General features: G+C 37.8%; 9 protein-coding genes across 29 annotated transcripts; 3 read left to right on the plus strand and 6 right to left on the minus strand.

The window, feature by feature from the left end:
- Positions 1-10,109: 10,109 nt before the first annotated feature.
- hemk1 (HemK methyltransferase family member 1) lies at positions 10,110-23,192 on the plus strand. 2 transcript variants are annotated; one of them, XM_066665765.1, is made up of 11 exons: positions 10,110-10,278; positions 11,663-11,839; positions 13,002-13,093; positions 13,666-13,759; positions 13,923-14,054; positions 15,354-15,418; positions 15,501-15,550; positions 18,696-18,801; positions 19,463-19,558; positions 20,997-21,107; positions 22,406-23,192. In XM_066665765.1, exons 1-11 carry the CDS (start codon positions 10,222-10,224, stop codon positions 22,437-22,439), a joined length of 1,014 nt encoding a protein of 337 aa, XP_066521862.1. In that variant the 5' UTR covers positions 10,110-10,221; the 3' UTR covers positions 22,440-23,192. The 2 variants fall into 2 exon arrangements, with proteins under 2 accessions (XP_066521862.1, XP_066521864.1); XM_066665767.1 differs by having other exon boundaries at positions 18,702-18,801.
- Positions 23,193-25,901: 2,709 nt separating this feature from the next.
- cisha (cytokine inducible SH2-containing protein a) lies at positions 25,902-28,927 on the minus strand. The gene is made up of 3 exons (XM_066664913.1): positions 28,581-28,927; positions 27,764-27,927; positions 25,902-27,250 (listed from the first exon to the last, which is right to left on the minus strand). Exons 1-3 carry the CDS (start codon positions 28,598-28,600, stop codon positions 26,760-26,762), a joined length of 675 nt encoding a protein of 224 aa, XP_066521010.1. The 5' UTR covers positions 28,601-28,927; the 3' UTR covers positions 25,902-26,759.
- Positions 28,928-33,064: 4,137 nt separating this feature from the next.
- On the minus strand, positions 33,065-57,399 carry LOC136691353 (twinfilin-2). Of its 4 annotated transcripts, none has more exons than XM_066663899.1 (9): positions 57,250-57,399; positions 48,286-48,464; positions 48,056-48,151; positions 43,731-43,835; positions 43,560-43,574; positions 41,669-41,794; positions 40,823-40,973; positions 36,323-36,444; positions 33,065-34,293 (listed from the first exon to the last, which is right to left on the minus strand). In XM_066663899.1, the coding sequence occupies exons 1-9, from the start codon at positions 57,344-57,346 to the stop codon at positions 34,129-34,131; spliced, it is 1,056 nt and encodes a 351-aa protein (XP_066519996.1). In that variant the 5' UTR covers positions 57,347-57,399; the 3' UTR covers positions 33,065-34,128. The 4 variants fall into 4 exon arrangements, with proteins under 4 accessions (XP_066519996.1, XP_066519994.1, XP_066519995.1 ...); XM_066663897.1 differs by having other exon boundaries at positions 43,569-43,574; positions 43,710-43,835; XM_066663898.1 differs by lacking the exon at positions 43,560-43,574.
- Positions 57,400-59,485: 2,086 nt separating this feature from the next.
- wdr82 (WD repeat domain 82) lies at positions 59,486-63,621 on the minus strand. The gene is made up of 9 exons (XM_066663900.1): positions 62,999-63,621; positions 62,071-62,168; positions 61,463-61,529; positions 61,197-61,296; positions 60,989-61,105; positions 60,666-60,821; positions 60,461-60,530; positions 60,191-60,333; positions 59,486-60,037 (listed from the first exon to the last, which is right to left on the minus strand). Exons 1-9 carry the CDS (start codon positions 63,157-63,159, stop codon positions 60,008-60,010), a joined length of 942 nt encoding a protein of 313 aa, XP_066519997.1. The 5' UTR covers positions 63,160-63,621; the 3' UTR covers positions 59,486-60,007.
- Positions 63,622-65,089: 1,468 nt separating this feature from the next.
- On the minus strand, positions 65,090-68,750 carry cplane2 (ciliogenesis and planar polarity effector 2). Of its 2 annotated transcripts, none has more exons than XM_066665729.1 (5): positions 68,554-68,693; positions 66,649-67,822; positions 66,312-66,436; positions 66,071-66,207; positions 65,090-65,809 (listed from the first exon to the last, which is right to left on the minus strand). In XM_066665729.1, the coding sequence occupies exons 2-5, from the start codon at positions 66,911-66,913 to the stop codon at positions 65,575-65,577; spliced, it is 762 nt and encodes a 253-aa protein (XP_066521826.1). In that variant the 5' UTR covers positions 66,914-67,822; positions 68,554-68,693; the 3' UTR covers positions 65,090-65,574. The 2 variants fall into 2 exon arrangements, with proteins under 2 accessions (XP_066521826.1, XP_066521828.1); XM_066665731.1 differs by having other exon boundaries at positions 65,091-65,809; positions 66,649-66,801; positions 68,554-68,750.
- A 279-nt stretch (positions 68,751-69,029) lies between these two features.
- On the minus strand, positions 69,030-153,012 carry cadpsb (Ca2+-dependent activator protein for secretion b). Of its 10 annotated transcripts, XM_066663895.1 has the most exons (31): positions 152,489-153,012; positions 128,264-128,377; positions 125,249-125,581; positions 114,406-114,486; positions 113,993-114,226; positions 110,543-110,664; positions 106,456-106,567; positions 103,472-103,611; positions 102,847-102,913; positions 102,598-102,706; positions 101,706-101,918; positions 95,949-96,085; positions 94,787-94,974; positions 94,276-94,386; positions 92,057-92,158; positions 91,865-91,928; positions 91,538-91,661; positions 88,562-88,594; positions 84,859-84,965; positions 84,376-84,405; positions 81,579-81,735; positions 81,278-81,419; positions 80,007-80,168; positions 76,786-76,941; positions 76,383-76,530; positions 75,871-75,945; positions 75,683-75,766; positions 75,519-75,551; positions 75,305-75,412; positions 71,108-71,212; positions 69,030-70,386 (listed from the first exon to the last, which is right to left on the minus strand). In XM_066663895.1, exons 1-31 carry the CDS (start codon positions 152,840-152,842, stop codon positions 70,210-70,212), a joined length of 4,122 nt encoding a protein of 1,373 aa, XP_066519992.1. In that variant the 5' UTR covers positions 152,843-153,012; the 3' UTR covers positions 69,030-70,209. The 10 variants fall into 10 exon arrangements, with proteins under 10 accessions (XP_066519992.1, XP_066519984.1, XP_066519982.1 ...); XM_066663887.1 differs by lacking the exon at positions 94,276-94,386 and having other exon boundaries at positions 152,489-153,011; XM_066663885.1 differs by lacking the exons at positions 88,562-88,594; positions 94,276-94,386 and adding an exon at positions 89,902-89,970 and having other exon boundaries at positions 152,489-153,011.
- A 20,028-nt stretch (positions 153,013-173,040) lies between these two features.
- On the plus strand, positions 173,041-183,232 carry synprb (synaptoporin b). Its single transcript, XM_066666436.1, has 5 exons — positions 173,041-173,064; positions 176,005-176,123; positions 177,528-177,726; positions 178,562-178,753; positions 182,595-183,232. Exons 1-5 carry the CDS (start codon positions 173,041-173,043, stop codon positions 182,916-182,918), a joined length of 858 nt encoding a protein of 285 aa, XP_066522533.1. The 3' UTR covers positions 182,919-183,232.
- Positions 183,233-188,176: 4,944 nt separating this feature from the next.
- On the minus strand, positions 188,177-205,650 carry LOC136692652 (sodium- and chloride-dependent GABA transporter 2-like). 2 transcript variants are annotated; one of them, XM_066666221.1, is made up of 15 exons: positions 205,494-205,650; positions 201,786-202,012; positions 200,038-200,172; positions 199,787-199,927; positions 199,369-199,450; positions 198,740-198,872; positions 197,222-197,356; positions 196,288-196,391; positions 196,031-196,155; positions 195,544-195,656; positions 195,216-195,353; positions 194,897-194,999; positions 193,924-194,024; positions 192,995-193,165; positions 188,177-191,840 (listed from the first exon to the last, which is right to left on the minus strand). In XM_066666221.1, exons 2-15 carry the CDS (start codon positions 201,979-201,981, stop codon positions 191,706-191,708), a joined length of 1,812 nt encoding a protein of 603 aa, XP_066522318.1. In that variant the 5' UTR covers positions 201,982-202,012; positions 205,494-205,650; the 3' UTR covers positions 188,177-191,705. The 2 variants fall into 2 exon arrangements, with proteins under 2 accessions (XP_066522318.1, XP_066522317.1); XM_066666220.1 differs by lacking the exon at positions 205,494-205,650 and having other exon boundaries at positions 201,786-203,366.
- An 8,557-nt stretch (positions 205,651-214,207) lies between these two features.
- Positions 214,208-230,204, plus strand: LOC136691069 (sodium- and chloride-dependent GABA transporter 2-like). 6 transcript variants are annotated; one of them, XM_066663364.1, is made up of 15 exons: positions 214,208-214,284; positions 217,669-217,868; positions 219,467-219,601; positions 220,890-221,030; positions 221,312-221,399; positions 221,485-221,617; positions 221,974-222,108; positions 222,972-223,075; positions 223,225-223,349; positions 226,255-226,367; positions 226,504-226,641; positions 227,146-227,248; positions 227,422-227,522; positions 227,622-227,792; positions 228,782-230,204. In XM_066663364.1, the coding sequence occupies exons 2-15, from the start codon at positions 217,673-217,675 to the stop codon at positions 228,848-228,850; spliced, it is 1,752 nt and encodes a 583-aa protein (XP_066519461.1). In that variant the 5' UTR covers positions 214,208-214,284; positions 217,669-217,672; the 3' UTR covers positions 228,851-230,204. The 6 variants fall into 6 exon arrangements, with proteins under 6 accessions (XP_066519461.1, XP_066519462.1, XP_066519459.1 ...); XM_066663365.1 differs by lacking the exon at positions 214,208-214,284 and adding an exon at positions 214,912-214,983; XM_066663362.1 differs by lacking the exon at positions 214,208-214,284 and adding an exon at positions 215,575-215,723.
- The last annotated feature ends 798 nt before the right edge of the window (positions 230,205-231,002 follow it).

Here is a 231,002-nt window from a genome sequence, read left to right on the forward strand (position 1 = left end):
AGTGCATAGTGGGAGCAAGTGACTCCTGTAAAATGGTTAAGAATATCATGAGTAGCTTTTGTTTGTTTGTTTTGAAATTTCTTTATTATAAATACAGTCTTTCAGGGGAATCATAACACCATCATCCTGTCTATTACCTGTCTAAACCCACCCACTCACCTGAGATAACCTCAGACCACTTGAGTAACACCACCACAACACTTAAAAAATGTATTTCTACTGCTAAGGATGGACAAGCAAGCAGAGCTACTAAAAATGTTAATAGCTAATACGTGGTTTTTCAATAGAAAGGCTCATAGATTTTACAAAAATATGGAAATAAATCTGGTGAAATTTTACACAGCAGTAAGTTTTATAGAAAAAACAGTTAATCAACTAAAACAACACAAATTAGTTTATATTCTCATTTGTCTCCTTGCTGTCTCACAAGTCAGTTTGTTACTTGGGAGGTAAAAGGAGACCTGCCAGTGCCAGACATTCAGCTAGGCCTATCTACTCCATGCCAAAGCAAAGTTTTCTAAGTGAGGCAGAGTGAGCCCTGAAAATGTGTCCTGGTTGACAACTGCTGTCAGTGAGATATTTAAGGCTAAGGTCTAGAAGAGGTGCATCACTACTCTGAAATCTGTCACCACAGCATGTGACGGGTGATCAAGGGTCTGGTGGGAAATGGACCCTGAGCCAAATGACAATGCACAATCACAAATACAAAGAAAGGTGATGCTGAAATATACATGCAATGAATAGCTATTAACTGTATTTATGACATAGATTGTTATCAATCAGATACATATAAGCTCAGTGAGCCAAGGCAAATCCTGGGCAAGCATTCTTAACCTAATGGATGCCAGTGCCCAAATAAAGTTATATATTGTTGGTGACCTCAGGCCACATTTCATGCATCTACTTTCCAATCAGAATGATAAGAAAACTGGACATTATATAATCGAATTGCATCAGCAATGGGGAAAAACTCTTATTTTTGTACATATTTATTTATTTAAACATTTTGACAAAATGAGTGGCACAGCAGGTAGTGTCACTGTCACACAGCTCAAGCCCCGCTCCGGGTGACTGTCTGTGATGAGTTTGTTCTCCCTGTGTCTACATGGGTTTCCTCCAGGTGCTCCAGTTTCCCCACAGGGTCCAAAAAATACACGTGGGTAGGTGGATTAGTTACCCAAAAGTGTCTATAGGTGTGAGTGTGTTCCCAAATGGCACCCAGTGATTCTGGGTAGGCGCTGGACCCACTGCAACCCTGAACTGGATAACGGTTACAGACAATAAATGAATGAATGAATGTTGGCAAAATGGTCATTTCTAACAATCGTGCCAGACCTGGTCAACCAGTAAAACTACCACATTCCGTGTTTACCTTTGAGAGACAGGAGAAATCCCCAGGTGTTTCTGATTAACTTTGAGAAAATGACTCAGCACTACAGGCCTGAAACAGGAAGGTTTTACTGAGAAAAGGAAATAGATAAAAAAAAAAGAAGTAGTAGAAGAGATTGTGCAAAAATCTCATTTGCGATTATCAATACACTATTTCAACATCACTGAACAGGTTTTTTTTTCCTTGGATCATGAGAAGCAGAAATTACAACCAATTACTAGAATAAACTGCAGATTTTCAAGACCATTTTTGCTATTATAATTATATATTGTTGAGGATTTTTTGTGATTTCATGTTAAATTATGCTCTTTCAGTCTCTTCTTGTACTTGATTTTGTCTCACATTTATGTAATTGAAGTATCACTTTTACTCAGTAATCTATTTCACATTTATTTTTATTATTATAATATATTGCCATGTATAATATTCCTACATATATATTTATTTGGTCCATGCAAAAGTACAAATTTTCTTCCTGGCCCAAATATATCAGATTTGGTTTCATGAATTCCTCACTTTGCATTGTACTGGTTGAATGCTTTCTGACATTTAAAACTAATGATGAAAACACACTCCCATAAAGCAACACCCCTCACCCCCTTCCCACCCACACACACCACCCTAACTAAATTCCCACATATGGCTTCATGCTTTTGAAGATAATGGCTATAAAAGTGCAGTAATGCTGCAAGAATCTGAACCTCATGATTTTACTACAGGCTTCACACAAGAAGACCCAGAGGATTCTTCCATCAGCTTTAGCTGGATCACAGTAATTACATAATCAGAGTCCATCCCCACAGCAATGACCACTGAAGCTGCCATGAGTGTGCCTCCCCCATAATGCTCTTGTCATTGTGCAGCAGCATTTATCACAGTCAAATAGCTCCTGATGCAGTCTATTCTCCACACCACAGCCGATGATCTGAAAAAAAGAATAAAATACAAGAAGGCTTCTTGGGCAAGAACTGACCTGCAGTCTGTGTGAACGAAGATGACAGGCCTGAGGGATGCATACCTCAGAAATGTGTTTCTTGTGAGAAATAATGCATTAGTGGGAGTGGTCCTTCTTCTCCCTCTCTCTCTCTCTCTCTACGTCTTGTAAGCTGCAAACACCCCTACCTTTTTAAGCAATTTTGAGCCATTTATATTGATTAACTGAATAATAAAAAAATAAGAACATTTTAAAATGACTAAAAAGGGAGAAAATGGGTTTGTTCAAATAGAAAAAGTTCATATCTAATATATTTGAAAGTGTCTTTAAATGGTCTGTGGATTTACAGTGAAGGAGGTTCATATTATTGTCTTGAACACACAGAGATGGACCATTAAAGCCAGTAGGAAAACATTCCTATGTTGTCTAGAGAAAGTGCCTGATGTTTAAGTGACTCGATGGTGAGGTCACTTGATTGCTCTTGTGAGTTGTGGCCCAGACCCAGCTCTTGGCTGGAATTAATATAAACTGGACAGAGCTTTGAGCTTTATCGTGGCAGTGAAAGTTCTATTGCAGACACAAGAATGCATCCTCTCCATCGCTTACAGCAAAACATTGCCAAGCCTTTACCCCTCCTCTCTCCAACTCATTGCTAGGCATCTCAGGGGGCAGGAGCCTGGGAAACTATGACTTCAGTGTTTTTGAGGGACAAAGCCCCATTGTGAGGTTTCTCTCAGCATTTCAGTCTGAAAAGAGAAAGAAGAAAAGAGGGGGAGAGTGTCTCCACTGAGCGAGTCCATCCACCAGACTAAGACACATGGGACACCATATGAGCCAGAGAGAGGAGACCATCTGGACTGCTGCCAGGATTTCTAGAGGAACACTGAGACTGAAAGCAAGCATGGATGAAGTGTGGATCTGGAGAAAAACGGCTAATGGAATATGGTGGAGTAATGTAATATCACAATCAGGAACAGACATCAGAACATGTATAACACTGGATTTTGAAGATCGTACTTTTTAAGACAATTTAAATCACAGTGCATGCTACTTCCAATATGTGATGTTTGCAAGTGAGACACTGCACACAAATCTTTTTAATGAATTAGTGAAATTTGTGTATGGATAAGAAACAATAAGTAAACATTTCAGATTCATCTTAAATTTGTCCAGTGAACACCTAGTGGCAGTTCTGACAGAGGAATGGAAATCAATTGAATCTTTATTAATATATTCAAATAAATCAATTTTCTGCATTGCTTAGTGAGATCCTTTGAAAATCCTTTGAACTTTTCCTGTTTGTGAGCAATGACAGATGAAAGAGGGTTGGGAAATTGTAAAAAAAATAATAAAATAAAAAAAAAACTGCTACAAAAGAGTAACCGCTTATACAGCTCAGGGCCGTGGTGGGTACGCAGCCTACTTGGAATCACTGAGCGCAAGGCAGGAACACACCCTGGAGGGGGTACCAGTCCTTCACAGGGCAACACGCGCACACACACATTCACTCACACACTCACACTATGGACACTTTTGAGTCACCAATCCACCTACCAACATGTATTTTTGGACCGTGGGAGGAAACCGGAGCACCCGGAGGAAACCCACGCAAACACAGGGAGAACACACCACACTGTATGAATATATGAATTTCACTACAACATCTATCTATGCAAGATAAAAAATAATAATAAAAAAAAAAGAAAAAAAGAAATGAGCGGCTGCCATTTCCCTGCAGTAACAAGCCTTTACTGTCCAAATCCACCTTAAATATTTTGACTAGACAAAGACAAGGCTGGAGTTACTTATTGACTTTCCCTTCCATCATAAATGTCCTTTAGGAGAAAGAACTTTACTTTTTATTCACAATTATTGTCAGCTTATTGAATTCTCTTTTCCACCTCAAGTGCTGAAGCTGAAATTTTTCAGCTTTTCACATTTTTGAAGCAACCTTTATTCTAGTTTATTATTTTAAATCACCCAAACCAGTTGTGTATTATGTCACTAAACATTTACTTAAGTGAAAGGCAAAAATGAAAAAAAAAAAACACCGTTTTCCCTGCATTTACAAGAATTTCCTGTCCAAGCCACCTAAAATTTTTGATTAGACAAGGCTAGTGTTATTTTCCTTTCAACCATAAATGTCATTTAGTATTTGGTATTTAGTTTCACCTGAAATTGGTCCCTCAGAGTCTTATTTGCGTTTTCCTTCAGCTTTTTATTAAATACTTGTTTTCACCTTAAACAGCTCTGTGAAGCTAAAGTTAACGCTATATTTTATAGATAAAGCTTGTTTCCCACTTTATCCACTGAAAACACACAACCAACTGTACATAATGTCACTAAAACATCTACCTACTAGTGAAACATGTATATTTGCTGTGTACTACCAAGCTTGATTTCTCTGTTCCACCTTAAGGTTGTAAATATGTGAGGCTTTTCAAACAAAATTCTTATTCCTTAATTTGTTTAAAACACACACACACACACATCGGAGAAACACACATGAATCAGCCCCAATTTTTTAAAACAAACAATGGTATTTACACCTTTTAATCAAGTTGTTATTCACCTTCATATAAAAAAAAAAAACAGTCCTAACACCTTTCAAACGTCACTATCCCTCACTTTTTTTTTATATAAAACACTCATTTAAATCTATACCTGTTCAGGAGGAAATTAGCCAGCTCTGGTTCTGTTCTGTAGTGTTGCTGCTTCTAAACTGCCTCCACATTTCAAACACAAAACCAATATTTCCTCTCATTTTACTCCGCATCTGGTCATGGAGATTTTCAGAAAGGCAATGGGGCTTTTTGGGTCCGGTAAAATATAACTTTAACTCTGTTCACTTGGTCATTTCATGGCTGCAGGACACTAGGTTTGTAGACCTGGTAGCGGTGGGTTTGGACTGTAAAATGATTGGACAGAGGGCGGGATGACAGGCTCCTCGAAGGGTGGGACTACAGGAGCTCCGTTCTGGACTGGGCACTTCTCAAAGTTAGTTAGTTAGTTTGTATTTAATGCCATATCTGCCCATAGGGCCACATTCATCGCAAGAAAGGTAATAAGATGTAATTGATTTACTAATACAGTAATATTTTAGATATGTTGAGGCTGCCATTGATTTAAGTTCATCATATGTATTGCTTAAGTTTTGTTACTGACAGAAATTTTAGGAGTGCTGATGCTTTCACTTCTCAAAGAGAATATACTGCTTCAGCACCAATATGAGAGGCAGCAGTGTTTTAGCTTTGACTGTTCCCTTAATCTATGATCACACACCCTAGACATTTTATGACCAGGGACGGTAAATATCTTACAAATTGCACCTTTAAACATATTTTAAACCTTCACATACTAAATTCCCCTTCAGAGACAAAAACGCTTATAATTATTTTATAAAACATATATTGTTTTTGGACCTAATTTTATTTCAACAATATGCAAGGGCTTCCAAAATAGACCTAAACTGCAAAAAGACCTAAACTGCCAGTGTTTTAAAGGGCTTACGGACAGTTAGAAATGTCGAAAACAAGAATGGACATAAACACAGGTGAAATATTTATGTAAGCTACAACCCAACCATAGTACATACACAAACCATGCGGCCTGTGTGTATAATATACCAACATAACATACTGTATACTTTTCTTTTTTTAATGTGCTCATCTGGCAATGAGCTATAAAAGTTCAAGTGCCATGTGTCAGTGTAAAATGAATGCAGCTAACACATTTCCAAGTGGAGGTCAAGCACACTGCGCTGATCCATAAATCAACACCATAGCTCCTTCCTTGATCATTATTCTTGTGTTCTTCTATGAAGATAAAGCCTTGCTTAGAATACTGGTATGATTTAGGCTGCTTGGACAACATGATACAGAATAAGGATTCACTACTTATGTTCTAGTCTGCACAACATGAACAAAGTAATAATGTACTTAGATCTGCAAAACAAATCTGTTTAAAGCCTAATGTGATAGGTTTCACCTCCACATAAGCTCTTGTGGTGGTTAATGATTCCACAGAGAGAAGGCCTGGAGAAGTCATTACTCCACACTCTGGCTTTATGGGAATATATAGTTGAGCCCTATGGGTTTCATTGTGTCACGTGTGCTTTTGTTATGGCTATTTTTTTGTAAGTAAAAGCTATTCTTATTGCTTCTCAAGGGCTGCTAAGAGATGAGTTAAGGGATAGGCCCCAGTTCAGGTCAAAGTCATTACTTTAGACCACTGGGTGATTGTGCTTTTCTTCAAAGCTTATGAAAAGACAAATGAAAGAATTCCCATCACTCTTTTTAAAAAAAAAAAAAAAAAAAAAAAAAAAAAAGCATGTTGTATAAGCAGCGCTTGTGGAGTCAACAGTCTTTTCTGTTGTGTCCCTTGGTGCGATTCAGATGAGATTTGTGCATCACTAACTCACAGATGTTATCAGCCGTGCAAGCCATAACACACCTCTCCCTCTGCTTCAAAGCCTCTTCATGAAGCTGTCTGTCACAGGAATTATGACTCATCTCCAAAAAGAGAAACTTCCATGTGTTTTTATCCGCTCATGTTCTTCTGAGGGCTATTTCAACTTAAAACCAATTCCAGATTCATTTTTGAATATTTGATTATGGGTGTATTTCTGAGAGTTTCTGAGATATAAGTTCTACCAAGGTAAGGTAGACAGGCCCTCTGTAAACACAGTAACACAAAGAAAATTATTCCACACAGTCTCTCCAATGCTGAAAATGTTTTGTTCTAAGAATAGTTCAATTAATTTTATGTTTCATGTACATTTTTGTGTGTCACCATTAATAGGTCATTTAAACACTTCATAAATCAATTTTTGACAATAACATTATTAAATCAGAGTAAGCTTATGTGAAATGTTACTTTTTTATTTTTATTACGTGTACATGCTGCTTTTCTAAACACCCAAACCATTTTTATATTCTACTGGAACACTACTGGAACACGACCGATGTGCAACTGAATGATGTGATGGTCTCAAGTCTGCTCTTGTATGTTCACCACACATCAGTTATTCAATAGGGAGGTACCAACACAAGGCAGGGAAAGACAACCAACAAGGCACCAGTCTATCACAGTGCAACATACGCTAAGCCAGTAACTCACACATTCACAGTATGTTTCCAGTTGACCTAGTAATGTGGTTTGGGACTGTAGGAGGACACCCACGCAAACACAGGGAGAACACAACTTCACACAGATATATATATTACAGAGAGAGAGAGAGAGAGAGAAAGAAAAAAAGAGGTGAGACTCTGGAGATGTGTAGCAGTGACATTAAATGCTGTACCACAGTGCAGCTCAGTGGTGCACTCTAGAGAAATGTAATGTTATTTTTACAGTGGTGTTGACATATATATGAAAGCAATGAAGTCTTATTTAAGTCGAGGCCTCATGGAACCTACTCAAACAATTAGCACTAATAGTGTTTTGCTGTAATGTGTACACTGCATGTGTGTCCATGATTGTCTTATCAGTCTTTAAATTTCAGCCTTACATTGCATTTTACCTCAATTTCCCTGCTCTTCCATCATGCACAATGTAATCAGTAGTGAGAGAGCACCACACAATCACGTGAAAGTGCTCTTTCTCCTTGTTTTTTTTTTTTTTTTTTTCAAAAGTAAATTGCTGGTTTGGAAAGTTGTGTGTAGTAGTCTGCTCTGGGCCAGCATACCAGCACAAGTTCACTTAGGCTCGCGAGCGTCGGCCAGTTTCTGTGACTGTAATTACAAACACACTGTGAGCTATTAAACACAGGCACGCCTCTGGGAGAAATGCATGTCAAATAAACTCTGCACTCCTTATATGTGCCCTGTGCCTTTCTTCCTCAGCTTTCTTTTCCTTTCTACTCCCTTAACCTGTGTTATTTCTTTGTCAGTTTCTTTTCCTCTCTCTCTCTCTCTCTCATTTCTTTTTCAGTTTCTAGAGCTTTTCCTCTCTCTCTTTATCAGTTTCTGGAGCCCCACCGGCTAAGTTTTGTATCTGTCAATATCACAAGCGTACTAAGGCTGTATGATTGTTTGTGTGTGTTTAAGCACTTTATCTTGCCTTTAAAGTTAAAATGTTCTCCTTTTTAAAGTTTGTTTTCTTTGATTTGTTTTAATGTAGAAATTGCTCTTCAAATCCTGATTTGAATTTAATGGGTAAAGTCTCTCGCTGTATTTCTCATTTTCAAGCTGTTTTATTTTTCATTTCCTCTGGTCTTTCTAAAACATAAGTCTTATTGGGGGGGCTTCCTTCCTTCCTTCCTTCCTTCATTTCTGCCTTTCAAGCTTTTTTAATCTTAGCTTCCACTGTGTGTTTCGGCTGAGTGACTGGGTGATGTGTTTGAGGGTAAACACAGAACTATAGGAGGAATTGTGGAGACATTTAGAAAGACTCAGACTTGAACTCTGTATCCCCTCCAGTACACAGCAACAATCAGTACCATCTGGCCTGCAGAGCATTTTCTCTCAAACACATGATCAGCTCAAGCTTGCCAGCCAATCTGCTTCTTTTCATGCTTTTCCTTCACAGGCACAGTTGCGTTAGCAGGCACCCACTTTATCGAGAACTTAACATTGAGATAAATGCCCAGTTTGTAGCGTTCCATAGCTCTACACGTCTAATTACTTTGGCTATTTTAAGGTGCCTAATTACTGACTACTGTCAGTGATTGTATTAATCTACATAAAAACTGTGGTGCAGCCACACAAGTGTGAGGTGACCATGACCTTTCATGTTAAACAGAGAAATAAGGCCCCAAAACTGGGCTTCTGTGCTGAGGAACAGTATTTTTTGTAGTGATAAACTTCAGCCAGTGAAGGACCAGACCTGTAGCTCAATGCAATCAAATCCTCACAGCAATTTTAAAATATCTATTTTATCTGATCTCATTTCTACTTAATCCATTTCAGGAGCAAGAGGTGAACAAACCCTCTAATACCCTTATTTTAAAAAGAAAGTTTGGATATCCAGCTGTGTACAAGCTCTGAAACATGTTGTTTTCCACATAAACCTAGGCCCCATTCTCCAGTAAAGCAATGGCCAGTGTCATTCTTCAGCAGGCGATGTCGTAAATGAATAGGGGGAAAATACTCACTCTGTCTTTGTTCATCTGGCCTTGACTGAGAAGGCCAGAAATGGCTTGGTATTTATGCTTTACCAGCTGGGCTACCAGGCGGTCCTCGCTCTTCCGTTCCCCACAATCGCTCTCTTAACCCATTTTTGATAGTAAAGGGTAACTTTGGCTGATGGGGTTATGTGACCTTTTATTAAGCCACATATTCTCACTTGTCTTGATTTTTCTTCAGTTCACACATACACAAGCTGAAGTGTCCGCCGATACATTCGTACACGCTTGAAAAGTGATGGCATTTCTGTGATTCATGCGAAAATATAAAGAAGATGTGGCGCCCCCTCGTGTTATTATCGGTTTATGCAAGAGGATTTTTTTATCTGGGGCAGGGTAATGTACTGTAATTCTTTTCTACTGTGCGTTTTCATTACAGCTTGTTTCCCTACCTCTTTTGTTTATTGGAACAAACAGACTGCATTAACTGGCTGCCCTTTATTGTAAGGCCTCAGATGGTATGTGTGTGTGTGTGTGTGTGTGTGTGTGTGTGTGAGAGAGAGAGAGAGAGAGAGAGAGAGAGAGAGCGTAGGTTTGGGATAATTATGTTGTTTTTTTGTTTGTTTGTTTGTTTGGTTTTTCAATCCCACATTTGAAAAATGTGCATACATGCTCTTATTTTGAAGTTTGATTCATACTGTTTCCGCGTTTACAATGTCAACGAACCGCATGGAATGAGTGTGAGCTGTGAGAGTGAGTGAGTGAGTGAATAAGTGAATATATATGTACTGGGGTTAGGGTAGTATTCTAAAAACTAATAAAGAGTTATTGGAAATGAATTGCGTGTTTAAAGGTGTTATTCCCCGGCTCAGAGGAGGCGTCGCTGGGCAGGTAAGAACAGTGAGGGGCAGCTGCAGCACTGACTTTACGTGAGGGTCTTGCGGAGAAGAAATCTGTCAATTAGTGTCTTACATTTTAAAGCATTAACGCATGGTAAGAAAATACTAAAATAATACACCATTAAACCTATTTCTGACAGGGCATGGGACATATTAAAAATGTGGGTTTATTCAGCACTCTTTTTCCATTTTATCAGCTATACTTACCATGCTCTTGTAGTTCAAAAATTGCAGAGTACAGTCCATCTTTTGCTATACTTCTTAGCCCCTTCACCTTGTTCTTCAATGATCATGGGCGGTGTATGTTCCACAATACTGCAGTGGATGAGACACAGCAGTGTTTTTGATAGAGTATTGAACTGTGCCCCCCCACTGTCTACTTTTTTCATCCACATCTATTGGTTGGACTGCCTTTTAGATGTAAAGTCAGAGATAGTAGCTGATATGTTGCTGCAGAGTTTGTGTTGGTCGTCTTCTAGTTCTTCATCATATGCATCTCAAATAATTAAGTATGGCATGTAGCTCATAAAAAACCCTGCTACATTGACAACGGATTTGATAAAACACTGGACATTAGCAGATGAACTTGCACTCCAAGCCGTCACACACTGCAGAACCTTCAAAGGAGTTCATTCACCTTGGATCAGTTAGTTCCTCTCAAATCCTTAAATCAACTTTTCTTGACGGTCCTCTCATCCCTGTTGTATCTCCCACTTCCAGTCAACTTTCCATAAATATGCTGTGATACAGCACTCTGTGAAGACCCTGCAGTTGGGCAATGACTTTTTGTGGCTTACCTTCCTTGTGAAGAGTGTCATTGCCCACATTCCCATGATTGTGATTGCGTGTTTTAAATTAGAGATGTATGAACACCTTCGTATATACTAATCATTTGGGATACTAGATTTCTGAAAATAAATGTCAGTTTCCATGAACAAAGAATACATCAAAGCAAAGGCCTGACATATGTCAGTTTATGTTTCATGGATATAAAATATATGATGGTTTATCTTTTCCAAAATAATTATCAACAAAACTTACCTGGACAATGAGTGTAGAGGTTTTGTGTGCTACAGTTATTATATTACTTATTACTTTATTTGATATAATAACTGATTACAGGATTCACTTCAAAGTGCTGTCAAGACACATTCATGTTTATCAGGCATTTCCAAGAACTTTACAGACATTTTAAAAGAAAGGAAATAAAAAAAACTATAAACACAGGCGTACAATGTTCAAATCAAATCACATATTCTAACTGCACTCTAAAATAGCATTGTTTGTGCTAATATTTAATTTTCTTACTTTGCTGTATGAATAATTGAGCTCATGCATCAGAAATAATGTCCACGTGTTGAATGTGTGTTTTCCAGGCTTTGGTCAGAGTGTTCTGCAGCGCTGTAGATGGTGCTGTTGTTCCTCCTGTGGACTGCGATGTAACTGTAGAGCAGGCTGTCTGTCTGTGGACTCAACACTTCCAGAAGAATGGAGTGTCCGAACCGCTATCGTCCAGCCGGTACATCATAGCTCACGTTCTTGGGAAGAAAACTGTGAGTTTTTTCTCTCTTGCACCTGTTTTTCTGTCTCTGTGTCTGATATTATGCAATTATTTTCGTTCCTAGTCATTGTTTTGTGTGGCTCAAGAAGAGTACTGAGTACTATCTCAGAAAATGGGATTTATGAGTTTGTTAGCCAATTAAACCCATAGTCCCTCAGCTGTTTTCTATTTGGTCATCATTTGACTTGAGGCTTAAGTAGGCCTATGTGTACGGACTGAGAAAAACTACTTTGTTAAACACCCAGGGGGACAGGGATACAGAGGCAAAATTACAGCATCAACAGAACAGTGTCTATTCCTGTGCTACGTTTACAGATCCTGATTCTCTGTGGAGCTTGAATAAATACAGAATGTGTATATTCTATTCACATTCAGAGCTGACCCATCTAATGGCCAACTGATGCAATTCTTTGCTATTTCTGTGCTGCACTCTTCAAAGTCCTAGCAGTGTCATCTCCACTAACTCTCAGTTATCGCTGTGTTACATTTAAAACACCAACAACAGACATTAAGTTGCATCATCTCTGCCAGGCCTCACTTTCCCATCTCTCCTATACTAAATAGTATTGTGTTATAAAAGGATATATACTTGCTTTTTGTGTGGTAAGATTGGGTGTGAATTTACTCGACCCATGCTTGAATAGCAGTCCCTTTGCCTTTAATTGATGGCAGTTTATTTATGAGTCACTTTTCTGATTTCATTTGAGTTCATTAAAATGGACTGATTTACTACTGAGAAGTCAGGGTGTGTGTTTTTATGTGTGTGTGTGTGTGTGTGTGTGTGTGTGTGTGTGTGCATGTTTTAACTAGAGTGTGGTTTATTCTTGTCTCACTGCAGTTATCTAGAGGGAACACTTTCTCTTCGCAAACACTCCTGCACAGTTACTGCCTATTTGTCTAAGAACTTCTAGGAATCAAATTATGTTTCCCCACCACCTTGTTTTCTTAATCATAAACATCTCTCTCTCTCTCTCTCTCTCTCTCTCTCTCTCTCACACACACACACACTTTCTGTTTTTTTATCTTTCTTTTTTCAATATCACTTTCTTACACTATGCCATCTCTGTCTGTCTATTTCTTTCTTTCTCCTATTCCATCTCTCCTTCACTTCTTTCTTTCTAATCTCTATCTTTCTATCTAATCTCCTCTAAAAGCTGGACTCTGGGGAGAGGCGTAGCCTCAGAGGCAGACTAACGGAAGAGCAGAGACACATTGTGTGGAAACTTTGTTCCAAACGCCTCACACGGTACGGGCTCTAAGTTTTCTGTGGCTGTTCTACAGTTCATACACAGTGCAGCAGGCCTAGATCATACCACATACTGATGAACATTGTTTGCCAGATGCTCACAAACAAGAGCTTTATGGTAAACTAGAATCTGTTACAGCGTAATACTTTCTCTGATATGGAAACTGAAAATGTATATCAACTGAGTATGAATGTGTGCTATTTCAGGGTAGATTTGTTACATGTTTCTTCCCATATTCAGAGTTTTCTGTGTTTTTGGATGTTTGACACCAGCATGTGATGCCTCGTTCTAGACATATTTTGTCATCTTAAGACGACTGCTGCTGTTAACTTTTGATATATGTCAGTTTGGTAGAAAGCAGAAAATCGTGTGTTGTTAGAAACCAAATATGCAAGTCTGTTAGCAAGGAATTAACAACTAAATTGTTGAGAAGTGTTTGATATAGGCATGCAGTTGTTCGGTGCTTACATGTGGTGTATAAGCTCCAGTTATACATTGAGGTTATTGGAGGAAACTGTAAATTCAGTTTTTTGAATACCTGGTGTTGAAGATTGTGTATGCTGTGTTTCAGAATGCCAGTGCAATATGTAATAGAAGAGTGGGACTTCAGGGACTTGACTCTGAAGATGAGACCTCCAGTGTTTATCCCACGCCCTGAAACAGAGGTTCGTGTGCACACACACAAAAGCAAATAAGACTCACATGATACTTCACAATTTTTTTTCCTAGTAGATACAGGATGTGACTCATAAGTATAAACGTGTGAAAATACAGGTATCAGTGAATACGTGCCGATGAGTGTGTGTGTGTGTGTGGGTTTGCCTGCAGGAGCTGGTTAGCCTGGTGTTGGAGCATATCCAGGCAAAGCAGAGCATTAGGTTTCAGCCTGTTTTACGATGCCTTGAGGTTGGCTGTGGAAGTGGTGCTATCTCTCTTAGCTTACTGCACAGCATACCACAGGTCAGTCTCAGTGACACTCCACAACATGCACTCAGAGTCCTTTTGAAAAAATCTTGCAAATTTGTGTATAATAATTGTATGGAGAATACACAGCATCTCCATTAGTTTATTTATTTATTTTTTTATGTATGTTTTTTAATTGGTTGCTTTTCTTTCCAGATTTTCTTTTTACTACATTTTTACATTACCACATGAGCTGATACAGTATTTACACGTGTGGAAATTGTCAAACTAAAGCAAGAATAATCCAGAATAGAAGAGAGCTGGGATAAATGTGCATTAAAGCCCCTGGGAATCCATTTTGAAATTTTGTGTTATTTTGTATAATTCTAAATTTGAATGTTATGTGAAACGTTTGGCAAAGTTGAAATAAAAAGTGTGGCTATCTCATTTGAGATGCCATTAAACACGGCGACCAAGTGTTACTGCTATCTCTGCTGTACTCTGACTTAATCCATTCAGGTTCATTCTAGATTGTTTTGTGTTCTATTTGCTCTGTTTATGTCTTTCACTCCCATACCCCATAGCTTGGTGAATAGCTGGATAGTTAGCTAACTCGTTTACTAATGGCTCCTAAGCTTTAGCTCACCAGTCACTTTGACTCAGAGAGGAGGCATGGCTATGGTAGCCTTGTGATTGGTCAGGGTAATAGTGACATAAGCATTACCCACTTTAAGAATGCCCATTCTACATTGAGAGGAGAGCAGCACTGCTCATTTTTGAGGAGAGATTTATCATATTTCTGTTTTGTGTTTTTTTTATTTAAACTTTGCTGGACATTTCACATAACACAAGTTTAGAATCATACAAAAAAACACAACATTTCAAAATGGATTCCCAGGGGCTTTAAAGACACCCTCGAGTGATAATCAAGATTTTAACCTTGTTATCATGTACATGTTGTTTATACAATAGAACACACATTAAGGAATAAATAGGCAGCACCATGGCTGAGTATTTCAACTTGGGAATGTTCCGCCGTGAAACTCCAATGTCTTAAATGGGCAGATTCAGAAAGCCACGGATTCTGGCATAACTGCATATTAATGGATCTGTGTGTACTGAATGAAGGTAAAGGTGTAGAGTTATATAGGTGTAGATCGCGGTGGGTCTATAGTCTCTACTTTTAAGACTATTACATGAATAAATACCCTGAAAAGGGGTTAAAAATCTTTTCTATAGAACATTTATATCTCAAAACAGCCTTATGCATAGTATTGCTGGATGTGGGTAAATCACAGTTGCTGGGTGTTAGTAATACTTTGTTGTAATTTATTCTTTTAATGTCTTTAATATTAGCTTAAGGCTATTGCATTGGACCAAAGCCAGGAAGCAGTTTGTCTAACGAAGGAAAACGCAAGCAGGTAATTTCCACCTCTGCAGGGAGTGGATATAAGAATATTAGAGCTGTTCATTAAATATACTTACATGTGTTTTTCTCTGTAGACTGGGGCTCCATGACAGGCTGAATGTTTACCATGTAGACATTATGAAGGGTAAGTGTGTGATATCTATTTTGTCCTAAAATAAAGAAAGAATCATTTGTATTGTGGAGCTACAAAGAAAAACAAATTAGGTGATTGGCTGAGAGACAGACTTATTTACAATATTGTGGGATTATGCAAGGAAAAGTTTCCACTTGTTTTGGCCTCGTCCCGACAGTACAAACATGTAAAGTAAGAGCATGACACCCTTGTAAGTCACTGTAACCTTAACAGAAACACAGTTACAGTAGATAACAGAATTTGGGACACACACACATTGGAAGACCTAGTACTAAATCTATACAGGATTGAAAGAGTTTTGCAATAAGTCGCAAGTAACACAAAAGCAATTGTACTGTAATCACACTTTACAATGCAAAAGTACAGAAACAGAATTCTGAGATTTATCAGCTATAACTACTTAATAACAATAATAATGTTGCTGTACTTTGTTACTGTAATCTTACAGTATATCATATATATATTTCAATAACATGCTGTTTTTATACTACAGTATGTTATTATGCATTGACTCCTAGACACAGATATACATCTGACAGTTTACTGTATACTTTTATTGAAATGTTTCATGAAAAGAAATATTTTATATTAGTTAAAGTTAAATGTTTTTAGAAATAATAGAAAGGAAGACAGCGGTGAATAAGGCAGTACATTAAAGTGTCTGATGATGAATTTAGGAGGTGAAGTCAGTGAATCAGCAGTTCATTGTTAGGAATCTATGGTTAGAGAGTTATATGGTTATAGAGTTAAGATGAAGTAGGGTGTTAGTGTTTGATAGACAAGCGCAAGGAGTTTACTGTGAATTTACTACTTTAGTATTACAGTAAACAACTTTAAAATGCTGAACAGAATGAACACTACAATTTAAGTACTTTACTTGAAGCTCAACTGCCAGGAATTACTATAAATTTAATAACATCCTTAAATGTGTACATACAACATTACAAAATTCACAAGTGAGTTATTTAATGTGTAGCGTCATGTCAACACACAAAAGCTTTACAGGTTAGAAGCTGTAATGTAAAACATTATTATTATTCTAGTGTTAAACGGGTTTGCTAACAGTTTAAATACAGTGTAGTTACATTGTGAATGAAGTTACTTAATGAACTATAATTCCATTCATTGCTGCTCATCAGCAGCCTTGACTTCTCAAAGCTTTTCAGTGTAAGTCAGTGCAAAAAAGGGCAATAATTTGACAAAAAACTCTTTATGGTCCGCAAAACAAAACTGTAGACAGTTTCTCACATTTAATTGTAGTATAAATGATTATCTGATTGCAAACACAAATGCATTTTAATACATTTCTCTGCATTTTAAAGCAGCATACAAACTTACAGAATACTCCAGGACATGGACTAAAAACCAGTGCTACCACCAGGTGGTAGAAGTCCCCTTTGTCCACTAGATGGTAATAAAATTCACTTTCCAAGCACACACATACCATTACTGTTTTTCTATTTTGTATAAAATGCCTAGAAAATATATTAACACAGACACAAATCTAAAAATGCAAGTGTGTCTGAACTTATAAGAGAGTGATTCAAGAAAGTGCTTCAAGCAAACAAAAGCTGCAATGTGTTCACTGACCAAACTGATAGTATTTTGTAAATACAAAATAAATAAATCTGAACCAGAGGCAAAATGAGATTGAAAAGTATATTCCAGTTATAGTGTATGAAATCTTACACTAAGCAGGTGAATATGGCAGCTATAAAAGGCATATATTTCACCCAGATATCAGTCTTTGCTGGCAAAAGGGAGTCATGGCTCACCATTTTCTGCTAGACTTCATGAGAGAACTGTCAAACAATTCAATACAATTTTTCACTTGAAAAGTACAATATACATAATATTGTGAAAAGATTTAGGGAATCTGGAGAAATCTCAGTCTGTCTAGGCCAGAAACTGCTGTTGAATGTGTTTGACTTCCAAGCCCTCTGATGAAATTGCAAAAATGTCAGGCTATGCTGATAAATATAGCCACATAGGCTTGGGAGTACTTTGGAAAAATGCTATCACTTAACAATCTGCCACTACATCAAGAAATGCAACCTGAAACTATTATGCAAGAGGAAAGCCATACAGCTATTCTATGCAGAAATGCCACCTAGTTTTCTGGGCCAGAGCTCATCTCAGATGGTCCGAAAGAGAAAATGTGTATCAGAGGAGTCAACATTTCACCTTGTTTTGGGGGAAAATGGACATCATGTTCTTTATGCCAAAGATAAAAGGGACCATGCAGGCTATTATGAGCAAAAGGTGCAACATTGTCATGCTATGGGAAGGCCATGTTTTTTTTAGCAAGACAATGGCATACTTCATCCTGCACATGCTACAGAAAAATGTTAACACAGGTTGCTTTTGTGTTTGACTGACCTGCCAGTCCAGATATGTGTCTTAAAGTGCGTCATTAAGAGAAGAACACTGTGATGAACATGCCTCTGTCCCAACTTTTCAGGAGTGTACCTCAGGCTTCAGATTGATCATTTTGTTATATTTACAAAATATAATTAGTTTTGGTAATTTGTTCTTTGTATTTTTGTCAGTTAAATAAATGGTCCAAGAGAATTAACAAAAATTGTATGTATTTTATTTTACTATAAATCCCAGCATTTCTAGAGACAGGCTTTGTATATGATTTACGGAAAATAAATATAATATCTGTGTGTGTGTGTGTGTGTGTGTGTGTGTGTATATATTCTCTGATTGACAATGTATGCACTTCAACAGGGACAGATCCAAAGAAATTCTGACTCATATCTTCCAGGTTTTCTTATACATCTCTTTAGATATGTAAAACATGGTTTGAGAAAGCATTAAGCAATAGCTGTAAATTTTCCCTCAGTCTCTTTGTGAATCGGGACAGTGCAGTGCTCATATTTATTCTTTGTAAATACTCTCTGACTGAGTGACTTCCCCATTGCAGTGGATATTCTGGCTGCTGAACACTGTTCTTGTAGTCTCAGCTTAATGCCTCCATTAGTGAGGAGCTGAAGCTGAGCATGTTGCCAGGGCGTTCAGAGCCACTTGGCGTGTTAGTGGGGTGCTGGAGCTGATATTGTTTTCAGGAACGTGTGTGTGTGTGTGTGTGTGTGTGTGTGTGTGTGTGTCTGTTTGTCTGTCCTATTCTTAGACGCAGATGTGATAATGAGAGACTGCAGTTTTGTTGATGTGCTGGTTAGTAACCCCCCCTACCTGTTCACTCACGATATGGAGTCCCTGCAAGAAGAGATAGTCAGGTACTGAGCACAGATACATGCACAGTGGATTTATAAGTGAAAAAGAGAACTTTTGGATTTTTTCAGCACACATACACACTGGGTTCAACAGTTTACAGTTGAAGCCATGTGATTTCTTACTAACAGAAAACGGTATATAATTGAGAAGGCACATATTACTGAATTATACAGTTATAAAATTATGTAATAGTATAATTAATAATCAGAATGGCTGATATTTAATAAGTGCAGATCAAATCTCTGGCATGTATATGATTTTCATTTAATACGATTTTTTTTAAAGAATTTTTGATGACGCTATGCTTTTTATAAACGTCTTAGGCTGTATTAGTAAAGATTATATATTGGGAACAATGTTAGAATAAAGAATTAAAACAGATTTTCAATATGTGCTTTTAACAACAGTGTACTATTCACTATTTCCACAGCTAGTTGTAGAGGTCAACACTATAAAACACATGGAATTATGCAGAGGGTATAATCTTTAGTTTCAAAAATTAGCCCCCTTTTGGCGTAACACTACGGAAGAAAAAATTTGGGTTTAAAAATTCATGCTTAGACATCGCCACCACTGATTAAGAAAAACATTTTATGTTTTTGTCTTTTGTAGGAAATATATGTTCAGTCTCACTGGCTGTGTGTGTGTGTGTGTTCCCTACAGGTTTGAAGACCACTCGGCACTGGACGGAGGTTCTGATGGCTTGTCAGTAATCAGACAGATTCTAGCTCTAGCACCTAAAATCCTAAAAGAAGAAGGGTAAGAGGGAGTTGTTTTTAAAGGAGTCATGCAGTGTGTCTATTGCTCCCTCAGTGAATATGATCTTGTGTCTGTGGCCTCGAAGAGCAGTGGAGTATAAATAGCATGCTCTAATCTTGCTAAGGAGCTTTCCCAGCACTTCTTAAGAGCTTCAGGGAATCCACACTGCTCATACTTCTCCACACTTACATGGAAGCAGATAACAGTGTTCTTGGGACCTGGGCTTTCTCCTAGTAATTACTCTGTAGTGCTCTCCACTCACACTGCATTACTGGACATTGGTGTTGTTGGTCTGTCTGCCTTGAGGAAAAATTACTCATGAAGTTGAAAATATGTTTTTAAATTAATTTTGTATATGTGCCTGCCCCCCCACACACACAATCTAAAGACATTTTATACTGTAAATATGTTACCTTTGTTTTTGTCTCTATCTAGCCAATTCTTAACTTCATATGATGGGAGGAAACTGTGAACCAAATGCATTAGTACAGAAATTATAAAATTGAAACTAAAATTATATTAAATTATAAAATTATAAATGGGTTTTCTAGATTTTTCATAAGTTTTTGATAAAGTTTGTGTTTCTGCTTGTAACTAGGAAAGGACAGCGGATTGGTGACTGTCTGATTATCACAGCAGTGACTTATATTATGACAGCAGCTGTTCAGTTTGTTTCGTTTTGTCAGCTCCCCCCCACACACACCTGTTAATCTGATATGTAAGGCCTCCAGTTCAGCTTCTGAAGGCCAATCCCATGGGAGACCTCACTTGACTGAATCTACTAAGACACCTCAGATACCAAATTCTAATTGGACAGTTTTAATAATACATCATAAAATGTATGTGTAGCAATCATGATGATTCAGTTAAATAATAAATAGCTAATATTTGCAGATATCTTTGCTGTCCAGTAAAAAACATGTATCTCCTTTACTACTTACTCTACTTATACTTTACTTTTTTTATTACTTACTTTACTACTTATAGTCGCCAGTGTGTGTGTGGATTGAGTGGATTGAGTGTTCTGAGCGTTCTGAGCAGTGTAGATTGTAAAGCGTCCTTCGGTATCTAGAAAGGCGCTATACAAGTGTAAAGATAACTCTAACTACTTCACCATTTCATAATGAACAGACCAATAGAAATGCTCATACATTACTTGCAATCAAATGTTTTACATTGACTTTCAATAAAAAGATTTTCTTCTCCTGTAAAGTTGTTATTTTTGAGATACATGTTCTTATTTGGATGGCAAAGAGCTGCATTATCACTCACATCTAGTGAATCCTGAAACTGAAATCTAGTTTTCTTTTATAGAAATGCCACCAGACTTGAATTTTTTACTGTTACAGAGATATTATCTGTTTTGTACATCACACATCCTCTCTGCTTTATCTTCTTTCCTTCGTTTGTTTATTTCCCATCTCTGCCTCTTTTTCAGACGTGTGTATTTAGAAGTGGATCCCCGCCACCCTCCCATGCTGAAGCATCTGGTAGAGAAGAGTGCACTGGGGTTGCAGTATTTGGAAACACATTGTGATCTCACAAACAGGTCAGAATTACCAGAAAACATTTGACAATGTGTTCACAGGTTTGTAGACACCTGTTTATACGTTTTTCCTAAAATCATGAATGTTCACTGGGGTTTAATCACCTTAGCTGCCCTAACAGCCTGTAATCCTGGAGGAAGGACTTACACAAGTAGACAAGTAATATTAATGTCTCAAGAACATTAATGAGGTACTGGTATTAGAAGATTAGTCCTGGATAACAAATGCAAATCCAGTTCCACCCAGCAGTACTGCACAGAGCTCCATTATTCCAGAGAACACAGCCCAGTGCTGGAGGACTTTATAGTACTCACACTGACACGTCTTTGGATATGTGTCAGTTGTCTTTGTTTTTCTTGTAGTTTTCTACATCAAATGAACACAGCACTTCTTTACACAGTTTGGGTATTTCTTTAAATGAATATGAAAAAAATGTAGTTACTTAGACTTTAAATGTTAAGTTCACGCTTACCACCTCATGTAAATTTACTAATTTGGAGATAACAGGCACAACACTGATATGGATTTTTGCTGAATGTTTTTTGTGCCTGTTTCAAAGTGTCCTACTATATTTTTCTATTAATGTGTTCTTTGACCATTCAGTTAAATGGATTTACCATGTTGGTAGCCATTGTGGAAATGTGTAAGCTAATGTCCCAGATGTGGCTGATAGTATTCTTCTTCAAGTGTGTTCAGCTATTCAATAACTGAGTATCAGATCCACTTTAAAAAAAAAACACACTTGTATTTCATATGACATAATAACCTTCACATTGCTCGTGTCTATATTAAAAATAATAATAACAGGTATTAAACAGTTGATTGTTCTGACTGCTGATAATACGAATAGTAACAGTGCTATTGGAGGTGAGTGTATTTCTACATCATTTGAACAAATCAGCTGTTCTTTTTTTATTGCTTGGAAATTGCATTGAAAGTAAAGAAACTTTGCTCCCTTTCATCTAATATTAACCTTTTAGAAAGCAATCCTATGAAAGTCATTTGTAGCTGACTTGGCTTGCACCATGTTTCATGGCCCATTTCTGAGCCTTGTTAGCTTACAGTAATATTCCAGATACCACACCAGTCGCGTGATCCCACTGGACAATTACAGCCACACTTTGTCTGGCCAAAACCACAAGGTAATATAAAAGGAATTACACTTGTTCTGGGAAACCTTGCAATGACAATTTCCCCATTACGTCATAACATTTATTAGATGTTATCTCTCAAATAAGCGTGTCCTGTATATATTTGTACTAATGAGCACCACTGATTTTGTTGTCTGATATTTTTACAGGCCACGGTTCTGCATCCTACAGAGGAGAAGATGAAGTATAGTGAAAGAGAGTGTTTCCCAGTGAGAAGTACTGATTGTGTAAGAGGAAGAGGGTGAGTTCAGGTACCGGTTGAGAAAGTATAGGAGAGACAAAGATGGCGAGTGTACATAACGTGGAAGAAAGCTGATATGGAAAGGACGGATGGAGTCGCCGCCATAAAGGATTTGTTTCTGTGGCCTTCTGCCAAAACCCTTGGCAGATCCTGACTACAGCGTTTCAGACCTCTGATTCAGTTTATAACGGTTGCTTTAGGAGGAACTGTGTTAAAGTAATGAGGCACGGTGGCGCAGCAGGTTCAAGTCCTGCTCCAGGTGACTGTCTGTGAGGAGTTGGTGTGTTCTCCCCGTGTCCACATGGGTTTCCTCTGGGTGTGCCAGTTTCCTCCCAGGTCCAAAACTCACGTTGGTAGGTGGATTGCGAACTCAAAAAGTGTCCATACGTGTAAGTGTGTGAGAGTATGTGTTGCCCTGTGAAGGACTGGCGCCCCCTCCAGGGAGTGTTCCTTCCTTGCCCCCAATGATTCCGGGCAGGCTCTAGACCCACCGCGAGGGTGAACTGGATAAGCGGTTACAGACAATGAATGGATTAATGTTTTAAACGACGGTAGCCAATCAGAACAAATGATTTTACATAATGTCAGTCTTAAGGGCACAGGAACAAAAAAACTTTTTTTTTGTAAACTATAACAAAATGTCAAGAATGAATTATTTTTTTGGCCGCACACAAGAATGGAGAAAAATAAATACGAAGGACCTTTACACTTTAAAAGTGTGATTTGTATTTCTGAAAGTACATCACAAAACCAGTGTGTTGACTTCCATTCTTGTCATTCTTCTCTTCATACACACCATTTGTGTCAACTTAAAGAAACTTCTTGAAAGTTCTAAAGGAATGGAAGGCATGTTTCTGCAAATATACTGTCACACATAATGTCATGATTAATCGATTTATAATCAATAACCACAGTCAATAAGCCCAGGACCATAGACTGGATTCATCTGTAGTTTTTATATCATATTGTTATTATCTACACCAACTGCTACATTTCTGAAGATTTCATATATAAAAGAAAGATGCTACAATGTAGGAAACAGGGCTGCTTTATATGACAAATGATGCATTTAACACAGTACTAATTGTACAGCATATTTCTGACTTTTACATATATTCTCACCATCAACTCCCAGCAACTTCTTTTAGTGTAGACATACATGCTAAGCAACATTTCACACAGGTGCACTCTAAAGGAAATCACATTCATGTGGCTGTTACTTGATCTTGTTAAGCTTGTCGGAAACTTGTTACATCATTGAAAATTACGCAGAATTAATTAATCCCTATAGGGGCCCTACTATATGCAAGCTGAAATAAAAAAATGAAATGAAATTTAAAAAGACTGCTAAATTAAAAATTTATAAAATAAAAAATATTTACTTTTTTCAAGAGGCATGCAAAATTCTTGTAAAAGGTTCGTAATCTTTTGAGAAATCTTGAGGTAGACTATCTGGCAACTCCAGTTGTTGTGATTGTTTTTTTTTTTTCTTCGCAACCTTGCAATTCAGTGCTTCTGATATTTGCATATCTGGCTGTGGGTTTATATATGTGGCTGTGGTTTACTGTGGTGAGACTGCATTTAGTGCAATTGTGTGTGTGTGTGTGTGTGTGTGTGGCAGGGTGCAGTAGGCTGAAGGTAATTATTGAGGCCTTTTCTGAGAACTCCCCCTCCCGGTGCTGCACTAGTCTCTCCCTGGAAGCAATGTTCGCATTCTGCGAAACAGCTGGCGGCCTGCCGCACACTCACTCGCTAGCGAACAAACACGCACACTCACGAAAGCACATATTTCCTACAATACTGTGTAAAGTGTACACTATATCCTTGTTTAACTGTTACTGTGAGTCACTTCCATGTAGGTTAGACCGTGTTCACATTTAATAGTTTGTGGCAGTGTCACACCAAACACTGTTCTAATATTTCTGATATAAATTCAAGTCCTATGTGTGAATCAAATTTAGTAGCATCCGTCATTTTCCTAAAGAACATTTCTTAATCTGAAAAACTGTTAGGTTGGGCAGCTACAGAGTTCAAATCTATTCTTTATTTTTCTACAGATATTTACATCTCCAGCGCATTTATGTAAGCCTGAGTCACTCAGATATATAAAATTTCAGGAAAACTCTGCTCCTGTTTCTTGGAAATTCTGGGTGAAAATTATCACCCTATAATTCCCTCTTTCTGACTTTCTTTCTGGTAAATAACACATCATTGTCCCCCACTCTTCTATGAATTTGATTGCTACGTTTATTCTTTTCCAAAGTAGAATGTTTTGGATGCCACAAAATCCAGACATATTATAAATAAGCAAGATGCTATTTTTGTAATGGTGATAAACCAGTATATAAATTCCGAAAAAATAAAACAAACAACCAAAAATAACTTAAACATGCCCAGAGATTGTTTTCTGCCGTACATTTAGTTTAACCCATATATGTATTGTTTATATAATGGCTTTTATATGATCCTCATATAAATGTGTTTATGATAGTGATTGCACTATGTACTGCTGTTGCGCTGTGAGTTTAAAGCCAATTTACTCATCCATGTGTGCATTTACTGAAAAGCCAGTACCTGGAAGACAAGGGATTCAGCCTGATTCTCTTATGTATTCATGCATTTCAGGTCATTCACATTCCCAGAACATTTTTGTTGTTTTCACAGTGCTCTGTGTCGGGTCTAAAAAAAATCTCCGACTGGTTTATCACTACATATTTCCATGTGTCCGCATGTTTCGCTACCCGGCCTCAGAATGTTTTTTTAAGTTCAACCTAAATATGTCCTCACACCACAAACCAAAAACATCTAGGGATTTTAATCCTTCCTACTATTTACACTATTTAAAGGCTTTTAAGGTGTAAGATTAAAAACAAAAACACATTTTTTATTATCTTAATTCTAAAATGTTGTAATGTTAATAATAGCAAATATCACAGTATATAATAAGTAGCAAATATCACTCTAATTATTTTAATACAAACAAGAACAGCAACGCAGAATGTTTCAGCCTCTGTTCACACAAAAACATGTAATCGATAAACTTTTAAGGGAAAATAAATCTGAAAAAAAAAATTTTATATAGAATTTTCCCCAAAATTTAAATATGACTTATTACACCCTAAATAGTATTATTCTCTAATTGAGCCCTGCCAGTGGAAAACAATGTAATTAGCTATTAACAATTTTTAGTAGCGTTACTTGCCCTACTACTTATCAGTGAAGAATGTTTGCATATGTTTACATTAAAAAAAGATTTCCTAATAAGCAGAAGAAAGACTTTAGTTGACACTTTAATTTAAATAAAAGACATCAAGAGTCATTCCGTGCTTAGGCCTTTTTTTTTTTTTAACCAAAAATGTAGGCAATGTTCAGATGGTTTAATTAATAGGCTGACAGTTATTCTTAAGTTCTCAGAATTATGAATCTGCAAGTGTCTTTTTACTGTCAGATATTTTGGATTAACTGAAAATACACAAAAAGGCACAATAAAGTTATTTTTTATTACAAAATGAAAAGGATATTTGCCCATAAATATATACAACACCCACATTGTGGGGATACAAATAAATAAATTAATCTGGATTGATTAATATAGTCAGATACACCATAATGTATTTCAACAACAACAAAAAAAGTAAAAAGGAAGGAAAACGAGAGACAGAGCTATGACTGAATATGCCTTGACATTGTTCAGTTCTAAGCCGTCACGTACTGAGCTGTATAGCACACTGACTGCTTCACACACTGTACTGCCTCTCTATAAAGCTCTTAAATATGTGAGGTGATCCTATGCAAAGGCTACAACACAGGGAGCAACAAACCCATTGTGAACTCTACATCTTTGTCTTTATGAAGTCCACCCAAGTCTGTGGTCTAATGACATTTTTGGTGAAAACAAAACACTTGTCCCCACTTTCATTAGAACACTGGCATTGCTCGGCAAAATCCTTTCTTGTCTATTTTTCATTTTTCATGTCCATTGGGTTCCATTGCCATTCCTGACAATCGGTTCTTGGAACCTAAATTAACTTTCTTATAAAAAAAAAAAAAAAAGGTTGGCCAAAGCATAAATTAGACTTATAAATCAAAGCAGAGAATGTTCTAGGACATTACAAGTAACCACCAGTGGACTAGGAGGAAAAGTCCCATTTCTTTTTTCTGGAAGTGCATTTTTGTCCTATTTCAATGCTTGCAAGTTTGAATGTCATGGCATCATCGTACTCTCATTTTCTTTCACCCTAGGATGTGTTTGCATGGGGTTTTCAGAGTTGGAAAGGGTAGTCCTGGAGGTACTTGAGTAGTATTCTTGGTAGAGGCAGTTTTTCAGGGCTGGTTGTGTGTCTGTTGATGGCCATGCGTGTGAGATGTTGCAAGGATGGAAAAGCCTGGGGCCGGTGAAGTGGACGCTTCAGCTTTAGCAGTACTGCACATTCCTTTGGCACAGGAATCACTTTGGACTCCTTCTCATCCTCCTCAAAGGCCTCCTGTCCTTTCCCGGAGCCCACATAATGCTGCACTAGGCTGTGCACGTCTGGAAAAGAGAGCAGCCGAGCTCTGGCATGAGAGCTGGAGTCCAGACGGAAGCGTCCATGGCTGTATTCGATGCGGACGTTGGTGGGTCCGTGGCCTGTTTTGACGGACAGGGTCAGCATGTAGAGTGGATGGCTGCTATCCCGTACCAGGAACGTACCCTCCGGTGCCCCCTGAAGGACAGAATGGGCCTCACCAGCAGTGATGGCTCCCCAGTACCAACCTACAAAACATAAGCACAAAAACCCAGTTACATAATAATCAGAGATAGGACAATAAAGCACCCTCCACAGTTTCAATATCTCTACACACCTACGTCAGCTTAGTTCGGTGGAATACAGAACACCCTATACAGTTTTCATTTTGTCTGCTCAGCTACTTTCCAAAGTCATAAATGTGTAACAGAGCTCAGAAACACAGCGTGCTTTTGCACCTTTGGGTGGAGTTGAACTGTATTAATAAGTAGCCCTCCCTCTTAAATCCCAAGTAATTAGGATATAAACACTCATTTATTTATTTATTTATTATTTAGCCAACTATTATGTGTTTATCTCCATTCTGACACTCAGTTTATACATGGTTTTAATGGTTAGGAAGAGTTTTCCTTTCAAATGCTGTATATTATTTGTAACAAATTTATGTTGAGTTTATAATGCAGGTGGAATAAATAATAAAATAGCCTTTATATTTATTGACACGTAAGGCGTCATTACTCTAAACATGAAAAAAACATTACCTGAAAGGTCTAGATAACAGAACGTGCTGGCAATGGCACACAGATCTTTGGTGTGGTCCCATAAATTGGTGGTGCTGTGAAGACACCGTGGAGAAGAGGAAGATAGGACTGACACCCCAAGAGGAACCACCTGAGTCTGAGAGTCTGGCAACAGTGCTCTTGGACTAGACAGAAAGAAATGAGGAAAAAAACCACAAATCAAAACCAATAGAATTCCTAAAATATTTTTGCCTCATAAAATAATGAAGGTTGACATTGTTGTTCACTACTGCTTTCATAGTTCCTATGGATAAAAAAAATCAAATAAGCACAGAGGATTACCAGAGAAGCACATTAGAGAGAACAATGCATTATTGTTCAGCCCTTTGTTCTGGGCTTGGATACCCTGTCCCTGTGTATTGATTTACTGCGTCAAACGGGCAACTCAATCTGGGACAGGCAACACTCGTAGCAAAAAGAGTTATATATAGTACTGGAAAAGGGCTGTTTGGTAACTATATTGGTATCATTTAAGGTGCCATATAGAACTACCGATGTATTCAAATGATTCTTGCCTTAATTGAACCACACTCGTGGAACCATTAAATGGATTGTAGATGTTCTATAATAGTACATAAGCACTGGTAAATCTGCTTTTGAAAACATACATTGAACATGTTGATGGTGAAGAAAGCACTCATTTTACAGTTGAACATCTATTAAAATTATTATAAGCCTGTTAGTTCCCTAAGACAAGTCTGCAATAACGGCGAAATGTGTGAACAGAGCAATGAAGAAAGCTAGTGTTCCCATTCATTCTGGTTGGGACTCAACTCACCCTTGAACACAGAGAATCATCGTTGCTCTTGAAGGCTCAAGCTCAGTTTTAATCTTAAAGTTTCCTTTCCGATCCGGAGGTGTGCTGAGAGAGTTTAGCGTGGCTTCAAAACAGGAAAGAAAAAGTGAGCCCACTTATTTAGTCTTAATCCGTATCTTCGGTTCTTATCTCATCAATAAAAGTGTCCGACGTTATAAGCAATTCACAACGAACTAATGAAGCCGACGAGGAGCTGTCCGTGAAACGGCTGAGGACTTGGACAAGGCTTGTCGGAATGAACGGCGTTCCGCCTGTTAATGACCTAAAGGCGAACAGACGAAACCGTGTAGGGTTTGTCTGCCGGATCTCGCCTCACTTCCAGGAATGAGCCTTCTCAGAACGCCTCTGACGCGAGCACAGTCTCTCTATCTCGCTCTCTCACACTCACACACACACACACACACCTCTGAATCATTTCCAGTAGACACCCAGTGTTATTTATTTAATCACGCCTCACTGTCTTCTAAGGCACACATTCAGACTTGCTCTGTATATGATTCACTGTTTTTTAATAAATACATTTTTTATCTCAGTGAGAGACATAGTTTTCTGTTCTCTCTCTCTCTCTCTCTCTCTCTCTCTCTCTCTCTCTCTCTCTCTTTATCTGTATGTCTGTATGTCTCTCACCCCGCTGCGCTGTTAGTGGCTTTCTGCCCAAACGCCTTCTCGGAACTTTCCAGGAAAACGCAGCGTCCAGCCGCTCACAGCCAATCATAGTGTGCACTGCGTCTCCGTAGCTCCGCCTCCACATCCTCGCGCCTCGCTTAAAGGGGAATTCCACCGGGATTACAGCATGGTTCACTACAGAAGTAAACAAATCCGTGTGGGTTCTTTTAAAGTAAAATAATCATATTAATTACAGATAACTGTGAAGCAAACACAGGGTAAGATTTTTTAAAGCATCTAAAAGCTACACACACACACACACATATATATATATATATAAATTACAGCCCGCTAATTACTAGGTAAGTACTGAGTATGTAAATTATATATATGCAGGAGGTCCTCGGGTTACGTCAGTCCCGAGTTACGATGTTTCGTGGTTACGACACATCTCCCATTTACTGTATAAAGCCTTGTTTCAACTTAAGTGGTTTTGCGTCGTAAACGTCGTAACGCGAACTTCGTGTTTGGTGTGTGCCGCGGAAAAATAAACGGTTACAATTAAAATTTGTTTATGAATTAGTTGTCTGCACTGTAACAAACAATAGTACTCCCAAACAGATTTTTACAGAAAGAAAAACATTTTAATATTATCAGCATTAGTCTGCTCTTCAGGAGGTTTGGATAGCAAACAAAAGACACATTATGACCCCTGCTTCCTTGCATTGCATTACATCATAATAACTCAAAATTCATCCAAATTCACCCTGAACAGAAACCTGTGGTAAAACCACTGCCAGAAAAGGATAAAGATATAGATTCCACAACACATAAACTAAACATATGTTTTTCTTTTTTTTTCAGGTAAATTTATTACAATAAATGAAATCAACATGGACAAGTGTTAAAGAGTGGCAGGTCCAATTCTCTTGTTAGTCCACAATACAATTCTAAATCTCAATGGGGGAGATTAACGAAATACCATAAAATATAGCTAATAAAAGAGCAATTTCTACCCAAGTGTCAAGTGCTCTTTGCCTCTTTTGATGAAAATGATACAATACTGGAAGTGTATTTACTAATTAATTATTCATTCATGGGGGCGGCGTGGTGATGTCAGTGACACAGCTCCAGGGGCCTGGAGGTTGTGGATTCAAGTCCCGCTCCGGGTGACTTTCTGTGAGGAGTTGGTGTGTGGGTTTCCTCCCACGGTCCAAAAACACACGTTGGTAGATGGATTGGCGACTCAAAAGTGTTCAGAGGTGTGAGTGTTTGAGTGAAAGTGTGTGTTGCCCTGTGAAGGACTGGCGCCCCCTTCAGGGTGTGATCTTGCCCTGCGCCCAATGGTTGGTAGGCTCTGGGCCCACCGCGACTGACCTGATAAGCAGTTACAGATAATTAATGAACAATTCATTCACTTGAAGTGTGTACTGTGCACAAATAACAATGGGGAAATACATTTTAATATTGTATGTGCTAATACAAATTTAAATATATCATACAATTTCTTAGTCTGAAAGGTAGGTAAAACATTAATATGCTCAACCAAATGGAGTGGTAGCGTCTACACCCAGCAGTCTGTAATCAGATTAGCATTAGCAGTACATAACCCAGAGCCTGCATAAAACACCGTTGTTACTATCGCCATCTGGAGTACAAAATGAACGGTGTCTAAAATTCGTCAGGTTATTTAGTTGAAAATTGGACAAAGAAAAGTATATGCCCATTTTAAATTTAATATGTTACATACCCAAATATGTGGGATTCCCAAATATAAATAGCAATATTTCAGTGACATGACCGGGTTCAGAAAGAGCATCTCAGAGAGGCTCAAAAGATGGGAGCAGTTCACCACTAAACAAAACTGCTTGTTTAAATAATGCAACAATTCAAGAATCACATTTCTTAGCTTAAAGAAATCCTAAAGAACCTAGGAATATCATCTATAAAACATAATATAAGATTCAGAGACTTCAGAGAAATCTCTAATGACAAGTGACAAGGCCCAAAACCACAATTATCTTGTTGTGATCTATGGGCCTGAAGTTACACCGCATTAAAAACAGATACAATTATGTAGTGGAAATCACTGCATTAGCTCAACATCTTGGAAAACCTTTGTCTGTGAACACAGTTTATCCCCACAAATGCAAGATAAACTCACAAATGCAAAGAAGAAACCATATATAAACAGGATACAGAAAACCCACCCCCTGCTCTGGACCAGAGCTCTTTTAAGATGAATGAAGGTGAAGTGGAAAAGTGTCCTCTGGCTTAACAAATCAAAATTTGAAATTCTTTTTCAAAATTATACATGCCTCGTTCTCAAGGCTCAAGAGGAGGGGGACCATCCGGCTTGTTATAAGCTCACAGTTCAAAAGCCAGCATCTGTGTTTGTATGGTGCAGTAGTACACAGTGCATTGGTGACCATTAATGCTGAATGATATACAGGTTTTGGAGCAACATGCCATCTGTATAATGTATATTTTTGTGAAATTCTTGCTTATTTCAGCAAATTCTACATGGATTACAACAGTTCTTTAGTAAAAGAGTTCAAATGCTAAACTAGTCTAGACTTGTCATCCATTGAAAACATTTTGAGCATTATGAAATAAAAAAAATACTATACTGGAGACCCAGAGCTGTAAAGCAGCAGTTAGTGTCGCAGTCACACAGCTCCAGGGGCCTGGAGGTTGTGGGTTCGATTCCCGCTCTGGGTGACTGTCTGTGAGGAGTTGGTGTGTTCTCTCCCGTCTCCGGGTGCTCCGGTTTCCTCCACAGTCCAAAAACACGCGTTGGTAGGTGGGTTGGCGACCCAAAAGTGTCCGTAGGTGTGAGTGAATATGTGTGTGTGTGTCTGTGTTGCCCTGTGAAGGACTGGCGCCTCCTCTAGGGTGTGATCCTGCCTTGCGCCCAATGGTTGGTAGGCTCTGGGCCCACCGCGACTGACCTGATAAGCAGTTACAGATAATTAATGAATAATTCATTCACTTGAAGGGTGTACTGTGCATAAATAACAATGGGAAAATACATTTTAATATTGTATGTGCTAATACAAATGTAGACATATCGTACAATTTCTTAGTCTGAAAGGTAGGTAAAACATTATAAGCTCAACCAAATGGAGTGGTAGCGTCTACACCGAGCAGTCTGTAATCAGATTAGAATTAGCAGTACATAACCAGTACATGTTAGCAGTACATTTTTTTCTGAGTTTGGCATTTTACAAAAGTGCAAATGAGTGAAAGAGAAAAACATTTGCTAATCTTTTCTTTTAGTTTAGTCGTTTTCTTTGAATTGTCAAAACTTTAACTTGAGTGTAGAGTAAGGCCGTGTTACTCACCTATGATCCCTAGCAATGTTTGACTTATTTGTAATGTCAAGTTCTTTCCTCCTGAACTCATGAGGGTTCATCCTATTTTTACTAAAATAGCTATTACAGGTTTGCCTGGAAATGGTGCTCAAGTGATTGTTTCTATTTTAAGCAAACATATGTTTAATATGCTTCTGTGCATGGACGCTTGTTCCACAGAAATATAATTTCCATATGATTATTGTGTTGCTGAAAAAGATGAATTGATTGATTTCCTTCTATTCCCCATAGGAAATCCTTCACATTCATTATATGTATTCCATTCTTCAATGTTGACAACCAAGAAGATATCCTGTCCAGTTTATACCCCTCTAGCTGGTGCTTGACCTAGAGAATGGTGACCATAGACTTTGAAAAAAGATGACAGCCAGCATATATAAATATTTATTTTTATTTGGAATTTGTTGTCTGATTAATAACCTCTATTTGAACAAATAATATGTCTGACACAAAGTCAGAGTGAATCTGAAGTGAATGAAGCTTATGTTCACACACAGTTAGGGGACACTAATTCTAACATGGCAAAGCAAACATAGGAATATACAGTCCTTCATGTAACAAATCTATTGAAAAACAAAGCAGTTCTATTTTCAACTATCCTTAATACCTTATTCACACTAGCTTCATTTACTGCAGAGTCCAAAAACCCATTTGCCACATGTTTAGAATTGCTGTGTCCATTCATTATCCAGTTGGTCAGCTCACAAATAAGCACCAGACATGGAGCTTTGTCTGCCTGACAGAGAAATTTGGCTGTTGTGGGTTTGAGTGCGTTTGTGCATGGATGCATCCGTGAAAGAGAAGTAAAGAGAAAGAATTTCTAAGACATAAGTATTTTCATATAGAAAATGTCAGGAAAATCACACAAAACTCACTGAAAAGTTTAGTTGTACAAACTTTGATGTACCTTATAAAATGTAACCTTTACAGGGAAGATAAATGACATTATATTCTTTTTACAATTGTAATATATTTATTTTCTTAATTTTTCCTATATACCTAAAACTGACCTGTGCTAAAGTTTCCGCACATTTTATATAGGTTTATGTTTATTTTTCCTCCAATATATAACAAATTTTCAACAAATTTTAAATGTCCATAAAATCTGTACTTTGCAGACAACAGACTTTTGGTAGCTTTTCCCTGTAGAGAAAGTGTTACTTTAGAGCATGAGGTTTGACCATGCGTTTAAACATTTATGTTTAGTACTGTAGTTCCGATGTTCTACTTATCTAATTACATTGCATATATGGTTTAGTTTTGTGAACACATGATAAATTGTGGGCATAAAATTTACAAAAATATTATGAATTCCTGAGTTTTTCCTCCTCACTGATTGTGCACAAGTTTCCTAAAAAGAAATAGCTCTTATGAAAAACAAAACACAAATCAAAGAATCACAATCACAAAGAATAAAAACTACTGGAGGCAACATTCCAGCCTGTTCCTCACAAGCAAGCATTTTGCTCTGCTTCAGCAAACCGCCTTGGATTCAAGAACAGAACGATCAGCACTCATTCTTCGTTTCTCTAGCTGTTCTCTCCATTCTCTCCTCCTTTAATGAGTCGTTTGTTTCCTCTTTTGCCTGCAGGGCCACGGGGTTTGGCAAAGGCCTGCTTGTGAGCATGCTGCTTAGGATGAATCTCATCATACAGGTATTCCTCCGTCAGCTCCTCACCACTGTCTATCTCCAACTGCATGAAAACACACACACACATACACGGGTATTATTATCAAGTCGAACATACAGTCATATACAAATTACATTGTTATATAAAAAATAAATTTGTTATTTACACACACACACACATTATATTGGTCATTGTGTAACGTATAATGAAATCAGTTTACCGCATTTAACCCACCTGTGTTAAAGCCCGCAGATACACACACACACACACACACAAGTGCACTATGTGCAATAAACACACATCCAGAGTCATTGGTTTTAAATAGGCTCTTATAGCCTATCTCTGTATCTGTTTGATCACTTTGGCTATCACTTTTGATTCAATAGCAACCACCTCACAACAACCTAGCAACCGCTTGGGATACCATAATAACTGTCTAGCAACGATTTAGCAACACCATAGCAACCACTTAGGAACACTTTAGTAAATTGGAATACCTTGGCAACTGTGAAGCAACACCTTAGCAACTACCTAGCAAAGTCCACAGTAACAGCTTAGTAACATAATGGCAACCACCTAGCAACCACTTAGCAATCACCTGGCAAACCACAGAAACCACTTAGCAATACCATAGCATGCCGCAAAAACCTAGCAACCACTTCAACCACTTATCACTTTATCAAGGACTTGTGATAGCAAAGCAACTGCCTAGCAATATCTTATCCATGACATGGAATACCACAGCAACAGTATAGTGATAGCATATTAGCATCTAACACCCATTGAGCAACACCTTAGCAAACACTCTACTAATAGCAACACCATAGCCACCACATGGGATGGATATAAATATAGAACCAAAAGTAAGGAAATGTGTGTTTGGTAGATTATTCCTTTGTTGTAACAATGCTTCTTGGCAATAAATCTTATACTGTTGGAAAGCCTGTTAATTTCCCTTTTAAATGGTGCCACATTTATAAGGGACATGCATTTGTGGGATGAGTAGTAGAGCTGAGTATGTGGGTTGCACCCATGAAAAACTTGCCAAATCCTTTCCCAAACAGCTTATTCTGCCATTGACTCGTTTGGTGGACTGGATGATTGAAGCTTGAAGAAACAAGAGATACTGGCAATTTAACAAGTTATTAATTTAACAAACAGGATCCATATACAGCCACAAGAGCCTGGTACCTCCTCCTCATGCTGGTCAGCAGCCTGGTCACACACTGCTGTGGGATGGCATCCCGTTCTTCAATCAGCATTTGTCGCAAGTCAGTCAACGTGTTTGTGTTGGTCACTGTGGCATGAACAGCATGTCCAAGCTGATCCCACAAGTGTTCAATGGGGTTGAGGTCAGGACTGCTGGCAGGCAATTCCATTCTCTCCACTCCCAAATTCTGGAAGTAGTCTCTGATAAACCCGCTCTGTGGGGGCGAGCGTTGTCAACTTGGAGTCTAGAGTTTGGTCCCAGACTGTGGAGATATGGGATTGCTACTGGTTGCAGAATTTCATCTCGATATCTCTCTGCATTGAGATTTCCTCCAATGATGACAACCCTCATTTTTCCAGTGAGGGAGATGCCGCCCCACACCACCACACAAAATAAGCTGCTTGCCATTGGCAGAGAGGATTTGGCAAATTGTTCATGAGTACAACCCACATTCTCACCTCTACTGCTCATCCCACACATGCATGTTCCTTACAAATGTGGCACCATTTAAAAGGGAAAATAACAGGCTTTACAATGGTATAAGATTTATTGCCAAGAAGCATTGTTACAACAAAGAAATAATCTACCAAATATAATTTCCTTACTTTCTGTGCTATGCTTATATATATATATATAAATATATATATATATATATATATATATATATATGTATAATTCAAAGCTGATCCTTGTCCTTGGCTATTTCTCAGTTTGACCATAAACACACTTCATCCTTGTTCAATTGGAATATCAGATGAAAGTCCTCCCTGTATTCATTATTAATTTATTCATTCATTCATCAAATCATGTACTGGACCATCTTAGAATTTAAAAGTTAAAAACTAAAGAACAGAGAGAGTTGTACAGGGAGTGTATTTGTACCTTTTTGACAACCTCAATGTGGTAATCCCGTTCCACCTCCTCCAGCAGCCGACTTTTACAACTAGAATATAGCATCCTCTCTTTAACACTGCAGCTATAACCTGGCATTGAGTAGATGAACACTGAGAAGAGAGAGAGAGAGAGAGAGAGAGAGAGAGAGAGAGAGAGAGAGATTATGTTATAATTACTATACACAATAGTTATTGATCTGCATATTTGATCTTGTGTGGAATTATAATTTTGAAATTAAGCGTTTTTTTTTAAGGGACATATTATTCCACAAATAAACACATATAAGTTTAATGAAACTTCTGTGACAAGCTTTGGTCAAAATCTCATAAAATCCAAGCAACAAAACTTACGTTCAGGATCTCTGCATCTTTTAAAATGGAATGGTATGTTTGAGAAGAAAACATATTGTTGTTTGAACATGGCTAAAGTTTACTTGCTTGTAAGTTTTAATTCAATGATTTATTTAACATAGAAACTCATTTGTGTTTAGTTTTGTAGCAGTTTCGGTAATGCAGTTAGATAGTTAGTGATAGCTGTCTCCCGAATTTGGAGATATTTCTATCTTAAGTAATCATAATAAGTCAATATTACTCACCTAGGAATAGAGCAATATCCTAATCTTAGTTTGTGCTTTTGGATGTTTGGAGTTCGCTCCGTTGTCTAAAAAAATGGCAGATGCCGTTTCTCTCTCATGAGCAGAAAACGAGAGCGCCTAGCATACCGGACCGAGACAGGTTGTGTTTATATACTATTTTACAGACACTGGGGCCTCACAATCACATTAGACAAGTTTCCAGCACACAATCAGACTGGAGGTAGCAAATGGTGAGGAAACCTCTTCTGAATTTTATAAAAGAGTCTTTTTATTACAATCGAGAATGTTGCCTTTAAATGTGAATGAGCCACTGTTTACCTATTTTTTGATTGGTTCTTTCTATGGTTGAAACGATTATTCAGGCAACTCGAATAATTCGATTACTAAAAATGTTCAAGGCAAATTCTTTGCGCTGAGGCTTAATTAATGTCACCAAAGTCCATGTATTTTGACTGGTGTCAGACTGTGTTTAGTGTGTTTTATACGAAGAAAGTTAATAACAACATGATTGAAAAGTTTGTTTAGTATAAACTGAGGCAGATTCATGTGCATTTCTCTGTGGTGTGTGTTTTAAACAAATTAACTAGAAAGGTTTGTGTCTGAAACGCCTCATTCACCTATTTAATGTGGAACGAAGAAATCAAGCTTGGTACACAGCAAATATAAGCGTTTTACTAGTACGTAGATGTTTTAGTGACATGATGTGTGTTTGTGTATTTTAAACGGATAAAATGGAAAATACGTGTTATAAAATAAATCCTAAAAAATTAATAAATCCTAGCGGTAGCTTTAGCTTTGCATAGCTGTTTAAGGTGGAAATGAGTGTTCAATTATACGCTAGAGAACAAAGCAAGACTCTTTAATAGACCCATTTACGGTGGAGTGCTTAATACAAAAAATTGTGAATAATTGGTTGAGTGGGTTCGATTCCCGCTCCGGGTGACTGTCTGTGAGGAGTTGCCCAGGTGTTGCCCTGATCCAGCCCCTGTGTCCTGTACAAGATCCTGGCCTTGTCTCATCTACACTATCATGCTTGGCCATGCTGTTTTATCTCAGATTAACTCTGCACCTAATTTTAACTCACACTGAATCCCTGATCACCTCCTCCTTCATCAGACTCATACATCACTAATATCATCATCCTCACCATTTTCATTTCTGCTTCTCCATCATCACTAATATACTACATTTATATTACTATAACCCCTTCATCGGTCATTTCACTTTTACTTCTGTTCTCTGTTGTGTCTCCGGTGTCGACCCGAGGAGGATGGGTTCCCCGTATGAGTCTTGGTTCCTTCCAAGGTTTCTTCCTCGTGTGCTGAGGGAGTTTTTCCTTGCCACTGTTGCCCCTGGCTTGCTCATAGGAGGCTTGGACCCGGATCTCTGTAAAGCTGCTTTGTGACGACTTTTTGTTGTGAAAAGCGCTATATAAATAAAATTTGATTGATTGATTGATTGATGAGTTGGTGTGTTCTCCCCGTGTCCGCGTGGGTTTCCTCCGGGTGCTCCGGTTTCCTCCCACAGTCCAAAAACACACGTTGCAGGTGGATTGGCGACTCGAAAGTGTCCGTAGGTGTGAGTGTGTGAGTGAATGTGAATGTGTCTGTGTCTGTGTTGCCCTGTGAAGGACTGGCGTCCCCTCCAGGGTGTATTCCCGCCTTGCGCCCGATGATTCCAGGTAGGCTCTGGACCCCCCGTGACCCTAAATTGGATAAGCGGTTACAGATAATGGATGGATGGATAATTGGTTGAATAATACAATTGGTTTGTGTGATTTAAATGGATAAAGTGGAATACAGTTGCTTCCAGTGGCGGATGCTGGTCTTTCAAGGAGGGGAAGCTCAATTTCGGCCTACATCATAAAATGTGTCGGTTTATTTATACGTAAATTCTACCCTCCGTTCCTTTTCAAGAAAATGCTCTGTGACCCTGTCGTACCAACAAGGCGTCTTTTCTAGGGACTTGACTAGTGTCCTCTCAATGGCCAGCAGAGCTAGGCTGCTTAAACGGCCTTGGCCCATGTGAAGTGTGTCCGCCTGTGAGTGCTTTGTGACGTTGGAGGGGCTCAGCAGCACCCGCTGGACAGAAACTGCGATAGAAGTCAGAAAGAGTGATAGAAGTCTGTCTCCAAACACAAGCAGCTACAAAAAACCCACCAGAAATAGAAGCTTGATTTGTCGCTAGTCGTTTTTAACAAAGAAAATGCCGCTAAGGGGTTTAAGAAAGTCTGGTTCAACTCAGAACAGAATGAAAATGTAATGCTCCCACGGATCTTTACACCAAAGGATCGCTGATTCGCTCATTTCGCTGTCAATCAAAAAGGGATTTCGCCTCAGACAGATCATCCAATCATCATGCAGAAGCTGAGCGTCCGGGCCAGCCGAGGCCAGCCCACTGCCCCGTAGACCTCCAGAGACGCTGAGCGTCCGATGGGCGGGACAAAGCCCAGCATTTATCCAATCACTCATCTCGTTTCACTGCACTTCGCCGGTTCGCTATTGTACTCTGTTTAAAGGACCGTGAATCTGCGGGAAAGCCGCGTCTTTACCAGTGATAAGAAGCTGATTCTGAACAAAAGTTAATCGCGCTGTAGTGCATATTTATTCACTGACATGTACACACAACAGAATATATTTGATCACTTATTTTTTGACATTTTAGGGGAAGCTGAGCTTCCCTTGCAGTCTTAGAGCAATCGCATCTGGTTGCTTCAAAAAGTTTCAAACACTATAGTTGCAGCTATTAAGGTGGAACAGAGAATTCAACAACCTGGTATATAACGCCAATAAGACATGTAAGGTAGAATTAAATGTTTGACTACGAAAAATTATGGCTAAGATCTGCCTCGTAAACGACATTTATGGTGGAAGGGAAAATCGATCAGTAACACCAACCTTGTCTAGTCAAAATATTTAATGTGGATTTGGACAGAAAAGACTTGGAATGGAAGCCGCATGTTCACTTTTTTGTGTAGATGTTTTAGTGAAATGATGCACACTTTTCTGTGTAAATATGTTGATTATGCCACATTCTTCTTAGCTATTACGGCCCAAGTTCTTAAACTCGTCTCTTGCTTGTTCGTCTGGGGAGGAGGCAGACAGCTCTCTCCACTGTTTTGAAACTGTATTATAGTTCTGATTTAAAAGCTTGGTGTCAGTATTACAGATTGGTCCTTTAAATGTGAATTCATACAGTGCTTTCATGTTATAATTTTATAAATGTTTTTGCAATCACATTACATTTGAGAATATTGACTCTTGGCTTTTACTTTTAAAAGTACACCAGTGGTTCCTAGTGTTCCCTAAAGGTACATTCTCTTCTCCAGAAAGAGAGGTGAATATTTGAACATTTTCATAACAGAGAAACAAAATGCAAGTTCAGGAGTTGAAATCAGATTTAATAAATTAATATAGAATATGTTACATTTATGTTCCTAATGTAAAGGTACTGAACGTGTACCCCTGAAAGTACCACCGTAGTAGTCTCGCATTGCCAGACTCTCTAGGGAGAGTCTGGTGCCTTTTGCCACATAACATGGGCAAGAATGGCCTATACTGCAGGAAAAGAAATTTGACTGACACACAATAGGACCAATCACAAGTCTGCTATTTTCGCATGACGCAGAAGGAAGTGATGCACGTCAGACCAATACCAGAGTAGATACTAAACGATACAGGGAAGCGCATATATGTGGAGAGCCAATCAGTCTGCAACTGGCATAATTCTGACAGTAAGGCCATGTTAGTGCACTGAAAGTATCAGATTCTCTGTCAACTTTTGAGGGGAACGTCTGTGGCCTAGACTGCCACCACAGTGAAGGTGGTATCACCACAGTGACAGGTTTTCTGTGAGTGTATATGAGGCTGCAGTGAAATTGCACAGGTTCATACCCACAGACTCAAGGTAGTGACCCTCATGGTTATGTTTGTAGAGGAAGAAGTGGTAGCGTGGTGTTTCTGTGGGGATTCTGCATGGCAGCTCACGAGTCTCTGTCGGCCGAGTATGCACCAGCTCAATCGTCTCCATCTCTGTGTCCAACCTCTGAAAAAGAAAAACACAAACACAGTACCAGTAGTGCCAGTCAAGTGTTTACACACACACTCAGGGAGGGTTTCCTTTGTTTTGGGCCATATTGTGAATGTATAGTACCAGTCAAAAGTTTGGGCACATGTTTCCATTCAGTAGTTTTTCTTTGTTTTTTATTATTCTCTAAATTGTAAATGAATATGGAAGACATTAAAACTATGAAGGAACACATATGGAATTATGGAAAAAAGTGTGTTAAACAACCCAGAATATGTTTTATTCGTTAGATTCTTCAAAGTAGCCACCTTGAGCTTTGATGACAGCTTTGAACACTCTCTGCGTTCTCTCAGTCAGCTTCATGAGGTCATCACCTGGAATGGTTTTCAGTGAACAGCTATGGCCCCTCCAAGAGTTAATTTGTAGAACACCTTCTTAAAGTGTTTGAGACCATAACTTGGGTTGTGCAGAGGTAGGGGCTGGTACACAGTTCTATACAGTGAATATCCCTATTCCACTAAAGAGAAGATCCTGTCCAGTTTTGACTGGTATTGTATGCGGAGCAATAGTACATTAAATTAAACCTTACAACAGCAGTTTAGAAACATTTTGGAATTTTGTCCAAACTTTAGTTTTGGGAACAAAATATGCCACCCATGATACCTAGCATATATGTGGATGTGTGTATGTGTCTGACTAAGCTACAGTCTCACCAGTTGGATGTAGTTAATGCATCTCTCTGCTAGTTGCTGTAGAGCATGCTTGGCCTCTGCCTTGAGAGGAAAGGCCAGACCTTGCAGGGTTTGATGCTTATTTTCCACACTGATCTCTGTTTTCACCTGCAGGGGAAGACACACAAACACAACACTGAAGTAATGATTGTGAGACATTCTTTCATAACACTCGTCTGTAAAACAGTATGACAGATGAAAGAGGATTGAGCTGTCTTTAGGGTCATTCCGGCTTAAAGGAACACTAAGTTGAGTTTTGCTCCTAGGCTTCTTCTACAGTTGCAGAGTGTAATTAACTTTTACCACACTGTGCTGAAATCAGTGTGGTGGGGGTGGGGCAGGGTGTTTCCCTTCCCTCCTCCAATGGTTACATAATGCAGTTTCTGCAGTGCTGAGGCCTGAGTAGCAATGATAGAGGCAATATTCTTCCTATTACAGATCAGTGATTTTACAATGGTATTGTAGACATAATTCTAAGGTAAAAGCACAACCCAGTGTTCCTTTAAATTACTTGAGAAATGAATAATAATTTTTCATGGTGAATGACAATGCTCACACATGAATAGCTCATTGGTCATTTTATTTGAAGGGTACTGAAGCATGATCATCAGCATGCTGTTTCTGCAGTTGAGAAATATAGGTATACATGCAGCAGGGTCCAAACCACTAGGGAAAATACAAAGTTAATTTAATACTAAGTTGTTGTTGTTTCTTGCAGAATATAATGTTGCCATTCAAATTTCAGTGCACACTAAAATCATTCAAATGTCTACTTGAATATCATTAATTAATTCATTCATTCATTCATTGTCTGTCTCCGCTTATCCAATTCAGGGTTATGGTGGGTCCAGAGCCTACCCGGAATCACTGGGTGCAAGGCAGGAACACACCATGGAGAGTATGCCAGTCCTTCACAGGGCGACACACACTCACACTTTCACTCACACCTTTGGACACTTTTTAAGGAGTCAATCCACCTACCAACGTGTGTTTTTGGACCATGTTAGGAAACCGGAGCACACGGAAGAAACCCAAACTGGGAGAATACACCAAACTCTTCAAAGACAGTCACCCGAGTGGGGCTTGAACCACAACCCCAGGACCTTGGATCTGTGTGATAGCGACCCTACCTGTTGTGCCATCCCTTACATGAATTTCAGAGTATGTTTTGTGGCCATCCTTAGCTTTAATTAATTTGTGGAGAGTATGCTGGCATAGGCTCCACGTGTTGGTGCAAAAGCTTCTGGTTAGTTGTTCAAATCCAGTTTGATTCTTTTGACAGTCTACATTTTTCAAAATTCTAAAACATTTTGTTGTTTATGTCCATGTTTAAAAGAAAACAATTCCAGAATTTCAATGCAATCTCAGATTTTTACATTATGCCTTTAGCTCTAATTTAACCATAGTTTAATGTATTTTCTAGCAGTTGAAATATGCTGTATAGTAGGTCCCACTGGACACTGTACACATACTGTAAACTACAGGAAATGTAACTGAATAATTTAACATTGGATCAAATCTTTGAGCTTAAGTCTGACTGAACAGTCTTATACATACTGAACAATTTCTAAGAATACCTTTAACACAGGATGCCATTTTGTCATGCGTCCACATACACATCCAGGCTCATCATCCACACTGGACAGTGCATAGAGTTGGTTTTATGGGCATAAGGTGGTTTGGAAACACACTGCTTCGAACAATTTAGTTTTTTTTTACTACATCCACCAGATTTAAATGCTTAGCTCCTAACTGAGTTGAAGTGTGTGGTAAAAGCATTATAATATTATTATTATAAGCTTTATAATGTGCTGGGTGAGCTAAACACACAAACACACTTGGAAAGCCTGGTCAGGAATTAATAGTCACTCACCTGCTTAACTCTGCCCTGCAATGACCAAAGATTAGAAATAATATCATTACAAATTTAATTAGTTATTTTCAAATTGCTCTGTTATGGAAATGTAGTCATTGATGTACTGTTATTATTTCAGCGAAGTTCTGTCATTTTATTTGGCTTAACTGAAAGGGCAGGGATTTTTACCTCAGTGATTTTGATTCTCTGTAGCTCCTGTTCAGCAGCTGTGAGTGGAGCGGGACCGGAGCTGGAGGAAAGATGACGGAGGTAACCCTGAAGACACACATCATCCTAATGGAGAAAGATAGAAAGTCCAATTTGGATTAAACCGGTTATTAAGTTCATATTTTTTTACACCTAAGAAGCCTTAATAATATCAGTCGAAGTGCGACAGTAATAGTGCAGTGAGTCATGTGTGTATATATTTACTATATATAGCTGTTTCTGCATTAACCATGACTGGTAATTATTTCCAAGAATGTTCCTGGAAACTTTCCAGGGTTCCTTTCTAAATACTGTGGGCCACAGATAGATTTCATAAACCAATCAAATATTTAATAAATTATTAATTGCAAATAATCAGGTAATTCCAAACAAGTCTGTACTTTACATTTGGTGTTTTTTACATTTAACTTGGATGTGTCATTAAGGGCAATAAAGACTTAAATAGTTCCATGTGTAAAAGTACAGTATCATAAAGTACAGTAACTGTATAGTGTTGTATGGTAATGTTGTCACCCTCAGATAGATATACCTCAGTGTACTATATAGTGAATGTTAAATTTACATGTATTTTGTATAGTTTTTTAAGAAACTTGAAACATTTTATAAATAAAAATACTAAATAATTGCTATTGTAACCCATGTCTGTGTATTTCATAACATAAAACACTAAAATGCTGTACGGTCTCTTTAAACTGTCACATCCTGGCACTTTCTTGTTTGTTTTCCCTTTCTATGTGGCTCTTTTCGCTGTTTTTCTGTCTCTGCACATGGCTTTGTTTATGTTCATTCTCCGCCTTTGTCCCGCCTATGTTCCGCCTTCTTTTCCCTCGTTATCCGTGTCAGGTGTGTCTAGTTATGTTCGTTTATTTAAGCCCTCTTCCCTCACTTCCTGTTATCGGTCATTTTGTTCATTTGGTTGTTTGTTTGTTTTCGTTGCTTTGTTTTCGTTGTATTGTGTTTGTGTTAGGTTTTGTTGTCTGGCTCGTTTCACTTGCTCGTCTCTCTTGCCCTATTTCGTGATTACGCTCTAGTTTCTTGTTCATGTGTTGTTTTGTGCTCTCTCCTAGTTTTCTAAGTAGTGTTATTTCATGTTTATCGTCAAGTTCGTGTTTTGTTATCTCTCTTCAAGTTTGTTTCGTTTTGTTATCTTTTCATTAAACTGTCCGTGTTATAGCGAGTGTGTCCGCCCTCCGTAATTCCACTCATCACACCCCGCGTGACAGAATGACCGATCTGTATAAGGACACAGCTAGCACGGACTTCCTGTTTAGGAGATGTGTTATTCGCCGGACTCCATTCCGCACAGGCCCCAAGGATCCGATGGAGGAGGCTTTAAGGGCAGCCTCGGAATGCAGTCAACGGCTCCAGAACATGCCCGGCGCGGATAATTATCTTCGTCAAGAGGACTCGATTCGTGAATCAAGGGATTTCTCCAGCGGGAATCGACGGAGCCGGAGGAGAAAGTGGGCTGGAGTCTCCCCCTCGCTGGAGGATTATCCCCTCAGGTCCGGGGAAATTCTTGGGGGGGGGGTTATGGGTAGGGGCTGTTAGCCTCCTACCTCAGGACAACGGAGGTGAGGCTAAGAAGGGCGCACCTCTGGGGGAATCCCTCAAGAGTGCGCCCATCGGTGCCCCTAAACCCGATAAATCCTCAACTCGTGCTCGGCGAGCAGCACGAGCACCTGCCTCGCTGGACGTTTCAACTCCTGTTCCTGTAAGAGCGGCACCTCCGGCCGCGCCTCTCTTCGTGCCCGCGGCACCTCTGGCCGCACCTGTCTCCTTGAGCGCAGCGCCTACGGCCGCGCCTGTCTCCTTGGACGACGTCGCAGATCCCTCTGTCTCCGTGGACGACGTCGCAGATCCCTCTGTCTCCGTGGACGACGTCGCAGATCCCTCTGTCTCCGTGGACGACGTCGCAGATCCCTCTGTCTCCGTGGACGACGTCGCAGATCCCTCTGTCTCCGTGGATGTCGTCGCAGTTCCGACTGCCTCCGTGGACGTCGTCGCAGATCCGCCTGCCTCCGTGGACGTCGTCGCAGATCCGCCTGCCACCGTGGACGTCGTCGCAGATCCGCCTGCCACCGTGGACGTCGTCGCAGATCCGCCTGCCTACGTGGACGTCGTCGCAGATCCTTCTGCCTCCGTGGACGTCGTCGCAGTTCTGCCTGCCTCCGTGGACGTCGTCGCAGTTCCGCCTGCCTCCGTGGACGTCGTCGCAGTTCCGCCTGCCTCCGTAGACGTCGCCGCAGGGCCTCCTGTCTCCATGAGTATGGCTCCCTCAGCCACTCCTACTCCTGTGACTTTGGCTTCGGCCGCTTTTGAGCCCGAGACTGTGGCTACGGCCGTTTCTGCCCCCGAGACTGTGGCTACGGCCGTTTCTGCCCCCGAGACTGTGGCTACGGCCGTTTCTGCCCCCGAGACTGGGGCTACGGCCGCTCCCGGTCATACCCGTAGGACGGCCCCAAGGACTTCGGGGCCGATCCCCAGAACTGTGCCCAGGCTGGTACCTCAGACATTTCCTCGGACATTTGCCAGCCCTGGGCACCCACCTATTGTTTTTGTTCAAGTATCTGTCCCTGTTCTAGTTCCTGTCTCTGTCCTTGTCCCTGTGTCTTTGTCTGCCTTTCTTTCAGTTCCGGTCCCTGTCACCGTCTTAATGTCTGTCCTTGTGAAAGTCCTGGTCCCAGTTCCCTTGCCTCATGTCCAATTCCCTGTTAGTCATGTTCAGTCACAAGTTAAACCCTCTGTCCATACCCATGTCCAGTTCCCAGTCCCGTCACGTGTATCTGCTCCTTTCCAGTCTCAGTCTCCGTTTAGTGTTCCATCTAATTTCCAGTCTATTTTTCATTCCTCTGTTCCTACTCCTGTCTTCTCTCGTTCCCCATCTGTTCTTTCTAGTTCTGTCCGAGGTCCGTTTAAGTCCAGTTTCTTACCTCCATTTCCATTTCCTGTCCTATCAATAGTATTCTAGTTTCGTTTTTTGTCTTGTTCTTCTGGCCCCCTCCTGCGCCAGCTCCTGGAGAGTCTCGTTTTTCGCGCTCCGGGAGTTGCGCGTCTTGGGGGGGGGGGGGGGGGGGGGGGGCGTCTGTCACATCCTGGCACTTTCTTGTTTGTTTTCCCTTTCTATGTGGCTCTTTTCGCTGTTTTCCTGTCTCTGCACATGGCTTTGTTTATGTTCATTCTCCGCCTTTGTCCCGCCTATATTCCGCCTTCTTTTCCCTCGTTATCCGTGTCAGGTGTGTCTAGTTAAGTTCGTTTATTTAAGCCCTCTTCCCTCACTTCCTGTTATCGGTCATTTTGTTCATTTGGTTGTTTGTTTGTTTTCGTTGCTTTGTTTTCGTTGTATTGTGTTTGTGTTAGGTTTTGTTGTCTGGCTCGTTTCACTTGCTCGTCTCTCTTGCCCCATTTCGTGATTATGCTCTAGTTTCTTGTTCATGTGTTGTTTTGTGCTTTCTCCTAGTTTTCTAAGTAGTATTATTTCATGTTTATCATCAAGTTCGTGTTTTGTTATCTCTCTTCAAGTTTGTTTTGTTATCTTTTCATTAAACTGTCCGTGTTATAGCGAGTGTGTCCGCCCTCCGTAATTCCACTCATCACACCCCGCGTGACATAAACAAAGAAAATGGAATGTTGTCTAGTGCCCAAGCAAAGTATTGTACTGTCCCTTTAATTACAGTCATCAGGATGTTGTTAATAATGTCAGTTAGTGTTTATTATTATTAAAAAACAAACAAATGCTAGCTCCTTCAGTAACAGTGCAGATAACAGAGACTCTGTTTTGATGCCTACTTCTAGAGGATTGTTTTAAACGAACAGTAATAGATAGAGAACGACGACTGACTGGATATTCTCAGTCCAACAGTGACACTGAGGTGTTTAACAACTCCTAGCCCACTGCTGTGTCTGATCCACTCATACCATCACAACACACAATACCAAACAACCATCATGTCAGTGTCACTGCAGCTCTCAGAATGATCAACTGCCTAAATCATATCTGCTCTTTGGTTGTCCTGTTGGGGTCTTGACCACTGAAGAAAAGGGTGGGGGGGGGGGACGACAAAGTGTGCAGGGCAACAAATAGACTACACTCTGTAATTGTAGAACTACAAAGTGCTCCTGTATGATCAGTGGAGAGAATTGACAATGAGTGTAGAAAAATGAGGTTGTTATAATGTTATGGTTAATTGGTGTGTATTTACTTAATAGAGTTTAGTATTGGTGTTTGCCATATTCTTTTTTTTTTTTATGTGTGAAAGCAATGCATGAAAATGTTAAACGTCTACCTCCACATTGCCAAAGATTTCATCTTTGACATGACCTCCTCCAAATTCTTTCTTCACCGTGGCACGAGTGGCAGCATATAGCATCTTCTGTCTAACCTACGAAGAGTAAACGATAGCCACAGCTGAAATTTGTCTTAATTAAACAGAATAAAACTTAATATATAAGTAAGTTGGCTGGTGTAAACATGCTTGCTTTTTTGCCTGTGTTTATATGCAGATATATTACACACTGGGGACTGATCAGGTGACCAGGAAATGAAGATCCACTCATATCCCAGTGCATTCTGGGAGTCAAGGCGGTAGAGGATGTAGCAGGGTTCCTGAGGGTCCAGCAGAGGAAGCAGAAAATGGTCATAATCTTTCTCCCACGACTGAGACGGCTCTCGGTACGCCCCCAGCACCAGCTGCTCTGAAACACACAGAATAGTTTATATCATGTACATAGGAAAATATGAAGTTCACCCTAGTGATCGATCATTATGGGTATTTTGATAGCTGATGCCAATGCCGATTTTTAGACAGCAGTATTGGTCGATGACCGAGATGTAAAGCCGAAATTCTCATTCCTCAGGCGGTGAATAAACTAGAGAATTATTTTTACAGAAAACCCTTCAAATTTGTAAAAGAAACCATTTAGAGGTCTTGAAATATATATGAAGTGAAAAGCTTATGAAAACCACAAAAAAATGTAGGCACTTGTCTTATTTTTGAAAAGAAGTGTTAGTGACTATAAACTCAAGAGTTCATGAGTCCCATTACTTTTGTCTTTTTAAAATTGTGTCTCCAGGGGTCTACTTCCATCAGGTAAAATTTGGAGTTGATACCTCATACTGATTTGGAATTTTTCAAGCTTTAGCAGACAGAGGACAGATGGCTTCTCCAAGTGTCTCTTTAGATCCCAAGCTCTCCATAAGGAAAATAATTACTTTTACTGTACAAATACAGTATATAACTTGTGTAGACCTAATGTCAATATCTTAGTGTTTTTCTTAACTTTCTATGAGAAAATCGTCTCCTGTCCCTCACCAAGTGGCCATTTACCCCTCACCAAACTGTAAAAACCGTTGCTTATGGTGTGTTTTATTCTGATGTACTGAGTTTATTTCTGATTTTTACACTTGTTTCTCACCGAGTACAGTGTTCCTTTAAATGACTGACGTGTTAAAAGGCGAGAGCTGCACTCTGATTGGCTTAGAGCAAGGCAACCTCCTCCACAACCCTGCTGCATTTAAATGTCCTCAGTGGGGGAAATGTAACTAGTAAAAGACATCTAAGCTTTGAGACATGTTTATTGACTTGATTATTGTTTGTGGAGCTTGTGACTGCCAAAGAGAACAGTTTGAGTCTCTCTCGCGGTGTCTGGGTCTGTTAGGCGCTGAAAACATATGGTGCGTGTTTGTCCCTCCTCCTTGGGTGCACATCGCCATAACTCTGCCCCTGATTGGTCTACAGACTTGACTGACACGTCATTGGAAAACTGAGAGCCTAAGCTATGCGGCAGTAGGTGTGACATGGGTCCACGGGGATCATATTTTAATTATTTTTTGATGTACTATTTGTTCAGCCAGTACTCTTGACACAAACATGAGGATCACTCACGAACGGTTTGACGGAGAAGTTTGACTCAGATTTAGTCTCGTTCTGAAGGGGACTATCTAAGGTAATCGCTGCTTTGCTCTGCTCTTCAGGCTTCGAGAAGCAGCAGTTTTGTCATTGATGAGGAAGAAACCTGAAGTTTGGAATATCTCATTTTTTTTTGGCTTTAATTCATTTCTCCTACATTTTAGCGTGTCCTGAGTGATCGTGAGAGTCTGACCGCTCGACTGGTGTATGATATGTACACACTGACTCAGATATGGCACCGTGAAAAATCTGAAAATCTGTACTGTCACTGCTTTTTTTCATAACAATTTCCAATAACAGCAAAAATAATTATTTATCGAGTGGGATTATATATAAAATGATTAAATCAATGAAAATGTGACTTTAAGCTTTAATTTGGTACGTTAACTGTCAACTTTGGACCTGTAGTACTTGAGATATACTGACGGATATAACAGTGAGTGATTTTTTTTATAGGTGCCGCCGACCAATGAACAAAATAAGAGGCTAAATAACGCTGGGTTTCTAGGTTACAACTATCTCGATCTCTAGTTCACCCTATTATACACTTTTGTTTTGATTGTTTTGCATCTGTGCTCAACACATTGCATTGGAAAACAACTGGCTGTGTCCAAAACTGCATAAAGCCGTACTACATGCATACTACATTTTTAATTGCAGTTGGCCGTGTACTACTTAGACATAATATTTAGTTTTGTAGTATGGGTTTTTGAACACAGTCGGTTGCTACAAAAAAGAAGGGTATTTTATGTTTGATGGATGAATGTTTTTGAAATCACAGGTCAATTTATACAGTCTCTTTATTTCAGTGCCACTTAACTTTCTCCGTCCTGTCTTCTGTGTAAGTGAAGTGCAGCTGGAGTTCTGAGTGTTTGATTGATTTGGCCTTCCCACTTGTTCACCCTGAAAATATCTTAATTATATTAGTAGAACATGTTGAGTAATTGTCTGAGGATTTTTGGTTTGATGAGTAGAGATAATATGATTCTGCATATTTTAGAATCAGGTCACATTATCAATAAATGCAAATCTATTGTACAAATGAGGCTGTATGATTTGAATCATAAGTAGTTCTTTTCTTTCCTTGTTTCATACTTTTCATCACTTTGGTACAGGTTAATCTTTAGATCATCCTTTCGTAAAGATTTAGCACACATGCCCCTTCTGTTCTTGGGACTTGTCAGTGGTTTGTGGATTGTGATTACAATTGACTCAAAAATAAATAAATAAATAAGAATGTGATGCTCTGTGGTTTAAGCAAATGACCATAAGCACACCATGCCCAATTCCAGATGTAGAGGGATATAAAGACCCTATTGGGCTACAGAGCATTGGAACTGCATTTAATAGATTGATTGGTGAACTGGACTGGGGATTGTAATGCAGAACTAATCATACAATGTCAGTACCTGACTTCACTCATGCTCATGCAATCACATCAATATGACCACCACCTTGTTTCTACACCCAGTGTCCACAGGAACACATTGTAGCTCTACAATTACAGACTGTAGTCCATCTGTTGATCTATATACATTGTCTGCCCCTTTTTTTTTTAAATGGTCAGGTCCTCCACAGGACCAACACATTGCAGGTATGATTTGGGTGGTGGATCATTCTCAGTGAGGCAGCGACACTGACGTGGAGGGGGGTGATGGTGATGTCTTAGTGTGTTGTACTGGTATGAGTGGATCAGACACAGTAGTACCGCTGGAGTTTTTAAAGTCCTCAGTGTCACTGCTGGACTGAGTAAAATATCCAGCCCACAGCATCATGTCCAATAATGAAGGGCTAGAGGCAAACACAAACTGTGCAGCATCAGATCAGTTACTGTCTCTGAATTTACATCTACAAGGTAGACCACAGAGCTATGTGTGTCTAACAGATTGGACAGTGAGTAGACACAGTATTTTAAACCCCAGTATTTTAAAAGTCCAGGAGCACTGCTGTGTCTCATTCACTCGTACCAGCACAATACACACAAACACACCACCACCATCTCAGTGTCACTTGACAGAGAATGATCCACCACCTAAATCATATCTTCTCTGTGGTGGTCCTGAACATTATATAACAAAGTGAAAGGGGGGAATAAAGTATACTTAGCAACAAATGGATAATAGTCTGTAATTATAAAACTAGAATGGACAGTGAGTGTAGAAACAATGATATGGTTGATACCAACAGCTTACACATGACGTGCAGGGTTACATCCTATAAACCTCAATGTTAAGTAATTAAAATTCCATTTAAGTATTTAATTGAAAATATAATGTTTTAATTAGGTGGATTGGCGATTCAAAAGTGTCCGTAGGTGTGAGTGAATGTGTGAGTGTGTGTGTTGCCCTGTGAAGGACTGGCGCCCCCTCCAGGGTGTATTCCCTTGCGCCCAATGCTTCCAGGAAGGCTCTGGACCCACCATGACCCTGAACTGGATAAGTGTTTACAGATAATGAATGAATGTTTTAATTCCTTTTTCAAGCAGCTGGCACATTCTGAAGTCATAGTGTAGATATTTAAAGTAGAACTAGGGAAGGAAAAAAGAATGATGCTTATTTTGTATCATGTGTCATGGATTAGCACAGTTAAAATGACACATAAACTACTTGTTCTAAGAGGTACTTCATGTCCTCTATCTTGGTCTCAGTTTACAGTCTTCTTGCAGATCATATGTACGCACACGTACACAAGTTGTCTGCAGAGGTTAATTTACTTCTGTAGTCTGAAATCATAAATCATTTTGCATCTCTTTAGCCATGCTTCAATTAACAGCAGTCATAAATATTGCTGCAAAGGTGTAATAGTATTGTTTATTTCATATTTATCATGTAAATGCCAGAGCAGATTCTTTGTATTAAATGCAACAATTAAGGGCAACACTGAAATAACAGACAGAGTGTATGATTTTTGTAGATATATATTTATTAAACAATTCAATTGTGGGACATCCCTGATGTTCCAGCCTCTTCAATTCTGATGTCATATACATTTCCTCTCAATACATTCTATTTCTATTTATTAAATTTTTTTCTCCTCTATTTTACTATATGAAAAATCTGAAGTTATATGAATTGTATGACAATATAATTAACACGTATTTAAAAATTGCAACAGGAAGTGTTGTAGTTACACACTGTGGGTTTCCTCCGGTGCTCCGGTTTCCTCCCACGGTCCAAAAACACACATGGGTAGGTGGATTGGCGACTCAAATGTGTCTTTAGGTGTGAGTGTGTGAGTGAATGTATGAAGGTGTCTGTCGCCCTGTGAAGAACTGGCTCCTCCTCCAGGGTGTGTTTCCGCCTTGCTCCCAGTGATTCCTGATAAGCTCCGAATCCACCGTGACCCTAAATTGGATAAGTGGTTACAGACAATGAATGTATTTAAAAAGTTGTTCATTTAGTTTATTTAAACAATATGATTCATTCATTCATTCATTATCTGTAAACGCTTATCCAGTTCAGGGTCGTGGTGGGTCCAAAGCCTACCTGGAATCACTGGGTGCAAGGCGGGAATACACCCTGGAGGGGGCGCCAGTCCTTCCTTACATTCATTCATTCATTCATTATCTGTAACCGCTTATCCAGTTCAGGGTCAGGGAATACACCCTGGAGGGGGCGTCAATCCTTCACAGTGCAATACACACACACACATTCACTCACACACTCACACCTACGGACACTTTTGAGTCGCCAATCCACCTACCAACGAGTGTTTTTGGACTGTGGGAGGAAACCCATGCGGACACGGGGAGAACACACCAAACTCCTCACAGACAGTCACCCGGAGCGGGAATCGAACCCACAACCTCCAGGCCCCTGGAGCTGTGTGACTGTGACACTAATTGCCGCCCTAAACAATGTGTTTAGTTACCCTATTACCAAGTTCCAATTTCTCTACACAGGCCACATCATAGTTTTTAGCAACTGTAAATAGTATTCATTTCTGTTGTTCAGTAGATTCTTTTTACATGATTTTTAGATAAATAAATATTTTTTATAATTATTATTATTTTGTGACTAATCTAGCCTAGATTCCTGTAGTAGGGTCAGATATATGCAGAATTCTTTTGAGCACAATTTTCATTTTCAACAGTGGTGTTGCAAAAAGCTAGTGTTATTGTTGTTGAGTGGTAATGCTTCAAAGACTATTTAACATGTGTGTCTGTTGATTTTGAGAATTTACACATCACCAAAATAAACTCTGAAGGAGGACAAGATATGTCAATAGTGTACACGTCATGAGCACACAGGCACCAGTATGACCAATATGACCTTGGTGGGGGATTTCCTGCCTGTCTTTGCAGCAACTGCTATTCTAGGCCTGCATACATTCCGGCTATCAGCACAGATGCATACTTTCCGTCAGCCATTCACTCACCAACACTTTCAAACACACATATATACACACACATATTCTCTCTCTAACACACACACATACACGCACACAAATGTATATAAAGAGATTTTCTCACAAATATATTGCGTGTAATAGGTAATATAAACCTACAGGCTCATACATTGCACATAAATTAACTGGCATTCTTCTTATTCTATGTCATTACTTACCAAAGCACTTGAATATAGACCCCAAACAATATTAGACCCTGAACCACAACAACCCAGCCAATCAGCAGGCATTTATGTATGTGACTAATGGGCTTGGCCAATTGTAAGACTTATGACTGTTTTGGCCTGCTTCTCTGACTTAATCACGCTCAAAATATCTGTGACCAAATGGCAGCCCACAGACAAACATGCAATAGACAGGAGACAACCAAAACATGTCTCCGACTGTAATCCTACATAGTGTCTCTTGAGACATGGGAAAGCTTGGTGAAGCTTTAAATGACATAGATTTCCTCAGTGTGGACACGGTAAAATAGGCAAAAACGTAGACAGATAATCCAATCTGATTCAGTTTCACTGCAATTACATTTTCCCCTCATTATTCCTTTAACAGAAAAGTCACATTTCTCATGCAAGTATCTGTAATTATGGTGCCACATTTTTCACACAATCTCCAATACACCTGTGAAATGTCGTTGTATTTCATACTATTAAATACGTCAACAGGGTGAAATCAATTAGACCACAAGTCTGGCTAATTTTGACATCACTACTTTTATATATCGTTTATACACTTGTCATGAGGCACTGGGTTTATAAAGACATTGGATATACTTCACAGTTTTCAGGCACTACGTCTCAATGGTAGAGTCTGAAAATAGTGCACTACATCGTGAATAGGTTACAGTTTTGGACATTTCCTATTTCAGCACCCTGTCAGCTGACAGCATTGAATAAAATGTCTGACTTGTCAATGTGAGTGCAATACGATAGCACAAATGTCTGACACATTGTCTGGCTTCCTGTTAAAGAGATATTTGATTACTTTTCACTCTATATGACTAGCACATAGTCTCCACCCACATTCGCATTTTCACAGTTCACATTTACAGAGGTACACTCAATGAGTTATATTTATTGCACACTTAAATGCTCATCACTATTCAGCTTTAGCCAGATTCACTCTCTCTGGATATTTGCAGTGCTGTGTGTTTGCATCTTTTTGTACCAGTTTTTATCAGTCCAATGGAATCTAAAATTCAGCTAGTCACCAGTAGATTAAAAGTGCCCTCTGAAAGTGCCCTGTATTTCAGGGCAGGGTGTCGCCGATCACAACACATCATGTTCCTTACGAATATTGTCATTTCTGCAGAAATGCTTTGTGAAAATTCCAGCTTCACAAAGTGCTGTACAATTTAAACTGAATTGAAAACTGAGTTAAACTCGTTACACTGAAGTTATTGCAGCTTGTTTCTGGAATACAACTTTTTTTAAGTCTGATTTTTTGGATGGTATAATTTTGGCAATCGTCAACCTCTACATGTCACAAATCACTTTACTGTTGGCCAGTTTTCATGTCAATCAATTCACTTTCCTTCCAATAGGCCACTCTGAGCAACAAAACCCACTAGATTTCACTCTGTGGGGGGTGCGAGGTACACGTTCAAAGAAATTACTTGATAGGATGACCTTACCCAGGTGTAATTTTCTCTTCTGTCCTGTCTTAGTAAATGATTCATGTTATCTGAGAGTCTAACATTTCTCTGGATATTGGATATTCGCACAAATGCGCGCAAGCACACACACAGACACACACACACACACATTTGTGCCCTCACATTGCAATAGAGATCAGTTAATCTGTCATGCTACGGACACTGTTGTACAGAATAAATCACTTATCCATCAATCAGCTTCAGTGTCAAGTGATTTCAGAGTCACAGGACTTCACCCATGCTCCCCCTGACCTTTCACAACATGAAAAATATATTGTGAAATATATTTTGCCCCTTGCTCCGTGTTACTTCATCTAAACCCTAAACACACGCCAGAAAACACCATCAAAACACAAGCATTACCTGCAGGAAAGTGGAAGCATATCACTCAGGGATGTCATACAATGCTAATGTATTCAATTATGGAATTAGATTCATTCCCTGATTATTATATAATAAAGACATTCGTGGACTTGAGAGGTCTTATGTCATTTAAGTGGTTCATTTATTGTTTAATACCCTGTGGAACTGTTTTAATGAATAATAATTTGGCTAAACCAGTCAAGTTACAAAATTCTACTTGTTCATGCTCAGCTTTTATTCACAGCTGAATAACTTATACAGAAGAGTGTGGGGTTGTGCTGTGTCATGCTTAATCCAAAGCCGTAACTCAAGGACACATTTGGATTACGTCACCACAGCCTCATACAGGAACAATATAACAGAAGTCACATTGAACAGACACAAATGCAGCAGTGTTGTATGATAAGCACAGGATTCTTTAGTTTGAGCACCCAAGGTCGTCACTATAGACATTTTGATATGATTCAGTCCCTGTGGTCCTTTTAGGGGTAGTGATAGAAATTGGTCCAAAGCTGTCATTTACTCTCCAGCACATATTCATGTCTATATCTTCTGACTCTGACACTTTTGAAGATCTTCCCACGTAAATATAATGTCAGAAGATTTTTATGTCTATTCAAACTTAACAGGCCAGACACGTCACATTTAAAAAGCAAATGATGTAAATATCCTACAACAGATTCACAAGTTTGAGATACCCTCTTCTATTAAATATATAATACTGCTTCATTAGTGCTCTCTTAATCTCAGTATTTTCCTTCTCTCTGTGTTTATGCTTTAATTTAGATGTTCTGCCTTCCTAGAAAAAAAAAAAAATATATATATTTTAATGTGGTCACTGCGGTTTACCTCATAACTTCATACTCATCTGCAGATTTATTCAATAACAGATATAAACTATTCTGCCACCATCTTAAACATTAGCATTATGAGAGTGAAGAATGGAAACTAGGGCCCTAATACAGACCCTTCTTTTTTAAGGAAGATTAAAATTGAATGAAAATGCACTAAAGAGCATGCTTGACTTTGTGGAAGATGAGAAAAACAGAACATCACATTGTGTTATTACTCAAATTGACTTTAAGTGTTATTAAACCAGTTTTCACCTGGTGAATATACTATATTTCTGTAGCTGTGCTTCACTCACCGTCCCGGATCAGCACCTGGATGAGGCGGCCCATACCACTACTCGCCTTCACCAGGAACTGCCTCAGCTCTTCGGTCACCACCAGAACCAGAAACATGGCGGGTCAGTGCTCTACCCGCCCAGGAGCGCTTTGTCTAGGAAGGAAAACCTGAGGCTTGGTCAGCTGAAGTCAGCTGGTAGGTGGATCACCTGGAGGATCTTCACAGTTTTACTGTCTTAGAACAAAGGTGAGAGCCTCAAGTGTTTCCAAAGGCAGGACTAAAGAAGAGAACTTGTGTGTTTGCACCTCCTAAGTCAAGACAGCATATGAGACATGTGTGTGTGTGTGTGTGTCAGAGAGAGAGAGAGAGAGTCCTGTAACTAGGGCAGAATTGTGTATGCCTGTAGAAGGAACCTGATCCCGCTTACCCCAAATTTAGCAGCCACAGACTCGATGTGCCTGGCCTTGGGTAACAGCATCCCCTCCCAGCCCCCCACCTCCTTCACTACCAGAGCTTTTCACTTTACGAGCCATCAGAGACATTAAGCAGCCATGCAAAATGCTCACCTGGGATCCACTAAAGCGCAATTTCTCTCATGAAGCTAAAGCCTTCCCAAGGCAAACCCAGCAAGTCCTAAGATTACACCGGAATGTAAATGCTATAACACTGTTGAAAACCTTCATTCCAACAAAAACAATGTATAACAGGTATCGCAGGGTGCTGTACGTGTATGAGGCGTTTTCACAGTGGTCTTCTTCATTTACACAGTTCATACTCATAAAAGATGTAAAAAAAATAAATGGTTCAGAAGGGATACGAGAGTGTTTTGAACCTTTCTGAAGCCAAAGGACTTCAGTCACATTTACATGGTTCTTTTTGTGGATATTTTTTATATAATAGTATGTACATAATAATGAGTTTTCTCTAAATCTGGATTGGTAAATAATCAGTTGTACATTTCAACGTGTTGCTGTTAGATGGAAAACATTAGGCTGGTTACAACAAGGGTGGCACAGTGGTGCTACAGGTAGTATTACTGTCACACAACTCAGGGTAGTGAGGTTGTGGGTTCGAGCCCTGCTCCAGGTGATTCTGAGGAGTTTGGTGTGTTCTCCCCATGTCCATGTGGGGTTCCTCCAGATGCTCCTATTCCTCCCACAGTCCAAATCCACACACTTGTAGGTGGACTGCCTGCTCAAACGTGTCCATAGGAAACAGATAAAATAGGCCTATATTTTCATGGTTATTTAGAATAAAATATTAGCACACAAAATCCTTAAACAAAGTATTAACCTCCTGAAATAAGTAAGGATTGTTCAGATAACTGGAAATATTAACAGATCCAGACAGTTCTCAAAGGCACTAAATGAATAATGAAATATATCACAGCAAGAAATGTGAAGCCAGATATTCTTTGTTGATATACAGGGTGAGTCAAAGGTTACAGGACACCATTTTATTTCAGAAACAAAAGGGAAAATAACATATCTGAAAACCTCAGCAAATAATGGGTGAGGATGCCTATCTTTTAGGTTATGTCCAAATCATGAACCTAAATGATCAACGCTATCTGATAATGCTACAGGAAAGTGTTCCCATCCATTGTGACTGAAGATGGTGCTGAGCATTTAGGACAAAAGTTTTGACATTTCTGAGTTGATGACTTTTGAACCACAAGAGATATTGCCAATCTGATAATGGCAATTAATTTCTTAGACGATTTTGAGCATCCTTGATATGCTACATTACCACATTCCCATTGGAAAAACTTTCCAATTGTAAAGTATTCAGTTGTTGTTTTCCCTTTCGTTTCTGAAAAAAAGGTGTCGTGATTTTTGACCTGTATTTGAGAAACCACTGTTGTGCCCTTAACTGAGTGTGACGTCATGACCCTGGCCACTCAAATTACAGCGAGTAATTGATGCCAGTGCTGCGAATGTGAAAATCTCACTTGTACAAGCTCATTTCCTCTGCTCTTACTCTTTCAAAGCTCTGGTGCACATCAGTGCCTACAAATGCCAAGAGTGACCTGCTTAATAGACTATATAGAACAGGGGTGGCCAAACTTAGTTTTTAGTGCAGTATCAAACAAAATGTAAAGAAAAAAATATATAAAGAAAATAACAATATATACAGAAGTTGGACAATTACAGTATTTTGTCACTTGTTAAAATTCTTAAGAAATAACTATATAATATTTCACATGATGAGGAGGTATTTAGCTAAGGTCTCTTCATGCTATATCTTTATAATTCCATTACACTAATCAATTTTGGACACTGTACAACTGTTTGGGATATTACTGTCGATGGAGAGCACAAGAATTTTCATTCCAGCATTCATGCAGTGGTACAGAACAATAGCACTAAACCTACCAGCACCTCATTTATTCAGGAAGAGTTAAGTTTCAGAAGCTGTACAGGCTGGATTTATAGGTTTGGGGAACTTTCCAAAGCATCATTTAAGTGTGTTTGCCATTTAAACAGGAAAAGCTCTATACATGTTTATTTATGCATGTCTGTTACCAATTCTTGTATTTTGCTAAAATTAAACGAGTAATTTTTTGACAGTTGAAATTTGACAGCAACCATAAACATCACGAATAGACGCCACCAATTTACAAAACAAAAGAAAACATTGTTTAATGATAAGTATAAAATAAACACAAAGAAATACAACTTGACCTCATGGCCAAACTATTTACAGTCCACAACTGTTTGAATATGCTAGGAGCAGTTTAAGTGTTGCCCTCTGTTGGCATGGAGAACATCTCTTCCTCAGTCATCAATTGTGGGTAACCAGAATGCCTGTGGAGTCAAGAATGAGGTATGAGCAAACAAACTAGATTGATAATATGTAGTAATAATTTCCATAATTTTGCTAAATTAATTAGTTCTATATCTTTACATAAGGTGATCTCTGATTTTGTAATCTATTTCAGTGGAACAGCATCATCTCACCATGTTAGAACATGCACTGGCAAAGGTCATGAATTTAGGGTTAAACTGTAAGCAGGTGATAGGTCCTGTGTGTTTCCCATCCAACAGTGCCACCTTCATTCCACTCTCAGCATTCCAAACATGGATCTTCCCATCCTCTGAACCTGGAGAATAATGCAAACATCTTTATAACATATGATACAGCATCTTTATTTACAAATGGGATAGAGTGTCACTTAGAAAAAGGCACCCTCCAATATCATCAAGGTTGATGGTTAGGTATAAACTTACCAATCATGACAAACTGAGAATCTGGGGTGAAGGAAGCTTCTAAAATAACACCTTTACTGTTGTTGTATCCCTACAAAGAAGAATTACAAAAGAGAATGTAAATAAGAGTTAGCATAGAGGTTGGACATCATAAGGGGTACATCAGCATTTAAATTTACAAGCAAACAACATTACAAAGATTTTTAAAATGGGGAAAAGCACTCACCCCAAATGAATGTAGTACTGCTCCTTTAAAAGCATCAAGCAATCGAAGTGTTCCTCCATTGCTGGAGACCAGGATGAGTTTGCCATCATTACTGAACTTGAGGCCAGTCCACTCACATGTGCGTTCATACTGTAGCTTAAATGTGGCAAAGGGGCCCTAAGGGAGAAAGTGAGACAAGTGTGGACAATATGTTTTAGCAAAGAAACTGTACACGTTTTAAAAACAAATGCTTTGTTTGTAAAAACTGGGATTATTTACATATTTCTTTTTAACACAGTTTGCTGATATATGATAACTGCACTTGACCAAAAAACTCATCTTACTTTGTCAAATGAGCGCAGGTCGTAGAGTTTGACCATCTCTGAGTTGACTCCTGCAGCAAAAATCAGGCCCTCTGGATCAAATGAGCACACTGGTTTACCCTGTAGATGCATCAGTCCCTGTGACCACATAAAAGATTAAATAAAATTAATAAAGAATAATCATATTCTTAATAAATAATAATAAAATGAAGAGCAGACCAATGTTTACCTGACAATTCGGAGACCGGAGATCCCACAGCCGAATCGTTTTATCCAAAGAGCCAGAAATGAAAGTGTCATCAACAGGAGACATTGAGAGCGCAACAACCCTAAAATATTACAATGCACAACATTTCATTTTAATCAATTCTTCCAAAGGTGGTGGATTATAAAAAAGTAACCCTAACAATCTCTTAATTGTGTTTATAGCCTCTAATTCTGAACTTTTAGCTCACATATCAATGTGTGTAAACCTCTTGTTTCAATTATACTTACCTCTTATTGTGCCCAGGAAAGTAACGAATGTACTTATTGTCATGTAGAGACAGGTATCGTATAGTATCTGTAGTAACAAAAATAACAGGAGGAGAATCAGGACTAGAAATTAAAAACTAAAAGACAAATTATATATATAAAATTTCAATAACAAAATGGAGATGTATATAAAACTTATGACATTAAAACATTAAAGCAAATAAGTAATATAGCCTTAGATTTAATGATCCTGTTGGTGCAGGTCCCCAAGAGTTTTAGATGAGTTGGCGCCACCATGGGCAAGGCAGTAGTCTGTACAGTTAGCTCCTTGAAAGGGCAGAATCACAGACCCTCAAACTGTACAAACAACTACCTCAAACCAGAGTGGGCACAGCCCGGTAGCCTTGAGAAATGAGTAGGTACAGCTCTGAGAGAAGTGTTACTGATTCGTTACAATTTTGATTCGTAAAGGTTTTCAACATGAATATAATGTATGGAATACAAATTTGGTAAAACCTCAGTAATAAAAGACATATGTAATAAACAAAGTATTCACTGTAAAAATCACACCAGTCTGTACATTTAAATGACAAAGGTTATAAAATATAGAACAGGCTTCCATAACATACCATCGATTTTGTTTGAGCTGTAGACAACTGTATTGGCAGCATGTGTGTATCTGATGAGGTCCACTCCATACTTTTTACTGTAGAGCGTCCTTTTGGGTCTGTATTACAACCAGTTAAAAAAGAAAACAGTTCATTATTGTTGTTTCACTTAGCAGATATTGACTACAATGATTCATGTGGCATTCCTGTAGTACAGAGGTAACTTATAAACTAACACATGTTGGCAGACTCCATGATTCTATATTATTCCACCTTCCTGGCTTTCCATATCATCTCAAACCAGCCTCAGGGGTGCCAGGGCAGTTAAAACAAAATTCTTTACTTCTGGACCTGAAAATATCGCTCCGGCTTGTTGCCCACTGAATTGTTCCTAATATGTCATCACCACAAGCTTTGCATAAAGTGAAAATAGGATGACAAATTCCCTTAACAATTTATGCGTAATTTCTCTTGACTTGAGCACATTAGAAAAACAATGTTTCACATGTCACATTTATTCTTATGTTAGGTTAAAATACAAAATAATTACGCAAAAACATGTTTTCTGTTGATGGCGTGTATTTATTGTTTTTAAAAATACAGTATCATTCAAGAGCGAAGAAACGGTGAACACACGACTGTAACGCAATCTTGCGGGTGCGAGCTGAAACATTGATAGCGCTCTGCTGCTCTAACACTAATCTCTATGAAGCAGTTACTTCTGGAAATCGTACTGTCCAACTAGCTAAGCTTTCAGAAGGTTGAGCAGCGAATAAACCTCATTACTGCATATTGTCCTATTTCTCAAATGCTACCTTACAGCGTTAGTTGGTGCAGTTCGGTTAGCATATGTACTCGAGGTCGAGGCTCTGTTCGGCAAAAGGCCTCAGAGCGAAACCCGCCCACTGAGGGCGCCTTTAATAAACCATAGCACAACACAGTGACTCACTTTCCCTCCTGGCAGTCGTATAACACAATGGAATCATCGTCGCTGCTGGATATCACGGTCTCCCCGTTAGAGCTGAAATCAAAGCAGTTGATTTTATCCGAGTTTTCTCGGAACACTTTAGCTACTCTGAAGCTCCGTAGCACGTTGTCGGTGAGCTTCATGCTGGCGGCGCGGCGGGAAGCCCGGCCAGGAGCAGGCCTTTCTTAGTCCACACTCCAACACGCGCGTGAGGCTGCCCGGTGCCGCCGATACTAGGTGCGTTCGTTGGCTTCGTTTCGGAGAGTCGGGGCACGTTTAGGGGCGACGGTCCGTCATTCAGAGAGTAGCGCGCAACGGCCACTCGGGGGTCTCGGTGGCTTCCTGACGACGATGGCGTTAGTCACTCCCTCTAGAAAATGGCGACCATTCTCATAGCGAGTCTCTATAATAAAAGTCCTGCGGTAACCGACTCTAACTCTAAAGCAAGTCGACTGTTTACCTCAGCTCACAAAGAATTGACATATTCAGCTCCCAAATGTACCGCAGCCTTTAAAGGTGTGTCAAAGTTCCATCGCCAGTAACCGCTTATCCAGTTCAGAGTCACGTTGGATCCGGAGCCTAATCACTGAGCGCAAGGCTAGAACCCACACTGGAAGGTGTGCTAGTTCTTCTCAGGGCAACGCACACACTTATTTGAGCAGTCACCTACCATGTGTTTTCTGACCGTGGGAGGGAACCGGAGCACCCGGAGGAAACCCACGCGGGCAACACATCAAACTCCTCACAGACACGGAGCAGGGCTCGAACCCACAACCCTGGTCGGACCCTGGGTAACAGCGACACTACCTGTTGCGCCACCATATCGATGATAATTTAAATTATATTTATAAAATATTAAATTCAATCGGTGCTCAGAAGTAATGACAAAGAATGTTCCTATGCTAAAAAATGGCTTAAAAGAAGAAGGTTGTTTTAACACAGAAATAGCAAATAATCAAAATGCTGTGAAATACCAGATATAGCAATGGTATTCAATAATCATTTGAACTTAACGAACTAGAATGTTCTTAAATAATTATTACAATCTGTAATTTGGGCTACAAAAAAAAGTCAGAAATAATGTTTTTTTCTTTCTATAATCTTCATGAATTTCTGCAAACAGAACATTTTTTGTAGCCTCTTATTGACATGTTTTGTTTATGACACTTCAGATGAGCCCAGAATATCACACCTGTAGCTTTTGCAGAGATGTTATCGTTTTGTTGCTATAATTCTTCTTCACACGCATAGAGTAACATAAAGTGGATTTTGGTTCCAAATCCTGTGATGTCTCATTGTAAACACACAGCTGACAAGGACAGGGTGATAGTTGGTAGAACAAAAGGTCCACACTAACCTCACCCAAATCCAACCATAATTGAAACTCAAGCATCTGCGAACTATAAAACACTCAGTCACTCAGAAACATCAGTGTCTTGAATGCAGAGCTTTGAGGAGCTGAGCATATGGATTGTCATGCTACTGAGATGTTAGACTGGTCAGACTGTTAGATAATATTTGTTTTTGTATATAATAGAAGAATTTGCCAGTTTGCTTTTGAACCATGTCAAGAAATGACCCAAATGAGAGTCCATTTATTTTTAAGTTTATTTCAAATGTAAGTTTGTCTAATGGATGTCAGGTTTAGAGAAGAGTTACTCATCATAAGCAACAGATTTGCACATCAGCTGATTAAAAAGGAAAAAAAAAAACTCACTTCACTTGAACACAGAAACATTGTCTGCGTTCTACAGAGGAAAATTTGCACTCTTGGAGACATATGCATATTCACAGTGGATTAAAGTGCATTCTCAGCAGAACAAGTCATTGTTAGTACTTCAGATAACCTCAAACTCAGCATAAGTGTCTGCTGAGAAGTTCACAAAGAGAAGTTAAGAAAGAGTTCACAGTAACCTAAAACAAAGTATAACAGAATCAGAATAAAATATGGAATTAATATGAAACTATTCACTTTCTAACACCATAAAAGATAAAAAAAAAATGTTTAGAGTTAAAACACAGTGCTATACCAAATGTTTATATACTAATTAATCAATAAATACATATTTGATTATCAAATTTGAGTGAAATGGCCAAAATTAATTTTTTTGTTTGTGAAAACTACATCTGACAAGAAAGTCGATGATTGACTGTGTATTTGTCACTAATTTAAATTCAGAAGCAAATTACAAAAATGAATGTTTTTTTTTTCACATGGTGGTATGATAAACCAAATGAGTTAAAGTTGCTTTAATGTTATTATTTTAAGATTGTAATATCGACAGTGAAACAAAATTTCAGTTTAGGAAACAGCTGGGCTTAATATATGATAGATGTTTTATTTATTTAGTTGGACACTTAAGAGAACATGCAATTGATCACCTTGTATTCATATAAAAATATAAAATATTTTACTAAATATATTTACTTATATATTTACTAAACTGCTGCACATATAAAGGTTTAAATTACACAGGCAGTGCCAGACCTTTAAGAGAATATTATCTTTATCAGAAATTTTATCAAAAACGAAATCCCAGCGATTTTCCACAGTGCAGCTACACAATGACCTCTCGGCTTGTATCTTCTTGTTGAGACTGTTGAGGCAAAGTGGTAGAAGAGGAGTGTACACAGTCCTGGTGCCACAGGTTTTCTGCCAAGGTGTTTAGTAAAGGTGCAATTTCACCAAATCCTCCACTCACATCACCTCCCACACGGAAGACTGGTACACCCCAAACTTGAAATTGTGTAATTTCACTCTCTGTTACATCCGTGTGCATAAACAAGTCAAATCTATATAGTTAAGGACAATTCTCTAAACTCTTCAACATTTATTCTCCTGATGTAAATCAGATGTCTATATATTGGACTTTAAGTGAAATCTATTTCAATTGTTTATACAACTTTATTTTACTGTAATTACCAGACATTTTCTATGCTCAGATTAGTAGTTTTGTCTTTAAATACATATGTGAATAAGGAGACACTATTTTACACACAACCCATTCAAACACTACTATTCAAACATTATTGTGCACCTTGGCTGAAGGATACTTTGTGCCAACTACCAGTCTGACAACCCTGTCTGAGGGGTTTGTGATCCGGGATATCTGATTTGAGATGTCCTCAAAAGAGCTATGATCAGTGAAAGAGAACAGGAAAAGAATAGCATCCACCTGTTCCTTGCAAGACTGTAGAAACATGGATAACAATTATCAATAAAGAATTATTCAGAATACGTCAAAGGTGTAAGACAGTAATTTAATCAAAAGTAGTGGTAAAAAGATACGGTCACCGGCAGCATGTGGTCAAATCTACGCATGGCGTTTTCCCCACAGTCCCAAAGCTGAAAGTGAAAGAACAAAACGCGGCCGCTCTCCCTCATCTTCACAGGCCAAAAAACCACAGATGTTTCCATACCTGGGGAAGTTACAGACTTGATATATTAAGTAGGACTTTAGGAATTTTTAAGGTCTGCCACTACAGTCATTTATCTCCTTCAGATAGGCTACTGTATAAAAAAAATTAATTCTACGAATTAAGATTCCAGACATACAGGATATGTATATACTTCAATATATGGTGTCTAGTTTCATCTAATTATATTTTGAGAGCTCTTAAAAGATATTTACCTGTTGTTTCATAGTGCATGTTTGGAATATTATGGCCAGCGAGCCGGGCAGCCAGAGTAGTCTTCCCTACACCACTTTTACCTGAGATGAATACTTTGTAACGAACAATGTCTGCTTTTAAATTAGGGGGCATAACTGGTGCCTCCAGGAGACCTAATATGGAATATAAAAATACTTTTAATACCATGTCAAAACCAAACTGAACTAGCCTAACAATCATTAACAGATGACGTATCACAGACAAGAAATTTGTTGCCATTGCCATTTTGGCAGTCAACTGTGATCAGGGCTGTATGGAACTATAAACTCAGAGCATTTCTTCTGTTCTTTCCACCAGTAAATAAAAATATGATTGTGATGTGTACACGATTGCAGTACAAAGTCCCACAATCAGAATAGTAAAGAAGTTACCACTAGGGAAGACTTTAAAATCCTTTTTTTAATTTCCGCTTCATCCTTGGGGCTGTAAAGAGCTATCCAAAATAATACTACAAAAATCTTGAATTATCTTTTTAATAGTTAATTCATTAAGATGGCACAATACTGTTTCTTTTATTTATTTATATATATATATATAGGTTGAACATATTGGCAGAGGGCCAGTGTGGGTGCAGCTTTTCACTCCAAACAAGAGCACACCTGATTTCACCCAGCGCTTATAAATAAAACGTATTATTATTATTAATCAGTCAGTCACTGTCTTTAAACAACTCGCTGCAATGAAAAACCTGCAGTCACACTGGCCCTTTGCGGATATGTTTAGACACCCTTGCTTGTCTCTCAATTTGTAAACAAATCCTGCACCCAGCCATGGAATTCAGGGAATTTGTAGTTCAGGAACTTTTCGCAGGTAAACACACTTATACCCTAACAAAATGTTTGGTAATATATATGTAATGCATAAGTACAGGGTTAAAGGCAGAAATGCAAGTTCAGCACTCCAAATTTATGGTCTGGTCATGTGGAGCAATGTACGTTTATGCAATTTTATAAAGTTTAATGGATACTTATCCAAGTAACTCTGGCATTTCTGCTGAGTTTGTTTCTGTGTGGAATTCTGTCACTTTGTTCACAATTCTCCAATGCTGTCACTGTTGCCCCAGTGTAAAAATATTGTTCTTCAGTTTTCACTGTGACTGTACTGCAATAATGGCTGTATAGATATCACACGTCACTGACAAGGACAGATTCACACAACAACAAATCACACATGCCACATATAAAATAAATATTTTCAGTGTATGAATGGCATGTGCATTATTTCACTATTTTCTTAAGATACCATGTGTAGATTCTTTCTGACAGTATATTGAATAAAATAATATTTAGAATCAAATATTATAAAAAGAAATTAAGATTTTTTTCAAAGTCACGTGTCTAAATAAATACTATATATTTTTAATATATATAATATAAAGGAGAATGAGCTGTCCCTCTGTCGGTGCACAATATAACGTAGATTTGATGATACTGGACAGGGACTCGACATTCTCTCTTAGAAATCTTATTAAATAAACGTTCAAACATATGAAACTAAATTTTCTCACTTGGTAGAAAGCCAAAGACATTGATATTTAAAGTGCCTGCCACTAAAACAATAGGTATACATTTCATAACTGGACATTTTAAAACGGACATTCTAAAAATGACCAGACAAGTCAAAATATAATTGCAGACGTTCAGGAAGTTATTCAATTGTATAATTCTTCAATTACTGTACGACTTGAAACAATAGTAAGAATATTTAAGTATTATTTTCTGGAATATTTGCTCTTGGAAATGTTACATAGGGAAAAAGTAAGAAAACTGTAATCATGATTTATAGAAAATAAAATTATCATAAGCGAATAGCCCCTGATCTCAGATCAGAGGGTACTGTGCCGTATCTATAGCAACAAACCGTACCAAATTTTCGGCGTTTCTTCTTGTGCAGTATCTTACTAAAATACTCTCTACTTTCTGGATTTCGGTGCCAGTTCGCTACGAACAACGACCCGGGAACTACAGCTGCCATTTCAACCTTATAAATAATCAGCTAAAAAAAAAGACTACTCTACAAGATCCTCTAGACGCTTTCACGAGCCGCGAAGACAGCCGCTGCGTCGGGTTTTCTCCTATTTCAAAATAAAAGTTCATTTTCATTAAAAGGGGGTTGACGTGACCCACACAGACTAATATACATTATTCGTGCTCTAATGTCACAAAACACTCTCTAGATGTAATAAAATAGAGAGATAAAAACCAAACTACATCGTTGTAAATTGGTCTCTTTCTAAATTCTCACTCTCTCACTGGTTACAAAGTACGGATTATATTGTTTATATTGCTTATTTCTGTATAAATTCAGCAAACAGATGTGACTCATGTATTTGTACAGTTATCTTTATTGAGAGGCCACAGCTCTTGCATATAACTGTTGGCTTTGATAAGGCAAACGCAAGAATGAATCCACCAGCTAACTGACACAGAAAAAAAGAACAATAATAATAATAATAATAAAAAAAATAAATAAAAAAGCTTTTGGAGAAGGTGGAACCCACAGGCATGCAGCGATGGCTCAGAATGCAATATACAGCTTTGTATATACAAAACAATAGTGAGACCCCTCCCCCTCCCAAAATGGCACATATCTCTGGCTACTTAAATACTAAAAGAAAATAAATGTCTCTAAGAGAGCATAAAAACAAAACAAGAAAAGCAAGAAATTGTTTTCTTTGTAAAAGTCAAACTAAAGAAAAATATATTATTTTGTGGTCATTTCTGACATCTAAATAAAGACATCTCCAATATTATATCAAAATGGAGCTAAGAGAATATTGCCTTTCTAGAATACCAATTAATTTTAGTTTTAAGATGAATGTGAGACAATGCCTTGTTGGTGAGTTGCAACATAAGATCATCAGAAGATTTACAGAGCCTCAGCACAAATAAAATTAAAATAAAGTTGGTACATTATTATGAAAGTGTGCAGACACAGAGGACATTTACAGTTAACAGCTTTTAACTTAAATACAGAAGTTCATTTTCAGTTTTGAAGCAGTTGGCATCCACTTTAAAAACAGACAAGACAAATAAAAAGATTCATACACTCATCTTCACGACAATGTACCATTAATGTATGTAAGAGTACGTCAAAGAAGCGCCATATATGTTATCGCATTGGACAGGGACACACCTAATAATCTCACTCGACATTGTCAAACAAATGGTACTCCATATTGCTTAGGAACACATAGAAAGAAATTCCCAAATAAATCAGTCCAAAAATCGTTTATTTTTTTTCTTAATTTTTTATATTTATCACACAGATAAAATTGTCAATCATGTTCTTGTAACTCTTTTAAAGTTTCAGTTTACTAAGTATAATTACTAGATTTTTGATTTTAGCTCTGTTTTTTGGGCATTTCGAGCTGATGGGGTAGGTCCTAGAGTGGCTAACTGGAGTAATCAGAGTTGGTACATGCATTCTTCTGTTACCAGGCTAAGTTGGGTTAGGGTAGGGTGGTGTGAATGGGAAAGGTCCCAAGAGGGTAGGGTGGGTGCACCGAGTGGGCTGGTGCTTTAGTCGTCCTCATCATCCTCTTCGTCGCTGTCTTTCATGGAAATGCCCTGCATGCCACCCTCTCGGACAGAGGCAGTGGCCTCTTCCAGGGTGAGCCGGTTCCGAACAGTGTCATACATCTTGCTGTTCAATGTTGAGTCAAGAACGCCTTGCAGTCTAAAGTCTCGATATTTTTTCTACAAAATGCAAGAAAAGTCAAATCCTGCTGAACTTGCTTAGTCATGTAATATCTCACATATGCTGCAAAAACCAACATGCTAGTAAAATTCAATATCACAACATCTTCCAAAGGTGTCAAATAATAAATTCTTGCATTCCATGACATGTTTTTTAGGCAACATATTTTTAGAAAGAAATACATCATACTATTATGACTCAGTATGCTTTCTGAACATATAGTGGATATCAGGATATCATCCTTTCTGAATAAACACTAATCAACAACATATTTATTTGGTCTTTTTGTACTTTTGGACACCCATCCATAAATATGGTAAACATTCACAGTACTGTGAAAGTTAACCAGACTGAAACAAGTGCTTTAAGTGTTTTGTTCCTTCAGACTGTTAAGAAAAATTGACAGGACAGAGATATGCAGCTCAGTTAAGTCAGCTAAGTCTATCATTCATTCATTCTGTCATTGTTTTTCTGCAAGCTCTTAATCCTGTTCAGGACCACACTGGGCTCAAAACAGGAACATACACCGTTCACTACTGCTAAATTCAATGTTTGTGTAGACTATAGACTATGTAATGCCCAAGGTGACAACACTCCAGAACATCACAGACAGGGGAAAGAAAATACAAAGACCTTAAGAGATTTTGATGCTTATTTTCAGCCACATAGAATGTCTATTATATCATTTCACAATGTGCTATTATGCCATGTATACAGTACCTTTACAATCCTGATGAGGATTTTGAGTTGGTAGACGTGGAGTTGTTGGTCCATTCGGTCAGTGAGCCAAGTCCCCAGCAGATTCATGGTGGCTGTATACCATTGCTGTAATGCACACAAACACAGCGTTCTCCAGCAACACACACACACATACACACAAACAAACCCATGCAATAGACCGGAGTGTCTAGACGTACATTTACACATAAATATTCAGAGATTATACATACATACGCATATATGTGTTCACACTTACATATTCATGAATGCGCACGTATGCCCACTCTCAGACACATGCACACACTCGCACACACACACACACACACACACACACACACACACACACACTCACCCACACATAAACACGCTTACACATACGCACACACATCCCCTTACACATGCAGAGACAAGCACACACAAAATACACAAAATGCATACCAACAAAGACACAATCACACCCTCACTTATCACTAGGTTAGTCAGGCCTTTTAAAATTAATTTACAGAGCCAGCAATATGACCATCTGCAAAAAAGTACATAAATCATGCATTAATGACTTGCATAGTTAATAAAATAAACACTTGAATTGTATTTTTCTTAACATACAGCATAGTCTGAGAGTTAAAATGACCAAGTTTAGATCAGACATTTGAAAATAATTTAAATTTAAAAATATGAAATCAAGAATTAAGAAATTTTCTTTTCTCTTTTTTGTCATTGTTAACAGAACTATGCTGAATTTAAATAACAAAACCTTGAAATGGAAGCATTTACTCATGCTATAACTTTTAAACAAGATCCCCAAATTCCAACAAAACATCAAGTCAAAGCAGCAAACTTTAGTATGACCATAGCCATAAAACTTTGAAATCAATATGTAAACGTAAGAGTGAGAGGAATCTGCAGGCAAGGGGGGTTTGTACTGTTATCTTAATCCATTTCTGTTCTGTTGAATGTTTTCAGAAATACTTGAATATAAATCTGAAGACAAAGTGTATTAGGAACTCTTGAAATCTCAGAATGCCACACAAACTACGTATACTTCAAAGAGAACAGTACATGTGTAATGGATGATGTTGCAGTCTCTTTTAACAGGATTCTGTGGAGTGACTCGGCATATTTGAGCATTTTGAAGTGGTTTTCTTTCCCTGAAGTGTCAGGATTATATGTTCAAACTATTGAGGCTTGCCACTCGGCAAACATTATTGTAAGGAATGTTGATTTTAAAGGCTTTCCACCAAATTAAATACAGCTGCTCTTTGACTGTTTTATCTATTACTTATTGCTTTGAAACATAACTAAAACTTTCTCAGCTGTTCCAGTCTCTAAAGATATATCAGTCATACATGTAAATATGCAGTAATTCTGACTAAATGAACACAGCAATAGTTCAGTCAGTGTTGGCTGTTTTAGAATATAATCAGAAGATGACAGGAGTGAATGATGACTGCTTTGACTTGTAATTGACAAACCTACATTGTGATTTGATTATTTGAAGAGTGAACAGAAATGCGATTTGATTTGGCCGAGTTGTTTGTTGTTTGGTGATTTGGTTGGTGACAGGCTGATTTGTTTGCTTGCATGTCCACTTCAAACAGTTGACTAGTCGGAGCGTGCAGTGCATGCAGAAGGAGCAGGTGAGTGGGTGGGGCAGAGAGCTGTGTGTGTGTATGACGTGGGAACTTTAGGAGGTGGGTCATGCTAGTAGATGTACACAGGAAGATTATTTGATTAGAAATCATGCCACTCAACAGAATGTGATCAAACAGTAGGACATCTAGAGATAAGTTCCACTTTGTTATTAAAGGAGGACGTGGTGGTATTTCTTGAGGATGTAAAGAGTCGAGGAAAGTAGAGCTGAAAAGAATAGTATGTAATGTGATACCAGATAGCAATGAATGTTTGGCCCAAATGTGGCCCATATCTGCGGTTCTCTTATGGCCCACATTTGGCCTTGAATAACTCAGGATGAGTCGGAATGCCACAGGTCAACCACACATGGACCAGATGTCAGGTGTTGTAGACCAAGTCAAACCTGGCTCATGACATTTGGCCCATGTCTGACCCACACAACAATTGCCAGTCCCATACCTGAGCTGTAAGTGCCAAAAGTGGCACAGATTAGGCCCAAAATTGTCTGCTATCTGAGATATAGTTTAGATGAGAAGAAAAGTGAGAGACAGCATGGATATTTGAGTTGCGTATAACTAGACGTATTTATGGGACATAGGCTGTTTATCAAACGTGTACTTGCTTCCTCTATTTCCATATGTATCTGTGCAAGTCTGTATATAAAGTACATTTTATGTGAGCTTAATGTTAAATTTGCTTTAAATGGACTTGGAGTATAAGAGATAAAAGAGAGAATGCAGGCATAAACAAAATCTTATTGTTTATGGTGTAATATTATTCATAATTACCACTACACCATAATATATTTTGTGATTAAAAGTATATGCTGTGTGTAATAAGGTTGCTAATATCCCTCAGTGCCTGTAAAAAACAAAAAAAAAGAACAGGCCTGACACGCATAGGGAATGCAAGTATGCAGATCAGGAAACAGCCTTTATGTATTAAATAATAATATGATATACAGCTTGGGGAATACAACGCTGTAGGTCCTTTAATGTCTCCAAAGAAATACACAAAACTAAATGCCTATGGTCTGATATACAATATATGTCCAATGTCCAGTGTCATCCAATCCTCTGAAATCAAGGGAGTTAATAAGTATGTGTTCCTCTTTACTGCAGTATCAACCATTTCTATGAGGCTTTGCATAGTGAGGTCAGGCACTGATACCGGTTTATTAATTCCAGATAACAAACACCACGCATTCCAAAGAAGTGGATGGAGCCTCATCACCACAGAGAATGCAGTTCCACATCTATTCAACCCAGTGCAGGGTTTTATAACCAATCTCACTTAGGGACCATATGTTTATTTGAGGCTGATGTAGAAGATACCAACTAAATCAATATGCGTACCAAATATTCATCAATTAGAAGATGTTTGGACATATAGTGCATATAAATAAACAAGTTTAAATATATAAGTGCAATTTTTAATATATATGAAAATGAAACAATATAGTATACAATAATATAAAATATAGTAAAATAACATGTTAATCACAAGATCATTCCTTGGTTAGAGAACATTCTAAGGACATACAGCATTTATGATTTTGAAATTACTATGAAAAGAATGGTTAAATGACACAACGGACTGCACTGTACTTTATAAGGAACAAGAAATACAAGCAGATCCAATAGTCATGCATCATCAGTGTGTTTCACATACTCATAACACAAACAGGAAAAGCAGTAGGTACAGTACACTGCATTTCTCTGACACTTCACTATCAAACACACACACACACACACACAGCTCGCTAGCACACATACCACATGTACCTTACCGCTCTGTGCTGCATCTTCATAAAATGCAACCACAAACTCCAAATCACCATAGTCTCTCTCTCACACACACACACACACACACACACACACACACACAAACACACACGCAAACAAAGATGCACACATATAAACAGCACAAATCTACTGTACACAGAATAAATGACCTCTCACTATACATACATGTACACAACTGTGCAACACCAAGTCACAAATGATTTACGAAGGATTATTTCTAAAATTTAACAGTGCTCTCCAGTGCATGCCATCATTTATGTCAGTGTGACAGTTAGTGCCTAACTGTTATCCCACACCTTTTCTACATATTATAAATTCAAGGATCCCATCAAATTTGTACGGAAATAATTAGGAATTTGTAAAATAATGGCCACAAACAATAATTCCCACATTACATTCTTTGTTTTTGAGAGCACTGTCTTAAATAATCCACTTGGTGGTGGTAGACACTTTGCCTCTTGAACTCTGAACACAAAGGTCCAACAGACAGTAGCTAACGCAACATCAGAGCACAAAGGTGCAACTCATTGTGGCTAATGCAACACCAGAGCACAGAGGGCTGAACGAGAAATCACAGCAATGACACACTGAAGAGTGAGAGAGCGAGAGCCTCAGGATAAGACTGGCCTTATCTGTCAGGATGGAAGGATTCAGAGCACAGCACTCAAAATGTGACTTATCCCTCATATGCCCCATTGTTTTGCCACATTTTGGATGGAACCTCCCCTGTTAGGCATGGAGGAGACGGCATCTTACTTACATCAAATAACCTCTCTATATACACCTCCTCATTGACCTTATCTCGCAGTATGTCCTGAGAATGACGAACAAAGGTCACATAGGCATCAGCAACATCCATTCCTGGTTTCTGTAGAAGAGATTGCAGAAAGATTTAGCTACTACTTATACTTCCAAATACATCACAGAATAACAACAACACAAAAGGGGTTACATAGTCTGAATCAAGTACTTACAGGGACATCCACATACTTTGATGCTGCTTTCACCTGAAACCAAAAAGAAATGTTACCGTTACATGTATATCAGTAACATGTATAATAGTAATAATAATAATATTAATAATAATAATAAAACCCTAAGAATAAAACCATATGAGCATAAGACCATTAAATCTCACCGTAAATGAAAGGAAGGACGAGAAGAGTGTTCCCTCATCATACCTGGAGATCTTTGCTAGAACACTTTCCAGAACCACCACAAACTATGCAGATGGTACAAATACAACAAATAATGTAAAACATGTAAATAACAACACACCAACAAAAATATGCATTTATCAAACTCAATATCTAAGCCACATTTTACCTTAGCCACCAAAAGAGCAATCATGTCCTTCACACTCTCTTCAATGAGGTCATCAATTTTAGAGTGATACTGTTTCTAAAAAGTAACAACAGGTTTACTGATATAATTCTTATTACATGCATATTTGAACCTCCAATTACATATATACATTTCTAATTTTTTTATAACCTTGCATGCTGATGCCACTGTCAATCATTCTGCAATATGACCCATATCAGAGTAGGCATCAGATGGAGATTTTCTGAGGTTTTTAATACATATACCTCATGACTCTCTCTCTCTCTCTTAAAGGTTGTTAGCTGTTCCTATATCTTTCTCAAGGGATGAGATGTATCATCTCAGGAAATCATGCATGCATATTCATAATCAAACACAAGTTTAGTAAATTAATCATTGGCAATCAGAGTAGCAGGAAATCCCAACTAAGTTATGGTGTTTTCTCAGTTTTTATGTCTTGCCTAATGTTTTGTGATTTTTCATCAGTAAACAGACTTAACAGATCCTCTCATTACCTCCTGGCCCATCTCCATGGCACACAGTTTTGCTGACTGGTCCTTGGCGTCCACCATCACATTGAACATGGTACATAAAGACAGTGGGATGCGGAAGTCTGTTGTACGGCTACTCTTGGTCAGCTTGGACTCAAACGCTGCCCTGGTGCTAAAGCAAAGAACAAACCAAAAATTAATCCTTATATTTAGGTCACAGTATGAAAAGCTCTAGTTGCTATATAAAGATTCTTGGCATTCTGAATGATACACACCATGTTTACTTGGTAGAAGCTCATTTGTTGATGATAAAAATATTTTCTGTACATTTCATGCATGTTTTGCCAAAATCTTCAACTGTCCTAGGACTGTTGTGAGGTTGTGTTATTGTTTGTCTGTTTTCCTCTATCACCAAACTTGCACTTACCGTTTAACACAGGATTCAATCATATCACTGGACATGAGCTTCATACGGTTGTCTAGGTGCTTGGCAAATTCTTCCTCAGGCCAATGCAAGTCTCTGATGAATGTCTGTAGAGCATCCAGCTTCCAAAACAGATCTTCTGATGCCCCTGAGCCATTACTGCCAGGCACAATAACATACACGGGGGTCAGTTGTCAGATCCTTTGCCCATAAGCTGCTCAGTGAAAGCAGCAACAGAAAGGTAGGATTTTCTTTCTGAATCTTTTGATGACATTTTTTTCAAATTGTTTTAACCATACACTGACAACTGGCCCAGACGCCTAGTGAATCAAATCAGTTTATTTAATTCACAGGGAAAAGTTTCCTAAGGTCAGTTGGTGTATGCTAAAATAGACAGGTGTGTTTCCAAAACACATCAATAACCTCGCACTGTTGCGTGGTTATTCACCCTTGACAGGGCCTGTAATCATGCACACTTTGATTGGTCACATTGCTCTAAGGAAAGGGAGGTGAGGGGCTTGGGAATGTCATGGTGAGAGAAGGCTCAGAGCTGGTTACTGAGAAGCAATTAGAAAATGCCTTAGGGACGATCTCTCTATCATATACATCAAGCTGCATATTTACAAAAGCTGAGCAACAAGACACTTTAAAACTGAGCCAGCTCACTACTTCTTACCATTGTCTCATTAGTGCTATAGGCAGTATTCATTAGCAATGCAATTAGTTCAGAAGGCCCAATCGCAGTATTTGAATGGACCACCATTTTCAATGAAAGATGGAGAAGGCTTAATTTACTTAATAGATAGAAGACAAAGACCAGAGGAGAAACAGAAACGCAAAAATCAGGCTCTCTCTCACCACACATGCCCAACGAGGCTGACTGAGTTCCAGAGGTAAACACACACCATGCAGTCAACTCTGAAAACGCTGCCATCCTGAGTGGAAATAGATGGGACAGGAGGGGAGCAGTGTTGTAAGAGTCAGGGAGGAGAGGGTAGTGGTTGGCTACCATAAAGTTGAAACATAAGAGTGGTTGTGGTTTCTGAGATGATGATGGGGCAGCCCCCCCACCCACAAAAGTCTCATATAAGACACTCTGTAGAGTGTCATGATGCTTTTCTAATTAAGCTTCACATGCCTTTTGTACATTACAGGAAATAAGTCTTATTACTATATGACATACGCTCTTTGTTTGATGTTATGGTCCATGCATAGTTCTCAATGGCATGCAGGTAGGAAATAAAAATCTGAAGGCCACTCTGATGTTTAAACTCAATGATGGCTAATTTCTACTCCCTTGGATGCCAGCTGCAGGCTGACGTTTAGACTGTTTCAGAGCTTTTCCTTCTACTACTAAAAAGACCAAGCAGGGATTTTATGACCAGGCAGGGAGTTCCACCAACCCACACCCACTGACACCTTTCAAACAAACCTGAACCCACTGATGACCCTCTAACACACCCCTTCACCTCAAAGTTCTGGATGGATCTTCTAAAAATGGATTTCTTACCACAGATGTCAAAGGTCCACTATTCAATGTTGGTTCTATTCCTTATGGTCGAGGACCACCTACACCCTAATTTCTTTGCATGATTAAATTTTACTCATTTTAGGGTCAATAATGTTGTATGAACTGATGGGAGAATATCTGGAAAAAAAGAAACTAAAAAAAAAACGGCCTTAAGAACAGCTGGGTGTTATAAACGCAAAGATGTTCTGGAAGGACACAGATGAGTGGCTTAAACTATAATCCTAACCTTAGGATTTAGAGGCGGATAGTGTGTTGAATGGGGATATTTTCCTTAGTTAGAAGCTGGGAAACTTAGGGCTGACTGTTTGTAGGTTTGGGTTGCAATCCAGATCTCACCACCTCAGTCCCACCTCAATGGCATGCACATTGAGGAAAATGAAAAGCTTTTCAGTTCTCATTTCAAATAAACAAACACCATGGGCTTGACCCAAACCCCTTGCAATCTACTTGGCATGAAAATGACTTGAAAGGCCAGCACTGCTGAAATGTTCTTCCTACACATGTTATTTCTTGCTTATTTTACACTAATTTAAATTACCTTTGTTTACCTCCTTGTTTAGTGTAAAACATTACAGTTCTGCATGAATATAGTACAACTTAAATATGCTGGCTTGACAAACATTTTAGTCGTCTATATTTAGATGGGTGGAGTAACATATTTATATTAAACTGGAACAAATATATAAGTGTACTTAAAAGAAACTGGAATGTTAGAAATGGAACAAGGCTTTTAGGTCTATACCTAAAATCAGGACAATACAATTTTGGCCTAGCATCTGTTCTAAGTGTATGTCACACAGCAGTTGCTAATATAAGCACCATTCAGTTGGGTTCAAATATTACTATTTGCTGAAAGATTCTGAATGTCACGCCCCCTTATGCACAGTTTATCTATGCCAGCGGAGACATTCTTTTTGGCTAGATAAAAAGATATTCATGACCTGCTTACATCCATCCACATTAGCAAAACAAAAAAAATTAACCATCCTCAACTTTTGATTTGTATTAACCTAGCTGAAATGCAATTGAGTGAATTATTGCTTATACACTACGTTCCAAAATATTTATCTATATATTTTTATATTGTTGTTAATGTTTTATGAACAATATATAATAATATACAATATTCAGAATTTCACAATTTCAGCAACTCAACATACAATACTTTAGGACCAGAAAAACAATAGCATATTAAAATGTTTTTACCACAATGTTGGGAAATTTAAATGCTCACATTGAACCAGAGATCTCCAATGTTCTCCTGTAAAGCCACCCTGACCCTAACCCTAGCAAACCTAATGGAAAATTACTTAGCTAACTGAAAATGTTGCTTTAGACAACTCTATAGTTGTCCAACCAAAGAGAAATAAATTCTAGATAATAAAATATCTGTATGTGTCAAAATCAAGTGTGATATGTGTTCTAAAGGTGTAAAAATAAGCTCCACATGGATACATTAGCTGACATTAGTCCAGTTCCTAAGCTTGCTCTACTACTATTATTTAGTGTAACCATTATATTATGTATTTTTTTTTAATTTATCAAGTTTCTCAAGCCAGTATCATATTTGATATTAAAATTTTACACTTTTTATCTTTTTTTTAATTAACTGCAATCCTCATGAGAACACCTTCATGCCAAGGGGACACATTTTCAATTGATCAAATCTGATGTAAACTCATTGAATACACACTCAGAGTCATAAATAGCAGCCATCCAGGATGGAGTGGAAAAGCTAGGCATTTGTGGAAGGTTAACAGATAGTCCTGCTACTGGCACGGGAAGATTTGGTACTTTGGGAATTTGGAGGTTCACATTTGGCAGATTCACATTGGGCAGATTACTTGTTAAACTCCTGCAGAAACAGACAAAAAGAAACAAAAAATCCATAACAGTGGCAATGTGGAATGCTGCAAAAAAGCAATGTAAGACATACAATAAGAAAGTAACAAGAACTAAGAAAAGTATATAAATTAAAAGGCCATTCTTAGACATTCAAAAATAGCAGACATAAAGAATCACTTGTTAAATGTAGGGAAGGTCACTAAACATATAAAAAGAGGACCTACAGAGAAAAGAAACGCGGTAATATAGACAAAAGCACATATATACAGGTAAAAAAAAGAAACAGAAGCCGCATATTTCAGCAGCAGGCACAAACAGCAGATTGACAAGTTAAACAGCCAGCGGTGGATATTTCAACACATAAACAGAAGACAAACAAATAAGGGAAGCTTTTTTATGATACTGTAAAGGAATGGTTAAAAAGCAATAAATGCATTTTGTATAATGGAGTTATGCTCCATTTCTACATTGCCAGGTGCATGTCTAGTTTAAAAATACTATTGATATGTGGTTAAAAATGTAACCCTCATCTAAACTAAATTATTTTCAGCAAGAAAATGGCAAAACCAATATGCAAAGCAAAATCAGAGGGAAGAACTGATTAGCACATAAAAGGCATCCTGTTTCATTCAAGCACATATTATGAGGGTTAGTTTACAAAACAAAAGGATGAAAACACAAAAGGCACTGACTGGAGTCTAGCTTGATAAAGAGTCTTTCCTTTTGGCCAAAGCTAGCTATGGTAACTCAGGTAATTCACTGCTTATGATGAACAGAGACCAATGAATGAGGTCAATCAGCTTGGAATAGCTCAGAAACCCAGACCCTTAATTAGCAGTTCTACTTTAAGTGTAGTTCTAATGTAGTATTCTAAAACAACATTAAATTCATTCTTAAATATTACTTGATTTGCTGGAAAGTTAGTTGTAACTGAGGTGGTTGAAAATGGACATCATAGCAAGATTCTGATCTGTGTATTGTGTATATATTTTTAAATTCCTCCTAACATTGGATGAAATAAATTTTCCTTTATTTGCCCACATTGCTTTCTGGGGCGTTAATGGCACTGCCTCACATTCAAACCCAGCAACACAGAGTCGGCAGGAATTAGTGTCTTACTTCACAGGCTCCCAAGATTCACGCTCAAAGCCCCTGTGAATGGACTGAGAGATGGAGGACTCCATTAAATCGACATATCGCACCACCAGGGGGGCATAAAGGTCTTGCAGGTGCTTGTGAAACTTCCCATTGCACAGATGGTCTATGAGGACAGAAAGAGACATCAGTAAGTCAACCCTGGGGTTTGTTCCACTAAAGATTTATGACTGCTGTGCATGCTGTTAACATAATCAGTAAGTACAATTCCAAGCGCTGTGTAGCCATTTCACTACTTGATTGCATTTTGGGCAGGGGTGCTTACAGTCAATTCGTAGAAAGTCATTAAGGAGCTGAAAGAGAGGGAAGCTGTCCCAGCTTTCAGGAGACTGGATCTCTAGAGCTGCATCCATGTCCACGCTGTACAGGGACAGGAAGTGCTCAGCATGCTCCACCATCAGATCTGACCACCAGGCAAAGGCCTATTTTACCCAGGAAAACACAGTGAAAACGTGGGGAAAAGAACAAGAATGGGAGAGAGAGTTAGAGGAGAGTTGATCTGAAAGGGGAAGGGGGTAAACTGGTTTCTGCCATGTGATTTAAAAGTTGTACAAATTTGAAAAGTTACTGAGTAATAAATCCATTTTGAAACAGAAAGATTTGTTGTCAGATTTTAAATTGGTGGCCAAATGTTTCTGTTCCTTAAATGTGGCATCAGCTGAAAATCACCTGCATTAAATAAACCTTTATTTCACTCAAAGTCTAAATCTATCGTGCTTACACTATGTGTAACTTTAATTTAATGCTGGTGTCGTTCCTTTCATTTTATGTATGGGTAACAAACTTCACTGTATTTTGTAGTAAGATATGGCTCTGATATAGCACCCCTTTAACAAGTTTACACCAGTAAACTTGCTAGGTTTAATTTAAGAGACCTCAAAATCTATATTAAATTTGCAACACAAAAAAACACCTATTTAGAACTTAGATTAAATCATTTTTATGCTGTGCACCTTGGAGGGACAGTGGCCTAATATAATTAAAAAGCACTGATTATACATTTGTTCCAGTTACACATGGATTGCCCATTAATATGAGGAAGTGTCGTTTACATTCACCTATCATTGTAACTGCTTACATTTTTTTTATCTTAACTAATTTCCTTCAGTCTTGTTTTGCAAATGTCCTGATGTGTGAGCAAGAATCACTGATTTTCATGAGGACCTTGTCTTATATACAGTAAATCTACAGATAGTGAAATCAAGATGCCAGAAGAGGTGCAATTCTCATGCAGGTGAAGTAGAAATCGCTGCATGCTTTCGCTCTCCAGATGGAAAATGTAGTTATTCAACCAATCACATCTCTGCATCCCTGCCATTAGGATGGGGATGTGTCTCATCATCATGCAACCTTGCAAAACCTGGCATGCCTAAGACTGCAAGCATGAAATAAGTTTCTTAATGAGAGTTTGAGTACCTTTTGCTTGGTATTTCTTGGTTGTTGTTTTTTTTTCTCTTATATATCTGGTTTCCAAGAGGAAATATGGTGGGATGTTGACAAAAAAAGACCCAATACTTACAATATACTAAAATATCCTTAGATAATTAGTAAGATGTAAGATACTTATACTCTCTTAACCTAACCAACTTGCGTGCAGTCTTAGCATTAAATAACTTTGTCCTTTAAAAAAAAATCCCTGACCAGTGGTAACGTCACTCAGGGAACTGATCAGCCTTTAAGAAAGTTAATCCTTCCCTTTTCGCAGCATGCTATTTTTTGTTGGTTTTTTTCCTGCCAACCCACTCCAATGTTACCACACGTTTTAACCCCAAAACCAACTCAGCTCTAATAATATAAACTATGGTTAATTTTGCCATTTCACTTACCTGGCCTACTCACAACCAGCATTTAATTATACTACATTGATGAATATATATATATATAATTATGAACAAAAAACAAAGCATTCACTAGGGTAACAGGCCAATGCATATTGCTGAGCTGAAATAGACATACAGATAGAAAGAAGTAGAGATAGAAAGAGGGTAGCGTTGTCAAATCCAATCAACTCCAAGATCCTTCCCCAAGTCCTTTATTGCAATAAACAAAAATGTTGCCCTGTAGTTAGTTACATGACAAAAATAACATATTTGAACTTATTTATTTGAAATGGGCTAGAAAGGTCCAAGGGAAGGAGCTATGGTGTGATTTTGGATTATAGTGTACAGAGAAAAAGTAAATTTCAGTTTTGGAAAGGAGGAGCAGAAAAACATTTGCAGGAAGGGGAAAACTGACACGGCGAACTGGTACAAGGCCAGGATGACAAAACTAGGGGATGGGTTGGTGCAACTATATACATTCCCTCTAAAAACAAAAACAAAAAAACAAAACAAAACAAACAAACAAACAAAAAACTTCCCACCAGACCAACCCCTGCAACCTGGAGTGCAAGTCTTACATGTATGTCCTTCAGGAGAGACTAGACAGTGACAGTGCTAGCAAACTGGGACGCACCAAAGTCAGACACAATGCTAAAATTCCCCATACTGGAAGGAATAGGGAATTACAAAAATAGAGGCCCCACACAGCTCATGCACAAACCATTATTAGGGAACAAAGGTGCTGATTATTTGCATTCAGTTTGCTCACGTACCTCTTTTCCCTGCCCAAGCCCATAGGATGGATTGAGCGGTGAGAAAGACATGGAAATATTCAGTGCAAATTGCTTAGAACAGAAGATACTGAGATGAACTGTGGCCATTAGAAATATCAAAGGGATATTTGGAATTATTCTGTGGAGGACCGCCGTTCACACCTTCTGATTTTGGTATAGAAAATATAATATTGGCTTTTACATGTTCTGTTCAAGCAATATTCATAGAAATAACTAACAGTAATTAAAAAAACACACCATGAATTTTAGGGGTTTCGGACCTCTATAAACGCACGACATTTGATATCATCTCATCAGTTCCCTTCCATGCTCAAGCTTTTTAATCAAACTGCCCCATCCACCCACCCCAAAAATGACAGTAAAGCCCCTAGCGTGACTTGACATGCTTGAGGGGAATTATACACTATGTGATGAGGACTTGAGAAGGAAGGAAACATGAATACTGTACCGACTGGTCTCCTGTACTTGTGACCGCAGCCTGTTAAGCATATTCAAAAAAATAGAGTAAATCTGTAGAGCTCAGGAAGACCATGGGTTATCTAAATATAAACTGCATGTACTTTAGTCATGCCTACCATGTATATTTCTGACCAGCTGGTGGATGTAAACAACTAATGTATCATGCAGACTTGCTAATTAATAAGATGCACTCTTTTAAACCCCATTTGCTCTTTTTTTATTTTACATTACTATGCATTGTTCTTTTAGTGGAAAATGTCTTGCATTTTTAGGCTGTGTTTAGAGGGAAGATCCAGAAACAGAGGGTGAAAGAGACTGGATCACAAGAAAGAATCAACACCATCAAATACTATTTATAAAACTGTGTGGTTGCAATTAAGAAAAAATACACTATTCAAAACATTAAGCCTGAGACATTGGCTGCACAGAGAAAAGGAGGAAAGCTAAAGGAAGTAATGGATGCTATCCTCACCTCTGCATGGTGGTCCTGATTTTGCTGGAGAACCTCTATGACTAATTCTGCCAGGCGAATGACATGCTCCAGCTTTTTGGCAGGTGTAGCTAGGTTGGCTACATTCTCTAGAGCAGAAAATGTGGGAGAAGGGAGGTCAATAACACTGCAAGGATACTCACTGTGTTCAGGCCTAAGCAGCAAAAATAATATTGCCTAAAATTGCATGCAGAAACAGTAATGTGGTTGATGACATTTATTGTAATAACTTAACATACTGTCTGTACATTTGGAGATGGTCCAAATAATTACTGACCCTTCTGATTGAACAAATTGGCATCAATATGAATTGGCATAATCTGAACATGCACCAGGCATTGCAGCCCATGCTTTCAGTTGGGAGGCCATTTTAAAAGTTGCCATGGGAATGTATTCGCAATAGGTGAGGTTTTATATTAGTCATAAAACCTTCCAAAGGAAAGTCTATGCAAATTTCAAGGTGTGGCTAATTCATTACACTACTGCTTATAAAACACACTGGATTTATATACTGATATCTAAATCTAGAGTGACCATAGTATTGCAATCCTAAACTGTCTAAAAGAATCTACTGCTAAATCTGTGGAAATGCCACACATGAAACAAACAGATCAGACTATGAGACATTCAGTTCAATGAAATGAATGCAGGACATAGAACACTTTTAGTTTTAACATATAATAAAACATTTTCTGAACAAGACAGTTTAATAAGACATAATAACATAAAAATACATATTAATGGTAAGCAGAAACGTTGATGTCTCCACTGAAACATGAGTCAGCACCAATTTATGCAGCTTTTGTTTTAATGTTTCATTTGCATTTTTATTTAAGCTGTTATGCCAATCGTTTCCTGGTTTATGTGATGTTTTTTTATCCAATTTTATTTTAATTATTTTAAATGGTTAAATGATTTATAACTAAACTTTTATAATAAGTGTATTGCATGGTTTAGAGATGTAAACTAGTATTATATAATGCTGATGATAAAAGTTGCAGCCTGAATCCTAAAGTCATAATGTCATCAACACAACATGATGAAGTAATGACAGTGGCTGTAATGATAATCCATGATTATCATCCTCCAGTTTTTCATACTTCATCTATTTTCAGTATATTAAACTGCTCTTACAGCGTTTTTCTTTTCTGTTGAGGCTTATGTTCAATACAAACTGGGCTGGAAAGGAGACAACTAATTATGAAAAAAACTAATTAGGAAATCTCCTCCAAAACCAGATGGACCAATCACGGTATATAATGACCACATATTCTTGGTTCTAATCCAGTATGTAAAACTGACATTCTGTTTTACAGTTTAATACAATGAAAATGTTGCCACTGAGCCATTTGTGATAGATAGTATTGCATTTATAGAAGTGATATTTGCTGATAAATGAATGATATCCCCTTTTTATCAAAGCTCACCACAATAGCTGTACAACTTTTTGGAAATCTACTATCTTCACAAACAGTCTTCAGCATTCACTAAGGAGAGAGGACAGACCATGCCAAAACTGTACAGGAGAAAGTCTTGTGTCAAGGAGGGAAAGGGTTTTACTGGTTGATGATGTTAAGCCTCAGTCAGGTATAGATAAGTGTATTTGGGAGCATGTACATGTCTGAGTGATATATACACTGATCAGTCACAAGATTAAAACAGATTAAAACCTCTGAAAGGTGAAGTGAATAAAATTGGTTATCTTCATATAATGGCACCTGTCAATGGGTGGAATATATTGATTTGTCAGAAAAAATTACTTTTTAAAATCTATAACAAAGTCCAGAGTATGCTGAGGCGCATAGTGTGCAGTCAACAACTTTCTGCAGAGTCAATCACTACAGACCTCCAAATTTTATGTGGAGTCTGTAGAGAGCTTCATGGAATGCGTTTCGAAAGCCATCTAAGCCTTACATCATCAAGCACAGTGCAAAGCGTCGGATGCAGTGGGGTAAAGCACGCCACCACTGGACTGTAGAGATTCTCTGGAGTGGCGAACCACGCTGGCAATCCGATGGACAAGTTCGGGTTTGGAGGTTAGATGAATTCTCTTCTCTAACAACTGTTCCTGTGTGTGTGTGTGTGTGTGTGTGTGTGTGTGTGTGTGTGTGTGAATGACTGTGTATGTAAAAAAGTTTGCCGGTTTAATCCTCAAGACTGGCGGAAACATCCACGGCTGAAGTGCCTTTAAGCAAGGCACTGAAACCAAAACTGCTCCCCAGGCACTGGGGATGGCTGCCCCCCACTCTGGGTGTGTGGTCTGTGTGTAGTGCAGTATAGTGTGTGTTTGTGTGTGTGTGTGTGTGCGCGCACGTGTTCCCGCCACAGATGGGTTAAACATGGAAGAAACATTTCATTGTACAATGACAAATAATTGCACACAATAATAATAATAATAATAATAATAATCATAATAATAATTGTTATTATTATTATTACAGGCTCATTATAGGCTCGCCCAGATCCTAAATGCTTAGTGCTACCTGACAATGCTACAGGAAACAGTGTTCCCATCCATTCTGACTGAAGATGGCACTGAGCATTTAGGGTCTGGTTGAGCCTGTAACAAACAACAAAAGTTTTGAAATTTCTGGGTTGAGGACTTTTGAACCTTAAAAGATATTGCAAATCTGATTGTGGCAGTCAATTTCTGAGACAATTCTGGTCATCTTTGATATGCTACATGACCTTTCCATTGGAAAAACGTGATCCAATATGGCGGCTTTCAAGATGGACATGGACAATATTCTGGACATGAACACCTAAAAGAATGGCCCCTCACCCATTACTTGCTGAGGTATTCAGATATATAATTTTCCCATCTGTAGCTAAAAGTACTAAATATGTCCCCTTGATGGTATTACGATATGTTTTCTTGTGTAGGCAGCAGTGAACAGTCAGGTCTTGAAGCAGATGTATCAGAAACAAGAAATAAATGGCAACTGTTAGGATCTGAGCACGTTTTAAAAAACTGTGGTGGTAATGATATTTTAGAGTTATCAGAGCATCCCCAGAAAGGCAGGTCTTGTGGAGTGTTCATTTCAAACTATTCAATACTTAATACCCACCAAAATTTGTCCAAGGAAATAACTGGTGAAATGCTGATATGGATATGTTCACCCAAGGCTCACTGATGCATAAGAGGAGCAAAGGTTAGCCTGTCTTGTCCAATCACACAGATGAGCTATTGTAGCACACACTGCTGAAAAGGACACTGCTGGCTATGACAGAAAGTTTTTAGAATGCAAAGTGCAAGTATGTACTAAAGTAGCTTGTCTGTTGGCCTGAGCAGATGGCTATGCCTTTGCTCCTCTCGCACATCAAAGAGTGTTTGGCATCTATGAACCTGTCTCCGGGTCCTGGATGTCCTTCCTTGGACCACTTTTGGTAGGAGTTAACCACTGCACACTGGGAACACTCCACAAGGACAGCTGCTTTGGAGTTGCCGACCACAATTTGCCACTTGTGAGTGTTGATCAGCTACTTACATTTGCCCATTTTTCCCTTTCCAACACATAGGCTTCAAGACCCGACTCCACTTGCTACCTAATATATCCCACCCCTTGACAAGTACCACGTAATGAGGTAATCAATATTATTCATGTCACCTGTCAGAGGATTTAATTTTGTGGCTGATGGATTATATGTTTAAGGGGACAGAGGCTGATGTTAAATATGGCTTCACCTGGATCCCTTTGATCCTTTAGAGATTTCTCAACTTCAGAGAGAGAGAGAGAGAGAAAGAGAGAGAGAATGGAAGAAAGAAAGAAAGAAAGAAAGAAAGAGAAAATGAATAATAGAAACAAAGCAATTATTATGATTGATTCCCCATAGTGAGGGGGTTTGTAAGTCCCAAAGTGACAGATGTCACTCACTGAAAATTGAAGCTTGAGGGCACTCTGGATTTTTGGGCTTTAGTAAACAAACAAATCTCTTGAAAAATAATTAAAACATCTAGTGACAAACAAGGACACAGACATTTACCCGGCAGAAACAAATAATCAGTGAGGAGGCAACATGACACACTCAACAGACAGACCACAGAATTGTTCACCCTAATAAAACATTGACAACAGCTAGTATAATCATGAACAGAACAAATTTATGACACTGGCTCAAACACATATGATTAATTTATCCATTGATCTACTGCAGCTCTCCTGGCAGCTGAGTCACCTGCTGAAGTGCTCTGGAATCCCCAGTGAAACCAGCGAGCACACTATAGCACAGACACACGTGCAGACAACTGAGAGATAAGCAAAAAGTAAATATGCATTCAAGTCATGAGGATGAGCTTCAAACTTAAAAAAGGACGAGAAGCAGAACAGATGCTTAGTCGTGTTATGTCACAAACAGGTGTGGCTGGAAATATGCACATGTCCCTGTCCACTCCATGGAATTACAATGGATAAAAGAGACACAACCCACTCCAAAAATCACATAATTTGACAGCTCTCTGCATTAAGCTACATGGTGATTTGGTTTTGTTGTTGTTGTTTTTTTTTATTGTTATCATAAAACAGTCTGTGTGACCTGTTTTTAATGAAAACATGGATGTGTTTAGCTGAGTTTAAAGAGGGTTGTAGATTTATTTCCAGAAAAGATTTAAATTAATTGTGAATTATGTTATCAGTAATGAAGTTCCAGCGCTAATTAAATATGCACAAATCTGATATTTTATTCCGGAATAATTCCTATATAAGTACCTAGTATGTTATTAATAACGTAACGTGTCTGTTAGCTCATAAAAACAATCAGTGTTGTAAAGCTGCAGGTATGAGACTACATCAAACAATATCATATCACTGCTGCTAAAGTTAGCTGTCAACATCAAAAAAGTAAAGTTTAGTTAAAAACATTAATAAATAACCTGGGAGTGTCCAGTTTATCAAATGTAATACTATGCTTCTTTCACTTTGTCTCCTAAAATTTATTATAACCTGATTGACAATTTTATGAAAGATGGGATGAAGAAAGGGGTGAAGTACAAGGGCAAGGGATGAAAAGGATGAGGAAATTACTCACGGATGGTTAAATCCATCACTTGTGTAGCCAAGGAGTAGACAGGGTGATCATACATTTCCCTCTTTTTTCCTAAAGAAAAAGAGGATTTCGGCATGCAAGAGTTTGGGGTCAGAAGTTGGGGGTTAAGGGTTAAAGATGGTGAAGGGCATGTCTGGTGGTCATTCTTGCAAACTGTCATTGTAAAACAAAGGGCTGAAAATAAGTCTAAAACTGGAGAAGCAGACAAATCCCTGAAAAGAAACAACTGTATTGTTTTGTTCATTATATGTGACCATTCAGATCACAGATCACAAGAGAAAAAATATTATAAGGAACAAAGCAATGACTTGATGCAGACCACCAGTGTAGGGTGGGGGAGGGGTGGGGTGGGGTCAAAAGACAGGGGAGTGCTCAAATGAACAGGGTCCCCTGTCTTTTTGGAAAAAGAGCCCAATTCCAAGCAGACCATCATGATATTTCTGTGTTCTTTCTTTTTTAGATTTACCTTGAGGCAACTCTTTAATTCCTGTCTTTTCTCTTATAGATCCTTCCATTCAGGTACTTGCCAGTGCTCGCCTATTTTTTTCACTGGTCTTATCTCCATAGGGTTGATCTCAATCCATATACTCTGTCCAACATTTTCCTTGATTATTAATTAATGCTGACAGCCCCAAACTCTATCGCTACTTTTCTTTCAGAATTTGTCCTGTCATAGTATCATAGGCTCAGCTTACCTGAAGCACCTTCCTCAAGTCCCAGTTCACTAGTCTTTGAAGTACCCTGAAGACCTAAATGGAAGGAAACCCTATAAAGCCAAACAGAGGTCTTTGCAGATTTACTTTCATTCATCCATTGCGAGAATTGCAGTGAGGATAGATCTTGGCTTTAGAATTGGGCAGAACTGTATACAAAGAAACAGAAAGGTGCAGGGTAATGGAGGATTTTTTTTGGGAGGGGTCTTTATGTCAAATCCTTAGGTTCCGTTTTCCATGTCACAACAAGTGAATGGAAGGGGTCAGAAGCTCTTCACTATGAATTTGAATGCATTTTCACTCACAAGTCTACAACAAGAGAATACACACAAGAACATCTAAGCCTTAATTTAATAACATGTTTTTGATTTGACTTTTTTGACTGATTAATCAAAAACAGTCTTTAAATAGAATTACAAAAAATGTGTAACACCGTCCACTTCATATTCACAGTTGAAGTACATGAAATCACCCAGCTGAACTCAGTTAACTTAATTCAGTGACTTACTCGACTCAAGTTCATACAAGTGCTACCTAGCTTTGTGCAAACATTTGTCCTTAACAAAAAAAATAAAATATTAAATACACAATGTGCTTAAATCTTCATTGCTCTTTAGAACTCTATATAAAACACTTACAACAAACTCATTCCCTTATTCAACACAATGGTGATATATTCACCCATGTTGTTGGCAGTAAGCCTGAAAATGAAATTTTAAAAGAAAGTGTGAAAATATTTTCCGGACACATTCTTTGAGGTTTTAACATCTTTAAGATTCTCAACAACTTTACAGTGTAAAGGCAAAGATCCGTGTAAAAAAGGTAAATAACTCTTTCCTATGGCTCACGTCCAACCTGTGGAGATTACAATAAAAGGTGTAAAATGGGAGGGCAATGGTAGTCACCTTCCACTCTAGCGTAGTCAGTGATGCGCTGGTAGTTGATCTGAGCTGCCTGCTCCAGGCATTTACGGATCACACCCTTCACTTCTTCCTGTGGGACTGGTGTTACAATGTCCTTCATAAGAACCTGAGGATCAACAGAATACTTACATACTGTCTGCACTTACTGTCTGATATTACTGCATTTAATATCAATGTGCTTTGAAGAACATTTACAACAGTGTCTTTTTTTCTCACTCCATTGCTCACACTTAGATTCACACACATACACCCACTATCTCACCTCGAGCAATGTATCTATATATCTATAGATAACAGCAGTGTCATTACCCTTTCCAGCAGAGACAGAGTGGCTTTCAGTGCTCCCTCAGGGCGGCCAAAAGGAAAACAATATCTGGAACAAAACCACACTGCTGCTGGTGACATATTTTTGAAACACAAAGCTATAAAAAGAAATGTATCAAATGTGCTCTAAAATGTTGCCCTAAAAACACACCACAAGGTATAGTAGCATATACTCACCTAAAGTTTGTGATCTGGTTCTCCAGCAGAACACGTAATCGTTCTTTGATTTCCTCAAAGCGGTCCTTTTCTTCCACTGTTACAGTTCCAAGACCATCAGGTCTGTTAAACAACAAAAAATAATTCCTACAGGTTAGACTTTCAGTCAGCATTTACTGTCACTAGATGCATCATTAAACATCATTTCTATTTCTCCGATCTCAAAGGTGTTATATACCAATTAGCCTAAAATGTTCAGAAAATCAAAACAGATGAATTACACTGTAAAATGTTAAGAGAACTCAAAATGTTTAAGCAATATAATAATTATATATTTTTTAATAATACAATTTTTTTCATATTTCCAAAGAACTATGTTTATAGTCATAATTACTGTGATAAATGTTATAGCAAATAAATCTGTTAAGCCCCTTTCTGATAAATCATATTAAAGTGGTAACTAATGTAGCATTAAGAGTCTTTATCATGGACCCATTTGTACAACATAATGTGTCTCATCCAGTGTTCTATACAAACTGTATGAGTACTGTAATAGTGGACAGCACTGCTTCTTTACGAAGCCAGGTTACTCAGACTGAGAGTCAAATGTCATAATTATTATGAAGGAGAAATTTTATTTTTTACAATGAAATGTTATTGACAGCCCATTGCTGGATGAACAAAACCTATTTAACTATTAAGCTGGTTAAATAAATCAAGCTTGGTTAAAGTGACACCAACACAGCTGTTGTGAAACCTAATAAAGGCTTGTGCATCCTGTTGTCTTGATATTTAGAGTTCTTTATAGTTTCCATAGGGCACTTTATTCATTTATATTAAAAGGTTACTTGACATGAAGGTTTTTCCCATTATACATTAGTACAGGACATGATCAACAAAAAATCTTTATTCTGCATAGTCTGAATAATACATCTACTAAAAATAAAGGAAGGACATTAAAGTCGGCAGTTTTCTCACCTGCAATAACTTATAGTACAATGCCGAACTGTACATTTAACCTCTGAGCAACATTATGTTGTTAATTCTGAAAGCATACTTGTTGAATGTTGTAGATGATTCATAGCTAGGTTATGATTTTGAGCTTGTAATTAGATTTACCCATGAAATAGGATTACCCAAACTTCAGCCATTTTAGTACTGATACAAGACAGGCCTTGAACTAAATCCTGGGTTTCCACTAATGTGTACTGTGATTGTGCCTTCAACTCTGCATTACCTATAGCTCTAAATAGGGATGTCTGTTAATTATTAATAAGTGTTTTCATACCAACATGTTATCTACAATTCAACTGTTGCAAAGTTCAATCAGTTTTTAAATGGTGATTTTTTTTAAATGAATTTAATAATTTATACATAAAATGCATGAATGTCCCTTCAACTTGAACATGGATCATGGTAAACCTATCCTTGAGGTGTTGGCCCATCCATTTCAAAGTCTAAATACATAGGTAGAAAAAAGGTTCCTTCCAAGAATAAAATGTTTCCTCATCATCAACATTTGAAAGCTAAAATTTTCACTGGGAAGCACCGACATTTAAACAGAACAGTTGTTGCAAATACTAAAAAAACAAAACAAAAACAAACAAACAAACAAACAAACAAAAAAACAAAAAAAAAGTACATTAACACTCAACCAAACTGCCTACTGTTACAGCCAAACTGAAAAAAAGTAGAAATAATCTTTGTTTATATCTGTTTTCCTTTGAAGAAGAGCCTTCCACCTACTATGTTTTTTTTAACAGCTCATCTTGAAAATAAATTTGTTCTATTTTAGGAGTGGACCAGTCTCGCTGTTGTTTTGACATCCAGTTAAGGGTCTGAAGGTACTCAGCTCACACTTCCATTAAATATACAGATTTGAAAGTTACTGCTTTTACAATTCAATTTTTTTATTTTTGAACATTTGACTGAAAGTCAACAAAGGCTATCTATGCAGTTGCACATCCTACTATTAAGAGGGTTGAAATGTACAATGCGGATGATCCTGATTCTAGTTTTGTCAGTTAATTTCATTGCAACTTTGGTTGTTCCAATCATGCAAATATATACCACAGCACACTTATTAAAATGGAAAAGATTGCCCATTTCTAAAATGTGCATAGGCACATTTCTGTATTGTAATGTGTTGTCAAACCTGTGTTTATTTTCAATGCATATTTGTTACATTAAACAATGTTTGAAAAACTTGTCTAAGATATATTGTTTTGAATCCCTCTTACCTTTGGCACACAGATACAGGAACAGGCTGAGCTTTACAGTCCCTCTTTTTTTTTGACTCCTTTTTCCCTCCCGGCTTAGAACCACACCCCTGTAACTCAGACCCCCTCTGACTATCAGGAACATATAACGAAGTGAGCAACATTAAAACAATGAGACTGAGGGAGCAAAACAATGGGGAAAGGGAAGCCTTTAAGGTTTAATGAGCACTGTGGAAATACAGAGGAAAATGGATTAAAGTGAAGGAGAACAAAATGCAAAATTAATAATGTGGCAAACTAAAAAAATAAATGGCATTTAATAACAAAACAAACAAACAAGAAATCAAGCAAACAAAAACAAACAAAAAGCAAAAAAAAATAAGCTAACACTGAATGAAAGTTATAAAAACATATTTCTAAACCCTTGGTCTTTCATTCTTCCAGATTTGTTTCAGTTGTTTCAACCTCTTTAATTGTGTTATTGTTTACTTCTGTGTTGCTTAGCATTTTGTTAGAAAAATGCTAAATGTACCTGTTCCCATGGACATGCGAGGCACAGAAAGCAAAGCTGTAGTGCAGCAGCGTCGGGTCAATCATGTTCCCCACATCCGCTCTCTCCAGCAGGTCGCCAAGGTAACACAAGTGTCTGTGACATCCCCTCACTCCATTTCGGGCGCAGTACTCATCCAGAACAAAGACTTGCCCTGGGCTAAACCATCCCTGCCAGAAAAACAGTAAAACTATAGAGAGACTGGAGGTTGTGTTCTGAGAAAAGTAATGACTCTAAAACAAAGAATACAGACTCTTCATGACTGTGTAAAGAGTAAACGGACTGTGGGTAATGGTCACTGAGGCATTCACATAGTGATACAGTAATTTGGGTAGAACACTCCTGCAAATATGTTTGAATCTGATGGTGTGAAATCATTCTGCAAAATACCTCAAATCAAATGCTACAACCTTCATAATCCCAAAATAATTTTTTTAAATTATGCCAGAATAAGGAATCCGTGATGAAACAGATATAAGCAAGAACTTGTGGTTAGAGAAGCTGAAAGCCATGCTCAAATAAAATAAACTGTTCCTTTAATTAATAATGACACAAACAGCACTAAAAATAGCCTAGCTAAAAACAACTTGAGTACGAGAAACATCAGGTCAAAATACTCAATTACCAAATTCCCCTCTGTCTAGTGCCTCTAGCAACTACTGGCACAGGAACTAGATTTGGTTTTGGCTAGTCTTCACTATATGGAATTAGTTGGTCCAAAATAAAATGATAAATAAATTAAAGGTGTGAACAACACCAACGAAACCCAGGCACTGAACCAACAGAAATAAATGAAATTAAACTAAAAGAAAAATGAGCAATTTTGAACTAATAATGTATGGCATCGACATTTCTGTTACTGATATGAAGCCTTTGATTCTTGGCTTATACAAATACTGAATTTCTTAAAAATTACAGAGCTTTAAACTGCACAAATTACTTCAACAATCCACTACTCCCCATAAAAAGACATAGCTAATGGAATGGCAACACACTATGTGAAAGTGTGCTAGGTTTGTTTAGGCTTATGATGTAAGAAACACTGGTTGTCTGAATTCTCCTGTTTGAAATATTGCACTTTAAAATTGAAAATGCTCAGTCATGGTATTGACTGCTTATTTCCCTCATTCCCATATTTCCTTACCAGACAAGCAAAGTTGTCATTGAGCCTGTGGTCCAATGTGAGCCTCTGCACCATCTCAAACAGGGAGGCGTGGTCAAAACTACAGGGGTTAGCAGAGATAAATTCATCCATGCCGTGCTTCTGTGCCCTGTCAGCATCTAATCCAGTCAATCACGAAAGATGAAGGGGAAGGGGAGTGGTGTAAGGAAAACCAAGTTAGTAAAACAGTCAATAGAAACATCCAGTTTCCTTCAACAAAAGATAAGCATCTTGTTCAACTACTCTACAGCAACTCAAAGACTTTCAGCTTTCACATTGTCAACTTGCAGCAAAACTCAAGCAGAGTTCAATCGGGCTTAGCAATATGAACTGGGCGATGTTCAAGTTCAACTCATCAACCCACATTCAAACTGGATGGACATGCATGGACTGATTTGGGTGCAGTATCCCTAAATTTTCACTAAGTTTTTCTCTGTGACCTCTAATTAAAACTCAAGGGAAAGTGGGTAGGCGGAATTCTTAAAGATGAACTGTAATGCTTTAACATTCACATGAATACAATAGATTCTGCCATTCGCAACTGGTTAATGTCACTCACTTATAGAAATGATGAATTGTGTGCTTGTAAAAATGGAAATGTCAGAAAATCAGGACGATTTAAAAAGTCATTAGTTTATGTTGTTGTTTGGTGTAGTACCCATTGTCGGGTCAAAATACACTGAAAAAAAGTATTGCGTAGTCATGCAAAAATTCACTTTGACAAATTTTCTGAAACTATGAATCTCCTTTTCAGCATAGTCTGTTATCATTTATGGATATGTAGTTTGAAAAACAGTCTAATATGAAAATGAGGTCAATCAAAAGACAAAACTACTAAGCCTGTCACAAAAATTCTTTCAGACATGTATTAAACACTGTCTTGCTGTCTGGCTACTGATAAATTACTTAGTTCGGAATGATAGAATACAAACTAGTGCAGTGATGACTGTGTAATTATGAGAGACGGCATACAGAGAAAAATGTGTGCAGTTGGTGAGTTTCATAGAGTGGATGGAATCATGTCTTTTTTTGACACAAACAAATAGAAATGGTTATGAATGTATTAGAAAGTGGTGACTGGACAATATAACAACTTTTTACATGGAGAGAAGACAGTATTCTAAAACATATTATTTGTAGCTATGTTTTGTTTTAAATCAAGGTTTTATGGGACCATCAAGGGAATTTTAATTTAGGAGTTATTACAAGCAACCAAGTGATTAAATATTTATTTGTAAAATAATTAATTAGCTGGGTCTAGAACACAAATGAGAGCTGAGGTAGCAAAAAAAGGATAAAGTGATAAAAGTGATAAAATTAGAGAGGGAAAGGACAGAAACAAATAATATTAAAAGAAAGAGTATCATGACAAAATAACGGACAGAATAAATAACAGATTAATCACAAAAACTTATAGTGACTACGTAAAGAATAAAATGATCTATGCAGGAAAGTGAATTACGTTATAGAAAGGCATAATTTATATAACAAAGTGAACAACAGAACAGAAAAATGTGGAGAAAACAAAGAACAAATTTGCAGAGCTTGAGAGTGAGAATTAGCATGGTATTGTCTTAAAATAAGCTAACTTTACTGACTTCCCAAGAACTGAGATGCTGTTAGAGAGGTAACTATAAAAAAGTCTGAATGTGGTGAAGCTTCCACATTTAATCTTATCAGGGGAGGTAGATTATGATTTTTAATATTATTATTTACTTTTTATATTTTTTGGAACATGAGTGTATGTAAATGCTCCATGATTATTTACAATCACATGCGGGAGGATAGTGAGGAAAGCCACTATGCTTTTCAATGTCATGCAAGAACAAAAAATTGTTGATACATTTTCCACTGAAGGCTAACTATTTGCATTCCTTATTGTCTATTGGCATTTGCAAGTTGACAATACTTGAGAAATTATCAGTGTGTTCACAACAATTGCTGAGCACACTAGCAAGCAGGCCACCAAGGTGGCACGCTAACAGGCTAACATTACAGTTCTGGTGCAAGTACATGGGTTTAGCATGAAGCCAACAGAGGCTAAAATTGGGCCATTCATTCTCTGGGAAAATGGGGAATAATAAAACAAACAAAAAAATAAAATAATCAAACAAGAAAAATATCCTGCCTTTTTGCCACCACCTAAATGGACAACGTGACAACTTAGTGCTCACCTAGTCAAGCAATAAATGGGCAATCAAAACAGAAATTCAAAATGGAATCTCTCACTGTTAAAGGTGCTATGATGGGCCAAGGAGCTTTAAAAAAATAGGCCCAGAACATTTGATAAATATTACAAAATGGGAGTATTTCATGATAGCGAAGGATGGCAATACCTAAACACTGGCATTGGCATTCAGAATACTCCACTTACATATTTGCCAACTCTTTTGAACAAAAGACAAGCTTAAGGAAAATTCTAAAGTCTAAATGCAACTGAACCCTCAAGTGTAAAGCCCTGCAGATTCAGATGGCTTCAACAAAGATTTAACCAATAAAAACTAAATGCTTAATATTCAGAATAAAACATTTGATAAATATAGCTCTAAATTCAGTTATAGACCATTTTGGGTCCAATTTTGATTTCATATATATATTTTTTTGTTGTCACATTGACAATGATACTATATGAAAAGCATTGTAACTCCAAACTGCATTTTGTACATGTACAACAAATGTTGTTTCAGGTCAGGCCTGCTACAATAAAATAAAAACAATTGCATTGGCTACAAGCAAAGCCTATTTATAAGTTTTGTTGGATGTTGTAAGCTAAAACAACGGAATGTATATAAGCACTGAATCCATCTTTTGTCTTTACACTGAGGGGTCTTCTCAAACTAACGATATTAGGCTATGTACTGTTGAGAAGGCAATTATGCAAATAAATCAATCATAATAACTAAGCTTAATGATACTGAGAGACAAATTCAAATTTCATGCATCCTAACTGGCAAGAATAATGGAGGTTTATATTTTAGACCTAAATTAAAAAAAAAAAAAAAAAAAGTCTATTTTGTCTAAGGCATGAAAAGCGAGATTCGAGAGAGAACAGGAAAGAGGAAGAGGCAAGAGGAAGAGAGTATAAAGCACGTTGCATTTGTCAGATAATTGTTTTAGGATTATCTGACTGGTGCTAGCTAACAGGGAAGCACTTACCCTTAAGTCCAGCTAGAAGACAGCAGGGTAAGAAGGGACAAACCAGAATAACATAAAGACTAGCAACAAGGCTGAAGGAAAAAAGCAGACACGAAAACCCTGACCCCACTACAGCTGCACGACTGAAAAAGGGTACAAGCAAAGCATGAAGGAAGAAAAACACAACGTAAAAACAAGGACCTGTATCAACATGATAGTGCACTCTGAGCTGGTGTGAGACAATGTCAGAGTGAGAGACAGAGACAGACAAAAAGACAGAGAAAGCATAAGAGACAGAGTAACAGAGAGAGAGAGACAGAGAGAGAGAGAGAGAGAGAGACAGAGAGAGAGAGAGAGAGAGACAGAGAGAGACAGAGAGAGAGACAGAGCGTACAAGTAGAGAGAAGAAAGGGAAGATGGGGAGATATTTAAAGACTGGTGTCTTCTGTTTCTTGTACTCTTTGTTCTGCTGCAGTTGTTTTTAACAGGATTCTCTGCTCTGTAATCCATAAGAGTGTGCTGGATTAGGAAAACATCTACATGAAGAAAGAGAGAGCATTTCAACTTTACATGTAACAGTGACTAATACTGTACTGGCAAATACACTTACCTTTAGACATCCATATTTGAATGCTAGTAAAAATGTGTATTTTATGCCAGTAACAGCAACTAAAAGGATTCTATGAAGGCACTGTATAAGCTTGTCCAATAAGGTTCACATTTACAGTCCTGTATGGCAAATTGGGAAACATTAAAAACTTAAAAATCAAAGGTTTGCAAGACGAAAATAAAACCTGTTTAGGTTATCATTTCCAATGTTATCTAAAGTTTGGTTGATGTTTTATATGTACATTTTTTTTCTACATCTATAATTAAACACTAAATAATTATATAACTAGTCAAACCTTTCCAGAACCTTCATAGTATTCTAGAATCTGGCAAAAACAACTGCAGCAAAATATGTAAGTTGTTGTCTTGTGCATTTATAGCGTAAAGTGAGGTGAGTTACTTATCTATGCCATTCAAAACCACTTGGGTATATAGAAGGTGACTGTGTGAAACATTTACCATGTATAATAATGTTTCAGAGGGAAGGGTAGGGTCAGTGTTGAAGTGAGGAAGTTGAATGGCATTAGCTAATATTCGTAAAGAATAAACTGACCACAAGAAACATTCACATACTGGACAAAAAATAATGGAGATATAAAAAAGAATCTCTGTTGTTTTTCTTTTTGGTATATGGTGCGGTCCTCTCTCATTAACTATGTGAGATTCCTCTCAGAAAAACTTTAAAGAATTATTTTTTGCAAGCAATTCTTTCATGACAGTCCTAGTAACAAAAATGTTTTAGCCTAATAAGAAAAAGCAAAGGTTTTAATATCTCAATAGCTTTTCAAAGATGCTTTTGACAAAAAAAACCTCTGAAGTTGAAATATGCACACCAAAACATGGATTTGGTTCTGAATAGCAGGATCTATTTTGACCTTTAAACTCTAAAGACTTAAAAACTTAATTTAAATAATTGTGTTGATATTTTATTTCATTTTATTTTGCCTGTTTAAGGAAAAGCACATAAAAAGACATTTGAGGATTTAAAAGTTAATTAAACAATGATTGATATTAGCACACTGGGACTGAACCCTAATTTACAGTGATAAAAAGGATGCTTTTAACAAGACATCATATTCTGAATTTAAAAGACAAACCAGCTTTCAGATTGTTGACTTATTCAGCACAGTGATTTAGGACTCATTAAGATATAGCTAATGTGCAATGTACAAACACAGCAATCGAAAGACAAATATCAAGCACTATATTTTAAAGGGATATCTTGTCATAACCATAACTGAGTGTCTAAGTATTTCCCAAAAAGTTACCCCAAAAAAACAAAAAAACCCTGAAATCTCTTTCCAAAATATTTACTGTATGCAGTGCATTTATGCTGAATGTGGCTCCATCTTTTAATGTCATTGATTGGTAGAATAAAGCCTACCACAGATGTCAGTGACTAAGAATATGACAGAAAAGGGAACATTATAAGGAACAGATGCTCTACTCTGCACACTCTTACCTTCATTTTGCTATCAATGCAGCCTGCTTAGATTGTAATCTGCCATATGGGTTTAAGTATTAGTTAATAAACATTAACCATTGTCAAATCTTTTAAAATGCTCCCTGTGCAAAGACAATGAGGCATAACTTGTGTTAGGCTGCCATTATAATGGCTGAATGTCACAGTGTATACGTGCTTGTGTATCCATACAGCTCTGAGTGACATTGCTGTCACTGCTTCCCCAGAGGCTTCAAACTAACTTGTCATGGCTCAAGGTTAGAACAATGTGCAAGCCCCTGCACCATAATTACATTATGTAAGTTATTTTAACATAAGGTCGGATAGAGCATTTGCTCTGGCTTGACAAGAAAAAAAAAACAAAAAAAAAAACAAAACTAAACAAAAATTTCCCCAACAGGGCGGGGAGCGTGTCCTGCTTTCAACATAAAAGGTCAAACTGAAGTGCACTCTGTGTGTGTTTGTGTAAGTGTGTGTGTGTGTGTTGTTTGTGTGAGAAAATGTGTGTATGCTTTATGAGTATGCTAACTTACAGAACTGAGAGATGGGTGCATCCATCTGTGCTGAAGCTCCGCCCTTGGAGTTGAGTTTCTGGACCTGGGTGGGTGGAACTGGTTTATGTGATTGGCCAGTGGCCCGGTACATGGCCTGCACCCATAGGATGCGGTCCTGCTCATCATCACTGGCGAAGATTACAGTGTCACCCTCCTTAACTGCATTAAAAAATGCACGGCCTCCATCCAAACCTACACACATATGTCAAGAGGTTAGAGGACATCTAAAATGTTACAGTTTTATTTTCAGTGGTCCGTTATGAATATATCAACTTTGCCAAGAAAATCAACATTAAAGCAGAAGATTATCAGTTTTAGTGCTTTACTGCACTGACTTCAGGGCATCAAATGTATTTTCCTCATGTTACATTGCTTTCATAACGAGCATTTTCGAGGTCTGTTGTTTTGCTCAAGGACACTTCTGCCATTGTTTTTTTTTTTTCAGCTAGTTGTGGGGATCAAGCCAGTAACCTTCTGGTCCCAAGCCTGCTTCTCTAACCACTTGGCCACAGATGCCATTAGAAATTTTGAGGTTTAATGGTCAATAATAAGTTGCCAGATTAATGTTTTTTTTGTTTAAGAGCAGCATTGTGCAACAGTGGAAATATATATTTGTGTAGCCACTTGTGGAGCACACAGTATTTATTGTTCAGTTTATAATTTAAACTGTGTTTGAAAAACTAACCTATTCTTATTTATTTTCATTTTAATGTCAATGTGATATTAGTGCTTCAAGGCAAGGTACCAAAGAGGTCAGTTCCATTTTGTTGAAAAAATGCTTTTTTTTTGTATTATGAAATTGCATGCAGTGCATGATTAAGAGACATTTTTACTCTGTTCACTACATTATGTGAAGAATATGTACATGTACCTGGTTGTGGGTCGGTGTAATCCACAGTATACCCATCTAGCTGTAGCAGTTCCTGGGGCTCAGACTTCTTCTCCCGATAGCTGCACACAGCAAAGGTGTACTGACTCACCTGCAAGAGAAATAACACACACACACACACAAAATATCTGTCATCGGCTCCATTTCCATTATGAGTTATTTGACATGACTCCATTCATTATATTCTCTGCATTTTTCCCCATTGTTCTGCTTGAATCCAAGCTAGCTTACTTGTACTAGGACAAAGAATCTCTTCTTCCAGCGTTTCCACACATTCTTCCCAACAGCCCACAAATACCTACACAGTAAATCAGAGGACATGAGAAGGAGCCTGAAGGACAAATAGCAACATTTTCAAGTGAAAAAGACACAATAATAAGGAGCCCTGTCATGCTTGCCATTTTACTGGAAAACAATCATCCCTTGTTTTTTAGTGCTACTAAGCTTCTGTCAAAGATGGGAAATTCAGGTCCTGCAAGTAAAAATCCTTCCCAGAATTTTGTTTCAAATGCTGTGCCACCACTGATACCAGCTTGAGACGATCAGATAGGCCAAGCAGTTTGAAAGAAATCCTGGAGAAGGGTTTTAATTTTACATGTTTACAGTTTCTACCTCTGTCTCATGCTTGGTTTAAAAACATTGTATTATTAGAACAATTTAGGTTTAAGATCAATAAAGCTAATTCCAGAATGATTAGAGACTGGACAGATATGTTTTTTTTGCAAGACCTAGCCTTGTATATAGTTTGCTATTTGTATATGTGTGTAATTTTATGTTGCTGAATAAATAAAAAAAATATTAATCAAAGAAAGGTGTCATGTATTATTATTTGAACCATTAAAAAATGTATCCTTACCCACAAGCTTTCATATTTTGAGGCTTGTCCATGCGAACAGCCAGTTTGATCTTTAGGTCTTGGTCAGGGCAGGCTTTTGTCAAAGTCATCTTGTGTAGCTCTGACTGCTTAGGACTGTTAGGGGTTGGGTGAAGGACAACCTAATTGACCAATCAGACAGAAGAGATTTTAACCACTGGAGCCAGAACAGAAGAAAAAAAAAAAACATGTTGCCAGAGTCTGTCCAACTTGTTTTCACGCATACAGCACTACTAAAACGATAAACAGGTTGCAAGTTTCAGGAAGAATATCCATGAATGTGGGTATGAGGCAAATCGATATGGACGCATCACTTTTGCCAGTCAGCATTTTTGGAGAAATTCTCAACACTCAATTAATTTTCACTCATCCCCCTGAGCACGGGGAGGCTGAATGTGCTACTGCTCCTCTGGCACCTTATCAGAGCAGAGCGAGTTTCTTTCTCATTCTCGCTCTCCCTTCCTCTCATTCTCTCGTGCAGTCTTTTTCTGTCTGTCTCTCCTCTCACTCTTTCATCCCAGGTCTCCAGCTCCCCCTCCCCCCGCCCTCCCTCCCTCTGATGAGTTGGCGTAATCTTTCTCTTTGCAGAGTTAAAGAGCTTTGAGACGGCTGCCTGCTTCAGCCTCAGAGGAAACACATCACACAGCCCTGTCAGCAGGCAAGGTCAAAATGCAGAAAGCAGCGTCTAGTCAGACTTCAGCATTTGTGCTAGAGGTATGTGGGCTGAACTTATTTGGCCGAACTTGAAATACATTTTTTATGTATCCAATCACTCGTGTCTTATTGGAATCATTTTACTACCAATTTTAATACGTTACGAATTTCAACTAATCTAACATTAGCTAAGCAAACTACCCATTAACTTGTTCACATTCAGGGGTACAGCAAATTGTGCACAATTAAGCATATGAGTTTCCAGCTCAGTAAATGCTATTGTGTTTTCCAACAGTATATCACTGTCAGAATGTCAGAATTGCATCTGCCAAAATGTCACTTTACAGAATAGTGTAAAAACCAAGATTTACAAAATTTTGTTATGAATGTTATGCTGTCTTTTGTTGTTGGTTGATCTGTGAATATACATTTAGTATGGAGTTCACATTACTAGAGAAATGCTTGATATGTGTTTGTTTGTTCTGAGTAACCAAACATGTGACTCAAGCCTGACGTTTGTTTTTTTGTCCCATAGTTGCTTATATAAAACAGTATTTTTTTTGACACAGAATAAAAACATGCCATTTCTCAGCTTGGCTAGATCCCATTTTTAATGTCTACCCCAAGAATACTGATGGCCACTAAAATGACTTAAAGTCCCAAAAACAACGTCCAATTTGAATGCCATCTCATGTTATCAGCATTCAGTAAGAAAAACCGTATCTGTTTCAAAATAAACAAGGATAGTGTCTCTAAAGAAAAGCATCTGTTTTTTTTCCTGTGGTGATTTCAGCAAGCCTTAATTTGAGCCAAATCCATGAGGTGTTATGCAATGTCTTACTCCATATTTAAATAGCCTTCCTCATGATTATTTCACACTTATGGGAAACATTGTTCTTTATATAGAAATCAAACAGGCCAACTGTATTGGGAATCATGTTTTTATTAGAAAATGATTAGACTCTAAAGTAAATAAAAAAAAGAGTAGGGCTTTTGCTTGGCTTGGGATAAAAGGTTAAAAAATATATGAAGCACTATAAACTCATTTTAAATTTGACTGCAATTTTTCACTTGGCTTTGTTTTATAGCACCAAATGTCACAAAAGAGTTTGGACTTAAATTTGAACTGGAATTGTCTCTCCTTAGCAAGATTAATTAAATCTGAGCCAGATTGTCTACGGTGTGTGTGTGAATGGAGAACATAAAATGAGAGAGTGAAGCAAATAAATGGACTGGGTGGTCTTTTGTCTTTAATTTAATATTTTCATTTTCCCTACAGTCCAGTCGAAGAAAATCAGAATAAACCCCAGCCATCACAGCTAAGCTCTACTAAAATATTCTCTCTGTACTAGCCCCACTTTATACAAAGTAGTCACAATGTTCAGATTTTATTCATCAACCACATTATCGCCACTGTATTCTTTTACAAATGTTATTCTCAAATCTCCATATAAATAATGAATTAATATTGATTTTCCATATTTACCCACAGACATCAGATGGAAAGGATACATGACCCACTACCTGCATTTTACACACATGCTTATACTGTGCCATTATTTCTCTGTGGAATGTAGATAGCACATTTCCAAAGGATAGGAGTTTCTCATGATTCATTCATTCATTCACCTGGAATCATTGGGCGCAAGGAGGGAATACATTCACAGGGCAACACACACACTCACACACACTCAAACCTATGGACACTTTTGAGTCACCAATCCACTGACGTGTGTTTTTGGACTGTGGGAGGAAACCGGAGCACCCGGGGAAAACCCACCAGACCCGGGGAGAACACACCAAACTCCTCACAGACAGTCACCCAGAGTGGGACTCAAACACACAACCTCCAGGTCCCTGGAGCTGTGTGACTGTGACACTACCTGCTGCACCACTGTGTCGCCGCAGTTTCTCATGATGAGACAAAAAAAAAGTTTGACTTTAAAGGTAATATTCCAAAAACAGCATAATCTACTCACAACAGTGCTTTAGACACACATCTAATCTATATTACATGTATGTAAAATCATTTTACCATTATTCTACAAAAACATACATTTAACAAAGTCCAAAAACTAGTGTTGTGGGTGTTTTTGTTGCATAAACTAATCATGCAACATGGAAGTAACAATATCAGCAGGTAGAGGCATATTAAATGTTTATTGCATTATTAATGCTTTTTTGTTTGTTAGTTTGTTTTTGTTTTTAAAAAAATGCCATGCACAGAGATTACAAATAGACTATTTCAGTAAAACAGAAACTTATTAAAAACACAAGCAGATAAATCAGAAGCCAATGAAGGAGAGACATACCCTTCCCAGCTCCTTATCTTCCAGGGCCAGTACTCCTGTACTCTCAGTGAAAAGTTTGACTTTGACTGCAGGAAGAGGGTGTGTAGTGGTGAAGTCCCCTTGGGTCCCCCACCTGTAACACACACACACACACACACACACACACACACACACACACACACACACACACACACACACACACACACACATACACACAGGATGCAAGAAAGCTAATTAGTTGATGTGTCCTCAGCAGTTATGCAATGTTACCATTACTGATAGCACTAACAAAAAGACAATTAAAGTGTTAATCACAATTATTCAGCTAAAATGTTGTGACTGTGACAGCCCTGATGCTTAAAGCATTACATTCTAATTAGCAAAGAAATATGTACACACATTTGATAAGAATTTAACTCCTGCCATTTTCTTTCACTCATACATATATTTCATTTCAGAATCCACACTTCATCCACACAACAAAGATAAAACACTGTTTTGATGCCTTCCCCCTCCTAGTGGTCACTGTCAAGGACATGTAGATCCCTCTGTTGCTCTTCCTCCGTATCAGTTTTCCACCTAGAGATCTCTATTCCTACATGCTCTCTTCTCTTTCACAGATCTATCCTCATCCTACATGCTCTCTTCTCCCAATCTCACACATATCTTCAATCTCGGTGAAGCAAATGTAGGGGGAAAAAACAATAAGGAGCAGTTGTGTGTGAGAAAGAAATACTGCAATAAGGAAAGTCAATATGAAAAAAACAAGAAAGGGGAAAGGGGTGAGCAGAGAGAGAGAGAGCGAGAGAGAGGCAGGCATGTATAATTCTTTGAAAAGCTGGTAATGGTATAGTACGACACCTACAGCGCATTTCAATCAATTGTATTATGAAAAAAAATATCAAGCTAGAAAATCACATATAGACATAGTGAAAACACACACAGAGGACTATGCAATTCAAAGTACACCCAGCATAAGGAAAATAAACTATAAGCATATTTAAAAAAATAAATAACCAAATACACCCACGCCTCCACCTGGAAATATACTTACACTTTTTTTTAGAAACTCAAAGTGCTTTATATTCACTGAAACATTAGAATCACTTCAACCCACACCAATCAGTTCACTCCACTCACATCAGGGAGTAATAAAAACAGGAAACTCACCCTGAGCAGGGCAACACACACTCAGTTACTCACAAAATATTCACACACACACACACCTGTGAACAATTTCACACAGCCAATTAGTCTCCCAACATGTGCTTTTGCATTATAAGAGGAAACCTACACAGACACAGAGAGAACACAACAAAACTCCTCACGGACAGTGACCCAAGCCAAGGATCAGACTACCTGTGTTGTGCCTTTATTACAGCTCCGGATAAAATGATTAAAATTAATTTTATTGAACATACAGAATAAAAGTTTAGTCTCCGCGCAGTACTGTACATTACCGCAAAATCACAAAAAATAGCACTGAAACACATTTCTGTTTAAACATATAGACATGCAGAGCAGGGATGGTATATTCAGGTTCAGAAAGTGAAAAAGCTTCCCAGAATGTTGTTGCAATGTCCCTGACACCACTGAGGCTGGTTTGAGACGATTGGAGAGACCAGGGAGTTGGAATGAAATCCTAGTGCCCACATAGAGAATATAATACATTCACCTGAACCATCGTTCATCATTCAGTTTCTGAATACATTTATATTCTCAGCCTCATTGAGAGACTGCACTGGCCTAGTAAAGCCAGGAACACGTGACATCATCTGCTGCCGTGGAAACAGGCTGCACGTGTCAGAGACAGCAGTCAAATGAGACAGAAAGAGTGCGAAAGGGAGAGACTGTGTGTGTGTGTATTGTGTTGTATTTGTGTGGTGTGACAAAACGTCTCTCTGAGCAGCATGAGAGCCTCAAATTTAGACTCAGGATGATGGGGTTCAGTGAAGACAATATTACCGCTCTCACTTCTAACCACATAGGGCCATGACAGTAACTCAGTTGGGAAGAGTCCATAAACATGCTTACAAGTCCATAAAAACAATCATAAAATTAAAAGATTAAACACCACTAGTGTTTGGGAGATTTTTAAAGGGGACTTGCATATATAACTGCAGCACAGCTAAATAATACTTAATAGTAGCCTAGCTTCTACCTATGGTATTCCATACTTCACCTATGTAACTACATCTTACATCTTACATATTACTACTGAGAAATTAATTAGACAACACATCATAAAGGGTTCATAGAAGGGGTCGTAGTGTTCATTCTTATTCTACCTCCCTCAGACCAGGTTTTTTTTTATGTTCATTATTTTTATTTGTTGTCTAGGAGTCCAGTTTCTTTTAATAGTTCCTGAGAGGTAGCTTTTAGAGGCATGGAACATGTTTAACATTGTATCTCTCTGCTAGTAGGTTTCTGTAGAATGGGATACGTAAAGCACTCATCAGATCTTTCCAACTTAATCTGCTTAAACCTTAACCAATGAAGTGTGTTGAAACTTTATAAAACATGGGTGGCATTCCCCTTTAAGAACCACAGCTGGGCTTGACGTGAGGTGCTTCAGAAGTAGTAGGTGCCTGCGCTAAATCAGTGAAGCCTAGGAGAATGAATGGAGCCTGGTTGCAGCTGGTCAGGTGGTTCCTTCCTGGTCCAGTGTGTTTGGTTCCCACGGCGATGAGGCGGTTAGCATTCTGACAGTGCTAAGGGCAAACGCCAGAGAGGGTGCTGACACTGCACTACAGCACGCATCACTGAGCACTGCACTCGCGTGTGGGTCTGTGTGTGTGTGTGTGTGTGTGTGTGTGCCTGTGTTTCTGTGTTGCGTGTATATGGGTGTGATACAAATGACTTGGCAAATAACACTCTTTCTAGCTCTGTCTAACTTAACAGATCTGATAGTTATTGCAAACCTTTATATGTAAGCTGCAGGCATACATCTGCCACTCCTTTGGGAACAGAGCCGGGGTGAGAAATAGAAAGTTGTAAATCAAAAAGAAAGGAAAGAATAAAGAGAGAGGGAGAACATGGGGGGGGGGGGGGTTAGTAGAGGAGAGAGCGTCCTTGGTGCTGCCTCGTGTTGGCTTTTGTCACCAATGTCGCAGAGCATGAAGGTGACCTTGTGCATCCAGGAGTGGGCAGGAAGGCACAATGTATCCAGCGTCCCGAAGGTAAGGCATGCACAGATGTGTTTTGGTTTGAGCTGGAGTATGAACCAGTCACTCAGTAGTCTGTGAAACTATGTGAAGCATGTGCAATGATGGATCACGCTAATTCTCCTGTGATGTCATTATTCTTCACCACTGGAGCGCTTGAGGCTTTCTCATTTTCACTCTCTCGCTCCTTCCCTTTCTCATTCCCATTTTTTTCCTTGCCCCCCTCTCTCTCTCTCCTTTTCTCACTCCCTCCCTCCACGTTTCTAATCAGTTTCTCCACAGCTGACTGCACTTGTGAGTGGAAACAGAGGCTGCACTCCTTTTCATTCTTCCATCCTCTCTCTCTCTATCCCTCTCCCTCCTTCCCTCTTTTCCCCATCTTTCCCCTCCCCCTCTTTAGTTCATTATAAATTGGCACCTGATCCAGTGACGACAGAAGAGGGGGCCCAAAAATAGCTCAAAATCATGTGCTCCTCCCCAGAGCCTCTGCCTCTGTGTCCAAATGAGTGCAGGCTGGAACACACAGCACCTGAAGCAGCACTGCCATGATGTTCATTCACCGCTGCTCCAGAATAGCAGTATTTTGCAGTGTTTTTCAATAGTTGTACTGTGTAAAATATACTTCATATTGTATAATACATTCAAACTCTTATTATTCAGTTATCAGTCTCACACGCTTTAAAAATAAATGTTCCTAAGTGGTTCTTAGCTTACTGTTCAAACACATTTAACACATAGAGGGTAGTATTCATAAGGGTCCACGACACTTAAACAAGTACCTCCTGACAACTGACCTAGACCTACTTACACATTTATGAATACATAAATCAACTCAGAATGATTACACAAAATTTGTAATTTATACATTTTAAATAGCCCCTCAAATGTGTCAAAACACAGACTAGACTTGTAATGAACAGAATACAGAGATGGGAAAGTCTCACATTGGCTTGGAGGCCTCGGCTTGGTCAGTCTGGAGCTTCTCTCCTCCTTCTACCTCCATGGTGCAGTACACAATGCGGTTTGGAGCCAAAGACTTCAGCCCCTGCACCTCCATGATCACCACCTACACAGGAAGTCCATATTGAACACTTAGCAGCAAGACATTAGAATGAGCTCTTAGAAAACCAAAAGGAAAAAGAGCAGGCTGCTCTCCTTAATGATTTAAATGCCTGCAAGCACCAAAATGTCTGTATTTCATCTACAGTGAGTCTAATAAACATATTGGATATTGTAAGGGTACTGTCTGATTTATTTCCCCATTGAGTTGTTAGAAATTCTTAAGATAGAGCACTGTCTCAATACATCTGAGGAAACAAGGCAAACCAGCAATTAAAAAAACAGTCATAAACATTAAACTAGTTCTACCAGTCTTCTTATATATCCAGCACAAGGTTAATCAACCTTCCATTTTGGCGTTTTTGGGTATCCTTTAATTTAAAGTTGAATGTTTCATCAAACTCTAAATATTTATTTCTATGTGTGGACCTGAACATGTACCTACATCTAAGGGCTATCATCCACTTTTACACAGCATACTTTTTTCCACAAGATCCTTACTTGTTTTTCTTCACTGCTGAAACCATCTCCACAAAAATCAATCCAGCAGCACTCATAAAACCAGAGCACTAACACAAAACAGACACTCAAGACTCTATTGTGCTGTTCAGATCCACACAGCACTGCTTTGCCAGGTAGTTTAACGACTAGCACCCTGCAACATTATAATGAAGAGCAAGGAGAATAAGCTTGCACAAGATGCTATAATTATAGCAAAAACTTTGGAGAAGAGAGTTTCTGAGGGTATTCAGAATTCTCTAAGATAATTAATCAAAAATGCAGTACTACACTCTTTAATATACTGCAGCCCCATCTACTCACAATGCAGAGCGTCTGTAATTTATTCAACAGGAAAGTGTGAAAATTTAGAGAATCCTGAAGCCTCAGACGTGTCAAAGTAACACTGGAGCTGCTAGCTAAATCTATCACTCTCTCAGATTCTCTATCATCAGCAGGCTCTTCATGAATTCCTAATAAGGAAAGATAAAACTTAGAACTTTCAGATTATTTTTCTGTAAATAAAGCAAAAGTTTGATATTTTACCAAAGGGCACTGTGTAAATATATAAGACTCATAATAAAAAAGAATAATAACAGTTTATTTGATAAGCACCTTTCAAGACACCCAAGGACACTTTACAATAAGGGTAAAAAGAAAGAAAGTAAACAATACAAATAACAGTAAATTAGAATAACAATAAAATGCACAGAAATAGAAACAACACAAATACACAGATCAGCCATAGTATTAAAGACACCAACTTGTTTCTACACTCTTACTCCATTCTCTTAACTCTACTGACCATACAGGAATTACAGACTAATCTATCTGAAGCTCTGCATACATTTTAGCTCCCTTTCATCTTTTCATCCTGTTGTTCAATGGTCAACAGGACCACTGTGGAGCAGTCATTCTCAGCGCTGCAGTGACACTGATGGGATGTTGGTAAAAGTGGATCAGTCACAGTAGTGCTGCTGGTTTTTTTTTTTTTTTCTTTTTAAAACTGTGGCCATTCACTGTCCACTCAATTACACACACACATCATTAGTCCACCTTATAGATATGAAGTCAGAGACAACAGTTCAACTGTTGCTCAACTGTTTGTGTTGGTCGTCCTCTACAGCTCAAAAATATGGACAGTGAATTAGAAACAAAGGAGGTGGTTTTATTGTTATGACTGACTGGAGTAAATATACACCCATCACAGTCAATATTAATTTGTACTTGTACATCAAATTTGAGAGCACTAAATGAAAGGCCAATCACTAAATCATATTCCCTGATGTGTCTGAATGACATGGTACATAATGACAAAAACATTAAAAGCACATTTGGTTGATCCTTCCCTTTGACAAATTAGTGCTGTCAAGCAGAAGTTGTAGGCAATGAGTAATGAAATATTTCTATAAAAAGGCTATTGACAGTGACACAGAGTGACAATGCTGTTGGCTTCTGCACAAAATGGGCTCTCCACACCATAAACAGGAAACTGTTTTGTTCATATGCCATTCATTGAATAAAGACAATGATGTCATGATGAGTGTGTTAACAGTCTTTTTTTCATAGTATTTCAACAATATTAAGCAAACTCTTTAAACTTTTTAAAGTTTAAAAGTACCATAAAATTTCATAAAAGAGCTGCAAAAAAAGGTATTCCATGTAATATACCTCAGTTTACTTATAACTAATTAAATAGGTCAAGAATTGTCATTAGGGATTGCCAACTGATGACCATTTGAGAGTGCAGAATTTATCTTGCTTGTGCAAACAATCAATAACTATAGTCTTCTCTATGCAGCTGACTGAAAATTGAGTCTTAAATTAATCTAACTGATGCCCATAAAATGGGGAAATATATCAAAGCATCTTTGGCTTGCAGTTTCCAGGGTGCGAAATGTCAAAAAGTCTTTTTGTTAAGGGACACTGCAAACTGTGAAAATCAAGTCAAGATAAACTGCTGGTGTCCTGCCCATATACGCAAAGCAAAACCCTTATATTATAGCAATGGATCAGGTACATAAACAACTAGTTGGCAGTGACTAGCTATATTTATTTTATATATGATTAACCTAAAAAAGTTAAAACAACTCAAGCTTGTGCTCTCTTCCATGATGGTAAGCTTTCCAGGGACTTTGTTAGCAGTAGTTTGAAAAGAAACACCTGCTAGCCTTCACCTTCTCAAAGCTTGTGACACTGGCAATGACTAACAATTGTGGAGAAAATTCTGCAAAAATATTCTGCAACAAAGGTTTACCTGATACAGATGTGGTCAGTGTTTGTCTTACTGTGTACAGTTGGAAGCAAGCAAAAAAGTCTTTTTTGTGCAACAACATTAGTCTGTGGACTTCTGAAGGACAAATCTAGCTCTTTGGCCATAATTACCAATGATGTGTTCAGAGGAAAAAAAAAAGAGAAAAAGCATTTTAAGAAAACAAAAAATGTGTTGGAAACTGTGGAACATGGGGGAGGATCTATTAAGCTTTGGGGTTGTGTGCCAGCCAACTGCACAGGAAGCACTACATGTCTAGATACAAGTATTCCACTATGTATGTTTTGCAAGGAAGAGTGGGTGAAATTATCTTAAGCAATTATAGAATGTCTAACAAACTGTGATATTTGCCAAAGGAGGTTTCACTGGGACTGAATTTGTAGGGTGTCATCATGTTTTGTACATCTCTCTTACTAGTACATTTTTTTGTTCTATTTTATTACTATCTTTAATCACATTGGATGATTGAGGGATGCTTCATCACTCAACAGAACATAGCTTCAGTGCTAGAGGATTTTATGTTGCCATATGGAAACATATGCAATAACAATGAATAATTCCCTACCTCAAGAGTGAAGGATAGGACCACGTCTGACTTAGACAGCTGGTTTTCATCCTCCTGGCCCATGTCAATAATAGATGTGTTGTGTCCTCTCTTCAGCTTCTGAAGTTTGAACTCGCCTCCCTTGGACACAGGCATGCTTTCCAAATTAGCCATCAGCTGGTTTACTGATGACTTTAGCTCCTCGATATACATGACCTCCATCTCTTTAGACACAAACTTGGGGAACTTGCCTGCCTGTGGTTTTTAGAAAAAGCAGGAAGAAACATTAGTAAAAGCCCTCACTAATTCATTGACATAAATTCCATTCTCTACATTACAAACAAGTCTCAGCATAAGTCATTTCCAGGTTTATAGTACATGTAGATAAATTCAGTCTCCTGTGTATATGTATCGGATCGGAAAACGAAACTCACCCTGGCGATCTGATCAGCCATCTGCAGACGCCCGTCCAGCTCCCTCCGGATCTGAGCTGCCTGCTCATCCAGATTATCCAACTGCAAATCAAACATTCACTCAGTTACAATAATTATTTCTGTCCGCACACTCCCCAACAAAAACATCTCCTATACTCTCAGCTGACAACCAATCCATTCCAATTAAAGTTCACAATACAACTGGGGTCGCCAAAGGTCACTCTCCAATTTACAGGGACGGAGGATGTCTGAAAAACGTTAAAGGGCACCTACATAGTTTAATTTATAACTTGATTAGGCCAAACTATCAAACAGCAGTGCAATGAATTCCAACTTGTCACTCATGTGTGAAGATGGCAGAACACAGTGTGGTATGCTCAAAGTACCTTATTCCAAATAAGTCCAAACTATGCAATACCCATTGTATTCTTAAATTACTGGTGATGTGAGGAACAAGCAATATGCAAAGAGTATTTCATCATTTAACATTCAAACACAGAGAAACCTGGATATAAAGCATGTAAAACATGTATGAGCACAAAACATTTTAAATATGTAAGAAAATGGTAAAAAGCTGTGATGTATACAATAAAATAAAAATAATCAAAAGCTTTGTGGTCTCTCCTCATAGAGTCTCTGTCACGACATCCGACTTAAAAGTGTTCCAGCACATCTACAACTGGAATTTAAATGCTATCAAATGCCCTAAAACAACATATAATACTTGGTCTAAAACAACACAATAAAAAACTCCCAAGTAATATTTTCTTACAAGCATTTATTTTCATTCATTTTTCATTATCTATAACTGCTCATCCAATTCAGGGTCATGGTGGATCCGGAGCCTACCCAGGATCACTGGGCGCAAGGCGGGAACACACCATGGAGGCGGAGCACAGAGCAACACACACACTCACGCCAACAGACACTTTTGAGTCGCCAATCCACCTAGCAACGTGTGTTTTTGGACTGTGGGAGGAAACCGGAGCACCCGGAGGAAACCCACGCGGACACAGGGAGAACACACCACCTCCTCACAGACAGTCACCCAGAGTGGGACTCGAACCCACAACCTCCAGGTCCCGGGAGCTGTGTGACTGCGACATTACCTGCTGCATCACCATGCCGCCGCATAGAAACAGCAGCACTAAAATTACAATCTCAGTGCGATTATTTGCACATTTTCAGATGCTGTATATGAGTTTACGTGTAAATAATGTGAGATCAGAAGTGAGTTTTTTCACCTTCATATGCATGCATACACACTTTGTGTAGTGCTAACTTTCACGTCCCTCCCACTCACTCAGCTATCACTTCCTGTCTGTGTCACTTGCTTGCTCTCGCCCACATTGAGTCCAGTGGCTACAGTGCCCCAGGAATCCTTGCTGTGGCAACTGTCACAGAGAAGTGGGAAACCCCATCACTGGGGGCATGACACAGTGTGTGTCCCTAGAGCCCACTCTCTGTGGACAGCTCTCCTAGTGCTCTGTTCTAATTAAGCATGGCACAATATCCACAAGATCCCTGTGTGTGTGTGTGTGTGTGTGTGTGTGTGTTGGGGGGGTTTAAAGTCTGGGCGAAGGACAGGACAGTGCTGTGAGTGAGGGGGTGGGTGAAGCTCTGTTAAACAGGAAGAGAGTTCACAGTGATCTCAACCAAAGTGTCGCCTTTGTGTGCATGAATTTCTCCATTAGCACAAGTGGATAATTTATGGCTATCACAAGTACTTGAATGAACTCAACTGCCTGACAGAAAACCTCAATGATAAATCATTGACAATACTGACCTACCTGATTAATTGGCAATAATTAGTGACTAATTTGTAATATGAAAATGCAGTCTTTTAAATTCTACTTCTGGCCACTCTGCTATTTAACCCTTTCAAACCAAGTGTCTGATCTGACACTGTGTCAATGGCTCCTTAATCATGTTTAAACTTGCCACATCCACCAATGGACACATGCACACTGTGCACAATAAAACATATTAGTACAGAGAACCAGAGCTTGCTGTGTGCATGAGACTTCCACTGTTGTGATTATTATTTTTTTAAATTGCTAATTCAGAGTGCAGTCAAGATCGGTAAATGCTTCAAATTGTAAGTACTAGATGTGTGACTGGTATCCCTATACATATTTTTACTTGTCCGCAAAATGAAAATAAACAGATTTTTGATTCTGTTTGATCACATCTGGACATTCACGTAGTCTGTGAAAATTCCTGCTTGAAATGTAAATGAAAGAACAGAGGGCAGTGTCTAAAACAGAATAAAGCAAACAAAGAAAATCTCTGCAGGCCTTGGAATGCTATGATTACTAACCAGTGAACATTGCTGCAATGGCTTAAGTTAAAAAATATCTTCTTTAAAATGGATTATGTATTACATCAAAAAAAAAAATCAAAATGAAGCGGAGGATTATAACAAGTTTAATGCTATACTCAGTGGTTTGTTGTTCCAATTCTAATTGTTCTCTTAATTCCAAATCCAAATTTAAGATTCAAAGCATTTATTTTCTAATACACAGAGAGACAGAGTTCCAGAGAATAATTAAATTGTTACACTGAACACTCTGCTAACTTGCAGACTAAGAACTTGCTTCTACAATTACATATCACTGCATAATTACTTAAGGGCAGAGTGGCAAGTAATATGAGAAAAAAACATACACATGTGTCTGTGTGCACATGTGTGTGTATTCATATACACCACAAGAAGATGACCAGGGGACTTAATTAAACATCTACCACTTCCTCTCTCCTCACTGTATTTTTCCATTTTCATTGCAGCATGAATGCCATGTTTTCACTCTAGCTGTTGGCTTTGACTGCAGTGGTTTTGCAGCTCAGCTCCTCTCTGCCTGTAGTGCACCTGAAGGGGCTTTCACTGGCCTTGTTCGTTTTACAGACACAGTGACTTTTTTATGTAAAAAAATCTATGAACTATAAGCCCTGGATATGTTGAAGCACATACTTCACAACTTACTCAAGCAACATTCCTTAAAAGTCTAGTTTAGTTTTTAACTTAGTGTTTTTAAAGCAAATTAACTTGTCACTAAACTACCTCTTTTTGTCTCTTTTATAAAAATATAATGAAGATTATAAAGATTTGCAGAGACCTGAAAATGAATTCACACTCATGAATGGATTCTGTAGACACACTAGTATTTTTCTTTACATGTACTTCCTATCATGTGATAAAGCTAACGTCTTGCAGCATGGAAGCCTGACTGGGATAATTCATGCAAAACAAAGGTAAAATCGATAGATTAACTCTTTATATTTTGTTGAAAGGTTGATCTTTTTAAATTCCCAGTAACAAAAAGACATATATAGCTTTGTGTAGTATTCTGCAATTAAAGTTGTGAGCAGGCAAAGGCCTTCTAATAATGGACATGTATTTCAAAATTACATTTAAATATATACAGAATAAAATGCTGGTTTCATTTGATTTTATATGGATTCACTTATTTTAAAAGTGCTATAAGTACTAGATATAAAATAGACAATAATCTGATTATCCTAATTTTCTTTAAATGTTATTTTAACACTCTTACAACCATACAGATGTATATTGGCAGTGGTAATATTCATCATGATACCACCCATTTTTACAATCTGTATTACAAATTTTGTTAGCCATACAGTAGCTGTTATCCACCCATGCAAAACAATGTGGTCAACAATAATCACGTCATTAGAAACTGTCCAGTGAATAATGGGATAGACGCCGGCGGGCAAACAAACATGTTAAAAGCATGACAGTTCATACAGCTGATATAAAGGTAAATAGATATAAAAGTAAGTGTTTCTAATATAGTGGTGGATATATGAAACACCTACAGCTGGTTTGGGGACGTCACTGTAGTGCCCTTTTTGTTCCCTACCGAGTACAGCCGTGTGACTCTCTCAGCAGAGGGAGCTCCTGCAAGCTGTTAGCCGAGTTTCATCCACAGGCTGATGGAGGGCGTTGAGGATTCGGTGCATTAATAATGAATCTACACATTTAGATTTGCTGACAGCAGGATAGAGACAATGGAACCAAACCCTCTCACTCTCTCTCACACCAGGAGAGATGAAAGTTTCTTTTCCACCCACTTGTCTTTCTCCTTATGTCTCTGAACTGTCTGAGTGTATAAGAAGGAAGCAGAGCAACTGTGCTCTGGTGACAAGGTTAAAATTCTTCTGGATGTCTGTTTCATAACTGTAATTCTCTGTGACATACTTCTGAACAGGGACGGGTGGGTAAGACAGAGAGAGAGAGAATTTCATGCTGGTGTGGTCAGTATAAAGTGGTGCATGTTGGCTGGTGTTTTTCCATTTTCCATATTTACTTGACCTTTCTCTTTAGCAGAGCAACATCCTAATATTTTTTGACTGATTGCAGCAGGGGGGAATACAGTTTATGCTGTTTCATATTTGCCTGGCCGACCACTATCCATTCTATGCAAGGTCTGTGTTCAAATAGACCAGTTGTTTCTGGTTGTAGCCTTTTGTAATACATATAGTTCAATTATACCATATGTAGGAGGTCAGAGCCTAGTTCTGTTTATTCATTGTGCTCTTTTATTTCACTTTGGTCTTTTATATGTAGGGAGAGTTTGAGAATGTCAAACTGAACGAAGACCAAGATCAAAAGACAAAAATGCTATTAAAAAACAAAAAGTATATATAAATGAAATAACCTTCACATATCATAGCTATGCTCTAACAAATAAAAAAAATCCTTGTGAATGGTTTAAAAAAATATTCCCTGTCCTCTTTACTCCAAGACCTAAACCACTGAGATATTAATTCCAAGACTGAACCTTTTCTGGTACTTACTCTATTTCAAATGGTGAAGTTGGAACACAGGAGAGAAATATAAAATTCCAGTTTTTGTTATTTTATACACATTCTCCTATTGTAGTGAAGGCTGTTGTGGAATTTCAGTTTGAAGTGTTTATTATTCAGGTTCAGGGCTCAGATTTAGGAGAAACCTTGACTTTATATTACACCTACACCCTTGTCGTTGAAAGAGAGAGAGAGAGCGAGCGAGCGAGCGAGCGAGAGAGAGAGAGAGAGAGAGAGAGAGAGAGAGAGAGAATGCAGAGCCTTTATGTCAGTGATGGTATCCATTTTAATTATTTAGTACCCACTCTCTCCTTCCACCTATAGTAAATCAGTGACCGAGTCCCTGGCCAGCTCCACTATATAGAACAGAGCCTGGCAAAATAAAGCAGCCACCATCAGGTTGTGCTTGTAACTAAGTATAATATATGTGTGTGAGTGTTTCGCTGTGCATGTGAGAGAGTTTTTGTGTGTGTGTGTGTGTGTGTGTGTGTGTGTGTGTATGCTGTAACCCTGCTGGTTCTCCCTGAGCTGCTGGTTAGTGGAGCACATAATCAGCTCTAGCCACCAGCTGCACAAAACCACCCTCTTTCTTTCTCTCTTGCAGAGAGTCTGCAGTGTATTCATTCTGCTGCAGCTCGCCACCATCGTTCTCCTTCACGCAAACATGCATAAACGTCAATTCTGCTGTCTGTTACATCGACCCCAACACTGAGGCACTGGCACATCTCCCACCAAAGCTTCGCTCGCAGGCTCAGATGTCAAGTTCTGACCTAGTTACCCCAGTTATTAATACTCAGTATTAATAATGTGTATGCTCATTTCTAATTAGGCTGGTACACCTCAACAGTCCAAATACTCCTGAAGGGGTTGAGCGTGTTTTTAATAACACGGCTGGTGACCCAGCAACCTGCAAGATCTGCAGAGCTGTCACGATAGAACCTAGATGCTGTGTGTATACACAAACACACACACAAACTGTAGTACCGCTCCACATACAGTAAAGATTGACGTTCGCACTGCTCTCCAGCACCGTTCCTGGTTGTTAACTAATTCAATCAGCACGAGAGAGAGAGAGAGAGAGAGAGAGAGAGAGAGAGAGAGAGAGAGAGAGAGAGAGAGAGGGATTGTTACGAAGTGAATCCGTGAGGAGAAATATTCATGACGGCAGCACACAAATGATATTGTTTCAGCAATACTCAATCACGTACATACTGTGCATGTACTCATGTGTATAATCGCATATTACGTAACAACTTTCTGGTCCTCTTTGGTTTTTTCCCCTTTTTCTTTGAATAGAAAGAGTACATATCAGTTCATATGGCTGTGTTTTTACCAGCATTAAACTAACAGAATATCTATTAAGATTAATGATGTTTACATTCCTTAGTTTTAAATTTCAGAAATAAGTATCTCAATATAGAAACAGGAGAAATACTATCTCCTCCAAATCTAAATAAAAAGTGGAGCCTGCTATTCTACCATCTGTAATAGATGAAAGCTAATAATCCTGGTTATCTGTTGACAGTTAAGTTGTCTATCAGGTCTTGCATGTTCAAAAGAATTTCTGATGTATATATATGTAAAATATATGTATTTTACACTTTTTCTGTTTTGATTCTTCACCCGACATCTATATATTAATTTTCAGTACTGTGCAAAATTCTTAGGCACTTAAGATTATTATTATTATCATTATTATTTTTTTATTATTTTCTCAATAAACATTGTCCTTATATAAAATGATATTTGGAAGTGTATAATTGATGAAGGGCTAGTTGAGGGCTAAACCAGTTTACAACAGGAAAAAAAGAACAGGAAAGTTTCAGTATCTAACTATACACTGCAAACGTATACATTTAGTGTTAAGTAGATATGATTATACAGAATGATTCTCTATAAAATCTGCAAAAGGAAATGGTGACTATTGACTGTGCTCACAGTTGCCATGGTATCCACGAACAGTAGTTTGTTAACAAACATCAGGCAGTAGATGGGTGTTATGGCTCATTATGAATTTCCACACAAGAGCTTTGGCTTTGCAAGAGACTATAAGAGTTGTTTGTCGATGTGAATGCTCAATCGGCCAATTTCCAGACAAAGGTTTGGGCTGCCTCATTAACTGCGCAGGTGGGTGATAATTATACTGTCTTTTAGTTTCAGTGCTTCAGCAAGTGTGCATTTTGGAATATCCGATACTGAAATATGCAGAGTCAACAGCGAGACAGTGTTTGTTGAACTTGGCTCTAGTAGCTCTCTCTCCTCAAACAGAAATACAGAAATTCCAGCCAGAAGAGGAACTGCTAATGTAAAATGTTGGGATTTTGTTTTAGTTGTGATGGAGTGTGTGTGTGTGTGTGTGTGGCAACAGCACGTTTGTTCCGACTGTTTGTGTGTAGCACTAGACAATTTCTGCCAATTACATGTGATTGTGCTTTCATTAAATACACTCCAGGTGGTGTATGAGGCATCTATTGGCAGGGAAAGAAAAAAAAAAGCCTTCTATGCATGGCCTTGAGATCCATACTGTAGCGTTTGCCCCCATGGACCTAGAACAGAAGCAAACAAACTGTTTTCCACTCGTTTACCAAAGCTAAACAAGCTGTGTTTGATGAGGAGAGGACTATTTGTGATGTGAACAAAATGTATGTAGGACAGAGGCCGATTACTGATTTTACAAAGGTGCTCAGCCTAAACAAAAAGATGTTGAGCCTTAAAGTAGGGTGCAGGACACAGACTGATAATAGCCTGTAGCTGTGATGAGAGAGATGGTGGAAATATGACTTGAAGATCCACAGCAGACTTTCTCTTACATCTTTTATATATGCAATCCCCCTCATTATTTGCTGTGCAAGATGAAATAGAAATAGACTGTGAGTAAAATATTGAATATAAAGACTCTCAGGGACTTGACCTAGCATTTCCAATGCAACAAGAATCTAGTATGTGAGAGACTCTTTTACTAATGACGGACTTGTTTGTAAATCCAGACCTGGTTGGTGTTCCTGCCAACTCTTACAAAACAAAACATTGCAAAGGGCATAGCAAAGAGAACATATTAGGGTAGGCTTTTCACAACAAGGCTACTAATTGCCCAAACAGCCAGACTGCTCCAGCTTTATGATCAGATTTTTTTTTTTTTTTTTTGATGCTATAGTCCACAGAATGATGGTGACAGCTAAGCCTCTGACTCACTACTGATGTCTGCCTGCTTCGCTTGATAGGAGACAAAAATAGGTCTCTGGATTGTTTCACACTTCCCGGATCTAAGGATGAATATATCCACAATGTGAGCAGCACCCTACGGCAACTGAAACAAACTCCACCTGATCTCTTTGAACGACCTGTCTTTAGGGTCTATGCTGTCCCACACTCGCTTTGTTATCTCTCATTTAAGAAGGTCTTTGTTGGCGTCACAATGATGCAACTGTGTCCATTTTTTATATGTCACACTGACCCTTACAAAAATGTCTCCCGGGATAACCTTAGTCTGTCACAACACATTCCAGTCTGTTTGACATTCCAGTCATAATTCCTACAAGTCAGACCATTTCAAGGAGTAATTCTACAGAATGTTGCACTTGATGGAGCAGGACTGATATTTTGTAGAGCCTTTCCTTACTCTCTGTATTTTATGATAGAAACACATTCAGGTTCCATGAAACCTGCATCTTATCTTATATGTAGGACCTTGTTGGTGTGTCAAATGAACAGTTACAGCTTTAGGGAGGGCATGTCATTGGAAAAATCACAATCTTCAAATCTTATTTGAATTATTTGACAGCAAATGTGCAGGTTGTTCCTTGACAATGCTGTGATGTTTTGACAACAATGCCATTGCCAGTAAAGGGGAGATTTAGAGCTGGAGACTGTTTTTATAACATTCTTTCTCCTCCATTACTTCTCTCGTTTTCTCTTTGTCCGGCATTCAGATATGATTGCCAGTCAGTGCAGTGCAATTAGTGTTCGTCTACCAGCTTGTTTCCCTGAAACACTTTGTAGCTCTTTTAAGCCTTCTGAACCTCTGTTTGACCATCTGTGGTAAATGGAAGACAGTTGCCTGCTATAAGCACAATACAATTAGGCTTTAAATGTTCTTTGAACTGTGTAGCATTGTGACAGAGAAGTGACTAACCTCTGAAGTGCTAGGCAGACAAAACATGATGCTCTGTAACTTTGGTTCTATGATTCTGTTTGGATTTCTAGGAGACTTTTTATGAGGAGACTATATGATAATTCTTGACCCTGAAGCCTGAACCAGCAGGAAGGAAAAAGTGAGTTAGACATCGTCAAAGAAAGTGCTCATTATTGGGAGAGAGTGGGAGAGAGAGAAAGAGACAGAAAAAGTGAGTTGGATTCTAACTATAAATTAACAGTAAATTTAAAATAAAATGGAAAAGGCATCTTCAGTATGTTTATGAACATATTCCTGTAACTGTAGACAAGACATATCACATACACACTGTGATCTTCAGATTACTGTAGTTCAATGATGTCCAAGGGCACGTGTATTATGAGAGCATGCACGGCTCTCAAATGCATTAAACTGATGAGGAGATGTAAATTTCTTTCTGCTTCTTGTTTAATCGCCTCGTGACAAGGCTTCTAATCATGGCTTTGGAAGAATACATTAGCACCAGTGTGCTTATTATTCACAAAACTCTCGTCAAATGCTTTACAACTTGCTTTGAGCAGAAATAATGACTTATGAAATTTTACCTCATGAAGCGTCCCCATCCTAAGAATAACCAGATAGTTTAATTTGGAAATACAGTACTGTGCAGACATTTTATAAAACTAAAAACTGTTTATCTGAGCGGATAAAACTATAATATAAACCTATAATATAATTTCTCTAATATTAGGGGAAAAAAATATTAAATCCAGTGTGCTATTTATTAAAAAAATCCATTCAGGGAAAGGGAATATTTGCAAATAATATGTAAACACATTTATTATTTCTTAGTAAACAATTCATTTACTTTATTAAATATATAATATATTTTTATACAAGAACCACGCTTGAGAAGATAAATTATTTTAAATAATAATAATAAAACAAAGCTTTTTCCTTCTCCTGTAAATTTATATAAGCTATTCTGGAGATAAATGTTTTTTATTAGACAGCTACAATATATAACGGCATATTTAAAGCGCTGTATAACACGCACAATTATGTAAAGAACAGGCTGACATTCATCAAGGAAATACAGAAGGGCACACAGTGTCCTTCATATGAAGCACCAAGGGAACATTGTTTATTTTTGACTGTGGCCATCTCATTATCTTATATAAAAGCACTGTTAAATATCAGTTGGCTGCACTAATAGGATATTAGCGAAAAACATCTGTGAAATACTACTAGATTTGTAGTACCTAACTAAACCTTGTTGAGCCTACTAAACATGAGTACATTACAGATATATGGAAGATTCATGAGGTGCTTGCATTTAAAAGTAGTGATGCACAATGTATATCGACAGCCAAAATATTATTTGTGGATTTGTTTATATATGTGTTTTTGTTAGTGATTGTTATCAGTCCGATATTGGAATTTTAGCTGATATTACAACCGATAAATTGGCACCGTTTATGTGCTTGTGGATATGCACTGACACCTGTAAATACACAACTAATGTCTGCCATGAGGGTGGTTTTCACAGTTTCTGTGATTAAATTTCGTGGTGAAATCTAATTTAAAGTATCAGCGATGCTAGGTACATGCACACACATATAGCGGTGTAAACACAGACACAGACACACACACACACACACACACACACACACACACACACAAAGAGCAGATTAAACAACAGAAAGAACTCTCAATCACCACAGTGCAGGAGCCCTTCTTATATAAACACAGGTATCAGTATCGGCTACTCCAAGGTGCTAATTATCGGTTTTCCTATTGGCCAAAAATACCTGTGCATCCCTATTTACAATAGATCTTAAATGGCTCTCTTTTTGGTAACCAGTAATTCTCCTGCCCCTGTGGTGTGTTTCTCCCTCTTACCTGGCAGGCTTGGTACAGAAGCTGGTGCTCAAATTTTTTGATGCCTAGGATCTGTTGGAACATCTCATAGAGCTGGTCTTTGCTGAGGATGAGCTCAGAAGCAGCGCTAGCTGTCATGCGCTGCTGTGCCTTGCGTGGGTCCTCATCTCCACGGTAGATTGTGTCAAACTTGGCCATCCAGGAGCTCAGCACAGTCTCCTTGCTTAAGCCGTCAATCTCTGGAAGGCTACGAACACGCTTCTCAATGTGGCGCTTGAACACTTCACGGCAGTCCACAGCCGAGAAACCTCCAGTCTGGACCATCTTGGCCACACGATCACTCTTCAGAAAAACCTGATGATCACAGTTCCAAACAGTGGTCAGTAATCTGCATGATATTTGCTCTAATTTACAAGTTGAGGTAGCTCTTAAACTTAAACTGGCATGGTTTGATCTTATTGCTTTTATGAGTAGCATGGTAAAATCAGAATAGATTAACTACCATCATGAGGGCCATTTCAGCATTGTAAATTATAACTTGGAACACAGTTAGCATATTTGAACATTACAATTAACATGTAATTCCTCCAAAGGTTTTGTTTATGGATTTGACATGAACATACCAATCATTAAAAATAATAACTTCAGCCATTTAAACCATGAAGTAATCTCCTAGTACTCTACTAGCATGTAAAAAAGATAAAAAACAGGCATTAACAGTCATAGTGCCACATATCATCGACCTCTGGTTTTCATCATGAACTCCTTTTATATGAGGTGAAGTCACCTTGCATGATGAAATGCATGAATATTTAAAGAGCCTGTCACATTACATAATACATGTTAGAAATTGGATAAAAAATATCCTTGGGAAAAAAAAACACTAACCTCATAGAAGTATTTCTGTTCTTTTAGTAAAGATTTTTCTACCTGAGGACCTTTCTACTTAGTTTTCAGTTGTGCCTCCCCTCTCAAAAGTAAACCTGAGTCAATATCCATAATGATTTCAATCAAAAATGAAACCAATTCCAGTCAGCCTGGGGAAATTATGTCTCAGTGCTATGCTTTAATATTCTACGATATGATGGATACACCTCCATCTATCGTGATATACTGGAATAATATAGCAAGGTCATTACAGCCACAGGAAGAAATGGAAACTTTAAAATTTCACAGCTTTGAAATGATGGGGCCAGTGCGGGCAGAAACATTGCATTCATAAGGCCACAAAAAATCTCTACCTCCCTTCTCTCTCTCTCTCTCTGAATTATTCAGAGCATTCTTCCCTACTGAAATCAGGCTAAAAAAAGTGTGATTTCTTCTCTGGTCCTGCTGTGGTACATGTTGAGCATGGTGTAAAGAGTCTGACTAAGATCCAGACTCCATCCCTTTCCCCATCACCCTACAAAGCTCCTATGTTTCAAATTGAGTTTTATGGAGGTTGTGAATAAAATGTGATTTATTTAGTTTTTCTCTACATTTGGAAGGTCTGGTCTAGCTGTTTGGCAACTGCTTTTCCTTGCTTTTAAAAGCCCCTCTCCACTGCTCTGTTCAGGAAGACGGATGGGGCTCTAAATTGCTGTCTGGTTCCAATCCAGACGTCGATTTCCCATGAGCCTCTCTCTACCTGCACATACAGTGACAAACCACTTTGAAAATGAACTGTTGGTCAATGAGGCCGGAGTTTCTGGACAAACATGACCTTCCAATTAGTTTTAGACATTTGATCACGGGGACAGTGGGTTGTTTATGGAATTTGTCCATTAGCATGAGCTGAAAGCACGTCAGAATCAATCATCCATGGCTCTGTACATTCACATTTTTTTCAGTGCATGCAAAAAATCATTAACATGGATAAAGAGGCAGAAATAATAAATGACGCCAGGTAGTCAAAGACCAATTGAATTGTGTGTAAAAACTGTTAATTCTGAAGTGAGTGATGATGTAATGAAAGAGCATAACTGCTAATACCACAGTGTGCTGAGAGTCTCCATGTTTAGTTTTGTTGTTACATTTGTGTTTATCAATATATAAAGTGAAACAATGACTGAAATGCAAGGTATAAAAGTATAATATGTAATTTTTCTTTGTACACATATGGACCTGTGACTATATATAATTAGAAGATGCGCAAAAATTGTAAATTGCAATTTCACTACCGCTGCATGCTAACAGATAAATTACCTAATAAAAGATGAAAGCCATAATGGACTTTTCTCTATACATAAAAATATTGTACAGGTCCTCAGACGACATAATAGTTAATAATATTATGTTAATTTTATGCCTTTTTCTTTATGATTATATTTATACGTTGTTATTATTATTGTTAGTTTTGTCCAGTGATGATGCTAACACTAGATATTGCTGCAATTTGTTTTTGAAAAGGTTAGACTGCATCCTCATTTTTAACCAAAGGTTGGAACACTCTCTCAGAGCTTTCATCTGTGACTGTGCCTTGTATTTAGTGGCACAGGCTAATTAGCATCCACTGAGGCCCAAACCATAGCAACAGAAGAGAATGACATAGTGACCTTACCACAACAATACTTTATCAGTAAGGCCAGTAACAAAGAAATTTCCCCACTCTATATGTGTGTGTGTGTGTGTGTGTGTGTGTGCAAACACACAAGTGAATGTGTGTTTATGCATGACTTTGCTCTGAGCAAAGAAGAGCCTTTTATTTGTCCCTTGAGGGCTATTTAGTGCACGCATCTCAGTGCTAATGACAAAGACATGTCATCAACAAAATGTTTTCTATAATGTGACATCTGCAATGAGATAACAAATTTAAACGCATTTCTAACATGTTATCAAATGCTCAAGAGATTTTAATGTTGTATATATTTTTGATTGTCCTTCAGTGTTGCCTTCAAAGTCACTATACCAAGAAGTTGTGTTTACAGAATATAGGAATATTCTCCTTCAACATAGAGTACGTCCACCCAGTGCTCTAGTGAAAAAAACTATATATATACTTTCTTTCAAACTGATTTGTTTTTCTCAGACACTGAATGTTTGTGGTTGCTACCATACCTCATAGTAGCTCTGAACTGCATTGATGAAGGCCTCATCCGCCACAATCTGTGTGTCACCTTTGAGGAAAGATTCGAAGCGATCCTTAGTGGTCTGAAGCTGCTGCTTGGTGATCTGGAGAGGGAAAGAAAACAAAGCCACTTCAGTAGCTAATCAATGATAACACAAGTGCACATAAAGACAAAGGGAGAGGAAATGAACAAAAAGAAAGAGCCCTGACTGGAAGTAGGCTATACATTCTGGTAGACAAAACGACAAAACCCATAAATACTTCTCATTCATTTCGTGTGCATTGATTTGTGCGGCATGCTATTTTAGGTTTCCTTTTATACTGCCCCCTGGACTGTAGATTATGCTTTATTGATCCGTTATAAAAGTTTAAAATCTGAGTAGTCCCATATGGCTCCAATACTAATGATTTTAAGGCTTATAGAATACCCATGGGCTATGAGAGGAAAAAAGAGCAATAAATCAGGATATGTTCCTCAGTTCAGCTGCTCTTAATCAGTGCACCTTTTTTCCCCAGCAGTTCATCCTCCACATTTTTTTTTCCTTGTGAAACCAACCCATGCAAATCACATTTCTCTTCTTTGAAACACTCTCCCTCATCTCTTCCTTACATTTCTTCCTTTTGGTTGTTTTCTTTCACAGAATGACAAAAACAATCTGGCTCCTTGAACAAAATCTCATCCAATGAGCACCCTATCTCTTTCTACCTCACTAAACATTGGCACCCTTTCTAGTGTCCTTCTGTATGGGATATTTAAAAACAAATGTCAGAGTTTGTCAGCTCACGGGCCTGGAGTCGGTTGGCAAATTTCTTTCCCGGCTCCAAACACAGCTAAACAAACTAATCACAGTTCCACAGCAGTTGTTTACCAGGCTCAGGTGTGTATGGTCTTGGAAATGAGCTAAACCATGTACACTATGAAGTCCTTCAGGACTGGGCTGAAGATGTAAATGCATCACCCTTGTCGATTATCAGTAGCATACAAGGCAGGCACATAATGAAAAAGAAGCTGAAAAGGAGACAGGGACGACAAGCAGCCAACCAGCATTTTCCTCCTACACACATATCAGCAGCAATAAGCAAAGCAACAGCTTCCTCTCTCTCTCTCTCTCTCTCTCTCTCTCTCTCTCTCTCTCTCTAAATGTATACAGCAATACAAATCTGGTTATGCTGAATGTACACAGTGTGACTACTGAAGTTGGACTACAGAAACTGTACACAGTATATTATAGGCAGTACACAAATATATATCCTATATTCCATACCTCAGCATCATTAGAACTGAAGAACTGTGTCAGACTCAAAAGCGTCCTATGAGCTCTGCAACTGTTACTCAACTGTTACTCACAGTTACAACAGAGTATATCAGTCAGACATATTACCAGCTGTTTTTACTGACTACGGGTGAAAATGTTTAGAAGGAAAGTACACCTAACTGTCGACATGGAACAGAGCTGTTACTGAACAAGATGTCCTTGTAAACTGCTTGATTAAATAAAACCAAACCCGAACAGTGTGTTCTGTTTTGTGGTTTTAATTCACATGTGCAGAACACCCTGGAAGGAAATATATTAATACTACAAAAAACTTCAGTTTCTCATGCTTCATGTCATTTTTACATAGCTGTAAGAAAGATGATTTATGCAAATGAACATTCAAAACTGAACAATTTAATGAATGGAAACTCACTAAAATAGCACACTAACTAAATGGAATAAAATAGTTAATGTGTTTAGTGGAATAAAAGCTTTATTAACGGCATTGCTGAGTTATAGTTATATTATGGTGTTTTGTTTTCCTTGCAATTTTTTAAATCAGTACTTTTTGATACAAATCTAGAAATGTTCATTTCTTAAAAGCTTAAATGCCATTGTCATAAATTTAAAGTTATTCAGGTTTTGTTTTTTTTGTGTTTAACTGCAAGCAGTGGTGCAGTGTACTTTATAAGATCCAGGGCATTTATCCTGCATTACAGTACACCAGAACCGATGCCAGGCTCTGTGGCTGCTAAGCATATTTTAATAATAGTATTACTGTGGTCTACTGCAATTGATCTATCAATTTCACCCACAACACGTGTCCTACCGTGACATTGTAATATCAATGTCCCTTTCATATTCACATGACTAGTACATGTTCCCATGTTTAATCCCATGTTTAATCCCCATTCTTACAAACCCAGGATTTCTTAGTGTATTTTCATTTATTTACATAACTGGCTGATTACTGAATCAAATTGTCGCCGAAGTTAACGCAGATATCCAGATAATCTCATTGGGTTCATATATTTTCTAATTACTTACACATATATCTATAGTTTGATATGTCAGGTCCATGCTTTAGTACCCTGAAGGTTTTGACCCCATAGGAAAGTGTGATAAAACAAGACCAGCAAGCCTACTATTGCTGGACTGCCATCTTTCCATCACACAAATCATCCCTGATGTTTCAGTAATGGGGAGGCAGTCTTACATGTAGGTTCAAAATATACATCCTTCATTTAGCCTTGTGGGTAATGTACAGTTTAAAAATGGCAGGAACTATTAATAGCTATTAAGTTTCATGGAACATTTGGGTGACCCTGTATAATAAAGAACATAAGGCAACTGAGGCGGTTATCCATAATGTTATGCATCAGCCCAGGAATTGTTTTTCAAACTATTGTATTGACTTTAAGTTGTCATTATTCCAAACGCCATCTTCCAAACAGTTTTTATAGTATGTAATATATAATATGGTAAGACTATTAACAAAACAGTAAGCATATTGCTGTCTATAATCTCAGCCTACTGTTTAATATCCACCTGAATGTAAGTATGACATTAAAATGTGATAAAATACATGTCATAAACTGGAAAGTCCTTCCCACCTCATTTGCAACTCAGTGCAACCCCATCTGCCATTTTCTCAAAAAGTCTCTTCTAAACTGACATGCATTCTGACAAAAAGGCATTTTAAAAAGCATGGTTTAGATCCAGGGCCAGAATGTTGCTATTGGCCTTTACCCTCTTAGTTTGGTGTGATGTGATGCATGACATATCTAAAATATATGAGTAAAGTAATTAAATCATGTTCTTGAAAATAAGGAAATAAAAACATTCATCAAACGTAGTGCCCGAATGCCCTCGGTGCTTAATCAATTGTGGCCCACTGTTGTACAGTGTGATAAAAAATTCTGGGTTGTGTGTGATATCTGTGAGGGAGTGAAAAAGAGTGTGTGTGTGTTTGTGTGTGTATGTGTGTGTGCGTATGTGTGTTTGCATGTGTGTGAGATTCTGGTGTGGGAGGAAGGTGGAAAAGTACCATGTAGAGTGTGCCTGTGAGGCATTACAGCACCATCTGTGTGTTCATCTCTATGCTACTGTCCTTGCTCTCCCTCACACACAAATGGACACACACATGGGTGCACACAGAATTTTTCCAGTCTGTATTGAAAATGAGAAAAAGCAAAACACAATCAATATTTCACGTTTTTACTCTGAGAGATTTTGGTGAGAGAAATAGATGGTTCGTCAGCACTGAGCTATGAACACCTGAGAGGTATGTCTCAGTAAATCTCAATCTTCAGAAATAAAAAAGGTGGGATGTGAAGGAGGGTGGCATTGTTGAGGTTTGGTTAGGGAATTTTGGAGTGGGGTATTTTAATATAAACTGAAATGTGTTCGCATCTAATGTACTTCCAGTTTAAGAAATAAGGATTTTTAATTTCATGTATTTTTGTACATTCCCAAAATGTAGAGTGATGCCACCTTTGGTTGCCTAAAGAATCTTTCAATTGATAATAATTAATGCAATAATGTGCAATTGTTTGTCATTGTATAACAAACAACGAAATGTATCTTCCGCATTTAACTCATCTGTGGTAGTGAACAAACACACACAAACATACATACTATACTTACACACTATTGCACTAGAGGCTGTGAACACACACTCAGAGTTGTGGGTTCAGTGCCTTGCTAAAGGGTATTTCAGTCGTGGATGTTCCTGCCGGTACCAAGCCCGGTCCCCTAACCATTAGACCACAGCTGCCTACATAATCTATTTGCAAATAAAAGGTTTTTGTTAGAACCGGATTCCCAACTAAGAACCATACTGGTTCATACCTTTTTTAAGAGTACACTCTACTCTTCCACTGTGCCCTTCTGGAACTGAGTAAATACTACAGGCGTTGTCATAGAAGAACCACTTGTGGCACTAGAAGTGTGAGAAGAACCTTTTATAAAGTTTTCACATAACGAGAGATTTATGTGGGCATTTTGACCTCAACTAAGTTTTTTTTTTCTTTGGATTGGATTTTATTGGTAAGCAATACCATTTTAACAAAAGATGTTTCTTTTTTAATGGTCATATATATATATATATATATTGCCTATAGCATTCCAACTACTTTGCTTACATTGAAGAAGAATCAGATTTTTTTTTACCTCAGAATCTGAAACTACCTGATGCATCTTACAACGCAGTAAAAATGTCATGTTAAATGGGCCAATAAAAATGCTACAAATTCACTAACATTCTTTAAACTTTCATTCAAATTCCTCCGATTTTCCTTTCAGTTTTGGAAAAATCTTTGTTTTGTCACAACTGCAACAAATATATTTATTATGTTCATTCAATTTATTTTGCTTTCTTGTTTGAAGGTGGCCTAACCATTTTGGTATAAATTCTTTATCTGCATCTGTGTGGAAGTAAGGGAGCCAAAGTGCCAAAGAGTGATGAGTCAGAAGACTAGCATAGGTCAGCTAGCTTCCTTTCTTAATTACATTAAAAGCACTTGAGCCTTGGTCAGTTAATATTGCTCTGGCCATTCGCTTGCTCACTGCTGAGGGCTTGCATTGCTCATCCTGCTCACAGACTGGAGAAGGAGCCAATGTTCTTCAGCAATTTTATTGCATCTCCACCTACATTTAACCCACACAGAGCACTATCAATCCTTTTTTCTCCCCCAAAACCTGCTTATCAGGATTTCTGGCAGCCAGGTTCAGAACAGCAGACTAGAGAGGACAAACACATACATCACCCTCTATATGTCAGTGCAAGGGCAGAGAACATACAGTACGCGTACATGCTGACTTGCACAGATGGGCCGCTTCTGCTAGTGAGAAGTACACAAGGAAAGTGTGACTTTCCATCATAAATTGTTGCTAAAGACCTGAATATCAAGTGTGTCCTTTAGCCAAGTGGGAAATTCCGTTTTGATCCAACATTCAGTGGCAGCAGACTTTTGTTGTAACCTAAGGTCTGTTTCCATATGCACACTACTATTTATTCATTTTCTTTCATGTCTCTGCAAGTGTAGAAAGCTTCATCAAGCTAAGCACACAAAAGGGTTGTCTGCTTTCATGCACTGGAATGTTTAAATATCGTTCCCCCTCTGAGGTTAGGATTTTGACATTTTAATTTCAACAGGATATGTCTTATTTATTATTTATGAAATAATCTGCATTCATTGTGAATGAAAAAACATTCGTTTATTTTTCCTTAAATGAATTGGGAGAAAGTCCTCTGTGTACACAGTAAAGCCACAGAACAGCATGTTTGTGTGTGTCTGTGAGTAACTGTGTGCGCATACTCAGCAGAAGCACACTGCAGAGTCGTTAGTAATTATGATAATTGCATGAGTGCAGCAGCTTTCGCTAAGGGCCAGAAAATGATGTATGAGAGAGAGAGAACGCAAGAAAGAAAAGGGGTAGAAGGAGGAAAATATGAACGAGAGACTTTAAATGTCACAACACAGATAAAAAAAAAATGTATAGTAGATGCATATCAAATTGCCCTTGTGATTGGTGTAGTGCATTCAAATCCACTTTTAGCTAAATCAATTAAAGTGGCCTGAAACTGCATTTGTTTTGGATGGGCCTGAACCTTCCGCACTGGCTCATCAACTGCAGAGAGAAGAAGAGACAAAGGAAGAAAGAGAACATTTCCCTAGATATTATGTAACTGAATGGGTGAAGGAAAATGGAGGTGCATGCCAAATTTAGAAGCAGGCAGCCAAAGTACGACTGGAGGAGTGACTGCATGTGCATGACGCACCATTATTTAATCAAACACAAGACTCCAGAACCAGACAACCTCTGAACACTTTCATGCAGAGAAAAAGACAAAACAGATTTTCTGGTTCATTTTGTTTCCAGATAAAATCCTGCTTTTGTATTTACACTCCGAGTACAGACGTGCTACACCTCTTTCATTCAGGGTTTGATTACAAACAAAAGAGCTCTTCCAATGACCAGCAGGAAACTGTTCATCCAGCATGGGTACACAAATATAACTAAAGTTCAAAATATATTTATCATGTAAATATGCTTTATTTTAAATTAACCAAAATGCTTAAGTAGTAAATACAGTTATGTTTTTCTTTTTAACAGTGCAACCTTTACCATTTGATTCAGTTGACCCACATCCATCTTAACAAGGCTTGGATTAATCAGCCTTACTTGTTTTTGTTTTTTTCAGATCACTGAAAATCACAGCACGGCACTCGTGTTGAACTCTGCAGCTGTTTTTCTGAATATTGACTTCCTCTTGGTAAAGAATGAGATTGTAGTATGCACCTGTCATGGAAATTGATGGCACGCTCAACAGAACATCCCATCCTTCTCAACATTATAAACTGGCCACACAAGTTCTCTCTTCCAATCAACCTTCAACATCCATTTTAGTTTTTTTCATAGTCATTATCATTATCCAATTTGTTTTTATTGTCAGCACAGCCACAGACCATAAAGTCATATGCTAGTAAACTAACCATGACTGCAGGCAACAAAGAAAGCCTCAGAGCTGTAGAAGTGTACTTAGCTAATGCCATATGGTCAATGGTTACAGGCGAATTCTGACAAAATCTGAGTTTGTGTAATGTGTATTTAAATTCCATAATTAACAATGTATATTTATGTACATATGGAAATTAATGAAATTACATGATCATGAGCACAAGGCAATAGGAAATGCTGAGTCCTGGCAAACATTTTTGTGTTTTTCTTGTTTGTTTGTTTGTTTTTAAGAATAGGTGTATAGGTTTTTCCTTAGTTCAACAATACTTAAGAAATAACGGTGAATCAATCAGCAATTTTTTTTTTTATTTCTACTCAGCAGGACCAACTCTGTAAGGAAGAGAACTGTTACTCTAGGACTATCCCTGACTTTAGTAACTGAGCCAACTGACTTCAGCCAAATATTACAGAGAGGGGCCAGCCGCAGGTCCGAGCCAGAGCTCTTAACTGAAAGACTCACCTGAAAACTGACATGTTATTGTATATTATGAGCCTCTGATTGAACATGAAAAACAATCACATAATTAAAATGAGTTTACAAATGAATCTACAATTTACAAAAGTACTACTAGCAGAAAGGTTCATTATGTTGTTTGTTTGTTTGTTTTGCTTTATTTAATTCTTTGTTGTTTTTTCCTTCTTTTTTGCGTGTTTGCTTAGTTTAGAAATCTTTTTAGCGTTTATGCTCCATTCTGAAGTCACACAACTCATACATTTCCATTCACTGGGTTGCTTTTTTGTAGATATTTCATATTCTGACATTTTAAACAAGTCTGATATCATTGTTTTGCTGAAATAGTACTGACTCACAAACCCAATCTCTTTTTACTACTATGAGTCAGACATTACAGGCTGTGATAATTTGATCTGCTGGTCACCCCAAGAGCTGCCAAATAAGTATCTGTAAATTCAGAGAGACACATTTTGTGCCACGTGAGCATCCAGGAGGACTTCAGGAAGGGTGACAGTTGCCTGGTTTGGACATGGCATCTGAATAGTGGGACATGGGAGTGTCCATAAGTGTGGACTTAATACGATGTGACTTAAGTAGGTGTTTGTTTATGTTGGGTGTGGTGGACATGAATAGGGGTTGTTGTAATTCCATTTGATCTCTTCTGTGTCAGTAGATATCATTTGACATAGGGGCCAAAAGACAAAGCAGACAAAACCAAAAAATGCTTGAAGCAAATAACCGATACAATGCGCAAGGCCACGCCACACAATGAAAACAGAATCCTTGTATAAATAATGCAAGCAAAAAGAAAAAAAAATCCTGCAGCAATGCAAGTTCTGAGTTTTTTTCCCCCCAATATTTACTCAAGGCTTTCTCTGTGACACAAACACACGCACAAAATCAAACACAGATCACCACACACACACACTGCCCCAAGCAAACAGAACAGGTCTTTGTGAGTCCACGGTCCATTCAGCAGACCATCAACCTTATCTAATTCACATCCACAAGAAAACAACTGAGACAGAACAAACATCACAAAGCTGCCTAACGTTCTAACCCATCTACCGGCTGCTCTTGAACTCTAAGAGAACTCTGACAGTAGAAGAACACTGTGTACCACTTCCTCATTGGCCCTCCTCTTCTCTTCCCTCACTTAATCCTTCTGTCCTTTCTCTCCACCCTGAAGATGACAGTGCTCAGAGCGATTGAGTGCGCCTGGTTAGCTGGGTTTTTGGAACACTCTGGGCCAAAGGGGAACCTCACAGCCTCTTACACTGTGCAACTTTTACATACAGCTCAGATTTGAGACAAAGAACCACATAAACCAACCATGCTCCCATAAATAGAGAGAGCCAGAGCAGTGCTTGTGCCAAGGATTCCATTTTTGGATCTTGTTTGAATGCACTGTTCAGCCTGTTATGTTCACCTCAATGCACCTTTAAACATTAGAGTTAAAGAAATACTTCTGTTTTATCAAACTACCCCTACTTGCACCATCTGCATGCGTATGATTACCACGAACTGTTTGCTTCCATGAGAAAAGGGAAAAGCTGTTGAATCAGAACCTACATATAATAAAAGCCACTGGACAGCTGATAAATTCTGTCTCTCAACATATATGTCAACCTTGGTTTTTTATAGATCTTTTTCAATTAAGTAGCAATTAATCTGTATAATTCTCTCATATAAATTATTCTCTAAGGTGATACATTTGTAATGAAAGTGGAGTCCTCTCCAGCTCCTGTTTGATTACACATAGCTAACAAGAACCTTAGAGGATACACACTTAAAGTCTCCCTCTTGTCATCAAAGCGCTTTAAAAACCTTTTTGTTGAGTCACTTTTAGCGTTGAATAAACCCTCATGCCTTAACTATGGCTTAGATTTTAGTATAAACATTTGCACTCATTCCATATAAACAGACATGTGAATGTGCAATTAGTTCCTACTCTGTATTCACCACACTTCAACTGCTTACATTCTTTTTGAGCTTACCTGGAAAGCTCAACCTCGCAAGTGTGTTAGGATTGACCCCTTAGGTTTGTGACACCAGAAACCTTGAATCTGTGTTTCTGAGACTTCGCAACAATACAGGTTCAAAGTGAAAATCATCACACTAACAATGTAACAAAAATGTTCTGTTGTTTGTTCTACGGCTGCAGCACAATTTGACACAATTAAGAAAAATCGCTTGTAAAAGTAGTTGGCAACAAATTTTTGATTAGTTGGTCTACTGTTTTTTTTTTATACTTTCACAGATATATATTGAATCCATGTATCATCCGCATTTAAGCATATTTTTTTTAAAAATGGTGGATGATTTTTAATGAGGAAAAATATTGGAACATTTTACATTTTAAGCTTCTCAAAGAGGGTTGTGTTGTGTGGCAAAAGTAGAACAACTGTGATGCATGAGCACCTAATAAAATAATCAATGTATTATCCATAGAAGATGGCACCACTGTAAATTTGTTGCAATGGTAAGTAAATCGATTGATAAATAAACAGGTTTTGGTTTGCCTGTGCCAAAAAATAAAAAAGCATTTTGTAGTGCACAGAACAAAGAAACACATGCATTTCAAGCAAATGTAACTTTACAGCTGTGTTTTTTTACACTGCACGCTGGTCTCCCAAAATAAATCTATGGGGAGCCGACTCCAAAAGAACTGATCCTAACCCTAGCTCAGAACATGTGACTTGTTAACATATTTGCTCTGTAATGAAAATTCCTGTAGAAAGAATAAGGGGATGTAGGGTAGGTGTAATGGGAGTGTTCATTTGTGTTACCCAAACTCAACTTATTTGTACAGTACAAATAAGACAAATATAGATGAACAGAATATTCCTTTAAAACAGGCTAAATATGAAAAAGGACCAGTAATTCTACACCACGAATCAGCCTTTGCAAAGAATATTAGGACTGAACAATTAATTGTATATGAAATGTAATCATGACTTTGGCCCCTGCAATTAGCTGATCATGAAAGGCCACAGTTATTGCATTCCATTAAGCAGTACTGCCATTACATTAAATTCAAGCGCCAGTAATCATAAATGATGCCAGAGAGTAAATGAGCGCACTGGTGAGTCATAGAAATATCTGTCCATGCACTGTGAGGGCTCTGACCACTGTAAGCCCTCGGACCAATGTCATCATTGAGAAAACATCAGTTTTAAAGCACTTGTGCCAGTCTGGCTGTGTCATTTCCACTGACCTCAGTTCAGCACTTAAAACATAAAAATTTAACGTTCAAGTTTCCACTTAAAAAATAAGTCTTTACAAGAGAAGTAAAAATAGCTGTTATAGATTCCATGTTCTTGATATTATTTTAATAGTTATACACTACACTATAGCTATACAGAACATTGGAAACACTTTCATGTTTGAGAAATAAGAGTGCAATAATGCATTCATGCAGTCATATTGATGCAGATGTGAAAAAAACCCGTGATTCTGTACGCCCTTTCACTGTGAGAACTCTGTTACTGAACACTGCTGCTGATGAAATGGAAACAGATTAAAAAAAAGAATGAAACAAAGAAGATGCAAATGTCCACAGAGCAACAGACAGGACACACCAGAACACAGATCTCAACTTCACTGAATGTGTTTGGTGTTACTTGAGTCGTTAGAAGCAGAAAATATAACCACCTACAAAGAATGAATTCTGCAGAACATCTCTGCTGATTTCTATGGAATATCTGAATTCATATAATGAATATATCTGATTCTGTGTAATTTACATCTGAAAACAAGTTAGTATTTTGCCAGAAAATTACAGGAAAGTGGGAACATTGACCATGCTCAAAAATATGCTTCAGCAAAATACAATTTTATTGTTCATGTGTGTGAAGCTGGTCCATTTGATAAGCATCCTAACATGAATCACATGCTACTGAGCTTTAAAATGAATAAAAAATCATCATAGACAGCTCATTACACTAAGCCACAAAAAGCTGCACTAGGCGCTGCCCCAGAAACAGGCTTGTGTTTGCTTTATGTAAGACTGCAAGCACACACTGCAATGCCTTATTCATCATCTAAAGCAGCTTCCAAATGCTCAGTGTGACCAAAGTGAGAGAATTATATTTATTTGAGAACATCATTTGAATTAGGAATACATGATGTGTAGGTGTTTGGCTGTTCATGTTCTTATGCTGGTACATGTCAGGATGTACTGGTGTATGTGTTGCAAGGGGTTTTCTGTTTGTTCATGAATGTAATATTAAGCACTATTTCTCCAGTGCTAGCAGGTGTGTGCTGAAGGATTGGGATGAAAGTCCAAGAGGTAGAATTTCTGTTTGAAAAAAAGGAGGCTATTGGCATTCTGTTGCTGTAGCGCTGACTACACACTGATCCATCAACAGCAGCTAACATCCAAAAGACAGATTCTACATCCTTACCCCCTCCTGGGGAGAGCTGTGCTAGAGAGAGCGAGTTTTTAGGATGAATTGAGAGGCACGGGAAATACTATAAGGCAGTTTTACACTAGATGAAAGGTCGCTGTGAGAATCTGACAGCATTCAGACATGAGAAAATTAATGAGGTCACATAATGATGTTTGATGATTAGCACTGGATCGCTAATGCCACTCCGACTCATCCCAAATGCATTGAACGGTGCTCAACCTCTTCAGAGAGTGCTGCCCCACAGTCAAATGCTTTAGACCTCTCTATGTGACTGTTTTAGGAGATTAGTATTACTTGTGTCACCACAAGCAGCAAAAATACATCCAAGAAATACTGTCCCATTCATGTAGAATTCTTTGAAAAATGAAAAGCAAATATAAACACCAACGAGCCATACAATTATGACCACCTCCTTGGATTTACAGTCCATGTTTATTCTCTCAACTCTACTGACTTTCCACCCTGTTCATCAATGGTAAGCACATTCACAAGTCCACCACAGAGCAGGCATGATTTGAATGGTAGAACATTCTCTGCGCTTCGGTGCCATTGACATAGTGATGGTGTGTTATGTCTGTACGAGTGGATCCGACACAGCAGTGCTGCTGGAGTTTTTAAAGCTGTGTTTCACAGATGAGGACAGTTGCGCAGCTTGTGCTTGTGTATGTTTTCAGCCTGAGCATGCGATAAGAACTAAAGCATGTGTCTGCAAGAGGGAGCTGATGTGTGTGTGTGGGAGAGAGCACTTGCCTGAAAACTCTCCTAATCCAGCTAAAAATAAGGATTTGAGACATGTGACATGGCAGTCTCTGTAAAATGGCTCCCCATGGAGGCATACTTATTCTGAGTTTCATCAGAAACGCAGAAAGAACAACTCCCTCTCTCTTACTACAACTTTACAGTCCGAACGTATGTCACTGATGCTTCCTCATTTCTACTGCTAGCCAGAGACATTGAGCAGAGTGCTTTTTCACCATGCTACTCAACCTTGAGCAGTATAGAAGGTCACACAGGCCCGTCTGCCAGTGGGGGGCTGGGGAGTGGGAGTGAGAGAAGGGTGGAGCTGCTTAGATGTTAATGGGATATGAAAAAAGGAGAAGGATTCTTAACTGCTAAGAATTTTAGCAATCAACAAGGATAAAAGAAGAGTTATTGTAATATGTTTTTTTGAACAACAGATGAATATGTCTTTTCCAGATATGGTTTTCAAGATTAGCTGTAGGTTTCTAGTGAAATACAGATTTCCCATCAGTATCAAACATTAAACATTTGGCTGGTTGCTGTGGATGCTATCACACGTGAATCAGACAATGCAGCCAAATGACCTTAGCAACCCTGCCCTCAAACCAGCCCCTATAGCAAGTGTAGTTTGATAGATAACTGGGTATTTGGAATCACAACACAGACAGCTATTAGGAGAATAGGCTTTTGGTCATCTCCATTTATTCTCATAACATTCTCATCTTAAACTATTCCTAGTAGTCAACATTTGCAAACAATGTGATTTTCTGCTTAGGAAGTTATATACTGAGGATTTTTTAAATTACAGAATGGTGTGTATAAGTCACTTCATTCACATGTATATTGAATTAATCTCCCTCTTGGAAGCTTGAGAAGTGGTACAGATAGCTTAATGTGCTTAGGTTGGAAAACTGGTGCAGTTTAAACAAAACATGTAATCATGTTTAAATATTTCCAGTCAGCTACACCCACAGCCTATTACAATGACACCTTGGGCTAAATGTTGCATAAACTTAGATTTTATATTTCCATTTGTAGTGAAAATGGCCAGGTTGCCAGTAAAGATGTAACATATTCTGATCTTCATATTAGAGGATGCAATTGAAATTTAATTTTTTTTTTTTCAGTTTATGCTGGATCTTTCATGCTTAGAATCAGTGAATTGATGTGTTTATCAATGTTTTACAATAATAATAATAAAAAAAATAATCTATCAGGCCAACCGAGGTATAGATGTGGGGGTGGGTTGAAGGAAATGAGAAAGAAAGAAGAGCCTTGGTCTTTAGAACAAGGTCTGCCCACTATTGTGAGAGTGCATGTGCTGCTATTGATTCTAAAAACAGCTGGTATGCTATTGCTCGTGGTGTTAAGAGGACACGCTCCACCCTCTTTCTTCTTTAATGCATACCACCTCTTTTCTCATTATAATAGCTCTGTAAAATTACCGTCTGTATCCCACACAAATAGCTGTTCTTTGAGAAAAGAAAAATCAATTGTAAGGCCAGTATTAGTCAGCATTTTGGGCATTCACTAAAGCAGAACCAGCTAGATACCATGTAGCTCCACATTCACTTTCCACACCAAGAGATTTAGTCCACATGCTTTCTTGCTTGTGAACTGGCTGACTTTAGGTTTGACATGTATTGTATGTATATGTGTAGAATCATTATTTTTGCTCTTGATCTTAATTGAGCTGTCTAGCTTCAAAGAGCGGGAGAGTAGAAAGCCTATTACTTCTGACTAACAACATAAATTAGACATACTGTAGGTTTGCCTATAATTAGTGATGTAGTAGGACATCCTGTTTTCAGACTAATAGGTCTTTCATTAGTACAGCTATGGGGGCTTAAGTAGGGTTTTTTTTCAGCACCCACCTGTGCCAGAATATTGTGTACATCATTCATCGCCTACATTCCTCAATAAAAATATCACATCTTTCACAATTATATCTTTATAAATTAAAAACAAGTAAATCCATATTGTGATAATACATATATTCAGATTTTTTTATGTAATGACATTGTGCAGTTATGTATAATATTATTGCACGATATATTGTTTCCAACTCACGTTGGTTATTTCACTTTGGAAGATTCACATATAAATGTACAGTGCAGTGCTCAACCCGGGAACCATAGGAAAAAAAAAGAAGAAAACCTAATCTACTTTGTTTTTTCTTCCTATTAATTATTTGTATTTTCGACTTATTAGCCGTAAAAATTTCAAACCCATAGAGAGATGTTAAGGTCTGGCCTCTGAGGTAACCAGTTTATTGTTATGAGACCACCAACAGCTTTTTTCTGATCAGTGAATTTTATTCTTTTTGGTCCATTTTATTCTCTCAGTAACAGCTTCTTGACAGATATGCATACTTTGGATTCCATAGCATAAAACGATGAACAGAAAAACCCATAATAGTTTAAACCTAAATTTTAAATATTCTATGGTTTTCCCTCAAAGAGAAAGCTTTACGTTTTGGTCCCCTGATACTATTGTAGCAGCTATTACATGGAGTCCATTGTGTGTGTGTGTGTGTGTGTGTGTGTGTGTGTGTTAGTGTGTGTGTTTGTACTCCAGGTTTTACATGATTTATGTATGATTTTACATGATGTAATCTCCTCAAAGATATCTACTGACCTTGGCAATAAATTAAATGAACAAAACGTGTTCACTGCACATTAGTGTACACTTTTGTGATTTAGAGGACTACACATCCACCTATCAAACTACAATACGCACGCACATATCTCTCCTCTTCTCTGCTCCTTTCTAGTGCTGCTGATTAAAGCCACAATTTTATTTTATTTTATTTTTTTTGCTTGGTTTAAAAACACTCATCTGCAAAATGTCTTTTGCCAGATCAGGTTCTACCTCAGGCATCTTCTATCAGCACATAATCCTCTCTTAACCTGTTCACCCGTCAATCACCGGGCTTTACTACAGTTATCTCCCTTTCTTTGCCTTCTCTCTTTTTATGTTACAGCCCCTGCTACCGTATTATCTTTTCTCTAAACACACCATCTCTCTCTGTCTCTCTCTCTCTCTCTCTCTCATCTGCCCTACATGAGTCTGATTTAATTTCCTCTGGCGTAACCATCTTCTTGTTTCAGGCCACAGTGCAAGCAGCGGGTGTCTTTAGTGAACTCCAGTTTTATCAGCAGTATCTGCAGCTGATCTTCTGCCGTGTCTTTACAGACTTTATAGTACATAGTAACTTCAAAAGGTTGGAGACACCCACTTGTCTTTATTTATTTATTTATTTTACATATTAATCGACTTTTATTATATATTAAATATTTTTATTATATATATAATAAAAATCATATAATATATTATATAATATATATAATAATCATAATTAATCGTCTTTAATTTGCTGCAACAAAAGACTTATACATGCCTCCTCCCAAACATACATGATGGTACTCCACTGCTCCACATCCCATTCTACTCAACACTTTTCATTGTAAAAGATGACCCTGCAGCTCCTCCAGAGCAAATGTTCAAATTTACAGTGCTGTGTGCTATGTGCATGCACTTGACTGCTGGCATCAGCCATGGGCTTACCCTAAAGTAACTGCATTCACTTTAATAAAGTCATTTGGAGTTAGTGTAACTATTTCTGCCTACTGAACACGTGTTAAAAAAGAATTCAAATGAACGTTGAGCTGTCCTGTAAGTTAACAGCTGCCTCAGGAACATTAACTGTTCAATTATTTAACGATACAAATATGTCTATTCTTGTGAAATTGCTGATAATAATGTGTATTAGAGGATAAAACCGAGTCTGTTCTCTGAAAAACATCTTATCCAATTGGTTCAATAAACAAGATTCAGTGTCTTTGTATAAGGATGTTGATTTCCTGTTGATTTCATACAGCTGGTAGCTAATATATGTTCACTATAGTGACTGTAAAAGCTTTGTGTTTAGGTTGTGATAAAGTCACTGTCCAATGGAGAGCCATTTAGTGAACACACACAGGAGTTCTTGATTAGATTCTAAATACATTTCCTTCTTTTTGTTTTGAATCCTGTCTGAGATTTGGCTGCAAAAATGAATGTAATGAATGTTGTTCCTTAAAAAATGATCACAGCAGTGGTTCTATGTATTCATGTGATGCTGTATTGCCTCGAATTTAAGGTTATCATATATGAAATCACTGCTGTCAGTGGCGTACCATGTGGATAACGTGCTGTCAGTTCTGTTCTAATCTCAGACTCGATTTGTTCACCTGCTAAAGTAAAACGAGTGAGTCTGGAGTACAGCTTGTCTTCAGCCTGTTCATGCAGCTAAAAATGCCTTTATTGTTGCCCTTTTCACAGCTGAGCACTCACCAAAAAAAAAAAAAAAAACAAATATTGTAAACAAATCCAATTCTTATAACTCCTGTTCATGCCATATGATGAGCTGGTGGTATTTTACAGGTCTCAAACATAGTTGCAGATCAAAAAATACAGATAATTTATTCATTGTACTGCTATTGCCTCAGATTATCTGCATGCCCCCCCCCCAGTCTCAATCAAATCCCTCAGATCCATCAGAGTGCAGGAGTGTGGCAAAGGGCCGAGGTAGCACATGCTGCTTTTTCTCTGTCATGCTTGCACCACACACACACACACACACACACACAGAGACACACACAAGCAGCTCCATAAAAAGTTCTCAAGGGAAAATCAGGGGAGAATGAAAATGAATTTGCCAGACTGGCTACTCGATTACAGCCACGCCAGCTTCACCCAATCACACAATGCTGCCCTGATTTGCATACAGCTCTGAAGAAAGAGATAATCATGTGGCCTGCAGCCTTACTCTGTTGCGCTCTGACTGCAATGGAGGCTAATAGAGTCGCTCTCATCATCGCCCATTGTAACAAACAGTCAGAAGCACGGGGCCTGATTGAGGAACTCATTTCTCATTCACCAAGAGTTTTCCATGTTTGGAAAAACAGCCCTGGGCCTGGCTTCACAACATCAGTGTTGCACAAAGATCATCAGGAGATAAATCACAGAGCTCTATTTGAGCACTTCTTAGAAAAGTTGAGATGATCTTAAAGCAATATTTTTGCCTAATTTGGCTACGATATTAATGCAGCTGAGAAATAACAGCTGCTTATAGCCACTGTGTAAACTGCTTCACACACTAGTTTCAAATCATGTCAGTCTCCCTAAATAATCTCAGACTCGCTTATGTTATTTCTAATCTTTTATGACAGTCAGTTATTTATAAAAATGACAGCTTGTACGAGGCCCACAATAAAATAATAGGCTATTATAGGAAATGTTTCTTCTGCAGCATCAGCAGTTGTACTCCGAGGGTATTCTCCGAGCCAAAATGAATTTCTCAGAAGCCCAGAAGCATGGGTGTGGTTTTGGGTTGTGGTAAAATAGACACAGTAGCATGCACAGAAAGCACTGAAAGAATGTTTTTTTAAGTGCATCCGCATGTACGGAACGAGCAGAATTCTTTTTAATACAGGATTCCAAATGATCATAAAAGCATAAATGACAAAAAATAAGATGCTAGTGCTCTCAGAATAATGGAATGGTCACCCCAGAATTCAGATCTCAGAATGATCCGATGTGTTGGGAATTACGTGGTTTGCAAGAAGTAGAAAATGCAACCGAGATTAGAATTTAGAGTAAATTATTCCAGCAGATTTCTATGAAAAAATGAGTCTCCCAAAAATGAATGGGTACATATGTCGTATATTAAATTGCTGATGCTTCTGTGTCATCTTCTGTTAAATATATTCTCTACCATTTCTAAAACTCAAAAATGAGTAAATGATTACACTATTATCTCTGGAAATTAAATGCATAAAAAGTGTCCTCCGATTACTGCACAAGGCTGCATTTCATTACTGTTAAAACAATCCACAAGTCTCCAGAATGTCAGTCTCACACGACAAGGAAACTGTACTTGACTGTAATTTAACTTTAATACAAGAAGATGCCATCTTATTTATTGAGGAGTATTTGTATTGGACCATTCAACTAGTTTAGAACCTCACATGCAACAAAACAGCATTCTAAATGCACTGTAAAGATCAAGTCTTAAAAAGCTATGGTGATTGAACAAAATGCATGCATGTGCATTTGTGCATGTAGAGCTGGGGGAGGCCATTACATGAGCCAAAAGAATTTCTCAAAGGAGCAAATAGCTAGTGACAGAGTGTAATAGCTCTTTTGTGTTTTCTTTCATAAGGTCAATGACTGCTACTTCAAGGCACAACAGAACAGTTCATACTAACAGCTAACCAGGCCTTTCAGCATATAAAATACACACAGAGACACAGGCACAATCCTATGACAATGCACATAACAATAGTGCAATTCCTAGTCATACTCCAAGCTCAAAAAAAACATTGCTTCTATTTGGTCTCTGGATTTTTCAATCATTTGCATTGCTTTTTTTTAATGTAAGGGCATAATTTGGTTAAAATGAATAGCAAAACAGGGCTGAACATAGAGGCATTGGATCCGATCATTTAAATGGGCACTAGGTAAACTATCATCTAATCATTGCAAATCAAGTGAACAGACAATGGGACAAGGCCCACAATACAATAAGCTATTACAGAAAATGCTCCTTCTGCAGAGATCAGCAAATTTACTCTGTGAGTATTTTGCAGCACAAAAGAATTAGCAGAAGCCTTGAAGCATGGGCATGGAAAAGTCAAACCAGCATGTGCAGGGAAGCTGCTGTATGTATGAGTGCTGTAATACTTTATCATTAAGTAAGCTTTATCTGTAAGCCTTATCCAGTTCAGGGTTGCAGTGGGTCTACAGCCTACCCAGAATCACTGGGCTCAAGGCAGGAACACACCCTGGAGGGGGCGCCAATCCTTCACATGGTTACATACACTCACACATTCACTCACACTTTTGAGTCACCAATCTAACATATGTATTTGGACCATGGGAGGAAACCCATGCGGACATGAGGAGAACATACTAAACTCCTCACAGACAGTCACCCGGAGCAGGAATCGAACCCACAACCTCCAGGTCCCTGGAGCTGTGTGACTGTGACACTACCTGCTGTGCCACCGTGCCACACCCATATTAGAAACAGCAGCACTAAAATTACAATCTGTAATTTTCTATTTGCACATTTTCAGGTGCTGTATATGAGTTTACGTGTAAATAATGTGAGATCAGAACTAAGTTCATTATATTAGAGAATCCTTAATCTTTCAGAAATCATTCTTACAAGTAAACATTGACATACATTTACTGGATAAAATCTTTGATATATGCAGTAAGGCTGTTTTTGCAAGCTTTATGTCTTTCTGAATTGCATTTCTAAAATAAATGTAGAAAGAATGTGAAATAAACTCTTTAAAAATGTCTTTGTATTTTAGACAGCTTCAAACACCAATGTTTAATCGAGGTCAAACTATGTCTAGGTCAAACACTGGACTGCATTCAATATCTGTCTGCTTTATCAAGGAATACTTTTATTGAATATTTTCACTCATTTTTTCCACAGTAACCTTAACTTTTCCTTAAAATAAAAGTTCAGTGATGATTTGAGCTAGTCTGCACAAAAAAGCAAGTCTCTTTCAACAGTCAGCTGTGATTATTAAATGCATTCTTAATTAATTTCAAAGAAAAAAATGTGCCCGGGGGTCGGTTCAATTTTGAATCCTCAAAACCAGAAAATAAATGGAGTTCAAGAGGGGGCTTCAGTTGATTATTTGGGCAGTTACCACCAACATATGTGTGAAAAATTGATTTGAGAATGTGAATTTTATTTTCCTCAGATGAACTTTTCTCAGATGAAGGATTTTCTAGGCTGTTCAAATCTACCTTACCATACAAACCGTTTGCATTTGAGGAAGAGACAGAACATAATGACAGATGTGACACTCATTCTGCAGTCACCGTTCATAAATGTCCTTCATTGCGATGATTCATATGCGATTCTGAATCATGGCAGTGATTGGCTGCATTGACTCTTCAGTGTTTTAGAGACTTCAGCAGTGACTCAACACTAAAATTCATACCAATGACCCAAATACCACCAGCACTGACTCACTAAACTGAACTGACTCCCAGTGGGAGAATCAGAGCCTTGATGTCTTCCAATGACTCGCACCAGATACTCCGCCGAGTGATATAATGGTCAAAGTTCACAAGACCAAAAGGAGCAAATGTGCACTGCAAAAAATGAAATCTAAGCAAGTAAAATGTACTTAAATGTAGTCTAAATATCTAGTATTATTCATTTGGAAAGTTATTTCTAACTTATTTTTACCTTTTTTATATAATTTTATCTACAGAAAGTGTCTTATTCCGTTGGCAGGTATTTTTGCTTCTTTTAAGCATAATTTTATGTGGTTTCTTGAATTAAGTAAAAATATCTGCCAATGGAATAAGACACTTTCTGTAGATAAAATTATATAAAAAGGTAAAAATAAGTTAGAAATAAGTTGAATAATCGTATTATATTCTTACAACAATTTCCAAATGAGTAACACTAGATATTTAGACTAGATTTAAGTAAATTTCACTTGCTTAGATTTCATTTTTTGCAGTGTGTTTTTAATCTGATTTATTTTATCTGTTCTCATTCTAAACAGAGACTACAGCATTAGTGAAGATTATAGTAATACTTTGTGAATCTCATTTACACTGTGTTCCTACATAAACCTATAGCGTGTTATCTTTCAGATTAGCTTTGTGCTCTGTCACTTAAACTCGTCACTCCATATGAAGAAAAATGGCATATATTTTGTGTGTTAAGTATCACTTCGTAATACACAAAAATCTAAACATTAATTTCTCAATTTACATAACGTAAATGTACTTACCAAAGAATTGGCTGATAATAGTAAAAATGTACCAAAATATTCTATGAGCTCCCCTAAGACAGTAGAGCTAATTCAACATCGGCAAACATGACAGGTGTTTAATAACAATGACATGGAAGGTGCTGGAATGGTTCAAATAATTAGTAGCACAAAAAATAAAATATATTAGCAGGGTCTAATTGATTTAATCCATCTGCCACTGTCTGTAGTAGGCTAGTGACATCCAGCTGTTAAGAGCTTGTTATAAATTGCAAGTGATCAACCTGGATCAATAACTGAGGGGAATGAGATGGGCGCTGTAGTGCGTCCATGCAAGATCAGGATCAGACACAAGAGTGGTAACAGTATGACACTCTGCAGCATACTGTGATCAATAGCCTGCAGCTTTACACCAAGACTGGCATGAAAGAAGGAAGAAAGGAAGGAAGGACAGAAGCAATGAAAGATAAGAAGCAAAGAAAGAAAGAAAGAAAGATAAAGATAGCAGGATGGTGACAAAAGAGGCAATCTGTATGCAAAGCAGGATTATGTATTGGCCAGTAGCGGGGAACTTAATACCAAGTTTGGTTCTTCTATATTTAACACTGTAAATATGGGTCAGTTTGAAAAAGGATTTTGCAGTCAATAGGAGCTATAAGCCAATGAATAGAAGAATGATAGTGTTCATGAGAGTGGTCACACAAAAATAAAAACAGGCCTACGTTTTAGCGCACTAAGGTATATACAAAACTTCACCACCTCTATCTTTAAGACTGAAGGATTTACAAAATCATTTTCCTATGGGAGGATGGGGGAGGAATGAAAAGCTAGAAGAGAAGGATCAAATATAACAGGGCTATCATTCAGAGCAGCGCTACACATCTGAGTAATGTAAAGCTATATGGTTCAACACTAAAAAACCTGAGAAATAAAACTTAATTGGGAAAAACATAAAAATAATAATAATAATAAAAAAAGGTCGGGGCTTTACATGTGAAAATGATCTTGTTTCCACAGAATATTCTTGTGATGAAGCTGGGTACTAAAGCTAGTAAGGACCATAAGGACAGTAAAAAATTCCCCGTAAGGGAGGTCTATGCAGAGAAACGTACATTAAATATTTATAATAATAATAATAATACATATAGGGTAAGGTTTTATTTTTTTTATTTGTATGTCTAATAGTAATTGAAGTAATATTAATTGTCATAATAATTATAACAATTAATTTAAACAGCTTGTGCCATCCAAAATACTCTACAAGTCTCTGACCCACCTATGGAACCTATTTTGTTGTTACACAGGACCATTTATAAAAGGTATTTAAAAAAAAAAAAACATTTACAACAGGTTCCCCAAATAAAGACTCTTAAACAGGCTACTTCAACAATTCTTAAAAAACATATTGGTTCTATTTGAAACATAAACTCTATATAGAACAACTGGTACAGATTGATGTGTATTATATGGAGCACTAAGGAGCAATTGTAAAAAGCTTGGCATTGTAACATTAGCAGGACCTTTTTTTTGTGTGTTCTATATGGAATTATTTTCAAAAGGTGCTCTACAGAACCACACTCTCCATTAACCTGTAGAACCCCCTCACCATGCAGATTGTCCTATATTGTAATCATAGCCATAAATACAACCATTGCATTTACAAAAGAATTTTGAAGACCCTTTTTTCTTGTAAGAGTGTACAGATAAAACTAAACAAAGAAACATTCCTGTAAATGGGTCTTTGAGTTACGATTGTTCTTCACCAACAAACCCGTTTATATAGTGCACAATAGTGAACAATATTCTAAATACTTCACCATTAGCCATCACCATTTATGAATATATTCACTAGAATAGGGAAAACAGCCCTGTAGAAAAGCTGCTTTGAATCTCATGGCTTCAATGTGTATTCCACACCAGTTCCACCTGAATAAGACACATCTCCACAATTCCTGCCGTGTAAAATAAAATGGAGAGCAATTGTGCTGCTGTCTAATGTTGAATTCTTGTGGAACCGGTGTTTCCAATCGGAATCAAGTCAGATCCGAGCAGCCTTCTTTCGAAGAGGCTGAACACACGCACATGCTACTAGAGAAAGGGGCGGATGAGCGTTCGCGTCCCGTCCCTAAAGTCACCTTGGAAGATGAATGAGCGGAGCGGTGCTGCACAGAGAGCGCGCGCGCCACTGCGAGGGTCACGTGACCCTTACTACGGCAATGACACTGCTTTATTTTGGTCCGCTCCTTCAGGAGGAGAGAGGCAACGAGGGATCTGAGAGCGCGCACGCACGCGCGCGCACACACACACAAACAAGCACGCGCGCGCGCAAACCCCTCACTTTCATAGCCTCTCACACTAACTGTCCCAGTAGTGACCACCCATACAAGCAACTTTGAGCTGACCGTTGAAGGGCTTGAACAGTACATGTAGTCTTTGGCGGTCAGTGGGGTCGGTGGGGGGCATGCAGCTACAGCAACGAAAGGGTTAACGCTATTAAACGTCTTTTGGGGGAATAAATAAATTTAAAAAAAAACATACCAAAAAATAGGACAATCTAATCTAACCACAAAAATCCTGTGAGGGTTGTAAACCCCCACCCCTCTGGAAATGATGCGACCACCCTACACACTGATCATTCACCCCTGCTGCCTTATATAACCCAAGAACGTTAGTACCTCAGAGCAAGTTGGTATTTTATTCTAATTTTTCGTTCCATCTTAAAACTATGAAGCTGCTCCATCCTGGTGCCCTCTAAGCTGGCGAATAAGGAGCCAACTTCAGCCTCGTGCACCAGCTGGAGTGCTGCTCGCGGCCTCGCTATCATGTGCGGCGTGGGTGATTAGCTACGCTTCGGCTGCAACCGCTGCACCATTTAAGGTGGAACGGGAAGATTCCGATATAAGAAGCTGGCGAGTGAGCAGCCCACTCCCGCGGCCTTGTTATTTGCCTGTATGTTGGTGATGATGACTTGAAGCAAAGCGAGCCCTGAGAAGGTGAGAGGACCCCCTCCTCCTCCACCTTCGCGCGCTCTTACCTTCAGCTGTCTCCGCGCCATGTCGGTGGGCTGCTTGGCGTTGAAAGGGTACGCGACGCAGCGCATAACGAATACGTAGAGCTGCAGCTTTTTCTTCCTCTCCTCTTCCTCGCGCTGCAGCCGCTCCGCGTCCTCCTTCTCCTGCTCACCGGCGGCAGCGGTGGGGCTCGGGCTGGCGGGCCTGCCGCCGCCGCTGCTCCCGCCGCGGCCACCGGGCTGGAGCCGGTCCGTCGAGCCCTCGCTGCTCCGGTTCGGCGACACGCGCGAGGAGCTCGCCTGCGGCGCCAGCGCTTCTCTGCTCTCCTCCTCCACTATCCCGTCCGACTCTTCCTCGCTGGATGAGGGGTCCAACATCTTCGCCTCTCTTGCTTCGCTTCTCGGTTTCGAATCAGCGAGCGACTTCTACGAAGTCAACGGCAGCGACCGAGCACGAGTACTCGAGCACTTCGGAGATGAAGCGGATCTCGGGCGAGCCTTCGTTCCTCTGCTCTTCTGATTGTCGAAGTGCTGCGGGCGCGGACGCTGCAAAATCGCTCTGCACGCGGCCGGAGCTGCTTACGTGTGTTCAGGCGGCCAGTCAGTGAGGAGGGATGATGCGCGTGGACGAGAGAGAGGTGGAGGGAGGGAGGGAGGGGGCGCACAGCTCTTTCAATGAAAGCAAGGGTTTATGTTTCATTCCCATCTGTATTCACAATGTTTTCCCCAAGACGGTTTTCCCCACCCCTATTAAGAACCGCATCTCTTTCCCACGCGTTTTCAGAACATGTTCTCCGCCCGTATTCTCAACAATTTCTCCATTTGTATTCAGGCGACATTTGTTTTCTACCTGTATTCCGAACATTTTCTTCACTTTTATTCACAACGACCCTTTTCCACCCGTTTTTCGCCATATCACGCCTCGTGCGCTGGGATTGGTTGTTAGGTCAATCTCAGAAGCGTCATTGGACGGCTTATTTTCATGGACTGCGAGCCAATGGTGGCTTAGTAGGCGGGGTTTGTCTGAAAACAGGTGGGTTTAATAACTAACGATGGCCTGTGCCTGGAGGCGCAGCAGCTGTCCGTGGTGCTGAAACATAACACAGTCTACTACGTGCTGAACACGGGCGAGGCTCATTTTGGTCGCACAGCTGCTGGGGTAGCGCGGGTCCTGACCCAGAGGGAGGGGTGACTGGAGACCTTACACTCGAGGATCATATGAGTTTGTATCACCAGACGAAGGCGAGTTGTTCAAAGGGTTTTGGTGTTTTATTTGAATTTGGAATGGAATTGTAATTTATTTGCTGTTATTATGAAGCCAGAAGAAATATCAAAGGACATTTTCCCAAATATCAATAAATACTAAAATCTTACACACTAAATGATAGAACACCAGAATATTATGTTATACAATTGTCATTGTCAGAAGCTCAGCTGTGTATTCAGACAGGTTGTATGTGGCCTGGCGGCACGGTGGCGCAGCAGGTAGTGTCGCAGTCACACAGCTCCAGGGGCCTGGAGGTTGTGGGTTCGATTCCAGCTCCGGGTGACTGTCTGTGAGGAGTTGGTGTGTTCTCCCCGTGTCCGCGTGGGTTTCCTCCGGGTGCTCCGGTTTCCTCCCACAGTCCAAAAACACACGTTGCAGGTGGATTGGCGACTCGAAAGTGTCCGTAGGTATGAATGTGTGTGTGTCTGTGTTGCCCTGTGAAGGACTGGCGTCCCCTCCAGGGTGTATTCCCGCCTTGCGCCCGATGATTCCAGGTAGGCTCTGGACCCCCCGTGACCCTAAAATTGGATAAGCGGTTACAGATAATGGATGGATGGATGTATGTGGCCTAAAAGAACAGAGATTCCAAGGACAACCATGAAGACAGATCTGCATGGTCCCATTACAAGTCATCTTGAATGGTGAATGCCTTTTAGATTTTTATAGCACTATAGTCTTCCAAGGTTTTTTGATCATTAGAAGCTGCTGAGATTCATGTCAGATCAGATGTTTTATGTGCTTAATGTCCCACAACCCATTAATAATTTTCCACCAGACATTAATATTTAGTGCTGTAGAATATTATATTATACAGGTCAAATGTTGACATTAATAGAAACAACAATGGCACTAATCCGAGGCTACAAATTTATGGGACCAGACCTGGTTGTATATGACAACAGCTTTTGTGTCAACAGTATCAAAGGCCTTGACAATTAGTATGTTATTAAGATCAACACTAGAAACTCTGAAACATTAAATATGTTCATAACAGTTTGGAAAAATGTCCATGTTTCTAGGTCTATGTTTGTGTGATTTGTTCTAATGGGAAGATGGAAAAGTCGCCAGTAAACAAGGTTGTGCTATCAAATGCAAAATGCTTTCCGAAATGGCGGTGTTAGACCTGCTCATGCGCTGCTGGCTGTAATAATAACTTGAAAGTTCCACATTTCCTACAGAGAAAGATACTCTCCCCACAAATGGGATGTCTGCCTCTAGAGCTAAAGTAACATTTCTAAAGGTCATCCAGAGGCCACACAGTGGAGCAGCAAGTAGCAGAATGCAGTCAGTACTTATCCTTTACTTACAACTGCAATAATAATCTTCCCTAAAGCCAAGATGAAAGGAAATTAAATACATAGTTATGCAGGCAACACATTCAGCTCATATGGGACCACCCTCTGTTTATTTAATTTCCAGTCAAATTTTCCAAAAAGCAAAATTATTATGTTTGTTCAGAAAAAAAGCTGCCAAAAAAACCCCAATAATTAATAGGGGACATATTATGAAAAACTCACATTTGCATGCTTTTGTATTTTCACTTGTGTCTCTACTGCTCCTATAAACACTCCAAGTGGGAAAAAAAATCATCCATCCATTTTCTGAGAGTTAGTTCATAGGCTTCAAAGAGCTGTTTGAATGGATCCCTTATTGTGACATCACAATAAAGAAATTTGCATAGAACCACCCTAGCACAACCTGCGTAAACATGGGGTGGGTGGGGTATGGCCAGCAACAGCTTTTTGCCATAAAAGTGAAAGAGACCTTAAACAACTCATTCTTAAAGGGACTGAAACTGGCAAGAATAGAGCTGGTGAGATCTCTTTATGTGAAAGTAATTTTGTACAGAGAACTTCATGAACACATTTTGTATCACCCATAGACGTATTCTAACTTGTAAAAAGGTATAATATGTCCCCTTTAAAAAAAACAATGCAAATTCAAGTCTCTGTATACAACTAAATACACACTGCATTCAGAATGACAATCTTTTGCATTTATTATGGGTTATATTTATTTTCAGCAGAAATGTTTACTGTTTGTGTGTCCCCACTTCTCCACTTAATCCACCACCACTCACCTGCAGCTTGAAAGTCTCATATTACAAATAAAAAGGACTGGTTCTGTATGAAAACCTGGCTCTCTTTTTCACTGGTTTCACATTGTTGTAAACTGCAGTTTCAAAATTGAAATGCTCAGACATCATGTTGATGGCTTATTTCACACAGGATATGTTTTCTAGTGTATAAACAACACCACATAGCCATGTTGACAGGATTTGAATTTCACTGGAGGGGGACTTTAAGTACTATTAATCCAGTGGTGATGCCTTTGTCATCCTGCCTCTTAAGGAATCTTTTAATAATTCCCTGAACTAGTAAAAATCATAGATTCTATTCACATATTTTCATTCCATATGTAACTGGGTCTTATCTGTAATTTCCTGGAAAATATATGACCTACTTCAAGACTATATTAACTGGAAAGTCTGTGGATGAAAGGTGTGTAAAAGTGTATGAGCTTCACTGTCTAAATTACCCTTATGTCTTTTTATCTTCCCTCCTGTTCTATTCTTTAAACATATGGCATTGTTTGCATCTCCCCCTCCTCTGTTTCACTCCTTTGTCACATTCACACACTTCCTTTGCCATTTCTGAAATGTGAGGTTATTCATAGTAATCCAAGCATAGCTGCCAATGCACACATTATCTACTGCTTGTAAAGAACAACAAAAATTCAAAAGATTCAAATACAGACTTTACAGCAGTAATAAACCCACCTGCCTCCTCATGACAATGTGATAAATGTCCAGCCTAGTGCATCCCCTATGGCAAGAATTATTCCATATTGTTACACATCTATTCAAATTTCCAGGTTTTCTAGTGAGAACATTGATTGTATTTCCTCTTGTGGACAGTGAAAAATTAGCATTGATTATGTTGATTTTGTTTAGTTTAATAATAAGCATGCCTAGTCTAGATTGCTTACGCAAATACACAATTCACAAAGCTATTAGTTTTCTTTCTCCTGTATGTATGATGCTGCCCTGCATGTAATTTAATTCTACACTTTGATTTTTTGACTGCTGTGCCTAAGTCAATGTGTCTTTAATTGAAATTAATAATGCAGGGTCCTGTTTTCTGATTTGTTTGCTGCTTACAGCTGAACTGATATGGAGTGAATACTAAGATTCATATGCATTTGTACTGGGACTTACACAAACGTGGCATAAAAACTGACCCTTAACACAATTTTTACATCACGCATGGTTATGATCCTCTGTGTGCTAGCTGAGAACTCAGCTTCTGTCAGAGTTTTAAGAAACACAAATATAGCTGCTTTTATTGTGTTGGAATCTTCAGCAAATACACAAAACTTAAAAAATTAAATGTGCTTTGACTGAAGATCTTGTGTCCTCTAATAAAATAATTCATTCAAATGATCTGAAAGATGACATTAAAGTTTATACTGCACATTTCCGCAACTCTAATCTTATAATTACAGCTGTTACAGACACATAGTTGGACAAAATATTTAAAAAAAAAACATGTAATAATAAAAATAATTTCTTTAGTAACGTATTCCATTAAAATGTGTTCAGAATACATTTAGAACATATAGGGATTAATGGAATCTGAAAATTCAGATGTTTTTTTTCCCCTCTCACTGCCTGCCTCAGTCCATTGCTGCTCTCATGGTTCTTAAAGCTGGACTGTCACTGTCTAGTGAGCTTATAACCCAATAGCACATAAACTGCTATTAAGACAACATCTTATGTTGGGAAGTACATGGTTATTTAAGCAAGACAATGACAGGTCTAATTCTATACATGCTACAACATGGCGTTGAATGCAAAGAGTGGGTGTGTTTTACTGACCTGCCTGAAGTCCAGATCTGCTTCCTGTGGAGCGTCATGAAGAGGAGAAGCAGGCATCTGAATCAGAATCAGAGCAACTGAAGTCTTGTATAATGCAAAAATATACCCCAAAAATACCACTTGAAAAACTTTAAAAATGGGTATTCTCAATTCCTAAATCAGGTTGATCAGTGAAAATATCAGATATCTTTTCGTTGTGCTTTTTTCAGTTAAAGGAACTTTCAAGATAATTAACAAATCAAAATAATCTTGTTTTTATTGCATTTTAATAAATGCCCCAAATTTTCTGGAAATGGGGTTTGCAATTTTTAAATAAACTATTTCTCTTTAAACCTGTTTGACAGTAATTGCAGCAAAGCAAGTTTTGATTTGTAAATAGTTAATAAACAGTGCTTGAAGGTAAAGCATTCTTAAAATATTATCCTAAATTTTTTTAAGAAACATAATGTGCCCTTTCTTAATGTAACATAGATACATTTTACAGAGAACTTTACACATATCAAGCATTGTTACTAAGTGTCTTGATTTTTCGTATCAGTCTTTAAATTGTAAATTCCTAGTCACTTCTAAAGGTCGAATAAATGTGCAGATGCAAAAATGAAGGAAGGATATTTTAGTCCACTGCTGCCAACAGAATAGACCTTTCTGACAATTGTCTAAATAACAATGGGAAAGCTACCATCATTTACACATTTCAGTTAAGCATTTTAAAAGCTGCTGCAACTGCTGTCTTCTCTTTTTGTGAGTCACTGCTCAATATGTCAAACTGTCAAAGGGATGACAGTTCCGCTTTTCTTCTCATAAGGTTTGTCAATTCTGAATTAATTGCATTGTTTAATATAATGTGTTGCTTGATATGACCTTAATAAAGATGTCCAAATGTGAAAAGAATATTCAGTTTTAATTTTTTTTTATTTTGCAGAATACAACAAAAAGAAGTCCATAGCTTCACAGATTGGAAAGAAATGCTTTGCACTGTACAAGATATATGTAGCTTAAAATATTCCATAACATTCCTTTTTGACTTAACTCAGCTTGAAAGAGCTTGAGATCCAGATATTTAGAGAGAGAGAGAGAGAGAGAGAATGACACGGAGGTGAAGTTGTTGAGGAATGTGCCTGTCAAAGAGGCTTAAATTTATGAAATGGTATGTGTTAAGAAGCTCCCAGACAGACGTTTAAGACTATAAATATGAACATCTGACATGTGAAGGTACTGAGTTACTGTGCCAGATGTTTAGTAAAAGGAAGACTGCAGGAACATCTGTATGTTCACACAGCTCACAAACCATATTCAGCACAGGTTAATTTAACCCAAAATCCCTAAGACAGCAAGACAAGAAAAAAACAAGACATCTAAAATTCAAATGTACAAGCACACATACATGCACACACACCCCACCTCACAAACGAGAGAGAGAGAGAGAGAGAGAGAGAGACAGACAGACAGACAGACAGACAGACAGACAGACAGAGAGAGAGAGAGAGAGAGAGAGAGAGAGAGAGAACATGAACAAAAGGTCTTTGTGGTAAAGTAAAATCCAACCATTTAAATGTTTACATCACTGAGTTAGGAGAGTACAAGCCACTGGCCTCGAACTTTACGAGAAAAAAATCTGCTTTATGTGGATGGCCTTACCTTGCCAACTTTAGTTCCACAAGTGCTGTAGCATAGTCAGTCTGCTCTAAATTCATTGCATGGGTCCTGGGTGCTGGCTGCATTCAACAATATCAACAAAATTAAAAATGTGGGTAAACCAATGCCAGCCTTGCAATACTGAATTTAGTTAAACAGCTAAAATATCTGTTACCTAGTGATAACAATTTATCAGTTGAAACACCATGAATTTTCTGGGATATGTTTACTCTCACACTACACTTCCTCAATAACCTTAACCTTAAATAACAGCTTTTAGCATTAACTTGCCTTATCCTTGAACAACCATAGCTTCAGCAGCTGACCTTAGCATCAGGTCATAATGTATTAATCTTAATAGGGGGACACGCAGGTAGATTTTGTGAATATTTACCTTCTCTGGACACGAGCTGAATGGGGTTGGGGGATGGTGGCTTTATGACACAGCTCTAAACGTGACAGAGTTGGAAATTTTAATGCAACAAATTATTTTTCTATTTTAGCTAATGGCTAACAGCACTCTGAGGTTCTCAAACTAAGTCAAATCAAATCAAATTTATTTGTATAGCGCCTTTTACAACTGACGTTGTCACAAAGCAGCTTCACAGTTTCAGAACAGAACATTTAAATCAAAGCCTAATGCGAGCAAGCCGAAGGCGACAGTGGCAAGGAAAAACTCCCTTGAGGCTGGAGGAAGAAACCTTGGGAGGAACCAAGACTCACAAAGGGGTTCCACCCTCCTCTGATCAAACTATAGATAGATAAGGAGCTCAGCTCTATTCATGCAGCGCTTTCCTGAAGCTGAAATCACCATATTTTCAAATTCTGAACTCTAATTGGTCTGAGTAGTGACATGCCAAAATTAATTTACATACAACAATAAAACATTTGAAAGGGGAAACCTCTACTATTGTTTGTTTTGCTTGCTGAACAAGTGCTTTCAAAGTTAATAAATTAACATTAGCTTAAATATATAATTGTGTATTTATTCCACATGGTATTTCCATACAATGTTTATGTTTAACGTATTTAATGAATTAAAGTTTTTTCTTTTAGAATAAAACTCCACATCCAGTAACTAGAGATTAAACAGCACATTGCCAACCAGGGCTGGACATAATATTGCATTTGCTCCAATCTTATAGGGAAATGTGCATAAAGATTATTGTAATTCCACTATGGAACATTTGATATAAATCATTTTCAGGAGAAAAAAAAAACATCCTTAAATTGCAGTAAGTTTTAAAAATATGAAGGTTGCACATAATGTGGATATTGCCACAAATGTTATTGCATACAAATTGTTAGTATATAACATATAATATTACTATATAAGGTAAAATTTTCAAACACCATTTCTATCAAGGGCAGTCACAGTGTGTTTTTCTTTTTGTTTGCTGCAGTAACAGACTGTTTATCTGGGAAGGCTTATACTACATATTGCAGAATGCTCTGAGGATTTGGTGACATTTAGTCACAATAAGATCAGGTACTGATGTTGAATTCTTAGGTCTGGATCAAAAACACCACTCTGATTCATGCCGTATGCACTGGATGTTGCTTCATCTCTCCAGAGAGCACAGTTTTAGTGTTTCACAGTCCAAAGCCAGAGTGATTTACTCCCAACACTTATCACTGACCATGGACACAATAGACTTATGCTCAAAACTCAACGTTGTCTCATACAACTGGCAAAGCATTTGAACAACTGTGTCAGTGATAAGTAACAGAAACTGCACAGAAGAAAAGGTATATGGACATGCAGTGCATGTAAAAGACTTTTATATTTGGATATTTTGCTAAGATTCTGAGATTCTGGCTTATTGTACTTAACATATTCACTGTAACGTAAGGTGCATCTACAAGTGCCAAATAATGCAAGACACAGAGAGAGAGAGAGAGAGAGAGAGAGAGAGAGAGAGTCATAAGTAGTGCACACTGGCAAATTGTGTAGAATATGCTGTTTAAGAGTATGAAAGTTTGCTTTGCTCTGCTAGTTGTGTTTGCTAACCCTCTCTTTATCCAATGGATGTTAGCCCAGGGGTCTTTCCAGATTTCCCTTGCTTCATCTGCAGTAGCACTCTCCCTGCATCTTAACCATTAATAATTGATTGAGTCTCTCCTCTGCTCTACTTCTGCCTAGATGTATGTTTCATTGCTTGTGTAGGTGCTGGAGAATGTTGCACATTAAAGCTAATTGTTGGCTTAGGCTGAGTTAAAAGCTTTGGAGCAGGGACTCTGACAATGACTGGGAGCATATTTGACTCCGTCACTATGCAAACTGTTTCAGTGAATTAAGCGCTATTAGCACACCCCGTCTATTGCATTCTATATTTATGAATATTCCACACTGCCGGTGTGATGTGTCACAGATCTGTTACTTCTTTCTTGGATGGTTTTCTTAGAGTAGAGTCTAATGTTCTCATGGTGTATCTCAAGTCCCAATGATAGATAGATAGATAGATAGATAGATAGATAGATAGATAGATAGATAGATAGATAGAATTGAATGGCAAAAGATGAGTAGAAAACATGTCAACAGAGCTAACATACTTGGAAACATGATACAATATATATACATTGAAGCCCAGAGAGAGAGCTTATAAAGAAAGATGCAATAGGAAACACCTGTGAGCATGTGAGCAGGTGGGGGGAGAAAAACCAAACAGACCCACATGGTAAATCAATGCAGTAGCAAAACAAAACACAGATGGGTCTATGTTTATTTTCTCATTATTCCCAGCTTCTCTTCATTCCAAATGAATCAGGTTTTTTGTTAATGTACCTTTAAGACAACACCAACACATACATTCATATTTGGGCCATTATTTAAACAAAACAGCTTGATGCAGTAGGTAAATTGTGTCTACATATTATACCCAGCTGTTTTGTTTTCTTAATGAATGCAGATATGCATGTCTTATATAAAAGATTTAAATCAACAACATTATTGATTGGATGGATGAAAAATGAATAAAAATGTATCAAATCATAAAGTACACAAGTATACTGAGCAGTTTACTTGACATATATATTTTTCTCTGTGTCTGTAACAGATTAAATGGAGCAATATTTAGATCAGAATAAGACCCCACTACCGTTCTCTATCTCTTCTTTTCCTTTTTTTTCCTCCTCTCTGCAGCTCATCTTACTTTAATGCCCCAGTGTTGACAGTTTCATAATGGCAATATTTTCAAAGAAGTTTAACACATCCCCCTAACCCTCTCCCATGCCAGTTTCTCATCTCTCAGGCTCAAATAAAAAGGAATACTAATCCCACGCCTGAGAAAGTTTAATATCATTTTTCAACATTGCTACTCCTTCCTATGGCCAGTGCTGCCTTTCCAGACAGAAAGCAGATCCAGAGGCAGGCTGGAGCACCATGACCATGAACATTAGGTATCACTTCCTATGTGGATAAACAGAATGTTCTTTTGTAAACATGATGTTTTTAATATGTTTATTGTTTCCTGATGAATGTGTACAGCCCATTATCAGAAAAGGTAGGACACTGTGCAAAATGTAAACAATTTTATTTATAAGTCTTCCAGCTTTTCTGGAAATGGGGTTTGTATATGGATATGATATTGTACTCAGCAAGCAAATGGTTCATTTTAATGAGTTAACAGTCCCATTTAAAGATGAAGTCTGTGAAGGTTTTCAAAGGATGAAATTGAGGCACGCATATTTGGTATCTAGGTGAGACAGTGATAGTAGTTGGTGATGCAGGTGTGTTGTATGTGAGTGGCACTGGCACTGTGGGTGGCACTGATCATGCATTAACGGTGCCAGTGGGGTTAGGTACAACTTTAGTCACCAGGCAGATAGGTAAATATCTACACAAATCTGGTTAATGATGGGTCTGTTAAAGATGGCCGATCTCATTGTTGAGCCTTCTGGAGGTGTCGGTGGCTTAATTCAGCAGAACACTGATAAACAGAGGTGTCTACCTGTGAAAAGCTTATGAGGTAGTGGGTGCTTAGGGATGTATGAAAATAATGGGTTTGGCCCTATGTGTAACTACTTTAATTCAGGATTATTTTTCATGGACTCTCAGTCCAGCAGTGACACTGATGGGGAGCACCACTGCTGTAAACTCTTACCAGCACAACACATAAACAAACACCATGTCAGCATCAATGCACCACTGAAAATGGTCCACCAGCCAAATCTGTGGTGGTCCTGTGGGGGTAATGACTGTTAAAGGACACTTTGAAATGTGTCAAAAAGTATACAGGGCAACAGATGGACTAGAGTCTGTAATTGTAGAACCACAAAGTGCTCCTGTGTGGTCAGTGGAGCTAATAGAAAAGACAGTGAGTGTAGAAACAAGGAGGTAGTCATAATGTTATGGATGATTAGTGTATGTACATATTTTAATCAGGACAATTCAAATTTGCAAATATAATGCATTTGTTCTTCTGGAATAATAGATCATAAGATGTAGAAGATAATAAGATAATAGATATGATGATTATGCAGTTAACTGTCTCTAGAATGTAGTAATTCTACACTACAAGGGAAAATGTACACATCTATTTATTCTCTTTCAATCTCTTTCAATCAATGCCAGCATCACCTTCAGCATGGTCAATAAATGCATTCCTTTGTCACTGTGGTTCAGATGTGCAGCATTGTGGATGTTCTACAAGCATCTTGACTCTCCCCCACCCCACTTCACTCTGTGTAGGACCAGTAGACCCATTTGGAAAAACACAAACTGGGGAAAAAATCATTCCACTGGTAATCAATCACCGTAACAACCTCCATTTGCATATTCATGAAGCAACCCCACAATCCATTGCAAACTCTAGCTCAGGGACTAAGCTAAGTGTGTGCACGTATAGGCAAGAGGAGCATTCACTTCATTATAGCAACATATATGACCTAAGGCTTTCATTGTGAACACTCTAATTCTTATAAATATTTCATTTATGAAATATACATGAAGCAAGCTTTTTCTTTTTGTCATATGTTTATCAGTTCGTGCAACAATGTTAGTGTGTGTATGGTTGGAGGGGTGGGGGTGTATTTTGGGTGAGATATGGTCACAAATGGGACATCATGAGTGTGTGAGAGTAACAGATCCATGAAGAAGGCAGGATGCTGAGTCTGAAAGCTCACACTAACATGCCAAATGTCTTTCTGAAATATTAAAACACACTGAACACACTGAGTGTTTCTCTCTCTCTCTCTCTCTCTCTCTCTCTCTCTCTCTCTCTCTTTTTCTCTTTCTCTCTCTCTGCCCACACAAGATTGATGGAATAAGGCCAGTGTACTGTAGCTCTGCTGCTGAGTGCTTTGTGAATGCTGCTTTTCAAAGCTGTTGAAAGACAGCTATTGGTCAGCAGCCTGCATGAAGGGCAGTGACCATGAGTCTTGTCTCCTCACACATGAAGGTGACTAACATGCTCCCAGCAGATATTACACATTCTGACAAATCACTGTCGATATTGTACTCACATCCATCTTTCACTCTTACTTTACATTCAGTTAATTCTAAGAAACAATAATCATTCTTTTTTCTTATACATACAGTACAAAGAGTGTAGAAACTTTCACATTTGTGATAAAACATATATTGGCTAATGAAAGCATCATTAATGTAGGCAATGATAATAACAATACATTAGTCAGTATTAACATATAATAAGTACATAATCAAAATCGGCAGCCACATGATGCACCTTAACTTAAACTTGGAATGAAAATGCTGCACTGACTCTTTAATAAAAATGAGTATCAGAGCTGATTGCTGTTGGTCGATATTTTCTTTCAAAGCAAGTAAGCTGTTATGTGGATATGTTGTAATACAGTGTCTGTGAAACCTTTATTTAAAACTATGGCAAATGCAAAGACTCTAACAGCTCAACATGCTTGGAAGAGAACAAAAAGAGCCTACAGTGATATATCTGTGAGTAGCTTTTTCTACCATCGCACTGATCAAAGCAAGGGAGGAGGAGGACCATCCTACAAACTCAGAATGAGCTAGGCCTGATCTACTCTCTTGAACTACTGGCTACAGATGGCAACAGTAATCTTTTTTTATTTCATAAATAATCACCTAAATGGCCATAAATGATAATACATTTCTTGTTGTGTTCATATCTGATCCTTTAAAAAAACATCCTTTGAAATGTTCCATAGGAAAACAAAAATTGATTTTTCTGTAACATCACTGTTAAAAATTGTTCTGTTTCCAGATACTTAAATTTTAGGTTTTGTGATTACCTTTAAGACTGTCTTTTTAGAAAGCTCTTACCTCTTTCACTCCCTCAGAGGGGAGCAGGCCTGGTTTGAAGAGTGCCACCATTTCTATATATAGAGTTCTACCATGTGCTGCTCCTTGATCTGTCACATTAGCCAGCAGAGCTGGCTGAGAAGTGTGTTTCTGCTCTGTTCTGAGCCAGAATTCTGGTTTTATAAGAGCTGTGATTGCTATCTGTGTACTCCCCTCCTTCTAGCCCCCCTCTTAGAACAGAAAGGGAGAAGGAAGTGCCTCTCTGAGTATGCCCAGGAAGTAACTGCTGCAGTGAGGCCATGAAACTGAACATTTGGCCTGATCACAGAATTACAGCCTCTTTTTTTTGTGTCGTCGCTCTTTTCCGCTTTCACCTCTTTGCTGCTTGGGTTGGAGGGTGATGGAGGATTGAAGAGGAAGCCAGAAAAAGAGCCATTAATTATGCAGCGAGGAGCAGCAGCTTTCACTTTAGTTTGGTGAGAACCTACTGGCAGTCAGAGTGTCAGGCCTATTCCCAACAGGGACATACTAGTCTGTATCATCTGAACAAAACAGTATACATCAAATAACACAGACACATATAAACAGACACCGAACTGCTTAAGTGATATAGATTAGCTGACCTTTGCGTACGCTGTACAATTATACACTTGGTCAAATATACAAAGTTAACCCTTTTTTGTGTAGAACCTTTACATCATGTGGAGGTTTGTTGAAATTCGTCTTTGTGACAAAAGATCCCTTGACTAACGCAAGCATTATTAATTGTAAACACTATGGTTTGTAGAATCTCAGGATGGATAACTCACATCTGGTTAGCCCTGGAAGTAGCAAATCCTAGTAGCAGTAAATGTGAATGGAACAGATTGAACATTTGTAATAATTACAAAATCTTGTTTATTGTTATCAGATATTATTACAAGAGAGTCTGGGGACAGCCATAAAAAATTGTGGGTTTTATGTGAGTGGGAATGTCAGGTAGATCTACCGTTGATTATCCACCACAGCTGGCTTGCTGCTAACACTGTAAATCACATAGGGAACTAGCAAAAACAAGAAATATCATTTGATTTTTATACACAGTCATTTTACTGGAACATAAAAAGGGATGGATCCTTTATACATCTATATTTCTATTTATTAATTTAGCCATGTAATCCAGTGAAGGTTTATACATTGACATAAGCTATGCCTTTGTTTGCAAACAATCTGCCTAATTATAATTATTTATACAATCCAAAGTGTTGTGAAACTCTAAACTCAATGTTATGCAGAAAGCTCTAACCAAGCCCTATAGTGATATAAACTATTTCTTACTTGACTGAATGTGATTTTGTCAGTAAAGTCTAACCTTGCAACAGCAAACAATATTCACTTATTTATTTTTAATTATTATTATTAGTTTATTTTTTGTCCTCTGCATGGAAGAACACCTTTGTGGATAGGTCAGTTTTGCAGCTCATACAATTTTATAGGCTTTAAAATGTTTATTATAAACTCACAATGAGACACTAGAAAAAATGAGTTGGCTTGGATGTTCCCTGAAAGTGCTTTTATAAGAGAGTTCAGTCTGTTCTTCCAGTATCAGAGCAAAGAGATGCAGACAGATAAATACCAGTCTTTGTAGGTTCAGATTTATATGTGCTCCCAGTGATTCAGGGCACTGCACTAAATCAGCCTAATGCTGCATCATAACACAAACAGAGCAGTAAATAATGGGCTTACACAAAGGTTTCACAAAACCTGTATTGGTCTTGTTGGGGAATACTAATGATCATTTACATCCATTTTATCATCAGTTCACTATTTCTCAGATGCTTCATCAGTGGCCAAAGCCTGGCTGCACTGTGCTATATGAAAAAGCATTGGTTGTCTACTCCAGTAAAAAAAAAAAATCACTTGGCATGTGTGCAGAAGGGAGCCAAAATGAAATTAGCTTTGAGTGGTTCCTGGCACGAGAGAGAGAGAGAGAGAGAGAGAGAGAGAGAGAGAGAGAGAGAGAGAGAGAGAGAGAGAGAGAGAAATGCATGGTGACTGGTGTTTTTAAGAAATGGCCTGCACAATGAACACAAAGGCCAACCACGATTATTGATAATTCCATCTGAATATAGACATGACAAACCGGCTTTATGTTTATATATTTTTTTACTTCCAGGTGACATCTGCAGTCAAGTGGCCACTAAATATTTTGGGACAGTGGCGTATTAGTACAGCAGTGGGAGAAAGAGGTGTGTATCGTGTTTACAATGTGTCTAGATACAATTCCAATAAAACGTCTATTTGTTGCTTGTGCAGTGGGATATACAGGGATTTTTGTATAACCATAAAACCAGTCTGAGGGCAAGCCACAAATGAAATACCACAACAGCAAATAAGAGCAGTAAAACCAGCCTCTGAATCACACTGCTTCTCTTTACACAGCTTGCACTGGGTTGAACACATGAGAAACATTTGGGTTTGGTCAGTCAGCTGACAGTTACAAGAAAAATGGCACATCTTAAGCTGATTGTGCTTTTTTAGGAAAACAGATGACCACTTCCCTGCATATACTGCACATTTCCACTGCTGCTAAACGATTAGCCGCTGTATTGTAGTCATTAGGAAATTAAACTGTTAGGTGAACAACCATAGGATAAAGAAAGAACCCATTTTAATGTAGTGAAAAAGCTAAATGGTAATCTGCAAAGTTCTGTTGTAAAGTAAGTTCTAACACTGGGGATGGGGACCTTTCCTTATTCTCCATTCCTGACCTTGCCTTTAAAAAGGCCCTTTCCCAGTTTCCCAAATAAGTATTACGCTGTAGTTTCCTAAAGCTCAACTGCGCCTCCAGTGGAGACTCGTGGTAACAATATCACTTTGGCGATGTGGTTGTCAACAAAATGCAGGAGTAAAAATCTTGGCATGAGTAATAGTGGCATGTTCTACAAGTTTTTACAAAGATCCACCACAACAAATTACACTAAACACACAACCTACACACTACACAACCACATCAATACAGCCGCAGCGATACAGCCTCTGTTTCTCTGGGGTTGCAGGGCATGAATGTAACTACTTTGCATCACTGCATCTCCAAAGCACCCAAAAGGAACTTAGAGCCTCCAGAGCTGACAGAACAGCTTTATATAAAGGACATTCAACAACCATTCAATGAAATATTGCATTAGATTAAGAGTGGCAACTGTTGAAAAGTAGAGAGTGTTCAACTCTGGGTACTGCTCAGGTTAGACATTCATAACACATCAAAAAAAAAGAAAGAAAATATAAGAAGACTGCCCAATTTGAATGCAACTTAATGGAAATTGGGGAAAACATTTTCAACAGATAGTCCTGTTTACTGTCACTGCCAAAACAAATACTTGAATCTTCAAAATAAATACCTTAGAGGAGATTAGGAAACAATGTAACTTTGTAATGGATCACAATCAGAATATCACCATTTTTATTCATTCATTCATTCATTCATTCATTCATTATCTGTAACCTCTTATCCAATTCAGGGTCGCGGTACAGTTTTTATTTATTTATTTATTTATTTTTTTTTTTGAAGCATTTCCATAACACATCAAATAATTCACACAAACTGCAATAAATAAAGTGAGTTTTCAAATTGTGTTGAACATTGAAAAAACTGGCAACAAACAACTTGTTAGTTGAAAAGTGTCATTCAATTTTACAGCACTGTCCTAAAATCAAGGGAGGAGGTGGGGTGGTGGTGGTTCTTTACCATCCTCCAAAATTTACATAGTGCTGTTTCTATAGTGCTGAGCCCAGAATAGCAATGACAGAGGCTCTGATCTCCCTGTTACAGGTCAGTGAAGCATCACAATTATTATTTTTAAGTTTTAAGCCCAAGATAAAAAATACTTCCTTTAATGAAAACATTACTCGTTGTTACTGTTCAACATTTGAACATTGGATTACAGCAAGTAACAATGATGCTGTCTTTGAAACGATACTATATTAAAAACAAACTGTACAGTAGGGGTAAATTATTGGGACACAAAGAGTGTAAATGTACCTTTAAAGGTACAGCAGTGGTGTTAAAGTCCAGTTGTGTTCCTTAAAGGTGCATTACATTCTGTTTTCCAGAAGGAGAAGTGAATATTTGTAATATTTTGTTGTGTAAAATATAAAATAAATATAAAATATAATGATATAAGTCCTGAAGGTTAAATGGGGCGTATGAATTCAACACAATTTTGAAATGTAAAATTAGAACAAGAGAATATAATTAATATAATGCCTAATTAAGGGTACTGAATATTTACCACCACAGTGACAGCAAAATGTACCACAACAGTGACTATTTTTCTGACCGTGTAGGCCACTGTGACCCCAGAGTGATGGAAAGCCTAGAAATATGCTGGAAATATGATTAGTACCTAAAGTCAGCCTTCACATATTTGGTTGTTTTGAAGTTAGATCTGGAATAAGGTTAAACATAAACAAATAAACTGCAAAGGACACTACCTGGAAGTGAGCAGGAAATGTTAGGAGTGAAATGACCCACTGCATTGAGAGAAGGACATCAAACATGAGTATGTTACTGCCTTAGAGTAATACTGAGTTTACATTAAAGAGCTGAAAAAGAAAGCTTCATTCTGTGCTTTACAGCAGTATATGACTGATCGCAGCCTGCAGCCATGTAAATGTTGCATGGTGATCATATTCTTCAGTGTGACCTATTGCAATATATTTAGTTGGAAAAAAGGCACACAGATGAAAATATCAGCGTGTTTAAATTCCTGCAATCACACCTTACATAGCTGACATTTATCTATTTGTTTACCTGGATAAAGATCAATGGACATTGTGATGTTTAGGCATGCCCAGAAGGGGGCAATCATGCCTTATCTCACAGTGCTGGACTCTATTTCTCATCAGGATTGATTTGTGAGGGGTTTAAATTGCACTGCATCCCCTTCAGCTTTTCACTGATTCATTGAAACAAAATTAAGTTTGTGCGAGGGAGTCTATTCTGCAGAGGGGCAGGCTCATTTCTCTCCAGGTTTCTGAAAGGAAAGATTCTTTAAACAGATTGACAAGCACGTTGTGACCTATGAGGGAACCTCTATATATATATTAATCAATTTAGTCAATTTTATCAGTCTCTATTCGTCTAAGAAGACTGCACTAGGTGTTGTAATATTGCTGTGAAGATTTGGTTGCACTTAAACAATCATTAGGGAGGTCAGCTGCTGATGTTGACTCACAAAAAACACTCCAACTCATCCTACATGTACTGAATTGAGTCCCGTCACTCAAGTTAATGTAGTTCCACCGATCCACGGCTTACTCCTGTAGCTGACATTTTACACTGGGCATGGTGACCTCATGAGCAACTGCTACAGAGCATGTAATTTTGTTTCATGCTTTTCTATGGAGAGTATAGTAGAGGAATGTACTAAACATAAAGGGTTGAAAAGTTTATAAACCGAAATAAAGATCAGAGTCAGCTAGTGCTGGAGGCATCTTTAAAAAAGATGAATCAACTGAAAAAAAGCAAATATATATAAATACACAATTACTGGTGTATTCAGGGAAAAAATGAAAGATCATAGAAGCCCTGAACCCATTTACAGTATTTCACTGTGTGTATTTAGTGATTTTTGTGCATGTCTGATCATTGAGAAGACTGCATGAGCCCATCTGCTCAGATGGATTTGTTCCCTGCCACAGTGCTAGAGATTGGGGCTAGAGACCCTATCAGTTCAAAGCCTCTGCCCAAATCTGACCCCCTCCATTGTTCTCCAGCAGAATGTCCAATACTGAAGAGGCAGGAATACACATACACATTCTGCTGTTTCCATCGTTTTTCTTTATTCACTTCATTGCAGAATATCTGAAACAATGGTCTGAAATAGTTTATTAGTGGGGACCAAAAACACAAACCAAGAAGATATTGCTCTATTTCTGCTTCATAGGTGGGTAATATTGACTTATTTTTGTTGTTTCAAATAAATTAAGGTGGATTGTCTCTGAATTCTGGAGTCCGCTAACTGCATTACTAACAGTGCTACAAAACTAAACAACTCGAGTTACAAATGGGTTTCTGTGGTCATTCAAACAGTGAATAAAATCTTACAAGTTGAACTTCAGCCATGTACTAACAGTCGTTTTTCCCCTGAAACATACCATTCCACTTTAAATGACACTAAGCTTCTGAATGTAAACAGCATTTCTCCACAATCATAGACATCCCATTTAATGCCACACTTTGTCTTTTTTACAGCTTCAAGTTTCAGACATCTGCAGTGATAATTTTCCAAACCTCAGAAGTTCATTTTTTAAATTTTTCTGTTTCTCACTATGGGGCGACATGGTGCTACAAAAGGTAGTTGCTGTGTCACAGCCCCAGAATTCAAGCCCTGTCTGTGAGGAGTTTGGTATGTTGTCCTCGTGTCCGTGTGGGATTTTCTCCAGGTGCTCCGGTTTTCTTCCACTCCAAAAACACATGTTGGCATATGAATGTGCGAGTGTGTGGCACCTTGTTCAGGGTGTGTTCATGCCTTGCACCCATTATAATTAATTGCACCCATTACATAACCCTGATCTGGACCCACAGATACAGCTAATGAATGAATAAATGTTTCTAACATTCTACATAACTTAAAAAACCTTCAATAATGTTAAGGGTCTGGGCTATGGGGTGGCCAGTCCGTGGCTTTAAAAACACCACTAGCTTTATTGTTTGCAGTAAAAGAATACTGATTATTCACATCCTTTCAGACTCATAGTCTGATATTTAAAAATTAATGTTTAAAGTGCTGTTTATTTTATACATTTGAGACATTTCTGCATGTCTGTAAGACATTTAGACTTACATGGACTTACATTCCATTTTCTCTCAATTATTGTTATTTTTTTAACTGCACTTTCATCATCTCTATGCAGACAGATTCCTCCTGAAAACGAATATCCTGAATTTAATGAACCTGGAAATTAAATTAAAATAAGGTGGTCTCAAAATTTTCTACTTTACTCTTAGTAAGTGCATTTATGTCACAGTAAGCTAGAGTGTATATTAATGCACAACATTTTTAACAACACTGGAAAACCTCTCTCTCTCTCTGATGCGCACGCATACACACACACACACACACACACACACATTACATGACATAGATTTCCATTTAATTTACTACAAGCTTACCCTTACCCTACCTGACCTAACCCTTACCCGAACCATAACTCCTACATCTTTAACCCTACCACTAATAACCAATAACCAATAAAACCTACATTTCACCCTTACTTTAACAAAAATCTTCACAAAAAAAGGAAAAAGAAAGACCATGAGTTAAGGACAACATAAAGGTATAAACAGATACAAAACATGAAAAAATTGCAGATCACACACATATGCAGGTACTCTCTCTCTCTCTCTCTCTCTCACTCACTCACTCACTCACACTCCCCTTTCTCCTCTGTTTGGTTCCTATGTAAATGAGTGTGTGGTGGATTCTCAGTGCCTGTGTGAGCTGGTGGATGAAAGAGGAGCTGTCACTCCTTCACTGAGTGAGATACAGACTGATGATCAATCGCCTTCATCAATGTGTATGGTCATATTTGCTCCGGTAAGTTTTTGACATTTATGTCCAGATATTGAGATTGTTATTGTTTTGTTCATGGTATTCAGTCAGTTTGAGTGTTTATCAAGGTGTATATAAATGTGTATATATACAGGCTCACGCTGACTTATATATACCCTCGTATTCACAACAACACATCGTGTCTCCGTTTTGTCCATTTTCAATTTTTAACTAATAACCCTTTACAATTTGTGAAAATTTAACAAATGGCCCAAAGGAAGGGGTATTAAATCACTTAAATCTAAACAGATTAATTTATTTACATTCAGTTTTCATTCTCATAGAACATTTTGGAGAGAAGGTTTTGAAGCAATAGTAATGATATAGTGATATAGTGTTGTTATAGTGTTGTGGTGTGTTAGAGTGTGTGTGTGCGTGTGTGGGGGCGCACACATGCAGGTCTGAGAAAAAGTTCAATTATTTCATCAGATTCAGTCACCATGAGGGGTCCCAGCATCAGTCTCCTGTTTGTAGTCTCTCCTTTCTGAATAATTCATCTGCTCTTACTGACATGTGCTAAAGATCGATTCTAATCCTTAAACAGCGCTGCAGACAGTTCTTGGCACACATCTTTTTGCATATTTGTATCATGTTTGTGTATTTATTTGTGTGTGTTTGTGTGTGTGTGTGTGTGTGTGTGTGTGTGTGTGTGTGTGTGAGAGAGAGAGAGAGAGAGAGAGAAAGAGAGAGCGTGTTTACCCATGCTTCTGTACTCTAGGAACCCCAGGGGAACCTCTACATTATTCAGTGTATTAATAAGTGAATTTTATCAGTTGTTGTGCTGAAATAATTTTGCTCTTTAACTAAATACATCTATAAATATCTGTGTTAAAGATTGTTTTAGGCAAACATTTTAGGTCGAGTAATTTTATATACATATTAATCCTACATATGTTTGAACACATCTTCTACAAAACCAAATTAAACCATCAAATAAACAGTATCTGCATTACCTTGTTCAGACATGTTCGTGTGTTCCCTGTAAAGGCTACACAAAGAACACCTGTTACCACAAAAAATGCTTGCAGTTTCCAAATACATTCTCTGTTAACTACAGCCTAAAACAATACACAATTCTGGAAGGACATTGAAATCATATAAGACAACTGTCTTATGGTGCTCTTTCACCGCATGGGTCCGGCTCTACACGACTTGACTCGACTCGACACGGCTCGGCACGCTTAAAACTTGTCGCTTTTCCAATAGCAGGGTGCACCCCGCAAAATGGAGCCAGTGCCATTACAAAACCCTGTCTCTTGGAATCGTTGGCTTTGAAAACCACAACAAAGTGGCGGTAAAGTTAGGCGCTGTTTACTCTACATATTCGCGTGTTGTTTTTGTTTCTTGGACTGAACACGTCACTGGAAATTTTCGTCTGCCATCGACCCAAGGAGCATATAAACCTCTTCAAAACACCTCGAGGTAAAGTTATGAGCTGCCGTTGTGAGTCACATCAAAATAAATATGAAAGCTGTTGTAACTTTAGAGATTTAACAAGCGGCGGTTTGTACTGGATTTGAATGAGCTCTGCATTGCATTGTGATAAACACGTCTCTCTCAATCAACGCTCTGCAGGGTTTACACATCATCATTTAGTACCTACTTGGCACGGTGGGAACTCCGGGGCAGCTGGGGCTGAAAACTTACCCGGTTCCAGGTACCAGATTTGGCCAGTGGAAAAGCAAAAGATCCATGGAGTAATGTAGGTTCCATGCAGTGGAAAAGTGCCATTAGTTCCATTTATTGCATTAGAATCTTAAACAACCTGGTTTGCAAGTCCAGACCCTACAGCCCCCCCCCCCATAATTTTAGTACATACAGTACACCCAAATGTACATATATACTTTTGCACATTCTACACATTAAAATGTTTGGATGTGAAATTGTTTATTGTTGCCATTGGACTATTATTGGTGTAGCATGATGTGCTTAGCCGGGAAAGAAATTAATCTATATTTACATACATCATTTTGAAGCTGGCCCCTACACCAAAATCAAGATTTATTTTTAAAGGTTCACAGAGCATGATAGGACTGATTTGTCTGAAAACACCATTCTATTTTCCATAGATACAATGGCATATACCCAAGGGTCCTCTGGATGCCAATGGTAATCTGACATTGGTTACATTTACTCAGAGGTCTATGGTATTTATATTTCTGTGGCTAATTATATTCTGTCTTATCACCTTATCTTAGAGATGTAATTTAAAGTAGAAAAGGTAAAAAAACACACTTTTGTGCCTCTTCATGTAGGCTAATTAAAGAGCAGCACATGACAAGCAAATCTCACTAAGGTTAATTTGGGTCAGATGTAGTGACTTTTAATTTTGAAGAAGTTTCAGGAAAAAGTTGCCAAGAAATCTATATATAGGTCCACTATTAATTAAAAATGATAGCAGGTTATTTTTAATGCCATTAAAGCATGTTATGAGAATAATAGTCTTTTTAAGTTCTATTAGAATTTTCAAAGAAATAATCTCACAAGGCTAAAGCATATGCCTCACGTAACTGTGGTGGTCTCCTAAAGGGTATGTCTTTAGTATGTTTAGTTGGGGAAGATAACTTTACTGTATTTTATTACAGGTACATGTCTTGACTACAGGCTTATTACAGGTACACGATCAGATCATAGGGACATTATTGCAGCTTTGAGGATGAATTTAAATCTTTTGCAGTTTGATTAACAAAAATGTATTTGTAAATTTTCTTCATCATCATTCTTACATATAGTTACCATTTTGGAGACATATATTTTTTTGTTTTGCTTTGTTTTGTTTTTTCATTTGGACAGTGACATTATGTTAAAAAACGTCTCTAATTTTTCTTTTAATATCCAAATTACCAATGCTGTTAGTCTTGTGCTATTCTCCTTATTAAAATAGGCTTAGTAAGTTTCTCATAGAAATTTACTTTATGTCCATAGCTCTTTGCTGTTTTTGCATTTGCATTATGTGGGGGATATTCTGGCCAGATAACGGTTAAAGTGGAATGCCTGGATAAAACCCAAAGCAACATCAGTATCATTTTCACATATCCATTCAGGTGAGTGAGATCATTTCTCAGAATTCTAGTCAATGAAGCCTGTACTATTTCAAAATAGTTTGTTTCCAGTGGATCATGGTATTGAGTGGACCACTCTCTGTAAAAGCAGAGGTTTCAGTCAGTGGAATCTCAGACAGATGTGGTGACAGACATGTCACCCCTCAGAGAAAGTGTGTGCAGACATAGTCCACCCACACTCGTAAACAGAAATGTATCCTAATACAAAGTGACAGTTTCAAGGCCTGATTACTAAATTTAGTGACAGTTTGTAAATTGGGGCAAAGTAAACTCCACAAATAAATTATTTATGTTTATCAAAGTAATAATTTGATTTCATAGAATTAAAGAAAAGTTTTTGGTTTTATTATGCAAATATTCCTCAAAAAAACACTGACATATAACAGGAATCCTAGTGCAGACAGTGATTTAAAATGAAAGACATTTGCATTTTACCCCATGCATTGTCCACTGTGCTGCTTTTGGCAAGGCAGGCCTTGATTTGATTTGTGAAGACTTGTCTGTCTGTTAAAGGCCTGCAAGTAGATCAGGCTCCACAGAGGTCTGTGCACTTCAGTTAATAATGGGTTTCAAGTGTCAATAAGAATAGTTTTGTAACATACTTCTTTTGACTCTACAAAGTCCATTAGAACACATTTAGCAATCACTTCTAATTTAGAAGCCATTTCAGTCCATTTACCTTTCCCTTGAACTGTTGCTATTCTTGGTTCCTCCTGGTGAAGCAAACAATAAAACAGCAGGTTTCCTAAAGTTTAAAACAGGCTTTTCTTTGACTATGTGAGCTGTACTGTCCAGCAGAATGTCCAAAAGTATTTGGCGATTTCATCCAGTTATAATGAATTAATTATCATTGCAAGTGTCCAGTTTAACACACTGGTTGTATAACCTCCATTGTGAGCACCGCCAAAAGAAAATGACAGTAGAATTGATTCAAAATAGCCTTAGGTCAACGTGCTGAATGCCAAGTGTCAATTATAAGGGGATTTTTTTTATGGAGATTGTACCAGCTTTATAGGTACAATTGTATCTATGATAGGTGCAACTTAACAAAGATTAATTTATTAATTATAAGAGATGTATACAAACATTTGGACTTGCAATGATTGTTGTTAGTTGATTGTAGAATTTCATAAACAGAAATAATAAACCTAATAAACATTATGTATTAATAAAGATTTCAGAATTTTTAGTGGCACTGTGTAAGCATGAATTGTTACAGAAAACAACATGTCAGTGCATAGCTTATGTCTGCTTCACAGTATGGTCCTTTGTATGCATTGTGAAAACATTATTTATTTTTGCATTCTAAAATTAATGTTTGAGTTTGTACTGAGTGTAATATGGAAAGTTCACTGCGCTGAAATTTCTCCTGTGCTGTTTCTCCAGACTCCAACAGGTACACTTTAATGCTCCTCTGTGTGAGGGTAAGAGGCATGAAACACTTTTCCTCGAGGGAGATTACTCTTCTTCAGCACAGTTCTTCGTTACTGTGTCTGTGCTTGCCTTTCTCTATTCCCTCCTTGCTACAGTGGTCTACATCTTCTACCAGAACAAGTACAGAGAAAAGAACAGAGGCCCTGTTGTGGTGAGTGCTTTTTACAGTCCTGGAGTGGAGCCCAGCATAAAGAAAAATGAAAGAAGACATCATAATATTTCTGTAGATTCTGCTAGAAAGACAAAGGAGACTTAAATTTAAATGCAACCAATATTAATGAAAGTGATGTACCTATTTTACATTAAACTGGTAAGTCCAACTTATAAGATGAAGAATTGTTTTGTAGTCCCTGAATTTTCTGCTTCATAGAGCAGTTCTTCTACATGGGGTTGGCCATGTATAAAATAGTACAGAAACTCTGACATGTCCAGGCCACTAGATGTCAGTATAATTTAATAGTTGCTGTTTCATAACACGAAGAAGAACCATTGAAGAAAATGACTTGTTGCTACTTTTAGTCTCCTGCTGCTCTAATATTGTACATTTTTATACTCATATACAGATTTATATTAACACACGTTAGTCTGCCAATGAACAAAGATAGAAACACTTCCAAAATTAAGAACTTTCTCAGAAACCTCTAATAACTATTTTCATGTTATCTTGATAAGAAATTGCTCATACTGTATCTGCTTAAAATTTTAGGAGCATCAACCTTAGTTTTTTAAGTCACCAGAAAGGAACATTCTTCTTTTAGATGAGCTGAAAAGAATCTTTGAAAAAATTACTCTCCAACCCCACCCCCACCCCAACCCAAAACACAAAAGCTACAATAGTTAACATATAAAAGCTAGCAGGGGCTAATTAGCATGTTCTAATTTGCATAACAGTAGCTGGCTCCTACTACCTTTGAGACATTTGTGACAGCTAGTATTTTTCAAAGAACTAATCACCACATTTTAAAGTGAACGTGCTTCTTCTGCAGGATTTTCTGGTGACAGTAGTTTTCTCAGCTCTGTGGCTGGTGAGCTCTGTAGCCTGGGCTAAGACTCTCTCTGGAGTGAAAACAGCTACAGATGTAGGTCAGATGCAACTGCTAATGTCCGCCTGCAGAGACCCTGAGAACCTTTGTGAGACTCTGCAAGAACCCACCTGGACTAATCTTAACATGTCTGTGGTAAGATGCTTCCAACATGAATCATTAGCATCGAAGGCTATTAAACATTCAAATATGTATATGTTTTGATTATGTGTTGATTTTTTTCCTATAAATTCCAACTCATGATGAAGAATCACTCTCTAATCCTTGTGTGAACCAGTTTAGTCTGCACTGAGTGAGTTCCCCATGTTCCCCAAAGTTGTAATATTTAGAATTAATATAAGATTTTCTGACATATCCAAGCCACTAGGTGTCAGTATGATGTTTTATACATAAATAATTATTATTGGGGAAAATGACTATATGCTTACTTACTATTGGAAACAAGCATATTTTGCTGTGGGTCAGAGAGTACCAGTAACTAATTCTTCCCATTAATTTGAGAATGTGTTTATGCAGAGCACAAACAGCAGTACAGGGTGGGCCATTTATTTGGATACACCTTAATAAAATGGGAATGGTTGGTGATATTAATTTCCTGTTTGTGGCACATTAGTATATGGGAGGGGGGATGGGTGGTGACCATGGTGGCCATTTTGAAGGTGGCCATTTTGGATCCAACTTTTGTTTTTTCAATGGGAAGATGGCCATGTGACACATCAAACCTATTGGGAATTTCATGAGAAAAACAATGGTTTTAACGTAACTTTATTCTTTCGTGAGTTATTTACAAGTTCCTGACCACTTATAAAATGTGTTCAAAGTGCTGCCCATTGTGTTGGATTGTCAATGCAACCCTCTTCTCCCACTCTTCACACACTGATAGGAACACCGCAGGAGAAATGCTAGCACAGGCTTCCAGTATCCGTAGTTGTAGGTGCTGCACATCTTTGGTGTGGTATATGGGGTACAGAGATAGTGGGGCCATTCTTCATCAATAGAATCATCAAGGCCACTGGATATGCGAAATTGCTACATGATGATGTGTTTCCATCTTTATGCACTGAAGCTGGCATGTTCCCTGAGTTTTTCCAGCAAGATGGTGCACCACCACATTATGGGTGTCAGGTCTAAGCATTCCTAGATTAACAGTTTCCTGGAAAGTGGATTGGTCATCGTGGGCCAGTTGAATGGCCCCCAAGGTATCCCAATCTGACCCCCTTAGACTTTTACAAACTGGATTCCAAAAAAGTTGGGACACTAAACAAATTGTGAATAAAAACTGAATGCAATGATGTGGAGGTGCCAACATCTAATATACTTGTCAGAATAGAACACAAATCACATATCAAAAGTTTAAACTGAGAGAATGTATCATTTTAAGGGAAAAATATTTTGTTTCAAAATTTCATGGCGTCAACAAATCCCCAAAAAGTTGGGACAAGGCCATTTTTTACCACTGTGTGACATCCCCCCTTCTTCTTACAACACTCAACAGATGTCTGGGGACAGAGGAGACCAGTTTCTCAAGTTTAGAAATAGGAATGCTCTCCCGTTCATGTCTAATACAGGCCTCTAACTGTTCAATCGTCTTGGGCCTTCTTTGTCACACCTTCCTCTTTATGATGCGCCAAATGTTCTCTATAGGTGAAAGATCTGGACTGCAGGCTGGCCATTTCAGTACCCGGATCCTTCTCCTACGTAGACATGATGTTGTGGTTGCTGCAGAATGTGGTCTGGCATTATCTTGTTGAATAATGCAGGGTCTTCCCTGAAAGAGATGACGTCTAGATTGGAGCATATGTTGTTCTAGAACCTGATCATAGTTCTCTTCATTAATGGTGCCTTTCCAGACATGAAAGCTGCCCATGCCACAAGCACTCATGCAACCCCATACCATCAGTGACGCAGGCTTCTGAACGGAGCGTTGATAACAACTTGGGTTATCCTTGTCCTCTCTGGTCCGGATGACATGGCGTCCCAGTGTTCCTTAAAGAACTTCAAATCGTGACTCATCTGACCACAGAACAGTCTTCCATTTTACCACACTCCATTTTAAAAGACCCCTGGCCCAGTGCAAATGTCTGAGCTTGTGGAGCTTGCTTAGAAATGGCTTCCTCTTTGCACTGTAGAGTTTCAGCTGGCAACGGCGGATGGCACGGTGTATTGTGTTCACTGACAATGCTTTCTGGAAGTATTCCTGAGCCCATTCTGTTATTTCCTTGACAGTGGCATTCCTGTTTGAGGTGCAGTGACATTTAAGGGCCCAGAGATCACAAGCATCCAGTAGAGTTTTACAGCCTTGACCCTTACGCACAGCAATTGTTCCAGATTCTCTGAATCTTTTGATGATGTTATGCATGGTTGATGATGATAACCTAAAAGTCTTTGCTATTTTACACTGGGTTACACCATTCTGGTTTTGCTGCACTATCTTTCTGCGCAACAATGGTGGAATTGGTGATCCTCTTACCATCTTGGCTTCAGAGAGACACTGACACTCTAAGAAGCTCTTTTTATACCTAATCATGTTGTCAATTGATCTAATTAGTGTTAATTGGTCTTCCAGCTGTTCGTTATATGCTCAATTTCCTTTTTCCAGCCACTTATTGCTACTTGTCCCAACTTTTTTGGGATTTGTTGACACTGTGAAATTTTGAATCAACGTATTTTTCCTTTAAAACGTTACATTTACTCAGATTAAACTTTTGATCTGTCATCTATGTTCTATTACGAATAAAATATCCACATCATTGCATTCAGTTTTTATTCACAATTTGTTTAGTGTCCCAACTTTTTTGGAATCCGGTTTGTATCTTTGGGGTCATCTGAAGGCAGTTGTCTATTCTGTGAAGATACGAGATGTGCAGCACTTGAAACTATGGATACTGGAAGCCTGTGCTAGCATTTCTCCTGCGGTGTTGTTATCAGTGTGTGAAGAGTGGGAGAAGAGGTCTGCATTCACAATCCAACACAATGGGCAGCACTTTGAACACATTTTATAAGTGGTCAGAAACACATGTCATATGACCCTCTTCCCATTGAAAAAACAAAAGTTGGATCCAAAATGGCCTCCATGGTCACCATCTTGGAAAGTTTCCTCCCTCCCATATACTAATATGCCACAAACAGGAAGTTAATATCACCAACCATTCCCATTTTATTAAGGTGTATCCATATAAATGGCCCACCCTGTAGATGTAAAAAAAAAAACTACATTTCCCTTGAAACTCTATTAATATTAAACTAGATATTGCTATAAATAAGTGATTAAAAATATATATTAAAAAATTCTAGATATCCCTGATATATTCCATCAATCAAGGCATATTTGACGTTCATATTTTGCTTCTTTGGTTCTTCTGCGCTCAAGCTATGAGGCTAATGCTTCTAAATATATGAGCATTCAATACTAAACCACACAATTTCTCACAAACAGCTCAAACCATGTCCAGGCCTTGATTAAGATTGCACAGATTAGTCAAGATTATTTGAACACTCTACAACTTATGGCCCCCTTTCAATCAAGAACCATATGTGAAATTTTCATTAAAATTTCTTAAGGGGGACATTATTTTCTTAAGAGGGAAAGTACATCGATTTCATATAAAGCAGTCATTCATGTATTTCTTCAGTTTGTATATTTTCAATTAAAATGTATGCTTATACTGACAAACTGGTTATCTTCAGGGTTTGAATGTTACCAACTGTGGCATCCACCACATGTGCACACATGCGGGTTATGCACACATGAAGTGTTTTTAAATTCACATGCATAAACATATGTTCACAATTAGTTTTTTTGTGAACAACAAAGATTGTTAGCATATTCTGGAGTGTCTTTGTGTGTTAAGGAAGACACAACGTTTGTCTATATTTGCAAAATAATATTAATAAATGTTACACAAAGAATGCCCAAAAGAATTTACTTTTAGGAGTGGAGATCAGTCATGACTGAAGCATCCTTGCATGTTTCCAGGCCTTTGGCTTCTTGAACTTCTCCCTGTGGGCTGGTAACATTTGGTTTGCCTACAAAGAGACAGGCCTGCACAAGTCCGGTCAACGCTACCCCTCCAGAACTCCCTCTGAGAAACGCAGCAGCAGCTTCAGGCAGTACAGTCAAAGCAGCTTTGAACAGTCTGGAGCAGGCTTTGGACAGAGGCTCTATAACCAGGCCAGTTTCGATCTGTCCACTGGAAGCTTCAGCCTTCCCCAGACCAATCTGGGACAACCCATGCTTTACAGACAGATGGGCAGCCCCACCTCCAGAGGACCACTCATATTTGTCAATGAGAGTGAGTAAAAGAGAAGAATGTAGACTGATTGTAATGTACAGTGTAAGATAAGGAAAACGGGAGATAAAAAGTAAGAGAATAAGAGAAAATGAATGAGGTTCTAAGAAGTGTAAGTCCTATGGGAGACAGAGAAAGATAAGAAAAACCTGGACTGGTGATAAGATTGGGCACTGTAGTCATTGGCAGAAGAATTACTGGTTATTTTGTTGTCTTTCAGTATTCAGATGTGTTTGGCTGACACCTTCTCAAGTCTTGTGCTTTTATATTTTTCATGATGATTAATTGTCTTTAAAATGTAATGATGAATAAGTTGCAAATGCAAATCAGACATTTAGCTTTTAAAGTTTGTGTTAATTTGAACATTTCTTTGTGTTAGGTAACAAGGCCTCAATTATTTGTACACTGATGGTGTAAAGATTATTTCGTGTTTTTTTTTTCTTAAGTATATTCTAAGTGTGCAGTGAAAAGGATGAAGATTTGTTTGAATTGTTTTATATAGTTCTTTATTTATTATAATGTTAATATATGTAAGGCTTTCAGATTTTAAAAACAAAAATATATTTACATTAAAATGTATGCTGCACTATATATTTGACACAATGTCAGTGATGCCAGCATTGCTCTTAAGAAGCAAAAGTAAATTAATAAATAAATATATAAATAATCCCTCCTTGGGTTCTAATATCTCCACCTCAGTTATAATGGTTAGTTTGCTTATCTGAGTGAGAAAATGAGTGAGGACTCAGTGGGACACTAAGGGCCGTGTGGATTACAACTGTGGAGACTACAACAAAGGATAAATTTGATTTTAGCTACACTTGATTTAGATACACGTGACTTAAACAGTTTTATGGGTACAGATGCACTTCTCTGAAAATTATGTTGTTAATGTTGTGTTGGTAGAAATGTACTGAGATATTATTGTGTGCCAAAAATACAGGTTAAAAAATGTAAAATGTTTGACCAGATGGCTATTGACTTAGAATATTTATAATGTCCAGTGCAGTGCATGAACTGTAGTGATGTAGAAATCTACGTCAATAAGTGATGCAGTCATCTTGTGAACTGTAAACCTGAATACTGAACACTGTAAAACAGGCACTGTTGTCTGAAAAGGAAATAAAAACATTAAAAACCCTTGCTCTCATGTCCAGAGCAGTATGAGCAACATTCTGATCTTTGGTTTCCTTGTTTTATTAGGGGTTGATATGTCTCTCATTCAAGTAATTTTAAACTGAAATATTCTCCTCTAACAGACTATAACAGACTTATATATTTTAATAGCACTTTAGCTCTGTGTTTACTTTCATGCAGTTAGTGCTTTCTCAAATTTAGAGCAAATTTTACCTTCATTACTTTGAAACCACAAACATAAATCAATATTACCCCCTGTGGAGGAGGAATAGAGCAATATCCACATCCAAGTTCTTGCTTTTCAACATTTGAAGGTTGATTCATTGTCCAGATACAGTTTCTCTGCCATTGGCAGAGAGAGAAACCCTAGCAGATCAGACCGGAACCCTTAGTTTTTTTACCCAGTTTGCACCAGTTTCAAGCACACAAACACACTGGAGAGCTAGCAAATGATGACAAAACATCCTCAGAATTGTATTAAAAGTGTTTATTTACAATTGTGAATGTTACTTTTAATGAGCACCAAAACCTTTTTGTTGTCATAGAAAATAGAAAAATGACTTTTAAGAGAATAAGCCTGGATGTCTGCCTGTCCAAAATCAGAGACTTATCTTAGTTTATTACATTTACTGTTAAAATGGTCAGTAAGTGTAAATGTAATTCATATTTCATAATATATTTCTGAGGTTAGATATTCAGTAAGTATGCTCACAGAAGGAAGAAGAAAGCGAAGCAAAAATAAGCAAATCCAATCCAATCTTGCTTCAGATCTGAACAAATTTCTGAGATGTTTTTCTCAATCCTTCCACTGTAGATTATTTAATAGGTCACTAAACCCTGGGTTTTAAAGGGTGGGAAGCTGTCAAGAGGTCATGAAGAAAAGGGAATAAAAAAAAAATTTGAAAAACAAACAAAGAAGCTACTGATGTTCCCAGAAGAATTCTTCCCACAATATCACTGAATGTGGGAATATTTTGATCAGGAAAACAGAAAATGCAGCCATTGGCTTAGACTTAACTTTGAAGATATGGAAAATTATCCCAGCATATTTTTCTTAAAAACTGAACACAATTCTTTTAATTCTTTTAATCTGAAAATACTTTTTAACCTGAGGGTTGTGGCCAGGTGGGGGATGTTAATGTGGTCTCAGGGGGTTGCAAGATTGTTATTAGAAAACATATATTGATAGAAAATTATGCACACCTATATCTGTTAATGCCACTATGCTCAGCCCACCAACCAGGGATTTAAAGAAACAAAGAAACAACAAAAAAACTATGCCTTTCTTATTCATAATCTTGAGAAATTAATTATTTTATATTTAGTAATTAATTTGATTGGAAATTAAATGAATGGTGGTCTCTTTTATTTTTACATCTTAATGGTGGACTTTTATGTCACGAGAGGAAGTTCTAAATTGTAATGGTGATCATGTTCTAATGACAATGATGTTCCAGCTCCTAGATTTCAAAACTGTTTGAATGTTGTCTTTTAAGGCTTCCCTTGTGAAGAGACCTGCTTCTTCTCATGCTCAAGGCATAGGGTTGGAGAACATACTGGTTTTCCTCAATAAACCTTGTTAATGAGGGGGTTTTAGGGTTTAATTAGGTTCTCAAGCTCTGTCAGAGTTGTGGCCTGTCCGCATGCTCACAAGCTGTTTGCATTCTCCGACCCACTACAGTGAAGCTAACTGCTTGCAGCTGCCCAGTCTTCCAAATTGTAGCTTTAGGTAGCAAGGAGTCTATAGCTGTTGCCATTTAGCTTATAACAGGAAATGAAAGGTTACCACTTATGAACTGTCTGCAGCTGTTAGTAGGGCTCAATTAGAGAGAGAGAGAGAGAGAGAGAGAGAGAGATGGGTAGGAGGAGCCTGCAGGGCAGTAATTGCAGTGTTCTTACATAATTAGTACTGTTCCTCCAAGCTGATGTTGATATAAGCAGCAATCTATTGATAGACATTAGTCTTATTAAAACCATAATGTCAACCTCACCTGTATTCGAATAATTATAAACATTTGAGCTGATATAAATGGGGTTTTCTACTTATTTTGCTGTATGAATAGAAGAGAAAATATTAAATGTTCAGATTTACTCCATAAGAGGCAGGTTTTATTATTGAGCCTAGCAGTTCATTCCACCAAATCAGAAGTCATTCACATAGTGATTTAGGTGCAGCTTTTGAACTTTCACTGCTTTTCAATTCAGCAATGGAAAACTGGACCTTGAAACTAATTCCTGACTCAGCTGAATGGATGATCACACTCCATGGTGGTAGTCATTAGCTGGTACAAATGCTGTTGGTGGTGGTGTGGGGAGGGTGTGAGGTTGACCCTCCATCTACCCCTCTGTCAGTACTCCTTTTTCTTCCTGTTTGTCCATCTGTCCCTTCTGGCCACCTTACAGCTCCCCAGTCAGACTCTCATGAATCAAAATGCAAAGGCATTTAGCTTTGTTTTTCACTAGAGTGTATGTGGTGGGAAATCACATGTGTAAATGGTTGTATATGGATTTAAAAGCCAAATAGTAACATAAATGCTATGTAGACAATTTATATAAACCAGATACTTGTTTACATGTTAAAGGCGCTTTGAACCATGTATCAACCATTTGCCTTTCAGAGTAAATTATATTTCCTGAAAACAAAGTATATTGCACTATATTTATAAAGTTTAAAATATGTTACACAAGGATCTCCATTCTAAACTGTACATCATACACATTACATGCTGAAAATAAGTTAATGTTTTAAAGTTGAGTTAAATTTTCTACAAGAGATATTTGTCATTTCCAATTGTTCGCTCCCAATTTTAACAAATAAAAGACATTTGTTTTTATCCCAGTATGAGATATTTATCATACGTTCCTCCACCCTTCCATCCATTCATTAATTAATTCTTTCAATAATTGGTGTAGCTTCAAAAAGTCTACATCATTTCATTCATCAATTGATTAAGTTAACAGTACATTTCTCAGATACATATATTTTTTGTTTGATTGTTTTATCTATGAGGCTTCCATTATAAGGCATCTTTACTATTCACTCATTCATCCCTTCCTCTGTGCAGTTTATAAACAGAGATATTCATCATATTGATATTCATTTCTATATTTTCATCCATTCAGTTATTCAGTGCAGTTCCCAGTAGTAAATTCTCTTTTTCCCTTAAGTTCTTCATTTATTGGCACAGTTCACATTCTCAATAATCAGCTTTTGGATTTACCATTGATTAAGATGTCAGTGCAGTTCCTAATTAGAAACATTTACAATTTCCTTCTTTTCTTTTGTTCTTTCATCACTGCAGATCTAAACATTCTTCCACTCACTCCTATGAGAATTAGGATCAAAGCACCATCTCTCTTCAATTCCTACTGCTCTGCTATAGAAAAGCCCCAAAACACGTTTCCTCATTCTCCAAACTCTTTATGGTTATTTCCCATTTTATAGCCATGTTTAACATGAGAGTGTGTGTTTGGGCAATGGATTATATTGAATTAGATACATACAGGCCTTTTGAATTCACAATAGCAATCTTGAATTCACAATAGCAAATGCTGATCCCTGTTTTGCTGGAGAGAAGACATGGGGTTTGGTGCCCCCTGTTGTTTGCAAATTACAATGAATTCAAAACAGAAAGCAAACTGCACACTTATTTACTTCAGAATGCAGTTTACACTTGTCCAGCCTCATCCTCCAAATCAAAAGATAAATGATGTTCAATACCACCGATTTCCTTTCTGATTCGATACTGAGTACCAGCGATACCAATCCAATACCGATACTTTGTGCAAATACACCTAATGTGTCTGGTAAATCTAAAAAAAAAAGCAGTGTATTTCAAATCATAGCTTCATATGTAATCTACTTTAAATGATTAATTTTGAATGATTATTCAAAAAACTCTTGGATTTCAATAACTTTTATTAATCATTTTCTTGCCTGGTAGCATTCATCTGCTGTAAATTGAACAGTAATCTGCAGTTATGTTGCAAAGAGTCTCTCCAGGTCTTTTGATTTTAAACTTAACAAAGGACTAACTGAGCAAAAGGGAAGGTTAAAGGAGCAATCTGTAATGTGTGATCATAGATTAAGGAAACTAAAGTCAAAGCTAAAACACTACTGCCTCAACCAGCATTGCTAAAGTAGTAATTGTTGATTATGGCACATTCTTCTTAGCTGCTACGGCCCAAGTTGTTAAACCCGTCTCTTGCTTGTTCGTTCAGTTTTCCTTAAACTGTCAACCTGTTTGAGCTTCACATCTGGGGAGGAGAGGGAGGAGGCAGACAGCTCTCTTCACATTTTTGAAACTGTATTATAGTCTCAATGTTACAGATTTTATTTATTTATTGGTTTACAGATAAATACACCACATTATCTTGCCACCACTGTGGAACTTAAATGTCTCAGATGAGCCAGAGTAGTGGAACTGTATGTGGCAGCCTCTGAATATTAGAAAACTGCCCTCAATATTGAATGAATTCTTGTAGCAAGCAAGACTCTAAACATTAATCCAGTCTTCTGAGTCATTCACATGACTTGGTAAGGATGTTATTTATAAGCACTCTCCTCTCTCTGTCTCATTACACACACAAGTATGGTGGTAATAACAGTCCAAACACTGACAGTTCTGAATATATCCCCAAATGCAAAACCCCCAAAAAAAGATTGGATATTTTGTAATTTGCAATAAAAACATGAAGCTTATTTATTAAAAAAAAAAAACAATAAAAATAGGAATGAACCCTTTATTTAACAGACTAAAGCACAAAGAATATATTTGAATGTTGTCTTTAGTCAAATTGAATGTATTTTGTAAATATACACAAACGACCTACATAAAATATGCACAAGTGGACCTACACAGTCTTAATTATGCAATCCATTCTGACAGAAATTCCATACGCATCTGGGTTTTTTTATTTCTCTAATACTAGCACAAATTTTGTGAGTAAAATCATCTCACATCTTTCTGAAATTTGAGCTAAGGACACACTGAAAGTATAACCAGCAGGGGCTATGGAAAGATCAAATCAAGCCATAAAAGATGTTTGTGTGGGTTCATGACACAGGACTTGGGCGTGTTAAAGTATTGTCAGAAGAACACATGATATGACATGATGGGTGCTGAGACTAAGAATTATATCAGTTATATTTCAAAGACTAATGTACATACATTAGTGTCCTTGGTTTCTCTGGGGCTCTTGAGTTTAAACCTCATTAAATTCTTCTCTGAGCAAAAGGCAGTTGTCAATTTTAAGCTTTTTGAATGTTCACCACATATTTAGTAACAGAGCAGTAATCATATATGTTGTATTATATAATGTTATCGAAAAACCTGCAAGAATAGAATGTCAGAAATTTAATTTTTATGTTCAAAACACATACATAACATTAAACCCACTAAAAAAATCAAGTAATATGTTAATTGCCTATATATGTTTTATCAAAATAATCTAAAATCATTGCTAAAATCATGTTATCACATACCATTAAAAAGTTATACACAAAGGATTTATAGTTTTCCTATACGAGTCCTTTATATGTCATGTGTTTATTTTTGTACAAATGTGGCCATAATCATTCACAAAATAACTTATAATGAACATATATAACATATATAATATATGGGATGAGCATAATAACAGTAATGTTACACAAATGTGTTCCACAAAGTGTCTCCAAATTTCCCTCTCCTCAGATCTGGTGCTGTCCAACATTCAGTCCCCTTTTAAAAAGTTGCACTTTTCTCATTAACTTGTGCATTTGCTCATTAATTCAAGACACTTAGATTAAACAGTGAATGTCTATTCCAGAAGTCATCGAGGGATTAGTTTCAATTAGAGTGTGTACAATGGACACTGAAATGGGAAATAACAGATAGGATTTGCTGATAGAATCAGAAGATATAATTAGAATTTAAAATTGCTCAGTGCTCAGTTTTGTGGCTGAGGGTGTGGAGTGGTGTAAGACTTGGATGTATGGCCCCTGCAACCCAGTCATCCAGAACCCACTTAATAATTTTTATTAATTTAACCATAAAATTAGAAAAATTACACATCACAATAATTAAGAGGGGCGGCATGGTGGCGCAGCATGTAGTGTCACAGTCACTGGGTTCGCTCCAGGTGACTGTCTGTGAGGAGTTTGTGTGTGTTCTCCCCGTGTCCGCTTGGGTTTCCTCCGGGTGCTCCGGTTTCCTCCCACAGTCCAAAAACACACGTTGGTAGGTGGATTGGTGACTCAAAACTGTAGGTGTGAGTGAATGGGTGTGTGTGTCTGTGTTGCCCTGTGAAGGACTGGCGCCCCCTCCAGGGTGTATTCCCGCCTTGCGCCCAATGATTCCAGGTAGGCTCTGGACCCACCGCGACCCTGAACTGGATAAGCGGTTACAGATAATGAATGAATGAATAATTAAGAGAAAGTTTCTCTAAGCATATTTTTAATGGCAGTATTTGAGCTTACGTAGAATACCATTATCCTCAGGTAAGGTTAAAGTGATCAATTGCCAGTGAGTGACAACTAATTGCACCAAACTGGGACCTGTGTTTTCCTGTTTAAATTGTGTTGATTGGTTAATCAAACCCCCCTCATATTTCTTTTCCATACCCTGATTGTAGTGGCTGGACTTTGCCTATTTTAGAAAGAGCATTAGAAGAACATTTAAATATAAAATGTTTTACTTTTACTCATCTTTGACACCAAAATAATCACAATGACTGATTTACTGTAGAATAACAAAATAACCTAATCAGGACAAAGTATCAGTAGTTATGGTAATGGCATATTAGGCCCAAGCTGGGTACTCCATTTAAAATGAGCCCCTACATATACTCAGTGTCCATTTTATCAGCTCCAGTGACAATACAGTTGCTCAATATGTTTTTTTATACAGACTGCCCATCCGTCCAGTTTAAACAGCACTGCTTTGACTGATCCATTCATTGTAACACACACTAAAACACCATAAGCACAATGTCAGGGTCACTGCAGTGCTGAGAATGATTCATCACCCAAATAATACCTGCTCTGTGCCATCTTTTTTGGTTCCTGACCATTTAAAGAATGGAGTGTATGGTGGCTAACAATGTAAGAACTACAATCTGTAATGGTAGAGATACAATATGCCCCTATTTGGTAACTGGAGATTATAAAACGGACAGTGATTGTAGAAACGAAGAGGTGGTTTTATATCATGGCACTACAGCATATGCCTCTTAGAATAAATCTCATAGGAATGCATTCTGAATAACAAATATGCAAAAAATAACAAAAAAAATTCTCTTTACAAAAAACTGCTGAAGAATCATAATGGAAACATAAACCAAAATGCATGACAAAATCATCACTAAAATAACTTATAAATGTCATGCTGAATCAAAAAGAGCACACGATTATCAGCACTGCCATTAACTGTATGCTACAACTGTGCTGTACAATATTTAAGCAAATCTTTCTATTCACATAGCTTATATGCATAACACTATGCTTCTGTAACAGTGAATCTCAGAAACAGTTTTAAATTCTAAAACGATTAAGAAGTACATTCTGAAAGTAAATCGTAATAGAACATGACTTAATCCAAGTATACTGAAATAGTCCACTGTGTAACAGTGAGTCTCTCTGAGAGAAAGTGAGTGTGTGTGTGTGTGTGTGTTTGAAAGCTTCATACATCTGCTGGGGTTTGTCTGTGAACAGTTCGTAATGTCTGGAGATCTGTGAAAGTCTCAAACGTGGGAAGGGCCAGCTGCCTATTTCGATAACGCAGGTCTTCAGCAGGTGTGCACAGTTTTTTCATTCTCTGGTTCAGGAAGACAATTTGCAGCTTGCTCAGTAAGACAATTGTTTCAAAAGCATGAATTATAAATCCATTATAAATATATATAATATGTAGTGTATGAATTATAGTTCTAATTAAAGTTATATTTTTATTTGAAATCTAATTTACACTTTTGCCTTTACCACACTGTCCTGTCCTGGTCCTGTCATGTCTGTTTTCCCAGCCATGTGCTCTTGCACATAGTTCTGTTTGTTATTGTTCATGTCTCCGCCCTAGTCCCGCCTTAGTTCCACCTCCTCGTAAGTGTCTCCTTTGTAATCCTGCCCTCTCGTTATCTGCCCTAGGTGTTCCTTGTCTGTGGTGTGCATTTAAGTTCCCTTGTCTCTGTGCTTCTTTGTTGGACATTCCACCTTTGTTTTGCTATCTCCAGTCTGTCTGTCTCGTCTGTGACTCATTCCCTTGAAGTCAGTCTTTGTATCTCTTGTCTCATGTCCGTTTGTGTCTTTACTCCATTTAGGTTTACTCTGTTTACCTCTGTGTCCAAGTTTACTCTGTTTAGTTCTGTGTTCAAGTTTAGTCTGTTTAGCTTTCTCTGTATGTTTAGTTCCCTCTGTTTAGGTTTATCTGTTTAGCTCTCTGTGTTTAAGTTTAGTTGGTTTAGCTTCTTTGTCTAGACCCCTGTTTAGCCCCTTTGTCTAGGTCTCAGTTAGCTCTCCCTGTCTAGGTCTCTGTAAAGCTCTTCATGTATTGTCCTTCTGTCTGAGTCTCTCTGTCCATTTCTCTCTGTCTCAGTTTTTCTTTAAGTATCCTGTTGCGTTATCCAAGTCTGTCTGTCTGGTTTTTTTTTTATCTTGTGTTATAAATAATGTCATTGTTTTAGCATGTACGTCCGCCTCCGTCAGTCTGCCACAGTCCTGACACACACCAGGGGTTTCTTGAGGGCCTTGCAGAGTTCTCATTTATAAATACTATAAATATGCATTATTGCATATTACATATGGCAGTTGAGAATTAACATTTCTAATACTGTTAAATAACAATAGAACAAATATATATAGCTTATATTTAAATGAATTTTGAAATTGGACTACATTGTCTGTTGTTTCCAGTTCAGGTTTAAAAACTTTACAGTAAATCTAGTTTAGATTGCATGTACAGGGTAATTATTAATTTACCTGACGCATAGAGCCAGAGGTTCTGCAGACTGCATACACCATCCATAATGGAACTAGCAGGGTGGAGGAGAGTGTGAAAAAGCCTCCAATGGCATAACCCCACCAAGGGTACTCGTACACATTATTGAATTTCAGAGGAGTGTACTTCACCAATGAGAAGATAAATGTCCCCTGGGAAAATGGTGCAGAAAGGAGAAATGAATGAGGATGAGGAAGATGAACAGTGCAAGCATGCCAGGCATGCTTTCCCTCACATGATCTCCTGAAGTTCCAAAAGTCTGACAGACACTATTAAGAGGTGTCACAAAAAGGTTTACAAATCACTGACACTGAAAATACTAAAAGTTTTCCTATTTATCTTTAATGTTTATGGACTCAGATTAGCAACACTGACTGATGCTTCCAATCTGGTGCACTATTATTATTGTTATTATGTAGCATAATGGCACTTAACTGGTGATACTGTAAATTTCTATCAGTAGTTTGATCAGAGGAGGGTGGATCCCCTTTGTGAGTCTTGGTTCCTCCCAAGGTTTTTCCTCCAGCCTCAAGGGAGTTTTTCCTTGCCACTGTCGCCTTCGGCTTGCTCACAGTGAGCTTTGATTTAAATGTTGTTCTGATATTACATGAAGCTGCTTTGTGATAACGTCAGTTGTAAAAGTTGTATAAATAAGTTTGATTTGATTTGATTTGAATTTAAATATCCATATTATAAATGAGATGTCTAAGTACAGAGTCATTTTTAAGAGTGTAAAGTATAACAATGGTTCTAAACCAATCCGAAGTAATCACTAGTACTGAGAACAATTTATTTTATATATATTTTTTAATTATTATTTTATTAATGATTCTCAGTACCTTTTGAAATTCATCAGTAAGTTCAGTAAATTGTCATCTTCAAAAAAAGTATTTTCCTGCATTTTACTCACAGTGCAAATAATAGGAGTGATAAATTTCCAGCAGTACTTCATATGTGGCCAGGGCCGATAGCCAATCATGTCCTCAATGTTGTTGTACAGACGGTCTGCACCTGAAAGGACAAGTATTTCTTTAAAAACAGTGTATAACTTAGTAAAGTAAAAAAAAATGCTTAGACCATTATTTAGATAATAAGTATTTCCCTTGCATTAAACTATTTAAAAGTAATTTTTCATGCTTATGATTGTGTATTGTACACATTTGAACTTCAGTACACTTTTTTCCACTGATAACCTTTCACAGCATATTCTCAATAATAAAAAAGGATTCTTCTGCCATTATCCAGGAAGTGGCACTGACTTTTTATACCTTTACATAATAACTGACAGATTAATGATTAAAGAGTATTTTGAAGATCAGATATTACCTTGTATTTTGAAAACAGTTGCATGTGTATTTCATATTACAGGACAAAAGATAAACACGACAAACCAGAAGGAGCAAAGTGAGGGAATATGTGACTGTGCCTTTTTTTAAAAAAAGGTCAAATGTAATTTTATTTTAAAGCCAACCATGATTAAGTCCTCCACTGGAGAAATGGAAAATTCCAAGAAGCTTAAAGTCCTTATTTTATGTGGAACGTAAAAGTAGAAAGTGGAAACCTTTCTATGTTACACCATTTTAGGAGGGGTGTATATTTCAGTATGAAATCTGTCAAACAGGAAGCTAGCATTGAACCTGCACTAATATAATTTCTTTTCGTTTTATTAATGCTGTAATAGTGGGAGTTTAAACTCATCTCAGCCTGTACACCATGGGGCTGGTCGCAGAGAATTTTTTTTACATATTTCTTAAGCCATTTATTAGTGTACAGTCAATACATAAATAAATATATGGTAGCAAAATGACAAAGCTTCATTCTGAGTTTTATACTTCCCTTTACATCAGCTCAATATAATCGATATGAAAAACAGACGTTCCTACCATAAACCCATCCGACACAGACTGACTGAAGTATGGCAAAGGCCAAGAGAGTCATTCCACTGCAAGCATAATAGTCAAACAACTGGAAGATATACAGCCCACCCTTCAGGAAGAGAGAGAGAGAGAGAGAGAGAGAGAGAGAGAGAGAGAGAGAGAGAGAGAGAGAGAGAGAGAGAGTTACTTAAAACTTTTTATTTCGAAACATAAAAGTCTGTAATCTTGAGATATGGCTGAAGGTATTTTAGTGACACTGTAATATTACTTTGAGTGAAGAGGAAAACTAAATTCTTGTCATATGTGTAGTCTAATGGAATCTTACCTCTGTCACCATTAGCAAACCAACCAAAAAGCTGGCCACACAGATGAGGAGAAGCAGGATTTTGCGCCGGTGTCCGATTTTAAAGAAGGATGGATACATGTCTGAGATTGCCGTAACCAAAGCTTCATGGTACACAAACTGCACATACACAAAAGTCATAGCATATTAGTAATCCCTTATTCCTATATATATTTCAGGTAGAATTCTCTTGAGCATGAGCTTTTTCCAATGTTTACCAAGCAGATTTATATGGTTGCTCTAACCTCTGGCCTTCAAGGAGGTTCCCAAAATGACATTATAATTTAGAAATGAATGAGTGTTTTCTTACCTCACTGTCTAATCCAAGAAAAATGATCATAATGAAAAAGAAAATTGCCCATAACTGAGGAACAGGCATTAAGGCCACAGCACGTGGGTAGGCAATGAAGGCCAGACCAGGACCTACAGCAAAAAAGACTGATAAGTTTGTAATGCTCAAAAACAATATAAACCTTCCATAAAAACTCAGACCTACAATCATATCACTTATTAAAGATTGGGCATGGAATGTTTCCAACTGTCTGCATAATTAAATCTTTAAGATTAAACAGCAATTTCCACTGATTTGATGTAAAATTATGTCCAGACAACTGCACAAACAAATAGAAATGTTTACTCCGGTTAATCTTTAAATGTGTAGGTTTTACCTCCAGCTTTACACAGCTTTATATAGCTAAAATCATTCTAAATATGGATTCTGCATAGATGTCTAATACATAAATAAACATCATAAAGAGATTTGGCATTAGTTTTGGGTTTGGGTGATTTTGTCACACCTGACTCTGCCACCATTGAAATGTCCATTCCCTGTTCATCTGCCATGAAGCCCAGCACAGAGAAGATGGCAAAGCCAGCAACAAAGCTGGTCATGCTATTCAGCAAGCACAAATACACACAGTCTCTGTAAAATATTAAAAGACAAATAATTGCTTAACTCTGTCATGATTTCAGGCTCTTTTTTATACAGTGCTACATACTTCCAGTTTTACTCAAAATTTTATTAGACTACTTTACTGAAATAATTTTTAAATACCTGTAACAGTTGTTTTCATATTTATTGTAGCTTCCTAAAGCTGTGAGTACTCCTGTACAAACTCCATAGGAGTAAAATATTTGGCTTCCTGCATCCATCCATACCTAAAATGGAATATATCAACTTGAAATATGAATAGTGGTTCAAAATCTAATGTCATTTTCACAACGGTCTGAACCAAGGTTTGTGTTTTGTTTAATGGTATACATTCAATCCGGTATATTTTGGTTTTGCAGACTAAAGGACTTTCCATGACATTCCTACATCCTATTATCATTACCACATAGGCGGGTTGCAACTTCTCCTACTTGACAGTGATTGGCTTGTAGAGGAGCATGGTTTGAATGAATATATTAATTTCCACTATTAACGTTTGGCTCAGATCAACCTTGCCTTATGCAAGACACAGACACATTGCGTGCATATACAATGCTTAGTCTATTTAATTCCCAGCCCTAAACATAATCACTAAAATGCTTTATATCTAATTATTTTCAATCTTTAGTGATGATGCACTTAAGGCAACGTGATAAGCAAATAGAATGAATTTACAGTTAAATTAAAGTTTTTTACATGCTTTCTATTATGTTTTAGAGTGAAGTCATTCAGTAAATTGCCAAGTCACACACATCAATGTAATTTATAGTGCCTAAACTTCCTGTAATTCCTGTAACGATAAAATAAAGCACTTTCATATTGCACACTAACCAAACCATGGTTCTGTTTGATCTGGACTGAAACCACCTCTTCTGGATCATCCCAAATTTTGGTTCTATTTGTCCTTAATCTGTAATCTGAGCTGCTATTTTGGTTTGGACCAAACCAAAAGTCTTTAAGACCAGAATTGTTTGCATTTGTATTTACAGTATTGGTTAACAAAAAACTGGTTAAATTCACTTGAAAGATATGATAAAATATTATTTTTGTTCAATACCTGAGGATCTGTGAGACGTGAGGGATCAGGATACAGATAAAATTTGATACCATTAACAGCTCCGGGAAGGGTTAAACCACGCACTAACAGCACTGCTAGCATTACATAAGGAAATGTAGCAGTGAAATAGACCACCTGTGAAAAGCAGACAACATATTGTTTTTAGATAAAGCATTAGGACATGACCATAATGATCCTAAAAAATAAAAGAAAACAAACCTGAAATAATGTAATACTGACTCATGCAATTAATACATTTAGATTAAACAATTACAGTAGTTTTAAATTGGACATAGGAAACAGGAAACATAGGATCATAGAGCCATTCAGAGAGTCCTGGTTGAGGGTAAGGATAAGAGTTTGAGGAGGGAAGGGGCCATAGTCCCTAACCAGTTTAGTCAGGTTTCCTCGCACGGTCCAAAAACACATGTTGGTAGGTTGATTGGTGGATTGGTCCATAGGTGAATGCGTGTGAGTGTGTGTGTATGTGTTTGTGTGTGTTGCCCTGTGAAGGACTGGCACCCTCTCCAGGGTGTATTCCTACCTTGCGCCCAATGATTCCAGGTAGGCTCTGGACCCACCGCGACCCTGAACTGGATAAGCGTTTACAGATAATGAATGAATGAATTTAATGCAAAAAGGCATATGGGAGAGTGCATTTAGGACTAAAGATGTGTCACATAAAGAAAACAAAAGCCTGGAAATCAGGCATAGTCTGTGCCCACCTCTAATGTAAGGGCAAATCAATGAATGTTTGCCAACATTGGCATTGTTAAAGTACATGTGACGTACTGAAATTGCAGCCAGATACACTTTATTGGTGGAAAAGATTCTGAAAAACCCTGCAAAAACCAAAGTATGTCACAATTTGGGCATTAAAGGAAACAATCACTTAATATTTACATCAAGACTCAAACACAGGCCACTTGTGGAACTTGTGGATATAGCTCTAGTGGACTGGATGTCAGGGGGCTACTTTATAGTCCTCAAGTCATCCTCTCATGGACCAGACCCACAAAGCCAGACATTCATGATGTGGGTGAAGAATGTTCCCTCTGCAAAAGAGAGTAATCTCTGTATAACAGTATAAGCCGGTATACCGGCTCCTGTGATAGCAGCTGAATAATTTCTGGTAAACCAGGTCTCACATCAAGGAGAGATAAGCCTTGATTTTGTACTCTGGCTAGTGTGACCGGTAGAACACTCGCATATATAGAGTGAGTCCCGTTTAGAAAGAACATGGTGTAACTTTGACTGATACTACTGCATTTAAGGGGGACCTGGAATGTTCCAATAAAAAGCTGAATTCACCTTCCTGTCATGGAAGAGTTAGTAGTAAGTGTTATGTGATTGTTGAAAACTTTTGAAGGTATTATGTCCTAAATATAACTAAGCATGGCAATTTCTGTCAGCCATATTCAGAAACATTCTCACATTGCTTTATGGAGCACATTCCAATGATGGCTTATTAAACAGCATACAGAGAACTGCCTATATCAATGTATGCCTAGTGCCCACCTTTCCTGTGGTCTTCACTCCTTTCCACACACAGAAGTAGCAGATGATCCAAACCAGCAGCAGACATAGAGCCAGGTCCCACCGCAAATTTCCAACCTCTTCAATTCCACCAGACAAACCCAAAATCCTTCTCCTAAAATAATACAGATCGTTTCATTGCAATATGCCTCACTTAAGTTTGCAAGCTTCAAAACTTTATGCAGTCTAATAATAATAATACCCACACCAAAATTCTTTAATTTTCAACAATGGTTGGCCCCCCTCTCTTTTGTTATTGCGAAGATCCCCCCCAGCTTTTGTTGTTTCTCCGTCACATCGCGAACAGTTGCGCGCAACCCCCCACCCGTTTCTGTTGCTGCTGCTGCACCGACATATGGCGAAGACTAGCAGTAGCGGTATCGGTATCGATAACGGCGATACTTGCCCTGTATTTACTTGGTATCGGATCGATAGCACCTCTAACACGCAGCTCGATCTCTCAGTCGGAGTGAGCGGCAGTTTGCCACAGCTCCAAACACTCCCTCGCCTTTTGTTTAGCCAATCAGCAGCCAGAGTTATCAGTCCATCATGTCCATATATGTTTCCCCTCAATTAACACATTTATATTCTTGTCATTTTTATATACTTACTCCCAGAATTCCACAACTGGGGATGTCATTTTCTCTGGAATATGTTCAGTAGCGTTGCTCTGACTAAATTCCATGCAGAATTCTACAAAAGAGAAAAACAGAAGCAAATCTTTGAGAAACCTTTTTTTATACTGTGTTACTTAATATCACCCACATGCCCTACGGATATCAGATGCTTATATACAAGCATAGGAGCAAATAAAAGGCATTTGTTCTATATATTTCCACAAAGAAAAAGAGAATTTGTGTTGCACTGAGTCTTAGCATGTATGCCTCATTCTTTTGTGAAGATATATTGGAGTAAAGCTTGTCATTAAAGCCTAATTATTTGGTTGAACTGAACTGACTTGTTTTGAAAGAACATGCTGTAACTTCATATGGCTGTATTAGCAGGTAATGTCTGTGAATCTATTGTCACCTGTGTTCCAGCTATTCTTGCAGCTGGCCCAAGGGAGCTCTGAGGTGAAGGAGGAAAACAGGTAAAGAAATGCCCAGGCCAAAATGATGATGTAATAGACTCCTGTGTACAGGACCACAACTTGGCTACCATAACCCAGACCTGAGAAGAAGAAAACTTAGTAACACTCTAACATAAAAGGAATCTGATGTAATTATGTCCTGTGTGTGAATCATACTGAATCATGTAGCTGAGATATTTTTCTTCTGTACCTTCAAAAAGGGGGCAAATCTTCCTCCAGCATGTGATGCCACCCTGGCTGGTGTACTGACCCAGCGATGTTTCCAAGAAGAAGAGTGGTATGCCACAGGAAAACAGGAAGAGTGTGTATGGCACAAAGAATGCTCCTTTGAAGTGAAAAAAATCAATTAGTATGCGATAAAGTGAAATCAAATGTGTCCTTATATGTATCAACTAACAATGTTAATTTAGCAAAGGTTAAAGCAATCTGTGTCATCTGATAGTTTCTTATTTACTTGCATGCCCTTGCTTTGTTAAAAAAGATATATATAATTATACAAAAAAAATGTCCACTTTGCTCCAAATGTAGTAGATCAGCTGAGACATAACCGTAACTGGTGTCTGAATTTGCTTCTTTAGTTTAGTGCTGGAACTTTGCAGCTAATGTAGTTAACAACTAATGTAAGTTTAGATTTGACAATTTGTAATTGTGCAAACAGAATGTCTAAATCATCCCACATTTGCCACAGACCTCATTAATTAATTTAAAACAGACATGTTTAGATTGATAATATATACATTAGTGTGGAGTAAATTCAGGTACTCATTATGATAATTGTTAGATCAAATTTAGATTTTTTGTAGACACTAGTGTTAGTGCTGCATTTTGTCCCCAAAAAAAAAATATATATATATATATATATATTTGTTTTTTTGACAAAATGCAGCACTAACACTAGTGTCTACAAAAAATCTAAATTTGATCTAACAATTATCATAATGAGTACCTGACTTTACTCCACACTAATGTTCTAGTTCTTAAATTCCATCACATCCTTTCAGACATGTCCCAGTGTTTAGTATAAAGCCTTCCCAGAGGCTTAGAAGCTGATACTGCTGCACAATAATAGTTTGGCCATACAGGATGAACCGGATCACTAAAACGGTGGTAGCCAACTTTTTAAGGTCTGAACAAATGAAGGCGAACATTTTAGCCTCATAGCTGCAATGCAAAAATAACAAAAAACCAAAGAATCAAATTTTGGACATTTGTCTTGTCTGATCAGCTACATTAGGGGTCAGATATATATATTTGAGTTTCTTTCGGTGAATTTTTCCTTTATTATAGTGTCATGCACCTCATAATTGAAATCTGAGGGAAGCTTATGAAAACGTACTATTCTGCTCATGTGTTCAAGTCACTGAGGTCACTTGCATGTCTTACCACAAAACCAAGTATGCAGTTATACAACTTCACCCACCGCCTCATGCGGCCCCTGTCCTAGAGAAACAGTACCACATACAGTAGGCATGTTTAAGCTTTTCTCCAGGAATCAAACTTTCTATTGCTGATCTGAGGCCTGCACTACTCGTAGGTCAGGCAGATTATAGTAGTCTTTGCCATGAATGCACATGTCCTCTATTCTTCGATTCTGATAATTTTAATACACAGAACCTAGAAGAGCATGCCACAGATCAGGTTGTTTAAAGACATGATAAATATAGCCTGGCACTTGTGTCCAGCAATATATCTTTTTGCACATATGGGCATATGCAATTATTATAATGAATGCAAAGAGATCAAGAGTAAAGTTTGATTGCTTATTTTAATAACAATACATACATAAATTTGGATAAACAATAACCAGATAATTTATAGCAGTTACAGAATAATGAATAATAACCCTTAAGATCAATTACTAAGCAATAAATCTAAAGTTCAAAGTGTTTGGTAATCCTTTGATTATTCTACAAACAAACAAAACAGTTATTCACTCACCACCTCCATTTTTGTAACAGAGATATGGGAACCTCCATACATTTCCCAGGCCAATAATGTGCCCTGCCACTGCCAGGAAAAACTGCAGTTTACTAGCCCACTGCTCCCTCTGCTGTGGTTTTGACTGGGGATGTGCCATGGAGGCTGCTCCATTCATCATCTTCAAATTCACTGCTGGTTCAAAAGCACTCTCCATAGTGCTGCTCACGAGACTGAATAAGGATAGTCTATGAAAAAAAAAGCTATAACAAGTACTTTTCCAGGGGTGGAAATTTCCATTATAGAAAAAAATATATATTATAGAGTCAGAGAGAGCCATAACTGCCTAACGCATTTCACTATAAAAAAAAGACATTATTAGTGCACTATTCACTTAGTGCACAGACTTAATAAATTAATATAATTTTTTCAATATTCATTCATTATCTGTAACCATTTATCCAGTTCTTAGTCGTGGTGGGTCCGGAGCCTACCCGGAATCACAGGGTGCAAGGCAGGAACACACCCTGGAGGGGGCAGGAACTCTCCCTGGACTGTGGGAGGAAACCAGAGCACCCGGAGGAAACCCAGGGAGAATACAACAAACTCCTCACAGACAGTCAACCGGAGCTGGACTCAAACCCACAACCCCAGGATCTTGGAGCTATGCGACTGCAACACTACCTGCTGCGCCACCGTGCCACCCTATTTTCAATATATATATTGAATATTACAGAAACATTGGGACATTTAGTAAAGTGCAATAATTTTGTAAAATGCAATAAACCCTGAATCTGTATTTGTTAATTTTCTTGAACATTTATTTAACTGTCAATAGAACATAGAAAAGATTCCCAGAGTTTTCACTGATCAACCTGTTTTATATTTATAAAATGTATAAAATGTATAAAATTTCAAATCTGATAACTGCAATGCACTTCAATATAAGTTGGGACAAGGAAAAATGAGAGTGAGACGTTTATAGAAAATTCATGTCACACTGTTCCGAAGCACTATACAATAAGCAAGTGAATAAAAAAAGCTATAAATGAAGCATTCACCCAAGGCTCAGACTTTGCAAGCAAAAATAGGTTGTTGTTTATCATTTTATGCCAAAATGTATAACATGAAACCCTTATGTGGAACTGTCAGAAAAACTGTCATGTACAGACATAGCCACACGGGCTTAGGAAAATTACTGTGGAAAATGGCTACCACAGAGTGCTGAGCAGGTAAGGTCTTGTATAGAGCAAGAATGTCCAAAATTTTCCATTTGCAAAACTGCAACAGTATCTACAATTTACAAACTATTAAAAAATACAATTAGGAGAAATAGTGATGTCATCCAGTGACATTGCTTTCTTTGCCCCTTTGTCTGTTAAATAAAGGTTTGCTTGAATTAAAATTGTCCCGTGTGTGTGTGAGTATATTTTAATGCATGCAGATCAATCGTATGCCCAATGTAATGTGTAATGTGTTCAAAACTTCCTTCTATGATTCACTCTTTTTTTTTTTATCAGAGCCATTTTTATCAGAACCTAGATACACTGTTGCGTTCAGTGAAAACACTGTGTTCCTACCGTTGAGTTCAGAATGTGGCATATTTTTATTTATGAAACATGTATTTAATTCCATAACTAACTCTAAGTTTTTTCCCCTCCCCTTTTGGTCCCACACCCTCTCCCCTCTCTTTCTTTCTCTCTCTCTTGCTCACTCACTCACTCTCACACACACAGACATACACACACACACACAGCTGCTGTTCCTGTGCAGCGTTTGACACATTAATTTTCCTACTTTTAATTCATCAGTTTGTCTCTTAAAAAGCTGATGAAGCTGGAACATGGAGGTGTTTTATTGTTGGAGCCACAATTATTATTTTTCTCCAAGTTTCCACATATTCAGTGCTAAAGCTGAAACTTTTACTCAACAAACGTAGGGATACTAATACAAAAATAAATAAAATGTAAAAATATTAAAAAATAAATTAACTGTTTCCTGTATGCAGTTCCTCATGCATATTACACTACACAATTATTTATCTCCCTCCTGAAAGTAGCAAGAGTATACTTTATAATCAAAAAACAATACTACTATAAATTTAATTCCATTATATTGAACTTACGTTGATCCTTTTATTCTACATTTAAAGGCTTTAGTGTTAAGAAGAAACAAATGTGTTAATCACCTTTAATAAGAGCTAATTTTGCAATTAATTAGTTACATTTTTAGTCAATTGACCTAATAATACCACAAAGTAGTCACATGTTTTGGTCTTGGTGTCATATTTGGCTTGTGATGTGAAATGGGGCCAATAAGGGGTTAAATTAAATCTGGGGACTGTGTTAACCATAAAGCTGAAATTGATCCCATGCCAAGCAAAATGTTGTGATATGCGCATTGCTTCTTTGAAAGATTGCCCTGCTGCTACTTCTAACACATTGCAAACATTGCTGAAGAGATTTCTAGTTTGAGCGCACCTATAAACAAAGAATTTAAACAAAACCACATAAACCTCAAGAGGTCTGGGGGATTTCTGTCAACACAATCAAAAGTTCCACTTTATTAGCTGTGGCTTTGTAAATACTGAAACACTCTTGAGGAATGTTTTGCAACTGCTTTACACATGGTTGAGTAATTTATAACAGCCTTCAGAATTAAAATCTTGATTTGTGGTACCAGACTGCACCCTGGAGTGTTGCTCAGGGTATTTTGAATCTATCTTAGAGCCACAGCATCAGGAGGATACACCCACTGGAGATCAGCTGAAGTAAGTTAGTGGAAAAGTACTGAAATATCAGCAGTTGCACCCTGCCTCTTATCACAGCAGCTTTAAACCACTTTAGGAAGCAAGGGGAAGGGAACCCGATGAAACCTGTAAACACTGAGTCACAAACTGTAGGTTTTTGTTTTCTAGTTTTAAAACATGATTAACTAAAATGGAGCAATCATCATGATTAAAAATATTATTAATAATTAATTCAGTTTACTACTATGTGCTGAACTCAACGAATGGATTTTACAGTATAGCAACAACAATCCAGTTAAACAGCCAAACAGAATAAATAATAATCTAAGCAGTCTGTTTCGAGGTTGTTTTCAGTTAAGCCAGATAAGGGATTACTTTATTCACATTGGCTTTATGAATAATGTAGCTTAACAATAATGAATAATGAATTTTCTGTATACTAAGATAATTTTCTGCATCCTACCTGTGGATAACCATTTATCTCTGGCTTTCCTGACTAGAGCCACATCTTTTGAATTTAACAAATCATGGCTTCACACTAAATGTTCTTTGGAGGGGAGCCAGAGAACAACCAGGTTTGGACACCCAAAATAACTTTTCAGTAAACATTAATTAAAAGCTACTCAGTTTTGGATGTTATAAGTATGGATGTTGTGTTCGTTTGTAAAGTTCCAGTCGTTCCTTTGGCACTGCCCCTAAGTATGATTTTGATTGTACTATACATGTATTTGTATTGATAAGAGAACATTTTATAAATTATAATATAATGATATAATCACTAAGCTGAACTACAAATTGTATATACTGTAAAATATTGTTAGAAGTGCTTTGGAATGATCATCTTGCACATTGATGGAGTACACTACTATTAGTACATTAAATACATTCTGAGCCCATAACTAACCACAACATTGTTTCCTGTTTATAGCTGCCACAGCAATTCAATACAAGCAAATAGAAAAGAGTGGACAAGACGTTACCTGAGGTATCTGCGGTTCTCTCCTTTGTGTTTCTTGTTTAGGTGGCGTTTCTACATATGATTGCGTCCATTAGAAGCAGCAGCCACTTGAAATGATAGACTGACACAACAGGAATGAAAAGAATTGAGGAGGAGCATAAAGTCCTGCACACAAAACTGCACAGAGCAGCTGATTCTGAAACTGCTCATACGTCATTCCTCACTGTGTTGAATACGAGAAGAGAGAGATAGCAGCCTGACCTCAGATCAGGAGTTTGACATTCTCTTTACAATTAATCCTAAACCAGGTTTAAGAGGGAAACTTTTACGCCCCTTTGTTTTCCTTCCCTGTCATTCTGCTTTGCATGCTTTTACAGAGGTTTTCAGATGCATTCTTATCAGTGTTCTACTGGCAACCGGGTTTCTCTCTCTCTCTCTCTCGCTCTAAGTTTCTGTCTGTTTCACCAACAAACACCTATCTGTTCTTTTTTCCTCATGCTTGCCAGACCAGGTCTATTGCCAGCTTCCTGTATAATACCTATGCTTACAAAACACTGCAGTCTTACAATTATTTCATTTCCAAATAAATTCTCTTTTATTTCATTAACATTGAAAGAAACAGGTTTTTTCCCATTCACTATATGTGAAATTTCTTCATGGAAAATGAAACTGTCAAAAATATATAGTAACTGACGCGTAGGCTCTTTAATTTCAGCACTTTGAGCATTTAACATAAGACAAGTAGTTAAGATGTTTCATGGAAAAAGCCGCAGCTGGATAATTTGCCCTGGGATGTGAATTCCTACAGAGATTTAGATATAAGCCTTTCTCTAATAAGTGATAACAACGTTCAGTCTTGATCGCAGATAAGTATTTTCAGCCTTTTAGTTGGTGGGAAACCTGATATGGTCTGGACAGATCCCTGCCCTTCAGTTAAACCTGTTGAACCTGAAACTGCCCAGTATTTAGATTACGGTGCCTCTACCTTACATTAACTGAATATAAGGAAAAGTGTTTGTTGCTATGCAATAATGACATTTAAATTACACTCATTAATTTGCCTTTTCTGACACTGGTTTCACTCAGATATGCAAAAATATATTAGCATCCCAGCACAGTGACCTCTGGTGTTGATCTAGTAATATTGTAAAGAATACAGGTCATTTATCTGTTAATTAAAAATTTACCAATTAAAATGAGATAAAAGGTAGATTGTTTGATGATACTGTATTAAATTAGTTTATTTAACCATCTGGAACACATGTGCTGGCATGTGCTGAAAATACAAATCACCTCATTGAACTGGCTTAAAAACTGACTCATACTCGTTTGGTCAGGAATAGCACCACAAGGAGCACTCTTTCTTCAATACAGTTTAGCAACTACTCCACAAGGGGGCAGAGGTGCTATTGTGATTAGTATTAGTGACATTTTGGGACATTGATATTTTAGCAATGTAAATAATGTTTTACTATCTGTTTACTTTACTGAAATAAATGTTACTGTTGTGTTAGATTTTAGAGCCCCATGTTTTTAGACCCCCCCAAGTAAATGGCTTTAAATGTACAACATGGACCTTAGAGTCCACCTTCAAGGAGTTTTAAATGAACACATCATCCAATTTCCCAGGGTAAGTTGCATCATGGCACATTTTCATGCCTAATTTAAACATGCAGGAGGAACAAAACTGAAGTCAAGATGTTGTGCAATCTAGATTATTATCAGCCAGAACAAAACCTTGTATGTCCAATGAAAGAAACTTTACAGGAAAAAAACTTTTAATGTAAAGCAATGTAAACAATTTTAATCCAAGCGGTTTCAGAGCAGTTTTAATTTTAATTTAACAAAATTTTAGCAAATTTTTAATAATTTACACAGTGTGAATGCCAGCAGATATTTTCAAATGGAGACACAAAAACATGGAGATTGTGACATGACATTGCTATAAAAGAATAAGATACCATTAAGTTTCTGTAGGTACTGACACCCGTGTGAATCTCAAGAACACCCAGCTATGGTGTTTGTAACATTAAAGGTAGAATTTATTGTTTATTGATTTATTAATTGTTAATATTTTGTAGAATAGATTATATGCATTTTCTGGGTCCACATAGTTATCTGTCCCTACTAAGCAGTCCAAAAATGACTTTTTCTTTTTTTTTAAAAAGTGACTGACCGACTCCCCATTGTGGAATTTTACAACTCATAGTACTCAACATTCTCATCACTGAATTCTGGTCTGGAATTTTACAGTTCCGCCCAAGCACCTCCCCCATGTTATATTTCACCTGTATCTCTTTAGCCCTGTGTTTCCTGGTGTCCCTGCTCTAGCAACTCCCTCTCACTGTTTACTGTTTGCTTCCTTTTGTCCTTGATTAACTCTTTAGTATATAGATACAAGCAGACACATAGGTGAAGTAACTTTTTGTAAAAGTAATACACTTTGTTTGTGTGCAACACATTTTTGTCACTTTCAGGCCAGTATCCCACACAGAAACACTCATTATACCAAGACTAGGCAGAGCTAAACTCTAGTAGATGAACAAGAACATTTACATGAACAAGAAGATTTTTAAAATATCAATATAAATAATAATAAAAAACACTTGTATTAGAACAAAAAGGAATTTAGTGGTAACATTGCTGTCTTCATAATGACAGACCTTGGTAATCAGTCGCATATCATCTTGGTTTACATAAATCCTCATGCACAAGCATCATGGATACTCAAAGTAAGGATTTTAAACTGCAATTTCTACCCTGGTTCACTGATGTCTTTTCTATATATCTGCCTGTTGAGTTCACCTCTTTTACAACAGCAGCCAGTTGAGAATGTCTTTCTAACTGAGACTCTTTATCCATGCCCCTGTGAATTTTTTATGACTTGTTACACATGCCACAGCAAATGTTAGGATTCATTTTAAATGCTCCATTGCTTATTATGTGAAAGACAAGACCACAGTATTTTGTTTTAAACTAAATCACTTTAGTCAGCAGTGTGCTTACATAAAGGATAATGTAACAAACTGTGTAATGATTTTGTGAAAGTCAGCACGAGGTTTGCCCAGTTTATAATGAATTGTCACAGCCCCCCCCAAAAACATGACTTATTAATGAACTCTGTTAAAGTAATATAACACTTTACTTAACAAACAACTGGGAGCTGAGGTAACCTATTACTTTCATTAAAAAAAAAAAACTATATATATAAACATGCAACACACTCTGGGCTCAAGGCCGAAGAATCACTGTCACCAGCTTCAACATAGCAGTGGAGCCAGCAGTTTTTAAAGTGGTGGTGGAGAATAAAGATGTTTGGTAGATGCTGCACAGTTACCCAGCAGGGACATTAGTGAGTATTTTTATTAATTGAATAATACATACATACAGTCACCATATTCAGAATAAGTGTAAATGATGCACATTCCTCTTTCACCTCTGCCTTGGTCAGGTTCTTGGGTGGGTTTTATGTTTCTCACAGACATAAGTGGCATTCTTTTACAAATTCCTCACCAGGATGTTTTTGACCACAGATGTAGCCAGACTCCTGCACTTTAGTCTCATGCATACCACAGTAATTTTGTAAAGACATTTACTTGTAAAACCTTTATCCACACTATTTACACATTTAGTGAAATATTCTACCTTAACATGAGACTAAGTGCTATAGCAGATTATATTTCCCCGTGCAGTGATTAACTTGTCACTTAGAGATATGACATTAAGGAAATGTTTGTTCCTACTTGATAATACACATTTATTGTGGCGTATTATATACATGCTTTTAGGTAAATTTATCATTTTATACTAATCAGGCATCTACACTATGTCCAAAATTGAGACATCCCTTATAATTAGTAATATCAGCTGCATAATGTTGTGCCCATTTTGCATACAGGCTTTCAACAGCACACACACAGCTGAGAGGTTTTATACCTCTCTTGCCAAAATTTAGCATTAGGCATGGTGATATTCAGGCATGTGCAACTGCCTCAAAGCATCCCATTTAATTTTATACAAGTTGTGTTTTACGATACACACAATTCTGTACCTTTTGAAAATGCTCTTGGCTGGTATTTGAGATCCAGCATTAATCATCCACCATCACTAACTTCGTTGTGGACAAAGGCCACAATTCCTAAAAACAGAACTAAATTTCTGACATCTAGTGTTAAGTCTTCCTGGTAGAGTACAGCCTGTTACTGCAGCAAATGGTTACAAACTTTATATTCCAAATCAAATGTTGGATGATATGTAATAATGAATGTTTTGGCAGAAATATTCATTATTAAATATCTTGATCTGTGTTGCTCTGACTTTTTTCTCATATACAAATTCAAAAGCACAGTTTTCTTCGGAGAGTGCTAGATTTAGAGCAAGGCAAGGCAAGTTAATTTATAGAGCACCTTTCATACAGAAGCAATTCAAAGTGCTTTACAGAAAAAAAAAACAGTTAAATTAAAAGCCGGAATAAAATCATAAAAGTCCAATAAAATAATTACATAAAAAGAGTAAAATGATTAAATGATTAAAAATGATTAAAACAATTTAAAATTATAAAATAAAATAAAATAAATAAAATGCCATTACAGAAATAATAGTGCAGAATATTTTAAACCAAGCTGTAAGCTGCTCAAACAGGAATGTTTTAAGCCTTGATTTAAAAGTGTCTAAAGTCGGGGCTCTTCTAATATTCTCAGACTGGTTCCATTTATGAGCGGCATAGTAGCTAAACACTGCCTCTCCATGTTTAGTTCTCACCTGAGGCAGGACTAACTGACTAGTTCCTAAAGATCTGAGAGCTCTGCTCAGCTCATATTTCTGTAGCAGATCTGAGAAATACACTGGTCCTACCCCATTAAGACATTTATAGACCAGTAATAACACCTTAAAATCTTTTCTGTAACAGACTGGTATCCAGTGTAAGGATTTGAGGAATGGGGGTCTCTTCTTTTGCTCCAAGTGAGAACTCTGGCAGCTGCATTTTAAATCAGCTGAAGCTGTGTAATGGTCATTTTTTATTCTAATTTATATAAATATTTGAATTCTGCTTTAGTGATGGATTTTAATTTCCATAGAGGAATAATTAGGAACAACTTTAAAAACACAACTTAAGAAATTATACAAAAATTAATATAGCTATGTGACATTATGGAAAAAAAAAGTGAATCCTGTGAGAAAGAGAGAAACAGAAAGCATGAGAAAACTTTTGTTGTTGTTGTTTAATAAATATTACACTAGATGGCAGTAGACCTTAATGTCGTTAACTGACAGTAATGTGTTAAGTACAAATAGATTTAGCCTTTCTTCAAGGGCGTAGATTTGTGCTTAACATTGGTGGGGACACTGAATAACAATTCATATTTTTATGAATTATATAATGTTAAATTAATGTTAAAACCTAGCAGTACAATTGACGTTATTATGATGGACTCATTTCATTAGTGAACTTGACTTTAAGTGACTTACACATTTCTTTTAAAAATAGCTCCTTATGTCCACCTTCTTTTTTGCTGCCATCCTCACTCGCTTTTAACACCCATGTGTCACCCACGTTGCACTTGAGTCTTGCACAGTACGTCCCACATGTGACTGGAAAGTTTTCCTTCCAGTTTTGGCGCTGTTCACAACCAAACGTAGCTACAGAGTCTCAGGTGACAGCAGGGAAAGGCACAGTCAGTCGCACTGGCCATATGTGTTACGAGGAGGTAGGACGGGAGTGGACGTGATTTAACCCTTTCTGTGCCTCTGGGTTAATGACACATTGACAGATCGGCTTTTGTTTTTATAGGGGATCACATTTTTTTGTGGGGGAACAATTCAATTATCACTGGATATTGGTGTGGACACGTCACTTCCGTCTATGCTAATTCTACGCCTTTGCTATCTGTGTCATTTTTAAAGAGAAATATATGTACGCCTCTACATTACTTACATTTTTGAAAATTATTTAAATTTAATATGGTATTTTAACACGAATTCGTTTATTTATTTATTTGTCATTGATTGATTGATTGATTACTTGCATATTGCATTATGATACTCTGAAATCAAATGTTTATTTTTGCAATGTAATACAACTTAAAGGTTTTCTCTATTTTGCAGCCTTATACATTACAACCTAATGCTCACAGCTGCTGTCCTGATCCAAATTAAACACTGAACTTTATTATTTGAAACTGGATCTCAAATGTCTCCTTACTAACTACATAGTGATATTCATAGTGAAGTCTTACAATACTGACACCTGCATTCTCATTCTTGTTTAAAACACTTTATACTGTCTAGGCCAACACAGGATAAAAAGAAGAATCATGCTAGATGGATATAATATAGCTTTAAACAAATTAATATGCAGTTGAGCAACACAGGCTAAATGCCACCACCTTTTGCTCAGCAGATGCTATTACAGAATTTGCATGTATTCAACAGGTCAGACAGACAGGTTACATAAAGATACAGCTATACCCAAAACATGACACAGTTCATGGGCCATTAACAAAGTTTGTATAACTAAAATAACTAAAATAAAATCATTACCAAATTAGTTGAGATTCGTAGAGATCTTCTTAGCTTGCCTGTCCGAATATAACATTTTTTTTTATTTAATAGCAAGACATAGAGGAACTGCCCTATGACATGAACAGAAACTAAATAAACACATGTTATATGGCTGAATTTGTTTACATACATATCTGGTACCCCTTAAATAACTGCATGTTTTACATCTCACACTCAATTTTAGTACTTATTTTAACATGCCCTTTCACCACTTAGAAGAAATTCTGACCAGGGCCAGACTGGGATGGCTAGATTGCTGTGTCAGAGCATCTCAAAAACAGCAGGTCTTATAGGCTGTTCTTGGAATGCAGTGGTCCAAAGTGGTCCTAAAGTGTGTGTATATATATATATATATATATATATATATATATATATATATATATATATATATATATATATATATATATATATGTCTGTATGCCATCTGCCTGTACTGAAAGCTGAGATCACAGCTATTTGTGATTTAGCTTAAAGCTGATATACATGTGGTGTGTAAATTAGAAGGGTGTCAAAAACTGAGGCCTTTTGATAGATGGGGCAGAAAATTATTCAAAAGCTACAATGACAGAGGAGGCAGGGGAGACATTTTTCATCATTCATATCTTTGGATGCTACATTAAGGCCAAAAAGGAGGAGATTAAGAGTACTGTCATCTGCAGCAAGGAGGTTTTACTCCTATTCCCAAAAAAATGCTGACTCGGTTTTTTTTTGTCTGGGAACCAGATTGGAAATGCTCTAGTCCTTTGCTGTTGTTAGAGATTACTTTGCGTGTGAAAAGCTTGAAGTTGCATAGCAACTACTTTTTCCATCACTTTCTCCCAGGACCCATTGGTTGTTGTTAGGGAGCGATTTTGTGACAGTGCCAGTCTTTTAAGGTGGAAGAAGATGGACTGATATAATTGCGGCAGGTTTAATTGCACACTCTGAAAAGACAGAGACATTACCAGAGAGTGGGGGGTTGTACAACCAGGTTCAAGTTGACAGATGGGCATCGTTTGGATATGCGTAACATATAGCTGAGTGGGCAAGAGCTGATCCTTGAGGTATATCTTGGTAAAGAGGAGCAATAAATAATCTGGAACCTATAAGTGGCCGTGCCTGTAGGACCAACATAAGAGAGTTGTAATTGTGAGTCAGTATGGAAAAGTTCATATAGATTTCGTTGAATCTGTCCTTTATAATTAAGTGTGATCCTGCCTTGCAGTAATGTTAGTGCCAAAACAAAGGGATTGTGGATATTTGCTTATGGTCCTAAAGTGGTGTTGCACTTAATACTGGACCACTTATGATGGAGGAGCAGAAAGATGAATGGAAAACATTATCGCATCCTTATTTTTGTGAATGTGCTGAGTGTAAGTATAGAGTGGACAGTGAGGCCAATTCATACATATACAAATGTTGAGGCAAAAAACATAAGTTAAAATTTGCAGAGATTATGATAAAAAAAAAAGCCAGATACAGAACAAAAACCTGATTATTTTTAATGCACTTAAATAGCGCAAATCCAGTCATGAGCACAAGTAAAGTGTCAGCTGGATGAAATATAAACACAGCCGCTAAGTGAGTATTTGTTGTCCATGTGGTATACTAAATTTACCAGAGGAGCAAACAACTTTCAGTGACATGTATTCAACAGATGTGACCTAGAAAAACGATTGCTTGGATGGACCCTGTCAGAGGATATTTAGGACTCCTCTTTCAGTTTTAGTTAGTATAAATAGGTATACCCATGAGAGTATCAACATGTTTATATAAAGACTCTCCAAGTTGTTGCAATAAGGGGGAGGATTGAATATATTTCCCTTAAAGTAAAAATAGATGTCCTCTTCCTAATTTATGAGTGGAGTAATGGCAGCCTTACACCAAATGACTTACAAGTGCTTACCCTCTCACTGTCATAACAAAATAATAGATTTTCTAGAGTAATACTGCACTCCATTAATCTCAAGCATTTGAGCCTATTATAACTTTTGTAACAAGTGTCACTCTTGGTTCCCCAGTCTTTTAATAGAATGTCATTAAGAAGTCTCACATGGATGAAACAGAAATGGACAAAAAACAGTGAATGATGCTATATCATACACTCACGGAGCTGCCCCTCCAAACCAGCAGAGGTAGCTGTCTCCTAAGTGTTAAGCACAATTTATGCTTTTGTGTTGAACATAGGAGAGAGGGGTGTTGGAAGCAGGGAAAGCCTGAGGGGTTCACTCTCTTCCTCATTCCCCCCATGAACCTTCCTACTTCTTCGACAGGTACCTACTGGTTCACCACGCTATATGTCATTCCACTCCAATTGTCTGATTTTTGACACTGTTTTGAGAGCCAATTGATGGACCAATAGGAAACCTTTAGCTGGACCAATCAGATCGCGCGGTTTGTTTAACCCTCTAAAGCAAAATACAAAGAGCAGATGGTATTAAATAGAGCTGAATAATGAATTAATTAATTAATATATAAGCATTTACTACATTTTGTGCATGACTGAAATAAAGGTAATATTCCTTTATCACCATTGCTTACAATGGTGTTTATTCCCATTTTTAAAAAAGAGTTTTAAAAAGTTAAGTCATTCATTCATCATCTGTAACTGCTTATTCAGTTCAGGGTCACGGTGGGTCCAGAGCCTACCTGGGCGCAAGACAGGAATACACCCTGGAGGGGGCACCAGTGCTTCACAGGGCAACACACATTCACTCACACCTGCAGACACTTGTGAGTCGCCAATCCACCTTCCAACGTGTGTTTTTGGACTGTGGGAAGAAACCGGAGCACCCGGAGGAAACCCACGCAGACACGGGGAAAACACACCAAACTCCTCACAGACAGTCACCCGGAGCAGGACTCAAACCCACAGCCTCCAGGTCCCTGGAGCTGTGTGACTGCGACACCACCGTGCCGCCCTGTCAAAAGTCCGCAACTGCAAAAAGAGACTCACACAAGCAACAGAGAAGGTGAATGTCTGTGTTTTTTTTCACCATATTGAAAAACTCCCACTGTCACATTTAACCTCAAAAATGTTTGCTTTGGCACATAAGCCATTTGAGAGATACGAATTCACACATTCACAACATTTGATTTACAAATGCAAATATTTCTGTACATTTGTGAATTTAAATTATTATTGTTGTTTTAATTTAATTTGAACATTCCAATTCAATTTTACGTGTATGTAGTTGGTCAAACGCAGTTACAAATTCCGTTACATCTTTGAGTATTGCCTTAGAAGCTCAAAATCTTTTTGACCCTTTTTGACTCCATTTACTTCGTCCAGCTCAAGCGAGAATTCTGAGGCAATTGGGTACCACAGGGTAAAATTTAAATGAGTAAATATGGAAACGTCCCTACTGGAAACGTATTCATTATGTAGGCCATTATGTAGTGTACAAAACACCCATCGCCCCTCACACACACACCACGCCCACCCAGATAGTGATGAAGGAGAGTTGTGTTGTGTTAAGGCTCCGCCTCATTCTGTCTCCCACACCCCCCACCTCTCATATAGGCACATGCGTCCGCGGGCTCTAATTTGTGTATGGACTTGACCTCCTACCCGCGGGGAAAAGAAAGAAAGCTGGTTCATGCGATCACAAAAACACAGAGGAAATACTCCTCATTCACCATATGTTTATTCTCAGCCAGACTCTTTTAAGAGCGGCTTCGAAATCTTCTGAATGACTTCTCCCTCCAACAGGTAGACCGCTCTGTTTTTCTTTCCTCTCCTCGGTCAATAAAAGTGTTAACGCCGCGAAGCTGTGGAAAGTAGCCCATGTCCATGGGGCCGGTTTGGTTTTGGGAAGCTCTGCTACTTTTCTCCCTTGTCTTTTCCCTCTGTGCCGTGAGGTAGACAGAGACTGCTGTTGTTTAGGCGATGTGTGCAGCTGAATGTAGGGCAAAGGGCGCGAGGAAAGTGTTGCTTAACTGTGTTTCTTTCTGTTCAAAAAGCCGGCGGCAGGTTCACCGCAGGCTATTCTTAACCCAATTTCCGCATTGTTAAAGTAGGATTGTCAGAATTCAGTGTTGTTATAGTGTAAACTTTGGGACAAAATGAAACTGTAAACCAAGTTTTTTAATCTTATGTTTGACCTGAATCATTGACAAATTTAACAGATAAACCCGAGCAGCACTGGACACGAGATCACAAAACGTTAATATACCTCACATTTAAAACCGAGAATGTATGTGCAAACGAGTTGGTAAAATATACTTTAGTATTGCTACATTTTACAGGTACATGTGATTAGGTTTTATTTATATAATTAATTTGTGCTGAGGTATTCACTTGCAAAAATAATGGTATTTATGGCCTTATATATATTTTAGGGAAACTATTTCCTAAAAAATTGTGTGCCCTTTTTAAACATTTAAAATTTTCATTTAGTTAGAGTTTTGAGTATATTCCTGAATAACTGAACCCAATTAGATAAGACTTGCTCTTGTTCAGATTATGAATTTTGATATAAAACAAATGACCCTCACCTCATTGAAAGAGCTAATGTCCTATTGTAAGACCTGTGAAATGTATTTTATCAGGCCCTTCTGTATAGTGGGACATGCATCCACAGTAGCTTGAGTATCCACATAAAGCTTATCCACTATAGTTGTCTCTTTATTAACTGTGTAAGAGGATCTCTATAAATGTTCTGATACTATTACATGATAGGGTTTAAACGATAGTTGGAAAATATCCAGGCACAATCTCTTATCGAGTTTTTTTTCTATTATTGTGGATATATACTGAAAGCTGTTGAGGCAGAATGAACAAACATAATATATCACATTGGGTGCTTTAGGCCATGACAGAAATGTTCACCAGACTTATCAAGGATGTTGGAAATATCTACAGTTTCTTTGCGCCTTTGAGTTTACATTTTTAGGCCCTTGTTGCTTAACATGTGTTTTTATGCTGTTTTTGCTGGGCCTTTAAATTATCACACTGTAAAATACAAGCTCATACCACGGTAGTGATATTATACCGCTGCCCTGTTTGCCATGCAATATTTAAGCCGTACTATTTTCTTTCTGCTTTTGGCTTTTATGGCCCCTGTGATATTGCAACATAAATCTAATGTGAGGCTAAATTCAGCAGCATGGGGACCCAAGCTGCATGTGGAGTCTGGACATTTTTATTGTGGGTACTATGAATGTGATACTGACAGGACCGTTTACATATTAAGAGCATTTACTGGAAATATTCAGCTCTAGAAAAACACAAAGTTTGTATTTTTCTTTTTGTGGAAGCTGAACAGAGTGAAAGGATGCTTTCATTTTTCCAGATGTTTGGCAAGAGTTTTACCTGCTTTGTAATTCATGGTCATGTGTTTGTCATGATTGTTTATGGTTTAATTACTAGCATATGAACTTGAGGTAATAGTAACTGTACAGAGGTTGATGTTTAATTATTTGAACTTTAAGCAAATATGGCCTTTATGGTGACACAGCAACTACATTTTTGTCTCAGTTCCTAAAATGAGAAAAGTCAGTGTCCAAAGATCAACAGTATTTGGTTTAACTGTACAGCTGCAACTTACATTTTTTGACAGTGTAGATATTGGGGCTAATTTATATTCTTGTTTAGATTTCTGTGTTCCCTGTTTGATATTAATACAGATATCTAAAAATATTTTATTTTCTTACAGTGATATGGCGATGAATTATGACCTGGAGATGCAGTTTAAAATTGCTTATGCAGATTCCAGAAATGTAAATCCAGAGCACAAAACACACGAAAGGGGTCAGTGGTCAAACAAAATAGAATTTCTTTTAGCTGTTGCTGGACAAATTATTGGTCTAGGAAATGTATGGAGGTTTCCCTACCTGTGCTACAAGAATGGAGGAGGTGAGTCAATGAGTTTAAACAAATATTTTTCATCTTTCTGAAATTTAGGTCAACACATTAAAGGTAAATTACTGATATTTTGACGTTTGTGTAATATTAATGGTGATGATATTGTTTTGTTTGTTGATTAAATACTGAAATTCAGACTTACTTTAAGTATACACTGATGGTTTGATATTACTTCTTAAAAGAGTGCTAGGTTTAAAATTAGCTTTGTTCAGTTGAAGTACTATATTTAAGATACACCTTTTAAGAGTAGGCCATTATACTTAGACCATTCAATCCCTCTACAGCCCAGAGGAGGAATTGCATTGCTAACATAACATCTCATATTATGATCTTGTGCTATTTCTGGATAGATTTACGGAGTTGGGTGTTTGTTTGTTTGTAAGCACGGGTAGGGGCTTATTCTGTATATGTCAACAAATCATATGCTGCAAATCATATTTATTCTCTTATAGCTATACTGAGTATAAAACTACGGAGCCCCTAATGAGACTGGGGGAAAATTAAAAAATAAAAAAGACTTGATTTTGCGTTCCCTCGCAAATATATTGCGTTCCTTCACAATTGTATTTGGGGCTCAGTCAACAAATCAGGACACTGCAATTCCCAGGGAAATCCAGCCACTTGAAACAGATATTATATATGTATTTATTTATCTCTACTAACACAGTTTCGTTGCCAGTGCAAATCGTTCATACATCCATAAGGAACTGCCAAACATCAGAGGAAGTTGTTAGCAACAAATTTATATACGTTCGATAGCATCCTGAAAGTGCAGTCAGAACGCAGTAGCTCCACGTATCACCATAGTAACAGGTGTATGAGACGAAGGCAGCTTCGTGAAAGAAAGGCAGTGGCTCAACACGCAGAGATCTCAGGGCCTGTTGCAGACTGATTTTTACAGAGATGTGGCTCAGCGCGCTGACTCCAGACACAGCTGTGGAGCCAGCAAGCCGGTCGCTACACCATGCATTTCGTTTTATCTGGGAATTCTGTTTTTTTTTAAACTGCAGTAAAACAGGATACCATTTTCTGCCAGAACTGACTTTTACACACACATTACACATTACTCCAGTACACTACCAATAGCTACACATTTATTCAGGTGTTCACTCTCCATTCTCTCCCACTGTTTGGAAACTGTGTTCATTGTCTGTATCTCTGTACTGTTCACGTAACCTTTGTCCATGCGCTTGCACTTTAAATTCTCTCATCCTCATTATATAGCAGTTAACACAGCAACAAACGTTTCAGTTGGCGCTCCCCAATAACACATCCATGTTTTCTGCTGTGAAGAGAGTTATATTTCAGTCAAAGAGCAAAGTAAAATTCAGCGAGCTGCTCTACAGTTCACCTGACCCACACAGCAACACATAATCAACAGCAAGCACAGTACTCCCCCACCCCCCCCAAGTCTCTTAGGGGTTCTGTATAAAACTGCCTGGTTTGATTAAAAATAAGTTTAAATGTCATCTGGTTTTAGTTGTTAAAAAAAGCCATGTTTAGCTGTGTCTGTAGGACAGAAATATTTAGGTGTCACCCTAAATCACATGTGCAACATATGAGATTAAAACTGTGTCTTTGTCCTTCAGGAGTGTTTTTCATTCCATATGTGCTCTTCCTGTTTGCTTGTGGTATTCCACTTTTCCTCCTGGAGACCTCTCTGGGTCAGTACACAAGCCAGGGCAGTGTCACCGCCTGGAGGAAAGTCTGTCCCTTGTTTGAAGGTGGGGATTTGCCTTTTTATATATATATAAAATATATATATATATTTTTTTTTTATATTTTTTTATATATATTTTATATATATATAATATATATATATATATATTTGCTTGTCATTTATTTAATATCCAGTTTGCTAGTACAGACCTCGCCCGTAAAGGCTGAATGCATATGAAGCCGGATCACCTCCATTAATTTGTGTTCCCCAAAAGGGGTTATAAGCAATAAATTATGAATTTATCACTGGTGATATTGTTTGTGTTTATTTTTTCCACTTTGTAAAATAATATGATTACCTAATGACCTATTGCCTCAAATGCCTGTTAATGTTAATTTGTGCCTAATGCACATAAACTTTGTGTTTAACTTTTAACATTTGCAATACCATGGGTGTGCATCCTTAAATCACCTTTTTTTTAAATATAAAATGTCATTAGCCTTCAGCTTCTCAGTTAAGTACATTTTGTGCTGCTGTCTAATGCTATCAGTTGTACAGTTTGTGCCTCAATGTGTATATGCTGTTTAAAACTGCTGTGTGGATCGTGTTAAAATTGCCTAATAAGATAACTGTTGTTTATATTTATAATTGTTTCAATTCAAATGTTGTAGTTGGGTTGATTAATTATTTGCTCATATATGGATGTTGACAGTGTTCTCATGCATTTTATACAGAATAATAATTTAGCTGGCACAAAAACTAGGACACAAACAATGAGCATAAAGAAAGAGGCGTACTGATTAAATATGACAAAAATAAGAATGGAGAAGAAATTGAACAAAATGAAAATTTGCACATCTGCTCCTCACCTCTCACTCCTAAGTGCCTTGTGCTGAATGTGAGCTGTGACTCATTGTAATTAAATGGAACTAGTGCTGAAACCTGTTGTTCTGAACAGGGCTGTTTAGACAGGGTAAGGAACTGTTTTTCTAGTGGAAAAGTGGTATAAAAGGTTCCCTTTAAAGTCTCTGCAAGTTAAGGATTGCACTGTTGTACGCAGAACAGTTGTACTTAGAATGTTCTTATGTTACCATAGATTTTGTATGTTTCTCAAACTCAGAGATTAATGTACAGCCAGTGCCTAAACTTTAGCTCTTTAACGTGTATAACTAGGCCATGGATTTGCAGGCATTTTGTAGATTGAAATGTGCACTTTAAATGTATTTGTGTGAGTTAAACAAAGTGGTCACTTTTGATTTATAACAATGAAAATATCAGCATAAAATTTTATGGAAAAGAAGTTTGGGAAAATATTTTCAGCTCTTTTTTATTTATTTATTTATTTATTGCAGGCCTGGGATATGGGAGTCAGGTGGTTGTGTTGTATTCCAGCATCTACTACATCATAATCCTGGCCTGGGCATTTTTCTACCTGTTTTCTTCCTTTAGTTCTCAGTTACCATGGGCCAACTGTGGTAACACCTGGAACACAGGTATTTTACAAAATTAGAGGAAAACCATGATGTTTATAATTTACTTCTTTTCTGTAATTGTTCTCCCTCACCCCCCAAAGTACAATATACATTCAGCAAAATGCTGCAATATTTCTTCTTGTGTACAAACAATGTGACTTTTATTTGCATGCAGCATATTACAACACAGATATTCTTTGTCTTACTGGAATTCTGTGAAGCTGCTTTGTGACAACATCAGTTGTGAAAAGCGCTATATAAATAAATTTGATTTGATATTCAGTTGCCTCTTATTTTCACAGAAACTTGTTTTGAGTTTGACAGGATGGACAGTTTAAGCAACTTAACTGTGCCACAGAATGCAACATCGCCTGTTAAAGAATTCTGGGAGTAAGTAATTTCTAACATGTGTGTTTAATAAGTTTGTGCAGATACCTATGCCAAAAAAGAATATTACAGTCATAATATTTTTCAGGAGGAGAGTACTAAATATCACAGGCAGTGTGTATGAGCTGGGCCACATTAGATGGGAATTGGCACTGTGTCTTCTGCTGTCCTGGATCATCTGCTACTTTTGTGTGTGGAAAGGAGTGAAGTCTACAGGCAAGGTAGAAGCTTCATGAAATTTACCCTTGCAATAAATGTAATAGTGAGAGTGAGAGAGAAGCCAACTAAGGGGCCTCTCCCCAGAAAAATGAAATTGCATTTTGTGGCTATTGTGTAAAGAGCGTAATGACTATTGTGCCCAAAACTGCCATAATTTGTCAAGGAATCTTAAAACTTTAGCTTATTTGATTACTGCTAATGTGGATGGCTGGACAAATGCATCAGTATCTTGTTAGATCCATTAACCTCAGCGAAAAATCAAAGAATCAAACTTCAGACACCAGGCTTATTTGCAAGCTACGTTTTAGGTACATGTTTTGTTAGCTCTTGTTGTTTAACTGCTCTCTGTCTTATTCAGGTGGTCTATTTCACTGCTACCTTCCCTTATGTGATGCTCCTGGTGCTGCTGGTACGTGGACTCACACTTCCTGGTGCCATTGATGGCATTGTATTCTACCTCTATCCAGATCCGACACGCCTAAAAGACCCACAGGTAGAAATCCATTACAATTCACGATGAACAAATGATAAAGAAACTAAAGTTAAACAGATTTTATCTTGCCTGTTGCGGTAGTTAGACTGAGCCGGCTCTCTCCTTTTTAAATAGATAACTTAAGTCCAAAGTCATCCTCCAATAAGCGGGGAGTTGATGGAATTTCCTATTTGTGAATAACAGCAAAACTTTGGTTTGTGGAATACCCTCCTCTTCTTTCTGTTCACAGCAGTCAAGAACAATCTTCATTACTGTTTTAAACAGGTGATTCTTAATTGCATGCTTGGAAGACAGCTTTCAGTTTCAGTTTCAAAGCCTGACCCTTTACTCAATGCACAAACTCCACTTTCAGCATTCTGTTTAGTGTAATATTTTTCAGCATCAGCAAGATTTTTTGCTTCTTCTATAATACACCATTTTGTTCTGAGGACAACTTTTTTGTGTTTTCGCTAACCAGGAGCACAAAGTACAATCTGTGTCCTTGCGGTTATTTTGACATATGCAAAGTAAGATATAAAGTTGCAGATAAGGTTTTTGGTCACAGTATTGTTGGATCTTGAAACAAGTTACAGATAAACTTTACGATGAACTTCACTGGGAGTGCCCTGGTTAAACAAACATTACTTAAATAAAAAAACGTGGAGATGAGACACTGAGAACTGGAGCGTAGATTCTCTTAACATTGCCAGCTCTTAACATTTAACGAAAGTAGCTTTGCTGTTGTTGCTGCTCTCTGTTAAGGCTGGTTTAAACCTTGGAATATGTTCCAGCAGATATGTTAACCATCACTTAGGGGTTTTGTTTTTTTTCCCTCTTTGGGCCATTGAATTGTGAGGATTCTTTCTTTATCTCTTGCCATTCAGGTGTGGATGGATGCTGGGACTCAGATTTTTTACTCTTATGCTATTTGCATTGGGTGCCTTACTGCTTTGGGAAGTTACAACAAGTACAACAACAACTGCTACAAGTGTGTGAGCTAAGCAAATAAATCACAATATATGGTTTTCTGTGATTATATATGTATTTTATTTCATGTTAAACTTATTTGGCTAACAATGGGGGATAATGGTTGTAAGTGTATTATTTTTATTAACATGTAGGCTTTCTACTTTGCAGGGACTGTGTGTATTTGTGCCTGTTGAACAGTGGGACCAGCTTTGTGGCTGGATTTGCCATCTTCTCTGTGCTGGGTTTCATGGCCTATGAGCAGGGGACCGACATCTCAACAGTAGCAGAGTCAGGTGACTGAATCATCTCTCTAAACCTGTGGTCACCATCCTTCCTCGTAGAGTTCTGTTAGAGTTGAGTTAACATCTGCATCTCTAATGCTGCTGGGGCTGGTATTACTGGGTACAAATGCATGTTTCTAACCTTGAAATTATATAAATTATTACTTGGGTGGGGGGGGGGGGTCAACCATTGTACATGCAATCCTGCAGACCAATGGACCATATGAAGGCATTTTGAAGTCTGTGGTAGCATAGTATGAAATCTGTAATATTTATTAGCCTCTGCTTTGATATCTGATAAAGCCAAATAGGTGATGCAGTGCCTTGAAAAAGTATGCATTCATGTTACACCCTCAAACTTGAATGTGTTTTTATACAGATTTTATTTGACTGATCGACATGAAGTAGCAAGCAGTTGTGAAGTGAAAAGAAAATGATACATGTGTTTTCAAACTTTTTACAAATAAAAATCTGGAAAGTGTGGTATGCATTTGTATTCAGCTCCCCTGAGTGAATACTTTATTGGACCACCTTCCGCTGCTATTACAGCCGCAAGTCTTTTGGGGTATGTCTCTAATAGCTTTGCCCATCTAGAGGCTGAAAGTTTGCTCATTCTTCTTTTAAAAACAGCCCAAGCTCAGTCAGATTGGATGGAGAGCATATGTAAACCACAGGTTTCATTATTTCCACTGATTCCTAGTGGGACTTGCGTCTGGACTTTGACTGGGCCATTCCAACACATGAATATGCTTTTATCTAAACCAGTGGTTCTCAAACTTTTTAGACCAAGTACCACCCATTATCAAACCAAAACCTCCAAGTACCACCTATGATTTATACCACAGAAACATGTGGCTCCTGGTTCTTCCTCTGTTCTGGGGGCATTAGGCAAAATCTTGCTTGAATTTTTGCATGTTTTTGTTGCTTTTTATTTACTTGAAATTTGCACGCTTAACACAAAATCATCTAAAATAGTAGAGAGAATACAAATAACTAAGCCTAAACGGAATGTGTTAAACACAATTATACATTTATGAGAACATTTAAATGTATGTGCAATAAACGGTTTAAAAGAAATAATAAAAAGAAGAGGTCAATTTAATAAGTTACTTACTTTAATAGGCTACAGGTGAAAACTGTGGGGCTTCGGGCAGTGCTGTGTTAAACCTTGTTTTAGAGCTGTAATATTGTGAAGAACTGCTACTTTTTCCTTCATCCAAGTGTTTTCTTCTATTTTCTCTTCACCTGTACAGAATTCTTGCTTAGTTTTTCTGTATTTTTGCCCTTTGGATTTAGTCCTTCTGGGCTTCATAGTATTTCTCAGGCTTGGCCTCGACTTGTTTGTCTCATTTTTGCTTTGCCCTTTTAAAATCCAAATTGCTCATGTCTCTCTCTAGCCTTTGCTTACATCCAGTAAGCAACTGAAACAGGGCTTTATTTACACGGATTTTTAAAAAAACTGGGGTATCAAGTTCCCCCCTGGAAAAAAGTGGATGAACGCTGTCTCCCCATCCGCCGTTCCCTTACAGAAGGAATCAACTACTGTGTATGTGTAACATGTTGTATTTTTCTACAACACAAATTTCATTTGGACTCAATAATGAAAACTGTGAAACATTATGTAATTTACACATAAAACTTTAGATTTTCAGTTATGAATAAATATCTTAATTAAGTAGTACATCTTTCATTTGGCATACAAACAGTTTGCAGGTGCACCAGCAACAGGTTCACAGTTTGAGAACCACTGATCTAAACCATTCCAATGGAGGTCTGGCTGTATGTTTAGTGTCACTGTCAATGTTTTACATTTAGGCCAAAAAGTTCAACTTTGGACTCATCTGACCAGAGCACCTTTTTCCACACGTTTGCTGTGCCCCTACATGGCTTGTGGCAAACTGCAACTGGACTTAAGGTTTTCTTCATGTCACTCTTCTATAAAGGCCATTTTTGTGGAGTACACAAATAGTTGTCCTATTGACAGATTCACCCACCTGAGCTGTGGATCTCTGCAGCTCCTCCAAAGTGACCATGGGCCTCTTGGCTGATTCTCTAGTTAGTGCTCTCCTTGCCGGTGTTGTCAGTTTAGGTGGATGGTAGGTTTGCAGTTGGGCCAAAATCCTTCCATTTTCAGATGGCTTGATATTATTTTTATAACCTAACCCTGCTTTACACTTCCCCACAACTTCATCCCTGACCTGTCTAGGGTGTCCCTTGGTTTTCATGATACTGTTTGATCATTAATGTTCCTTAACAAACCTCTGAGGCCTTCACAGGACAGCTGTAGGTATACTGAGAATAAATTACTCACAGACAGCCTCTATTTACTAATTTGGTGAATTCTGAAAGCTATTGTTCAGTCTGTTGGATTTTTTTTTAGGGGTATCGGAGTACAGGGTGCTGAATACAAATGCATATCACCTTTCAGATTTTTGAAAATGATGTACCAGTTGCTTTTCACTTCCCAATTTCTTTCTACAAATGTTGCAAATTTCTTACTACCAAACTTAATGCAAGTTAATTTACACTAATAATTATTACAGAATTCAAATTTGACAAAAGCCATTATAAGGTAACATGCATAGTTTTCTGAAGCCTTAGTATTTAGAAAACCATATACACACACACATACACCATATATGGATCTACCATTTACTCGAAATGTAGTTTCTGATTTTAGAACTGTACCCCACTCAACCTCATATTACCTAAGACTAATGCTTCTGGTCTAGCCAATCACACATTTCTGAAAAAGGAATGAGATGAAGCAAGTGTAGAATATTGTGATTGGAACTTGGCATCCAGAAATGGTAGATATCCTGGACTAGGGTTGTTGACTACTCCTTTAAGCCAAAGTCATACATCTATAACCAAAGTTTAAAGTGTTATACAGCCCCATTCTCATGTATTTTCATAGGTCCTGGGCTTGCCTTCATTGCATACCCCAGAGCAGTAGCAATGATGCCTATTCCCCAACTGTGGGCTGTTTGTTTCTTCATCATGATCATTCTGCTGGGCTTGGACAGTGAGGTCAGAAAAAAACCCAGAAATGCAATGTTATTCTTCAGTTCTCATTGTATTAGTAGTAAATACCCAGCAATATCTAAGTAGTAATCCAAATAAATATATCAAATTTAGTTTTTTGTCCCCAAATTTTTGTTTTTAGTTTGTGGGTTTGGAGGCACTGATGACATCCATAACTGACATGTATCCATCCTTCCTCCTCATGGGTCATCGTCGCAAATTCCTCCTACTGCTTATCTGCACTATGAGCTTTTTCATTGGCCTGGTTATGGTGACCGAGGTGATTATGCTTATTATCACATCAATTTGGGTTAAGTCCTCTGTCCTAACACTTGCACTTTAGCAGTGGCTATGGCTGTTGAATATATAGACATCCAGCTGCTGACTGATGTTGTTCTAAAGAGATATCAAATACTTTAAATGACAGAGCATTAATCATTCTGGTCTAAGATGTAAGACAAACAAAATTCACTTTGTTAAAAAAAAAATTGTTAATAATCACCTACAGTGTAATGTAATAATCTGATATTAGTGAAAAGAACTACATAGCCTCTACAGAGAAAATATGTAATAGCATAAGCAAACATAATGTACACATAAGCATACTGCTTCTTGGTTGATAAGCTGGAATATCTCAAAGACTTCACCATTGACAAGGAAATTACTTTCAATGCTTCATGAAGGCACTGCTTCACATTTATGACACTGGCAAAAGAGAAATTCCATTTCCTGTAAACTCTCTATACATGTGATCAAATGACTTTTTGTTGGTTTTGCTCTGCAGGGTGGCTTGTATATCTTCCAGTTGTTTGATTACTATGCCTGTAGTGGGATGACCCTTCTGCTGTTTGCCATTCTACAGTCAGTGTGTATTGGGTGGGTCTATGGTGAGTATACATCAGAAATTGTTCCGAAAGAATTTGAGTAATGTGAATGTGTGTGAAAAGAGTGGGTGTAACCGCTGCAGTTTGCAAAGGGTGGCTATATAGATTATATATTCAATGGGTATTTGTTTTCATATATGTTGCATAATGAGTGCTGTATTCTTGTATTCCCACAGGGAGTGATCGTCTGTATGATAATATAGCAGACATGATTGGCTATAATCCAATGCCTGTAGTAAAGTATTGTTGGAAGTACATCACTCCTGTAGTTTGCACAGTGAGTATCTATATTAGACTGCAACCAGCTCTTACATTTAAATTATTGGTACAAATCTCATGATTCAGCATCTGAATTCTACATGTATGTCTGTTTTAGGCTACATTTGTGTTCTCTCTGGTCAAGTTTAATCCTCTAAAATTTAACAACACAATTGAATATCCATGGTGGGGCTATGCTATTGGTTGGTGGTTTACTCTGTCTTCAACCCTATTGGTTCCTCTATGGATGATCTATGCTCTCCTCAGATCCAGCGGATCACTAAGAGAGGTACAGTCAATTCCAGACTACTGTCTCATACCTCTTCAATATTATGTTAACTGTGTTTCCTCCACATGTTTTAGTCATTTGCAGTTCTATTCAATGTATTCATAATAGTTTTATAAGAGTTTCTTCCAACCTCAATCTAGCAAGTTGGGAGGGTGAGGGCCATCATATGCCTCTTTTGAGCTAAGACTTTTTTTGTCATTGTACACTGTGATTGGACAGCGCTTTGACAAGAAAACTATCAACCCACTTATATTAGCTAACAGACATCCACATTGTGCTCTGTGATTAGGAAAGAGGGACCAAACCCTGAAAGAAATTTCTCATCTGACAAAATATTTTTCTGTTTAACGTTTCATTTTTTTTTTTTTTGTCAGTAGCTCAAATGGGACAGAAAAGCCAAGGAAATTTGCTGCGTTACACATGGCATTGTTGATCACAATATGGGGAACAGAGCTTAAGACAATGGAGTTTACTTCAAAAGAGTGAACTCAACATTAACAGAAATCTATTTATGTTAATACTATGATTTGATGTTTAGGCATACAACCCACTATTTGGGTTCAAATCCATCATCATTACATGACAAAAAGTGGACTAACGGGGAAAACAGGGAGTAGGAGATTTTCTTAAAAGGAATGCTGCACTTCAAGATGGCCATGCTCAAAAAAAAAAAAACTATCTGGAATAAAAGTGATCTTTCATGTAACCAAGTTAATGGAAAGAATAATAATAAATATTATTATTGTTTATAACAGAATCTGTTCAGTAGTTTGTGGGGAATCAGGATGCCAGAGATAAACAAAATGCGATTAAATGGAACAGTCAGTTTGATGGAAACTTCTAATCTACTTTTTATTATGATATGTTTAATGGAAACATAGTCATAGACTGTGACATTTTTATTGTCATGATATGATTGATCTTGACGACAACAACAAATAAACACTTTGTAATGATTGTATTAACTTCTGAACTTTTACCTTCCTCAGAGATTACGTGTTCTCTGCACTCCAGCAAGTGACCTTCCAGTGAGCTTGGAACCAAGGGAAACTCTATGAAAGTCACTGTAGAAGGCCTTATTGCCCTGAACAACAGCAAAGGCATACTTGAAGCACAAAGGACACTAGTTATATTAATCCCTGATATCCATAAAAGCTCATATATACAGGTCTTTGGACTTCCTCTCACTTGATACAAACACCAAGTACAATCTTGATTGAAGTTGTGCTCCTGCTTATGGAATCTTACCATAGAAGACCTGATTATTAAAAAAGGCTGTTGTAGCATGCTGCTGGTTGCTGTTCAGACAGCAGCAAATAATATATACTTTACAAATGGTACACTCCTGATCTCCTGGTGATTAACACCTGGATGTAAGACGGTCTGCTGACAATCAAGTCTGCTTATAAATAAGTTTCAGGGAGCACAGTAGATCATTTAGAATTTTTATATAAAAAGTTACTGAAATGGCCAGTAATAACCAGGCTGGTTCAAATAGGAAGTGGGTTTTCTATTGGGCAAGAACAAAGAGGATGTGGCCTGTTGATGTCTGAAAACAGTGTGCACATTTATTTATGTCTTTTTTCAACCCATGTCCTAGGTCATCATGTACTGTACATGTACTCTGTAATGAACTTCACAGAGATGTTCCAACCTATATATAACTTGTCTCCCATAAATTCAGAATGACAGAATCTTGTTATGCAAGAAGCATACTTAAAACACTGAATGTTACTTAGAATTGCAAAATGTAGGAATGTTTCTATGTAGGAAGCAGTGGTTCTCTGCCAAGGATGTTCTGCTATTTGAGAATGATTCTTCAGCCATCCAATGTTACTGTTGTTATGGGCTGTTAAAATAACTGAATTTTATTTTTGGATTCTCAACTACAAATGTAAGCAAATTAAGGAGTAGGCCAGCTCAGTTTTGATGGGGGTCTTTCCCAGAAACACACGTCTCTGAGCTGTCTTACTTGGCTTCTTTCAGTCAATTGCTCGGTTATAGAAAAAAAAGTAATGTGGAGTCTAAAAGTGCCCTTTTCCCAGCTTGTGGTTTTGTCAATCCAGCTTTTCATATGACTCAAGTTCCCCCAAAGCTTTCTTTTAAAGGTTTTTAAACAACAATATCAATAAATGTATTGTTTGATTTGAAAGGAAATGTATGTATTCCCATTTAAAGTTGGCCTTATAGTGCTTGCTGCTGTTGGGATAAAAGTAAAGTAGGAGGCACAAGATGGCCTTTCATTGTCAACATTCACTCCATGTTTTAGTTCACCGTTTCTCATTGCACATTTAGACCTATCTATGTCACAGAAGTATATAATAACAGAATACTTACAGTGTTAATTATTGTACAATCTCAAACTGTCCTTTTTAAGATGAGTAGTCTAACTTATGATCAGTCTGGAAATAAATAAACCTTGTTAATTACTGTTTTGTTTGTTGTTTTTAAATGTATGTGTTTTATTAAGCCTAACTGCCATTATAAACATCAAAGAAGATTTCTAATTGTTATAAGAAAGCTCCTTTAACTTCTAGTCAGTAGTACTCTACAGGTGGACTTTGGTCTGAGTCTGGCCCTAAATGCGATTTAACAACAAAACACCAGAGAGCGACAAAGCTCTCACAATCTTTTTGATCGCGTTTCGTTTCTTGTGGTCCAATCACAGAGCCGCTGAAATTATTTCCATGACAACAGTGACGTAACAGCTGTTAAACTTATCAAACAAACCAAGTTACAATATCTCTTCCAAAACTAAAATGTGCTCCGTACAAAAAAAAAAGTTAGCAGTGAAAACCACTGGTTTAAGGAAGAAATGACTGATAGCCACTGAAGTGTTTATGATCTTTGAGTGGTCCTCTTCATTAACTCTGTGTGTGTGTGTTCTTTAATATTATGAAAATGCTTCCCTTTGCTGACAAAACATCATGTTTTCCTTCATACAATCCCATTACCAAAAAAGCTAGGAAAATGTAAAAAAAAAAAAAAAAAAGTGTAAATCATGTAAAGCCTATGTTTGATAAAACTACAAAGAGAACGTTTCAAAATCCATTACACCTGATAATGTGTGACAGACCACACAGCAACCTTCGTAATCAGGGGTCACCAACAATATAGAGCAAAATCACACAATGCTATTGGTTACTATCATACAAACTTTAGACCTGTACCTGACTGACATTAAAGACATACACTGCTCATGGCAAGACA

Source organism: Hoplias malabaricus, chromosome 3 (genome assembly GCF_029633855.1).
Source record: "Hoplias malabaricus isolate fHopMal1 chromosome 3, fHopMal1.hap1, whole genome shotgun sequence".
In the NCBI taxonomy this organism is placed as follows: Eukaryota; Metazoa; Chordata; class Actinopteri; order Characiformes; family Erythrinidae; genus Hoplias; species Hoplias malabaricus.

Excerpts from the sequence above, each read along its gene's own strand:
- hemk1 (XM_066665765.1), top strand. The coding sequence starts at position 10,222 with ATGAATTGCGTGTTTAAAGGTGTTATTCCCCGGCTCAGAGGAGGCGTC. Across the intron at positions 15,419-15,500 it reads ACGAAGGAAAACGCAAGCAG|ACTGGGGCTCCATGACAGGC; the intron begins GTAATTTCCACC and ends TTTTCTCTGTAG. Across the intron at positions 19,559-20,996 it reads AAAATCCTAAAAGAAGAAGG|ACGTGTGTATTTAGAAGTGG; the intron begins GTAAGAGGGAGT and ends CCTCTTTTTCAG.
- cisha (XM_066664913.1), bottom strand. The coding sequence starts at position 28,600 with ATGATTCTCTGTGTTCAAGG. Across the intron at positions 27,928-28,580 it reads ATGATTCTCTGTGTTCAAGG|TCCAAGAGCACTGTTGCCAG; the intron begins GTGAGTTGAGTC and ends CTTTCTGTCTAG. Across the intron at positions 27,251-27,763 it reads CTGTTATCTAGACCTTTCAG|GTTGGTACTGGGGAGCCATC; the intron begins GTAATGTTTTTT and ends TATGTTTTGTAG.
- LOC136691353 (XM_066663897.1), bottom strand. The coding sequence starts at position 57,346 with ATGTTTCTGGTTCTGGTGGTGACCGAAGAGCTGAGGCAGTTCCTGGTG. Across the intron at positions 48,152-48,285 it reads GGTCACCTGATCAGTCCCCA|GTTAGACAGAAGATGCTATA; the intron begins GTGTGTAATATA and ends TACTCTTCGTAG. Across the intron at positions 36,445-40,822 it reads TCACTACCTTGAGTCTGTGG|TGTTCATCTACTCAATGCCA; the intron begins GTATGAACCTGT and ends CTCTCTTCTCAG.
- wdr82 (XM_066663900.1), bottom strand. The coding sequence starts at position 63,159 with ATGAAGCTCACCGACAACGTGCTACGGAGCTTCAGAGTAGCTAAAGTG. Across the intron at positions 62,169-62,998 it reads TACGACTGCCAGGAGGGAAA|ACCCAAAAGGACGCTCTACA; the intron begins GTGAGTCACTGT and ends GTTGTAATACAG. Across the intron at positions 61,297-61,462 it reads TTTCCTGGGCACAATAAGAG|GGTTGTTGCGCTCTCAATGT; the intron begins GTAAGTATAATT and ends GTAATATTTTAG.
- cplane2 (XM_066665729.1), bottom strand. The coding sequence starts at position 66,913 with ATGGCAATGGCAACAAATTTCTTGTCTGTGATACGTCATCTGTTAATG. Across the intron at positions 66,437-66,648 it reads CATGCACTATGAAACAACAG|GTATGGAAACATCTGTGGTT; the intron begins GTAAATATCTTT and ends TAACTTCCCCAG. Across the intron at positions 66,208-66,311 it reads GATTTGACCACATGCTGCCG|TCTTGCAAGGAACAGGTGGA; the intron begins GTGACCGTATCT and ends ATGTTTCTACAG.
- cadpsb (XM_066663895.1), bottom strand. The coding sequence starts at position 152,842 with ATGTTGGACCCCTCATCCAGCGAGGAAGAGTCGGACGGGATAGTGGAG. Across the intron at positions 128,378-152,488 it reads TGGCGCGGAGACAGCTGAAG|ATCACCAAGCAGCAGCTTCA; the intron begins GTAAGAGCGCGC and ends TTCCCTCTCCAG. Across the intron at positions 125,582-128,263 it reads CAGTTCAGAGCTACTATGAG|GTTTTTCTGAAGAGTGATCG; the intron begins GTATGGTAGCAA and ends TGTGATCATCAG.
- synprb (XM_066666436.1), top strand. The coding sequence starts at position 173,041 with ATGTGTATGGTCATATTTGCTCCG. Across the intron at positions 173,065-176,004 it reads GTATGGTCATATTTGCTCCG|CTCTTTGCTGTTTTTGCATT; the intron begins GTAAGTTTTTGA and ends TTATGTCCATAG. Across the intron at positions 176,124-177,527 it reads ATTTTCACATATCCATTCAG|ACTCCAACAGGTACACTTTA; the intron begins GTGAGTGAGATC and ends CTGTTTCTCCAG.
- LOC136692652 (XM_066666220.1), bottom strand. The coding sequence starts at position 202,104 with ATGGCTCTCTCTGACTCTATAATATATATTTTTTTCTATAATGGAAAT. Across the intron at positions 199,451-199,786 it reads CAAGAATAGCTGGAACACAG|AATTCTGCATGGAATTTAGT; the intron begins GTGACAATAGAT and ends TCTCTTTTGTAG. Across the intron at positions 193,166-193,923 it reads TCACTCCTATTATTTGCACT|GGGACATTTATCTTCTCATT; the intron begins GTGAGTAAAATG and ends CCATTTTCCCAG.
- LOC136691069 (XM_066663362.1), top strand. The coding sequence starts at position 215,704 with ATGACTTCTCCCTCCAACAG. Across the intron at positions 222,109-222,971 it reads CACGCCTAAAAGACCCACAG|GTGTGGATGGATGCTGGGAC; the intron begins GTAGAAATCCAT and ends CTTGCCATTCAG. Across the intron at positions 226,642-227,145 it reads GCCTGGTTATGGTGACCGAG|GGTGGCTTGTATATCTTCCA; the intron begins GTGATTATGCTT and ends TTTGCTCTGCAG.